The sequence below is a fragment of the Drosophila mojavensis genome, unplaced genomic scaffold, assembly GCF_018153725.1.
Source record: "Drosophila mojavensis isolate 15081-1352.22 unplaced genomic scaffold, ASM1815372v1 contig_16, whole genome shotgun sequence".
Taxonomy (NCBI): domain Eukaryota; kingdom Metazoa; phylum Arthropoda; class Insecta; order Diptera; family Drosophilidae; genus Drosophila; species Drosophila mojavensis.
Window position 1 is genome coordinate 3808643 of NW_025318693.1, and position 243793 is coordinate 4052435.

Consider the following 243793-nt stretch of genomic DNA (forward strand, 5'->3'; position numbering starts at 1 on the left):
TAAAATGGAAAGAGTGAGAGGCAAAAATCAATACGAATGAGGTGGGTAATAATTGAGCAATATGTATATATGTATCTATTTTTATAATTGTTGCTCACTTACACATGCACTCATCGTCTGTTTAGTATTCATTGAGGGCCACTTGAACTGTTGAAAGCCTCAAGACGTTGTCAGTTTTACTAAAAATCAAATGTAATTTGCAGTTCGTTTAATTTTGCGGTTACACAACTTAAGGTGAACCACAGGGCTGCTCATAACAACGTCCACACACATGTGTGTAATACCAATGTGTCGGAAGGAAGGAATTGTATGTGTGTGTGTGTGTGTGCGAGTGTATATATATGCATATCTGGGTCATGTTGTTATTTCCGGCTTTTGTGGCCAGCATATGGCCGACAGCAACTATTGTAGCAGCGATCATCTTGTGGTTCTTTAGTCAATTTGTATTAGCAGCTGTCTGCCGACCTGATCCCACACTAATATCTACCACAGAGAGGCGAACCTCCCTCCACCCTACACACTCCACCCACCACCCTACAGCAGTCAGTGTGGCACTTGAGAGGTTTCGATGGGCAATGGGTGGCTATTTGGCATGCACTCATGCAAGCGTGTGTACGCATTTGATTATGTGCATGCAGGTGAATTCATTGAGGTTGTCCATGTCATTTAGAGTTCGAAAATTGTTTTGTAATGAAATTAGATTGTAATTCCCATCGCAGTGCTTTAACGAAGGCCCAAAGAGCACAGGTGCGCCATGTTCTACTGTCTTGTATAACTGAATGCAGCAGAATGCAAACTGCACAAATATGGCCAGAGTCAGAGTCAGAGCTTTGTGTTTAATTCAATTTACCTTTAACTACGATCAAATTTGCAGTTTGCATTCACATGCCAAGCCATTTGCTTAATTTCATTTCATTTCGTTTCGTTTCGTTTCTTCCTCCTGCCCAGCATTCAGTTTGCATTGGCATTTTCCGTTTGTAAGTTGAAATGATAATTACGGGCAATTAATATGTGTACGTTAAATATACATATCCGGAGGAATTGAATGCTGCCAAATAGATATTCGTGCATGATGCTAGATAAATGCAATTCAAGGTTCTTTATGTAGGATACTAATAACACTAACTTGTGAAAGCTATGGGAAATTTTTGATATATATCCCATGACATGCCAATAAATATAATATTTTTATTTATTTATTTATTTTATTTATTTTTTTTACTCATATTTTATTTGTAATCTGTTATAATATAAAACTTAATAATAATTTTTGGCATTAGTTTTCCATAACCATATGATTTTCACTCCAGTAAGCTCAATCCAAATATTTATGTATTAAATATTAGTTTCATTATTTATTTTCGTTTTCATTTTCATTTTTGTTTATATTATTTACCTTAACAAGAACTCAATAAATATTTGTTGTACACTTTTAAATAGAATTCATTAAATTCTTTTTATGAAATTAAATACTTAGTTTACATATTAAATGTCCATATATTATATGCATTTTATGAATGCGAATGAATGAATTAATTTTTGATTATTAGTTTACCAAAAGTTGGCTAAATTTGATTTATTTCAATTTTTTTGTTTTTTTTTTTTGTTTGAGGAAAATTCTACAAATATTTCAACAATTCACATTATCTGCGCAAAGATTATAGTGTGGGGCAAGCACTCATTGTTGCAATAAATGCGGCATGAAATTATCGCGTGCTACAACAAAGTTGCGGCTTAGCACATGGAATGCACATTTCTACGATGCACACAAACACACTTATACATTCACATGGCCAGCAGCTGGACAGAAGCCGTTTTTACTTTCAACATAGTTTCGGGCTTGGTTTGACCTTTACACTTGCCTCTGTGTGCGGGTTGCGCGTGGCATCTTTGCAGCAGTGCTGCAGGCTGCAGTCAAAACGCAAATGCAAATTACATACACACACACACACATACGCACTTAGCGTGCTTAGTTTGGCTAACAAATATGCGCGGCCAAAAAACTGTAACAATAAAGCAAACATTTTACGTTGGCCTCTCACGTGGTTGGCTCTGGGGCATTTGGCCAACTTTGGTTTCCAATTTAATGAGCGACAGCGGAGAGGCGGAGTGGCAGCAGACCCACTAGGCAATGCTTTACCAGCATGCTCTGTTCTATTTAATTAAAAAAAAAAAACTCTACATTTTTACATTTTCGCTAAGTTTTTAATTTCCATAATTAGCGCTTGCAACAACGGCGCTGGGCGATGCCAACAAGCAACAACAACGACTTTGGGCAAATGACATTTTTCGAGTATGCAGCAACAGCAACAGCAACACTCAACATACATTCACACCAACACCAACAGCAACACTCACGTGGCCAGCAGCAATAGCAGGCAAAACAGTTTTCGTTGCCTACTTATCTGGGCCGCAGTGTCATATGGGCGAGAGCGTAAGCGCAGCTACTTGGTTGCCCTCCTCTGTGAGTGTAGGTGTGTGTGTGTGGGTGTGTGTGAGAGTGTGAATATTGGTGAGTGTGTTGTGCAACATTGTGAAGTGCGCTTGTCGCTCTCGTTTTCCCGCTTGCATCTTGTTGCAGCTGTTGCAGTTGTTGCTGTTGTTGCTTTTGCTGTTGGCTCTGATGAAAGCCATGTAAATTCGGTTACACGTTTTTACCGTAGGGCGGGCACTACATTTAATACCCATTCGAAACAAAGCAGCAGCCATACGCCAGAGCAAGCAATACACAATAAGCGATTTCATTTCTCTCACTCTCAATATATTATAGCGAATAAGCTACTTAAGTTATACAGAAACAATTCCAAGACCTGACCAATCTGAATTTTGTTGCATTTGAAGGGTTTTCAGCTCTTATTCCAGGTAAACTATCTCGCTTTAATCGATTTATTTTCTTTGTCATATTCACAGTTGTACCTAGACTACACAACATAAAATGTCGTATTAGCTATGCAAACAGTTACACACACACACCCACACATAGACATGTACTCTCTAACACCTTAAATACAGCCTGGCCAGCATCGTATAGCTTGTGGTCAGCTTACAACGCTATTTGCCCACTCTCGTGCATATATCACATTTATCTTTAGCATTTGCCGGCATTGTCCAAGCGTCGGGATTACAGCAGCAGCATCAGCAGCAGCAGCAGCAGGAGCAGGAGCAGGATCAGACCGTAGCAGCATAGAGAGAACATCTTGCAGCATAGCCACAGATAAAGAGTCGCCGTAAAGCATAAATGCAAACAGCCAGCTGTGCACTGGCGCTCAGTTTATTTGCGTATTTCGCTACCGCGAGCAGAAGGAACTGCGCGAATTTATGGCAAGGCAAACGAGAGCGAATAAAATACAAAATAATAAGAGATACAAAAATACAAAAACAAACTGCAGCAGCTAAACAAATTTTAATCTCATTTGAAGTGCTAAGCATTTCGTTCTCTTAAAATGCTGTGCACAGTAGAGATTTGTATTTTATATATACGTCTATGTATTTGTGTGAAATACCTCAAATACGTTGCCGATTCAAACCAGATTACCTCATTATCATAATAAAAACCTAACGAAATTTTATTTTTCTTAGATTTTGTAAAACTGAAACTAAATTTGAATTTAGTACGCCAAAAAATAAATAGCTCTAGTAAAAATAAATTTATATCTAGAGCAAGAGTTCTTCATTTCAATTTTAAATGCGGCAGACCTATTCAGATTGTAGATTTATTAGTCATCAATAATCATTAATTATCAATTATCAATTATTAGCAAAGCTTTACATTGAGCTATGAATTCAATCTTCGCAAATAATTTGGAGTGGTGTGAAGTCCTAAACAGTTTCGTATAGAAAAAAAATATTCAAATATATTTAAAGTATTTATCTATTTGTCCTTAAACTCAGAGACCAAACAGATTTGTGACTTGCATGAATAATTGTTTACTATGAGAGCATGGCCGAAAACTGTAACAATCCAATAGCAATCAATGCTTCATTGTAAATTGCGTCACTGAATAATATCGTAAATTCAAAGAATAAAATAAAATAAAAATGATTGGTGGCCCACCCTTTAAACTAATGGCCATGAAAAATAGATGTTGGCCGATTCTCAGACCTACCTGACCTGCATACAAAATTTCGTGAGAATCGGTCGAACCGTTTCGGAGGAGTTTGGCAACAAACACCGCGACACGAGAATTTCATATATAAGACAAATATATACATACATATATCAATATATATATAAAAGATATCTCTAATAGCAAGTCTTAAGAGTAGATAAACTGAAAAGAGATTTCTAGTTGATTGTAGGATCTCTAATAAACTTGACTCATTTAAAAATTTTTAAATAAAAGAATATTGAACATTTACAACATTCCTGTATTTATGTTGCCATGTTAAGAAATACTAATATTACAAAAATATATGTGTATATACTCCTTGGTAAATTAACTTCATTTACCCAAGAATAGTTCTGGGCTAGTGAAACACCGCCTCTGCTGATGTATTGAAAATAGTTCATGTACAATCCAATGAAAATGCTGTGAATTGCCTAAATTTAGTTTTTCTCTTTTTCGGTACTGAGTCTGACAGCAATGCTAATTAAAAATGGCGTTACGATGGTCGTACACTAAAATGTGGGCTCTAAAGTGTACCTAAAACGCAGGCCTCGCGGCTTTTGCAGTATGCCAATCAACGTCACGCATTGGTGGCTAACTCTACAAGCCTTGCGCAATTTGACAGGAGTGTAATTTTTGGATAGCCCTTGGCAAGAGAGAGAGAGAGTGAGAAAGAAAAAAAAGAAAGTAAAATGGAACACCGCCGAAAACTGCTGAAACAGAAGTGAGGGGAAACTGCAAACTCCGCTCTAATGCGTTTACGATGCAGGGCAAGGTATCTATTTAATTTGCATTTTACACGCGAAAATAGTTTGCATATTGAAGGCCAGCCGGGGGCAGCGTTGTTGTTGTGGCCGCATTACTCATACGCAGCGTGCGCGAAATTGGTTTCACCCCATGCACTCGCACATGCCGAGCCACCCACGGCCGCAGGTCAATTGCCAGTCCGTGTCTAGCTGCGTGTGTGTGCGTTATAATTAGAAGTTTAATTGGTCGAGCATAACTGATTTAATGAGTGCTGCACCACACAAAAAGATGCTGCCGATAGAGAGAAAACAGTAACTAATTGAATACTTCGCTGCAAGTCAAATGCGCTTAAATTGCACTTTAAACGGCTTTCGCAGCGAAAGCAAAAGAAAGTAAAGAAGAGGAGCTCAGTACTCGTCGAAGAGCAATAATCAACGCAAATTACAATTAATTAAGAGCACACTTTGTTAGCCAGCAAGTTATTCTGGTAGTTCAGCTGTAGGCGTAGTTGTGGGCGTGTCGGGCAGCAGCTCATTAAAAAGAATCACGAGCACCCCGAACTGAGCTGTAATTATGCCGTTTGCCCGTCTGCCAATAAGGTTCGAGCGAAAACTAAAATAGACAAAATTCTGGTTAATTATGCAGTACAGAATCGAAAAAAAAATCCAAAAAATACAAAAAATGCTGCCAACAAGATGCTGACAATCGGTTTCCCAAATGAAGGCCAGTCGAAGTTGAGTTGCTCTTTGTAGTAATGGAATGACTGTGGAAAGGAAACATTTAATTATACAAATATATAGTCGATAAACATTGTCTCAAATTGTAATAATCGTTTATTTGATATACTTTCTTAAAAAAAAAAAACTAAAAAAAAAAAAAAATATTTATAAAATATTTCAGTTTAAGTTTCACAGCATGAATCGAAAAATATTTAAAGAATTATTTACATAAAAAAATAATATATTTATATATATATATATATATATCTACAGGAGTTGTGAAACTAATGTTTGTTACTTTATTTACTACAACGATGTAAGTGTATGAATAGAGAGAACTTTTAGTTTTCGCCAAGCACGACTCAAACATTACATTTTCCATTTAGAAACTTTGTTAAAGGTTTGTTTATGCTTAGAAAAGCTTATTCATTATATAATGGAATATTATTAAATTCTAATTCTAAAACATGAACAAATTTTGTTATTTACCTTGCTCTATTCTAAAATCAGGCAAATGCAGCAATGAATGTGGTAGGTATAAGGACCAGCATGCATCTAGAATATTCAATATAATCACAGTGCTCTGATTGACGTATCTTCTAGTCAGACATTTCAAGTGCTCATATTATTTTATCGTCTACTTAAAAAATTTACCAATTTTTTTCCTCAGAGCCTTTTTTCTAAGTATTTTATAGCTCTCATTGAAACTTTTAGCAAACCATGAAATATTCTTCATTTTCTTAGCTCTCTCTGTCTCTTTATCTCGCTCTCTCTCTCTCTCTCTCTCTCTCTCTCTCTCTCTCTCTCTCTCTCTGTGTATCTCTTTCGTTGTACTTGTACTTTAAAAAGCGATGACCCTCTAGAATTTGCCTACCGTAATGGCATTTGTATGTCTGAGCAGATAAACTCATTCTGTAACATTCTTTGCTCAGTCTCTGAGTAAGCCCAAGTCATTCAACTGCCAACCAAAATTGAACAAAAAGTACGTTTAAATGCAGTCGATGTTGTAGAGTTTGTCATGGGTTGAAGTGGGGGTAGTGTGGGCTAAATGGTGTCACCCAAACACTTTGCGTTAAGCTAAGCGGCTCTTTGCCTTTAACAAAGCAGCTCCTCACATTTCTCAACTTTGCACTGGCTGAAGTAAATACCGGTGGGTGGACAACCACTAATGCCCTCAGCACTTCTCTTTGGAGCTGTTGCCTCCTAAAGCCCTCTAAATTAGTATGGCTCCAGCTCGGGCTCTCCCACGTTGACTGGCAGGCAAGGTGCTGCATAAAACTCGCTACTGAATTATTAACTAGCTCTAATGCATTTGATGCGTTCTTAAGCGAAATTCCACACCTCAGCCTTTCATTGATGCACGACGCTGACTCTGAATAAACCCACGAGTTGTGGGTGCTTTTAAAAGGAGCCAGCAGAATCATCATTAGCCGGCCCTAAGTGCGGGCATTGTGGCTCCTACTACCATATGGCTGGAATTGCTGTTGCTGCTGCCTCAGCACAGTCTTTGTTTAACTTAATGAAATTGACAGACGAACAGATGATGAACACAAATTCAAATGGGCTGAGCAAAGACATCAATTTAAACTGAAATTCTCACTGAACTTACTATTTTCTTAAATTATCCACGATAGTTTGTTAAATGTAGAAAAATCTAGGCTTTGAATCAGTTTTACATGAACAAATCAATATCATGCATGACTGATAAGTATTCGACACTAATTTTAATTTCATTTCCAGTTCTCCCCCAATTATTTGAGGCTATGTGAATATTACACACTTCAAATCTAACACATATAATGCTGTCCATATTCTTCGAGCCCATTTGGCAACCCTATATCTATTGACAGAGACGGGCAGAGTACGACGTAGAGTCAGAAGATATCATTTGAAAAATATCATATGCAAAAAGTAATGTCATCAAAAATTGTTTCATTTTATATATTTATTTATTTTTAATTTTTTAAAAGAAAAAAAATAGAATTTGGCTTCATCAAAGATGGGCAACCTTGTAGGGCTGATGGGTTCGTCGAATATGAACAGCCCTGTAGTAAAGCTATGTTCGGTGGACTCTGCTTATCTTTAACTTTTGCACTCATGCAGTCAAGTACACTCAATTACAGTCATTAGCAAGTTTAGCCCTCGATCATTTAATGCAAGAATTTAAGTGATTTAAATAGCGCATAAAGCGAGTGATGGATGCTGCGCTACTGCGGTTGATCTCGACTGGGAATCGGCTGATTTCAATTGGCAGAATAAACCAACGGGCGGCAGTTGGTTGGGTTAAGTGCAACCGCAGAAAGAACATCATAAAATTATTGAAAATTAATTTAGACACAAATTGACGACTGTTTGCCAGTCAATTGCAATTTGGATGGCTGTGCAATGGCAAAGTGCGACAACCGCAATTGGTAAATAGTTTCATTTGGGTTTTGCGTGCAGATGGACATGTTTGGATGGGTATTGTTGTGGGTTTGGCAGCTGTAATTAAAATAATGGAAATACTCTACAAAACACGCTCGTGGTCTAACCATAAAAACTCGCCAAAAACTTTCACATATTACGAATATTACAATTTTTGCATTTTCTATTCCAATTTCGCTTGTGGCTATGCAACATGCAACAACAATTGGATCACACACAATGCATTCATACAAATTTGCATATATATATACGAAAATGTTACTTTATACAAATACCAACAAAAAGTGGGCGTGGCAGCACTTTAAGGGGATTATGCTGCAGGTGTAAACGTTTAACTCGCTTACATATTCATTAGAGAAATATTGGGGAAAATATTTGCAATGAATTCGAATTGTTTATCCACATTCAAGTTTATTTACATTTCATAATCAAGAAAGCCTTTCAAATAATTACATTTGCTGTAATTGAATTTATTAATAAATACTCAGAGTTCGTATTTACCTTGAAAAAAGTTTATTTGGCCAGCAATTTACGGCTTATCCCGCATAAATAAAAATAAAGTTAAATAAATTGTGAAGGATATGTGCTCAAAATGGGAAATTCATGCAACTCAAATACGGATAATAAAATATAAAATAAATATATATGCCAAATATCAGTAATAAATTATTTTTTAATATGCATCGCAGTCATATCATCAGTCACATTAAATCAAAAATCTATAAACGTAAATTTGAATCTTTTTATTCATTGATGAAGGCCAGCAAAAACATGAATTCTCTTATCAAAATTTTATAAGTCAGGCCATTAAACAGTTAAATAAATAGATAGCTTGACATATTTTGTCAAAATAATTTATGCAATACAGATTGATTAAAAACTCTGATTGAAGGTGGAAAAGGAATACATCTTAGAGAAAGAGAGAGAGAGAGTGAGAGAGAGAGAGAGAGTGAGAGAGAGGGAGAGAGAGTGAGAGAGAGAGGGAGAGAGTGAGGGACAGGGATAGAGTAAGAAATTTGGCAAGTGAGCATCAATATACTTCTTGTATACATCACAGACATATGCACTTTATAGGCGTGGCACATCGGAGGCAGACTGCAGATACTATATGTTGTTCCATCCATTATTAATTATTATGATTTATGAATTATAATATTAATATATTATTAAATATGGAATATTAATGATATTTTAGGTCGCATGCCTGAGAAATTTAATATGAATATTTGTCAATAGCTTTAAGAAATAAATAAATAAATAAATAAATAAATAATACGCCGAGTGTGTTAAATATATATTGACCGTTATGATTAATTTCTAAACATATATGCTGCTTTAACTGGGAATACAGAGCGCTGTGAACACAACCTGAATCAATATAAAACTTAACCCATTTGTATTCACATACACATACACACACACACACACTCATACACGCACACATCTATTCATATAGCCCGTGGCGCGTTTATTTGCATTTCTCTTTGTGCATTTTAAAGCATCAGGCACTTTTTGCGGTGAAAACTAATTTATTAAGCCTTCATTTTTGTTGTTGCTGTTATTGGCCACGCATTGCCCCTTTTGATGCCACAACAATAAACTGTGCACAGTGGGGCAGCTGTAACAATGCCAACAAACGCTTGGTCAGCTTTTTTTTTTTTTTTTTTTGTTTGTTTGTTCTTTGAGCGCCTGTGCGTTAAACCAAACAATGACCAGTCATACAAAGCAAACTCTAATAGCTGCACAACCATAACACCGACAACAACAAATAGCGGCAATAGAAACAGCAGCAAACTCAATTAGCATTCATGGAAAAAGTTGACGATGACTATAATTGAATAGAATTGAAAGAGTCCTTCGAAGGCAAGCGGAAAACGGAAACTGAAAATTGTAAAATGAAATGTGAAAAGTGAAAGTGGAACCTGTCAACGCATTGCCATGCAAATGTCTCGCGAATGTGAAGATACCCCTTGGGAACAGTTGTGTAACACATAGGGTATATGCATTGACAAGGCAGCAAGACACGATATACATATATACAACAATACATATGTATTTAAAAATTTGCCTAACAATAATATGTGAAATAGTTAATAAATATTTAAAGCAAACAAAACTCTAAGGTAATAGGTATCTTACAGTCCATCACTATAATACTCAACTGAGCTATTTTAAAGCTCGAAACGCGCATTCGCAATCATAAAACAAATTGAATATAAATTCAAGTTTAAAGCCGAAACTAAAATATAAACGCATAGCCGAGCTGAGGACGGGGCCTGGGGCCATTTAAATTGTGGCAAATGAGAGGGAGGTGGAGAGAGCGAAAGAGAGAGAAAGGTGGGGGCCCTTGGGCGAGGGGTCTGTTATCTTTTGCTCACTGGGCTCAGGGCTGCGCCTAAAACTAGGCAACACAGCCGCATATAAAAGACATTTTTCAATTCACAACAAATGTGCGTTGTAGCCCGTGGTTGTTTTTGTTTAATTTTGTTTTGCATGCAGACCGGCAATAGCCACAAGCAACAATAACAACAAAAGCACAAGCACAAGCAGCAGCCCAAGCAACAGCAACAGCAACAGCAACATGAACAGCATCAGATGAACGACACGAAATCACGCACTGGCAAAGTACGAGGCGGATGGAATGAGACCAAGGAGCTAGCTGAACGGGAATGAGGAGTGGGGGTCCAATTGGGGAATGACAGCATCTTCAACGTTGCCAGTCATAAAACAGCAACAGCCACAGCAACAGCAACAGCTACAGCAACATCATCAGCATCAGCAATAGCAACTGAAGTGTACAGCATTTCCCACATGCCACACTCGGACAGGATTTAGCGTATCTTGTTTTCTTACTGCTGCTTTTGCTGCTTTTATTGCTACTCCTGCTGCTGCTCCTGCTGCTGCTCCTGCTGCTGCTGTTGCTGCTGTTGTTGCTCTTGTTTTTTGTGGTAAATGTCTTTGCACATTGATGTGGCACTTCTCTCCCACATACACACACACACAAACACACAGGCAGACAGTCTTGGGCATCTTGGAGCTGCTCAGGCATTCAAAAATAGCCACAGCAGCCAGAGAATGCCAACTTTGTACAGTTAATGCTTAGAATGCTGAGTGCATTATGCATATGCACACAGAGCATGGAACACTGAGCGCAATCGCCACTACAAGGGATAAAGAACATGTATAAAATGTCAATTTGGAATTAGTCGTGTGAAAAGTTGGCTAACAATTTATAACAATTTATAAGTGTAATATTTTGAGTGCAATTTGTGGATCAATAAAACAATTGTTAGGCAGATAGACAGACAGACGGCTAATACTGAAAGTAGGTTGACACAGTAAACATAGCCGAGGCATAGCTCCAATCAGTCATTTAGTTTCAAGTACCTTAAATATCGATATGTAAGGGCCTGAATCCCACCCAAACCAGCTTACAGTCAATTTAGCCACCAACACTATCAACAGAAGGCTGAAAAGATCGCATCCTTTAGACCTGAGAAGTGACCTAAATTAAATTAAAGTAACTTAGCAATAAAGGCATTTAGCCACTCCACTAGTTAAGGTACCCTTATAAATGCGCCATAGAGTTTACGACAAAAGCTGCAATAAAACTATATTGAAAAAAAAAAAAAAAAAAAAAAAAAGGGCCTGAATACCAAGGTTCTAGGCCATGCCTTATACGCCCGAATTGATTCGAATGTTCGCGAATGTTATTTTCAAATAATATGACTATAATTTGCAAGAAAGTTCTTATTTACCTCGGGCACCTTAGTTGGGCAAATCTATTTTATATGAATATAGATGTCTAGTCGATTATACTACATTTGTCTATCTAGATGTCTATATGTCTATATGTCTATATGTCTATATGTCTGTATGTCTGTATGTCTATATGTCTATATGTCTATATGTCAATATGTCAATATGTCAATATGTCAATATGTCAATATGTCAATATGTCTATATGTCTATATGTCTGTATGGTATATGTCTATATTTTTATATGTCTGTATGTCTATAAGTCTATCTATCTATCTATCTATATGTCTATATGTCTGTATGTCTATATGAGTGACCTTGAATCTGTTGCAGTCTGTCTGTCCTCATGTCTTGATCTAAAATCATCAAATGTGGTTTATAGGCTGTTCAGGAAAACAATCTGTTAAAAAGTACTCCATTTTATTATATTCTTCATATATTAGCAAAAATAGTTGAAATAACATGTACATATACAGCATATAAGTTTTTATTAAAAATCTATATAATATATATATAATTTAAGAATTTGATTCAAATTTTTTTTGCTTATGTTTTTTAAATCTAATTTGATTTATTTATTTAAGATTTTTTTATATATAAAATACTAATGTACAAGGTTTTTGTGTTTTACATTTCTTATTTTCTTTACTCTTATACCTTTATAAGAGTAACCTTCACCCTAGCTCTGTTCTACTTATAACATAATCATATATACACTGTATAAAAAGAAACATAAAAATTATTTTATACATAACTTAAGCTTGATGTATATTAATGCAATAATTCATTCTTAGATCTTCGCAATCGAACGCAACTTTTATTTAAATTGTGTATTTTCCAAATACGAATTTGGGCAATTATTTGATGTCTGTCTTGTTTTGAGACAGCATTTAAGCAGCTGTCGCTTGTTTCGATTTTAGTCTTTGCTTGTTGCAACTGCAATATTATGCAAAATAGTTAAAAATACAACGCAGAGCGCTGCAATTTATGCAGTTTCAATCAGCAGCCGTGGCAGCAGCTCTGGCAGCGTAGCGTAACTGTTTTGTGACAGCTGCTGCATTTGATTTTGGTTCAGCTGGATCTTCGCTCTGAGCTGGATGGCTGCAACAACGTTGCATTGTTGCTGCTTATTGTGGGTATAGTTGCCGCTTCAAGTGGGCGCCACTTGCACTTACAAATCATTGAAAATTCAACACATTGCTAATACGACATGTTGGCGCAACACTGTTGTCATCTATGCATGGCTATGGCTGCCACTGTGTGTGTGTGTGTGTGTGTGTGTATGTATGGGTGAGTGTGCCACATTGTGTTGCACTTGTTATTAAGTACTCTGGTGCACAATTTTGTCGTAATGACAACCTGCTAGGCACATGCCTAAGGCGCCAACCTTGCGTGCCTAGCCGCGACAGCAGCTGCAGCTGCAACTGAAGTGCAAGCCATGAGGCCAAGGGGCGGCACATGGGCGTGGCCAGGCACAACGCGCGCTGTTCGCCGTACATATGATTTGCATGTTTAGCAAAATTAGCGCACTAACAACAGCTGCACAGCGAGAGGGTGGGAGTGTGAGCAAGAGAGGGCGTGTGAAATAGAGAGAGAGCGAGTATTGCTTTTCTTGTTTCATGTGTGTGTGTGTGTACATATTTTGGTTGCCGATCTGCAAGTAAACGACAAATGCTAAGCAAACGCCATGTGTACCCCACTCACACATAAACCATTATTTGTTTGTCGACAGTGCTCCGAGCACTCTTTGAGCCCTCAGCCCGTTTAAATTAACTTTAATGGCCAGCAAAACCAGTTAACTGTTGCCCATTGCCAGTGCTAGTTCATTTGCCGAGCTTCGTTTTCTAAACTCATTTGCCTTAATAAGTCAATTATTTAGCAGCTGCCTTTATTTAATTTTTTTTTTTTTTATTTATTAATTTTTTTTTTTTGGCTTCCACTTCGGCTTTCCACTCAAGGGAAGTCTGGCTCTTGCAACACGGGCAATCTCACTCTTTTGGTTCGCAGAGTACTGTGGAATGATTATGCAAAGCTTATTTCATTTTCTCTTTATATATATATTTTGTCTCAGTTTATTTTGTGGCTTTACAGAATTATAAAAAATTATGTATATACATATATACATACTTACTTTTTTTTATAACTATATAGTTTATATTTAGTTATTTTTTCAGTGCTTATTTTGTCTTATTTGGCTGTATCATTTTCTCTTTAAATATATTTTTCAACATTTTTTTTAACATTAGCTGTAGCTGTAGCTCTTTTAAATGCGAAAATTATGAACTGCTTCTGCAGCCATTCGAAATAGAACAAGCAGCAAAACAAAAAACAACTTTAAAAACAAGCAGCAGTAAAAGAAATTATGAAGATTAATGACCGAAGAGAATTTAGCTTTGTTTTCTGTTGCAAAGTAATTTTTCTCAGTATAATGTAATTATATTCAGCTGTTATCAGATAGCAAAAATGGCTCGCACACAGAGATCTTTAAGTGTGGCCAAGGAAAATGGCCTAGGGCTTTAATGAATCACAAATCACAAATGCCAAAGAGTATTCATTTATTAAGCAAATAGATCTTAGTCTGCGGCTGCTGGCCCAGCCCAGTCGGTAAGCAGCTTAAAAGTTGTGAAACTCGCAAGTCCTCTGCATTGCTTCTAAACAAGATCAAAGGATAATAAAATGCTTGCGGACTCTGCCAGGCAATAACTTAAGTGGCAAATGGAGTTGAAAAGCCCGCTGCCAGCCGAGAGTCAACAAATCCCATCTGCTCTCAGCCAATCAGCTGCTATATGAGCTGACCCCAGCCCAGCCCACGTCAGCTCACTTGCTCCTAATTTCATGCATACGCAAATCCCGCAACCTTATTCGCATGCCATTTCCGAGGAAAGCCAGCCAACAGCAGCATAAATAAGCTAATAGCATAAGCTCATAAATAATTTTAATCTTAATTAGCATGGCAACAAGTTCTGCTAATGCCTCGCACTCTCACGCATCTACGCGCAGCTCAAAAGCAAACACATTTACAGCTAATGTCTTCATAGTTTGAAGTAAATTCAAGTAAATACATAGCAGTTGTTGTTATGGTAAATGGCTTGAGCTTTTTCCCAAATAAATGTCACTATTTGCATTTGTAAACTAAAATCAATTTTCTTAGGCTACACTATCCAACACTATTCAGTATTTACTGTCAATTTGTATAGAATAAATGATATGATATATTCCTAAATATGAAATCTGCTCCTCAACCACAAACTGATTTTCTATAGACTTAATTCTACATCAGTTTTGCTGCCTAGTGTAATAATTAACTAACAAATGTAAATACATAATAACAAATTCAACTGAACTGTAAATAGATACACCTAGTGCATTAATTATCACCCGCTAAGTCAATATCGAGCTAATTGAGAATTTCAGATTATTTACTGTTGACTCTTGGGAATCAAATTAGTTTTCAAATAGTGTACGGCCAGTTGAGGCTGGGGGATTTATTTTGCAAATTTTCTAATTAAATAACAAATCACGATTAAAATTGAAAGAGTAAATTGCAAAAGTCGTGTTTGCATTTGCGTGCGGCTCATAAATTGAACTTGTTTTGCTTTAGACAGAGCTCTGGAAATGTTTAAAACTTTCCACAAATTCCAAGCGTGCCACAAAACTTTTTTCTTTTTTTTACCGCTGGCAATTAAATTAGCTACCTCAGAACACATACACACACACACACGCAGTTACACACGCACACACATCAACCACATTGCACTCGTAAGTCTCACTTTGTGACTATGAGTACGTGTGCCTGTGAGTGCATTTGTGTGTGTGAGGATTTTTTTTTTTTTTTTTTTTTCAACTGCGTGTCGTGTTGGCATAGTTACGTGATTTTTTTTTTTTTCTTTTACTTTTGAGTTTTTTCAACGTATTCTTTTTAGTGACAGACGCTTAAAAATTGTGTTTTTTTTTTTTTTTTTTTTTTTTGCCCGTAGTAAACGTCAAGATTAAAGTATTTTTCGTAGTATTTATTTTACCGTTTTGTCGCTCTCACTTTGCGTCTATTGCAAAAAGCCTCACAAATTGATTAAAAATGTTGCCAGAGACTTGTTCGAGCCAGCGCTGCTGCTGGCCAGTAAATATTTCTTCTTCTTCTTTCACCTTTTTTTTTTTTTTTTTTTTGTTAGTTAAATTGCACTGCTGCTGATGCTGGCCACGCCCACTGCGTCCGCCCTATTTGTGTTTGTCGTTTCACATATGCATTTAAATTTCCACGCCAGCCACACAAGAATATTTCCATTTTAATAATTGATTTTTCGCGTGCGTATAGAGCTCAACTGAAGACTGGCAGTAGCTCACACTCGCACTCACATTCACACTCACATTCACACTCACACTCACACTTAGACTCTCAGCTAGCGCTACACACGGCGTATGAGTAATGCCTATTATGCCAGCACGCGTATACAGTCGCACGGCTGGGCGTATCTGCATGCGCCTCCTGGCACTGCTGCACGTCGACACGTGCGCATTTTAATAAGTTATCCAGGCACACGGCGCAAAGTCGAAGCCACATTTACTCTGCGGCCACAACATACTCCTAGTTGGCCAGGCTCCAATCTTCCGCAAACTTTTCCGCCGTACATAAAGCAAAGCTCCTGGCAGGCGCTTCAATTTTAGCACAATGCAAAATTCCAGCTAATCCCATGAATAATGGCAATGAGCGTTTGCGCTCGCTGAGCTACAACATACTAGTATATTACGAAGAAAGTTTCTTTAAACTTGGCTAGCACTAAGACCAAACGTTAATCCAGTTCCAAAAAAAAAAATGGCCATCAATGCAATGCATGCCATAGAAAGCTGTTTGTATATTATTTAAAGGATATGAGATTAGTCATATTATATATTAAAAAATTTACATATAATTCACATGCCATCTATAATGACATTTAAATTCCAGAAATTTACTTTGGGAAGTCTTACAAACTCTGCGATGAGATATGAATATGTAATAGACCAATGCTGAGCCTTACACACTCAGCAATAGACGCACTAGATTTAAGGGTTGAAATTATGCATGAGTTTAGCGTAGATTCATCTCTTATATTCACGGAATATCTTTGTTGTCTATCCTCCTCCTGCTACTGACCATTGCAATATATAATCCAGACACTTTCGATTGCATTTCGATGTCATCATAAATAAATAAGAAATATTTTTAATTGCCCACGTTAAACATTTAGAGTGCAGTCTGATAAGAGTATTAGCAACTGCTCAGTTTAGAAATATTTACATATATACATACATGTATATACATAAATGACTGCTACTGGCCGAAACTCTTTTGCTGGCCAGCCCTGGCAGCTGCTGTTAAGCCCGACGCCATATGGCAGGCAGCCATAGCAGAGAGTCTAAGTAGAGTAATTCTCTTTATACATAAATATACTTAGAGTTTTTGAAAATTATGCCCGCTGCAGGATGGAACTTTTGCAATTATAAACATTGCCCACATGGCAGCCAGAAATAAAATATATGTCGACTTGATGGCAATGGCTATGGTTTTTTTTTTTTCATTACCAACTGCCTGTCCAGCTGAAGCTGCCCGGCAAGCTAGCCTCAAATGTGTGTGAAATGGGTCAACTGCACTCAATTGTAACCGACATGTGGCACGGCCAACTTGCCAGCTGCAACCGGCTGCCCCGCCCCGGCCCTCGCCAGGACCGCCGTCTGATGGCAGCGCTTGGGCTGCTGTTTGATTTCACTTTGCTGCACCAAAGTCCTTTTCCTTTTCATGCATTTTCTCTACGCGCCATTTTTGATCAAGTGCATTTCAGCTGCAGAGCTAACGAAGCAGAAACTTAAGCTGCCTGCCGTCAGCTGATGGAATTCACTTCGAGGGCATTGCAGGTCAGGCAATGCGGCTGCGATCTCTTTCAGATTTCAGTTCTCGACTTGCCGAATCTTTGCACTTTGCTCGCAGACAATCGGAGCCTTTCAGAGTTATTGGACGAACCAGCAGGAATACAAGCTCTCACTATTGCCAATCTCTCAAAAACTTTTCGCAATCTCTAATTTAGAAGGCAGCTCATTATACATGCAAAGAGTATGTACTATTCATGTTGGGATGTGCTTCCAACTCCGATGCCTTTCACATTATTTTCCAACTCTTCTTTCTGGCTGTCAATTGTGGAATTGTGGAATACAAGAGTTGTGCAGGCGAAACAGAAGTGGGTCACTGAGCGGCACATCCTTGAGCAGGAGCAAGTCTCTGGCACATTTCACTGCTGACGGCCAGCATATGTAAGTATGTACGTACGTACGTACGTATAATCAAAATCTGGCTAAGCGGATAAGCCGACTAAACGATGCGCACTAATTAATGAAAACAATTAGTAAATTAAGCTGGCTATTTCCGGTCGATGACAACGACTGGAATAATAATAATAGAACGGCCAACAGACAATTGCCCAAACATAAGCGGCCAAATATCATAAACACAAAAAACGCAAACGTTCGCAATAAACGGCCATAGAAATGCCCAAAATTTATGCTAATTGGACTTGTTTACCAGTGCGTGTGGTTTAACATGCATAAATCGAAAGCCACACAGCTAGACGCTATATACATATGTACATACATATCTCTTGCCTACCCACACCCTCCCCCTCTCAGTCAGTGCTCTGCCTTTTTCTGTTTATCTGGCTTGCTGGCTGTTGGCACACATGATCATACATATAGTATATGTATATGTATATATGTATATATTTATATGTATATTGCCAACATTTAGCTGACATCTTCAATTTTGTTTATTTCAGTCTAGAGCGCCAGCGGCAGGTTGTCTGAGCTCCGACCGGGACAAGCTCAATCTGAGTATCTGTCTTACGCTCTGCGTGCTGATTTCTTGTGTCAACCCCACAATAATAAAGGCATAAGTTATATCTGGTAGCAGATACCCTGCACCCAAAAGAAACAGAGAGATAATAATAGATATTTTTATTTATATACTAAATAATTGCAAGTATAACAGATTATATCATAGGAAATAGACTAAAGATTAATCTTATATAAGTTCCATTTTTAGACAAAGTATCGCCAAATTTTAAACATATATTTTGTTAATCAATAACAATTCGTGTTGTATGTATTTCGCTCCCACGCTCAATTTACAGTTATAGGATATCTGAGAACAAAGCGCGCTGCCGACGTATGAGCAAATATTTTATATTTGTTTCGAAACCAAAGCCAAACGCCAGCCAAGCTCAAAACAAAAACAATGCAAAATATTTGATTTGGCATTGTGTGGGCAAAAGCAACAATGTGGGCGTGGGGGCATAGAAGGCGAATATCCCCATTCACATTCACAATCACATTCACATTCACATTCGCCTTCTATACTAACTGCGCCGGAATTCCTTGTAGGATTTGCGCTGAGCGTCGAGTGGAGCTGGGGCATTGCCGAAAAATGTATTTGCATGTCAATTGCGTTTGTTTATCTCGCGTTATTATTTTTGACATTGCCAATAGGCATAGGCCATACTCACGAGATGTAAGCTGTTAGCTGTAAGCATAGAAGCTTGACACACTGATTAGATGGCTTGGATAAAGTAGTCCATAATCGAGCAGTGGAGTCACTCGGCTCCCACTCGCCAAATCCACTTCGCAAATTATGCTGTTTTCTTTAGTTTGTGAAGAACACATATATATCAGATATGATAACAACTTGATAAGAATAATTAATAAATCTACTTAAGCATACAGAATTATGTTGCTGATGCTGACTTGACGCACAGCCACAAATTTCTGTTGAGCTCATCAGAAACACGTTTCCCGTCACGTCAATGGACCCCATCCACCTCATAGACTCTGTAATTAACATACACATAGACAGTGTAATTAAGAAAACATTTTACGGCGCTATAAAATCAAGTTTCTATTATCGATAAAATTTAATGGTTTGACAAAGGACTCCTGAGTTGATTGACGAAAATATTTAATATGAATTTTAATGAATTTTAATATTACAATTAAAGAGCAGCTGGAGCTGGGAGACGATGTTCTTTTGTGTTGACAAGTATATTTAAAATGTTATTGCAAAAGGACAAACTTCTGTGGAATGTCTGCTGGCCAACCGCAATGCAATCAGAAGGTAATTGAAATTGAAAAACGAAAAACGATTCGAATTTTGCGGTCAATCCACTGTAGGCAATTAAAGCAGCAGCAATTTACTTGCGAATACCTATTATACATGTGAGATATACGATGCTGACATATATTACACTCATAAAGACGCTACACTGTCTGCGCTGAGCTGAAGGCCGGTGTTTAAGCTACCGGCACGTACAATGCATAGATTTTTATATGCCCTCAGCGAGGACTGCTGGCTCAGCATTCTAATGGAACGCCAAGCAGACGCTCGCTCATAAATTGTCGGCCAAATCCACTGAAATTCGTACACCTGTTCTCGCAGCTAAGTATTATTGATAAGCATTAAAATCACGCGCGTGTCCAAAACGCGCACTCAATAGAGCATTACGAGAGCCCCATTGCATACGCAGCGCTACCAATGCCGGCTCTAATGTCCATTGAACGTTCCACCAACAGCACTTGTTCTCATTTCCGTTGCAGGGCTGCCATCAAATGGGTGTGTATCTATGTGAGTGCAGCTGTAAACGCGTAAACAGACTGAAACAATCATCAGCGGCCCACACAGACGCAGCCTGACAAGCGGTTCATGTGAGACTTGGCTGCTAACTGGGCCAAGGCCAAAGGGCAAGTGCCGGCAAGCGATTATCAGTGTGATGGATAAAATGTCAAGCTGTGCGAACAGTTTTCACTCACATAGAGAAACCTTAAAGGCATGCAAAAATCATAATCGACAATTTCTACTATTGCTTAAGATTAAAGGGTAGATTGAAAGGACAATATTGCACAGTCAGATATATCATGTGCATTTTCTAAATTATAATCACAACTTCTACTATTGCTTAAGGTCAAGGGGTAGATTGAAAGGGTAATATTGGTATTATTAGCTATTCCACATTATAAGCCAGCTCCACTTACATTTAAAATTCAATTCGAGGCCAGTTAATGTTATAAACTAACTTCAAATTGATTACTCAAACAATGTTACCGCATTGCTTTTAAACATTATTCTTGCTGCAAATTGCAGTGACAGTAGCAGCCGCAAGTAGCCTCGATTTGTATTGTTATAGAATTACGAGAAGTAGACAAGAATAAATATGAAATTGTTGTCAGACAAACGAGACAGTTGTCTCAAAAAAAAGAATAGAGGAAAAGAGGGAAAGAACAAAGAAATACAGTTGACCCCGTTGGCCAATTGATTGAATTGATTTGCCAGGAAGGCAATGCAACTGTGTCCCAGCTCGGCTCTCGTTAGTGGCCGGTGTCAATGCATTTGATTGCACAATCCTTCACAGGCAGGACCTCTGCTCAGGCAGCACTCACTTCGGTATTTCTTATACAATCTATGTATGTATATATGCGGTGCTATATGTCTAGTATATGTGTGTCATTTATCTGCTGACCGCAGCTTATGTTCCCCCACCAACTCCCAATGCCACTCCCCATCCCACTCCCACTCACAGTCGCATTAGCATGGACAGCATCGCACAAGAATTCTATTCTATTCATCGACTCTCTGGCCCTTTTTTATTGGCCTTTGTGGCATTTGTGTCATAAACCGCTTTGGCATTTGGCTGCCAATGCTCAGTGCGCGCCACTTGAATTTAACGGAATTTCCACAATTTTTTGTCCCCTCTATTAACTCGTTTTTTTTTTTCATGTTTTTGCAAGTTTCTTTTATTGAGTCTGCGGCAACAGAATTTCCAAAAAAATAAAAACTTAAATTGCCATCAAAAGGCGCACGATATGACAATTTGCCAAGTCGTGAAAAAAAGTCGGGTCATTCTATCAATTCGGTTGGCTGTGTGTGTGGGTATGTGGGTGTGTGGGTGTGTGCGTGTGTCCGAGTGTAAAAGGTTTGCTGATTTTGTACATTTAATGGCGCTCATTATGCAACACTTTTTCCATCACGCTTCTGGGCATGTGACAGCTGAGCATTCGATTTAAATTCGCTTTGTTCAGCTCTGCCTGGCTTCCTTCCAAAAATGTCATTAAATATTTAAATTGGAATACAAACCCATACCATGTTTCCCTCTGTATGTCTGTCAACCGCACTAGTTTGACCAGTTTGACCACAAATTGCAATTAAACATTTGTATGGAGTGAGTTGAATATTCTTTCATTTTTATTTTTAGTTTTGACTTCTTAGAAACAAAAATACAATTTAAACTTTTCATTAAACTTGTTTTTAGGTACTCAGAGCCAGCATGAACTGAATCGATATAAAGTTTTCCACTTAACCAGAAGTGTAAGACCCTTGGAGTAGTCAAATGATAAATAATCAGTAATACTTTTGATCTGAATACTAATTTTGCTATAATTCGAAAATGATATATCGAAATTGTATAGTTTCATTTAATATCGCTTTTCTTATTTTCTTATCTTTCCTACAAGTAAATGGAAAGAGCTTGATACCAAAATTATAATATTGAGTGGATTTTTTCCTGATATTTTATATTTATAGTATCTGGCTATATTTGTCATACTTATAAGAGAAGGTAAAATCTCAAGAACCCACTTTCATAGCCGCAACATCAAACGGGCCATGACTCACTCTATTGACTAAGCTGAGCTGCTCAAGATTATTAGCAAATGACTTACATAATGAGACGTACTGTCTTCAAAGCGAATCACTAATTTTCGTAATTAATCGCAAATCGGCTTAGAGCGCAAGAAATGTGCATACGATTTATATCGATGCGCGAATGGGCATAATGGGAATGCGGTATTATGCTATTGTTAGGTGAGAATATCTGCAATTAATGTGGGTCAGATTTGCATGTCATGTGGGCGTGGGGTGTGCTGGTTCTGTGGTGGCATTAGCGCTATCGCGTATACGCAGCATCGGCCAGAACATAGATTCAATAAGCGCGGCTGTGGTTTATGGTCCAGCCTCGCTGCACATGGGGTAAATCTAGGCGGCACAGCGTGATAGAAAAATAATTAGACACTCAGCATTATTTGTCGGCAATCAAATTGAATTAAGTATGGCCTAAGGCTGAGCGTTGTCATGGCCACGCCTAAAGCAAACAGGCAAACATTTCTATTCTCGCCAGCGAATGAATCTGTGTGTGTGTGTGTGTGTGTGTGGCTGTGGGTGTGTGTGTGGGTGTGGGTGTGGGTGTGTGGGTGGGTGTTTATGGCCAAGTGTGTGCTCTACGGACACTTGCCTTCGCCTGACAAGCTGTTAATTCTCATCACGTTTAATGTAATGGCAGCACGTTAACTTTCAAGCGCAAAATTGGAATTCAATATGTTCGCTAGCATATAAAGTGTGCGACTTTCTCCCGTCTCCCCTCTCTCTCCACCTCTCTCTCTCTCTCTCTCTCTCTCTCTCTGTCTCACTCTTTCAATGTGTGTATCTCCCTTTTTCAATATTCTACTTTTGTCGAGTTGAGAGAAAAGTTTTCTTTGGCCACAGACATCCTCGCCTCGTAAATGCGCATTGAATTATGCCTTCAATATGGCCTAAAAGCGACTCAAACTTGAAAACTGACAACTGTTTGCTCTAGTCGCAAAGCCAAAAAGTTCACTTTCCGACGGTTCCACATGTAGATTACTATAATGAATATTTAATATCACTTGCTGCGTATGTATGTATATATATATATGTGTATACATTGATTTTTATGATTGAAAATAAAGTCCGTAAAATTGTTTTAATTTCTTTGCGCGACTTTACTGATTATAATTATTTATAGTGTATATATTGTTGCAGCTTGTCGACTCACAAGGTAAACAGCAATGCAAACAATGAAAATTATATAAATTTTCTTTTGTTCACGGCTCGTTTGAAAATTTGTGGACTTCTCTTGAATATTTCGCAACACTGAAGCGCTCACATTATAATTCTGTCACGGAAAACCGAATACTCCGACTGCTTAAATAGCATATACTATATGGATAGACTTTATAGACTTTGTAGAGCTACGTGCTGCATAGATAATGAAATATTTGCAATTTAAATCAGGCTCTCATTTGGGATTAGCCCAATGATTTTCAAACACTAAGAAATGATAATTTAAGTTGAGTTATTTAAAAATGCATAAACTACTAACCAGCTCGACGGTTAAAATGAAGGGAATCGCGGAAAATGCTTAATACAAATAAAATAATTAATGATGAAATAAAGTTTATTACAGTGTATCTCAGCTGCGTCGCTCATTTATTTATAGGCATCGAAGTCCGGCAGGTAGCTGTTAATTACCTGGAGCTGAACAGATGTATGTAATTACAGAGGGAACACACGTGTACTCGATTGCAAGACACGTCGAATCAGCACGAAACCAACAACTTTATAAAAATAAGTTATTTACGGCAAGCGCAGCATGAGCAGCATGAACGGCCTGAGCTTCATGGCTTTGACTTGTCGCATTTTTGCTTTATGTCAGCCATTAACTCCAAGCTGAGCAGAGCGGAGCAGAGAGTGAGGGTGTGTGAGAGAGAGAGAAGGGGCGACTTGCTCATCAGCACTTAACCCACTCAACCAGCCGCCATTTGGCTGGCTGGACCAAGTTCTGGACACTTGAGCGTTTTAATATTTGAGCAGTGTCCGAAAGACTTCAAGTGCTCCGCTCTGCACATGATATGAGAGCAACTCTCCAGCTGCTTGTCACGCTAAACTATATTTCATTTCTCTCTCTCTCTCTCTCCCTCTCTCTGGCACTCTCTTTCTGTATCTCATTTGGGGAAACACTCATCGCGTGCCAGACAGTCACACGGCACATTAATAAGTTCACTTACACTTCCAGGCCAGGACACATTATTCATGCCTTCACGACATAATTACAATTTGAATTGCTTTTATTGCCACGAGCACGGCTTTTATAGCTGCCCGTCCGTTTTGTTTCTGACAAATGAAAACATTTTGCTGACATTTACGTGGGAATTCAGCAACAACAACAACAATAACAGCAACAAAAGCCAGCTGACTGTCACTGTCCGCCTCATTGCCTTCACTTCACTCATCCTTAATTAACATTTTGCGCTGTGCTCCAATTTTCAAAATTCTCTGCTGTAGCTGCACAGCTTTAAGCATGGACCAATATGGAAAGCTCAGGTATTTCCTTCCCTTTAGTGTCAAAGCATAGGCTTTACATCCATATGAACAGAGAACAGCATCAATGTGATCTTTCAGTTTCTCTATTTTCATGCAAAGAAAGAGCATCATGCTATTAGCTACATTGCCAGAATTTTTATTTAATTTCTTGTGTTTTCATATTATTTATATAGAAATAACAATTCATGCCTGTTAATTAAAACATTTCCATCAAATTTGCCCTCAGCTAGCAAATCGTGTAACTGAATTATTTTCTTTTCTTTATACCCTGAACCCATTGAAAATGGGAAATCTGGGTATAATGGTTTTGTGAAAAAGTATGTAACGGGCAGAACGAATCATCGCAGACCCCATAAAGTATATATATTCTTGATCAGGACGACGAGCTGAGTTGATATAGCCCGGTCCGTCTGTTCATCCGTCCGTCCGTCCGTATGAGTGCGTCGATCTCAGAAGTTATAAGAGCTAGAGAGCTGAAATTTGGCATGCATACTCGTGTGTACCATACGCCGTACAAAGTATTTTTTCGATAATTCCTCCGATAAGTTCTTTATCGAGAATAGTCGAAAAATTGATTTAGTTTATTTCAGCATACTTTGATCATTTTTAGACCTAGAGACTTTTACAGACTTTGGATACCACGCCCCTTTCGCCCCCAATTTAAAGTACTAGAGACTTGTGCTCTGGAATTTACCACATTTTGACCATATGATTACGTTTCGAAAGTTTCATAAATATAGTTCATCTACAAAAGAAACTATTCAAAAATTAAATTCTCATAATATTGCCTACATAGCAGCGCAGCCCAAGCGCAGTCGCTGCTAACTGCGCAGTCAGCATAACGCGTGATTATGCGTGCATGTGGATGCGTGTGTATGCATGTGTGCATAAATGAAGTGCATAATGAGTAGAATATGAGCTTAGAGGGTTCAGGGTATCTCCTAGTCGAGCAGTCTCGACTAGGGCCTTCTTACTTGTTTTTTTTTTTTTTTCTTTCTTTCTTTCTGCTGTAATTGCGCCTCGAGGTGACTTTTAATATTTAGCCCGTGTTATTTTTAAAAATTTTTAAGGCAATGTTTCCCAAATAAAATATGAAATCCAATTAAAAGTTTCCTGGAACAGAACTTAACTGCAAACAATTTACATTCTCAAATTTATTACATCAAGTGCAGGAGTCTGCAGAAAATTCAGTTACTTCACTTAATTCCTAATTACCAGTTTCAGCTATTTACGTATATCCAAATACAAATCTATGATAATTTATGTATTTCTGTTAAAATTCTACAGAAATTATAATATTCATAATTCATGGGCTTCAAATAGAAATTCATTTAGCCTCCATCCAAGTCGAGACATGCGTACATGTTGAGATTGTATGCATATCCTTTACATTAATTAGCCCTGTGTTTGATTTCCCATGTCAAATTTATCCAAACGTCAAAATGTTTACAAATGGACACAATTTTTAAGTGACAAGTGAATCGCCTTGACTGCCTCAAGGCCTTTCCTAATAAGCGAACCCAAGTGGCTAAGAAACAACAGTTGATTTCGTTTTTGGGTTCGACCAATAGATACCCTAAGCGTATTTTCTGGTTAATAGGTGATTAAAAATTCTATATTCTGATTAAAAATTCTACACTAATTAGACATCTTCCCTTACCTTAAATGAATCTATAAACTCTTTAGATTTATTAGAAATTCTTTAAGCATCTATTCAGCATTTCTTGATTTCAACTTCACTGAGCTCCATGAGAGAAATTATTGAACAATTTTAATTAAGCCCTTAGCCAGTTCGAGATAGACGCCTCAAGTTACGATCGTTCCTCAGCTTTATCAGCCTCTACCGGCTACTCCCTGCATTCCAGGCTCAGCCGCCTCGAATGGGTATGATGACAATAGTCAGGCCATTTGCCTACAGCCGCATTGCCAGCGCCCAAGCAATATAAATAAACTTTAGACTAAGCTCACTTGGCGCTGTTAAGCTGGTGTCAGCAATGCCTCAGCTCCACTTCCCCAAAGCACTTCGCACTGGGCCCATATTCAATTCCCGAAACGCTGCCATTACTTGGCGCAGTTAGCAGCAATCGATATGCACAAATGGAGAATTCTCATTATTATTACTATATATATATATATATATATAGTAATAATAATGAGAATTCTCCATTTTTGCATATCGATTGCTGTGTGTGTGTATTTTTTTTTATTTTTATTTTTTCTTAGAACTCAGTCGAATTAAGGTTCGTTTGGCAACAAAGCATATCAAGTAGAAATTTTAAATATTTCATTTAGCATTTACTTAGAGAATCAGCCCACTTCAAAATGTTTTCATAGTATTTTAGCAGCTGCACATGTAAGGGTGTCCAGTCTTCGGTATTTATAGCGCACTCGCATTTCTTGTTTTCAATTTCTTTAAAAGTTTATTATCGCCATTGCCGTATCTGGCGAACAATCAAGATAAATCGCTGGCAGTTGCGGCCATTTGCATTTATTTTATGAACAAGTTGGCGCAATGGCGCATTTATTGATTATTTTATTGTGTTGTGTACAGAGCGTTTATGAAATTGAAAATAAATAAATAAAATATATGTGCGCTCCAGTGGCATAATATTCCTCCATTGGCCAGCTGCTAATGCAAAGAATTTGCAAAGCAAAATTGAAGAAAAAAAAAAAAAAAGAAAACGAATATTATAAAAATATTATTACAGGCTGCAGATTTAAATATTTAATTCAGGCGTAGGCGGAATATGGACCAAGCCCCGGCACAAGAGCTGCGCTATGCCTAGTTAAGTATTCAGGCAAAACCAATTAATTAATAATGTCAATATGAACGATAAAAATGCGTAATATTCTGGGGCCATTAACGGCATCGAGCACCCAACACAAATTATAATGAATAGCGCCGAAAAGGGCAACGGACTGAGCCATTTGAATAAACAATAGCCAAACATCAATTTTGATTTTATGACATTAACGAATTCGGCTCGCTGTAGGTGTTAATTGGCATGCTGTCCCGACAGCTTTTGTCATTTACCCGAAACTTATACAATAAAATCAATACAAGTAATTATACAATTGAGTACATGCCTCATTATGACCAATAAATGATCGAAATACAAAAACATTTTCACTGACAAGCAGCTAATCATTTATAACCATGTTTGAGCTCATGAAGTGGCAGCAGCTTTTGATTTATTGGATGGCCAAAATCAAAACTTCCTATTCATTTTAAGCAAATCATAAGTCGAGGGGGAATGTATTAAATACAAATATATAGGATATTTTCTTATCGATTCTATCACTCAGTCTCTGGTTAACAACTGGCCAAGCGAACAATGAAACGTTTTGACTGCATTTGAACTATCGACCTTCAGCTATTAATCGGACGCTTATTCACACAAAATTTGGCTTCCTTCCAGCTGAATGGTTTTCAGACACACTTCAACTACCAAATGCAATTCGCTTTTGCGGTTGAGTTTTACAAGAGCTCAGCTCCTTTTCAATACAATGTTGAGCTTGTTAAAATATATATTTAGGCTATGTTGATTCACCAATCAGTCTGTCGGTCATTCAGTCAATTCTTCACTTCTCCAATTCGTCAGCTTAAATCATTGGCCAATGATATGCCAGATTTAGCAGCTTTAAGCTATATTCCAGAATCAAAAAGTTATTAATAAGAATATCAACATCTTTGGGCGTTTTAAATGTCACGAGATTAAAGAACGACGTGATAAATTATGGTCCTTAATGGTTTTGCCAATGGATTTTTTCAAATTTTCAAATTGCTGAGATACTAAATTTGAATGGCATGAACTCAACACTTAATAAACCAAGAACAAAAACAAACAACAATCGATTCTCAAACGTTATTTAAGAGTTTAGCTTAGTCATCATTCTGGCCATGGCCCGTGCTGAACTTTACCAAATATTGTTTACAGCAATTAGTAATATATAGGGCGGCATTAGGTCTATCTGTAAATTATAAGATGCTTAACTTTAGCTCTGTGCTTTGCTTCAACATTCATAATTAGTTAGTAATTGTTAAATAAGTTTGGTGTAATCAACACGTTATTTAGAGAAAGCCGCTTAAATGAAATTGGTTGAATGTAAATTTCTGAAATGTTTAGCAAACGAACAATTTCTAAGCCAATGCTCTTATTTGCATATTAAACCATGTGAAATTTTCTATGCCAGCCCGACACTCAACCGAGTTGAGCCGACCCGAACCGGGTCCGGGTCAGGCCAGCATGCAATTTACACAATTACCCATACGCAGCGTACGCCCGCAAAGGTCATTACTTTACCTTGCGCAAGCCAGAGAGTGAGAGAGAGAAAGAGAGGGAGAGAGAGAGCGTGCCAGCGAATGTGGTGCAGAACTACAAGTTGGCGAAAACACGAATAATTTCCATAAGCTAGAAAATTTATGCTAAAATAAGCGTCACATAAAATGCAAATAGTTATTATTACACACTTTTTCCAGCTCCACTCCTGGACCAAGACAAAGAGAGAGGCAGAGAGGGAGAGAGAGAGAGTAACGAACGGCAGCGGGCAAGGTTGAAGGAGGGCGCACCTTTCAAAGGAGATGGCAATGAAGGTTGTGCGCTCTCTTACCTGTGTATAGCTTGTATTTAGTCTCGTTTCGCTGCGCTCATCATAATTAAGTTATGGCCAACAGAGCGCAGGAGGCAGGCAGAGGAAGGGTTCCAGAAATGGGATATAGCACAGTTCATTGCATGTGATACATTACATTGCCCTGTCGCCGTTGTTGCTGCGAGCATATAGAATGTTGACATGAGATTATGTGGGGCATGGCTTGAACGATTTGCGAGTCTAGCCTATAAGGCCAAATGCTCCGGCGCTACCTCAATGCTTAATGATGTTAATACATCGACTTACTTTATGACTGTGTGTCCTTTTTCGAAAATAATGAACATTGCTCTCCGTATTAATTACTGCAATAATTAACAAGGGACAACAACAACAACAACAACGGCAACAACAAAGACAAGCGCTGCCTGTGTATTGGGCAGAATAATTTGCGTAGTTCGTTCATTGGACAATTTATTATTTGTCATCTGTTATTATGTCATTAAGAGCTTTTTTATTGCAGTACATTTTTAATTATCATTTGATCAATTTTGTTTTTTCCTCTTCCATTTTCATTATTTCACTGTGTTTTTGCTTTTTTTTTTTTTTTGCCGACTCCGAGTCGTGTTCATTGCGTTCGCTTTAATGGTGTTTTACACGGCAATTAAGTTGTAGAATCGAGCCAGCTGTTGCCAATGGAATTGAATGACCCATCAATTTGAACTGAAAATTGCTCTGTAATTGAGATAAACTCATCAGAGACAAAGTATTATTAACCAGCTGATTGAGAAGTGTCGCTTCATATGAGTTGCCCTAATATGGTATACTATATTATAAGCCCAATGTTTAACAAAGTCTACTACTCTAGTATAACATATATACACCTATTGTTCTCACTTTCTCATTGTTGTCCAGTTTTATTTATTTTTTATTTATTTATTTTTCTTATTATTTTTTTATTTTTTATGTTAAGCCATTCACGCAATGCAAATATAATGAAAATATTTTATTTTACAACTTATTTACTTGCGGCTTGTTTGACTTTATTTGCTTTACGTGTATTAAATTTCCTTTGCTTTTCGAACTGGCCCCGAGACATCCGCAAATGCCGCGCATATGACGCATAAATAATTCATTAGTAAAACTTATCAGCAAACGAAAACAAATAAGAGCATACAGGAAAGAAATTAAAACAATTTACTGTCGCATTGCATGTCCAATGTAAATACAAAAAAAAAAAAATAAATGAATAAAAAAAATAAATAAAATAAAAAATAAATATCAAGATTATGAGCTGTGCCATAAAAGTTAGCTAATAACATTTTTAATATACAAAATTTATTGATAAAAAAAAAATTCTTTCGGCAATGTCAGAGTAACTTCATCAACTTTTGCCACCTTATCTTAAAGCTGCATTCATGCAATGATATGTGGAGCAGCAGCTCATGCAGCTGGCCGCCTCTTCATTACTGACTGCACTTCAAGCTTAAGCTCTGGAATGTTGACCTCTGGCCAAATGGCAGTCTTATTGGCACTAACCATGTTAAGTGCTTCGCATGGCACTAGAGAAACTCATCGAGGTGTGTCAAACAGCACGAGATATCTGCCCATTAGATAACTGAATCACCAAATCTCAAGGAGACTTGACACCTCTCAGCAACAAAGACGACATTTTCACTAAATTGTTGAAAATTATGCTCAAGTGTGCAGCAGCAGCAGAGTGAAAACGCCTCATGATCAAATGGCATATAGAATTAAATATTTCAGCAAATATTTATTGTTTAAATTTTAAGCAGGTATTAAATTGTAGTTATTGAGAATTGCAATTCTCATCATTGCATTAACAATAATAATGAAGGCATTTAGTATAAACTGTAACGAGATTGAATTTGATTTTCTCTTTGAAAGATAATGCTAAGGGATTGCCCACATTCGAGGGACACATCTGGCAATATATTTTGTACAGACACGGGTCTGTATACGCCGTACAGGCTCAAGACGGTCATTTGAGAGATATCACATGCATATACATGTTTCAATTGTACCTTTAAACCCTTTGTAACTTAGAGAGAAAGTAGGTAGGCAATATAAGTCGACTCATGTATTAGCTATGCATACAAAAATCAGTTATATACTTGTATACAGCATATATGCCTAGTATATGCCTTACCCCAATTCAGCTAACGTGGAAATAATTGAATACAATACGTATATGCCTGCAATATATAAGACTAACCTCAACTCTTAACGTAAGCCGACTCGAATTTAGTACGTCAACTTTTTTACCGCACATCGCTCTTAATTCCAGCCTGTGCCTATGCCTGTGCGCCTGTGCTTACAATCGATTTTTCGGTTCATTAATATTAAATTATGCAACCCGGTCACAAAGTGCCCAAGCTAATATCAAAAACCTTAAAACAATTTACCAGAGAAAAAAAAAAAGAGACACAGAGACAGAGGCAGAGAGAGAGAGAGAGGCAGAGAGAGAGAGTGAAAACACATGTTTACATAATTAATGTACTCGACTGGCATTGCTTTTTAATGGATTTTCGGAAGCGAGCAACTGCTTGTGGAGTCAGCCGTGAGATCAATAAAATGCTCCTCATATTCGCACATTAAAAATGATTCCACAATGCCACATGCCATTTCAGCTGGCTTCGGCCTAATAGAACTTTTGCTAATGCTTTGCATATTTAACTTACGACTACGCCCCGATACTTAGGCTAGAAAATCGGGGGGGCGTGAAGGCAAAACAAGAAAAAATAAACATGTCAACACGCGAAAGAAGTTTGCTTTAATTTTAACATTGCATGTCAAACTTTCTTGGCTTGCCTTGGCTTTGGGTCCGCGATTCACGATTCGCGTTGCCTACTTCGGGGCGTTCTTTTTGCACTGTAAATAAATCAGAGGCAGTTTACTCTTTCGGCTCTGCTGGGCCTTTTTAATGGCCGCAAATCACGTGTTTGAGGCTATTTCATAACGGCGCGTGTGCCAGCCTCGATAAGGCAGAGGCAAAGGCAAAGTATACGAAACTCAGACCCTTTTGACTGCTCTTTTTTTCTGTGTTTTTTTGCTGCTTTAGTGTTGTTTCTCCTTTTGACTTGAGGCCGGTTACTGCTGTTCGACAAAAGTTGGCCAAGTGTGATAAGTGACCGCCTAATGGCACATTTGATTGTTTATAAAATACATTTAGTTTGCGCTCGCCTAATGATAAGATTTGGGCTCATTAATGCCTGAATTCTGGCACGTAATAATATTGTTATTCATGCAAATTCAAGGCAAACGCAATTTGTTTCAATTTGTTCGCCTGTCTTTCGTGAGCGGCCTCAAAATCCAAACGAATCCATCAAAACTGACAGCCAATAACTTCAGACAAGAATCCAAAAATATAAAATGCGAATTTGAGCAAACATACATATACGGACAAGAAAATAAGAGCAGTTACACGAGAATGTCCTTATTATGGCTAAATGAAATTCTTTAAATCTTGTGTTTTAAACATTGACAGTAATTAAAATTGTTAATAATAAGGAAAGAATTTCTTTCTTCTATAAATACTTGTTTATATTTAAAAATACATATGTAAGCCCTCACTCTTACACATATGGAATCGATGATAATCGAATAAGAAGTCTTCGCTTATATTGCAGACTTACGAAATCAAAACACAATACGTTGTGGAAGATTCTGGCAGTTGAGAACGTGGAACGTCGAGTCGACTGATTGTCAAATTTAGTTGTGCCCTTGTGCAATTACCATAATGATGCCAGGCAGCGCACAAATCAAGCGACGTCGTTTATTACAAGTGCGAGAACTTAATTAAAATGCCAAAACAAAGGCGGGTCACAGCGCGTGGCGAGCGGGGGCAAGAGAAAGTACGGTACATGAACTATGCACAATGCCAAGCGAAAGTGCCGCTAGTGATGGTCGCTGCTGCTCAAGGACTTCCGCTGCTGCTGCGCTGCTCCGGCTGCTGCTGCTGCTGCTGCTGTGGCACATGAACAACAAGAGGCGATGCCAAGTAGGGGGCGTGTAGTGGCAGCAAGTTAGTTGACTTTTATGATTGCTCGCTAGCATTGGCTGGCGCAAATGGAAATGGAAAGTTCGCTGGGCCAGGACGAGCCAAGCTGAACGCCAATGCGTCTTTTCTCGCAATTTCAAATCCCAACTCAATTTGAGTAATTTTGCAGTGAATCCTTTTGACTGCGGCTAGCGTCCGCCTCTACCACCGTCAATGGCAGCCAATAGCATTACGGCAACTAACCCATTCCACAGCCACAGCCACAGCACCATCCCCATCATCATCATCATCATCATCATCATCGCCATTCCCATCAAATCTGTGAAGGCAACGCCATTGTTCGAGCCCGCTACGCTGCGCAAGTTACTGGCATTTGGTTATTGGTCGTCTGGTGGTCTGGCTTTGTTAATTTGGTGCACAAGCTATAGGCACACACATACGCACACACACATGCACAGTATTACTATCACACACATGCCCGCACAACCTTGCAGTTAACCCACAATGCTTTTGGCAAACGCATTTGGAACATTTGCTTCATTTACTGCGTCGTTTGCCGCATTTTAATTGCTTCTGCTCGCACATACAATCGCACGCATACCCTGACACTTACACTCAACTGCCAGAAGGACATCGCAAATATAGTCACACACCCACACACCCACACACACACACAGAACGTTTGTCAATCTGCAATTTGAATGCGCGGCATCATCCGCGTACGTTTCCTGCCCATTCGCTGCGTCTGTTTGACTCATAAACCTGCACGCTATTAAATGAAATGAGTTTCTGACCAAATTATCTTCTTGAATGCGAGTTGACGCAATGGGGATTGAGCCAAAAGAGAAAACAGACACAAGTATATGTATGTACAGCCACTCTCGTTCGATTTCAATGTTTAATGATCAATTTCGGTCACATACTCGCATTTTACTCGCATACCTGTACAGTGAGGCGTCCACATACGCGCCTAAGTACATGCGAGCGAGCACGTTGGCTCCACAAATTGTTTCATAACTCATTTAAGTGCTGGCATGCAGCGGCAGCTCCAACTTTTATTAAGTTGCTAAGTAAATCAAACGAAATGAGCAGCTTGCGACAAGGATTACTAGAACATGTAACAGAAGGCAGCAGCAGCAGCAGCAACAGCAACAACAACAACAACAGCAACAACAGCAGCAGCAGCAGCCAGAGGCAGCGCTCTGTCCTCTGCTGCGCAGCCAGGTGCTTAATGCGTTCGAATGCCAGCTTCTGCATTGCCCTCAAGTGGCATTAAAACAAATTACAAGTAATTAAAGAGTCACTTCTCATTGACGACAACTGCTGCCAGCCGCTGCGAGCGCAGCAACAATTCTCTTCACTTTTCCAACTTCCAACTTCAGCTGGGCGTTTCGCAGTGCCTCGCATGGATGACTGAATACACTTTCCACTACAAATCTTGACAAATTAATAAGTGAAATTGATTAGCTCAGTAACTTTAATTTCATTACGAAGCCAGCGTCGTTTGACATCTGCTTGAGCTTAGTGAACTTCACAAATATTGTAAATATACTTACGCTGTTCAATAGTAATAAATTAATAATATTATTTATTTTTTTATTATATAAATGTTTTACAGAGTATATTAAATATTCAAAAAACCACATTGCCTTAAAAACTTATCACATTTATTATTATTATTTTTTTTTTTTTTTTTACTCTAGTTTTTAATAACGGCAAACTAAACCTATTAACTGCCAAAGTTGAACTCTTGAAAAAATTTACAAACATTTCCAGCCTCCAAAACAACAAAAATTTAATTGCGATTTGAAACTAAAAAGCAAGCGAAAGTGTTCAACTAGCAGATACCCTAAAATATTTTGACAGCAAGGATCAAAAAGTTTATGGAAAGAAATGTTTTATAAAATAAGAAATCGTGTTTGAATTGCACTAAAAATAAAAACGAAATTACTTACTAGAAATTACCAAATATAATATTCAAGCCTAATTTTGCTTATAGATAACAAAAATTTTTAAGCATGAATATGCTTAAATTGTTTATATGCTCATCTCAGTTTCGAGCATTTCAATATGCCATAAGAACTGCTTTGATATACATATCAAAAATACCAAAGACAAATATTTACATTAATGCCAAGTAATATACATATTATATATGTAAAAGCATTTCTAGCGTATCTCTAATCATTCTATGATAGTTTTCATAACACTATCCTGTACACAGCTAGACGCACGGAGTTAAGTCAGCTAAGTGTTCTATTAAAAATATTATATACTTTACGAGTTGCCCTCTTCCGACTCTATGCACAACAACAACTTTCAATGGGCATGAAAACAGCAAAGTTTATGACTAAAGAATGGGCCTGGGAGCAGAGGCAAGGGGTAGCAGGCTTCTGCTTGTTGTTTGCCAAGAGTCCAAAGTGTCTCGCTGAAAAGTCGAACTCATCGTCAATCCGAGAGAGATGTCAATGGCATCGCTGTTCTTATCCTGGTCTTGGGATTGTTTACGCACTTACCTTGATTTATTGCACTTATAGGTTGAAAGCTGCGTTGATTAATGATCAAAGTTTTTATTAGTTTACGGTAATTAAAAATATATCTTTTAATCGCTTTTCGTTGACGCAGTTTGATTTTGTCTCCAAGATGTCCGCATTAAATTGTGCTTTAATGCGGAAATGATAAAGGTAATATTTTGCAGTTTATATCGATAATGGAGAAGCTAAATTAAAGAGTCCATTAAAATGCAGTCATATAGCAAAGAACTGAAATGAACATAAAAATTCACATATTTTATAGAATTTAAAACGAATAGGATTTTTATTTAAATGACTAAAAAAAAAAAAGCTTAATTATTCTCAGAGCTGTGTAAATGAATTTCCCATTATGAAATTCCAGTTGAAATCCTCTTTCATGCTGACTAATCCGTTATTAAGCCATTTTATTTAAATGGATCACACCCTACTTACAAGACCTGCCCAATCTCCTGGCTTATCTCTGTGTTTTGTTCGTGGCACCAGCAAATTCTATGACCCAAATATGCACTATAATTCAATACTATCAGCACTGGTACCAACACACACACCCATATATATACAAAAGTAGTAGTTGTATATATATACAAAAGTAGATTACAACACACAAAACTTGCATAGCTGCTATGCCAGTCGGTTATGTAAGCTCGCCAGCTGCTCCGGCCGGCAATTGCTCGTTTGCCAGCAAATCGAACTCGCATTTTAAATGCCAGAGCCCGAAAATCAATTTAAATGCGAAATCTTCTGCTCCTGCCTGGCCTTAGCCTGTTTAAGCGATTTGCTAATAATAGCCAAAAAGCCGTAAGCTTTCTCGCCAACGATTTGTAGCCATATGTGCTCGGTCAGGGGGGGTGGGGTGTATGGCTAAGGAAAGCAGCTAAGGAAATCGGCTCTCATTAAATATGCATAAGTGTGTGCCTGGGTGGGGCCCCAAGTGCCGCCCGCTTCCTGTCGTTAACAACAGGCAATTACAAGTGTTGTGCGTAACTGTAACTGCGGCTCGATTGCCTGCGTATCCAACTGTCCGCTCGACTGTCCGCCACCCTCCATCTGTGTGTGTGTGTGTGTGGGGGCGTACACTCTTGCATATGTGTGTGTAATCTATTATGCCGCTGAAAGTGGTAATTCCGGTCAGTAAATAACGTGCCGACCCCAATGCCAAAGCATGGCTGTAGTCCAGTTCGAAAGGCGTCGATTAGATTTTAAGCCAGATCGCGACGCGTCGCAACATGGCCAAAAGTCAGAGAATATGGCGAATGGCGAATGGCCAATGGCGACGCGACGAACAGACAATAACGGCCTCCAGGCGCAACCGTCTATAAGTCCTGTGTTAAAAGCAATAAATCCATTGGGCCCTGCTTACATATGCGCCATTTCACACCGTTAACGTTTGACGCACATGCACACACACACACACACACACACACACACACACACACACATACAGGTGTGTACACAGCATATAGAGGTGTGCAAAGCCGCTCGCACGCAACCACAGTCAGCTATCGATAGGAATGGCGTGCACCTTTCAGCCAAATTGCTTTCCGGTAAATATTACAACACATTTTCTTACGCTTCAGGCAAGGCTTTATCAATATTCAATTTAACCCGAGTTTCGGCTTGCCAGCACTTTAAAGCTGCATAAATGCTGCTTAGTTGTGCCAGCATTGAAAGCAGCTTAAAACGAAACAAATATGTGATAATTAATACAAACAAAAAATGCAATAATAGAACTTAAATAAATTGCATAAGCTGCAGCTTTCCATTGAATTCTACCTTTCGGTTCAGCTCTCTGTGAATTTCTATTTGAAATTTGGAATCTGTGCAAAAACTAGGTCAAAATTCGTATTGTCATTTAACTGTAAATCTGTTATTTATGAGCGATACTTAGGATTTTGTGTCAAATTTATTGTGTGAGTTCTAAGCTTGGCATATGGATATGGCATGCTAGATATTGTTACTAAGAGCTTGTCTTTTTCACGGAGGCTCTCATAAAATCCATGAACAGAAAATAACAGAATATAAGCAAAATATTTATTATTTTAACTCTTTTACTCTTTATCAAATTACGATGTAGATTTTGTTTCAATTACTCACTCAACTACTTGGCTGTCATTTATTTACCGTAACTCACTTTAAACTTGATTCAAGCTCACTTTCATATTTTCATTTCATTTCTATTCTTCGATTTCAGTCCTAATAGAATCAGCATACACCTTTTATATTTCATTATAATCTCAGATCCAACTAAACGCCGAAATTGCTTAGATTCATCAACGAAATCGCTTTATAGAGCTAGAACTAATCGCCGCATCTCGATAACTTATAATGTCTCTGACCGAAGCAGACACAAGAGGCCACGTTAACAGTTTTGACAGTTTTCAATTTGGTTGGCAGACAAATTAAAAATGGTTCAAAAGCGACGGCGAAGCCACCTTGCGACCGGGCGACGCCAGCTGCGGCCTCAAAAGCCTTCGAAACACACGAAAATAACAATTGAATGGGAAACGGGAGCGGCACGAAGCGGTCGGGGAGAGAGTAGGGGGGCCTGCTGGCACAACATGCTCACTCAGAAAACCATATAACGAATATTTGTCAATTTTGTCGTTAGTTGGCAAAAATAAAATAAAACAAGTAAGAAAGCTCTAGTCGAGACTGCTCGACTACGAGATCCCCTGAACCCTTGGAGCAATAGATATTTCAATAATTTTTCGCGTCTTTCAGCTTACACAAGAAACACGCACACACACACACACACACACACACGCACGTACGCACACACAAACATACATACACAAACACGCATACACACACGCATACACACACACACATACACACACACGCATACACACACAAACGCATACACACACACATACACACACAAGCACCCACGCATAAACACGCATGGGCTGCAGTGTGCGCTTACTATGAGAACTTAATTGTTTAATAACTTTTTTTATGGACGTACGATCTTCATGAAACTTTTAGATTATGATTATAACATGGATATGCATGTAATTGCCAAAGCACAAGTCTCTAGTATTTGAAATACGCTTTTTACAAAAGTGAGGGTGAGGGGGTAAATTTAAGGGTGGGGGGTAAATTTTAACAAAAACCGAAATTGTATAAATTGCATATAAGCATACATTAAAAATTTGGAGACTCTAGCAATAAAGGTGTAGAAGATATAATTTTATAACTGGTTTTCGATAATGGTTTTTATCGATAAAAAAAGATCGGGATGAGTTATCGATTTTTAATGATAAACTTGATATGCGCGCTGTAATTACGGACATTTAAAAAAAATTTGAAGTCTCTAGCTCTTATATCTTCGGAAATCGACGCGTTCAAACATACGGACAGACGGACAGACGGACAGACAGACAGACGGACAGAGCCAAATCGACTCAGCTCGTCACCCTGATCAAGAATATATATACTTTGTGGGGTCTGCCACGCCTCCTTCTGCCTGTTACATACATTTCAACAAAACCATTATACCCTGACTTCCCATTTTCAATGGGTTCAGGGTATAATAAAATAAAAGCCCCGAATGTCTAGCCTTGCTCTGGGGTCGACTTTGTTGGAGTCCCTTTGACTCTGGTTCGAGGTCTGAGACCCGTCTACGCCGCCAACGGACGCTGGAGCTTCGTTTTGTTTGGCTCTTTTGTGTGTGTTGTCTGTGTTGTCTGTGTTGTCTGTTTTGCTTGACTACTGAAGTAGTTTTTGGCTGCTGATTGGAATCGCACACGCGCGCACACACACACACACACACACAAACTAAATGTTTTGTGCGAGGTGCAGATCATAAACATAAAAGTGAAACGGCGAAAGTAGTGACAGCGACACATAAATACGTTTACATATATGATACAAATCCTCTTTTTATGATTATTTAATACTTCTGGCATTTTATGAAATTTTAGTTATACGCACACACACACACACATGCACGCATACACAGTGGCAATTGGAATGTTTTTAGGTACAGCTGTGACGTCTTTCATTTGTTTTCTGTCTTGTCACCCGGTTCGAGACATTTCTGAGCACGCATATCGCATACTGCCGACGACAAACAGGATAAGGACGAGTACAATGTCAGCGGCACACACACAAACACATACACACACACACAGAAATACGCAAAAAGGTATAATAATAAAAACCAATAAAAATGACAAATAAAAAGATTTATGTGATTTGTATATATGTACGTATGCCTGTATGTTTGTATGTTGTTTCACATGTGTGTGGCAACTAAATTTTGTCTACTTTAACATGGCTTTTCGTACACTTGGAGAAAACACTTATTCCACATGCCTGCTGCGTGACCCAGTGATGGGAATGGCTTTACTTCCATTTGAGTGTCGGCTATAAATATTACATCGACAGGGTTATTTATTCAAAATATCCATACATAAACAATACATTCCTCATATACATTGTCACCGAGTTGACATATGCCTAGGAGAAACACAAAATAGTTTTAAGCCAATATTTATTTTGTTGTTCCTAAAGAGGGTACAGTCTATTTGATACCGTTTTGTAATTAACTTCCGTATGCTGTCAGTCAAAGTCATCAATCAGCCTGACTCTACTTACTCTATTCCAATATTTATACAGTTGATATATCGATCTTGATAGAGGCATCTCTTCTTCATTATATATTCTTTCGCTTTCATTTTCCATATCGAGTGGAAAACAACGCATTTAATTCGCTGCGTGATTTACGCATAAGGTAAAAACAAGCCATAATTTTTGTACACATAGACATTGGCATCTACTTTTACGCATGCCACTTAAAGAGTTGCTTGCGAGATAAGAGACGAAAAAAATAAGTCAATTAAAATCATATAAAGAAAATGTGTTCCCGTGAAGCTTTTCCAGCATGTGCGCCCAGCAGAACGGGTTCAAAACAATCCAAAATAAATAGAAACAATATGCAAATGCAAACGGTAAACGTGCTGCAAAGCCTCGGGGGAATAGCATCACCAGAGTCTAATAATTATATAAGTATATTAAGCGAGTTATTTTGGTACAACAAAACAAAATCATATAAAATTCACTTAAAGCTAAATATTCTAAAGCTTTACTTTATTTTCGGCTGAAATTTGTAGAATTAATTTTGTTTATAGAAAACATTGTAATGTAGTTTTAAAGAAATTAAAATAAGAAAAGTATATAGAATATAAGAATATATATAAGACATTGCATTGTTTAGGTTGAGAAATGTAAAAGTCATCAAAAAAAAAAATAACAAAAAAAAAAATATTTCTTTATATTCAGGAATGTAATGCCTAAGTATATCTATACAAACATACTGCGCTCTTTTGTATACTACCTTATACAGTATGTATGTACATATGTAAATTATCAAAACTTGTATAAAAATATAGTAAAATACAAAAAACAATTTCTTTTGATCAAATTTTAATTCAATATTTTCTTCATATCAGTATTTCCGTTGTACAATTTTTTGTTATTGACAGTAACAGTAACAGTACAATATTTACTTTTAAGGTAATCCTCTTAGAGCATAAGTATGACATCATTTCCATTCGCTCATTACAATATTTGTTAATAAGAGAATCTTCTTTATAGGAATATATTATGTGATATTCCATTTGACAACATTTGTCAGTGCTTTAAATGAATTGTATATTTACAGACTTGAGTTTTACTTGTCAGTTCTCGGTTGCTTGCCGCCCAGCTTAAGTCTTAAAAAAAGAGAGAAATTTTAAGACTTGCTGTTGAATTGGAAGCCGCAGATGCGCAACAGCTTGGAGTTCGTTGAGCTGGGCCAGAGGCCAGAGTTGCATTGTGCCCCGAAATGTGCTTCAATGAGCATCAATATCAATTTACTCTTTTCCGGGGCAACACAAGCATTGTCATTAAGAAATTTGTTTATTTTTCATTTGTACAGCGCCTCAGCTTTGAAAGCGAAATAAATAACAAACAGAGCCGAAGACAGATGCCAACATCGATTTTCATCTCCTTATTGGCAAGCAAATAGTAAATCGTGACATCTGACATATTTTTCACTGTGTTTCTGTTTTTCTTTTTGGCTTTTGCTTTTGCTTTTGTCTTTGTTTTTGTTTTCCTTCTTCTTTTTTTTTTTTTTTTTGGCGACGAAGATGCCACGATGAGAATGTTTGCTTGTCATTGCCCATCCTTCAATTGAAGAGAGTAGTGAAAGTGACGCCACATTTTTTCAATCTCGCAATAAGCCATCCGAGCCCTTTCTCTCTCCTCTTTCGTTCTCTTACTCTGCCATCTGACTCTCACTTTATCTCTGTTTCTTTTCTCTCTTGGTGTAATTGGCTGAAAAGAATATACATATATAGAAATTCAAGGTAAATAAGCAGCTGCGAGGCTAACCAGGACCAAACCTTGCGACTGGGTTACAGGATGTCTCCAAATATAAGCAACGGCCAATCAAGCCATGTTTTATAAATAAATAGTAAATAAGATAGCTTTAAGAGAGACAGATGAAATCGAATACTTCTTGAAATGTTTACATTGAGTTTGGAATATAAAAATAGAAAAATCAGAGGTCGCATTTCATAGAAATATTTTGGTCAATATCCGAGACTTTAAATTTATGAATATTGACAATCAAAAATCAAAGAATTTTAATCTTCCCTATTTACTAGCAACATTTACTGGCAACAGAGCTCAAGCCCTATACACTCATTATCTTCAACAAGACAACACGGAAATCGCAATTTAAAAACATCTGCATATGCACAATTGTTAGAGCGAGTAAATAATATATCTGTCTAAAGAACACTCAACTCAGCTACATATTTTGCACTTGAGCATCAACGCAACAACGACTCAAGCTGAACCGAATCCTCACGCAGTCTACCGTCCGAAGCTCCCCGCAGTCTCGCTTAAAAGTCAGAAGCAAAATAGCATCAGTTCCAAAAAGGAAACAAATAATATATTACATGAAAAAGTTCTAAATTCTCGAATATACAACTGGGTGCTGCTCTGTACTCAACAGTCGAGTTGCCTTAACAATCGTAAAAAGTTTATTCTACATAAACCTGGATACAAAATAACATTTTACTTTACAAAAGAAAATGTAATTTTTTTGTATTTGATTATACGTCTTTTGTTAGTTTTTGTGTTCGATAAATTATCGACACAGCAAATATCGGTTATATATACTTTTGTAATACAAAATACTCACATATTACGAGTTACATATACATATATATATATATACATTTGTATGTATAGACACAGATATCGATATGCTTGTTCGACTTGATCTTGACTCAAAGTAGCCTTTACTCTGCCAGTGTATATATGCCTGCTCTCAACCAGTTTTCAAGGAGCATTGATTTCGAATAGCACAACTTCTGCAAACTGGAAGAATAATCATATCAATGTCTTTTGTATGCATAAAAACTTCTGAATACATGTAAGGCGAACAGGCTTATGGATCGGCGAAATAAAACAGAACTCACAACGAATTGTTATTGTAACGCGCAACTTGCCAAATGAATACCTGGTTAGGCTTATTCCGCTAGCACATGTGTGTGTTTGTGTCTGTGTGTGTGGCATAAGTGTATGGAGTGAAGCGGCGCACCGTTACATGAGGTAAACTGGGGCATGCTACAGACCTAACTGACTGACAGTGAAGAGAGTAAAATGATTGTGACGGATGAAAATTGGAGTGGAAAATACCACGCAGCATGTATACTTATCAAAGAGAATTCATTTCAGTGGGCGAGTTTCAGATATGTCAGAAATCTCTAAATAAGTTATTAGTAACATAATTCTGTCTTATGCAGTAAATGAAAACTATGATAAAACCGAATGATTACAGAGTTGGGTTAGCTTGTAGAATAAACTAAAGTTCTAGCTTGTTTTATCTGAATAACCACCCGACTATTTGGTATATAAGCTAATCATATATCAACTAGTTTATTTAATTTCCCATTTTAATAATATAATTTCTGTTAAAAAGAGCTCATATATAGTTGTTGTTGTTCTCAGTGTTTTTTCTTGCCCATTTAATATCCAATTTAATTCAAACGACCTTCAGCTGTAATTCAGTAAATATCACATACAGAACCCGTTCCATACAATTGTTAAGCATATCTATAGCGCTGGCTTCAAGGATAAGCTTTTTCAGATTTTTCTCAAAGGACTTTTTTGCCATTGGCCTCAAACTGCACCCACAAGTGCTGGGCCCCAGGGCTTCGTTCAACCTGCCAGAAACATTTCGCTGCTTCACTACTTGCCTCAGCGCATGAGGGCCTCAGCTCCTTGACTCCTGCCTCATATGCCCCGCATTCTGTTTTGTAGTTTTGCGCGTCTGCAGACACAGTTACCCTCCGTTCTCCGCACTCCCCCCGCTTCCTGCACGCGTGTGGCTTGCCTCCTTTTAATAATATTTTCTGTGTGTCTCCGTTTATTTTGTATTGTTTGCATTTTGCTCTTTTTTTTTTGCCAGGCGCTAAAGTGAAACTTGCAAAAGTTTCAGTTGCATTTGCCATTGTTTGCCTGCATATTTCTTCTCTCTCTTGTTTTTTTGTGGCCTGAAATAAATAAATAACTTGAAATTGTTTGCTGATGGTTATAGAACATCGCAGACTTTTAATTCATGCGAATGTTGCGAATGCTGAGGCAATACGCAGACAAATTAGCGCAAAGTTATTTGGCTGATTGCGATTGAAGCACTCCGATAGCACTGAACAGCATGGCAATGGCTCGTTCGCGCGTGAGTTGAATCGCAGCCACTCGATCAGATTGTCAACAGCCCGATGTATACCCTAGGAGAAAGAAATATACCCTAAGAGTTCAAATTAGTTGTGAATTCGTGCAGCTTAAGAAATGTTCACGAATCTTAATTTATATTTAGGTAAAAACAAATTGAGTACAAATTTGAGCATATTTAATTTAAGTATAAAATTAAATAATACAATAAAATATTTTATTGTATTTTTAAATTTAATTTGCAAATAATATAATATGATTTAAAAATATTATATGATAGATTATACTTTAACACATATAAATATATTAAAGTATATAATACAAAATCAAGTTTAAATATTAAAAGTACAACGAGTATTCGTTACTATTTTCTGTGTGTACTAAATGTGAAGAATGAATACTCCAATGATATAGGTGCAACTGACTATGTAATACTCGTTCACGAAACATAAAATAAAAATTTGTTGAGAGTTTTCGATTTTTCAAATATGATTTTTGGTTTAGAATAAATTTTACAATTCACCAATAAAACTCTCAAGATTTCTGCATTTAGATTGCATCTAACATTTCATTTTAAGCAACAAAGAATTTATTTGTACAGCTCAAATTGGTGTTCCTCTAGACACAGACAGATATATCACAGAGCATATATACTCTCATTGGCCTGCTGAGCGAGTATCCAAAACAATTTTGTCAAAGAAAGTTCGAAGGGAAACTCTGTTGGCATCTTCGCACACACACCAACACACATACCCACCCATCCACACGCATCTGCCCATCCACCCACACATACATATCCGTATGGACTGACAATGAACCTATTTGTTGTTGTCATTAGCCGTATTTGTCAGATATCAAGTTGAGCTTTCGCCTCAGCTGAACGCTCATTCAAAGCCATCTGCAGACCGCCAACAGACAGCGCCAGACAGACGCAAGCTGTGCTTTTCGCTGGCTTCATTTGCGGTTCTAGCCATTATGGTTTTATTGTCATCAATATCACATGCTGGCTCTGCATGCCATACATCTAAATTGTATGCCATGTGGAGCAATTAATTCGGTTTTCGCTTTTATTTACTTTCTTTTAAGTGTTTCGCACAGCGCCCTGGCTCGTCTCCATCCATCCATCCATCCAGCCATCCAACCATCTCTAGTTTCGTCTTTGTCCGCCAACAGTTGACGCTCTGTCGTTTTTTCATAGTTTTGATTTTATGACAGCGACAGCTCTACTCAAATAACACATGTATACATATGCGTATATCTGTGTGTGTATGTATATAATTGTGCCTGTATCGGTATCTGTGGCTGACATAAAGTTCATTATGTTCGTCTGACAGTTTGACAGCATATAGAATGATTCGCTGTCAGCCATTTTGTTTGCGGTCCCTTCAAATGGCTTCATCATTGTTCAACTTTTGAATTTTGATGAAGCTCAATGCTTACACATATTCATGCGACACATTTTCTCTACCTTTGCCATTGCTTATAGCTAAAATGGAGCTTTAGGAAAATACTTTATGGTCGTCTCAATAAATCTTTCGAGGTAGCTCAGCCAAGTCAACTACTGAATGGGTCTTCAAAGTAAACTACTTCCAAACAACTTTTGCCATAGTTATAAATTGAAACTATATCGAAGAACAGTAGTAATTGCCTAATATTATTCCGATTTTCGGCACATTAGATATTTAAAAACTTTGCACAAAATACCTGGAAAAAAGAAAGAAAAGAAAAAGTTTTCTCTGCAATCTTAAATGCTGACCTATTCTGTCTTCACTGAACCTTAAAGACAGATGAATATCTGAAGTTTATACAAGTTTCTAAGAGCCACAAACAGTCTATGAAAGATATTAAAAATTCTCAAACAATTTCTATAGCAATTTTCCAAGAAAAGACGTGAACTTTATCAGCATGCAGGTTAGCCTCTGCCGTTCCCAACTTTTCTGGCCTTTCACTCATTTTTCTTTAGCAATAATTTTTCAAACATGTACTCAATTCAATTGTTGTTCAATCTTTCCACTTGTTTCCACTTTAAGGCTTCAACTTCAACGGACCACTGCGAATTATCTTTATACCAGCAATTTGGCCTTTGATTGCTTCACAGATTATCGAGCAATTTCTTAAATACAAGACCTGCTCGTTAGAGTTCAACCAGCAAGCTGTCGAATATCCCGGCTTCCTGGGCAGCTAGAGCCCATGGGAATGGCAGAGGGTATGGGGAGGGCGCATCGCATAGCGACTAGACAACAATTTAAGGCCTTAGCCGCCCACAAATGGCACCAAATGACACCAAAATGACAGCAATTGCAGGAGAAACACGCGCGTTTTAAAATCATCAACATTATCATCAGCATTATGCCAGTTATGCGGCGCCTGTTTGCTGTTTTGGCCCAGGATGTCGGCCGTTGGCAGTTGGCTGTTGGTTGTTGGTTGTTGGTTGTTGTCTGATGGTTGTCCTAGTCTTAACTGATGTTGACGGCTGTTGCTGTCATTCATTAGTACGTCGCAAAATGTACCAGAAATGTGCCAAGAGACCAAAGTGCGAACAAATGACAGAAAAAAGACACTCACCCACACACACACAGACACACAGACACAAAGAGCAGCACTGAACACGAAATCAAATTACATGGAAAAAAAAAATACAGCGACAGCAATGTCGAAGCTGAAGTTGACGCCGTGTCTCAAACCACCCAAAGAGGCACAAAAGCCTCGCATGTTGCGCCACGGCTCGACAGCTCTACGACTCGATAACTATCCTGTCTGACTGTCTGCCTGCCTATCTGTCTATCTGTCTGTCTGTCTGTTTGGTCTGCTTGCCTGTCTGCGGGATTCGAGCAGGTAGCTACAGTTGCTTTACTTCTCATTTTAATTATTTCCGAAACAGAGCCCCTGCCTGCAGCAGCTCCCACGTGGCCCGGCGTGTGCTACATTTTCCCTCTGCAGTAATTTAGTTTATTGTTATTTTTGTTGCTTATACACTTGGCAAATTGCATTGTGTACAGGAAATTGCAGAAATTAGTTTTCGTCGACTAACAGTGCATAATTGTGTAAAATCTCAGCGCCGCATTCCCAGCCCTGATTAAAGTGGCGCCTTCGCATGCTGGCTTAAGTGTATGAGTATGCCATCTGTAAACAGCCATAAAGAGAAACACACACACGCACACGTGCACACCTACACAGATTGCGCAACCATTGAAAAGGCATAAAACAAAAAAATACGCAACTCAAACAATTTCCTTCTAGCCTTAATGCCGGCTTTTGGGCACCGGATTTTATGACACATTGATTTTATGATTTTTAGCACCCAACGGTGTAAAACTTGACAGCCATATCCTTGGAGACCTCACAGACCACCGCACACTCCTGCACACTCATCAGGCGCTGAGACTAAGCAGAGTCTTAGGCAGAGGCCAGACCCTACAGACTTATCGAAGAGGCAGTTAGGTTCTCTTTATGATCTGCTGATGCGGCCGGATTGAGAGATAAATATATATGAAGATCTGTTGTTTAGATAGCAATGGGGGAAACATCCAAATTACATAATTTGCTATGTATATTTAATCTACATAAATTATGTTTATTTATGTACATTAAATATTTTGTTTCATTTTCTTAAGATTTTCATTTCATGGATTCTTAATAAACTGTCATAGCCCGCACTTATTTTTCCGACAAAAACTTTTCTCACATCGCCTACCTCTTTCTTTACTTTAGCTTTCTTTTTTTATAACCGTCGTTTCGTACTCCTTCCATAGCTGCTTTCCAGTTCATTTAACCACGCGTCCTGGACGCCCATCTCAGCGTATTCAGGCAGTCAACTAAACTAAACTCAACTCAAAGCAACTCAAATCAACTAAGCTCAGCTGCCGCCAGACGTCTCATCACTGGCAGCATCTAGGGCATCCCGAGAGCAACACTTTCGCATTTGCTCAGCTCTTGGCGTAAATCTCAAAACACATGCTCCCAAGTGGCGCAGCATCATCCATCAAAATCATTTTATATGGAAACGAGACGGGCAACAATTTTATGGGCGCACTTTTTTTTCCTACTTCCTCTTCTTCTGCCCCGTTTAACCCTTAACCCAGTCCAGTGCTACAGCAATTCGGTTTTTAATGCTCCAACTTTAACACAGTAATGTTTCGACTGCTGATATCCAATTCCTGGCCAATAGACACGTTTTGTTTTGATTTGTTCTTCGGCAACGGCAAAATAATTTTATTTTTTATGTGACTAGAAGTTTGTTTCATGTTTCACATATTTGCCTTCCTTTTGCGTGTTTATTTTATTTTTTTCAATTTTTTTTCTTGTGTGTGTTTCCTGTGCTTTTACGTCTATTTTGGCATCGCTTGTAAATACACCTGTCACCAAAATAGCAAAGAAAAAACTGTGACATCCGGCCTGCAAAGACTTTGCAATACCCTTAGGTTGAAGCGTGGTATTAAATATCTGTGAAACTCTAATGTTACCTGATAATTATATAACAAACATAATGAACGCATATCCAGTTCTGTGGACATATATAAAATCTAGATCTGTCTACACATAAAATTGTAATATTAACTGTAGGCATATGAATATGCAGTCTATAGATTATATAATTTATTTATATGTTAATACAAAAATTCAATAAAAATATTTAAAAAATATATAATATAATATATATTATAAACCAAAATATAATTTTTTAAATATATTTAAAATAAATACATAATATAATAATTTATATAATAACCCAAAATCCAATTTTAAAAGAAATGAGGAACTTGTTTTCAACCCAAAAATATAATCAATTTTGTTGAATAAATGTAATTCATAAATTTATAAGAGAATTATGCAATTATGGGTTTTTTATGTGGTTTATCAACTTTTAAGTTGAAGCTCAAAGACCTTACTATTTAGTGAACACAGCTATAGATCACATTTAATTGATATGTGTTTATATTCATATAACAAATTTAGATCACTTCCACACTTTCAACAACAAAACAAGTTTTTATCAGTATCTAAACAGACTTTGATAAAATTCTTCAGTGTATACGCAATTCGATTTGTGCAATGAGAATTTTCCGTGATTCGGTTTATAGGTCATTGAAGCGTCAATTGGAAGAGCTCACTGTGTTGCTGGTGAACTCGCCTGCGGCACCTGTACCATCAACATTTTGCAGTACAGTCAATCTATTTTCATGTGTACTATGTGTGAATAACGCACGAAGGCTCTTTGCATTGGCTCCAAAATAGACGTCGCATACAGCGTGCTTTCGGGCCGTACTAATTCAACCAGAATCCGGTTGGCAAAATGCACAGCGCAAATATTTTCATAATTCGCTAACTAAGTCATAAGCCGCAAACTGCATTCGGCGCCACAAAAATCAATACGTTTGGCGTACGTGTTAGGCCCCAGAGCCACTGCCAGCAGGAGGTGGCCCATAGAGGAGACAAGTGCGCGGAGTGCGAGTGTATAAAGCCTCGTGATTTTTTGTGTTGCCAAAAATTTTTTTTTTTTTTTTTTTTTTTTTTTTTTTGTGAAGTGGATTTGAGCTAAAGCCGTCGATAACTTCATAAACTTGAAGGATTTTTTGTATATATTTTTTGTATGACCTATATTAAGGTATATTAGCTATAAGGCAGAGTTTAGATAGGAAAAAATATTACTATATTTACCATATTTATACCAACATAACTTGTGTGGATAATTTTATGATTAACATAAAATCAGTCTTAAATTTGATTCATTATGAATGATTTAGGGTAACCCAGACTACAAGTCAGCTGATTCATAAGAAGTATTCAAAGTTCGGCACTTAGAATATACCTCATATTTTGGGTATTTTTTTTTTTTTTTTTTTGCAAACTTTTGGCAGGGACCGTGGGCACGTGTTGGTTGGTTGCTATAACTCACGCTAGAGAGTTGATACAACAACAACAACAACCACAACAAGAAGAAGAAAGAAGAAGAGCTGTACTCGTTGGCTGCATACTTATATTTATTAATGGCCATTTCGATAAATCTAAAGCGAGCAACGCCTCTGCGTCCAGTGACCCATCAACATCGTCATAACAAAAGCTTAGCGAAGTTGCCGCAACTTTTCCAATAATAGGCTCAAATGAATATGAGCCACGGGGCTGCAGATGGGCGTGAAGAGTGGAGACAGTGAAGGCGCTAAGCATCATCCAACAAAAGATATCGAGAACTTTTTTGACATGTGGCTCAGATAATTTTTGTGGTGGCAATTTGATTAAGGCCAAATCATTGAATGGAACACACCCCCAGGCAGAGCCAAATTACGCAGCCCACAATGATCTAGTTAAAGGAATGACAGACCAAAGCCCTCAGGGCTTAAGTGAAGAAAATCAAAATTCATGAAATGAATATATTGATAACTGAACACTCAAACATGAACTTTTCTAACCATACTTGTTATCATTCACTCATAAATTTCTAGATCTCATATGTCGACAAAAAGTCATATTAATGCACTTAAAATACTTTAGAAGAGGAAAAAACTTGAGTTATTTACTTAAGCAGTCCTTTGTTGTGTTCCATTTCAGTCTCTGCTCTTTGCTATTTACATATTTGCACAACGAAACTGTCAGCTGTACTTTTTTACATTGCTTAAGACAGAGACGGAGAGAGTGGGAGAGAGAGAGATTGCTGACTTTTTGGTCTTAAAGTGTCACAAAAAATTCTTCAGCTTTGATGTGAATTTTCGTTGATCTTTGCGCAACGGCTGCATAAAGTTGGAGCCCAAGTGTTGACAGGAATCGGCGTGCTGGTGCTTGGTGGGAGTTGTTTGCGCGTGCCGCTAACAAGCCAAGTCAATAGCGAAGCTCGAGGGCCGGGTTAACGCCAGCTGAGAACCTCATTAGGCCGCTGTAGTGGTGTGGTCCCATGCACGAAACGCTAAGCCCAAACAGTTAGACACTCGCACCAACATTTTGGCATTGTCAACAGTTCGTGGAGCAGTCAAAATCGTCTGGCAGGAAATGAGTTTACTTTGGCCCACCCACGGAACCCGAGCCGACGGACAGACAGACGGACGGAGATAGGGAAATCTAGCGAGGGTCAGAGGGAAGTGTGCTGTCCAGGAACAGGAAGTTCGCTGTCATAGTTGCTGCCATAATTATCTTGTTTACAAGGTGAAGGTAGCCTGGCCAGCCAACAGAACGGAACCCCAACAATAACAACAACAACAGCAGGCTGAGTGCCAGCTACTGGGCCTGTGCTCAAAATTTATGGCTGTACAACACATTGGGTATATTAATTTGAATATGATTGCCCTTGGGTGCCGGTTTGCCAGTTCATAATATCAAGTCAACACACACACTTACACACACAGCTCTGCGATTTAGTGTGCTCATAAAATATTTGTGTTACAGATTAGTAAAATAGACAATTTTGTTGCTGTTGTTGTTGTTGTTGCTGCTGCTGTTGCTGTTGCTGTTGCTGTTGCTGTTGTTGTTGCTGTTGCTGTTGCTACTAGTGAGCCATTAATTAAAGTTTTCAGAGATTCCAGTGCACATATGTACGTATCCACAGTAACACACACACACACACTCACACACACATACATGTCAGTTGGGATCTGACGTCCTGCCATGAAAGTGGCACAATATTTTCTGACAATTATTAATCATGTCGCCTGTCGTCTGAGCCATCAACGTTTTGCAGCTCTCCCAACTGCTGCTAACGTTGCTGTTCATTAGAATACTGCAGGCGATTGCACGAGTGCATGTCCGGGCGAGTACAGTAATTGAGTTCACTTTGTTTATTGGGGATCAAATCGAAAATGACTTGACCCGATTCAACTTGGCCCGATATAAGCAGAGTCCAGTTTCATGCTGTCATTCAAGCTGTTTTTGGACGCACTATTAAAGCACACTAATTCAGCTATTATGCATATAATGGAACTAATAAAGATTTATTACATGTTGGCTTAAAACATATTAGTAATACTTAGTATAAAATAATAAGAAAAGAAATAAAAATGATCATAAATACAAAATTAATATGAGTTAAATATAATCAATAAATGCTGAGATGTTGAGAGTTTCAAATCATTTTAAACCATCGATGACACAATCGGCTAGTATCGATTTACATTCGATTTTATATTATAATATATTGACGGCTTTCGTTCGATACTCATACATATATCAGGAACCGTAAAAACTATACTTTTATTTTGACAAAACTAAGGATTATCACTAATTTTATGACATATTTAAAAGAATGTTCTAATTATTAAAATTAGTTTATGTGTATGATTTACAAAAATACTAAACATTAATTTATATAATCAAAATTGACAATTAAAGTTTGGATTTTATTTAAATATTAAAAATAATGTGTAATAATTATTTTTTTTGTTTTTGTTTTTAACATAAACATTTGTTTTAAAAATAAAAAAATAAAATTATAAAATTTTTTTTAAATTTGCTTCCCCCTCATCTTGGTTTATTTCTTATACCTCAATTTTTTAATTCTTAACACTTTTTTGCGGTTTCTCTGATATATATGTATAATTGTAAAGTATATGTATAATTGTAAAGTTGTCTACTATACTTGAGCACTACTAATTTTATTCTAAGCGAGAGCAGATTACTCTGATTTTCTTATTATCCGCTATTGCATTTAGGTACAGTCAATTCGATTTCACGATGCCCTTGCCCAGACTACGAACTCAGCGTATAAAGAATTGAGAGAAAAATCCCAACGACTTCATACTACACATGGGAACTTAAGAATGCTAAGTAGTTCCTCTTTATACATAGCTCTAATTGCTATGCTCAACTGTTACCTTTGCCCAGGCATCAAGTTTCTCTTTCGAAAACTGTTTATTACCCTAATTACAATAATTTGTTTCTTTCTGCTATGCCAGCTCGCTGAAATAGTTAAAGAAATACTTCATTATTTGTCCAAATGAGATCTATGACAGATATATGAAATAAATTCATTGTAAACAGTCTGAAGCGCGGCACATATAAGGCAGCCTTAATTATGCTAAAGCCCCGAAGAAAAACTAATTTATTGCCCATTTGAGGGCGCATTCATTCGTTTGAGTATTTCTTGTTAGCTATGCTAAGTCGAGCTACAAATTAATTTATCATTACCAGGCGAGCCGGCCTAAAAAACGCTCAAAAACTAAGCGAGCCGTATTCGCAAACGTCTGGCAGAAGTTAAGCTTCGGGGCGTGGTGCGATGGGGCGGCGGGTGGTCGGAACTAGTGGATGATGAGCAACCCTTCAGTAAGTTCATTAGCCCCCAAATGGGTTGAAATAATGCGCCAGTTTTTGCTCGCAGCAGAAAAATCAACAAGAGCAAGCGACTGCAAAGAAAATACAAATTAATGGCAAATTAATGAAATCTATGGCGGCAGGCAGATGGGAAGTGGTAAATGGGAAATGGGAAAGCGAAATGTTAAATTGAAAGTACAAGATAGAGAGGCTGTGCGAGACAGAGACGGGGCGACAGCTGAGCCGAATCGAGCTTAGAGCCGAGAAGCAGCCAACCCGAAAACGCCGCCAAAAGCAACAACTGGAAATGTGTCAAACCCCATTCAGGCCACTGCACCATGCTCCAAGCCCCACGCTCCATGTCCCGTGGCCCATTCCGCATGCCTCGTGCCTCATTCCCTGACTGTGGCAGAAACCCACAGAAAAGCGTGCAAAAGCGACGACTGAAGGAATTTGCAGTAATTAAACAATTTTGCACTGACGCAACCCTCGGGGGTCCGGATCCGGATGCTGCCAGCTCGCGCTCATTACGGCAATTTTTCAGCTCAAGTGTTGCATTTTGTTAGCGCCAATATCCGGGACTTGCCACGCCCCCGCCGCCCGCCGCCTGCCCCGGTTGCAACTCGACGTTTTATGAGTGCCTGCAAATTAGCTTAAATTACAGGCAAGGGTGCTTCAAATGAAAAACAAAAACAAAAACGGAAACAGAGAAAAAAAACTAAGCTACAAAGCAGCTAGCTAAACGGGCTAATTATTAAAGCATTTGAAAATCAGCTTCGGCCATGTTTGTGTTTCTCTTGCTGAAGCACCTTTGGTGTTGGAGCTGTTGACAGCGAGCTGATGATGTTAATTTTGCTCAAGCTACCAACAACAAAAGTGGGCCAAGATGAAAGGAAATAAAGAGGCCAAAATGAATTGGAACTGACGGCTGATAGCTAGACAGACTTATTAACATTGACACATATATGTATTTGACCTAGTGGACATTCGGTTTCAAGGATAATAGAAACCAAAAAAGCCAGCCAAACAAGGACAATCAACTCAGATGAGCAGCATAAATACAAATAGAGACAGATATATATAAATATACATATAGAATGATGGGGACAAATGAAGAAAAACAAAGGACAATTCAGTTCACTGAAGATTTAATGCCCTTGTCCAGCATCTGTGGTCCCCATGACCAAGCTAAGAAGTTCATACAACTACTTCAATTAGAGTTGTATTTGATGGATATATTAAGTTCTTGGGCAACAAGAGATATGAGAAAAGTTTGCTTATAGAAATATATAGGTACATATATGAACTCAGCTATTGATAAATAAATAGATATGTATATATGTATATATATAATATATAAAAGAGCCCTTCCACTCACTACCCATCTCACTCACTACTTATTTCATTCACTGCCCATCCCTCTCACTACCCGTCCCACTCACTACCCATCTCACTCACTATTCCTCCTCATCCGGCTATAACGACACTGAAGGCACCGCCGTTCTACCCGGAAGACGCTATAACCATATAAGTTTACTCATATAAGTTTGACCGTACGGAAGTTATAGCTGGCTTATACGGCTTATATATTTATTTTTTCATAATTTGTAAATTTATCTTTTGCAATCTAATTTAATGTAAGCAAACAAAACATATTTTTCTTAAAATTTAAATATGATAATGTTTCCCCAAACATAAAACAAATTAGATTCAACATATTCATAAAGCATAAGCTGCAATAATATAATCAATCATAGATTTGTAACTCATTGAACATGGCATTTTTGAATACTTAAAGCTGTTCAGAATTCCATCGTAGGCATGACAAGTAATTTTATTGTATTTTCCTTTGATTACTGTGTGTTCTCGCCTCAACGCATAAAAACAGCAAATGTAGTCAAACAATTGGCAAATATCCACAACTGCTGCTTTACTCATTCACTTAGCCATTCAATTTGGCGCTCCCACTCCCACTCGCTCGGCCAGCAGGAGCGAGCAGGAGCAATACAATTACATAAATGTGGCTGGGGCCTTGGGGGCACAATAAGGCGAACTGTAAACCATCAGCAATGAAGCGCTACATATGGGAATGTATTAGGATGGAGGCCGTCTGAAAGAAAGCAAACGAAAACCGAAACGAAAAGCAAACAATGGAGCCAAACAAATGCGCTGGCCATCAATCAAAAGGGCATTCCAATGCCAAACGGGCAAACGGGCGAACGGAAGCGGAAGCATAACGAGCTGCTCTCATACTTGCCGCCGGATAAGGACCGGCTAGGTGGGCAACAGCCGTGGCCGAGAAAAGGAAACGCTTACTAAATGCCCAACAAGACAGGGATTGCGCGATTGCGACTGGTTTCGGCTTAAGGTCTTAGCCGGCGTCTAAGTTACTATGTGTGTGTGTGTATGTGTGTGTCGAGTGCGACAATAAACAAACTGGCTAGCAAACGACAAACAAATAGACGCTCCACAACTTTGTTTACACAAACACGTTGGCAAATGCTGGCCACACTGCGTATACGCCACAGGCACCACGAAACAACCAAATGCGCCCTTTGACACACTCGCCACGCCCCACACTCGCCGCGCCAGAAGGTGGGCAAGGGTAAGTATAGGCATTCACATGCTTATTGTTGTATTTGTTGTTGTTGTTGTTATTGCTGGAGTATTTGCGGCCTCAGTGGTAAAAACGAAACACACGCGGACAAACTGACATTGAAGCAGACAGGCACTTGCACAGTGAGAGCGGTAAAGGGAGAGGGAGCGAGAGTGGAAGAGTGTGGGAGTGATAGAGTGAGGGGAGCGAAAGGTGAGGCAGGCAGAAATAAGCAAACAAACAGCCCATATACACGCACAGAGGCAGACACATATGACATAGTTAATACCACGAGAGTTGCCACAAAATGTTGCAAGCATGTTGCTTTCAACTCTTTGCCCTCCCTGTCCCTCTCTCTCTCTCTCTCTCTCACACAGTTTGTTTTCTATGTGCAAATAAATAAGAGCAGCCATATTGCCATACGCTCAAAGAGACTTTTAAATTAAGATTTAAAGCTGATTTTTGTTTTATCCTAACTAGCTGGAAATGATTTGAGTGTAAGCTGCAATTTAGGATAACTCGGTGCAAAGTTCTGTATGTTTACTTAAGAGCGAAAGCTAAAGCCATTATGATGACATAATTTACGATGAAGGAATTAGATTTAAGGCTAGGCATTCATTAGATTAAGGTTAAAAGGCCAATCCAATTTGATATTTCTACAGCTGAATACTTTCAATAACTTTAACAGCTACAAAAATATATTTATTGAAAAATACCATTGTGATAATATTACATATACATATATCCACATAATCCCTATTTGACATATTATATTATTTTTATAATAAAATATATAGTTATATAAATCTCATTTGTTTGGTCGGCCCTTAGCTTCGTAAAGTACTGTACTATTTGGTCAGCATATTTAACAAAAATATTTATGTAAATAATCCACATTATAAGATAATGGATGACAAATTGGATTATCGCTTACTGCGCTTACAATGTATACACCGTAAATAAAAATAAACTTAACTTTAGTTAGCAACATTTCTAATATATTTATGACAGTTGTATGTTTCTTTAGATATCATAAATGCAGCCGCTTAGGTTTAAAGTTTGATCAAAGTTGAATCTGCTCAGCGATAAGTATAAATTAAATTTGTATATTAACAATAACTTAAATATCAATGATGCAGAAACGTTGTTGGCTTATTAATTTGCATTTAATATAATTTTAATAATTTTTCCAAAATATGTATATTGGAAAATACTTTAAACTTTCAGCTCATTTAAATAAAAAAAATTTAAAAAAATTGTACAAAATTCCATTTTCATGCTATGTATAACTCAAAGAGTTATATATATACTCATATTTAATATTTATAAAATGAACAGAGTTGTATGTCTATAGCCAAAGCAGGCATGACAAACAACCGTTAAGGATTCAACAGTCCGAAAAATGCCCTCACATATGCAAATGCAGCCCAATCCAGAGGCCACAGATCTCACGGACAATTGCTGCCAGGCAGCGGTGGAGGTGGGGCGGAGGCGGTGTCAGAGAAGGTCGCCTGTCCAGAGTGGACACACGGAAACAGCGTCGCTTGCATGTGTGAAAACCCAACTCAAAGGAATTTATAATATGCAGTTAATTTTTCACTTCGCTTGAAACGAAAACGTACAGCATGCATATCCTAAATATCCTTGGACACTGGAGAGAGCAAAAAAGAAACGAGGGAAAATAATACGGAAACGGAAACTGAAACCATGACAGTAAAGTGCTGATAATTTGTAGAACTTAGGACGGACAAGCGCTCATTGTTTTTGGACGGGAAACTTGATCTATGCTGAAGGACATTCGCTTGTTTGTCTTGCATTTTGTTTTGTGACTTTTTTATGGCTCGCCAGCTGCAAACTATAATTCGTTTCAGTTATTGCCCGACTCTGAGCACAAACACAGAGGCAGTAGACCAGGCTAAATCTTGATGCTTTTGATGGCATGCTCTTAAAAAGTTGCCAACAAGCTCAAAAGTCTTACGACATAAAACTCATTAGATGCAATAGTAAAACAAGCCAAAAAAAAAAAAAAAAAAAAAAACAAAGACACAAAAATAATAATAAATTTCCCTTGGCTACTTTTTCGCACTAAAATTGGTTATGCAAAGGACATGAGAGTAACACGATGATGATGCCGTGCCTCGTTCGTCCGCAGCCGTTGCTCCGACTACGCTACAAAAATGCAACATTCCACAAAATACAATAACTCATTCAAAACCCAATTCGTTTCCGGCCTGTTTCCCCAACGAATTAATTATGATATCAGTACAACAATTTGCATAACCTCAAAAAGGAAAGACAGGCATGCACACACACCCATATGTGCAAACATGTGTGCACATGTATATAAATACAGTAACACAAAGCCGACAGAGTATCGAGTCAGGCGCACAAATGAAATAAAACTCGTTTCCCCAAATGCCATATCAGCTCAACTGATGTATAGCCCATGATACAATATAACAACAGCAACACCAGCAACAGTAACAACAGCAACAATAACAACAGCAACAGCAGACTCATTCCAGATCCTACACATTCAGCATCTATATTACAATATAAAAATTCATATAAGGCGTGCGTACAAAAGTGCAAACATTCCACATATACTCTTTGGGTGAGAAAATATTTTTATTAAAATATGGATTTCACAACGAGTTGAAAATAGTGAAATATAATATTATTAATATTTATTTATTATTAATATTTGATTATTATAATATATAATTATGTATATGTATTTTATATTGTATATAATATAATCAAATTACTGTATATAAGCTTTATAACCAAGCTTTTTAAGCTATGCAATTTTTAATTATCAAATACATTTGTCATATGTATTTATAATGATTTTTATTATTTTTAATACATCACTTTAGTAGCAAAATAAAACGCTCAAAAATATTAAATATTTTTAAATTACTTTAGGAGTTCAAAACTTTTGAAAATCATCTTCAATAAAATATAAAGAAGAAATAAAATACAAACATTTATTCAACCTTTATAGGTGTTTTGGCCTATATTAGTATTATAAATGATTTTCTTATCTGCAACAATTCGTCTACAAATGTTTAGCACTTCGAATCAACAGGAGTCTAATTTTGCATAGCTTCACATTATTTAATAAGCTTCCTCACAGGGCCTAAAATTAATTTAGTATAAAAACATTAATTATACCATATATAAGGCAGACAGTCTTTTTAAATTGTAGCGTATTTTGAAGTCGCCTTTTCGAACGTCTGCAGATCTATTTATTTTCTTCATTTTTTTATACCCTGAACCCATTTTCAATGGGAAATCAGGGTATAATGGTTTTGTTGAAATGTATGTAACAGGGAGAAGGAGGCGTGGCAGACCCCACAAAGTATATATATTCTTGATCAGGGTGACGAGCTGAGTTGATTTGGCCCTGTCCGTCTGTCTGTCCGTCTGTCCGTCTGTCCGTCTGTCCGTATGTATGAACGCGTCGATTTCAGAAGATATAAGAGCTAGAGACTTCAAATTTTTTTTAAAATGTCCGTAATTACAGCGCGCATATCAAGTTTATCATTAAAAATCGATAACTCATCTCGATCTTTTTTTATCGATAAAAAACCTTATCGAAACCCAGTTATAAAATGATATCTTCTACACCTTTATTGCTAGAGTCTCCAAATTTTTAATGTATGCTTATATGCAATTTATACAATTTCGGTTTTTGTTAAAATTTACCCCCCACCTCTAAATTCACCCCCTCACCCTCACTTTTGTAAAAAGCGTATTTCAAATACTAGAGACTTGTGCTTTGGCAATTACATGCATATTCATGTTATAATCATAATCTAAAAGTTTCATGACGATCGTACGTCCATAAAAAAAGTTATTAAACAATTAAGTTCTCATAGTAAGCGCACACTGCAGCCCATGCGTGTTTATGCGTGGTTGCTTGTATGTGTATGTGTATGTGTGTGCGTGTTTCTTGTGTAAGCTGAAAGTCGCGAAAAAGTATTGAAATATCTATTGCTCCAAAGGTTCAGGGGATCTCGTAGTCGAGCAGTCTCGACTAGAGCTTTCTTACTTTTTTTTTTTTTTTTTTTATCCATTTCTCGATGTGGCAGCGTGTCTTTTGGTCTGATGAAATTGCATAATCGCTTCCAGTTGTTGCACAATTATTGAAATGTGTCTGTTGGCCGCCCATAACAGGCGCTGGCGGTTTGGCAGTGGGCTGGATCGTGGTTGGGCGGGCGGCACGGGAGTTGGGGGGAGGCCAACCGCAGTGCCACGGCAAGCAACGAGCCGTAAAATTCACTCGACGCTCGAAACCCAGCACGGACTGCACAAACTCAAACGCAAAACGCAAACGCAAAACTCGAATGCGAGCGCTGAACGTAAATGAAATGCCATTTTTCAGTACAATGCCAACAACAAAGGCAATCAAAAATTTATAGGCGACGACAGGCAGACACATTGGGAGCAGCGACATCCCTGACAACGTGAATGTTTACGTAGTCGTAGTCGTTGCTGTTGTTGGCTCTTAAACATGAAACATTTAATTGCCAGCTGGCTGCAAATTGTTGACAACATTATTGGGCGAAAAGGGGACCATCGCCAGCGGATGGACGGCTTCTTGGTTAAACTGACCCATTTTTGGCCAATCGGCGGGAATTATTATCAAAGCGCTGTGGATAACTAGGCGTATGCGCACTTTGGTGAATGGCAAGCAAACATTATTGCAAATGCATGCAGCTCGCTCGCCCTGAGAGTGCACCAAGCAGGCTAAGCAGCTGCAATGTAGAGCCAAGTATACTGCAGCCCGTCATAAAACTGAAAATCTCATTTGCAAAACCAATGGCTGCGCCCTGAAAAGAAAAATGGAGCGCAAAGTGCAGGCAGGCAGGCAGACAGCTCGGGGAGCTGTGGAAGGGAACGCGTGGCAGTCGGAACTTGGACGCTTGGAAGAACAAGGCAAAGGCTGTCAATTTCAGTTAACTGTTCGATAGCAAGCCAAGCTGTATCAGAAGTAAAAATACAGAAAAAAAAAAAACGATGAGAAAATTGAAGGCAACTCAACAATACAACCGAATGCCGAGGACATTGACAACGACAGCGACAACAACAAGAGAACAAGCAGATTCGCATGCAACTTCCGTTTCCGTTTTGCTTTGTTCATGTTTGCTTGTTGTTGTTTTCGTTTTTTTTTTTTTCTACCCATCGTTTAGTCTTTGGGCCGATTGCTGCAACTAGACAGCATCAACAGCATCCTTTGGCCTGTAGCTGACACGCCTGTTGATTGGTACCAATGGAGGCACCCAGCTCCTCTCATTGGGCCACTCGATCCGACCGCGCCTACTGACTCAGGTGCATCCCACCGGTTGTGTTAAACATGTGTTTAGCTATTGTTAAGTACGAGTTTCAGCAGCGGTACGAGCTTAAGTATCACAACTCCAAGTTCTATCTGCATTTGGCCAATTCTTGAGGAATCCAAAAGAAAGCACCGCTGCTATAATACGATATTTGTATTTATAATTACACACAGCACTATATAATATTTATATTAATATGTACATATTAATATACCTCAGCTGAGAGGTATTAATAAGTAGATAATATATGCACATATGTAGGTCTATATATGAACTAGCGCCTTTGCTTCAAAACATATTTTAATTAAATTTTTATTTTACATTTTTATAATAGATCATAAACCATAAAATTAAATTTTTATAATTAAATTAAGTTTTATATAAAGATTGATAATAATAAATATTTTTTTTATTTATATCATATACATTAATTTTCATAGTTAAAAAAAAAAAATTAATAAAAAATTATCCTGATCTTTTTTATTTATTTATTTTTTTTTTTTATTTTTATTTATTTTTATTTTTTTTTTTTTACGTTAAAAAATATTTTATGTCCGTATTTTTTTGTGTCTCAATCCTTTTAAATTAATAACTCTTGTTTGCGTTTCCTTTTTAACAAGCCAATATAAAAGAAATCTTATTAATATACTCGCCCAACTCTGGTTGAAAATCAATTTTAACACCTAGATAAATGAGCTTATTCCATTTGGGTTTCTTTATAGATATTTACAGACAAATGAACTCACTTTGTTTTCATAGAATTATTATTTTATTATCTTCAGCTGCACAAAGTGTAACTGAGCTTAGCTTTGAGCACTCGAAGTTTCTCTTCAATTTCATTAGTTTTAGCTCATTTGCAGATTGACTAATTGAAGTACATTTAACTTATGCGAATGCTCAGTTGTTGTTGTTGTTGTTTAGTCATGGCGAATGGCTGGCAACCATGGCATTCCTTATCCTTTATACTTTATCCGTATTTCAATTTGTAGAGCGCCTGCGGCAACATTTTGCGTTCTGTTTTTGTCGACCAAAGTATTTATGAAAGCTGTCTCAAGCCCGAGCGCTACAGCGCCCCTCTAAAACACGTTGCTCTTTGTGGCCCCCGGCTCGTTGGCAGTTTTGTTCAACAATTGCTGGAGCTGCATTGCCACGTCCTTTAGCCCCTATAATACCAATTAGAGCTTGGCCAACACAACAGCCCTGTCAAGTCCCATCACAGCGCTTAACCATCACATCTACTTACACACCAGCTACTATTCAATTATCCACGCCCCCAACCTGCTTTGTGGTGCACTCGACTGCAGCAGCAGCACCACTGTCTCATCAAATAAAAGTCATTTGCACTTTTATACAAATTACTTCCAGTCACTGGTCAGTGGCTAACAAAGACAAGAGAAAACTTTCGCAAATCCCAACTTGGCTTGCTGCCTGGATTATAAAGCTCAACTGGGCGGACAGCATTGAGCGCCAAGTTTTACATTCACATATAATGAAACTTATTGCTAAAAATATAGACATATATAGAATAATAAATATTTTAAGCAAGGACAAAGTGCTTAGGCACTCTAGCATTTATTTGGTTTATTTATAACTACATAAATTACGACTTTATGTTTTCAATCAATTTCTATATTTATTAAAAAAAAATACTTGAAAGTATTTACAGCCAGCGACTATTGAATACACTCTTAATAATATGAACATATCAATATGAATTTGTATTTTCCGTAGTCCATGTTCAAAAATCCAATCCATGTGCGAAAATATTTTATTGTATTAGAAAATAAAATATATTTCTAAATAAATCGAACGATTAGACAATTCAAGAGTTTTAATTTCCCATTTAGCCTAAGTCTAATATATACATAAATAAAATATTTCAAAATTTGTATAAATGATAATAATTATAAAATATTGATATTTTAACAATTTATAGATAAAAATAAGCAAAATAAAGCTCTTGTATTGCATCACATTTAACCCTTTTCCATTAATAATTATTTATCCTATATTTATGCTAACTTATTATAGCAATATACATTTTTGTTCATATTGTCATCCAGTAAAGAAAAACAATTTAAATTTCTTGTGACTAAAATAACTCTGCAAAAATTGACAATTAGAGGTTATAGCTAAGACGTATTTCCCTAAGTGTAAGAGGGAAGCTCCTTTAACTATTTCCACATTTTACATATCAGCTACAGAGTATAAAGAGTTTATTGATTTATTACCTTGCAGTAATATCAAATATTAAATATCGAAAATCGAGTTATCATGTGTATGACCACAAAAGAGAGAGGAGGAAAGAGAGATTTAGATAGAAAAAGACAGAGACATAGACAGAGAGAACTATCTGTAGTCTCAATCAATAATTTATCATAACATCAACTATGAATGGGTATTACACAATCGGCCATGACCGACCTCGTCACCTATTATTCTCTCTCTTTGCTCGATTTTCTGCTCACGGTTTTGCCTTTGGCTGGACCTCTGGTTCATTATGCTTCAACGTTGTATAATACAAATGTCAGACTTCGACAAATTTGACAGGATATACGATACTAATGAACTGTCACAGCCTTCAGGATGTGGCAGAGGGAGTGAAAGAAAGGAACGCACATTAGCCATTTGATTGTGCCGATTGGATGAGACCCAGTAGCCCACTTGCCCTCGCTTAGACGGACATAGTTACGTGGCCAGCGGTGTTCGAGCACAATGGCCGAATTGAAATTGGATTTGTGGCGCGAAGTTTGTACAATAGATGGCGCCACAGGCAGTCGAATATGAAAGCTGCGGACGATGTGGAATACATTTTTTAATTAAAATTATGGCAGAGCTAGCAACGGCCTTGCTGGACTGCATACAGCGATCAGTGGAAGCGGCACACACACACACACACACACACACGCAGAGAGAGTGTTAACTTTTAGAGTAGAGTCTTGGACAGAAAAGTTGCAAGGAGTTGGGCCAAGTCACAGTTGGCATTCGGGAAAACGGAATGAAAAACTTTTTCGTCCAGATGAAGTAGAAGAAGTTGCAAAAGCGCCACAGAACGCCGAACCTCGACGGGAGATTGGCGCACAAATGAGCAGCAACAACAACAACAACGACAATCACAATCGCAATTGCAACTGCAGCGGCAACGGCAACGGCAACGGAAAATGCACAAAACTTAACCTAATGAACATTAAGATAATGCAACAACAAGAGAGTCCGACCCCCCGAGTGTTGCTGGCCTGTCCCTCGGCTACATAATTCTGCATTCGACCTTAGAGCAGCCACAAAAGTTTTGCTTACTACAACGAAACGAAACCATCGCCATCGCCATCGCCATTGCCGTCTCCAAATGCATTTTGGCATTGGACAAAGTCAGAAACTTGCGCAGCGCCATTTGCCAGTTTGCATTCCAGCAGCAACATAAAGTTTTTAGCTTATGTTGTGATTTTTATGGGCCAGCGAAATAAACGTGGAGCGGGCAGCCAGCTCAAGCTCAAGCTGAGTGCCACAAAATGAAGATAAGTTTTATGTGGCGCGGAAATTAAGAAGTTTGTTTATAGTAATACCTACTACTACATAGCTTAGGCCATCCACGAGCCCTGCCCTGCCCTGCCCTGCCCTGCCCTGCCCTGCCCTGCCCTGCCCTGCCCTGCCCTGCCCTGCCCCATCCTTGCCCCACCATTGCCTTGCTAAATGTTTTCCCATTACTAAATGCCAGCTGCATGCTGTCAGTGAACGCAAATGACTTGAGGCTAGCCTGCAGCAATGTCTGTCAGTGGGAGTCCTTTCGAAAATGTGATTAAATGTATTAAGAATTCATTAGTGCCAGTAGTTGTGCCTATTGGCAGGACACCGACAGTGACACTGATACCGCCACTGACTGGAGACCATCATTAAATATGCATTCATTTTACTCAACAAGGCATTAACATTCGCACCACTCAGCTGGCCCCTTCCCCTAAGCACCTGCAAATGCCAATACTTTGTTTTTAATTGAAACAATGGCAGATGGCAGCTGGCAGCTGGCAGCTGGCATTTCGAATGCCTTAAATGAGTATTCCATTTAATGCAATTTTAATCTCTATTTTCCTTAAGCACAAATGAATTTTAACAATTCACATAACAAATACAATATTCTATTTATTTACTGGCTTAAATAATATTAGATTGAACTACATTCCAATTAATGCATATCATATATATCAATTTCAAATTGCATAAATGTAAAATTTATTTATATTATTTGTAAATTTTTAGATTATAATAAACAATAATTCCATAAATACCTTGACAAAATCAAAAAACAATTTTAATAACTGTCTTTTTTACCACTGATGGAATATAAATATTGTAATAATAATATTTAGAGAGCGACGTAATTGTTTTATATGCTATTGAAAATTTATTGTATACGCTGCAAGTGAGCTGAAGATAATCAATATAAATGTAAAATATGAACACACAAATTAAACCAAGAATTTCTAGAATGTTAAAGAGGAATATAAGATAGTTGCTGGAAAGTCAGGAAAAAAGGTGCTTGAATAAACAGTGCGGAGGTAGAATATTCAGCCGAGCTGAAATGAGTAAATGAGTTGCTAAGTTCGCACACAGACACAAAAATGCCCATACATGTAATAAGGAACTATAAGTGTGTGTGTTTTCATACCCTTCCCAAAAATAATCATGAAAATGAAAACAGCTTGGATGAGCATGGAATTCAATATGCTCTTCATTCAGAAGGGCAGAAATGTGATCGTGATTTCAATTGTTGTGACCTACTGTTTATACGTTATGCATTATGTGGGAGAGAGCATAAACAGAGTAAGAGAGAGATAGACAGAGAGAGTAACGCAAAAATATCGCATAGCATATAAAAATCTGATCAGCCTTCAGTGACCTAGCTGAGCAAAAGTATTACTATTAGTAAAAGTATTACTATTACGAGCAAAAACTCGAGAGATTCGACGCCTCTAATAGCCTCTATATGAAGTATATTGTGAGTGAACTCTTGCACCCCACTAATATGTGCTCTAAACTAACTGAAATTATTCACATGATTCTTGGACTTTAAGTCAAAATAGAATCAGTTAAGTTCTTGAGCTAAAAGCAAACAAAGCTATGTCTTCTGTTAACTCCAGTCCGAGTTCCTTTGAGGTTGCAACAGGCTGGAAGGATACATCTACTAATAACATTAAACAAGGCTCTAAGCTGAGCCTTTCTTTTAAATTTTAGCCTACTTTAATTAAATACAAAATTAATAACCATAATTTACACGCCTAATTCAGAGTTTATGGACAGGCGAACGAACAAACTGAATGAGAAGACATTGCCTTACTTAACTCTTAACTCTTGGAGGAGTTTGCACAAGTGGCATAAGTCGTGCTGCATTGGTTAAAACGAACCCTTTTGCTATTGTAGCCCACATCGTCTAAGTCAACACACCTGAAACGTGTGCCACATGTGCCCGCACACATACAAACAGAGAGGGAAAGAGAGAGAGAGAGAGAGACAGTTAAACAATAAATCCACATTAAGTTAAAACGCAAACAAGTCGCACACGAACTCAAAGAAATGCAACTCGGTTTGCTGCTTTCCGTCTGTCGACTAATTAACTTACTTGCATGTGGGTAAAAAGTTCGTGGCGATTAGTTTGGCAAACCTCAGCGAAAGCCATAAACTGTCGTGCGACAACTTTCAGCAATTAATTATCCGCAAAGTTTTCAATTACGAGCCAATTACGAGCAGCCATCAACCCATTATAGTGCACACACTCGACACTCGTGCAAAAAGACAAACTACAAAAAAAAAAAAATAAAAATGATTTGACTCTGCTGAAATGTTATAGAGCAATCGACATGCACGTACGACATCCGCCTGCCCACCTGGCCAAACCCAGCCACCTCATCTCACTCACCTCCGCTCTACTCTGCTCTGCTCTGCTGCTGCTCTCCGAGTGCGTTAACGCATACGAGTCGATGACACGTTTTGCCAACACATCATGTCGAAGGTATGCGGCCGCCGCCATTTTACGGAAATGCAGGCGACGTCATGCCCGAAACCCGACTGGCAAATATGCCGCCCAAACAATGGCCGCCTGCCACTGCGGAAATAGTGTTTTTGTGCAAATTTACCCGAAATCGCAATCAAGTCAATGTAGTTGGAAATGAGGCATTCGGCATGTGCACCATGGGATTTGGAAACCCGCGGAATGAGGCTTTGTAAACGTCAGATATGTGTACATACGTACATATATACATGCATGCGCGAGAGTATTCAGTTGCATTTCGGCCAACATTTTGTTGACAATTAAAATGTACTCTTCATTAAGGTGTGATTGTGCATTCCGTCCACAGTCAAACATTTTCGATTTTATTATGCCAGCCATCGCAAATTTGTAAGCAGAAAATGAGCTAAAAAGTTCCGAAACCAAAATGTTGAAAATTGAGCAATACCTTGATAATTGCTGTTATTATAAATGTTAATAGCTCTGTTACCCTTTCTGTAGGCAATAAATATTTAATCGAGCCTAGTATTGTTCAGTAAGCATACATGAATAAATCAACAATTTTTAATTATATCAAATTCGAATTTTAAATGACTATCGAGACTCTAAAGGGGAAAGCAAAATTCTGAAATGTTTTTACTTTTTAGCCAAGAGTAATATATTTACTAATATTATTTCGGGAATTGGAATGAAATATTCAGCATACGATCTGCTTTAATTATATTGGAATATATCAATAATTTTTGGTGTACATATAAATTCATATTATAATATGTGATATACATATATGATATATATATATATATATATATATATATATATATGTATATGATATATATTTTACTTTTGATTATACAGTAGATTCCGGCTATAACGACATTCATGGGACCGTCGCTATAACCGGAAGACACTATAACCGTGTAAGTTTACCCATATAAATGTGTCTGGGGATCAGAGTTTACGTTGCAATAACCGTACGCACGCTTTAAGCGGAGTCGTTACTGTACTTCCATTTTTTATGCCTTTCAACTTGCAGTAGAGTTATATCTATCTCTTTCTAATATCAATAAGTCTTTTGGTCTGCTCGAGACAAGTTTAGTATGTAAGCTCTCCAAGTTTTGTTTGCAAAAGTCTTTGGCAGTCTTATTATTTTTTTATTCAATTGTCATCGAAAGTCGATAAGTATTTGATTGTCATCGACAAACATGGCCCATGAGCTGATATTTTATTAATAACTTCCAGATACAAATTGACACCCACATATAATAAGCTCGAACTGCCAAAGAATAACGACGTCTGCCAAATTTATCAAGTCGCGTGTTACTAATGACCCCAACGGATAAAAATGAATTGAACTTAATTGTGCTACGGCCCAAGTGCGCACAGAGTTCGTATACCTAAATGGGTCATTTAATCGAATTGCGTCTATTTCGAGCACAAACAGTGTGAGTGTGAGTGTGAGACATGCTTGACTTGAATATACCCAGTACTTCAAGCTGTATGTGAAGATGTCATCTATAGCCTGAATAAATATTTTCTATAGACCAGAAACTTCACTTAAGTAAGCTCATGTATACTACCTTACCTTAATCATAGCGCAGCTCATCTAACATTTATGTTAACATTAATAAACTTGCATGCTTCGTTTAGCCACATATTCAGTAATTACAGGGTATATTACGAGATCATATCTAAATTGTGCCATAATAAGCTTTGAGTAGAGCGTTCGACGTGAATCAAAATAAACTCAATATGAATACGTATGCGTATGATTATGCATGTATGTATGTAGGTATACGATATACAATATATTTTCAGCATTTGAATTATTTATGAAACTGTCGGTCAAAGACATCCAACACAATTCACATCAGGTTAAAAGCCACGCAATGCCACTTACTAGAACTGGGCGAAGCAATATATACATACATACATACATACATACCTATATATGAGGGATAACAAAACACATATGCATAGCTCCAGCTTAATTGAAAAACATTTAGAGGATTCAATGCATACGACTGTCAGCTTGTTTTTAACCTATTCAAGTCTTCACTGTCCAGGGAAAATCAACCTGAGTGGCTGACCATTATCATGAACAATGGAGCATTCATTCAATGAGGAGACTAACGGGTCACTTTCACATGTCCATTGCTGTTATCCGAGCGCATTTATCTAACATTGCCAATTGGATTTGGCATGTGTAACGTGAGCGTAAGGCCAGATAATGAGACGGGATAGCAGCACAAACGATTGACTAATCGGATCAAAATGTAATAAGCTGTGCAACCCTCTTATTAAATAGCTCATTAAGTGAGTTTAGTTGTTGTATAATTCAATTAAAAATAAATGCTCTACAATTTTTTATGGCCTGTCTTTTAATTTTCTTAAAATAAAATAAATTATTTTATCAAGAAATATTTTATTATTTTTTATTTCAAATATTAAATATGAAATATCTTATAATTAATCTAAAAATAAATGCTCTACAATTTTTTATGGCCTTACTTTGGATTTTCTTAAAACATAATTAATTATTTTAGCAAGAAATATTTTGTTATTTTTTATTTTAAATATTAAATATGAAATATCTTATGGACCATAGTCCAGACTTTGAATTTTCTAAAAACCAAACCAATTATTTTAGCAAGAAATATTTTATTATTTTATTTTTTATTTTGAATATTAAATATGAAATATCTTACTCAATTCAGCAGCCAGAATTACCAAATTTTTTGTTTAAGTTATGAAATTGATTTTCTTTACGATATATAATACTATAAGAATATATAAATTTGTATCCATAGAAAAAAAAAATCCAATACATAAAGCCTTGTAGGACTTTAGCTTGAATAATATAGAAAATATTCAATATTTACGTAAAACGTGAAATACTCTCAGTGTATGTATGTACATGTATATGTGTATATATATCTATATAGCAAGCATTCATTATATATATTTGCAGAAGGAGAACAAGCAGGGGTAGAAAGAAATGTGCGCAATATAAATTTATTGGTCAACCCATTTCCATTAGGGCAGTCAGGAGCATAGACGGTGCTGGTGTTAGGGATATCAGAGGGTAGTCGCAGCCAAACTCAAACACAATCCATGTGCTCTGGCTCCAAGCTGAAGCGTATTGAAATGAAGGTCAACTAAACTGCGTTGTCCGGTGCTGAAGCTTTGGTGTGGTGGTAGTGGCGCTGGTGGTGGTAGTGGTGCTGCAAGGACAATTGAAGTGCACACACGGCAAACTTGTAAAGCACTCAGTGAAATTGTTCAACTGACTGACGCGTATGCCCTACCTCACACACACACACACAGAGACACACATATACACATATACACATATACACACTCTCGCACAATTCGAGAGCTTCGCAAAGTGCTTACCATCGCAGTGCAAGGATAACGAGCACTGGGCTATGGCAGCACTGGCGCAAAATGGCGCAACAGCAGAAGAGTGGAGCGGCAGTGAAATATTGAAATACAATTGACTAAAGAATTCGGCAGGAGACGGTGCTTTAAAAGGCATAAGTGCGAAAACTGAAGACTTTGCGGTCTGGTCTCACTGTCAGCAACAGCGGCTCACTCAAAGTGCAAATCCTTTACGTACTATCAACTAACGTGGCCCGTGCCGGCACAGGCTCCTTCGTCAATCAACGGCGGCCAACGCCATTGAGTGGGACACGTTCCGTGCAAGTTTCCTGCTGAGCCAAAGTTCACAACAAGCCGACATGGCGACACATGACACGTACTCGTACTCGGTTCGACTTTGGAGCCCTGGATCTCAGCTCGTGCCGTCTGGTCGTGTCGTATCGTATCGCCTCCCAAATTTCCCACATCCAGCGGAGTCGGGATTATTTTTAGTTTTTCTTTCTTTTCGGCAGTATTTTAAAGTTTAAAGCTCTTTTGTGGCATATTTGCATATTAAGTGGCATGCGTTGAACGTTTGCAACTGACGCAAGTGCCCCGAGCATCTCTCTCAACAGCAAGAGCAACAACCGACGTGTGTGTGTGTGGGTGTGTGTGTGTGGGAGCAGCAGCATGAAAGGCAAGTGGAGTCAGCTGAAGTGGATGGAGTGTTGGCTGCTATAGTTTTGAGGCTGACGCAGGTGGAGCTGTTGTTAGTTTGCGTAGGCTTATTGTTTGAGCCCCCGAAACCGTTATGCCAAGTTGCAAAATGTCAAGAATCACTGCCAGCCACACTCATTGTGTGTGCGGATTATAGCACTCTCTCCATCTCCCTCTCTCCCTCTTACTCTTGGCTCTGCGGCGTATCTCAAAATAACTGTTAAGACTTTAAAAGCTCGACAAGCTGAAACATCAAATTACCATAGGATAAAAGGATTTTCTGATTTAATTTATAATGAAAGGAACTTTAGCAAATACTTTCTCACATTTATCATGCTTAAATATTAAAAACTTTACATATATCACGCGATTACCGAGCCAAAAAACAGACGGAACAATTACATCTAGATATTACGTAACATCGAAAATCTCATCAATCTGAGGCAACAGACTATGCCTGAAACCCTTAAACTATAACAAAACTCGTTTGGGATGCGTTTATTGGCCATTCATAAACTGATCCACCTGCTCGCTAATGGTCTTCAGTATCATCTCCGTCGGATTCGAGCAACCATTGATGACCCCGTCCACACAGGCCTGCACCGTAATGCGATAGTACTCGTTGGCCTGCAAGCCGGTCGCATTGAAATAGTGCTGACTGCCAGGTACGCTGACGCCAATTAGCTCTTCCTCGACAATGCATTTCTGCTCCAGTTGATAGCCCACAGAGGCATGGCTATCCCTGCACTTAGGCATCGCATGCAGGATGACAAAGTCGGATGCGTTGGTGTCCTGCAGCTGGCGCATTCTGTCCTCGATGTATTTGCGAAATATTTCATATTGCTTGGCGGCATCAGAGTCCTCCTGCGAAAATGTTTCGTTCTGACTTGCCGTGGACGAGTTGCTCACGACGAGCGTAGGTGCTGGAGTTGTTGTGCTCGTGCTGTTGTCATATGACACTATCGAGGGACCGGCGACCAGATCCTCAAAGCTCTTAACCTTTTCAAACTTTTCCTTCTTCGTTTGCAGTTTCCGACGCCTAGTTGAAGTGGTAAAAGACAACTTACAGGGAAAGTCAGGCATATCAAATGGAAATGCTACTCACGACACATATATGAGATTGGGCAGTGCTTCCTCATATATTATCTGCTCCTTGTTGTAGTAGTGCTCATCCTCCGGCTGTGGACCCGAATCGTACGGCTTCAGATCATTGCAGACGCAGTCCAATTCACAGGTGTCGCATGTCTTGAAGGTGGGATAGTTCTTGGTGCTGATCTCTGCCCTGGTCAAATTATACGGCTCAACGTTCACAATGTATTTGGATATGATGCCATTGGGACGAGCTGGCGGCCACCAGTAAATCATCTGCAAGGGCACAAATGAAATAGACCCACCATCAAGTCACAGCGAATCACTTACAATCTGGGTGCTGTGGTCCGAGCTGCCGTGCAGCTGGCTCACAGGACTTGGCCTGCTGGGCAGCGTGCGGAAGTACAGGATCTTGGAGTATGCATCGACCTGCATGTGGTAATCGGTACGCGTTAGGGTCTTTACAAAGTATGCATACTGCGTATAGGGCTTCAGGTTCGAGATGACATGACGGCGATTCTTGCTAAGACTCACATCCATCAGCCAGCTAAAAGGGAGTTACGTACGTGAAAGGTATTTCAAAAAGTGGACCACCCCTCCCACTCACTTATCATGTCCGCAGCCGTGTCGTCCGTCGTACATGGTTATATTCCGCTGCGGCGCCTCCATATAGTGATAGGAGTAGCCTATGAGTATTTCCACATCCTCGGCTTTCATAAAGTCTATCACAATCCGTACGGCTGTTGAGTTCAGATCCTCGACGTTAACGTTCAGAGTGCGCACCGAATCGCCACAGATCACACGCTCGCCATTCGAGTTGGGCGATACATCCGCTATGGATATCTTCCTGACACTCTTCAGAGAGGGCTGCAGTTTCTGGATCTTCTCAAAGCATAATCGTGGATTCAGGTGAAAGAATATTGTGCCCCTTTGAATGGCCACCTGACGATTGGCTGGCCAGATGTGCTCCATGTGGTAATTGTTAACAACATATAGGGCATATCTGAAAAAAAAAAGTATTTATATATTGTGTGACTAATTTATGTGTCAAATGATGAGGCCTCTATAATAATCACGAAAAAGTTCAAAGACAATTTTATATGGATTCATGGTTCAATATTTCATTCAGAAACTGACATGGGATTTATACTGTAAATACCAAAATATAGGTGTTTCTAGCTCATAAGGTCTTCAAGATTTGGCCAAAATCAGAGTTCATAATATAAACTTTTTTTGATATACCATATCTCTAGTCTGTGCCTGTAGCTAGCTCTAAAAAAAGTAAAATTTGATCGAAATTTGTTGTGTGTAAGCTATATAAAAACTAAAATATTTGTAAACTCTACACATTTTAGAACATAAGTCTTATTTCAGTTAGTGTTTCTTGGCATGAAAGCCTTCTATGGCTAAATAAAAAGCTATTAAAATATCGATTTTTATCGATATTTCATATTTGCTTAGAGCTGTAGGATCTCTATACTGTTGCATTCATATGCCTAGTGAAGTTCATCTAGTTGTAAACGAGTTTAAATTATACCTAAAAAGCCTGAACAAACATCAAATTTGATTGATAATTTCCTATATATAAGATCTGACATAACCAGGCCAGTTTATGGGTATAAAAAAAAAAAAAAAAAAAAAAAAAAAAAAAAAAAAAAACCAGCATATTTTTACTTTTCTTCATGTATATGCCCATGGATAAGCTTACTTATTTTCAATCAGCTGATCGCCACGTATGGTATCCAAGTTGCTGAGGAAAGTCAAGGACATGAGCTGGGCCGAGTGTATAACCTTTAGATAGCCGGTAATCTCCTTAATGCTGCCCATGGCCTGCTCTAGAGCAGAAACAACTTTTTCTGAAATAGTTTGAATAGATTGATATGTGCATCTCATTTTTGTAAGACCTCACTCGCATACCCTTTATATCCACTAGCTCTATAATCAGTGATCCGTTGATGGTCACACAGTCTTGCAATTGCTCCAGATCCGCAATGCGCTTGATGTGGAAGACGCCCTTGCACTCCAGCTGGCACTGGAGCGTGCCATTGGCATCAATTACGGGCTTGTGGTTATTGGGACAGTGGTCCATGCAGCGATAGCCACGCGTCAACGGAATTCGATTAAGCTGGCGGCATTCCTTGTACGAGATGCACTGCCTCTTGTGCAGCTCATAGCTGGCAATGCACTGATCCACACAGCGCCCATTCCGACGGTAATTGCCACAGAGCGTGCAGTTCTGCGCCGAGCAGCCCGTAATGCAGCTGTGCTGGCAGCAATTCCCTTTGGCATCGCAGCCATCCCGACCGCAGCTCCTGGGACACTTTTCAGTTCGGGGCGGCTCTACGCGCACCTGGGCCGCCTGCGTGTTCCAGCAATGCCGTGTGTAATTGTAGCGAATCGAATAATCGGCTGAGATGCCGCCACAAACAGGACAATGATTCGGGGACCTGTTGAGCTTGAAATTAAAAAAATTATAATAATAATGAAAAATGTGTCTTTTATGCTAATATAATGCTTATGCCATAAATTTATATTTTAATTAAATAAATTTGTAAAAATATAATTTTTTTTTTATATTTAGGTTTGATTAAGTTTTATAATAATCAGTTTGAATATAGTCATATTCTCTAAATTGGGTATGAAAACATTTTCAAGAAGAGTTTTCGTCATAAAAACAAAATAAAGGGCGTTTCTTTTGACATATTGATAAACCTGAAAAACGTTGAGAATATTTTTAATCGATAAGCAAACAAAGTTAATTTTGGAAGCAGCAAGTTTTTGCTTATTGCTGGGTATTCACTCCAAGAATAATTAATCAAGTTTCCTCATATTAATATTAGTAATTACTTTCCTCAATCTTCAATCCCTATCTCTATCTTTTAACAGTATATCATAAGATATTTTTTGCTATACAATAATAAAGCTATAAAAAGTTAGTCTTAATTTTATATTAATTCTAATATCAAATAAATAAATCAAAATTTACACCTTTGCTCAGCCCTACCTTTAAATAGAAATGCTGCCGAGTGGCATTGCCTGAGAGGTAGATCCAGTCGACGGTATGCACGAAGCACAGCATTGGGTTACTCTCGATGCGGATGTGACCGTCTTGGATGCGCTGCAGCTGCACCAGACCCAGCTCCCTTAAATTGCGATTCTCATACACGGTTAGAGCATACTGATTCATTAGCAGTTGTCTGCCGCGTATTAGCTGAAGCTTGGGAAAGATTGTCTCCAGGGTGAGCAGCCCAATGGAGCGATAGATTAGCAAATAGTCCGTGATCTCGGTTACCTCGCTGCTCAGCTCGCTCAGGTTGACGCTGCTGGGCAGCTGGAGGTTCGCAATGCGCACATGACCCACCACAAGGCTGCAGTTGCGCAGCTGCTGCAAATCCGCGATGTTTCGCAGCTCCAGGGAGCCGCAAATTGTTTCCGCTCCGGTTGCAACTGGGCACAACAACAGCAGCCAGAGCATGTGCCACCACATGTTGACTGTGCCTCGTAGCCAACTGACACTTTCAATTGAGAGCACTTGACCCAATTGGCCCCTTTAACATTGATGTATGCGAGCGTAAGTTGAATGACAACGCGAACTATCGAATGGAGTATGTATGTATATATGTATGTATGTATATGTTTATGGAGGGCAATTAGCGCAGCACGACAAAAAATTACACACTTGAATGCCAATGTCGTTTGATGTTCTCCCCGACCCTAGTGGCTATTTCTGGACCCGCTTCCGAGTGGTGGGATACGCGCACCGCCGGCGACGACGTTTCAGTTTCAACTGATTTGACCGGCGCGCTAAACAACGCACGACGGCAATTCAGTTCGATCTTTTCAATTAGCTAGAGCCCTGCTTCCATCTCTGCTGATTTGTTTTGTTTTCATTTTTCGGGCCTGAGGCCAATTCTTCGCTTGAAAATTCCGCATCACACCAGCTGCAAAATGTTAGTGCCGTTGGCATTCAATAGCGTTGTATGGACGCTTGCTCAGCATTTTGCAGCGGGTGTAAGCGAATTGAGGAAGAGTGCAGACAAATTGCGTGCAGTGGCATTGCTCAAAGGGGTTCGAATTAAATAGATAATTGTTTTTCCAATTAAATAATAATAACTAATTTGTTGTCAATTACAATACAATAGAATATATATATATTGAATATATACATTTCACATTTTGATTCATAAGTGGTCAACCCCTATACAATTGCAGTATCTACGCCACTGTTGATCTTATCCAATCACTTCTCCTTTTTTTTTTTTTTTTTTGCCTCACGTGCTTGTGTCGATTCCTTCAGGCAGCTGTTGCCCTTCAATTTAGTTAGTTAAGTCTTCCTCCACTTCCTTTCTGCCGACAATAAGAGCAAGCCCCACCCCGCGATCCTGCGGTCCAGGGCGCAACAATGCAACGGACAAACCAGTTTGCCAGTCGCCGCCGTTGTCGTCGTTGCCCATTATTGTCTGTTCCACTATTCTCTCTTTGTTTTGTTTTGATTGTTTTCTTTAGATGTTGCGTTCGCTGATAACGAAAAAGCGCCGCTGCGCAAAAATTAAGTTCTAACGGCGAACATTTCAATTAGAGCAGAGCACAGCAGAAAACGCAGAGCAGAAAGCGAACCGCAGCAATCGAGAATCGAGAGGAAAGGGCATGGAACAAACAAATGCTTAGTGTTAGTTGGGCCAATGCAAGTAGAGCTAATGCTTACAATGCGCAATGGGAAATCTGTTGCAATAGATGCGAACGAAATTAAAATTAATTGAAGTGAAAATTGGAAATACACTAAGAAAACAACAGATGATGCACTGGAAGAGAATCTAACAGATGTTCGCATGTTGTGTGGCTTTGCTTTGGTTTAAAACTTGCTATACGAGAGGAAATGACAATTCGGGTTATACATATACTTATGTATGAGTCTCTTATCTAGTAGTAATGTAATGGAGACTGCGCAACTATAGTTATAGCCTAGAGCACACAAATTGTCGAACCAAAGCCTAAAACGTATTCACATATGCCGCAATTCGCATTGCGACAAAATATGTAGTTATGTGGTTATAAAAACGGAATGCGTGTCAAAAAGCCAAATGTTATAGGCCCATTGGATCACACTATTATTTCAGATGAGCGATATGTCTATACATGTGTATATGTGTATATATGTATACATACATGTGCATATGCAGTCTGCCGTGCGCTGCGTTAAATCAATTTCCAAAAGTATTTTTGCGGTCGTGGTGATGAGTAGAGTAAATTGAACGCTGCATACTTTCAGGCGGGCCGTTAAAATGTGTGTGCGTGTGTGTGTGTGTGTGTGTGTGGGTATACGTACGTATATGAAGTTGTAGTGCGCCTCGTTATAGTTTCCCGGGCTCAGCGGTTATTGAATACGCCAGCTGGAGCGACACGGTGGACGCAACCACACGGCCGCACAACCACGAGCCATATAATCCACTGGCACGCCGACTGGGAGACACCTTAGACATCATCGACGTTGGCGGTGGCAAACACGTAACGGCATTTTGTGGCGCGTGATGGGAATCTCTAGCAGTTTCAGCTACTATGAAACGTGTACATATGCCTACACATATACTTATGCGCACGTCCATGTACATGGCAGTGGAGTGGGCGCCCCATAAGTCAGCCGGTCCCACGCACGTCGTTGCATTTAAATGCCAAATTAGAGCTGCGGACGAGCTGACGCGAACTCCAACTGCACATGACAACCATTTATAAATCAAGCGTGGAACGCAACGCATCTTATATGCAATTTATAGCATGTCAATTCAGTCAACAAGAAAGAACTGCTACCTCATCATGGCTATTAGCTTTCAAGCAGTTGCCGGTGCCTAAAATTAATTGAGTTTCTGCAAAAATGCGGCAACTGCAGCTGCCACTGCGCCAGCCTGGAGGCATCTCCAGTTCTGTTCCGTCCATCCATGGCACGACTGATTGTGTGTTTTGACATTGAGGCAGTCTGGCCCAGTCAGCTCAGTCTCTCAGTGAGTCAGTCAACCAGTCAGTCAGTCTGTCAGGCCCGCATCTGATGGATGTGACATCCAGCGAGCCAGAGACTGAAAGGAACTCTAATAAATTTTTGGATTGCAGCTCAGTGCTGAAAATTGAGTTGCAGGTGACAGAAAATCGTTGTATGTATGTATGTATGTATGTATGTATATATAATAATAAGTTTATATAAATACATATAATGTATCAACTTGATCGCCTTCCTTGCTAATTTAATTATTGTATGACTAAGTCCACCAACAAATTCCCTGTGTGCTGTATTTACATTATTTCCTCTTTCTAACTGCCCATTTCCAGTCACGTTCTTTTTGTCCACCGAAATCACAACGAGGTTGCCCGAAGGGCCTAAGTAGCCATTTCGCTCTCCCTCCTGCTCTATATCGCTCTCTGCAACATCAGCGACTAAGCAGAGCAATGGATATATATATCTCTCCCTCTCGCACTCACTCACTCTCTCTATATTAGCGTATGCTTTTGAACGCGATTAATATTTTTATGCTCCACTCAGGCTTTCAGCCTCTCACTAACACTAAGACAGCAGTGAGAGGCAATCGCGTCAAAAGTGAGCGCAATTAGGAAACTATAAAGAGAAACGACGAAAACAACCTCTGCTAATCGTTTCACATACGATATACTCATACATATACATATATAGGTATGCATGTATACATACATTTAATTTAATTGTTTAAGCTATGCAGAAATAGCTTTATAAACATGCGAATCCAAACGTTAAGCAATTCGTGCGCAAATTCTAAGTTACTCTTTGGTGGAAGGGGAAGACTGAAGTACTTCCACACTCTTCTGACTAGTCGCCTGTTTACGTGTGGCTTGCTGCTTTGTTCTTACGCACACACACTTGCATGCACTCACATGAATAATTACAGTGAAGCCGAAAAGTAAACCAAAAGGGTGGAAAACATTTAAATATAGTTGCAGGAATTCAGTTGCGTGTGGAATGGACGCCATTCCAGCTCGATCCTAATTTTATACCCACTTAGCATTTTGTGAAATCAAAGTACAAATGTATTTATAATCTGTTAAGTAGCAATTAAGTGTAATTGGATTAACTGACGTACGCAATAGGAAGCGCACTAGAGGCTAGAGAAATTCCATGCAACTAGGCAAACTGCGTAGTTAAATGAACTTAAATCCTCGAGCACAGGTGTCCAGGCCATCGATAAATGTCAGCGCCATGGCAATAGCTCAAAAGCCAAGATGCTCTTATGAACTTCAAAATGTTACTTGAGCAGATTCAATTAGAAGTTTTTAAAGCTAACAACAATCGCTGTAGTGTTCCTGCGGATATGTTGCCATGAGAACTCAGGCACCTTAAAGGCAAATGTGCTCAGGGCGTAAATTCAGCATATTTCAGCATATTTCCTCTATGTATTATAGATTCTCTATAAATACATTTAAAACAAGAGCTTTAAATCTAAGCAACGTGTAAAATAATACGATCTAAAACGCTTTTGGCTAAATATTTATTGTACAGAAATTTATCCGGATGGATCTACATAAGCAAGGTAACAGCTTCATTCATGTTTATAAAGCTACAAGCCGTGAAATTTTTTAAACTTCTCAAAACTGTAAGAAAAAGTTGGCAGACAGGACAAATTTTATGAAATCCGTAAGAAAAGCTGTAGCCATGATTTAAGTCAGATTTGAATCTTTTTAAAATTTTGAAAACTATCAGTCTATAATACCTTCTAATATCTATAATACCCCTTAAAAATAATGCGCAGATTTTAATTACCCAAATGGATTACATTTTAAGTAACACAGCTCAGATTTAAGTAATTCAATTTTTGGAACACAAGTTTCTTCACTGTAGTCAATGAAAAGAAAGTTTTCAGAGAAAGTTTTTCTCTCCAGAATTCTTTCCATTTATGTTTTTTTTTTTTTTTTTTTTTTTTTTTTTTTTTTGTTAAAGCCATACGAGGTTTTTCGATAACCCCTTTGTGAGCTTATTATCTGTTCATTCAGCCCTTTAGGGCGCGCCGGCAACTTACGTTGCTGTCGCCCATTTATGTTTTGTATGATGTCAACGCATCTATGAAGAAGCGTTGCATATTTTACGGCTGAGCACATTATTCTGAAGCCAATAAGGAGACAGTTGCCCTTAGCCATAAATGCTAGCAAGCAGCAACCAGTCTAAGCATTACGTAAACGCCATGTCGTCACACACACACACACACATATATATACACTCGCAAAGAGACACTCAAATCTCCAAGTTTATGCAAAAGGTGCGCAACGCTTTCATTTGCTTATATTCCATTCTATATTCTTATTTCAATATAAATTGTGCCCGATGCCAGCCGGCACCCGGCTGTCTGCGCAACCCAGAGCTCCTAGAGCCAACATCTACAGTGCCTCCTGCATTGTTCGCCTGCATTTTAGATTTTTTTCTATTTTGCCATCCCCTTTATCATGCAATGCAAATCGTTTGGCGTTGGGTTAAACATTTTTTTCTCTGCATTTTTATGCCATTCGCCTTTTGTTGCTTAAGCGTGTAATTTATGTATGTGTGTGGGTGGGTGGGAATATAGGTTTGTGTGTGAGTGTGTGTGTGTGTGTGGCTGACAGTATGTGTATACTTCCGAATACTTTGCATGTCCTGGCACAACAATTTGCATATGGTGCCCATATAAAAGGCAGGTAAAAATTTTCTATTAGCCGCACATAAAGCTTAATTTATTGGCCCAGAACTTGGACTAGAGCTACCCGCTGGCCAGGAAGTTGCAATCCGTCCAAAACGTGGCCAGCCCTTTACTCACACCAGGCACCAGTGCAAAAGTAATTTGATATCAAAGTAAATTAATAATGCAAAAAGGTTTTCTGAGTCGCTGGAATTTTCACTTTGCGTGCAGCAGTGGAATTCGATGCCGCCTGCCCGAGCTTTGGCCTCGCCCTGCACCAGCCCCAGTCCCAGACCCAGACTCAGAGCCAGACCCAGTCCCCTTTGTCAGACTTTTAAATGGATGAAAATATTTCAAAAAGCTCAACCAGCCATACAGCGAGAAACGCCAGCCTGACAATCTGGCAATCTGACAATCTCGCAGACATCCCACCACCAATCAGCCAGTTACCCAGCATGTTAAAAGTTTTGGGACTGAATTGAAAAAGCTGCGGGAGCAGAGACCAAAGTTAAGCCCCTCTGAACAAAAACCAAGAGCCAAGAACAACACAATATTAAAATCAAATTAAAGTCATTATTAAATTTGGTCGCTGCCTGCGAACAATGCGTGTTGAAAGCGTTGTTCCCAGCGCTTTGTCCTCTGCTGATGGCCAAATTAATTGCATATCTGATGCTGCTAAGATTCTGCATGTCAAGCATAAACCACTAAGCCGAATCCCATTTACCAGCGCCGCCATGCTCATTTGTTGTTCCTCTGGCGAGCAAGGGTGAAACTTACTCTTAGGAGTGGACTGGAAAATTGGGGTTGCCCTATTGGTGGCTGAGTTCTTATAGGCCGCAGCTGGATATGAAAACCGTACAAGACAAAAGTCAAGGGCCATTATCTTAAAGAAGCTATTTATTATCTTCTTCAATTTATGCTTAAACTTTGCACACAAATAACATTGATAAAAGTCAATTTAACATAAAGTAAAGTAAATCAAGCAGTTGATGAATCTACATAATTCAGAAACTCTATAAAAACTCTAAGATAGCATTTCCAGCCAAACAGCTTATTTCAGAATATTTAGCATAGCTCGCAAATTAAGATCGAAAAGAGGCATAGGCGCTCTCTCCCTCTCTCCCTCTTTCTCGCTCTGAGCAACAGCATTCAGGCTTCTTCGTTTTTCTTTTGGTCGCGTTGAGACTCAGTAAGAGATCGGATAACTGAAAACGACTTTGCAAACAGTCTTCACTTTCACATGCACATGCACACATTCACACTCACGTACGCTATTGATGTGCTTAGTGAGGCCAGCCCTCGCATACATATACAAAAGGCGTTTTACTTCATTGGAATTCCGTGCGAGAAGAGAACGGAAGAAGCCGAAAACAAAGCGAGAGTGTGCAAATTATTTGAAGAACCGCTACAATCAATTGCTCTCTGAGTTTCGTTCTCAAAGTGTGAGTGGGAGGCAATTTTTTGAGAAAAGCTCAACGGATGTTTGCGAGCTTTGGCATATGTACATATGTATGTATATCCATTTAGGCATCATAATTTATTTAATTCGTCTTTCTGTTCCTCTATCATTCATGAAATTTCAGATGATCTATTAATTTATTTAATATTAATTAATTATTAATATGCAAGCTATACACAAATTATTATTACAAATTATTATCAGTAAGCACTTAACACTGTAAGACAACAAAATATTCAGCATATTTTAGCTTCCTCTTTTCCGAGCTGCCTATTCGACAGCTGAGGAAGATAGCAAGACACGCTTAGCCCGACATTCGTGGAAATGGGGAAAACAGGTAGCAAACAAGCAGAACACCTCAAATTTGTTAAGATTAGCACACAATTCGCACACAGTCAACAGTCAACAGCGGCGCCCCGGCCATTGGCAGCATCGACAACATTGACGGCAGTGGCCGAGCTGCGGTCCGTTGTCTAATCTAATGGCTGCCGGCTGCTGTGGCAGCCTGTAAAACATTGACATTTTCTGTTATGTAATCAGACGCCCGGAGATATGCAACGAAAAGCGAAAATGCCAAAAGTGAAAAAAAAAAAACAAAACAAAAAAAAAAGAAAGCGTAAAACCAAAAACGTGCGCCCCACCGACAACAAACAACAAACAATAGACAACAGACAACATACAGCAGACGAATCGACGAAAGAACGCAATAAATTGTCGCGTAAAAATTGATGTTTTATTTTCAGGTGCGTTGCTTTGCTCTCCCGTTTCTCTGCAGCTTCTCTTCTTTGGCTGTTATTCTAATTCTTAGGCACGCAAAACGTGCACAGAAAACACAACACAAATTCTCGTGGTTAGCCCCAAAATAGATGAAAAGAAAGAACTTATGCAAATGCTTATATAATGTATAATGTCACATTAAGTGTAACCGACTGCGTAATGCTCGTCCGCAAGACAACAACGATATATGGCATACAATCAATTAGATGTGAATTTGAAAACAGGTCGAAACAGGAAATGAAAATCTTAAAATTCTAAAAATTTTACCCTATTTCAGATATATTAACATCTAATATATATACATTTTAAATATACAATTATCGGCACAGAAGCTTCCTATTTATCTTCACAAAAGTTTCTATTTAAATTTCTTTTTTTTTTTTTTTTTTTTTTTTTTTTTAGTATTGAGTTGGCTTTTGATATTATATAATAATATGTGATATATCAGATATGTCTCTAACTTGGTTAGCGCCTTTATAAAAAGCCTATATATATAATCCTATCGACCTATTCAAGCAAGCGACTTTAATAACTTTTGAATAAGTTACCCTGTACAAATATATTTACATCTCTTAATACCCCTAACAAATTACATTCACAGACTGTTTAAGAAGCGCCAAACTCAAGCTGTATCAAATAAATGGCTTTGCCTTGAAAATATATCAAACTACTAAACATACAATAAGCCTAGACATATTTTTTTTTTACATTTACTCAAAAGTCACAAAACTTTTTTTGTTCTTTGCCCATCCAATATATCTCAATGGATTTCACTCTCAATAAAAATAAATAAAGTAGTCTAAAGAAGATCTGCTTGATCTGCTCAGCAAATGTCGCTTGTCTATTCTATTCCATTATGCTCTATTCAATCACCTTGCTGACATGCACAGAAATAAGTTTTCGTCTAATAAACTAAGCCAACCCTTTGGCAACGACATATTCAGAGACGACAAATCCAATTACCATGCCCGCCGATGAGATTGACTAACCAAGGACTGGCTGACTGACTGTCTGCTATTGGATATGTCTATGGCTAGTGTTTCGTGAGACCTTGAAAGTCGAATGGCATTCAGGATAATTTGACGCGGCATTTAGCTGAGCCATTTGTATCAAGTGGGCTTAGCACGGCCATGCAGAAAAAGTGCCACGACACAGCTGGCAAATTAATATTTGGCTCGTCGTATGTGCAACACGGCGTATGCGTAACCCGAGGCCAATGACAAGTGAAAAATGCCTCCTAATCCATAACATGGCCGCATCTGATTTCGAGCCAAGCAAAACGAACAAAGACCAGGAAGCGCAAATGATGTTCAGTCAGCGGTTGTGCGGTGAGCTAAGTTATGTTTATACATATGTATGTATACATACACACATACACACATACATGAATACGTGTTGCTCATACTCTGCTTAAAGGTGCTCGCAGGTATGCCCAAGCGTATACACATGTATATTAATGTGTATATGTATGTGTGTGCGACACATACACAATGTTGACTTGGCGCTGCTCTACTGTATTGATAACAAAGCAATTTGATTGCCCTACTCTGCGATTCTCATCAATATAACTTTATTAGAAACTTATTTTATTTATATAAATAGACTTTCGTTTTATTTACTCTCACCCATCTCGGATAAAAAATATAAATAATATACAAATATAAAAAAAAAAATATAAAAATATAAATTATATAAAAAAAATATAAAACTTAAAGCACACAGACTTGTTTCCATCAAGAGTCTCATTGAATTTACAAATTTTATTTTACATAATTGCAAAAAAAAAAAAAAAAAAAATTAAACTAAACCAAAGCATCTCTTAGCCAAGTCTACCGACAAACTATGAAAAAAAAAGTGGCATCAGTCTGAGAAATCAAACCGCATTCCCCAAGATAACGATGTGCGGCTTTAGATTCGCAGTTGGCCTCTTTTATCGTCAAGTTTGGCCCGGAGGCGGATTCATCTTTTTTTGCAGAAGCAGCAAGTAACGAGATAGCGCTCCGGAAATTTGAGCAATGCAGCCAAATTGCGTTAAACCAAGCAAACCTCTCAAAGGGCATCTGCCCCAGTGGAACGCGGTCGCCTGCCCCAGACCCATCATACTTACTTCAGGTCCAGACAACTCCAGGCTCACCTCAGCTAAAGACAAACTGTGCGTTGAAAGCATAAATTCTTGATTGCAATATATGTAGTCTCCGACCACTGCCAGCGCGACCGCGACTGCGACTGCGACGGCGACGGCGACTGAGGCGGCGACTGCGACTGTGACGTCGACATTGACGTCGTTGTCCCCATCGTTGTCAACGGCAGCGACGTTGTCATCATTCTGACATCTTCTCATGAACTTGCGCCATATTTCACTCAAGGGTAGCGTTACAAAGGCCAGCCACGCCCACCACCACAGGACAACAGAGCGACAGTCAAGCTGGCAAGCAGTTAAATTGCGTCCAAACGTAACAAAGGCAACACGTGACATCTGCGACACATAAATAAACCACCATTGTGAATTATTACGCGCCATCATCAGCCACGATTTCATGGAAGATGGAATAGTGCCGGAAGATGTTGTGGGAGAGGAGGGTAGAGAGGGGAGGGCAGGGCAACATCCACGATGCCATCGGCCAGATCGCTGTTTTATTTATACAGCTCAAATCAATGGAGACTAAGTCCCCATAAAGCTCTCAACAGTTCCCTCAACAGTGCTGCTCCCTTACCCACCTCCCCCACACCCCTCTCCGCACAGTGCTTGGAGCATGGCTAACACGGCGTAGCCCACTTTTGGGGCAAATTAAGTGCTTAAATTTCAATTAAAACTTGTGTCTTTCGATTTCAATTGGAAATTTCCCGCCATTAGGGCTTTATAACAGCGATACTTTATAGTAATTAGCTGCAGTCAAATTAAATTGCCATCGAGCTCGGCTGAGCGGTAATAACAGTTGAGTCTATTTAGGGTTAAAATAAATTATATTTAGAATGCCTCTGGCTTCTTCATTGCTTTCAATTAGGTTAACAAGACATTAACCTAATGCCAAAGCTGAAAAGGTAAATTTCATTTACATTTAATGAATGCAAAGTAGATTAAATCAAAACAGATCGAAATGTTGCAATTTAAGGCAATTGATTACGATATTTTAGCTCGGGGCCTTATAATAAAGAACAGTTATTTAAATGTTGATCATTTTCAAATTTGCCAAGCTTCAGTAAGGTACAGTTATTTCTCATTCTAAACATTGTAGATGTTAATCCTAGTGCGACACGATGAGAAGTTGAGCTAGATATGGAGATGTCCTTCCAGATGTCATTGCCAAAAAACCCAGTCTCAAAAAGTTATACAACATATTGATAAGCTGAATTGCAAAAAAAATATATGTATATAAATGTTGAGCAATGGTATGCATATCATCTTGGATCTTTTATTATTCCCTTATATGTAAAACTAGATCAAGTAGCCATTACCGATAATAGAAAAATATATATACTTATGTATGAAATATATACAGTAGAGTCCCGATAATTCGAAATAGCAAGCGGATAATTTTTTTTTTTTTTTATTGGCACAGAAATTCAAATTATCGAAAATTATTGAGAACGAATTTCTTTTAAGGCGATAGAATTTGTTTTCGATTTATTGCGATTTTCGATTTAGCTGGGAACGAATTATCGAGATTCGACTGTATATATACATGTTTATACTGCATTATATTTGTATTTAAATATTTTTGCCTTGTCCATCAAATAAGCCTAGTCCATGTGTACGCTTAAATTATCAGAATTTCTGAACATAAGATGTAAAAAATATTCAAGAGAGATAATAGAGAATAGAAGCTAATAAATAAATATTTACTATATATACAAAAAAATATAGGATATCAATAGAAAAAAACACTGAAGAATTGTTACTTAAATCTTATTTTAAATCATTTTTTAAACTTAGTGGAATTTTGGAATTCCAGCTATACAAGATATAGTTTGTACAAGATATAGTTTTTCGTAAATGATCAGAGTATTACTAAAAACAAAACCTTTCGAGCCTGTCGCTAATGTGAACTCATTATTCGACGAATGGATATACGAATATATATTTCCAGCTTCAGGAATTGAAAACCCCCCATCAAAACAATTTACACTTGCACTGGCTTAAAAACGGCAAAGACTTGAAAATTAACAAACAATTTTCCAGCTGAGTTAATTAAATTAAATTTCGAATTCGGAATGAGCAATGTAAATGAATGAGATTTGTTTATTGCATAAAAACTTGTTATATATTGCTAACTTTAAAATATATGTATGTATAATGGCAACTGTCGAGAAGTATCCAAGCTGAAATTTGTTGCCGCATTGCTTACAATTTTACGTTTGCCATTATTGCTAACGTCAGACAGACAGACGGACAGAAAGCTGGAATTTCGGAGAGGGGCTGAAAATTGTATTCGTTGAGCTCACAATACATTTGGGCTGCCATTTCTCTCGATTGCTGTCTTTGATTGCAGCTGACCTACTTGCTGCCTGATTACCCAACCGCACACGTACATGTACATACATGTATAGAAAGAGACCGACAGAGAGAGAGCGCGAGAGAGAGCGAGCACACATACCATCGAATACTTTGCATAACTTAAGCCACATTCCACATACCTCGCCGGCAAATAACTTTGCATATTTGGCGGCGCCTTTGCCTTTGCCTTTGGCTTTGGCTCTGGCTCTTGCCTTGATTTATGCAAACTTCTCACTGCCGCCACAGCAGCTACTTCGATTAATTGCTGGCAGAGTTCCTGGAGCTCCCAGAGCTGCCAGTTAAATACTCGTACGCTTCCCTTGCACATGCGAAACTTATGACAGGCAATTCCCGACAAAGCCCCACAACCAACTCGCAAAGTATCGCATTCATTTCCAGCTCACTGTCTGAAGGGACTTGCAAAAGTTTTGTTTGCCTCGTCTCCGGGCTAAGCTGTTCAGTCGTTGCTTTTGTTTTTCAGCGAGCCTTAAATGCAAATTTGTGCCATTTATATGAATTTGATAAGCATAATGAAATCACTGAGCCATAATGAGATGTGCAGCTCTCACATCTACTGGAGAGTGTTTTGCTGCCAAGATGCTGAGAAATCTCTTTGCTTCGATTTTACTTGAAGGCAATTACAAACAATGGACTTTCTGAAGCTTCCCTTAAATGCATTTTAATCATTTACCCAAAGAATTTAATGTGATATTATTATTAGCCAGAGAATATTCTTAGCTGTTTACAAAATATCTTTAGTATATATATATATATATATATTTGCTGTTAATTAATTGCTTAATTATTATTCTAATGTAGTACATGATAATAATTGTAGCAAGTATGAATTTGATTATGATACCGAGATGATTACAATGTAAGTATGCATGAAATTATACGTGCAAAAACTTGTTCATTCATGCAAACATCTGATATATACAAATGTATATGAAGTTGTATGAATGCAAATGCAACAGAAGCTTCAGCTAGTTACTTGTGTTGTTAAGCCTTCATCTCTCCTCTTCTATCCCTCTGTATCTCCGCTCACAAAGAAAGTCAAGTTGTTTTTCTCTCTGTCTCTCTCCCTCTCATTTCCTGTGCCTCTCATCTCCTCTTCCTCTAAATGGCTACTCTATAATTTTCTCTCTCTCTCTTTATCTGTCTTTCTTTCTTTCTCTCTCTCTCTCTCTCTGTCTCTCTCTTTCACTCCCGCAATCTATTTCTCTCTCTCTCTCTCTTTCTCCCCCTCTGTCTTATTCCTACTCAATTCCTTTCTATCTTTCTCTCTCTCTCCCTCTCTCTCTCTCTCTCTCTGTCTCACTCCCTCTACATTCTATTGATCTGACCGTTAATTTCTTCACTCCTTTGCTTTCCCTTCCTTTTCCTCTCCCACTCTCAACTTGTTTCCCTTAATCTCACCCTCTTCCGCACACTCCAACCTTGCTAGTTCTATTTTAATATTTGCATTTTATTTACCCAAAACTATTTTCGACTAGTGTAAGCAGAATCTCGGAATCAAGCCAAGCGCGCTGTGAACCTGTCAACCGCCAGGATTCGCCGGGGACGCAGGTATGCAGCACACACATGGCTAGCTAAATGTGTGTAGTATATGGAGCGCAAACTAACTGCACCTGACGCACTGGCTAATGCGGACACAGACACGTGCACACACACACACACACACACACACACATACACATACTCGGAGGGAACTCAGCTTTTTTTTGCTGCTTGCTCGACCTGTAGCTAATAGTTTACTTACGCTGAAATATTTGCTTTGCTGCCGCAGCATTTCCATTCCACACACACACACTGAAACACTCACACACACAGACACAAAGATAGAGCTTATCAGAGCAGTAAAATTTGCATACGACATGACAGTTGACTATTCACTTGCGCCGTTGGTAACTGCAACTGGCCAAGATTATTTACCAAATGCTGCATGCAGTTGGCAGCAGCAGTTGTAGGTGTAGGTGTAACAGAAGGAGGAGGAGCTGCGGAGGAAGGTGCAGCAGTAGCAGGAGGAGCAGCCGATGAAGTTGCAATGACAGTAGGAGGAGCAGCAGGAGGAACGACAGATGAAGGAGCAGCAAGAGGAGCAGCCGATGTTGATGCAGCAGGAACAAGAGGAGCAACAGCTGAAGGAGAGGCAGTAGCAGGAGGAGCATCAGATGAAGACAGCAGCAGCAGGAGGAGCAGCGGTTGAAGGTGCACTATCAGCAGACGCAATATCAGCCAGAGGAGGAGGAGCAGCAGCAGTGGCAACTGCAGCAGGAGTAGGAGAAACAGAAACAAAAGCAGCAGCAACAGTAGCAGGAGTAGCAACAGCAGTAGTAGCAATAGCAGAAGAAGCAGGAGCAGCAGCAGCAGCAGCAGTAGCAGGAGCAGCACAAGGAGCATCAGTTGCAACTACAGCCGCAGCAGTAGCGGCAGCAAGAGGTGCAGGAGGAGGGTCAATAGCAGCAGCATTAGAAGCAAGCGAAGCTGCCACGATTTTCCTAGCGATTTTTCAAATATTTTCGACTCGCATTTCTCGACTCGCAGCTCAGCATCGTTAGCAGCCGGCGCGTGCCCAAAACTGCATTTCAAGAAGAACACGGCCCGAGGGCCGTTAGCTGTTTAATGTGCCGTCTGTTTGCTAAAAAATTAAGATAATTACGCAGAAGGCGCTGGCGCTGCTGTCAGGATCAGCCGCAAATTGCCGTCATCATTCTTGACTACCTTTTGTTGTGCCAGGACTTATGAGAAAGGCCGAAATGTCATGTACAAAAGATAAAAAGGACACGCCGGCTAATGAAACGGCAGCAAAGCGTAATAACAAAAAAAGGGAGAAAATAAAAAAAAAATAAAAATAAAAAGAAAGAGAGACAGAAAAACCATTGTGTGGCGCAAACACCAAAAGGATTGTAAGTCGCATTTCCATTTTGGCCAAAAGCACCCACGCCCACACGCCATAGCTTTTTGCCCACTTCATTGTTGTTGTTGCTGTTATTCAGCTACCGTTGCCTTTGTTAAATTGAAACAATTTGTCACTCTTGGCCAAGTTGCCAGCGGGCATTGTTTTTATAGCAGAGCGAAGGCTGCGCCAGCGACGGCCCAACCCATTTGATAATGAAATAAATGAAGAGTAAAGTGAGTGAGGGCATAAATATGTATAAATATTTTGCTTCATTTTATTTTTTTTAATTTTTTTTTTTTTATTATTATTATTATTATTTTTTTTTTTTTTTTTTTTTTTTTTTGTAATATTTCTGTAAGTATTGTAATTGTATTGCATAAAATATGAGCGCGAGCGTTGACGATTATTCAGACGTTATACAATCTGAATTATTGCCACGTAAATTGAAGTTCGAATTATAAATGTATAACCTAAATATTTGTGAAAATGAAACATGAATTTGTTTTTAATTCTCAAGTCTGTTTTATCAATAAACAAAGATATATACAATTTTAAAAGTAATTTCTTGTGTATATACTTAAACGTTAATCGTCCTTTAATATAAAAGTATTATTGATAAAAATATTAAATTATTTTCCTCTTATGCTTAAATTATAATCTTCTTCAGTGGTATATTATTATTAATAATAACAAAAATTATTGTTTTTATATTAACAACAAAATCCTCAAGCAAATCTATTTATTTTTTATTAAGATTAAAATCTTTTTAAGTTACATGCATATCGCTTGTATTAAAAAACTATATATTAAATACAGAGTCAGTCTCTTCTATATTATATTTTATTATTAATATTAATTATTCTATATTTTCATATTATTATATTCATTTTAGTTAGGTATTAAAAATATGCAGAAAATAATATGTTGCAATAAAAAATTGTTTTTAAATAATTTTTAAATTGGGTAAATATATCAAACTGTGTTCAATTATTTATTAATTATTTAATGTTATTTTTTTTAATATGCATATTATTTATATACATATTTATTATAAGAAACTATTTATAAGAAACTATTTATTTAATTAAATATTATATTATATTTATCATTTATATACTTTATTTTATTGTTTTATATTTTATAAAATTATATATGATATATAGAACATAAAATATTTTAAATTGGTTTTACTCTAAAACTGAACAACAAATGATTTTTTGTTTACAATATTTCTCTTTATTATTTTTTTATTTTTCTACTTTTTATTGTATATTCATTTTCACTTGAAAACACAAACAGATGAGCGCAACTCTACATACACATATGCAAAACTTTAAGTGTTCAACATTGTAATATGTATATCATTTCATACTTTATATATCAATTATAAATTATATATACATTGTATAACAAACTACCTATTCTAGTCGAAATTACCTGTCCCTAAGGAGCGCATTTGAGCCAGATATTTGCCCGGAATATTAAAAGTGCGCAGTTAATGGAATTTCTGTCGTTGTTTGCAACGAATTTAAAGCTCGACCAGATTGTTTATACACATGCATAATGTATAATAAGTGCATATACGATATACACATGCATACATATATGTATATAATGCAATCACAATGTAAGGAAACCCGAATGGATCTCCATTTGCTCACGCGTTGCGGCTACGTGTGGCTGTTGAGAAAGAATAAAAAATAATAAAAAACGAAAATTAAATATAAAACAGACGGAGAAATCAACGTCAGTACAATTTTATTTAAATGTCAATTTCATTTGCATAACTTACGCGCAGAGCATTCCATTAAATTACATTAATATGCCAGATGGCCACTTAGTCGCGTATAAAATCAATTTCAACTGCTCGATGGGAAGTTAAAGCAATGAACAAATGCCAGAAAGCAATTCATTTCACTTTATGCCCGTTGCCCGTTGCCCGGTCCCCGTTGCCCGTTCCCCGTTGTCCGTTGCCCATTGGCTATTGCCTGCTGGTCATTGCCCGTTGCTAGGTTTATTTAAGCCAAATCTCCGAGTCCCACACACTCCCACACTCTCACACCCGCACACACCCACACCCACACACACACATGCTCACGTCTGAATTCAGTTATCCGTGCTTTTGACGTACTTAACCTCCGGTGGTCAGCACCGCCTTATGATAAGCCCAAGGATCTGGCCAGCAAGTGGCCATTTGATCTGTTGCCCCTTTTCGATTTGCTGCCCGGTTGCCAAAGCGGCCTAAATGTCTAACGAAACAGGAAATAAATTCTCAACAGCCTTTTGTGCCATGGCCGATGCTGCTCGAACGTCCGCCACGCCCATTGTCCCGCCCATTCAGCCCCCTGCCGTAGAAACTGTATTGACTGGACTTTGGCCGAACCAAAAGAAAACCTGGCAAAATGTTTGCTTTAAATGCGGTCACCTGGCCCAGACGTATTGCATTTGATATTACACTCTGGTTGGGGTATTTGAGCCAGGTCAACACACTACACACACACTGAGATGGAGATATTTTATTTGAATACTGTAAAAATAATGTATAACAATGAGTTTATCTTAAATCAATATTTACTTTTCTTATTACTCTTAAATACGTGCCAAATATTAAAAGTCAAACTATGATGAATTTTACAATTATAGATGGTTAATCAAAATGACGGGCATATTAACTATGAATTACATTAAATTTTACCTCAACAAAATTAGAATTAGGCAAAGCGAATTATTATGAAGATGAGCCGATAGTTGATTATCAAAAACTCTACGCCCTTTGAAATGGAGCGGAATCGAATATAATGATGAAATAAAATTGAACAGATTAGGAAATAAATTATTCTAAAATTAAGAAACACATACAGGTTTAGCTAAGATGTATAATATATTATAGCAAATAACTAAACATTTCTAAAAAAAAAAAAAAAAAAAAAAACATGACAGCAAATTATTGTGTTATAATTTATAACTTATAAAAAAAAATAGTGCTTGTTAAATATTTATTAATCAGAAATTCTGAATCTCATTTTATTTGCAACTAGTACAGTTCCACTATATTACTCTCAAACTAGAGTAAAAAAAAAAAAAAACATTGAGATTAAGTTTACAAATTACTGTTATATTATACAGTTTTAAAGTTGCAGTGCCATAAAAAAAATTCAAAATTGATATACATATACATATGTATAATTATTATAATATTTTAAGTTAAAATGTTATAAAATGAAATTTTAATGGGACTAATTTAAATTTTATATAAAAATTTATAATTTAAATTTAGGCATTTCTAATAAAACAATTTCGAGCTCACGATGAGCTATGAATCTAATTTTATATTATGAATTTATAATTAAATTTTTATATTAATTTTATATTATGAATTAAATGAAAATATGAAAGTTATAAAAAATATGAAAAACACTGAATAATAACAAAATGAGAACGGCATAAAATAGATTATGCAAGAGCTTTGATTTATATTAAATATAAGCTAACATAAATGCGTTATATATAGAGAGAGAGAGAGAGAGAGCGAGACGAGAACTGCATGAACTTGTCTGTTGAAAACCTTTTTAAGGATACAAAACCCGCAACATTTCTCCAGCCAACCGTATTACAGGGTATATAAAATATTCGCATATGCTAACGATTGATTGCGCATTCTTTTTATGTTGTTTATTGTGATGCACTCTAAGTGCAGAGCAAGAGTTGTTGTCGACTTGTTGTGGTTGTTGTCTGTTGTTGTCGTTGCTGCTCTGCTTTGTAGTGTTTGTGTCTGAGGCAGCACTGCTTCAAATGCAACATTTCACCGGAAAGGAGCGGAAGAGCTTTTATATGCCCGGGCTACTTCCGGTCCATGGCAGGGCCAAGTTGTTGCTTTTTGTTGTCCTGGCCGAGTAGCTCGCTTGGCAGGCAGCTAACAATGGCAGCGCCTATGCATATGCCACAGAGCCCTCTGCCACAGCGCAGTCAAGTGCTAACAAAGTGTTGCATACTTCAAGGCGACGCCCTTAAACTTCCCAGCTGCAGTCTAATAAATGGCCATAAGAGAGCCATATACCAGCTCTCTCAGCCAACGCCGCTCACAGACCATTCAATCCCTGCACTTCGGAGCGATTCGATTGTTGATGCATACCCTATGATGATTTACCTACAGTATGATGGACTCACAGTAAGAGATAAATTCTGTATGTAAAACTAGATTCCAAAGGATATCATCTATTGGATTGCCCTACAAGATAACACTAAGAATATGTCAACATATTTTTCCATGCTAATTTCAATTCTATGAATAAATCACACCTGATAGAGAAAAACAAAAAGAGAGATCACATAATAAAAATACAAAGTTATGGAGACTTAAATCTCTGGAACGAAAATCTCCATATTTTGAAAATAATTCACAGTTGAGTCGTTACCCTCTTTGCTTATTTACTCAAATACATCGATTGTGACGAATTATTAACTTAAAAATTTGATAAAGAAAATATAAATCTTTAAAGATATGCCGGCTCGTTACACAAAGAAACCGTCATACCAGATTCTTAGCGAACGAATAATTCAAAACATCATAACAGAGTTCTTTATTCTCCTGATTCTACTCGTTTGCACGCAAATAAGTGAGTACATCGAGAGTTCTGCATGGGTCCACCCATTAACCATCTATGTTCGTTCAGTTACAGAGAACGTGGTTCATAAATACTCCTATTATAGTTACAAGCAGGCAAAGCGTGCATTCGTTCAGGAGTCAAACTACAGGGAACCCCATAGGTATATTGGACCGGCTTTCGCCAATGTACAGAAAATATGGGACATATGGGATTTTGCGTCATTTAATTTTCTAAATATTATACACCATGAGCAAAACTTTACCGGGGAAAAGAAAGATCAATTTCCATTTGTATTCAACATGGGCCTAATGATTGGTGTACCAAGACTACGACAGATACGCGTCAAGGAGTCACGATGTCCGCAAAAAATCAGTTTTATCGATATACACGCGAAGAAGTGCTATCCAAACTATTTACCTAAGAGTGAATTCAAAGGAACCTTTCAGCAGTAAGTAAACTTAACTGTTCAGATGTGCTATGTTTTGGTAATGATACATTGGACTATACGGATAGAATCGTACATCTTTTGCTTCTCTCTGAAAAGATCTTTTCAATCAATATATTTATTATTTCGCCTCTTCACTCATCATCCTCCAAATTTTTGTCCGAATCTCCTTTTTTCCTGCTGTTTCTTTGATGTATTCATTTAGAATTTAGAGATCATAAATTAAAACTAGCTTGTATGGTTAATACCTATCTAAATACCTCTTAACCTCTCCCCTAAACTATCCATCGTTATCCTTTCTCTCTTGTTCTCTCGCTCTCTGTCCTTCTAGATGTCTTCATCTATGTCTGTCTTCAACTCTCTGTCTCTCTTTCTCTCTCTCTCTCTCTCTCTCTTTCTCTGTCCGCATTCTTAGCAATTCCCCTTCACCATCGCTCCCTCTCTCTTAGCTACTCTTATCTCCTCTTACCCGCTCTTTCAACCTCTTTTTTCCACTCACTCTATTTAATCACTGCCATTATAGGATAGACTATGTGGCAGATGCCAAAAGTCTGAAACCAACTTATGTCACATACACTGGTGGAGGATTTTCAATTAACCTGCAGCACGATTATACAGATAATAGGAAGATATTGAGGAATCTGATAAAAGCGAGATGGATTGATTCGGCCACACGTCTGCTTGTTATCGAATTCAGTATCTACTTCCAGGACATAAATATGTTTCAGGTTCTTAAGTTAGTATTCAAGATCTATTAAACTAATTGTTACACTCCTAATATCACATTACGAATTTCAGACTAATGTTCGAAATAATGCCGACCGGACTGGTGATGCCCTCAGCATTCATACAAGGTATACAGCTAACCAGTTTCCTAACCTTGACACCCGTAACCATTTCTGCTGGAGCTATCTTTTCCATAATCGTAATATACTATACATATGTGGAAATTCGGGAAATTAAGTGGGTCGGCCCATCGGCCTACAAAAATAATTTCTATAATTATGTTGATGTACTCTTCCTGATTGTGAGTGAATTTGAGTTCCATTCCGCATCCACTTTCGATTTCATAATTCTTTTCTACGTCCATTTATTTAGGCAGCGTACTGCGTGCTGTTTTATAATGTCTGGCACATAGTTACGATTAAAGAGATCGAGAAAGTCTACGCAAAGAACCACAAGAGATATATAAATATGGACAAGTTGAGTACAGGCTGGAATGTGTACTTACATATGCTGGGCATCATGAATGCGTTGGTCTGGCTCAAGCCAATACGATTCGTATCGTTCCACCGGTCAATTCAACAGGTGCTGGCAGCCATGAGAGTGGTAAGAGAAGCATTTGCAATGCTCTCATCTTGTTTTCACCTTGGTTCCCTCACCCTCCTTTTGTAGTCCATTAAAAGCATATTGGGCTTATGCTTCTTCTGTCTGATCTCGATCTATGCATTTGCCCAGTTGGGCTGCATTGCATTCAGCCAATCGAACGAAGAGTATACAACCGAGTTTTCATCCATAGTTGCCCAGATTCGGTTCCTCATGAGCGATATTTCCTATACCTCTCTGGAAGATGCTCATCGAGTGCTCGCACCATTCTTCTTTGTGGTACTCGCTGTGATCTCCTATGCCATTATCTTGGTAAGTCCACATGGTAATCGCTACACCAAAACGACCTTCAATTGACCCAAATCTTAGAATCTATTCAAAGCGATTTATCTGAGCGCCGATTCGGATGTGAAGAAGCAATTGATCATCAACGACATGGTAATAGCTCGCATGCTACAGGCCGGCTTCAAGCGTTACCTTTGCTTCTGGCGCAAGCGTAAAACAGCGCAAATCAACCTGACGCCGAGGTTGCGACCTACCGAAAAATCGCCTGGGATAAGTGCGGAGGACCAAGCAAAACCAACATCAAACTCCAATCAACAAATGAAAATAGTTACCGAACTTCGCGATCTAATAGCAGTGTGAGTTCACGCTATTGATTACGCGTTATCGATATACATAATCGATTATCATACTCTATTTTAGTCAGAGCGAGAACTGTGCGCGCATCGAACATATGATGGAGGTATTTTTTGACATAATGGAGAACATTGAAAAGCTGCACAACATCAACAAAATATCCACAGAAAGGAAAAATAATTGAGATTCATTTTTATATAGTATTCTTAGATGTATATGTACGGGCTGTTTATAAATGTTTGATGTTATTATTTTTCATTAATACATAATCATATTTCAAATAAACGAACATCATTGAATATAAAGATTTATACCCATTGAATTGAACATATTGTAATATTTCTGTATAGAACTGTGTACTATGTATATATATTCTCACATACCTATACCTATAGCTATATCTATACCTATACCTTTGGCTATAACTATACCATTTCCTGGTATATTCCTGGAGTGTTGGCTTGTGAAAATAGATAACTGCGAAATTTGTCTGTTCTCGGCAGTGTTACCAATTTAGCCTATTTCAGACTAGATCTAGCCTATTGAAACTGATATTGACAATCCACAGAAAATGAGTATAGGATGGAATAGCCAAAAATTTCGGTAAACTATGTAGAAGTTATTGTTCTTAAGAGAACTATAGAACTGAATGAACTGCTGACTATGCCATATAATAATAATAAATATTAATGTCCATACGCTATTTAGCATATATATATTCTAGAGCAGCGTAATGAGATAAGAGACGAATTATAACTACAGAAGATCATTCAAGTATTTCTTTGGTATTTATATTTAAAAACAAAGCTAGAATGCTTGCAGTAGCAGAGGGTGTTCCCATTGGTCACTTAAAGCTCGACTGCAGAAGAGAGCGTTCTCATTGGTCACTTTAATAATGACTACAGCGACATCTACCTGCCGTCGGGCTCAACATATGATCGTTCACTCTAGCAGTAAAAACTTAGAGGAAATATTGTACTTAGCAAAATTACTCAGAGGAAATATATAGAGGAAACCCTTACAAAAAGCACTTAGCTTATTATGTTTGATTTCTAATTACATTATTATTATGATCAAAAAAAGAGCAAAGAAATGCCAGATTAACATATTGAGCTCTCTAGGTAGTCAAGAGCAATCAGCACCCACTTCTCTGATTCTTCCTAGACACTGAGAGTGACGGAAAAAAAAAGTATCTTAACGCTTCATTTTCACAAACCTTGCCCATTTTCTTGATATTGTTAGGTAATTTCAATTTTGGAAACTTTAGACTTAAATTGAAATCGCAAACGCCGCGTCGCACCGCACCGGCCCGCCCACCATTTGCCATTTGCCTAAATAAATGCGGATGAACAAGGAGCGTGTCGGTCGGGCCTGAGAGATAAAGCGCGCACACAAAAATAAGTCAAGAGGAAAAAAAAGAGCACAGGTTAATGGATTTTTCTTGTGATATTTGACTTGAGACACACGACGATGACCACCCGACCTCACATACTCCTCTCTCTTACTCTATATATATATATATATATAAATATATATATTTCTTTTATTTTTTGTTTGGCCTTAAGACGACTTTCATTTTATTTTCACTCTTTATGCTATGGCGGATTTTACAAGTGAAAAAGTTTACATTTATTATCAAGATGTCTAGAGTGGGCGGCTCCATTTTGGAGGGACAACAAACAACACATTACGTTTAATTGAATGTTGCGGTTGTCGCCTGTCGTCGGCACACGACAACAACAACAATAACAGCAACGGCAACGGCAACGGCAACAAGGAGAGCATTTTGATGCCCGCTTGGTCTTGGGCTAAGCTTTTGTGTTTGCTGGGCACGCGCCTAAGAGGAACAAAAATTATAATGTAGTGTAAATATTTAATGGTGATGTGGCTTTAGATTATGTTGCTATCACGTGGCCGCTGTTAAACGTGTGCCCTGCTGCTGCTGCCAGCCAGAAGCTCGGTCAATTCAATGAACTGTAAATTTCACTGGTTGTTGTGCGTATTTCGGGCCAAACTTATTTTACGCATACAATGCATACAATAAAAATTAAAAAACAAAAAAATCTGGATGTCATAACTTATTTGTATGTGCGAATCACTGAGCTGCAGACAGAGATAATAAAAAGCGAAACGAATATATAAATGCAATTTGCATATATTTCTGTGAAAGTATCTCATATCTCAGTAAGCGATATTTGAAATTTACGCGCGCAGCACACTGACGCCATCTGTGTTGAACTTTTGCAAGTGCAATTACTTACTGAATCCTATAGCAATCTGCTTATGGTTGAACGCGTTTATCGAGTAATTCAAGTCAAAGTTCTTTGACATTTGACATATCGAAAGTATATCGATTGCGTGACTTACTCGATACCTTGTGATAGAGAAAATGTACGTCATGTGATTGTGGATTCTTTTTTTTCGCACGAAGCAGTCACCTGTCGGCCGAGAAAAATACAATTACGCCTGCAATTTGGTAAATAGCAATTAAATTTCATTTAAATTCAGAGTTTATACAGTGTTTTAAACAGTAGACAGACCAAAAATCGTGCAAGATGGCGCCCCAAATACGCACAGTCGTAACGCAAACATTTCTATGGCTCTTCCTCGCCGCGGCCACAATCCTCATACTCTACTTTGTTATGACTGGCAAGGGCGAACGCGTAAGCGTAGGTTGGTTCCTGACCACGTCCAGTCCGTACATGTGGGCCTGTCTGGGCATCGGATTATCTGTTTCCCTGTCTGTCGTTGGCGCCGCCCTTGGCATTCACACCACGGGCACCAGCATTGTGGGCGGTGGCGTGAAGGCGCCACGCATTAAGACCAAGAATTTGATTTCGGTTATTTTCTGTGAGGCTGTCGCCATTTACGGCCTCATTACTGCCATCGTGCTCTCTGGTCAGCTGGAGCAGTTCAATATGGAAAATGCGCTCGCCAGCGAGAGCGTGATGAACACAAACTGGTTCTCGGGCTATTTGATTTTTGGTGCAGGCCTTGCCGTCGGCCTGGTCAACTTATTCTGCGGTATCGCGGTCGGTATTGTTGGCTCCGGAGCAGCGCTTTCGGATGCTGCTAACGCTGCACTGTTTGTCAAGATTCTGATTGTGGAGATCTTCGGCTCGGCCATTGGTCTCTTTGGTTTGATTGTGGGCATATATATGACATCCAAAGCTAAAATGGGTGATAAGGATTAAGTGGCCGTGAGTATTAATTAAATTTAATCGATATACAACATTCTTCAAGCACTTAACTAAAGTTTTTACAGTCTGTGTCACGCGCCCAATCAAAAAACAAAAACAAATAGATACTACAAAAATAAAAACAACAATCAGTCATCAAGCCATTCCGACATATAAGACACAACAACAACGGTGTTCCATCTTTTGGAAATTACAATCTCGATATACGCAGTTACTGTTTCAAACGTAACCCCTCGCCCCCTCTGCAGCGCTCACGACAACATGGGACTTTAGTTACTTATTAAGTTATAAAGTTACAAAAATCTACAATTTTTACGCCGCGCGCGTTTCGTTAATTTTCAGCATCATACGTTAAATGCGCGCTGTGTAAAAATTACATTGATTTATTTTTTATATTGTTATCAGTTTAATTTATAAGTGTGCGAAAAAGAAAAACCAAGTGTGTGTGTTTTTATGATATAGCTAAATGTAGTTGTTTATATTATTTGTTCATTTTTGGCACTTGTATTTCTAAAAAAAAATGTATTATATTAACTACAACTACAAATAATAAACATGAAACTGTATAATCTTATGCTACTGCTAATGCAGAAGTACTAGAAAGTACTCCAACAATATTACTATAGAAAGTATTCCATATTAAAAGCTATTAAATACATACGTTTTGTTAAACAATCCCCAATAACTTGAGTGATCCAACTTTAATCGCTTGCCCATTGTCTTTTTGCCTCCATATATTAACTTCTTTAAAATTTCTGCTTCTATCATTTAGTGTAATGATTGAATTTTACCGATATTAGAAATCTGGCCGATAGCTTGCAGTATCTGTATCGAAATTGTTTTCCAACATTGTTTCTAATCAAGGACATCCAACATTGTTAAGGTTGTATCACTTTTCGTCATTCAAACCATCGTTGATTGCTCGCCTGCCTTGCCCCAACTGTAAATAATCGACTGCTCGACATCGACTACAGGAACAATTATAGTTTAATTGAGCGAACTATTGGCTCAACTGTCATTTTCAGTCCAGTTAAGCACAGTCACGCTGTCAGCTTGATCAAACCCATTTTGTCTTCTGCTTTCAACCGAAACAGTCGAATTTCTCTAAACTTCTACGTGAAGCAATGTAAGTTTTTAGAAAAAAAAAAAAGAAAAAAAACCAGAAAAAGAAATAAAAGCTACTAAAATAAATGAAATATTTTCGTCCCTGTTTAGAACTGCATCGAATATGTCTGAATTCGGAGAATCCAACTTTGAGACTGGCTATGAAAATTCAGAGTCTCAACAACTGCAAGACTCAGGTCATGCTCAGCAGCCAAATGATGATGCTATCTGGGAGGAGAACGATATGAATGGCTTCGACCAGCCAGCCATCAATGAGTGGCCCGAAATTAAGATATTCGGCCGCTGGAGCTGCGATGAAATTACAATTAGTGACATTTCGCTGCAAGATTACATCGCTGTCAAGGAGAAGTTCGCTCGCTTTTTGCCGCACTCGGCCGGACGCTATGCAGCCAAACGTTTCCGCAAGGCCCAGTGCCCGATTGTGGAGCGTCTGACTTGCGGCCTAATGATGAAGGGACGCAGCAATGGCAAGAAGCTGCTCGCTTGTCGTATCGTCAAGCATGCTTTCGAAATCATCCACTTGCTGACCGGTGAGAATCCGCTGCAGGTCACGGTCAATGCCATTGTTAACGCTGGGCCACGCGAGGATTCCACGCGTATCGGGCGCGCTGGAACTGTGCGTCGTCAGGCCGTCGACGTATCGCCATTGCGTCGCGTCAATCAGGCAAGTGTTTGGTAGGGCTAACAACATATTTTCCTAACGCTAATTCTTATATCACACTCCAGGCCATCTGGTTGATCTGCACAGGGGCACGAGAGGCTGCTTTTCGTAATATCAAGACCATTGCCGAGTGCCTGGCCGATGAGATGATCAATGCAGCCAAGGGCTCATCCAACTCGTATGCTATCAAGAAGAAGGATGAACTCGAGCGCGTGGCCAAATCAAATCGTTAAATGCTAATTTAACAATATACCAAAACACAAAAACCAAAACCAAACAAAAAACTGATCGAATTTAAAACAAAAATCCAAATAATATACATATGTACATATATATGTATGTAAAAACAAAGGACTTCAAATAAATTACACTAATCCAATAAAAATGAATAATAATCGTAACGATAAATGAATATCAGAAAATAAACAACCTAAGTAATTTGAAAAACGTCTATACAATAAAACTTAACCTAAATATTCGCTTTTTTTTTTTCATTCAAATAAGGCGTTAGTTTTGAATGAACTTGTGGAGCCAGAATGAGCTGAGCTACAATTGAACAAGTTCGCTTTTCAAATATGGCGTTAAATTTGCAATAATTTCAGTTCTTAATTGGTAGATGTGACAGCATTAGCTACCAATTGAATAATAACTAACTATTTAATAACTTAGCTATTTACGCACATTAAAGTTCAGTTGTCTAAAGTGTTATTTAATAAAAGGGCAGCAAATAATCCGAGCTTGTGACGTCACAGACTGCGTTTGAATGGTCTTGAAATTTTTGAAATTCAAGTCAAAAAAAAAAGGCAGAGATTTAATTTTATACGTTTAATTGAGAAAAGAAAAAAAGAATGGGAATTCGCACGATTTGTCTTATATTCTTTGGCCTGTGCCTCTTTGGGGCTCTGGTCATAATTCTGGGCAATGTAATGACCGGCCTAGGAGAACGTTCGGGCCTGGGCTGGTTCCTTCACACAACTAGTCCCTACATGTGGGCTGGTTTGGGCGTCGGACTGTGCGTCTCACTATCTGTTGTGGGCGCGGCGATTGGCATTTACATGACGGGCGTCAGCATTGTCGGAGGAGGAGTGCATGCGCCTCGCATTAAAACTAAGAATCTTATATCTGTCATCTTTTGCGAAGCCGTTGCCATTTACGGTCTAATCAGCTCGATTGTATTCTCCGGCAATCTGCAGACCTATGTGATTCACAATGTGATAAACAATCGTAAGATCATGACGCGAAACATATTTACGGGATATGCCACCTTTGGCGCCGGCCTGTCTGTTGGCCTAGTGAATCTCAGCTGTGGCATCTGCGTGGGAATTGTGGGCTCTGGAGCGGCTCTAGCGGATGCCGCCAATTCATCCCTATTTGTCAAGATACTAATTGTGGAGATCTTTGGCTCAGCAATTGGACTGTTCGGATTGATTGTGGGCATTTACATGACGTCCAATGCGGAAATGGTTAATTAATTCATTTTTTATTAAAAACTAAAGCTTAAATACTATTTATTCATCGTCGCTATCTTCTGCGCTGTTCGCATCTTCTTCTTCCTCTTCCTCGTCCTCTTCATCCCAGTGCTTGATTTTCTTGTTGGTCATGAAGTCTTCGCGCAGCACATTCCATTCGGATTTCTTTTTATTGCCAGCCCCATTTGTTGGCTTGTCCTCATCCTCGTCTTCATCTGTCGTCGACTCCGGCTCCTCCTTCTTCACGGCGTTGTCAATTGCCGTGGACTTGGAGCGTTTACCGCTCATCAATACGTCCAGGAACTTGCTCTTGTCTATGTTCTTGAGTACTGCATCCTTTCGGCTGTCCAGCGGTCCGGCCTCAGCCAGCTTCTGTTCAAGATCCTTTTGTTGGATGCGCACTGCATTAAAAAACTGAACCGTGCCTCGAGTCGCCACCTTGCGCAGATTACGCTCTCGGTCCATATCCTGTTTATCGGGCTTGACACGCAGCTGCAGTGGCACATTTTTGCGCTGGTGACGCTTCAGTTCCGTATCAAGTGCGGAGCCCTTCTCTTCTTTGATATCCTTTTCCGTTTTGATCTCAACTTCAGCTCCATCGATCTCAAAGTCGTAGCTCTTTTTGTCTTTACTGCTTTGAGCATCGTTGGGCTTCAGTTTCTTAGCTCGCGAGAGAACTGTCTTCTTTTGCTTCTCAGGTGGCTTTTGCTGCAGCAGCTTAGCAATAGTTCTTGCCCAAGCGGGATTGCCTTCGTTATCGCATTCATCAATTTTGTCCTCTTCCTCGTCGTTTTCTGAGGCGGAGGACGCGTCCACGTCTTCGGCAGGTGGCGCCCTCTTCTGGGATAATAACGCCATCAATTTGATCAATAATTGAATGTATATTCAATAAAAATATTTGTATTCGCCGTTAGCACGTGGGAGCATCAACAATAACTTTGATGCGGTCAGCTGTTTAAGAGTGCTGAAAAGTGTTGGAATGTTTGCCACTAATTTGATTTTGAACTAGTTCCGAAATCTCAGTTCACGCACAAATTCAAATTAAATTGATATCAATTCAAGAAATGAAACAAATACCAAAAAAAAACAAAAAAAACCTTTTCATTTTCATAGTTTGTTCATGTTTATTTAACAATAATCAGCGATAAATTCTCCAGCGCAGTCAAGTAGTTCTTTAGATTACACGGAGTTTGATTATCCGTGGAACCGTTTTTCAGTTGGTAAATGAAAATCTGTATAAACATTTGCGTTAGCTACGGAAAAAAAATTTTAGCATATAAAAATATAAAGTAAATCTAATGTTATTGTAGTTAAACTAACCGTTTGGACTTGTTTATTGCCTTGATGGACGGTGACGCCTTCTAGAAGCACAGCAACAAACTTGACATAAAACTCTTGCAAATGGGCGTGCAAAGCCTGGAGAGGAATCGGCAGCACACACACTAGAAAACAGCGCTGCATCTCGACCAGCAGCTTGGTAGCCGCATCTACGCTTCGCAACAGCTTTTCAGATTCCAGTACAAGCATTTGCAGTACACTCTTTGCCCATCGATAATTGGTGCAGACATTCAGGGAGGCACACACCTGCAGGCATTCAGTCAGTTGATTTGACTTCGTTAAGTCAGTGGTTAAAGCTGCTGTGATTTCGTTTTTATTGATGGCAAAATAGTAGCCAAGCTTTGTTATGAAATGCATTAGGGAAACAGACATTTCTGTACTAGAGGCCAGTGAAATATTTTGGATTAGTCGCTCGAGCATGTCATCGCAATGATTCCACTGAAAAAACGAAGCATTAGCTTAACTCATAAAATATGAAAATGCGGGAAGAAACACTATACCATAAAAACATCCACATTCATGAAATGATCCAAGCAAAGTATGAGGCAATCCCAATTGCAAATTGTTCCGCTAAGTGTTTCCATGCTCTGAACATCCTTGAAAACATTATCATAAATTACGCTATGCACATTCAGTTGCTGAATATCATCAGGGCGCTGTGTGAATAAATCAGTTACATGAATATAATGCATATGAAGCGTTTATTTATATTCTTACTCCATGCCTTAACATCAGTGTAAATATGCGCACGCCCAGCTGTTTGTATTCCGGCTGAAAGCTCTCGCGCACATTAAGGCCCACTGCTAAGCTAAAAGTAAGCATACGCATGGACATCTTGACGTCGTTTACGTGTCGATGCTGCAATATTAGTTAATTAATATAAGTTTAATACAAAACATTACTCATTATTCAACCTCCAAGTATCGAACGTAGCCATGCACCGCGCCCGGCTGACGCTTCCAGCAGCCCTTATGCAGCTTTTCCTCATAGTATTTGAAAATAAAATTTTCCTCGGCTTTATTGCAACTGGAAGCCAGTTTTCTAAGCAATTGATTCGCATTCTGCTGCAATGGTTCTTGGTCGCTATTAAGTCTGTAGATCGTCGGCGACGCGGTAAGTTCACAGAGCAGCAAAACGAGTTTGGCTCGAATCTGTAATAATAAATGGATCTAAATTAGAGGCATCACAGTTTATTCGTGAGGTCAATACCTCTTGGTATGGAAGATCATGTAATAAGACAACTTCGTTTTTGTGTAGTAAATCGTATAACTTGGGCAGTTCCTGTTCGAGCATGCAATGATAGTCCTTAAAGTGCGTTGGCAGAGTCTGAACTTCATCCAGATCTACTTTCAGGCTGGGCAGCATGCAAATCTGTATCTGCTCAGATATAAGCGCAATCAACGGATCATTTGCCATCATAAATAAACATTTGTCAAATACAATCAAAACATTTCAAACTATTGGCAGCCGAATGTTATCGATAAGTGACAGCTGTGCAGCAGTGTGCCCAGACGTAATTCAGAATACTAAATGGTCACTTTTTATTTAGTGCACCCGGTGGGATTTTTTCTGTATGTTTATTTCCTAATTTGTTAAATTGTGTATTACTAGCTAAAGGAATAAAATAATGTTAAAACTAAAACTCGAGGCGCTGGGTCATCCAACACCCAGCGAAGTTGCATTGAGCAGTGAGTATACAAATTGTGAGCATTCTGCATTGGTATACGCTTAACTCATCCTTTTTCTTGCACGCAGATCGCAAGGAATTCGCAAGCACAGTGCTTTGGCTAGAAGATCAAAAGATACGCCTCTATACAATTGAAGATCGCGAAAAATTGCGCAATCTGGACAACATGTTGGTTTGGGAAGAGGGTTATAAGAAATACTGCAGTGATTTGAATATGCCCCCATATGAATCACAATTAGAGCAGCTCACCTGGTTGGTGGGACATGCAATACGCCTCGAATACCTCGACGATCCTGCTCAATACGAATCAATCAATAGTCAGCCCGAAGGCCAAACCAAAAGCAATGGAACGCTTTCACAGCAAAAAGTTCAAACCATATTTAATGGCAGCATAAATGGTGAGATTCACACGTTACAATCAATAGAGCTAGGAATTCATAATAATTACTAATGTACATTAAATAGTTCACGACAAGGAGTTTATTGCTGGGGTACGTGCCTTGGCCACAAAGCTTAAAGTGCCCTACCATCCCAATCATTTGCTGCAGCTGGAGGCCGTGGCGCGCATTGTACATGAACGCGTCGCTCCAACAGCCAGACACAAAACAGCGATAACTGGCACCCCATTTCCCTTTGATAAGGGCAACGATGTTGTTTCGGCTAACGATCCGGCTCTCGATTATCCCATGCGTATTCTGCGCCTGTTGCAAATACAAAGTTTACGTCAGCTACAAACTCAAATCAACGAAACTATTGTTGCCGTTCAGAATCTAACTGCCAATCCAAAGACTGACACCAAGCTAGGAAAGGTGGGACGCTGAAGCCAGGAAATGTGTCTATATGCCGATGAATAAATGTAATGAACAAATTAAATTTAACAAGCGTCTATAATTAAATAACATCAGCGCTTAAAAAACGGATGATCTCCTGTAATTTTTTTCTGTTCCTTCACGGGTTCCGCCTTCGCCTTTAAAAAGTCTGCGTCTGCCAAACGTGCAACACCCAAAAATCCAGCAACTATTTAAAAAACAAATATGAGTGAATTTGTTTCAATTATACCCCCTTCATTACACTCACCTGCCGCAATGCTTTTCATTGCGTAGTGCTCCACAGGTGAGCGACGACGTTTTGCTTGTGAGAGTAGAAACGCTCCAATGCCGAGCATACCAAATCCACTTATTAATCGGCATGAAACACACTCCACGGACTCAGAGACATTGTCCCGATACCAAGCTGATAATTTACCAATCATTGTTTCCGCTGTCTGCGGTCTTTCGAATTTGCGTGAGATTTTGTTATTTAGATTTGTTTTTCTTGTAAGTTGTTTAACAGTTGTGTCGAAGTTTGTTCAAACGAATGGAAAACAAAATGTTAGGTTCATTTAGTTCTTTCCAATCGAAATATCGATAAACAGCTGCAGAGTAATTAACGTTACTTTCTGTTGCCAATTGTCTATATTTAAACAAAAATAGTATAGCAATATTTTGCGATCTATGATAAAAATAGTATTTTTTGCAGTAATTGTAGAAATTGTGGATTTGACTGATTATAATGATATTCCCGCAACTACTAATCGAAATCAAACTTCCACTTTTGAACAATTCATTATTTAGTGTTGTATTAACAATTTATCGCTAGACCACCACATTATATCGGCAATGCAACACAGACCGCCACACTTTGCAGTGAAACAAACTCAAAGCAATAATACAAACACAAGTGGAGAAAAATCGCTAATTTAAATGTTTAAATTTCATCAATAACGCTACTTCCAACTGTAAAAATTGTAAGTTTGGTATCTTCATAAAATTGGCTAAGTTTAAAAAGTTATCATTTTGTAAAAGAATATGAAAATGTAATTGAAAAAAGATGCCGAAAATGATAGAAAAAATTGCCGACGCGACAACGCTACACACACATTCAAAGACACGCACACACACGTATACAACACTTGCTTGCAAATGGCGGATGGTCCCCACAGCAAAAACTGCATGCATATACTGTGTATCTGTGTGTGTAGTGGAAGGTAGAAATATTGCTCAGTGATTTTGATGTGAAAATGTTGTAAAATTGTCGACGTTGCAAGAAATTGGAAAAGTAAAAAAAAAGATAATTCTATAATAAAAGCAGATACATACATACGTATGCATATCTCTGCTAACTTGTCGTGTGTGCGTGTAAAGTCTGGTGCATTTGTTGTTTTTGTGCGACGCAGCAGCGACGCCCTTTTGTCTTGAACTTTAGGATATTGCATAGATCTCGGCTAACTCTTTACGCCCCCGCATCAATTTAGAGTGGCGCTTCGTTTTCTATGTAAATATATATATGTACACGAGAGTAAGTGAGTGCGTGTAAGTGTGTAGGTCTGGCATGCTCCACATCTATCAGGCAAAAGACGATTGCAAACAGCCGCATAGTCGAAATCGGGTTTAGGTCACTTGGCAGGCATATACATAGGCACATACGAACATACATCTGTATGTACATATGTATGCATGTACATAATATATTTCGAATTGTTCTTTTTGTTTTCCTCAGTCTCGCCAATTAGGCGCTTATTAAGCCACGTTGAATTTTGTCTTGTATAAAATACTTTCACTTTATGCCAATTAATTAAACGTCATTAAAGTGAAATTAATAAATAGTACACTGCTTAAAAGAATTATATTTAGTTATTTATTGTCTATTTTGCCAAAAACTTTGGCTTCTGATTGCCCTGTGTAAATGTGTTTGAATGTGTGTGTGTATATATGTTTATGAGTGTCGTTGCCTTGCCTTTTTCGCGATTGTATCAAACAAGAAATAATATAATTGATGTGCTGGCCCCTATATGTTGCACTCGTGCATATGTACTTGAGTGTGCGTGCGTGTGAGTTTGTGTCTGTTATTGTATGGTCATTTCTTTTGACATTTACACATTGCTGGCAGACAAGCAGCCAGCAGCCAAGGCGAGCCGAGCAGACACGAGCGCCGCCCTGCCCTGCCCGGCCCTTCAATTTTAATACCCACTTATATTCACACAGCCTAACAGACACTCATAAAGAGGGCGCAAATAATAAATGCGCATAGTTTCCATTCATTAGATTGTCGTTACAGATTGATTCCCTTGAACACTTTTCACAAACAACATTGACAATCAATAATCATTAGCGCACATCAAAGATTTCTTTTAATTTCCAGTGAGTATTTTGTTGTTATATTTTGAGAATATTCCGTGAGTCATTGTTAAATGCGACACAAATTCAGAGTTTTGTGACCCACCTGCCTAAAAGAGAAAATAAGCATCGTCAGCAGCGAACTTGATGCTTGCTCCCACGCATCGCACTCCCGAAATCGCATGCTCTCGTTATTAAGCGCACATAACAACATTGCATGTTGCATAAACATAAACATAAATAAAACATTTTGTTTTGAGAACTTTCTATAATTATCATTTGCCTGTTGCAGCAGCAGCCTGTCTGACTATCGAAAATAGCAAAAGCAAAATTGCATTTATGAATAACAGAAAACAAAGGCGTCCAACGAAAAACAACAAAAAGCAAAAGAGAAAACAAAAATGAATGAGTATTTGTGTACGTGTGCGTGTGTTCTCCCTTGTGAGAGCGAGAGAGAGTGCTCAGCACTTGCTCCGTTACCATTACAGCAATCGGGTGTGAGTGAAAAATTCCATATGGGTAGTGGCAGCTTTTTCCGACTAATTGAACAACAACAAAAAATTGGGCCATATTTGCAGTTGGCGTAGATTGCAATCGGGCCAGCAGTAAATTTAGCAAACGACTCAGCCATAAACATATACATATGTAAAGTTATTTAGGCACTCATACACACACATCCGTATACTTGTACTTGTTGCAGTTGTAGTTGTTGCTATGCTGATAATAATTCTCAGAGCTGTGCCAGCGGACCGTAGCCACAGCCAGTTTTGACTGTCATACATACAACTGAACGTATAGTCTGAATGTGTATGCATGTGTGTGTGTGTGTGTATTTGTATTTGAGTACATTCCGCAGCGGCGCTCTTCCGGTTGATGACCTTTACCGGCTTTTATTTGTAGTTTCTTCTTTACGGCCGCTGGACGTTCGAAGAAATGCCGCTTTTGTTGGCATCGTTCAAGTGTAGCTGAACCCACTCACATCGTTCTCACTGGCACACATTTAGCACAGAGCTGGTAAATGTTTAATTCCCAAACTATCATTAGACTAGACGACTGAAGTCGACGTCAGAGTAATTCTGGGTTCCTGCTACAGTTACGTTTGCGTTTCCAGTGACGAATCGCAATCAGCGCACACTGTCAGTCGCAACAGCGTCGTCATAAAAATTAACTGGAATTTATAGTGCGCAAATCGACAATATTGACACAGCAAGCGATTAACACAATAAAAACAAAAAGTGAGATAGAAAGAGAGAAAGTAAATATGTACATACATATAAAAGTGTACGCTGTGAATCCCCAAACAAAGACCAACATTCACTTAAAATACGTATAGGACGATTCCATTAAAGATTAAATCATATATGTACATACGTTTGTACCTATACACGTGTATGTGTGTACATTGCAGCAGTAAAATGTATAAGTAAAGAGCCCGAAGTTGTTAAGTCGAACCTGCTGAAATTCTTCAGTTAATAGCTGAGCAGACCTGAGCGAAGCAGAAAACATGACGTTGCTTCGAGACAGTTGCTTGCTGCCGAGTGAGAAAGACAGAGAGAGGGAGAGAGCAACAACCTTGAATTTTATTTGCAATTTGTGAATTCTCCAAGAAGATAAGAAGAACAGAACAAGCAGCAAGAAAAGCAAACGGAGCTTACGGAGCACACTTAATATTTCAAGTTCTAACTGTATGCTGTAGCCGTCGCGTGAGCGAAAGAGCAAGAGATAGAGAAAGAGAACCAGAGAGCAGCATTGAGCTGAGCTTTGGCATCGGCTTCACCGTTGCCGTTGCTGCTAGCTGGCACTTGTGTCATTCGTGTTGCGTCCATTTAGCGCTCGGTACAATAGACTTTCAAGCGCGTTTTGAGCAAAAAATAAAGAAGAAGCTTAGACGATCCCACATAGTAAGTGCTTTTTAATATTTTGCATACGTGTGCGTCAAAGAGCAGTGTTGTGTGTGTGTGTGTGTGTAAATTTCCTGTTATATTTGCAAGTCTTACTTTGGTTATTCATTGTGGCCAGCTTTTACTGTTCGTATCCGATTAAGTTCAACCAAATAAATATATTTAAAGCTCTGCTTAAACAAGTTGCTATGGGCTTGTTCAGTTTCAGTTATCGATGCATGTTATCGATCCTAGCATGAAATATTCCAGCACTGATTAGTATTGCATATATGTATGTATGTATGTATGGTTTAAAGTGCAACGGCTATCTCAATTACGAAACGAAAGCCCCATAAACAACATAACAATAACAACAGCAATAACGATATACACCATTTATATTTACAACACATCCGATACGATAACAATTGTATACTTCGGTATCATTCACCGGCCGGCGAACTGATAAGCATGCGTCGTGCTCACTGCCGCCTGGCACATGCACTAACACAAACAATCAGAAACATTCGACTGAATGACAATTATAATTGATTTTGATTGTTGAGTCGTTGATCTTACTTTTTGATTAATGTTGGACATTCGACGCAGCTCCAACCATCAGCGATTCACTAATTGCTAAGCTACACGTCATCGGTAATTTCACAATAAAAGCTCCCAACTGTTAGATGTGGAAAATATTCCAAAAATTTAATCACCTATCAAATTTTAATTTCTAGTCAGCGTCGACTTTTTGTGACCACACAAAAGGCACGTAAAGACTTGTTTGTGAATCAGATATGAAGTCATACTTTTACTAAAATATAAAAGTAACAGTAGACCACTAATACAAAAAAAAAAATCGTGTGAATCGCTTAAATAAATATTCGTTGCTTTAAAAGGTGACTAAACCCTATATAGTGAAAGACTGTTTGTGGAGTATATCTAATTTTATATTTAATGTTAATTAAATAAATCTACTAACAATGTTTGGACAATTCACAGTCATTACGATTATTAAATAATTTGGTATTTATTCAACCGAATATCAATTTATAGTTATAGTTGAGATAGGCAAGCAAATACCCTGTACTTAAGCACAACTAAATGTATTTCTTACCAGTAATTTCTTTTCTTATAAGGATTTTATAACAATTTCCTTTTGTTTTTTACAGCAATTCACAAAAGAATAACAACTGCGCTCTTCACACAAATATCAACTGCTGCCGGCAAAGTATGCAAATATGGATTTCCACATACTGATCGTCATTGGCTGTGTGATCGGCGCATCGCTGCTGTCCTTTTTGTTCATCAACAAGATCTTCAGGCGCAAGACCTTTGAGGAAGTTGTGGCGGAGAAGCGGGCACTGAGCGCCAATTTGTATGCGCAGAACAAAAGCGGAGGCAATGCATCGTCGCAGCGCAAACCGAAGAAGAAGGAGCTAAAACGTGAAAAGAAGCAGCGCCAGCGAGAGCAGCAAAAGGACAATGCCAGCAACAACGACCAGGAGGAGCAAGATGACTATTCCGATGGCCATTCAGAGGGCCAGGGCTCAGTTGGTGTGGAAGAGGAATCGGCACAGCCCGGATTGTCCAAGCAGCATGTGGAATTCGATCCTGATCCAGAGGTTCTAAATGAGCCGCAGCGCCGACCCAGCAGTGCCGAAAAGGAAAACCAGCCCAACAACAATAACAACAAGAAAGGCAAAAAGGATAAGCGCAATGGCTCAGGACCCAAGGCAGCTGTTGGCATTCTGGTGAACAAGAACGAAGCCGTGGCTGTCAGGCCGGTAACTGCGGAGGAAACACCCACTTTGAACAACTTTGAGGTTCGTGCGCCAAAGGATGTGGTGGAGCTGAAGAAGCAGGAGCAGAAGGAACGCAAGGAGGATAACAACAACAGCACCAAGCAACAGGCACAAAAGAAAAACGGCAACGCTGCCAAAAAGGAGAAGCCCATCGCCGCTCCAGCTCTGCTCAGCGCTGCCATGGAACAGCCCGTGGAGGTGCCACACGTTCCCAAGCAAATCATACTCAAGCAGCAGTCCACAGGCTCTCCCAAGCTGCAGCACAATAACGTGAATAGCAAGAGCAACAAACAGCAACAGCATGCGGGCAAGAAGCAGAAGGAGACGTCGCTGAGCGTGAAGGATCTCGTGCAGGCACTGGACAAACTCGCCGAGAATCAGACTATTGGTGTGTCGGCTCTGATGAATGTCTTTTCGCGGGCCGAGTTGAATCGTTCCGAGATCCAAATGCTCATCGAGTATCTGCTCAACAGGCAACAGGATATGCCCGCCAGTCACGGCGATTGGTCGGATGACATATGCCAGAAACTGAAGCGTCAACTGGACGAAAAGGAAAAGCAGCTGGCGGAGGAACAGGAAGCTTCGATCGGCATCCAAGCCAAGTTGCGTGAACTCCGCCAAGAGATTAACACCGAGCGCGCCCAGATACACAATCGCTGCCAGGCATACAACGAGAAGCTGTTGAGCAAGGATCAGGAGTTGGCAGCACTTAACCAGGAGTTAGCCAGTGCCAATGAGAAGCTGGCGTTGGAGCGCCAACAATTCCAGGCGAAGCTGTTGCGTGAAAAGCAGGCCAGCTCCCAGGATCTGTTGCTGCAGCTGCAACGCCTGCAGCAGGACCTGGCGCACAAAGAGAAGGTCATTGCGGATATGACCAGCTTTGTGAATGCCGAGGTGCAGCAGAAGAACGAAGTCATACAGCAGCACGCACAGCAGCTGCTCGCAGTGGAGCAGCAGCGCGACGAGCTGGAGGCTCGCCTCAACAACAGCGTCTTTGAGCTGGAGCAGCGCCGGCAGCTCGAAACCGAGAATGCCGAAATCAAAGAGGAGCTGCGCAACCTAAACAATGCTCTCGAGTCCACCAAGGCCGAGCTTGTGCAATCACAGGGCGAACTGGCGCGCGTCCGCAACACAGAGCTGCAAGAGCTGCGCCAGCAGGCGGCCAAACTGGAAGCCACCAATGCCAGCCTTACCCAGCAGCTCAGCCAAGCGAACAGCCAGGCCGTACAGGCTGTGCAGGCCTCCGCACAGCAATCGGAGCAGGCCCAGGTGCAGGCCGAGGCCCTAACTAACCTACAGTCAGAGTTGCGCACCTTGACCGATAGCCAAGCCACGCAACAGCAACAGACAACCGCTCTGCGGTCCCAGCTCGAGGAGGCGCAACAGCGCGCCGAGAAGCTGCAGGATAGGGAGCGCCAGCTGGAGAAGGAGCTGCAGGAGCAGCGCGAGAAGAATAATGTGAGTGCTAATAACTAAGTTTAGAGCACTAGACAAACTAACTGTATATACGTGATGGGATCGACCACGCCTCCTTCTGCCTACCATGCTAACAAAATCATTATTCCCAAATATTTCCCATTTTCATAGGCTTATTATGAGATAATGAGCTGAGTCATTTGTCCGTCCGTCCGCTTGACCGCACTAACTACAATAAAAACTATAATTTATGTATATATGTATATATAAAATATGAATTGACATGAACGGAACAGGCTTATCAATTTTGATTGTCGTAGACTGCCGACTATTTCCTGGTTCATTTAAATATTATAAAACTAAGCTAAAATGTACAGAGAATTCTAAAATCTCAAAAATGAGGAAAAATATTTATTGATAATTTACAAATTATTTTAAACAATCTAGCATAAGCTTATGCTAGAAATGAACAAATGAACCTCCGATTTTATGAATATGGAGGGTATTTTCTATTCGGACACTACCGACTAGAGCTTTCTTATTTTATATTTGATGTCTTGATAACCAATTATTATACTAACTAATATTTTAGAAGTCCACATTAACATTTAGTAAACTAATCTCTTCTTTATACGATTTTCCCTGATGAGCTTTGTTTTCGTTGTTTGTGTTAATCCTCTCATCCCGCTTTGATACTAATTGCCACGTATTTGTGTTTCGTCAGGAAATTCGTATGAAAAATTGGAAGTTGATTGAAGCGTTGCAAAATGCCGAAGCAACCGCCAGATCCCCAACAACAGCAAAGACGAAAACAAATACAGCGCAAAACGTAGGCGTAAGTGCACGCACTCCAACATTGTTATAATTTGATTCTTTTCATTTGATTTACCATTTGATTGTATAGTTTGTAAAGTGTTTGAAATTTGTTTGAGTTGTGAATAAAATAATTAATAAGCAATGACAACAAACCAGCTCCTCTACCTGTAAGTCAAACGGCTCTCGCTATTTCACACTAACCTATGTGGGTAATTCTAGCCAAGCTGCAAATTTTAATTGCAAATCTAATTTCTGAATTTGCAGCAACAACAGAAACAGTTGCAGCAGCAGCAGCAACAACAGCAACAGGCGGCCGCTGCCAATGGCGAGGACTTGAGCCGTGCGTCCGCCAACTCAGCCAAGGCGGAGCAGCAGCGTATCCGGGAGCTGTACCAGCGCTTGTATCCCGATGCTGTCAAGGCACATGCCGCCAGCGCACTCAGCACTTCGTTTGAGGAGTGGCTGCAGCAGGTGCTCGCCACACACATCAAGCAGCAACAGGCAGCCGCTGCAGCAGCAGCTGCAACAAACAGTAGTAATAAGTCCACGCAATCAAACAGCAGCAGTAGCAGCGATCACAATAGCAGCAGCCACAACAATATTAGTAGCAATAATAGTAATTCGAATAGTAAATTCTCCGCTAGTGCTGCCGAGCAGCAGGAGCTGCACACACAGAACCTGAAGCTGCGCAAGCGAAACGATGAGCTCACGCAGCTGGTCACCAAAACGGTAAGCTCGACCGCCTGAGTTAATGATAATCAAAATACATGAATAACATGTTCATTATGTAGAGCAACACTCTGGTGGACTTGGAGCAGCGGGCCCGCGAGCAGGATGAGCACTGGCGCGGCATTGTTAGCCAAAAGGAGCAGCTCATATCCAAGTTGCAGCAGCATGCCTCAAACGGTGAACAGGTGAGCAAATCTCGCTAAATTCTCTTTATGCTCAATTTTTAATTAAACTGTGGTTATTTTAGGACATTTAATGTCGTCGTGTTGGATCGCCGCCCTTGATAATAAACAGCAGAACCACAACGATAATTGACAGCAATCACAACGTTTGTCGAACTTCCCAAAAACCACAACAACAAAAACAATTCTAACAATCTATTAAGTTTAAAGTTAATATTATAAATATATAAAAACATAAAAACGAAAAAAAAAAAAAAAAAAAAAAAAAAACACAACTACAAAACTACAAAATAGGTGGAACAAAAACGGAAAAAACAGTAAATATTAAACGAGCCCAACAGCAACATTTAACATTTTAAAGTAGAAAAAATAATGAAATTAAGTAGTGCTTTAAAGTTTTATGTTTATATATATATATACATATACATATACATAAACTAAACAAGCAAACAAAACTTGTGCAATGTTGAACATCTAAATGTGAAGCGAAGGAATGAATTAATATTATTCAAATTGATGAGTATACACATATACATATATAGCCTGTTAGCTGCCCGTCTGTAGTTAGGACTTGCTGCTTAGGCAGGAGCAGCGTGCAATTGAAACCACGCCCACGCTCACAAATTGCTGCTGTTGCACCTGCATGCATACACACACACCTATTTATACAAATCGATTGTTTGTAATTTTGATTATTTATATGAACACATACACACACAAACATATATATATATATACATATATATTACTATATTATATTATATTATGCTATATTATTTGTGTTTACCTGCATTTATGAACCACTAAAAAGTGCGCGCTAATATTTAAAGATTTGTTTGTTTCATTATGTTAAGCAACTGAATCGAAAGTCCACTTAAATCACAGCGACTCACTAAAATCATACAAAGATAAACAACTAGAACACACATTTAGCAACTGTGAATGTCCAATAAGAAATTCCTTTTAGAGTGTACTATGTTCCGTTAGAAAAATTGTATGTGCAACTGATTTATTTTGTATCTTCTGTTCGTTTAATTTTGTAAACAGCGCAAAGTATTCAATGTAGCCGCAGCAGTAAATATGTTAGTAGAGCAAATGGTTAAGCCCACAACAGCAACATTTAATTAAGCATATGATAAATAAAAATCTAAAAAACAAAAATATAATAATTAAAAAAGTAAAAAAAAAACAACAAAAACTATTTTTATATACATATAATAAATGATTAAAAACAAAAACATAAACTTAGTATATAAGTAAAGGCAAATTATAAATGAACACAAACTCAAACAAATTGTTGTGCGAAGGTTACGAAAGGAAAGCAAATTAGCAATTAATGTCAATACTTGTTGCATTACGATAAAGTTAAATTAGGAAAAGAAAAAACAAATTAAAGCAAAAACAAAAACAGGTCGCAAATTCAGCATTGTTATTGATTAACACTGAACGCTGGCGTCTCCTTAAACCGATGTGGGCGCTGCATTATAACAACTAATGATGTATAATTTATGCTAAATGAGAATTAAATACACACACACACTCATATGAAAATTCAGTGCATTTTATTTCTGTGTTTCATTCGTATAAAATGTGTGTAGAAAACAATGGAATTATTACTGGAACTTATTACTAAATGAGGACATATTCGAATACATTTGTATAATTCAGCGCTTGGATTCCAATTGTAGATTCTGTAAGGGTATTACCATATGGAATGGATACTTAAGCAGGTCCACGCACGAGGGCCGCTTTTTCGGATTCAGCTGTAGGCAGTTCTTGACCATCTGCATGGAAGCGATAATGGGCTTAGTTCGACTTCTAAATTTACTTAATACAAGCTATATATACTCACATGCACCAACATGAGCGGATAGTAAATTGGTAAGGCCGGATACTCGATGCTTGTGGCGGGACTGGCGATCGCGCTCATCTTTGCATTGATGTTCCTAATGTGACCAAATGGCGTCTTCTGATACAGCAGCAGATACAAAATGCAGCCGAGCGACCAAACGTCCGATTTTGTGGAAATCTTTATCTTGGGCTGATTGCTGCCGCGCATTGGACTCGATCCGCTGGAGATGTCCGTGAGTGCTTCCGGACTGATGTAGTTGAATGTGCCAGCCTGTGAAAACTTAATTATGCTCGTCGAGTCCACGGCAATGTTGCTGGCAATGCCGAAGTCTATGAGCTTCAGCCGGCCGTTAACCATGAGGAAGTTGGCAGGTTTCAAATCGGAGTGAATTACTCCATTCTGGTGTATATAGTTGACTGCCTGCAGCATTTGGTAGAGTATGTTCATCAGATTATAAAGCGGTAGGTTGGTTGTGAATCCCTGTAAGATCTTGTTCAAGTCACAGTCGCCCTTCTCCATAACCATATACAGTTTGGACTCTTGCCGCAACAGTTGACTGAGTGGAATGGAATGATCAATGATGATTTAATGATCTGAAACACTCATGTATGATTACTTACTAGTCATAGAGCGACACAACGCATACATTGCCCTGAAGCTTTTCGAGCAACTTGGTTTCATTGAGATAGCCCTGCACCACTACCGGATCGGCCTGTAGATCAACCACTTTAAGCGCGAATTCCTGGCCCGTATCCTTGCGTCGTGCTAAATAAACGGAACTTGATCCGCCGCAGCCGAGCTTCCTAATTATGTGGTACACATGGTTTTTGATTTGGAGCACATTTGATTTTGAGGCTGGTTCCGGCTTGTCAGGCAGCGTAGCAGCGGGAGCAGCCGGCACTGACAAGGGCACTTCAGGCTTCTCCTGCTCAGCATGACGAAACTCAGATTCGAGGGACTTTTTCGACTTGCCGGTGATAGGGGCTTCTACCCTTGGCGGTGGTTGAGCGGGCGTATCGGGACTCTCACTGATGGTGTCGCATAGGGAGAAGCTAAGGCTGTCGCTTGTAAAGGGCGCAGCCCGGCTCACCGTCATGGGCGTCTGGAAGAGCACCTTCTGTGAGCGAAACTCATTGGCCAGCTCATTGCGGGTCTTTTGTGTGGTTTGTGTGCGCGTGTTTTGCCTTGTGGCAAGACTGCAAACCTGCGGCGTTACGAATTCCGTTTCTGGTTTAGGTTGTTTCTTCAGAGACGGCGCTAGGGAAGTGCGCATCGGCGTTTTGGTAGACACAGCCTTGCGTTGCTCCGTAATTATTTGCAGTGTCGGGGGCGCTGGTTTCTTGGTTGGCATCTCCATTGGTTGTGGTTCCTGTTCCACTTGTGCAGGTGACGATTTGGCAGTGTTAGTGCTGGTGCTGCAATTGATGCCCATGTTCCCAAACCGACCAAGAAACGACAAATTCGAGTCACTCGCCCGCAGAGTACCCGGAGTTTTGGAAGGAATGCCCGTGTTGCTACTGGTCAGCTCGTGCATGGGACTTAGCACAAAGGAGTCGTTGAGAATGGCGCAGTTCAAATTATGATCGTTCTTATTGTCCTCATCATCACTGTCCGAGTCCATCATTGTCAACTCGGCTCGGCGTCTGGGACTGTAAGCGGAAATGATCTGAAATACAGACATTGCCTTCACCCTTAAATAAGGAAGCGTACTTACAACAAGACCTTAGCTGCAGGTGCTGCAGGCCTGTTTTCCTTGACCAGTTGATGGCGTACTGCTTTGGGCTGGTCTTCATTCTCTTTGTTGCCATTGTCGCTACAATTAATTGATGGAATTTAACAAGGCAATTATTCAGTTTCTGTAAACAACTTACAATGCTTCCACTTTTCTCTTATTCACTTGACTCGCATCAGATTCATCTTCTGAATCCGTACCAAATGCTAACAAATCTCTAACATGGCGTGGGGCAGGTGTAGTCATTTGTAGCCCGTAGTTGTATTTAAGCAACTTAAAAAAAAAATTTACAATTCAATTTGAATTTGTACAACAACAAATCCCTCGCATTGTTTTATACTTTTCAGAGTTGTCATTGACTATATCGATATACCGAAGGGATTAAATTGTCCCTTCGATAAATTTATGTTGAATCGATTTAAATAAATTTGGAAATATATAAATTTGTGAGAAATTGAATTGTTATAAATAAGTTTTACGAAAATATATTTTCAAATAAAAAAAAAGTTTTGTGTCAAATTACATAAAATTAATTTGCGTCATCTAAGTTGTCATGATTTGAAAATCCAATTAGAAATAGAAATATCGATAGTTGCTGAATATCAAATGAAGTCCCTGGATGCTGTCTGGCAACGCCGTGTGAGTGTCATTCACTGATGCACCGCCAACAAACAACAAACAAAGCAAATTTGCTTTAGGAGCTGCGCAGTTAACATCAATAAAACACAGAAGGCAAACAAAAAATGGATAATGAAGCAACAGGCGCAGCTATACAGCCCAGTGGACAGCATGGCCACAACCAGGACACAGAGGAATTGCTCGATCCTGTATTGTTCTCGGACAACAATGGTTCATTTAAGTTGAAAACTGTGCCCGCATTCAGGTGTGTACTATGTGCGACGCCGGCATATGTAGCTATGAATCACTCTCAAAAGGGGTGATGAGTCTGCTGAGCTGCGCAACTCAATTATCATATACTAATGAGTTTTATTCATTCTATGGGCATTAATTTTCGCTAGCATACATTTGCTTATCTCGACAATAATTTCGTTTGTGGGCATTGGTCTCGCGGTGCTCTTTCCCGAGGATCGCCGTTGCGAGGCCTACTTTATAATGCTTTACCTACGCGCCACATTCTGGGTGATCACATTTGTAAGTGCAAAGTCCTCAATATCGAATGGCTTTTGACCAATTCTCTCATTGCTTACAGATTTTCGATCATATTGTTAAGAAACAGCATGACAACTTGCGCCTGAGTGGCTATCATGACTTCCACCGAGAGACGAACATGCAAAAAGGCATTCCACTGCAAATAGTGTCGCTGTGGAACTCAATGCTGTTGGCTGTACAGGCACTGATCCATCACTATTACGGCGATGAGTTTTATACGCATTGCGCATCCGGCTGGCTTTCGCCCATAAGCTATGTAACTACTTTCAATGTGGCGGAGAACTTGGTGCTTGCTGTCACCCATGGCTGCTATATAGGTTCGTGTTTCTTACAATTGTGTGTATCTATATGTTATATTCATGTTTTACAATCGTTCCGCAGATAAGGTGCGTAAATTCAACAAGGCCAAGCTGTCGCCAGATGTTTTACGTGGAGCTGATCGTGCCGGCGGCTCGTTGGGTCTCATGCAGCCCGGTGGTGATACAGCAGAGCTTCTTGAGAAACAAGCCGACCTTATTGCCTATTTGCGAGATCATACACACAAGCTCAACCAGAAACTGCACCAAATGCAAACGAATGTGCGTCCAGTGCGAGTGCCACAAATTCCTTAAGATCCCGCATGAAGAAAAATACGTATTCCTTATTATCCGCATCGAACATCAAACACATGCTTATGCAATACACACATATTTATATATATATACATATATATTTTCTTCATTATTATGACATGGTTTTCTATATAGTAATTTGGTAAGCGGGGAAGAAATATTCTTCATAATCAAAATGCTCGCTAACACAATACTACGGAGCTTTAACTTAAAACATATTCAATTGTAAATACAGAAAAGAAAACATAACTTGACAAATTATTTTAAAAAGTATTGTAAAAACTATAACGATTTCAAAAATATATCTTATTCTAAGTCGACTGGTCGTAGGCCAACAATTCTGGCGGTATTTGAAGTATCTCCAGGGCATTGTCCTTTGACGAGGCGATGGCCTGGATGAAGGTAAAGAAAAAGATAGTGATAATTGCGGCATTTTCATTACGAATGCACAGTAAGTTTACCTTATCGCCAGCTAGGGCCAGAGCAAGCACCAAACGTCCAGGTCCAGGGAAACGACCCAGTTGCAAGCCAGTTTCCTTGTTCAGCACATAGATGTAGCCATCGTAGCAGCCAATGAGCAAGTAATTCTCTTTATACAACGCCATGGTAACGGCACCATTGCCGCAAGTGAATGTGCTGGTCACCAAACCAGTCTACAAATTAGAAATATAATAGATCAGTTCACAAATAGAAGCTTAGTCTTTAGATATTACTCACGGCAAAGTCGAACTTGAACACCTCATTCTTCTGGGTGCCACAGAAGAGATGGCCATCAAGCAGCAGCAGACTGTAAACATTGAGGCCGTCGGGCATGCTAAGACGTCGCAACAGCAAACCAGTTGCCGCATCGTGCAACAGCACAACATTTCCCTTGCAGCCCAATATAATTATATTGCGAGCGCCCTCTTTGGTAGCCTTAATGGCGATGACGGACTGGCCAGTTGCTAGCAGCGGCAGATCCATCACTTTATTAGCCTGCAATTGAGAAAAAAATAAAAATGGGAAATCACTCAGAATTGCTTAGTAATTAAAAAAAAAAGATAATATATAAAAAATTACAAATATCCTGGAGATGCGGGGTATCGATCCCCGTACCTCTCACATGCTAAGCGAGCGCTCTACCATCTGAGCTACATCCCCGTTGTATCTCCTGGGCATTTATTGGCCCACAAAAGCGTCCACAACTGCGTTTCCATTTCTTACACCACAAAACTCAATTTGCTGACCAATTGTGCTTTGCATAGTAATTTTTGTTTGTCATTCGAAATGTGCAACGCAATCGGATTACAACAACAAACAATTCGTTTTCATTTCTCTTTTAAATGCGTACGCCACACACATTTTATAAACATTTATAAATAGCTTTGTAGCTGTAAACTATTTATATATAATACTCTTATTTCGTGCGATAGGTGAGCTGCTTTAATTAATAAACAGTCGATAAGATAGCTGTTTCATTCAAATCTATTTTCGTACTACTTTTGGTCAATATTTGCGATTTAATTGTATTGTTATAATCAGCGACTCTAGGGATTACGTGGTTCGATAATTGCAGGGAATTTACAAAACTGAATACAATTCTTAATATTTTGTGTTATTAATTACTTTTAACTTATATGAATTTGTAGAGAATGCTATAAATATAAATTGGATTTGAAATATATTTATCATTTTCTGTGATGCATGAAAAGAATTTTTTTTTTAACTTCTTTTACGAATTCCGATAATTAAGACTTTTTCTACTTTTTGTAGATTGCTCCTGATAAAAATATTTGACAATTTTTAAGTAGCTTATTTTAGGGTTTCCCTAAACTCCTATGCAGAGTAGTCCAGCAACCAAGAAACACCCTTCGCAAGGTGACAAAGCATTTGAAATTAGCCTGAAAGCCATAAATCTCAAACTGTTTCATTTGGTTTTTATTTCTGTTTTGTATATTTATTAGTGTCTAACTGAGCATATTCCATAAAAAAAAAAAAAAAAAAAAAATGTTAAGATTGATAATATGAGTGGTGTGCAATACAAGTTGATAACGATAAGAAACAGTTGTATTGTACTGTGAATGTTATCAATATTGAGAACAAAGACTTAACTCAACATCTATACTGATAAGACATGAAATATCAAAACAGTCAGCAAACAATAAAATATGTGTAAGATCAATTGAGCAAATTTTGAAACATCAGCTCGTGGAACATGACAACATTTCTCGAAGAGAATATTAATTTATGTTTCAACTTCTTTTCCATTCATTTATTCTACAATTTGATATTGAAAATGCTTGAAATTCTTCACAAAAAATTGTCCGTTTGAGTTTCAAGCAAATAGACTACGTTTATACTTTAAACAAATAGTTTTAAAAAAGTTTGCAAAATGGAATTTTCATCGAATGTAGCTAGAAATTTCGAGAAAATGCTGCAACCATTATTAATATGCGTACTAACCAAAGATAAATTAGCCACATCTACAGAAGCAGCTAGAAATTAAAATTGAAAGCAAACAAGGGGAGGTTCCTCGAGCTGCAACTATGATAAATGAGGCTAGTCCCTGCCTTCTGCGTACTTCACATTGCATAAACTCTAATCAAACATGCATACATACATATGTATATCTGGAGGGACAATAAAATCAACAACATTTAAAAAGAGTGCGAAAAGGAAAGACGCACTGCAGTTCTATGCATACATATGTAAATGTATATATGTATATGTATATGTACATATGCGCCTCTCTATGTACGGTTAGTAATTTGCAAGATGGCGTCTCACGTTCGCAACTCAACTAAAAAGTGCAAGAAATGGCAAGTAGACAAACAAATACAGAAATGCTTTTTAAATTGCAGGAGGCGCACCCAAAATCGACGAAGTAGCAGTCATTGGGTTGCTTTGTTTATTTAGTGGTTGCAAGTGTGCCCGCCACACCCACATTGGCCGCATGGACGTATGCAATTTGCTGCTGCGTCGGATGCTGTTTCTATAAAAACAACAATAACAACAGAAACGAATAACAGTTACTTCCATACAGCGTCGGGGCCTGGGCTGGAGCTGGCAAACAACCAACCCGATTCGTCAGACTCAACCAATGAGAAAACGGCGTTGCCACACACACACACATAGACATACCGACAGGCGGCGTCATTTTCCAGAGACACAACACAACAAAACAGGAGCCAACCAGCAAGCCAACCACCCACCCACAACAACAAAATAACACCAACACCAACAGCAACATATACAGCACAGGGACCGAAGACATTCCAACTGCAGCGCCTTGGAAGGTCTTGCCTGCAATAAGCGAACGACAGAGAAAGCGAGAGCAGACAAATCGAGAGAGTGCCGGCAAGTAAGAGCGTGTGGGTGTGAGTGTGAGAGCGAGAGCTGATTGTGAGTACATAGTTTGTATTTTATTTAAAATTGTTTTCAGTAAATAGCATATAAACATTTTATTTGCTGCTGCCAAATTGGCGATGCCATTGCCAATGCCGACGTTGCGGCGCGTCGCTGCGACGCTGGATATAACGAATGAGTAAGTGCAAGAAATACAAAACTAGCCGAGCTAACGCTTTGTGCAGCAACAAGAAACTGCAGCAGAAAGAGACATGCGCATTACAGTGCGGGAGAAGAGTAACGAAGGCTTAACAGCTTCGTGCCGGCAGCATCGAGCACCGAGCACCGAGCGCCGAGCGAAAGGTGAGAGTGTGAGAGAGCGCACGAGCGGGCAATGAACGCTGCAGTGTGTGCGAAAGTGTGAGTCAGCAAAATATACAGTAAACTAAACATGAACACATAAAAACTTAAATAAACAACAATAGGGAACGAGCGGGTGCGAGCGAGAAAGCGTCAGCGAACGCCATTGAGAGAGAGGGATAGTTTTGAACGCAGCACCCATTCTCGCAGCTTGCGCTGCAGTTTGCTGTTGTTTGTTGCAACTAACCCCCAGCCTTTGCTATATACACATACATATATAGCACTATGTATTAGGTTTTTGGCCAAACAACGTGCAGCAAAACCAAACACTCACAGACACATGCATGCAAAATAAAAACACACAACACCGACACAGCAAAATATCAAGCAATAGCAGCAAAGGAATATTGAAACAAGCAACGCCTTCTTGCATACATAGGAACTGGGTTGGGTCTATGGCCCAATATAACTGCACTGGGGCGTGGCTGTTGCCTAGGTAAAGCTAAATATTTAGTAAATAACTAAAGGCGTGCAGTGCCCAAGTACAGTTGCCTCCAAAATACAGTTGCCCCAGCAGTTGTTGCAGTGCATGCCGAGCAAAAAGTACCGAATCATAATTTTAGGCAACAGCCGCGTATTACCCGCACGTCGCAGCCATAAATCGAATGCTGCCAAAAAATTAAGACTTATCGCCATTTGCCCCCAACGTGGAGTTGTAATGAAGTGCCAGCTTTGCACCATCATCCGTGCCATCGCTCCATCGCACCATCGCACCACATCCAATTTGCGTATATCGCTGGCGGAATGCGAAAGAAAAAATAAATTCGATTTGATTTTCATTGTCTAGACATTGGGTTCATTCGATGGCTGCTTAATGCCAATTCGTTGTTTTCCTTGTTACTCTTGCGTCTGCCGTTGGGGCCACATTGAGGCGTCCACACCACTATAAATGTGCAGAGAAGAGTGCGTGATGGCTGATGTAGCCCACCTGGACTCACTTACGTGTCCACGCTCTTCACTTTTTAATTGAATACTTTCAAGTGTTGATTGGACTAGCTAAATATTTAATGAGCTACAAATTAATTGAATGCGACTCTCGGTAGATATTTCTAGAAGTGAAAATATTCGATAGGCTATAGCTGTCAGGTATGGCAATTAATTACGCCTTGAGATATGCAACATATTTTTAGAATATTATCTGGTAAATTTATAGAAGAACTAACATTTTTACCCAACAAATAACATATAGGTTGATTAATAATTATTTTCATCGACTTAGATAACAGACAATGTCAACATAAAATATAAATAAATTTATAAAATCTTGCTTATATGTTTCGATCATTTAGCATAACGTCATATTACCCAACTTAAATAACTTAGCTAAATATATTATTTACTTTAGAGAAGAGCCCGTATGAATAACATAGTTTGGAGATATCCTGAGCTGATATTTCCGTTTACATTATATACAAATTGGACACAACTTTTCCTTGTTCCTCTAGAAATCATATTACTATTTTACACAATAAAAAAAATTATTCACAACTAAAAAAAACCATAAATAGTCTTGAAAACTTACCGCTATATTATAGGTAAAAATATTGCCCCAACGACTGCCGATAAACGCAACGCCCCACTCTATGTCGATAGATTGTAGAGGTTCCTTTAGGTAAACTGTTTGCATTACACGTTCCAGATTCTGTTAGAGAATAGACAGCTTATATAAATCAATTCTGACTTTTTTGAGATTTACGTCTCGTTTAGCTACTCACCTCTAGAGAGGATTTCTTGAAGAAACCATCCAAAGATGTGGTGTATAAGTAGGATTCCTTCTCGCACAGATACATATTCGTAATGGCTTCGCTATGCTTGGTTATCTGAAACTCCAGCTTGTGAGTGCCAATGTTGAAGAGGAAGATATCGCCATTTTCCGAAGCGGCTATGATGTACGCCTTATAGACGCGAATTTGGGTGATGGGACAGTTGATATTATGCAATCGTCCGGTTGATATATAGTCATAATTATAGCTCTCCAAATTCGCTGCCATTTGAGACTCTGCACTGCACGGTGTCGGTAGTGGCGCAGTCGGCTTTAGCAGCATGCGCGGCAGATCATACTGTGACATGTTGGCGAATGGCTCCGGTGGCGGCGGTGGTGGTGGCAGCGGTGGTACCACTGCCATCGTTTGCTGTGCCAAGCTGGCTGAATCAGATCTGGTCAAATGCTGATACTGAGGGCTGTTGCCAGTTACAGTTGGGTTTGAATCAGTTGACGGCGGTGGCGTCTTTGGCGCCTCTATCGGCTCCTGCTTGATATTCAACTGCAGCGTTATGGGCTGCGGTATACAGGGTTCAGGTTCCGTCTCTGTCCCTTTGGATGCAACCTTCTTATCAGCTGCATGGCTCGGCGTGGGCTCTGTTGATCTTTTGACTAGACGCCTACGTTTTACGATCTTGACACGTTTCACGACGACGGCGCGACGCTTTCGCTTACGAGGGCTGACTTCAGATTTAGCAGGAGCTGCTGCGGATGCTGCTACTTCAGTTGCTGGTGCTGGATTGGTAGTTGGCACTGCAGGCAGTGGTGAGTTCGTGGGGGTTACGGTGGTTAGTGGCGGCATTGTCGTCGTTTGATTCCTTGAAATCACCGTGTTGAGCAGCAGGAATTTGCGATTCTGCAGCTCCAGGCTGAGCATCTCCAAATCTGATTTCTCGCGCTGAAACTTCATAATCATCTCCTCGAGAAACCCACGACGATTTTGATTCTCCAGCAGCCGCCGATCGATCTCAAGTAGACCGTGCGTCACGGAATCGCCCATCAGCATGATCGAGTCGTTGGGTGAGAAGCTGCCGGGCGATAGACGCGCCACAGTCGAGTCCAAGCCCATGTAGGGCAGGCCCGTCGGCAATGTGTGCAGCGGACGTGCCACACTTGCAACGGTTGTTGGTGTGGGCGTGCCATTTCGCGGCGGTGTGGGCGGCATCACAGCTTGAGCTTGAGCGGCTGCCGCGGCTGCCGGCCCAGCGGCTTCTCTTTGATGTGACTCAGACGCGGGCTCAGCATTTTTCGCTGCGGCTGATGTGGCGATAAGCTCATTAGGCATCGCCTTCTCCAAATTTTGTCTGCGCCGCGCCATTGCGGTTTGCTTCTGCAGGTTGACAACATTCACGATTTCACGCAGCAGGAACTCAATGGCCTCGCGATAGTCGTTTGATTTGAGATTCTGCTGTATCTTGGCCACTTCAGCTTTGCTGAAGCTCTGCGAGTTGTGCTCACTGCTGGTAACCACGCAGGAGATGAAGTGCAGCCGACTTTGCAGGCTGGCACAGTGGCTGCCGCGATAGCGTTCCGCTAGCGACTCCTTCAGCTGCGGCAATATCAGTTTCTCGAAGCTGTCGACAATGTTGTTGGCATCGCTCTCCAGTTTCTGTTGATAGCGACGCTTGGTGGAGTCCGTGCTGCAGCTGGACGAGCTCGAGTGATCGCTGTCAGCGTCGCTTACAGCAGCAGCAATGCGCTTTTTCTTCTTCTGCTGCGACTGTTGCTTAACAGTAATATGTTCCCCTTCATCCTCATCCTCGGAGCTGACCACAACAATAATGCCGCAGCTCTTCGGCGTATTCTTTGATGGTGATTGAATTTCCTGTTTAATGGACAAGGGATTTACTGTCTCCACTGGAATCGACTCTTTCGATTGCTGCTGCTGTTTCCCTTGTGCAGGAGCACTGCTCTCAGTCTCTTTTCTTTGCGGATTAGGCTTTTGTATACTGTCGCAAATCTTAGCGGACTTGCTCTGAAAGCTGGGAGGTTTGGGCTTTTCACTTGCCTGTTTATTCCTACATTTTTTGGCTGCCATCATCTTGAATTGCTCGGCCACCTTCAGGCGCTCCATTAAGTCCGTGGCGCTTCCCATGGCCTGGCTCTCGGTTTGCTCTGTGCTCTGCTCCTGAGTTGGAGCGTTATCCTTATTAGTGACTTCGTTCGGCCTACCAGCCTGCTCGCACTCAATTGTAGAGCTGCTGCAGGGCTCCTTGTTGTCCTTTGACGCGTTAGTCTCTATCGTCGCACCCACTGATATGTCTATTCCGAAACACTTTCCAATCTCTTGCAGCAAAAATGGTGGCAACTTGATGGACTCGACGATTTCGTCCTCGATCAAATCCTTGGTTAGCGTATCCTTTGGTTGTTCCAATTCAATTTCCTTCAGCTGCCGTCGTATCTCCTCGCGCAGACGTCGTCGCGCTTGCAACTTCAGATGCTCGTTGTATATCGTATCACTGTTGTTGATGATGTTCTTCAGGCTCTCCTTGTCCATATTGGCCAGACGCTCATTGAGACTATAGTCACCGCCGCCATTGTGATTGTTATTGCTGACAGTTCGACGACGACTTTGGACCGTTGGCCGCTGGCCAGGTTTGACGGGGTTAGCGCTGAGAGCACCAGCTGTGCCGGTGCCGGTTTCCAGTCGCTGCTCCTGAGTGACCGCAATTATTTCTTGCTTCAGCAGCTCAGCCAGCGGTCGCACTTGAATCTTGGGATATGTATTATTAGCTGTGCTCCCTGCTTCGCCTTGCCCTGGCTGCTTACTCTCTGTGGGCTTAGACGGCGCTGCAGCTTGATGAGGTCCTAAGCTCTTCTTAGGCTCTGTAATACTTAATTTGCCCTCAACTGCTTTCACTAGATTCGTATTATTTCTGGCTGCATTTTGGCGCCTCACGGGACTGGGTATATTGTTTCTAACCGGCCTCACTTTGAAATGGCTGTTACTGATATTTAGTTTTTTGGGACATGGGTTTACCTGCTTCTCGCTATCCTTTAAGTCTTTTTCGTTTTCTTTAGTTTGTTCCCTCTTGCTGTTGGATTCTTCTCTTTTAGTTTCTGTAGATTTTAATTGTATTGTAATATTATTTTGCCCATTCTTTCTTTCGAATCGCACTCGGGGCTTATTTTGGTTTTTGATTTGATCTAGCTGTTCGACAGTTTTTGATATACGGCTATTATTTTGAGATTGTTTTCGAAATTTGCTCACAGTTTGTTCTTTTGCACTTTCAATTGGCTTTTCAGCAGTAGAGTCGTTAATTATATTTTCTGACTTACTTATGCTCTCGCCACTTTGTTCATTCAATTGAATTTCTTCACTCTTCGAGCAAAGTTCTTCTTCTTCTGCGCCCGCTTGGGGCTGTGTTTCGTGTGATGGCTCTTGACTTTGAGATCTTTTACATGAAATGAAGTTGCTATACCCGTTATTTGTGGGCTCCCATTTTCTGCCTGTGCTGTCCCCAGCAAATGTATTTGATCTATTCGTACTTGAGTTTCTATAATATCCGCCGTTTCCGCGATACGATGAGCCCCTCCGAAAATCTCGTCTTTCAGATGGTTGATTCCAATTATTGTTGTTGTCTCCTAAATAATTTAGCGATGGATGCCAAAATTGCCTATCTTGCCTAAAATTACGACATAAACCACGAGAACTATTTCGCGGATAAAAATGGTTTGGATTTTGGATGTATGGGTTCCACTGTGCAAAGAGAAAATTTCCATGCGTATATAGAGCTGATTCTGGCTGTTGAGCTTTATAATAATACTTACATTATTATTGTTGAAATGCTTAATATTGTTAAATGACTGCCTCCTGGAAGGAATACAAAAATATAAAATTAGTTATAAGACTTATAATTACAATCAGAGTTAGCTCACGTTCATTACAAAAGCATAAACTACAGAAAACATACAAATAAAAAAAAGTCAAGTTCTACAAACAATAAAGGAATAATTAATGTAATCAAGCGACGTGGCTTGGTTTCTCCGAAGTTTTTAGTCAACTTTGAGGCACGTAAGAATGAAAGAACTCTAAGCCATTAATTTAACAGATTTAAAATTTATAACCACACGCCTCCTTCCTTAGCTTTAGGGCCGCAGCCCCCTATTTGTGTATGCAAAGGTGCGAATTCCTTTGGCATTTTCTTTTCCTTACATTTTTGTTGTTTTTTTTTCTACTTTCGGCATGTCCGCTTTTGTTTTGAGTTCGCTCGAAAATCTCGTTAAGAAATGCTAAAATATACGACCACAAATCTTGTGTAGCTGTTGCTTTTCTCTTAATGTAATTTGTAACTTCAACTAATTAAAAATTTAAAATGTCACAATGGGAATCTTAATGCAATAGGATATCTGCTTAACTTTTCCTACAATAGAATCAAGGAAGAATATGGAGGAGCAATAGCTAGAGGAAAGCTTAAGATAAGTTGGATATGGAGAGAAGATTATTTATAATTAATATACTGCTACTATCTGTAAAGTAAATATCGAATTTAAAATGGAATTTGTATATTAATAAAAAAAGATAATATGTACATACAAAAATTAGTTAATGCATTTTGAAATCATTTAATGCTTTGTACTAAAATTGTTGAATAAATCATTTAATATTTGGACTAAAATAAAAAAAATAAAAAAATGTATATTTTTGTGTAATACTTTTCTATTCATTACTTTATTCCTTTATTTATACATCGATTTCTTATTAATTTTTATTATTCTATACAATATTAATGTTTTCAATTTTTAAATTATATTTAAATTCAATTTAATCTAATGCTACTTCTTGCATTGATACTGTTATTATATATTCTAGATTTGATTTTTTTTTATATTAAAGGAATGATTCAGTATGTTAACCATTCAATGACAGCTGCTCTTGGATAGTCAGAAATGCGTTTGTTTATTTAAAAAATCTTACAAAAAATAAAAATCAAACAAAATTTACTTTACAAGTCGCTGCGTTTGGCACCACAGTCCACAAATTCTGTGGGTTACCTTGCTTGTAAAAATACAAATAAAAAATATTCATTCGAAGCCTAGTAGAAATATTTTGGGTTGCAAAAATCGAAATTAATATGCATAACGCGTAGCGGAAAGAAAAAACTTAAGAAAATTTATGCAGTGATGAGTGAAAAAGGATGCCATGCGGCCCAAGTGTCTGGAAAATAAAGTCGAAACACGCTCTCGGTCCGGATGGCAAAGTCAAATGTCACAGGGCGTGTGTGACAAGTGCTCTCTAATGAGCAGGAGGATACATTTTAAGAGGCACCTACCTAAGTATTTGTCAAATCAAGCCAGAGTCCTAACTAAAAAAAAACCAATGAAGCTTGAGCGGAACATTCCAGGCGAAGGCAAGTCAATTAAAAAAAAAGTCAAAGCAGCGAAAAGTACGTGACGCTAGAGATAGAGAAATGCCGAAGCAGAGAGAGAATGGCTTTGGAGTTTTGTGCAAATATTTTCAGGACAGCAACTAAAAGTCGCAGACTGACTTGAAATTAGAATTACAAGACGCTTGGATGAATCGTCTCTCTGGCAGGTGAGGGGACGTGAATGCGGGACGCGAAGCAAACGCTGACAAAAGTTTTGAGGTAACATTTCTTTTACGATTCGCATGGGTGCCAGAAAGTAAGCAAAAGTAAGTCGGAAAAGTGCCACTCGTGGCGCCTCTGTCATTAATTTTGTATATCATTGAGTTTTACGATGCTCATAAATATGAAAACGTTTAACTCGTTTGCCAAGACACACAGCCCTCCCTCCCTCTGCCCTACCCAGCTCACACACACTGTTGCCCACCTTTTTGGCAGCGTTTGCTCTTTATATGAGACAAACTAATTGTTGCTGCTTACGCGCTCTGCTCGTAATGTCTTTTTAAGCGGGGACACGCTCCCCACATGTTTTCACAATGTTTCACTGATAAAACAACAACAACCCGAGCAGACACCAGCAATTAGTGGGTTGATTGTGGGGCACATATCGTGCTGAAGGGGGGATACTACAGTATTGTCGCTTTATCGCTGGAGCTACTTCTCTCTGTCTCTCTCTCTCTCTCTCTCTCGGTCTCGATCTCAGTCTTGATGTGCAACAGCTTGAGGTAATTTTCAACTTTTCTCAACGGCTCCTCGTTGACAGGCGTTTGCCTGTTTTGTTTGGTTTTAATTAAAGCCCAAAACACAAATTGTATACAAGATACTCAAGCACACACTCTATAGAGGAAGGGCTGGACAAACTTGCTCGAGAAATTGACATTTAATTGTGGTTTTTAAAACTGTTTCGAAGTTGAAAATGCTTTTGAATCAATGTATACAGTATTTCCACAGAAGACATTATCTTCAAACGTAAATATTGTAAAACATTTATTATTCTTATTATTATTATATGCCCTAAAAATAGATAAATTCGGTTGTTTATTTGTTGAATAAAAATTTCGATTTACTAACATAATTTTCATAAATCACATGGAGTACTTATTAAAAGGATTTTCCTTTAACGAACAATGAGGTTTAACTAGGCGTATGCTTAATATCAGTAAATTATTGAGTGCAAGTGGAAATATTATGTAAATATGCTCTAAAAATGATTATCAAAATAAATATTTTAAGTCTAGAATACCATAAATATATATTTATGTATTTGAATTTATTTAAGCCGTTTGGCTGACTCAATTACAATTATTGTAGCTTTAAACTTTGAATAAAGAAATCAAGAGCATTGGCCACGCCCAGCTAAGACCAGTAATGCAGCTACCCATGTATTTCAGGTAGCGCAATTTGAAGTCGAAAACCAGTTCAGACCCAGCTTATAAACAAATCTAGGCCAATTACACCGCTTGAATTTCAATTGAGTCAACATTAATTGTTCGAGTGGGTACAAAAACTGCAGTTGTTATAAAACCGTTGTGTATGGGAGTACTTCATGGGGATGTAGCTCAGATGGTAGAGCGCTCGCTTAGCATGTGAGAGGTACGGGGATCGATACCCCGCATCTCCAAGGATATTCCTACCAACTTTTTGCTGCGCTCACTCAACTTATTGTGTTTGATATTTTTGTTGTTGTCAGCCACTATTGAAAAACAAAGTAAAATAACAACATGGACAAGTCGAAGCACAACAAAACACTTAAAACAATTAAAAAATAGCAAAACACATAAATTTTGAAAAGCGAACAGCAACAGCTTAACTAGCTTAGCCGCTGACAGGGAGGAAAGTTTGTCCTGTGCGGTGCAGAAATTAAAACAAAGGCTTCTCATAAATAGCACATCATGTATCATTTACAATACCCAAACCTCCCACTGGACCCACGAGTTCTCTTTGCTTCCTGTGTGCTGCGCGCTGCTTGCGGCTGTGGCTGCGACTGCGACTGTGGATGTAACTCACTGAGCAACTGCCTTTCCCCCCCTAGGTCCTGTTCGTCCTGGGACCATGTTGCTGGCTTTGACTGCCTGTTTAATTGCTGGCAAAGTTCTGTGAATGCAGGCGAGTAAACAAACATTGGCATATTGTGCCTGATTTATGTGCGACAATGTGTCCTGTTCGCCGTGTGTTGCCTTCCTGGAGTGGGCGGCAAATCAAATTACGCGACCTGATTGTCGACATGGGGGCGCCGCGCAGTGCACGCCGCCTCAGTCTGTGCGGCATCTAATGCCAAAGTCGTTTGGCAGTTACAAAGCGGCCTTTGAATATTCATTAATGCGCCAGCCTCTTGCCAGTCAAGAAATGCAGACGTCTGCATATTTGTAAGTCTATTGGCGGTAGCAGATAAAAAAAAATGAAAAATGCTAGCCAAACGATTGCCATGTTCAAGTGGCCAAAAGTGTTGACAAAGTGCAATGCCAGCGAAAAGCAAGAAGTGAAGGGAAAGCTTTTGGCCCAGCCAACACTTGGCAATTTCAATTCAGTTTCGACTCAATAAGCGTTCACAGAGACTCAACTGAATCGCACATGAATATTGCTCCTCAGTTGATAAGCATCTTAGATAAGGACGAAGTAAATTTATTTAATTAAAAGTTTCACTTGAATTGCTGATAAATAAAGTATATACAATATATAAAAAAAGTATATACAACAATAGAATAAACTGATTTAATAATGGTAATTTTTATATATTTTTCTATTGTAACGATATTAAACACCAATCTAAAGTGATTTCTGATATATATTTCTCTTTTTGATTTTTACTAAATTTATCTTTGGGTTTGTGCATCTTACTACACAATATATAGTATGTATATTAAAAACAAGTAAAAATGCTGTCAGCGGGCATGACCTACTACATAATACTCATCTACAGTATAAAAACCATAAATATACTTATATATTATAATGTCTATTACAAATGAAAATTGTTCAAAGTATCATTCAGCCTGACAAATTCTACTCAAATGGATAAACTAAATGCTATATGGTAATCATACGCACATTTAATCGGGAATATAAATTGAGTATACAAATACTGTCAAGACAATTTATTATTCTTCTAAAATTCGTTTTCTCAACGGCCAGTGAACAATCGAAACTTTTAATAGAAGTGTAAGTAACCCGCATAATCAAGTGCCTGGCATTTGTAACATTTGTTTTTTTTTCTTCCAAATTTGCGACGCTTTTTGTCGTTTGTGCGTTACGTTGGGGGCCTGCAAGTCGCATGAAACAAAACAAACAAACAATAAAATATTGAGCACATTAATGTTTAGTCAGACGTAAAATTACTTTTAAGTCTACTTTTGGGCGAGGAGCGCGCAATGCTCCCAAAAACAATGTCAGAGCTGGGTGCCTGGCAGAGATAGAAGAGGGCGAGCTATAAAGACGTTAGATAAACGCTAGATGCATATTTATGATTTAGCACTCGAAACTGCGAGCACAGGAGTGGGATACGTGGCGATTCACAAACACTCCTGACACTTGGCTGACTGTCAATTTTTGTATTTTTTGTATTTTTTTATTTCGGGTGCGCAAAGCTTTCATAATGCTCGATAATGAAAAATGAAAATTTTTCACTTTTGCTACATTGACAAATGGCCCGAGGATGGGATGGGCTAGTAGCAAGGCAAGAAATGAGGTAGATTGGCGGATTGGAGAGCTTATGGCGCTGTCTTGGCCATAATAAAAGTTTATGCAAGTGTTTTGGATTTAATTAAGAATAAGAAAAATGAAAATGCCAAAATTTTCGATTGCCAGATGCGCGCGTCTCGGCTAAGCGGATTTGCCCGAGACATTTATTATTATTATTATTATTTCTGCTTCAAATTTGTTTACGTTAATTAGAGGGAAGCTGTGAAAAGTGCGTGACGATGGTTTTCGCATTTAATGATTTGATTCAATTGAAGTGAATTGAAGTCTGCAAAAAATCATTCCACTGTGAAACATTAATAGCGGGGAGTCTTTATTTATTTTTGACTTAAGCACAAATAAAAAACTAAAAAATAATAACACATAGCTCGTAAAAACTTTGCTTAAGAGAGAATGTTGTAGTTAATTTTAAATTAAAATACTTGGCAATCATATTTTGTAAGTTATTCACTCTGAGAAATCTCTAAATAATATTTGTATGTAGCTTTATATTACAATTTTATCAGATAGTATATCTTTTCTATCACAAATTCGAATTTATTATAGAAGTTTCTGTAGTAATATATATTTCAAATTTTTGATATCTTCTTCTTATCCCCAAATTCGCAAAAATTAATTTCTAATTTTTAAAAATCTGTGCTTCGGCCAATATATATATATATATATATTTCTCAACTTAAATTGTTAAATAATTTTGTTTATTGGCTTAGCCAGCTTTAATCATAAGAAGGTATTTCGTTATAAATCTTGTGCTAATGAAATTCCTGTATTCCAAGCCATTATGACTTTTATAAGCTAGTATAAATGGAAACTACTTTATTGCTTGATATTTACCATGAAAAATGAGGTAATACATATTTATCTCAGCTTGTACTTTTGAAGAGAAGTACATATTTTAAGCAGAAAACATAAATATAATAATCATGATTTAAGGATATATAATAAAATTCTACAAATCTGTTAAATATTACATACTTTGTTACATATTAATGAAATTTTTGTATTTTTGTTTAATAAAATTATAATTTAAAAAATATTTAATCAAAGAAGAGAGCTAATACAAAATTTCTATTAAAATTGTAAAACAAAAGCTCACCTGGGGTTTTGCTTAGAACAATAATTTTCTTGTTTCGTATTTTCCTGTTGTTAGGAGCATTCAAAACGCAATGCAATAAAAAGAATCACAGAATTGACAACTTCGTTGCCAGTCACTAAATCAATCACTAAACAATCTTAATTTATCAAAACTAATTCAGTCTTAATAACTCAAACAATTCCATTGCCTAAGTTGACCATGCTTAAGTCCTATAAGTTAACTCAATCACAATAATTCAGTTGGCGTTAAACGTTTATACGAAACATGACAATATCAATGACAACATTCCGAATACACCTCACGTTCCGACACTTCAAGTGACACTTAATTGTTTATGAATTGTGTGACAGGCTGGGCGTCTGTGTGTGTATATGTGTGTAATTTCAGCTCCCTGCGGTTAGGCTATGAATTTACCGGTTTCTTTTTTCACACGCTGCGTATGACAGCTATGCGGAAGCGGAAGTTCGACTATGGATTTTAGATTGAATATTGTTTTAGAAATATATATTTTTTTTTTTTTTAAATTAAAAATTATGTTTGTAATATTTACACAGTTGATCTTAAGAGTTTTTTTTTTTTTTTTAAATTTTTATTTTATTTTATTATTTCAGCAAAGTTTATATATTTTTTTAGTTTTACCAATTATTCACTTATTTTGAAAGTTTCTCAAATGTCTCTCGAAGATTATATCAATAACCTATCTGAATTATTTCTAAATTGTTGAAGCGGCTTTGCCGATGTTGATGACTGGGACAACAATATGCACACTACACAACACTACATAATAGGCTGGCCACGAGAACTTTCTGCGTGCCTGTCGAGTTGCCAAATGCCGTTAACCGACGGTATGCTGCTGCAGTTGGAGTAGTTTAGATAGCAAAACAGCAGTAGCAACAGCGGTAACAACAAGAACAACACTGGCCAGTAGTGGCTGGTATATGGGCATGCAAAGCCAAAAACAACAATTGCAAAAACACACAACACAATAACGAGAAGGAGAAGAATAATCACAACAACAACAACAACAACAACGGCAATACCGTACACACAACCGACTCATATACAACGAACGAGCGTCGAGCCGAGGATCATAACGACTTGTATATAACACGAAGTCACGAAGGCCCGAGAGGCGGCCGCTGCACGGCAAGCAGCAAAACAAAACACAGCACAAAACAATGCAAAATACAACAACAGCGGCAGGAGGAGCAGCAGCAGCAGCAAAGTGTAACTAAATAAGATGCAACGGCTGTATGCAATATGTGTGTGTGTGAGGGGTATGCAACAGCCACCATCCGCCCACGCTGCCTGCAGCCCGCAGCCCGCTGCCGGCAGCGCACGACGAACGAGCGAGCTGAAAAGACCGAGCGAGACTGACGGAACAGCAAAGGAGCAGCGCTGTTAGCGAGCTTTTCGCTTGGGCACGAAGTGCTTAACACGATTGCACCCGACAGAGATAGAGAGAGCGAGAGAGTGGGAGCGCAGCGGAGAGAGAGCATTGGAGAGTGAGCGAGTGCGCACGAGAAACTAAGCAAAAAAGCGCATTGGGAAATAAAATAAAATACAAGCAAAACAAAATAAGCAACAACAACAGCAATAAGGGTAACAACAACAATGGCAGATGCAATGTGCAATTAATGCTCCCAAAAAGAGCGAAAGAGAGCTACTGAAGGAGGGAGAGAGAGAGAGAGAGAGGCTGACGACTGCAAACGCTGCCTGGTTGGCTGTTGCATGCTGCTATACAAGACCCTGGTGTGAGTGTTGGCATTATTGTTTGTAAACTACATACAACAATACAATAAGCAAGACATGCAGTTGGATGCGAGGAACTAGGAACTGGACTGGAATACCGCATCTCCCGTTTACTTGCTCACTGTACATATGTATGAACCAAATTCGGCGCATGTCATTTGATTGTTCTGCCTATAAAAGTCAGTTAGGCTATGTGCTTGAGCTCAGTTGAAATTCAACTACCAGCCTTTGGACTTCGTTTGAGTTTGTCTTCTTCTCAACGCAACAACAAGCAACAAATAGACAAGCATATCACTTATTGCAATAGGTGTTTCTGTTGTGGTCATTTCCAAAGCCCTGAAGGAGCATTTTTTGTGAGTTCATTGCCAAAAGACGGCAAAACTCTTGGATCCCTGCGCGAGCCACTGGCTTACCGAGGTACGTATATTGTGTTACTGTGTGTGTAAATATGTTTGTGATAAAAACATGCAGTCCCTTGTGTAAATGTGTATGTGTTCGGTATAATGAGTACTTCGGGTAAGGTTATTGAATGGTTAGGATAATTGAATTAATATATGTTGCTTATTGCAAAAGGTGTTTTTAGTGTTAATAAATTAAATAATAGTGAAGTATTAGCTATGAAAGTAATTAACAAATTTTGAAGGTCAAATTATGTTAATGTACAATAATATTGAGTTAAAGAGATTAATTAAAATATACAAATATTAATTTATAATAAAATAAATAAATAAACAATTTAACACTATGCTTAAAAGTATGCTACAAAAATTAACATTATAATCCTTTAAAAATATTCAAGATATTTCGATAAAATTCTAGAAAAAATGATTTCCCATTGAAAATGGGTTCAGGGTATAATAATATGGTATGGGTATCAAGAATAGACATCAGAAATATAGTCTACTTATCTTTCTATTGTACTAAATGTACTTGGAATATACAGTGATATCATATCAACTTGCTAACTATTGCACTCTCTTCCAGATCAACAATATCTTAACTGCGATCGATATACGATCAGCGACAGCTGCTTGAACTGAGCATCGGCTATATAGCCACATCGAATTCTTGTTTGTAAATCGTTAGTTCGCATACAGCGAGCCAACTGTAAGTAGAAACACTTTAAAATGACACCAAACACGGATGGAATAAGCAGCGTTAAAATATGCTATATGGCGACAAAAAAAGAGTCCAGGTTGAGGAGTATGCGTATTAAGATACCAAAAATCTAATACAATAATAAAACATAACCATCAATATCAAACCAAATAATATATATGTAACCAAAAGTAGGGCATCTATGTAGCCAATATTATATACCACAATATGTAACCACAAGTATACACAAACTGCTTAAGTAGTCATATAAACAGCAATGCATAGGTAGGCGACCAATGGTATTAGAGTTAAGATCAAATATTCATCGATATAAATACACATGTAATGTGTCGAACCCTAACAAATTCCGAATACATTGATGATAATTCCGTATCGTGCGAATTAAATTTTTGACAAATGATCTCCCAGCGAGAGCTAAACATTGGCCTTGTCTGCTCTATCCGGGGCTGGTGCTCCGCTTGCCCAACATAACCAGCTAACAAAATTATCCGTGGCTAATCTTAAAGGGAATGTCCGAACTTGCTAATCGCGTACGCGTCGGTTCAATAGCTAACTACTCTGGCCAGGGTCCGGACCCTTGCTGTATCGCGATCTACGAGCCGTGCGTCATGCGGCTGTCGCCCCTCGCGTCGGTTGGGCGGGTGGTGGGTAACATTGATGTTACACGTTGGGATTGCGTTCGTATATACTTCAGGTGTATTTGCGTCGTTAGTTTTTATCTGTGTATGCATGTGTGTGTACGGCATGCTTAGACAATGTTCACTGTACAGGTTTTTGATCTGACTTATCTGATTTTAGCGTTAAAAAACATCAGTTAACAAAATATCTATCTGCATGCCTACAGTTATCTTCGATTAATCTTATTCATAGATTACATTTTTTTTTTAATTTTCAGAAATTTTTTCTTATTATTATTATTTATTATATTACAGTTATAATCTTTAATTTAGTTTGCATTATTACATCATTATTCTTTTTTTTTGAAATATAATATTATAATTATAATTTTGTATATTTTTTTTTATAATTATTATTATAATTTTTGTATAGTAAATTTTATTTAAAAAAAAATTATATTGCATACGTTTACAATGGAACCAAGGCTTCATATCGGTTTTGAAAAAATTTTGTGTTAAAAAATTTCTATGATAACTAAATCGACTAGAGTAGAGAATTTAAGTTTTGCTAGATTTGAAATCTTAAATAAATACTAAATGAGCTAAAAGTCATATAACTTCAGTTATAGCTGGAATATGAATGTTATAGGAGTTTCTTACAAAATCTTAATATATTGACGGTTTTCCATAGCTACGCAAGTATAGTATCTTATTTCGGCTTCAGATACGCCTTCACTTTTATCTAAGACATTTTTCTGCAAGTCTTGACTTAGCCAGCTGCGACTTCGCATTTGTGGTAGGGCTGGTGGGAAAACCCTTGATACAAACCTTGTTAACGCTTCTTGCTGTCAACAGGGTCGGCCAAGAAATGCATATTTAGTCAAGTGTTAATAATGCGGTTGCCTTCCCTTGGGCAAACTGGCCCATCCACTCACACACAGTGCTTTGGGGAAAGGTGCAAACGTGCGTTAAGCCAAAGGAAAGCACAAGAAACTGACACACACACACACAGATACACAAGCACAGAAGTAATGCAAACAAACAAAACACAGAGCGGAAGACAAAACAAATGGCGGGCAGAACGAATGACTCGAAGGATTTTTAGTGTGGGCTGCAAATGAAGAAGAAGAAAAGAAAAACTTGCCTGCGTTCGTTCGGCCAGGGCTGGCCATTATAATTCGAGGAGTTCATCTGACGCCTGTGGAAACGAGAAAAAAAAAATTTATATAAAAAATTTAAATACAAGAAAATGAAGAACAGAAAAGAAAAAGAAAACAGGGAAATGCATAACTAAACAGCGCAGATCTTACAAATAGAGTTCCAGCTGAAGTTTGGGGCTGCTCTTAATTTTGTTATTCAAAATGTTTTCTGAGATTCGCGACGTTTATTTATTTCCGCATTGCAGCGGCCCTTTGCCATTGCAAGAAACGTTTTGACTTGTTGTTGGGGGGCCATTGTTAGCTTGATTTTTTTTTTTTTTGCCCAAAGTGAGCCTGCATGGAGTTGATAATGAATTGGATTTTTGGTGGCGCATAATTAAAATGGCAGCGAGCTTGTGCGACTAATTTGCGCACAATAAAGCCGACTTAGGCAGTCAAAATGTATCTGGCAGATACTTTTCTGCGGCACGTCACGTGCTTTCAACGTCAATTGGCCAAGAAGTTATTGCCTAGGTAAATTGACAGGCAGCAGACCATTGGACGCACTCGCACGGAAATTTCAATGACAATCGCTTGGGTCCAACCGCAGCCGAAAGTCCGAGCCACCCAAGCGTAAGTCGAAAGGTATCTTATGGAGCGCCGCAGGCTCTCCCCTATGACACCACCCACTTAAAATTTATGTGTTAATTTCAAGATGCCCGCGACCCACAGGGTTTTTCTTTTCAGCATTTTTTTTTTATTGCCTCGGACGGGGCAGCATTTTTCACAAAAGTTTCCTGCTTTTGGAGTGGGCTTTGCTGGGGGATCTGCTCCAGGTGCTGCCAGGGTCAGCACTTGGTGGTAATAAATGAGCTAATAATAAGCGAAATGTGCTTTTGAGTGACCCTAAACAATGGCTACGGGCTGCCCGTGGAGTTGCCAGTTTGGGAGCAGTAGGGGCCGTCTCCTTCCAGAAATTGCTGTGAAATTGAGTTTAAAAATAAAAAATAAACTTTTCGATGGGTTGCTGAAAAATGCGCAAAAGTGTCGCAAATTCCGTTGCTGACATGAAAAGATTTGTTTATAATTAATTTCTGTGTGGGTGTGTGTGTGTTTTTTTTTTTTCTACTGTCCAAAACATGTGACGTGTTACAAAATTAATTACTATAATACCTATGGTCAAATATTTTTACCCTAGACTATACAGGCAGAGAGTTGTTTGTTCTAAAGCGTTAGGACTAAAGAATTTTGAAGGTAGCTCTACAAGTCGATAAAATATAGAGATCTATGGAATGGGAATAGAAAACTTTCAATTACAACTAACTTTTAAAATATTTTTATAAACACTTTTTATATAAAAACGTTTTTCTTTAATAGTCCTGCCAAGAAAGAAAACTCTAGTTGTTAATAGAAAATCTAATATTTTAGTAATTTATAAAATTATTTATAGGATACAAAAATATAAAATTTTATAAATTATTTTTTAGATTAATAGTAATTAGTCAAAATTTCCAGCAGATTCAAATTTCTAAAATTGAACCAAGGGGCAAATATGTAGCAGCAAACAAGCTCCATGCTCAATGGTTTCTGGTATTAAGGAAGAAGGCACTAGGAACAGAAAAAAAAAAAAAAAGCTGTAAACTGTAGCCGCATGTTGTAAATTCCAATCAATTTCGATAGCAAATGGCAGTTGAGATGAGGTTGGAGAGCACAGTCGAGATGACGAGCTCCACTCATTTGTCGAAAAATTGAGTAGACATGCATATCCGCCGTGCTGGCTGCCGGACAACGGAAATGGTCAAGATGCAAAGCGGCAGGCAGGTGTCCAGTCAGGCCATCAATTAGAGCTGGGTTTTTTTTTTCCATTTTTTTTGGGACCTGTGGCTTTGTCTTAGCGCCAGTGTCTGCAGCATGTTTGGTTAACAAGATGAAGTTGACGGAGCTGCAGGCCATGGCTAAGGACAACGTCATTGAGACAAGCATACAGAGCCAACAAACAAACAAATAAACAACGCCAGCAAAAACAACATGCGCAAAGTTGTCTATGAGCCGCTTTTGTGTTGTTTTTGGCAACATTTGCGGCCTAATGGAATTTGGCGTTCACTAACTGGCAAAAAATTGCTCAAGCAGCTGGGGGGAAAGTCCTTGCTACATGTGGCATATGAGCTGCTGTTGTTCCTGCTGTTGCTTCAGCTGCTGCTTCGAATTGAAAATCGAAGTTAATATGCGCTGCAGACTGTGAAACAAATCATTTTCAAGTTGTTATGCGAAATCGACACGTTTTGCCCATTTTATATTTATTATGAACATTTTCAAATGTTTTTCTGATTTTTTTAGCAGCTGTTACAGGACATAAGGAAAGTAGTTTGGTTGGGGAAGCAGTCAGTTCTGACTTACGCCCGGTAGAAGGCATAAAAGCTAATAATTTGAGAATATTTCGTGTGTGTTGATGGGCTTGGCTTGGCAGACTAAAACGGAATCATGGATAGAAATTAGGACTGGGTGTGCAATGCACCTGGGTTATAAAGGGATTAAAATGCTTGGGCTTAAGCTAAACTTTAAATTAAAATTTGATAATGATTTTAAAATTTGAATGCAAAATTTCCGACTTTTTTCCCAATTGGATTTATAGTTTTGTTTAATAATATTTGTATAATATTGAAACATCTTAATTAATTCTTTTCTAGTATAGATAAGCGAATCTTTCCTGTTGAAGAATATGGTTTAAAATTAGGAATTTTCTAAGAATTTAACAAGCTTTTTTTTTTATGGTATTATTGCTTTTCCAATTTGACTTTTAGACTTTTTTTTAATTATTCTTTAATATATTAAAGTCAATCTTTATTTAAAAAAATTATTTTTGAATAATATTTAAAGTTTTTGTAAGTTCAATAATTGTTTGTTATGTATTTCTATACATACATACATGTAAATATGTTAATATTCCAAAATGCTGTGCAATTTAGCGCCTTGTTACTGTGACATGCTCAAAGCCAAAAAATTTCCTAGCACCACCAAATAGCCCTAACAGCAGTGAGCCAGGAGCCAAACGTTAACAAGGTACTAGAGTATGTAAAACAGGAGACAGGAAAAAAAATTCGTTAAGGCAAGCTATTTTAGCATGATGCGCGTGTGCTATGCCATCTACATCGCATTATGTTTATGCCACTTGGAGCAAGGCTGTGTCGCCCGGCCTGTGATCCTGGGTGGATGGCAGCACATAAAATTAGCAAGGACGTGAGTACAATGCGTCGCTGTATTTGATGGTCTGCCTCATTATCATAGTATTTTGTGCGAACGTTGGCAATTTTCGGTCGTGAAAAGGGAACGGGACGGTAGACAAGTAGATAGATGACGTATTTAATGCACGTCCCTGTTGTGCATATACATATATATATGTACGTATGGGTGTGTGTGTGTGTGTGTGTGTATGTAAATATCTTTGAGTTTACGTTTCCTGTCATACATATACATATAATAATATGAAATAAGCGCTCACCAGTTCGGTGGTTTACTTCTGTTTTGAAGTCGTTCCTGTTGCAGACCACCTGTATGGCATCTATTGCGTTCCTCTGAGCCAGTATCGGCTGCATCGCTGCCCGAAGCTGAGCCCGATAGAGCTTCGGCGCCGGCAGTTGTTGTTTCTGCAGTAGCTGTGTCGGAGGCAGCTGTTGCAGCTGCTTCCTGGCACTCTTGCATTGCTAAACTTAACAATATATATACACTTTTAAAATATTAACATTAACTTAATTCATTCTTAAACTAACGTATACGATTATTTTAAGCTCGTTTCATTGCACAGTCGATTGCAAATTAAAGGACATTTTTGTACTCTTTGTTGCATGAAACCGTAGAAAAGCGGCCTAAATGCTCAACACTTTTTGCAGCATTATTGTCTTGTTTCGTACTTTTGCAATTTTTAAAATTAATATTTGTTATTTTTATACACAATACACTCAAACGCCTTTTGTATATAATTTTATACTATAACCGCTTGACAGAACTTTTACATTTATTTTACATGCGAGAGCACTGACCAAATCAGCTGTTCCCAGAGTTGCATCTGTGATTGTGCTGCCACCTGATGCAAATAAAAATTGGCGCGTCAAAAGTCAGATTTTGAATATTGTCTGCATGCTATCAATATTGTCGCATGCTTGGGTGCTTATGTAAATTTAGCTTGCTTCTTTCTTTCCCTAGAGAATTGTATTCCTTATATCACTTTGTTTTGTCGCAACTTTTATTTACACTGGCAAAATCGTTACGACTGCTGGCGTTGATTTTTCATTTGGGAGCCAGTTGTTGTTACTGTCGCTGGGTGGCGAAATTTCCATAATTATATGCATCAGATGGCAGGTGGTTGAAGCGGATGCTGAAGACGTTGTGCAGAGCTCAAAACAATAACGCAAAGAAAACAAAGCAATAAAATAAGAAGTGAAAATTTTGCGAGAGTGTGTATTTTTGTAATTTTTATGGCAGACTGAACCTGCGCCAAGTGTAAATATTGACAGTTTTTAAAAACGAATAAATAATAAAGCAAAAATGCAACCGAAAAGAAAATGCGTAAATTAATTTCTTTTGTTTACTGAGGGTGCCGCCATTGTTGGGCAAATTTTGTGGGCTGCTCCATTCCAGATCGTTCCAAAGGTAAGCAGCGACAGAATTGTACACAGTGAACAAGCCTGCGACATGAGCCATAATTTGGACCGCGGACGATACCCGGGGATGTAGCTCAGATGGTAGAGCGCTCGCTTAGCATGTGAGAGGTACGGGGATCGATGCCCCGCATCTCCAACGAGGAACAATTTTTTTTCTCAATGTCTTACGTTTGTAAAAATATGTGAAGTTTAATATAAATAAAGGCGTAAAATAATTAAGCAATTTGTAGTTTTTATTCCGTTTTTCAGATGTGGCTTCAAATAAACTCATCATCTATTAAACAAAAGCACTAACCAGAGAACACATAGACTAGACATCTAGAACAAATTTTTTCACCGGCGAAAAAATGCGCTGAGGAGACTACACAACTTCGTATTTGCTCGGCTCAGTCTCTTGAGGCTCAAGCATTGAAAATAAGGCAAGACAAAATCAGTGTGCTGCGAGCGCTGCCACGAAATGCACGCATTACCAAATGAAGCACGGCTATGCGCTCTTTTTCCCTTGCTCACTCTCTCCCTCTCTTTATGCTCTCTCTCTATGGTCTCTCGAATGGCAGCAGCGCACAAAAATTGAAAATTGTTCGCGACGATCTGAGCTCGTTCCTTTTGAGTGAAGGGTATACCGAAATTTGTAAAGCGTTCGCCACGTTCATGCAAACAAAATGTAAGCGTTTCGATGGTTATTCGTGGGAAGGGTATGAAAGCGTTGATACGCATAAACAATATGATTTCGCGACGGACAAGTACACACACTTGTAGTCCCTTGCTTCATGTATGAGCATTTGTGACCTGCGTGCGTTACTCTTGCTGCTTGTAGCAATTTTAAAGCCCAGCATTTGCATTTGGTCGGTCTTATGGACTGTCATAACCACTTTACACAGATGTACTATGTATGAACATACATACATACATACATATGTACATAAGTACATTTATATATTATTATTGCTAATCATGTTTATAAATGTGTCTATATATAATTAAAATTATTTTATACACATTTTTAACCGAAAAAATTATCGTAAAACACTACTAACTTTATTAAATGCTTTTGCAATATATGAAATACACATGTCATATTATACTCAAGCTTTACTCATTATGCATTATCATTGCATTAAGTCATAATGGCCCATTTGATAGTCACCCTACGATTCAAATCATACAAAATTTACAAAATAATAATTCCAGAGACAATTAGCTTGCCATCCCATACAAGCATACACATACACAAATGTATGTATGCATGTGCTCACTTCACAAGGCAGACCAACGGCAAATTTTGGGCTTTACAATTTGCACAGCCTGTTCTGCACAGAAAGAATACATTTTCGCGACGAGCATGCACACACACATTTACATGGGCATCAATACTTACAAACCCTGCCGCAGGTAGCAAGAATAGAGTTGCTTACACAAGCACACAAATGATAGCGAGGGACTGACAATGTGTGTGTGCATGGTCGTCGCCTAAGCATTTTTTATGTGTGCAACTTTTGGGCTGATAATAGACGAAAATACTGAGAAAGAATTGAGTTTTGCGACGCACGCACAGAAAAGCACATACACGTAGCAAGGATGTAAATGTGTGTGTGCATGCTCGTCGCGAAAATGTATTCTTTCTGTGCAGAACAGGCTGTGCAAATTGTAAAAGCCCAAAATTTGCCGTTGGTCTGCCTTGTGAAGTGAGCACATGCATACATACATTTGTGTATGTGTATGCTTGTATGGGATGGCAAGCTAATTGTCTCTGGAATTATTATTTTGTAAATTTTGTATGATTTGAATCGTAGGGTGACTATCAAATGGGCCATTATGACTTAATGCAATGATAATGCATAATGAGTAAAGCTTGAGTATAATATGACATGTGTATTTCATATATTGCAAAGCATTTAATAAAGTTAGTAGTGTTTTACGATAATTTTTTCGGTTAAAAATGTGTATAAAATAATTTTAATTATATATAGACACATTTATAAACATGATTAGCAATAATAATATATAAATGTACTTATGTACATATGTATGTATGTATGTATGTTCATACATAGTACATCTGTGTAAAGTGGTTATGACAGTCCATAAGACCGACCAAATGCAAATGCTGGGCTTTAAAATTGCTACAAGCAGCAAGAGTAACGCACGCAGGTCACAAATGCTCATACATGAAGCAAGGGACTACAAGTGTGTGTGTACTTGTCCGTCGCGAAATCATATTGTTTATGCGTATCAACGCTTTCATACCCTTCCCACGAATAACCATCGAAACGCTTACATTTTGTTTGCATGAACGTGGCGAACGCTTTACAAATTTCGGTATACCCTTCACTCAAAAGGAACGAGCTCAGATCGTCGCGAACAATTTTCAATTTTTGTGCGCTGCTGCCATTCGAGAGACCATAGAGAGAGAGCATAAAGAGAGGGAGAGAGTGAGCAAGGGAAAAAGAGCGCATAGCCGTGCTTCATTTGGTAATGCGTGCATTTCGTGGCAGCGCTCGCAGCACACTGATTTTGTCTTGCCTTATTTTCAATGCTTGAGCCTCAAGAGACTGAGCCGAGCAAATACGAAGTTGTGTAGTCTCCTCAGCGCATTTTTTCGCCGGTGAAAAAATTTGTTCTAGATGTCTAGTCTATGTGTTCTCTGGTTAGTGACAAAAGTCAGTCTTTGTATAAACCTCAATAATTTTTTTTTTTAATTTAGAATTTTTTTTAGATTCAAAAATGTATTGAATCATACAATTTGTATATTAATATGATTAGAGTAAAAAAAGGATTGTCTTCTAGACAATGTGCTTGGAGATGCGGGGCATCGATCCCCGTACCTCTCACATGCTAAGCGAGCGCTCTACCATCTGAGCTACATCCCCTTCGATGAAATGCCCAACTATGTAGCCAAAAAGTGAAAAAAATGCAACTGAGTTGGTTTAAAAATAGATTGGTAAATTAAATATTCCAAATAAAAGCCATGGTCAGCTTTCGTTGAAAATAATGACTGGCAATTGAGTCGAACGCAACAGAGACAAATTTTTATTGGTGGATACGAAAATACCTTACAACCTATATATGTATGTTGTTACAAAAAATAGCAAAACGTGATGATAATGTTCTCAGACTTACAAATAAAATAAAAAAAATCGGTAAACTGTTTTCAGAGAAAGTTGAGTCTGTTAGCATTTAAGAGTTAATTTATAAGTATATTCTCAAATGTATCATATAACGCGACAATTGATATCTATATGTTTGTTAGGGTATTATCAATACATAACTATCCCAACAACTCTCGAAACCAAAAAGTAAAATATGCAGAATCATACGATTTTATTATGTAAGAAACTTCATTCGAATAGTAAACCTGAATTGCCTGCCAAGCAGCGAAACAGACACAGAAAACAGGTTTATTTTATTTATATGCTAAAAACTTTTTATTGAAAAAGTTGAACCGAATTATAATCTATATGCTTAATCATTTTACAAAGATAGTTCAAGTCCCAAGATAATAATTTATATTAAGTGCATAATAAAATATTTTTAATTCAATAAAATGAAAAAAAATTTGCGGGCTCAACCGGGATTTGAACCCGGGACCTCTCGCACCCAAAGCGAGAATCATACCCCTAGACCATTGAGCCTCTTGCGTTGACGATCGCCTAGTAGCCTTTATAAGTAACTGATTCATCAAATAGTCAAAAAAGACCCAAATAATCTATTTATTATGCATCTAACCAGTTTCGGGCTTATAAAAAACATGGCCCTTTCTCAAATTCCAAGGTTAAATGCATGAAATCCATAAATCACTGCATGACATTTGTCCGTTTTCAAAGCAGACTATTATTTTCTGCGGTACCAATTGGGGATGTAGCTCAGATGGTAGAGCGCTCGCTTAGCATGTGAGAGGTACGGGGATCGATGCCCCGCATCTCCAAATACAGTTCGCTGACTTTTTTGTTTAATTATTTTCCTTTTTTGTGTAATTAACTGCGGCTGTGCACATAATTTCCACATTAATGCACTCGAAATGGACGGCAGTTATTTGCATTAGCGTTTCTGCGGTCTGTTGTCCCTAAGTAAATGAATAGCAAATGGATGGGTAAAGCTTAGAGAGTTGAAACAACCGAATAGATAATGATAGAGGTTTATGAGATAAGAAAAAACAGAAAGTGAAATAAAAAATTATATATTTTCCAGAAAATAATTGGATGGCAGAAAAGGGATCTTTACTAAATATAGATAGATATTTTATATTAATTTCAGATATTACATAATTATCATGTGTAGCAACGATTTATTGTTCAGCTTGTTATATAAATGTCTTTTTTATCAAGTCTCTTAGCTATTGACCGCGACCATTAGCCGAATCGAGAGCTCGAACTCCACATTCACGCTGTGAGTCTGCAACCTGCGCAAATATTTAATTATTCATAACTTTAAACAATCACAGCGACGTCAGCGTCATGGCATATAACCCCAGGGCTGTGCCAGGACGACGTCTCCAGCCTCCAAATGCCATTTACGTCTCAACAAACACAACATACAATACAAGGGATCCATGCACCAACCCCCGTTGAAAACCTTCCTCGTCGCCTGGTAATAACATTGTCGTAAAATCATGTTTGGCTTATCGTTATCCCAGCTGGGTTGCCGAGGACAGGACGTAGTGTCCTGGGCCGCCAGGCTGCCAGGATGCGAGTCGCGCGCGCTGCATTTAAATGCCGTTGAAAATGGCGTGAATTATAGTAGCGTAGGTTAAATGCCTTTAGACAGCCGCATAAACTACAACAGCAGCTGAAGAGAGGGGGAGCGCCTGAGTAACCCTTTCGCTTTTGACAGGATAGATTTCAAAAATTGTTGAATCTACGTAAAAGTTTTGCTGCCGTCTGCTTTTAATTTTTGTAAAATTATTTGCATTCGCGCACGCAACTGACAAACAGAGCTGAAACTACTTGTCCTGCTCCTGTGCTCCTGGCTGGTTTTGCTGGTTGGCTGGTTGGCTGGCTGTTCGCCTGTTTTCTTGTAATTATCGCCTTTGTTTGTTAGTTGAACTTTTGCCAGGTCTGCCCGCCGGCCAACATACAAAATTAGCGTGGCAAAATTACTAAACAATATTTGCTAGGAAACTTGGCTGCTCAAGATGCTGTTGCCACCGCCGCTGCGGCAAAGTAAGCAACATATTGTCCTTGTCGCTGTCGTAATTTTCTAATTGGCCAAAGTTACTGCCAAGTTTCCCACCGCCGCCCAAAATGCCAGCAAGATTTGTGTTTAGTTTCGTTTGCTAATTCAATTTTAATGCTTGATTTCATATTAATTGAAAAATAAATTTCGCTTTCTGCCCAGAGGCTTAAGAGCAAGGATCTGAGTATTTAAGATCTCACCAATAGAGTTTTCAAGCGGAATAATGCAGATTGAAAAGGCTTGAGATTTTGAAGAATCTAGATATCATAGGCTTAAGTAAAATAATATACGAGTATATAATAAAAATTAAAAATAAATAAAATGAAAATTTTTATGGTGAAGGTCAAAAAAAATGTATTTTTCTTTGTTCAAAAAAAAAAATTCTTGGGTCTGTCGAATATGGGCAGCCCTGCATTATAATTGATCTGAAATGATTTTTGCTTTCGACTTAGCAATTTTGTGTCTGCGCTTAAATACTATTTAATATCAATATGATCTCTCTTCATATCTTGATATCCAAAAGCAGCATCAGAATGTTACCTAAACTGGCTAATGTCCGAGCAATTGCCTTTAGTCTTTTGGGGCAATAATTTCGTACGTGGCTCGCTTTTATTAAACTAATCATTTACATGGACACACATTGTCGTTGGAAACAATTTCGTGTGCCGAGCACACAAAAACCTCACAGATTTATAAGCTGTTGGCAGTGAAAGGGAACCGTACTACCCGCATTAAAAATCCGAGTCATAAACATATTTGGAGCGATAAAAAGGTCAGCCCCAGCCCCCGCGCCAAATGACCTTTGTGCTCTATGCCCTGTTCTAAGCTGTAAGTAAACTTATTGAATGTCTTAAGTTTTTTACATCAGCCTCGTCCCAGCCTGCAGGCTGCCTTCTGCTTGTTTTCATTTCATTTTTATGACAACGTTTAGAAATTGTTGTAGATATGTTGTTGGTGCTGCTGCTGTTTGTCTTTCCTTTGGCTGCTTTTGGCCACATTTAGCGCGGCCCCCACCGTATTGACATTTGATCTTTATTTGGGCATGGTCGGTGCCCCAATGCCCCCCAATACCGCCCCATAGACGAGCACTCGTGTGTTGACTGTGTCGCTTTGTTTGTCTGCAGGCATCTTTTTATGACTCGAGTATGTTTGCCTTTTGGCTTTGTGCATGCCATAAAGAAAGCACAAAAAATGGAATACAAGTTCCAGAAATCAAACTTCTTCTGCTTCGGCTGATGGGCGCTGGAGGTGGCCCGGCCACAAATATGAGGTCATCTGTTATGAACGCTCGCTCAACTGGCTTAAGAAGCCTTTAAGCAAATACAAATTGTGCGACGTTCTCATAGAATGTTCTGCTTGCGGTGACAATTGTATTTTGCTTCGATTTTAGAACTTTCATTTCTTTAGGAGTTGTCTTTGGATCTCTGTAAGATGCAATTGAAGGCATCAGCCTCAGACTTAAATGCGACTTGGTTTGCATGAGAAGAAGAAAGCGATGGCTTAAGAAAATATACATAGGCGAGATACATATACATATATATATACAGTCGAGTCTCGATAATTCGTACCCCACTAAATAAAAAATTGCAATAAATCGAACAAATTGGATACCTTTGAAAGAAATTCGTTCTTAATAATTCTCGATAAATTGAATTTCTGTGTAAATCGAAAAAAACGGATCCCATTGCCATTTCGCATTATCGAGACTCTACTGTATATATTTTCTTATTTTACTTCCATAAAATAGGTTCCCATTTTATGACACCGTCTCCTGACAATCTTATGATGTGACATAGAAAATATAATATAAAAATTTAATTCATCATTTTTTAAGAATACAGAATTTCTTTAACTTTTTCTTTTGAACTTTTTCAAATGGGTATAACCTCTACTATAGTTGTTGGCGAATATAGTTTTTCATCCACTCTCAAACCAAAAACACATCAACGCAAGCTAAGTCTAAAGCCTTACCAAGTCAAAAATGATTATAAGAAATTAATCTCTTATCATTATCCTTTGCCAAGCCCATCAACTAGTATTTAATGTGCACTAATTCCGAGTCAACGCCACGTTTCGAGCTACTCTACTCAAGAAGCGAGACACACACAAGACGTCTTAATCAAATCAGAGCAGCTAAATGGCTGGAGATACCCTCATAAATATGTCAATTAATGGCACGCCCCAGCCCGAGCCCGAGCCCGTGCCCAAGCCGGGCCAGGCTGTGCAGGTCTCTTATCGCAATGAAGACATAAATGCCGTGATATCAATTTATGTCAACGCAAATGGGACGGATTGTGTTGGAGCGGGAGTCTAGCGTGGGTCTAGTCGGTGTTGTTTAATATATGCACAGCCACTTGACTGGCCGGGAACATGTGTCAGCGAATCTTAAGTGGAGCTTATGGAACTATTAAAAGGCACAGACAACGCACAGCACATGTCTCTGTCTGGTGTCCCTTACAGCAATAACAAAGCAAACAAATATACAAGAGTGTCGTCCCACACATGTTGTATTGGAGCGGGGGTAATTAGTTTACTACACGCTTGAGGCGTGCCTGTTACCAGGACGAGGCTGCCCGCACAGTTGTCGACCTGAGACTCTACCACTCTCCCCTCTTCCTCTTCTCTCTATCTCTCGCCTTTGCCCGTTATGAATAATTCAGTCTATGGGCAAAAACTTTGACCAGCTGGCTAAAGGCTGAAGGTTGAGGGCTGAAGGCTGAAGTCTGAAGGTTGAGATAGCCGCAAGAAGGCAACCGCAAGTCGAAAGAAGAAGATGCGGTACACAGATTTCATTGCTGTCGAGTCATAATCACTGTGGAGCTCTTAAACGCAGATTACTCATACGCACGGTTGCCGGCGAGCATTCATTATTTAGCTGCTAAGTCTGACAGCTCAATAAAGAAATGTTGCTAATGTTAATTGCTTTTGTGCCGCAACGTCATTTGCATAATTTCCTTTAAACAATAAAAATCTAATTTGCCTGTCTCGCATTTTCCCCGACACTTAAATATATAATTTCTTGTTAAATTCATAATTGTTAATTTTGTTGTTGCGGTCACATTTGCCTTGCTCTTCTTGTCTTCTTTTCTTTGGCCGGGCTTAACTTTAATTAAGAGACAAGTTTCAAGGGTTGTTCGGCCAGCCACGCCCCTGGTGAACCAAGGGCTAGCAAAACTGTTTCTATTAGGGCCAACAAGATGACAATTCAGAAAACGACTAAATGAGATTAGCTACAATTAGATATTATTGTTGTGGCATGTGTGTGTGTGTTAGGTAAGTTTGTAATAACAATTCTGGAGTCTTGGCATTTAAAATCAATTTTAATGCGGAGTTTTAGTTGGAGAAACTGCCTTTCCGCATATGGTAGATATGAGGTAGAGACAAAGGTAAAAAAAAAAATTAAGTAAATTAACCATATTTCAATATATTTGCTATCTTTTAGAATAGGATAATAGGATAGATAACCAGATCCACTTAATATATTGAATGAAAAAACTAAGCACTTTAATAATATTTGGATTATTTTTATGCTTGTCCAGTCCAAAGTCCCTTACAGCATACTTCTTTTGGGGAAGAAATATTTTTGTTCATACAACACTTAAAATTAATGGCTCACTATTTGCACAACAGCTGGCATGGCATTTGGTTATTTTACTTTCAAATTTGAGAACTCGAAAAAAGGTAAGCAAACCATTTGGCAACTCCACTTGCCCCACAGCTGGCACGAGCAATTGGATTGTTGGTAAACAAACACACAAAAAAACCTTTTGTAACTCATTCGCGACAGTTCCCCTGTCTCTCGGGTTGCCGTAGCCATTGTTGTAGCTCTGCCGCGCACTGTGACATATGAGTCGAATATGTTGCAAATTCAATATTTGCCAACAATTTTGCAGCATTTCTTGTTCTTTTTTTTTGTTTTTTTGGCAACATTTTTGCTTCTTTGTTTTGTACTCTTTTGCCACATGTCCGAAATGACAGTTGAAACAAGCGAACAGGCCAACAGCAACAACAACAACAACGAAAACAACGGCTGTTCATCGTCAAAAAAAAAAAAGAATGTTTAAAGCAAATAAAATCATTTGATGCAACACACAGAGCAGATATATAAGAAACAATACAAAGATGTGGCTCGATTGAACTTTTGATTACCCTATAATATTCAAATATTTGTCTCATCAAAATGAATTGAATAAGGAAGGAAATAATAAAAGAATGGCTCATATATGATTTTTTTTTAATATTTTAAAAACATTTACATTAAAAAAAAAAAAAATTTTAATTTTTCGTAATGTTTGTATAATATTTTTTATTTATTTATTCATTTATTTTTCAGAAAAATAATTAATTAACAATCTTATAACGTTTACTGCAATAAATGCTTTTCGAAATTTTATTTGTTCTTACAATTCTAATATATTAATTTTGTATTTTATCAATTTAAGAACGTTGATAATAATTCCTGCTAGTATTTTACTACATTCATTTTGTACTTTATTGTGTATATTATTTTCCAATATATTATAAGCATTTCAATTGATATGATAAATGAATTCATATTTTAAAATTATTTTCACTTCATAACTAAACTTTTTTCATTTTTAATTTTCTATATATTTCAGCCTTACCAAATCAGTTGATCTACCTAATTTAATACCTTCCATATTTTCGCACTACGTTTGGTAGGCAAATGTGCTGCCCTTACTTTGGGTGGGTAGAGTCCACATTTCCGCATTTCATATGGGGTTTCGTATGGCCGCCGGGCAACTCTGCAGCTGACCGACCGACCGGCCTTCCAGCCAGAAGGACGCGTTCCGCCTCAGTCCTTCGGTCGCCTTTTAACGTGTGCTTTGTTTAACGAATCGTGCAAATGCGGGTGGAATTGGAATATGCCCAGCTCCGTGGGGCGATGAGCAGTTTATTTTTCACATTTTTGTGCATTTATTTGATTACGCTGAGTATTTTATTTTTCAATAAACACGCGAAATACACAAAACACAAAAAAAAGTAAGAAAGGAAACTGGCGCCGCTCATTAAATTTTGATTGTTTCTTGGCCATAAAAATCACAGCAAAAGTTTTAACGGTGCGCCAGCAATCACACAACTACTACAGCAAGAACAAACAACAACAAATTATGCTGATGGCTACATAATAGCCAGTGCCTTGGCAGCAGCCCCTTTCCGCCTCCCACTGCCTGCTCTGGCTGGCCATTGAAACTTTGGCGTCTAAACAGCAGAAAAACTGACTCGTGACTGGCTGAAATCGCTTTAGGCATTTACCAAAAATGATGATAATTAGCCGAAAAACCGCTAGCCCAGCCCCACCACTAGGCAGCCAGCGACAAAAAGTAAAAGTCAAATCAAAAACTAAACAAAAGTGCCAAGGAAGCCAAGCCACGTCTCCTGGGTGGAGTGGAGTGGTGCGCCAGTGGTGTCCCAATGTGAAAATTAACTTGTAAACGCTTACAAGAATTGGCCGAGCCGAGGCAGATAGAAACACCAAACACCTAACTGTAGCCAGGAGTCGTCTAACGTCTCTCGTCTCTCCCGGGACTCTGGACTAACGATTTACAATCAAACGAAGCGCCAAAGTCAAAATAAAAACTTTTGCATTTTATTTCGACTTTTGATATTTGCGCAGATTTCTTGCTCGCTACTTTCGAGTGCGATTAAATTTGTTTTAATGGTTTTTGTTCTTTGCCTGCTGGGTTTTTTGAGGGGGGGCGTGAGACTGCCCGCAGTTGGGGTGCGCAACACTTAAAGTTTGTTTTTTAATGGCCGCTGCTTTGGTGGCGGCATTGTGGTTGCCCGGGCCTCCTAATTGCCGCCACGCAAACAAACCGCTTAAGGGCGTTAAAGTCTTTAGGAATTCCCCCCTGCTAAAGCTAAAGGCCAAAGCGATTTGTCTTAATCAATCCAAAGTTCTCTTAAATGTGTTTTGATTGATTTTCTTTATATTTTAAGCAAGTTATTATTATTTCCTTAAAACTAAGAATTGGATTAGAGTTTCACTAAGAAATTATATATGGGTTTTAGAGTCCTGCAAGCCTGTATCAGGATGTGTTGTAGCTTAATCATTTGAGAATATTTTATTTATTCATTTACTTTTTTAAATATATATTCAAAAAAAATATTATTTACTAAATACAAAAGCAAAAATACATAAGAAATTTACGGTTAAAAAAAAGTTAAATTATTAGTTTATGAATTTGCTATTTCTTTTATTTTATTTTTTTTTTAACTTCTTTTTAGTTAAAAATGTACATATTTGACACATAAATTTAAACTTAAATATTGTTCGAATTTTTTATTAATGTTAATATATTATTAATATTTTTATAAATGTTAATTTTTTAAATCAAGATTTAATTCAAAATGAATTATGTTACATATAAATTTAATCATAAATATTGTTAGAGTTTTAGATTCATTTTTAAATATTTTAAATAAATATAATAAATGATTAAATGAGTTTAATATAATTTTACTATTTACATATGTAAACTTGTCCCTTCAAAGTGTTAAGTTGTTTACTATTTATATTTGATCAATTATTTATAATAATACTTTAATCTTTATTTATGGCATCTACACGTTAAATAATAGTAAAGAGAGTTTCAACTAAATACAATAAAAGCAGAGAATATTCATATGTACAATAGGCTAAAGACGAATATACTTTTGTTTCATAAATTTGGCTTAATTCCTACGTCTCAACTGTGGCTTTTGGCAAACAATAACACATGAATTTCTCTAGTTAAATTATTTTGCTATCAACATCGTCACACGCTGACCAGCTTTGGCCAGCTTCCTACCCCACCTCCAGTCCACCTTTGTCATATAGACTTAAGCCAGTCCCTTAGCTCCAGCTTCAACTGGATGCGGTCCAAGTAACTATAACATTTAAGCAGCTTTGCGCAAGTTGTGCGCCATTTGATAGCCATGAAGAGTTGAAAATGAATTTTATATAAATGTTTTTCATATAGAATAAGCAAGAATAGGTAAGGTGTGCCTGACTACGAGATACGCTGTAGTTAGTGTCAAGTTGGAGATACAGAAAGGCTTATGAGAGATAGTCTCTCATGTTCTCTTCTGCCTGTAACTACAATGCTTAACTCAATACTCCCTCTATGCATTCTCAACGTGTACAGGGTATTAAATGAAAGAATTTGCGTCTACAAAAAAGGCAAGCATTTTATTTTTATGGCAGCCAACTAACAAGGTTCAGTGGCAGTTGACTAAATCATCTAAGGATTTGCGTTTATCACAAGGCAGCCAAAGCAGTTGGTGTCGCATCGCCCAACTCGGTCTGTGTGTCTGTCTGTCTCCATGTCCAGGGGCACCTTTGGCGACAGGAAATTGAAAATTTCCCCACTAGCAGAGCCGAAGTAAAAGAGTGCGTGGCATGTGTGGCATGTCAGCGATTCCAGCTGAAGCGAACCCAAGGGCCAATAACATTTACGCTAATTTGATAATCTGCACACGCACAAGGGTTGCGCCAAAGTCAAAACATTTGCATAGCCAGGCGATTGGGGCGCTCACAGCGGCGGGTGGCCATAACAGACGCACCTAATTGGCTGCAATGGGACCCGAGGGAGCCCTTGCTGACCACGCTCGGCTCTTGCCGCATGCCAGAGCCAACTGTTTCCAATCCTTTGCACATTATCAGCGCGTTATCATCGCATTCTTTCCACTCTTTGGCCGGCAATTCTCTTGCGGTCAGCGAGTTTATTATTTGGCCTTTTATTTTATGCTGGCTTATCTGTTTTGTTAATGCTCCAGTATTGTTGTAGTTGTTGCTGTTGTTATTTTTGTTGCTGTTGCAGAAGCTGTTTTTGCTACGCTCGCTCCAAATCGCCTGCGTAATCGCTTTTACACGCTTGACTTCAACTAGCTGCGGGTCTTCAGATATCCCATTTCATGTTGCTGTGGGCTAGGCGAGTAAATATATATATATCTAAATACAGTTATTTATGAGCATTTAAATTTAGTTAAATTTTATTATCAAGTCAGCTTTCCTTATTATAGTATAACAGTGGTATAACAGTTATTTTTGAAGAAATTTATATACTATAAATAATAATAAAATATAAATAATAATAATAATAATAACATTATATGAAAAATTATTATAATATATAACATTTATATTTTATATATATTTATTAAACTTTAATTATATATTTTGCCAATTAAAATCGTTAAATTCGACTCTCTGTAACTCTAAAATGAACATCATTAGCAGCTTTGCTCTTTCACCCAGTCTGTTGCTCGTATTTAACTAGCCTAAACGGATATCTACGCCCACTTGGCGTTTGCGCAATCTCAATCATAAGTAACTCATACGCCCCATAGCCAAGATATACATATATATGTATGTATGTATGTTCGTGTGTGCCTTGCTATCATGGTGTGCGACAAGATTTATGCCTATTTTCTTTTTCTGGCATCAAGCATTTCAACGCCTGCAATTTTTTGCTAATTAATTAGTTTAAATGTGTGCGACGCTTACTGCGAGGCCTTTGGCCATGGCCAAAGGGAAAAGTAAAAGATTTGAAAATGTTGAAAATACCATGCTCTTGCCAAAAGTACAAATCAGTGGCACTTCTCCATATCGTAGCCCGGACGCTTGTAATTAATGTGTTTATGAGCCGTGGCCATAAAAACCGCAGGCAAAAAACGCGCGCGGTTTTACACGCGTGTAATTTGTTTAGCCAAAGAAAAAAAAGGAAAACAGAAACAAAACGAAGTGTGCAGCCCTTTTTTCTTTTTTTTTTTTCGGTGTGTTGGGACCCTTTCACATACTTTTGGGGTAAATAAAAAATTAATTTAACGCATGTTTCTCATACGGCCGTATAATGAAATTGATTTAAGGTTATTAATGCGAGGCCTCGGCAAATTCCAGCCAGGCGCTGCCTAAGTAAATGTTTGGCATTTCATAATGTTGCTTCAACCTTTAACGTCAATTTTATGCAAATTATGTTATTTCGGCTGCGGCTGCTGTAGATTTGTGGCCAAAGAAGTTCGGAGTGGGCGTGGCTGCATCCATGTAGCGACGGGGCGTCGCTCTAAAGTTTTTTTTTCTTGTTGTTTGTTGTATTCAAGTGGGTCTGGGTGTTGTTATTGAAGTTTTTGGGCGTCTCGCTGCCTGCTGACTGCTCACTGCTGACTTATTCAATAAGCCAAGTTGAAGTATGCCCCATGGCTGGTGGTGCGGTTGCTTAAGTAAATACCGTGTGCCTCGTACGAGTGTATGCAAAAAGTGCAAATAATAATAATAAAGAGTACTTATTGTTTGATTTATGTGTCTGTGTGTGCACAATGTGGCCGAAGGATGAGACCAAATGGAGCTGGAGTCGCTCGGGCTGACTGTCTTCAATTGCTGAGCCACGAGAGTGAGCATCAGGCCGTAGAGCTTTCTAAATGGTATAAGTGATTCCTTTATGTATTACATATCTGATCTTAATTAGCTCTGTTTATTTTGTGGCATTTGTGAAAGGTTGGAGAGTTCTTATAAATTATATTATTAATGGCTAATTTTTGGCCATAAACAGTTTTTTTTTTTTTTAAACTTTGAATCACAATTGAAGCTTGAAATGTTTATAAAGTAAATAGAATATATTAAAGTTTACTCAAAGTACATTTATCCACAGAAAATAAATGGATGTATATTTGATGTAAAGCTATAGTGAATGGTTGATAAGCTATGCTTAGAAGCTACGATGTGAGTCAACGTTCTGCGCAGGTCTGTGAGAGTCCACTTTTACACGCTCTTTAAAAGTTGAGACCGTTCTCAATAAATCTATAAGATCGTTTCTCATATATTGCTAATAAATATTAATAGCAATAATATAATAATATTATATAAAATATTTATACATTTATATGCTAGGCACAGATGATCACTAAGAATTTCTATGAAAATGAAAGTATTCGACATAATTCGATCTACATGTTTCTTACTTCATGCAGATAATAATAATATTTAATATGATAATTATAGCATATATCAGATCAGATCAAAGTTTGCTAATCAACTGCCTACGTTGTACACACTGTACTTTACTCTAGCTTAAGGTGTATCTCTATCTCTCTCTATCTCTATCTCTCTCTCTCTCTCTCTCTCTAACTCCCTCCGCCTCTCTTGTTCCTTTATTTTTCTCAAGCTAAGCCCTGACATCAGTTGCTACTGATAAAGTCACCTTTATTTGTCAGTCTTAGCCCAACTGACTGTCAGTTCTCGATGAGACGAAGGCACGTACCATCCACGCCCATTTCGTATTGTCCAAACCCTAAACCCAAAGCGTTAAACCGCACACACCTATCATGGCGTTATTGTTGCTGCTGTTGTTGTTGTTGTTGCGCCGTCACCTCTGAAACACAATCCCACCCACCCATCAGCACAAGTTGCTGGCCTAGAGTAACAGAACGAGGCGGAGGTGGCGGACGCTTGCTAAGTGAGCCATTTATCTTCGCAGGAACCTCAAGCGCGACACAACAGCGAAACAACAACAATGGCATTTCCTACACGCGTCATCCAATCCAGGCAGACGCCAATAATGCCGTACTGAAAATAAAACGATTTATATGCCGCAATGCCACGCAAAGCAACAGCAAGAGCAAAAGCAAAGCAAGAGCAACAGCCACACTGAAACAACTACACGACATTTCAGCGTATTTCGGTTTTTGCCTTATCCCAGGACACATCAATTGAACAGCCGCAACAGCAGAAACAACAACAACAACAAGCAGTCAATGAAACCCCCTGGAAAAAAAGGAGAAGTAAAATCGAAGATTGCTATCTTTGACGGCTTGTTTTCCTGCCCTCCAGCCGCATGCAGTGGCAATGGCAGTGGCAGTGGCAGTGGCAATGCCAGTGGGCGGGGCAGCCATTATGTATTGGCGTTGAAACAATTTGAACAGCCATCGGTCCCAGCGTCCGCGCCCCGTCGCCGGCAAAACAAATGAAAGGAAGTCGTTTAAAAGTACAAACGGACATTATTTATCGCTCAAACCATTTAGTCGCCGAAACTACCCGAAGAGCATAAAAAAAGAAGCTGGCTAAGACCTTCCTCCGCCTCGTAAGTAGCCCTCCCCCCGGCAATGCTCCAGCTCCCTCTCCCTCCGCGTGTCCGATTGTTGTTGCTGTGTCTACTTAGTTGTAATAAATGGAAATCGTTGGATCCCTCAACTGCCCCACAATACGTTGCATTTAATTTTGGACTCGCAATTGGATTTTAGCCACAGCTACTAAGACACAGACAGAGACGGAGATAGAGGCACTAGAGCAGCGAGCAAATGGGTGGGGGATATATGAAAGCAGAAGGCGGCTCCAACCACAGCAAATCGATTGATTTCTGCTTGCTTAAGCAGTTTTCCACAGATCCGGATAACAGCTGAAAGTAATTTACAGCTGGCTCCATGTTAATTGGAATTGCGTAGTTGTGGTATCCCACTGAAATGAGTTTTCCTCGGTTATTACGGAACTGGGATTAAGGTAGTGTATGAAAAAAATGTTGCTAACATTGTTATATGCATAAACGAACATCATTGTTAAAATATTTAAGTAACAGAATGTTGAGCAATGATATTGTAAAGTTGATATTTAAGAAAGTTATTCAAAGAGTATTTGATATAAATAAGTTAATATATATTAGAAAATTTATGTATATATGGACATAAAAGTCAATTAGGTGTGAGTATCTACAATTTGCTAGATAAGCTGATAAAAAAAGATAAATTTCATTCAGGTAGTATTATATAATATACTAAAATAATATACTAAAATATATTATTATAATATGGGATAATAGAATTTTCTCTTATTTCCATGATCAATTAATTTGCATAAACTGTACTTCCTTCTTCTGTTGATCTATTCCAAATACAAACTCACATATTTCATTTGCTTTCACTCGACGCTTCTCACATTTCGCTTCGCCCCTTTGGTGCGCCCGCATTTTACTCATTACCCCAATGTGTCATGGATAACCGCGTGTGGAGCCCCTGCCTGCGCGGCTGGCATCTGAATCTACCCATTGTCGACGCGACACACACACACACAAGCCTCGGGCGTCTTATCGCCTTAAACCACTTTAGTGTCAGCCATGATGACAGCGGTCGGTCCAGCGGACTAACTGTGAACATTGTCGCCTTTTTTTCCAGCCTGCATCCTGTTGTCCTTATTGTTGTTGTTGTCGTTGTATGGGCTGACCATTTAACGGAGTGGCTGTCGCAGTCGTAGCATGTTGTCTGTTAACATGCCCAGTGGTCTTGTCGACATTGCGATAAAAAAAAGTAAAGAAGAGAACACAAACACAGCCAACAGAGACGAGGAATTTACGTTTTTGGCCATAATGAGGGTGATTTTCGTATTTGTGGTAGATTTGTCCACTTAGCAGCATGACCACAGCCAGAACTTGGTTTTTGATGCTCTTGCAATTTGCCGGCCGTTGGGCGTTAAGGCAAATCATTTGTACATTTCGCACAGTGGATTATCGTAGGCCTGTTAGCTGTTAGCTGGTGCTGGCTGGCTCCGGCTCCGGCTGCTCCTCAGATGATAATGCTCATAATTTGTAATGCCTGCAATATACATATATATATTTGTACTTTTTGTTGCCTATTTTGCGGGCAGCAGCATCATGATATATGCGCCAGCATGCCTGACAATGATTTTGGCTAATGAGCGAGCCAAATGTCCATTGTTTCAGCCCGGCCAAATGTTGCGGGCGTTTTACTTTTTTAATTGGCATTTCGTTCTGCTGAGGTGGCGTCAACTTTTTTAATAAAACAGCTAAAGCAAAAGCAAGACAGGAATTTCCATTTCGTATGCATGCAAATGAATGCCCAAATTCAGGACAGTTCCACTTCATTCCAATCCAGTTGATTTTCATTACCATGAAGTGGTGTGTTGGCCAAGCCCGCCAAGTTCGCCAAGTCCGCCAAATGCTGAAATGTGTACACTATTGTCTACGGATTTTCAATATTATTTGCTGCGGTCGGACGTTCTTTCATTTGTCCGTTTGTCCCGTTCGCCCGGTCTCCAGCCAGAGCCCCAAGCAGCTGAACCTGAACCTGAATCTGAATCTGACGCAGAGCTGTCTTGGGTTCATTGTGCGACGAATGTCGAGGATGTTCATTGTAGCCGATTTCAATTGGGCATTTTATTTTATATTTGAATTTTAAAATTCCTTCCGCTCCGGCGACAGCAGGCAACGGCAGGCAACAGGAAAATGGACAATTTCTGTTTTGTGGCAATTGATTGGCAAATATTGTCCGGCCAAATGGCCAAGGCGAAAGGTTTGCTGATTAATGCCAACTGACAGCAAGTCAGCAAAGTGTTTTTTTTATTTATTTCCATTCTTAACATTAGTCGAATTTAAAAGAATACCAAGCAGATATTTATTTATGGAGATAAATAAGATAGGAAACTCCGCAGAATATTTTTAGGTATTATACTATAAAATAAATAAAGAAATTTTATAATGGAAATAAACTAAATTTTTGCTTTAATCTTAGCTATAAGAAAATTTAGAAACTGACAACTTAAAGTCTTTTAAACTGTGAAGTTTCTTAACAAATCTCTGTATGTTTTTTGCTCATTTTTGGAGTAAACTTTCCACTTAGCAGCTACCAAATACACATGACAACTCATCCATGGCTATATGCACAATTTAAGGCGCCTATAAAAAAAGTTGGCCAATTCGTAAGTCGCATGCAAATTACATGCAATAAAACGAGGCACGTCGATGCTGGAGCAAACTTAAGAGGCTGAGGCAGACAAACTGCGACGCCCACAAGCCAAAGCGATTATTCTTTATTGTTTAGACGATGGCTAAAACAACAGCAACAACAATGACAACAACAACAACAACAGCACCAATAACATGAAACAGCCGCTTGTAGCAATTCTCACATCATACGATTGGCATTGAGATTGCGTCTTGGTATTGGAAAATTCCCAAGGCTGTCATATGTAAGCACAACTAGACGGGGCGATAGGCACGACACAGAGACACGCACACATGCCCATGCCTTCAATATGTAAATTTGTCATTGAGCAAACAAAAAAGGAGTGAAATAATCATAAAAATGTCAATGCCGACGACGAGGAGCATGGAGCATGTAGAGAGAGCTGTGTTTGCGACAAAATCCTGAATTGAATTTTTATCTATTGTATGGGCAATAAAGTCACATTGTCACAGCGCCTGTATAGAATTATTATTTACATTTGAAAAAAAAAGTAACAAATAAGAAATAAGTAAAAGAATGCACAACGGGCTCAACCGGGATTTGAACCCGGGACCTCTCGCACCCAAAGCGAGAATCATACCCCTAGACCATTGAGCCGCTTACGATCGGAAGGTAAATTTAACAAAATTTTAATTGTTTTATTGCAACTCAAGTTGATCTTAGCGTGAATAATTTATTTAAAATAGCGTGCATTATTTATTTAAGATAACACAACGTCAAGGCATAAATTTTTACAGCTCCAACCGGCTGTGCAGTTATTTGATGTTTCTCTTTAGTCTTCGTCTTTTCAGCTATTTTCTTAATTGAAGCGAGCGCAGCTGTGGACGAACTTATTATTTTTGTTTTCTTCATTTTCTTTTTGTTATTAATAATAGGTTTTAATAAATTTTACCCTTATCATTGGGGCGTTGATTTATTGACTTTTAAACGCTGCAGTTTCTCAACACGCAGCTGACTCATCAAATTTGTTTTGTCTTCTGCCTTTTGGCATGCTTTTAATTTAATTTGAAAAGTTTTGCCTGCCCATTTGGCGCATTAAACCCTTTGACCTGCACGCCAAAAAATAAAAACTGTGCAGGGCAAAGCAAATTAAAAAAAAAAAAAAAAAAAAAATAAGTAAAAAGATGTCCCATAAATAATTATGATAACTGTCAGAGTTATACGCAGCGCTGCAAATTGCTACGCCCTTTATAATCACCCACCCTTGAATTAAAATGGAATTAAAAAGCTTTGCTTTTCAGGCTAGCCAAAGGAATACAAAGAGAAATTACTGAGCGCAGGGCCGAAAAATCTAATTGCCTTACTAATTGCGGTAGCCGACAATATGCTAGTTAAATATATGAACTATGTTTTTAAACTATGATATAAAATTTATAAAATAATATTCTATAAAATCAATATAGTTGAAAATTGTAGGAAATTAAAAGAAAAATGTTTTCAAATTATTAGTAGAAAACAAATAAAATATATTAGATATGTGTCTTCTACTTAGAAGAAGTCTCAAAGTCTTTTTAGCTCGTTTTAGACAGCTAAAACTTTTTGTGTCGTTATAAATCACATGGCTATATCCATTGAAGATTTATGAGCTGCTAAATATGCTACAAAACAATGAAGGAGAACTTCAGCTGGTAGTTCGAGACTTTCCCTGCTGTCGGTGGGAAATGTTAGAATAACTTTAAACACATATCCATATTTAAAATGTAATTATTGTATATTTTAGTGTATGTATGTGTAAATGTGCTATGAATATATTTTTATTGCTATCATATTTTCAGTCTAACAGATATACAAATTAAGTTCCTAAATATTCAGAATGTTATGGTAAATAAAATTTAAAATACCAAAATTGAAAAAATAAATATATAAAATAAAAATAATATAAAAATTAAAAAACTTATGTTTAACTATAAATAAAACAAAATATATAAATATATATTTTTTAAATGTTTAAAACTGTTAAAGTCAAGCCAAAAATTATGAAAATTATTCCAATTAATGCTTGAGCACTTTTTCTAGGATCCCACTTAAAAGCCATTAGCCATTAAGAAACCACAACAAATTTTTACACTTTGCGTGCCAAAGGCAACAAAAGCCCAAGGCGAGCAGCAATAACAATAAACAAACTAACCGAACTGACAACCAAAATAACAACAAGAGCAACAGCAACAACAACAACAATAACAATAAACACTGTAAATAGAGTTTCTTTTATTTATTTTTTCAAGAACTTTTTTACCTTTTGCCCCAAACTCAGTTTCAAGTGTTTCGCTGAGCGTCACTTAGTTTCTCTGTTGCTGTTGTTGTCGGAAAAAAGCCATTAGAAAAAGGCTGCTTGAGTCTGAAATGGGTTTGGCTGGGGTTAGCATTGTTTTTGTTCGACTAAGTCAACAAGGTCGAGGGTTAATGAAAGTTGGTCGATCGCTTCTCTGACCCTTTTATGTTCTTACACTTCTTTTTGTATCTAAATATATTTTGCTCGACTAGAAGTTACGCTTGAAAAGTTGAGTAAAAACTATTATAAACCAAATTCACTTTATTCTTATTATCTGATCATTGTTAGTCTTATTTCATAATTTGATCATTGCATTGAACTTTTCGCGTTTTTGTTTTTTGGCTGCTTGGTGCTTCTTACGCTCGCTATTCTTTAACAAAATCTCTTGAAACTTTCGTCGCATATCCAAAGAAAGACCCGTATTGCGTAGATCCATATCTTCCAGCATCTTATTACAGTTGATGATCTTTAGCAAGTGCTTGCCAAAATCCTATCAAATAAGACCGTTTAGTCTAGATAAATTATTCCGCAAGTGCTGCACTCACCTGGCCCAGATCATTGTTTGATAGGTCGATGACTAGCAGCGTTTTCTGCTGGCATATCAACATCATGAACAGCTTGGTTATGCTCTCAGTTATGGAACAGCTGGCGAGATCCAGTTCTTTGATGGGCATCGTCTGCAGCGTATGGAAGATGGCTGCGGCACCATCGCTTTGGATGGGATTCAGTCGCAGCACAAGACGCACAAGGGGAACGTGAACCAATGTTCGACTGAGTGTATAGGCGCCTTCCTCCGCTGTTGGGGATAGCATAAGTAAATTATTTTCATATAAAATAAACTATTTACTTATTCTGTTGTTGGTTAGATCGAGGACAGTGAGGGTGGCAAAGGATTCCTTGCCGCACGTTTCGAGAAAACAACGTATGCCCGCATCGCCCACGGCGCAGTGCAGCATGGATAACTCCTTCAGGTGATGGCAGCCCTTGTCAAGGCTGTGTGCCAAGAAACGTAACTGATACGCCAACAACTTCGTATTGTGAAGGCTGAAAAGTTTGGAGTATGGTAATCAAGATGTGTGTGGCCATGTCGTTGAGAATTCTTACCAAAATTTGCGCAGCTCGTGGCACTGGCTAAGTCCCTTGGCCAACAGTAATATGTCACGGGCCGTTATTTGATTACAGCCTATTTGGTAATTGATTCCAGCTGTCTTGCTGCTGTAGCTCAGCCGCAGTCGCCGTAAGTCCGGCAGATTGCTCAGCAGGTAATCAAGCGGAATGTGATCTGTTGTAGATGGGTTAACTCATTATACTCTGCATGAACTTGTCATTTATTGATGATGTTGCAATCGACAGCATGGAATTCTCAAAGTTTCTAAATGTTAGTCCTGATTCATCATTCATTAGTCTGTTCATTAGTAGTTCATCATTAGTCTTCAGTCATCAGTCATAACTTATTACCCGTTAGTTATCAGTCATCAATGATTACTCATCAGTCATCAGTCACCAGTTACCAGTCAACAGTCATCAGTCATCGATCATTACTCATTAGTCATCAGTCATCGTTCATCAGTCATCGTTCATCAGTCATCGTTCATCAGTCAACAGTCATCAGTCATCAGTGATTAGTCATCCCTCATCTGTTATCAGTCATCGTTCATCGTTCATCAGCCATCAGTCATCAGTTATCAATAATTCACCGGTTATCAGTTTTTTGTCATCAGTCATCATCCATTATCCATTAGGAAAGGGTATACAATCTCCAGTAATCAACAGGAGCACACTCACCATTGCTCTCACTGCCGGGTGGGGCGGGCTGTAGCCGATTTATCTCCAATTGATTTATGTACGACGCACAGATGTCCAAGGCGGCTTGCACATTACCATCCTGCTCGTAGTCGCCGGTTTGCATATTTTCAATAAACTCCTGCACATGTCGCTCCATGTAAATGTTAATCCAGTGTCTTTCCCTGCCGCGCGCCTGGAAGGGCGCCATGCGCCAACGCAGCTCGTAGCAGCGTCGCCAGAAGTAGTCGTCCCGTATGTGAGAGCTGAGCAACTGAAGCGGTAGCTGCGTATCCAGCTGGGTGAGTATATAGTTACGGTCCTGCCGTCGCCTCAGCTGACGGTACAGCGGCAGTTCTGGAAACAATAGTCACAGACGACTGTCATCTTGGATTGCGTATTTCGAATGTCGTCCTCTTACCGCTCCAATTGCTTACGATGGCGTCGAGCACAAGATGTCGCAGACTTTTCGCCTGATTTGCTGGGCCTTCGTCGGTCTCGGGCTGGAATTGGTCCAGTGATTTACTGTTGACACTGGGCAACTTGACATCATTGGGATTGAAATAGGCCTTGAAAGTGTCTATAGAGACGGTGCTGGGAAATTCGCAATAGCTAAAATCCATCTAAACAGTTCTGTGCTTTACAAAAGCATTTTACATTTGCACTGAGGCATCATAACAGAGCTCTGAGTCGTTATAGAAACGTAAAATTGTTGCCAAAGCAACTTCTTGCTTGTTATCAACATGGTTGCAAGCTCTAATAACAAGTTTCGATGGTTCTGAACAGAGCTTAAATCAATTTTTTAGCATAGGATATTATAAATATTTATTTTTCAAATAAATTTATAATAAATTATAAAATTAATTTATTACAAGTTGATGTAGTGGATACTTGGGAATATAATATTCTAGGCGCTGATGGCGCCTTAACATGCACTCTTGAAAATCTCGAAACTGGGAATAATCCACTGTATGGCACTGCTCAGGATTGCCCTTTTTAAACAGGCTCCTCCGGAGCTCATTCATGATCGGCCGGCTACTGTGCACAGTCGAATAAGGATACATTGAAAGCCAATTTTTTATTTTAGGAATGTTATAGATTGTAGATCTGTCAGCGCATACGTTATCTAAATTATTACTATTTAAAATAGGCTATTTGATTACTTGTCATTAAGAATTGTGTACCTTGTCATATTGTTGGACTTACTCATCTGGATAGTAATTTTCTTGTGGGTCCTTATCTTTTGTTATTCGTGGAATTGTAACCAATGAGTTGACATTAAAGCGCTTATCCTTCCAAACTTTGCCATATGTGATGCCCCACGGATTGTACACCCATTTGCCCATGTCATCAAGCTTGAACCTCGATATTGATACAGTCCATTCCGTTTCTCCTGTTACTTCGCTCTCTGTTGTGTAATCCTGATTGGCAGCCAGTGCTTTAATGAAAACTTTATGGCTTTCTGGCTTTACGGTTGGTTTAGATTCTGTATTATCCTTTTTCTCATTTCTAAACTGATCCACGACCATTTTGTTTGTAACGCCATTTTGGACATCAGCTATGCTTTCATTGGGCTTATCATTATTTTGTGTTGGGATCGAAATCTCTAGCGATTCGTGTGTATCATTTTCCAAATTGATTAAGGGTTTGGTGTCAATATTACCCAAAAGAACTATCTGTATTATGAATCCAATCAGTCAATGAATTTGATATATGTATAATCATAGCTTACATATACGAAGGCAATACTTAGTATATAATTTAAGTCCATAGTACAAATACGATCGTATATAAAAGAACATAAAAAGTGTAGATTCTTAAAGTTTTAACAAATTTTTTATTTGGAATGAAACAAACATTTCATAGCTAACTAAATCAAAGTAATAAATAAAATAATATTTATTATTCCTTGATCTAAATCGAAGAAGATAAATATCAGTGTTTGACATAAGGATGCTTATGCTTGATTAAACTTGGATACCTGAAATAAAACATTAATTTTTATCTTCAATTAAGTCTTATTATTGGTAATTTGTTATTCAGTTTGAGATTATTGATCAAGCACTTCGAGCGTTAATATACATAGAACTCAAGTAAAATTTTTTCATCAGCCTTTTAGAAATTTTAACATATACTATATAATATACCCTATGCAGAGTATGAAATATACGGATACAGCCGCGGCAATTCTGTTCAGTCAAGCACTGCCATTCACTGTCTGTGTCCGCGTCTGGGCGCATATTTGTAATGTGGCCAAGCGCATCGTTAAGAGCCATAAAAATAATTCAAAATAAATTGCTTTACATAAAAATTGGTTCGAATTTGGGCAGAGGCAAAGTCGCAACAGTTTTATAAGGTAATGTGTAAGGTATAATTTGGTCATAATAATGCGAATCATGAAAATTTAAGACTCACCCATACACACACGCATACACACTCGCACACTCATACTCATGGACGCATCGCATAGACAAGCTGGGTTATTAATTTTGGCGTCGGATTTTGCTGGGTCGCCGTCGCGAAACATAAATAACGCGCTTTATACGAAACACTTTGCATATTTGCAGGCGCCGCACAACTAAGCCATAAAAATTACAAGAATCTGATGCGGCAAAGTCAAGAAGCCCAGTCATGTCAGCTGCGGATTCTGAGCTAAGTCCCAGGTAGACTCTCGTCGTGAACGACCACAATAAAAGAGACCACGTCAATTTTATTGGCAAACTGAGAGTAGCCGAGGCAGCAACGGCTCCAATGATACCGCAGAATAACAGAGCGCCCTGTAATGACGTGTAATTATGGTCATAATCGCATTGCCACTTGGGACATTATCGGCTTGCCCCAAAACGACTTTGATATGCAAATGCCGAGCCACAAGATAAACATGTTTACATCGCTGGATGATCCACAATACAGCGTGAGTGGCGGTACTTACGATATTATAATGCATAAGCTTGACTTAGACACAATAGTGTATAAAATACAACAATAATTCTTTGAGTTCTGTTTTGAACATTAAACTTTACACTATACACTATAACCTTATATATAAACTAAGTTTTAAAATAATTAGTATTTTATCCTATCCATAAGTATAATCGAAACTATAGAAACTAGAAGTCGATTTACTTTAAAATCATCCAAAAATTTTCTATTTCGATGAAATCTTTTGTTAGTTAAAAGCTTCTTATCCAAACCTCATTGTTGAATGGCTATATGTGTACACATGACAATAATATTTTTATTTTTGTAATACATACATTTATTATTTCAATATTGAATACATATATTTTTACAACTTTCGACTTTTGGCTTTCTAAAATTTATATTGCATATTTAAGCCGTACCCCATATCGGATTTACCCCTGAAGGGTCCGCTGGTGTGGCGCATTGCGTTTGCTGTGGCAGCCACGTTTAGATTGCCACTGGGCGAAGTGTAGAGATTGGCACTTCCACTGGCATTCACGGCGGTCATATTAAACTTGGGCACATGGTTAACACCCAATGTGGCTGAATGGCCTGTGGCGGTCTTTATATCCATTCCACCGCCAAATGTATCCAGATGGCGATTGTGAGTGTGATAGGCACTGGCATTCATCTCAGCATTCTTATTCTGGAAGATGTTCGCTTGACCCGCTACCGTTGTGGTGCTGCCAGATCCGCGGGTTTGAACATGTTCCACTGATAGACCATGGCCATTGCTGTCAATCAAATGAGCAACATGTGAGTGCTCTTAGTTAGTAAAATGCTTGAGCGACTTACCGGTTCACTGCTGCATTAACGCTAATGCTGTTGTTAGTGACATTAGCTCCGGCACTTCCCTTGATTTGTTCCATTGTTGAATAATTAACAAATTTTGTAATTGTTAATGCTTAAGCGATTCAAGTATCTCTGATGCTCTCCACCACGGATTTCTGCTCTTTTATACTTTTTGAGTTGGAGCTATTTAAAGCACAGACCATAAAGGCGGTGCATTTCCGCTGAAAATCTTAACAAGCTTTGACAAATACAAATACAATAAACGCAGTCATATATGATATATGCGATTATAAATTGATATATGTATGCAATGATGTAGTTCCCCAAGTATACGAATCGTTTGTTAGTCTTTTAATAAAATATATTGTGGTCGTGGATTCCCCTACTAATAAGTGAAATATATGTATGTATGCGATGTGTGAAATTAGTCAGATTTTAAATTTTTAATTAAGAGCTAGGGAGCTGAAATTTAGCATGCATATTCGTGGATACCACACACAGTACAAATTTAGCATATTTTTTCGATAACTCATTCGGTATCTTTTTTATAGAGAATATTCGATAAATTGATTTCCGTTATTCAACTTAACTTGAATACTATTAGACCTGGAGACTTCAGATTTACTGTCTATATTCATTTGATGAATACGAAGATTTTGTAATTTACAGATTTTGGATACCACGCCCCCTTCGCCCCCCAATTTGTAAAAAGTACTAGTACTTTGTATTTCAGGTACTAGAGGCTTGTGCCTCAAAACAGACACATATTTGAACATTATAATCACGTTCTGAAAGTTTCGTGAAGATAGTCCTACTATAAGAGAGTCGTTGTCTCGACTAGAGACTTCATACGCATTTTCTTAAATTTCACATTCAAAAGATTATTGTCTACATATGTACATATATGTTCGTATTAAACAACCACAATAAAAGAGATCACGTCAATGATATTGGCAAACTGAGAGTAGCCGAAGCAACAGCAGCATAACAGGGCGCCCTGTAATGACTTGTAATTATGGTCATAATCGCATTGCCACTTGGGACATTATCGGCTTGCCCCAAAACATGTTTTACTCGCAGGATGATCCACAACAGAGCGTGAGTAGCGGTATTTACGGTAATATAATGCATAAGCTGGACACAATAGTGTATAATACACAACGATAAATCATTAAATTATAATTTGAAACTTTTCACTAAACAATTATCCTATACATAAACTAAGTTGTCCATAAGTATAGGCTTGTCGCGAACCTAAAGGAACTAGAGATCGATTTACTTTAAAATCATCTATTCTTTTTCTATTTCGATAAAATCTTTCGTTTGTTAAAACTTCTTCTCGAAAGCTCATTGTTAAATGGCTTTATACACTTCGCGTCATCAGGTTAGCGCCCCCCCTTACACTCATTTTCTTTTACGTTTTTCTCTTTGCCTATTGCACGCAAACTCTTGGTTTTGTTTTTTTTATTTCATTATCATCATATGAGATGTCTCTCATACCAAAAAAAACCGCGAGTGAAAACCCGTTATGTTTTATTTTCTATCCTTCTCTATTTTCGCAAAAAATGTGTGCACTTATTTTGCGTCATCAGATTAGCGCCCCCAAATGCAATTGTAATTATCTTGCTTATTTTGGCAATTACACTCACCAAATTTTTTGTGAAGCTCAAAGTATTCAATATATTTATAGTATGGGTAAAGAAACAGTTTTATCTTTGGTTGAAAATCAAAGATTGAGGCATACTTTGAATCTAGACTATGCAACCATAAAATTGCTGAAAAATCAGGAAAAAACAGAAAACTAAGTGGCAATTTTCTTACAAATAGGGAAAACTATGGAAAAAACTATATAAGCGGTAATAATCAAGTGATTTCAGAAGGAAATAGAAGAGCATTAGTTCGAGAAGCTTCGAATTCCCACGAATCGACCACCAAGATTAGGGTTAAAATCAGTGTTAGGACGAGCTTATCAACGGTCTAAAGAGCAATTAAGAAAGTTAATTACTTAAAGAAACAGAATAAAAAAAAAAGACACCAGTCGATATGCTGAGAAAAGAAATACGCATTAATTTTGGCCGGGCGAACATGACGTGGCCTACCCAATGGCAGCATGTTGTCTTTTCTGATGAGAAAAATTGAATTTGGAAGGAACTGATGGATATAATTATTATATCCATGACCTACTCATAGAAGAACATTATTTGGAACGGTTTCCAAGCCGCTGCGCCGGGGGGTGGTGTGGCATTTGTGTAGGTATCAATATCTTACTACAGCACTTGCAAGCTTCAATTTTTGACATCGCGCATGAACGCATAGGACCATAATATCGTGTTTAAAACTGCTGTTCCGCATTTTTATAACCTGTCTGAAAACCGGCATTAGATTTTCCAGCATGATAATGCCCCAATTCAGACCGCCCGATCCCTGAAGTCCTGGATTCAGGGCCAAAAAATTGATCTCATGGAGTGGCCACCATACTCACTCGACCTTAATATCATTGGAAACGTCTGGGGATGGTTGGTCAGGGAAAGTATATGAGTCCGGAAAGCATTAAAGTACAAAGACAGAGTTAATCGAAGGTACTGAACACGCTTAATCAACCATATCCTTGAATAATATTGAACAACTTTATAATTCCATTCCTAATCGAATTTTTTAAGTAATTTCAAACAAAAAACGGCACTACGCACTACTAATATTACTTAAAAATAACACTAGCTTAAAATACAGGTGTTATTTTTGGTAATTAACTTAAATAAATTGAATTTAGCGCAGGGGGCGCTAATCTGATGACCAAATTTTTGTTACATGTTTTTTGTACATTTTACAAAAAAAATTATTAAAAAATAATCCTTATTGTTACAGTAGCCATTCTTTTTGTATTTTAAAGAAAAATAAATGGAGTATAATGTAAAAAAATTTCAAAGATGGAGCTCTGCTGGTTTAGATTTTATTTAGCTTTGAGGTTGAGTGTAAAGGGGGGCGCTAACCTGATGACGCGCAGTGTATATTTATTATTTTCGTAATACATTTATTATTTCAATATTGAATACATATATTTTTACAACTTTCGACTTTTGGCTTTCTAAAATTTATATTGCATATTTAAGCCGTACCCCATATCGGATTTACCCCTGAAGGGTCCGCTGGTGTGGCGCAATGCGTTCGCTGTGGCAGCCACGTTTAGATTGCCACTGGGCGAAGTGTAGAGATTGGCACTGCCGCTGGCATTCACGGCGGTCATATTAAACTTGGGCACATGGTTAACACCCAATGTCGCTGAATGGCCTGTTTCGGTCTTTACATTCACTGCTCCAAAAACGCCCTTTGTGACGGGTCCGGCAGTACTGTTGGTCGTAGCAAAAACTCCGGCACGTGCGTTGACTTTTTCATCTCCGGCTTTTACTCCACAATTAACCGAAGCTGCTCCCGTTTTTGGATCCCCACTTGGTTGACACTCCATTTTTTAATAATCTAAAAATTAGGTAATTGTTAATGCTTAAGCGATTCAAGTATCTCTGATGTTGTCGACGACGGATTTCTATCTTTTTATACTTTTTGAGATGGAACTATTTAAAGCACAGACCACAAAGTCGGTGGATTCCCGCTAAGAGTCTTAGCAAGCTTTGACAAATATAAATACAAAACATGCAGTCATATATAATATAGGCAATAATAAATGGATGTATGTACACAATGATGTAGTTCCCCATGTATACGTATCGTTTATTAGTCTTTTAATAAAAAAATTTTGCGGGCATGGATTCCCCTAGTAATATGTGAAATATATGTATGCAATATGTGAAATTGGTCATATTTTCAATTTGTATTATTTTAACCTCAGGGTTTATTATTATTTAAAGAATTAAATAAAATGTATTTTTATTAAAAGTAAAAAATAACATTTCTTACACAAAACTTCATATTATTTGAAAGCTGACAATATCATTACATAAATAAAATTTATGAACATATATGTATATATTTTGTTTTTTTTTTTTTTTTTTTTTAGATAAACTACGCATTTTCTTAAATCCCACATTGAAAAGATTATTATCTATATATATATGCATATAAATGTGTTTATTTTGGTATATTTTCATCACATCTTAAATAAATACAAATTGTGAAATTGAACTGATTTTATTTTTATCTTTTGCGTTAGTGTGAGTCACATATTTTACTTACTTTCCACAGATTTATATTGTTGTGTCAGTTTGGACACAGTCTATCAATGTGGCGCCGTGGCTTAGTTGGTTAAAGCGCCTGTCTAGTAAACAGGAGATCGTGAGTTCGAATCTCGCCGGGGCCTACAAAGGTAAAAACTTTGGTGTTTCTTTTTTTTGTGAAAAATTAATTTTTCATTTAATATAAATTACAAATTTTAAATTAGAATTTATATATTAAAAAAAAATTATCCGCAATTTGTCAAAATACTTATTAATCTATTATTAATTTGGAAAAAAAAAATATTTTGTAGATTTCGCCCATCTGTCAACTGGCGCCGTGGCTTAGTTGGTTAAAGCGCCTGTCTAGTAAACAGGAGATCGTGAGTTCGAATCTCGCCGGGGCCTTTGCGGATTTGTGATTGCTTTTATTTTATAAATTATACAAATTTAATTCGGAAATAAATAAAACTCAAATTTTTGTTAAATGAATTGGAATTATTTCATTTGCCTGGCATGTTGCGTCTATTCCAATCCCTTTAGAGTCTGAACAATATACAACGATTCGCGACGAGCTCATGTTGCTTTTGTGCGTCTGCATTGATGACAGCTGACAGAAAGTTTACGTGGAACAAACAACGGTTTGAGTTCGCCTTTATGACTTCCAACATGTAGGTATGTATGTATGTCCTCAACCCCCGAGCCAAACCCCATTATGCCACACTTTATCGTGCCAGCAGCTGCCACCTGTTGTCCTCGTTGGCGACATTGCACAACGGAAGCCAGCGAAACAGCATGACGGATATGTTCGACAGCATGTTGCATGACTGCCGACTGACCAGCCAGCGGTTGTTTCTGAGTCTGGGGGAGGCTGGAGACCATTTGCTTTGCAAATGTATCTCATGTTGCTTGCGTCCGACGGGCTTTCGATGGATTCTCTGAGGCGGGGCTAGATGCTGCAATTAGCCAGCAGCAACATTATTTGTTTCGATTTATTTGCAGTCGTTGGGCTTATCTTTACTTTTTATGCCCAAACGCACAAGGCTGATAATTTCCGTAGAGTCGGACAATGCTTAAAATAATAAATATGTAAACCACAACTTCTGACAATGGCCAACTAGGTTGTGTGTATGCGTCGTATGTGTAATCATTTTTATGGATTTAATTTCCAGGACATTGGAATCCTTTTGTGTGGTTGCCGGTCTGTCCCTTGTGCGTCGGATACAGCAATGTCCTCTTCTAATTTCCTCATAAGCATTATTATGCGAGTGTTGCTGACGATTGGGTTAATCTGCTGGACAACTGGCTCATTATTTGCGGACAGCAGCGTGTGCAGTAAACTCCAATCAAAGTTGTAATTAAAACTTTGCATTTGTTCTCGTTGAAAGTATTTTAGATATTGATGTACTAAATGAATTTGTGTGGATGTTTAGACTTTATAGCAAGATCTGAACAGTACAAAGTAAAGTAATCAGTAGACTTATAGTTATATAGATATGTTTTAATGATAACAGAACATTGAAATTATTGTATTTTAAATTTTGAGGTTATACCTGGTATAGCAAGACGCATTTAATTAAGATGCTATTTATTTTAAATACAAAATAGATGATATATATAGACAACTTAAACATACATATTTAATAGATATGTATACGCTCCTTGTGGATATGACAAATCGGGTCTATGTCTATTTAGCTATAGTCAGAATGCCAAAATGTAAGAAATATGCTATCGTTGACTCATTCTGCTGATTTAACAAAATATATATAATACCCTTTCGGTTAGTGAATGTTAAGCTTCTGCACCCTCAATTCTCTCAAAATAGACTAAACTGTTTCTAAACGTAAACGAGTATTAGATAGTCGGTATCTCACAATTTTAGAATTCTTATTTGCCTAATTGTTATATAGTTCATATTGTTTGGCATGCTTGGCTTTGCCTTCATGATATTTTTCCTATTAAAATCCCAACTGTTATGCCTTATATCTGTCATTTATCATTGGCATGGCTGCAATGAGTCTTGTGTATTTGTAATTGTCACGCCTGCGGTTCATGTTCTTCGCATTCGTCGCCTTCAGCCCAACTCATAAGCGAAGGACTAGCTGAAATGCTCGGCGCAAAGTAGCAGAAACTCACACCCAAACGTTTTTAGCAATTGTCAGCAATTTCGCTCAATAGACGGCAAAAACTATCAGACGGACAGTGAGACGGGAGGCACAGGACTAAACAAACGTCATTTCAGCACACAATGTCGTGTTGCTGTTGCTGTGTATTTTTGTGATTATCTTGGAGAGCAGAACAGAGCAGAGCAGTTGACCGTTGGCTGCTGACTCCCACACATGGTGGGCGTGTGGCTGAGCATTAACATAATTTATGTGGTTCCGCCGGATTTAGCTTTGTCGTAAAAAAGGACACACTCGGCCATTGTCCGTTTGAGTCTTTCGTTGCTTATTCCGATAACAAAGGCAATGCCGGGTGGGATTGCGGTTTTTATTGTTTTTATGGCAGCAAAGTTTATGAAAAGTTTCCCTGCCAACGATTTCGGTTTGTTTGCAATTTCGTTTTAGTTTTCTGTCGAGTTTGCATATTTTTTAATTAAATGCAAGTAGCCGCACAAATCTAAGTTGCTGCATGCCAGGGTGCAGGCATAATCTATCAGGCCATTTCTCAACTTTTTTGACTGCCCTTTTCCTGCCCCGTGGGACCGCCTGGCCCATGGCCATAAAAACGTGCGAAATTTTCACGGGCGCGTGAATTTTCACAGCATTTGCTTTTGTGTTTTTGTTTTGCCAGACATTCACAGGATAAAAGCCCCCCACACATACAGCAGCCAACTGATTGTTGTCACCTGTGCAATACCCATTGATTTTGTTGTTGATGGGCATGCGATGCTGTTGGGTCAATAGAGGACAAGCTTCGAGACGGTGTTCGAAGCATACTCGGTTTACTTAAGATCGGGCATCAAGGCAATATGTGGATTCTGATTATTATTTTCCGTTATCTAGTATTTTGCAAATAATTTATAGTTTTTTGTCATGCATACAATTTTTTTAAATATTTATATTGTAACAAACTTAAACTTATTTTTGTAAAAATAAATATTTTAACATATTAATTTATATATCGATAATAACATAGGGTAATTGTTAGACGTTCGATATGACTCTTTGATTTGCTTAAGCTTTTTTAGTACACCTGACACGCAGCACTCATAACTCAAAATGTTGTTGTTGCTCGCTTTCAGGCGGCCAAGCTGCGTAATGTGGCAAAACAAAATCAGACAAAAACAAAAAAAGTAAAGTAAAAAGAACCAGGTTAACTTCTTTATTGTGGAACAGTAAATAATGGCAGGCACGTGCCGGAACCAAATATTTTCAAAAACTTTGTCTAGCAGAGAACGTTTGAAGTATGAAATGCATCAATATTTTAAAATAAAACTAGAACGAAATGAATTTGAAGCAATTATGTGTGTAAAGAAGATAAAAGACTAAAATAAAATACTAATGAAATGTATGAAGTGGCCTCGATATAAAATGAGCTAAGCGGAAAGCCCCAGTGGCCGATGCTTAAATTTAAGTTAATTTAATTTTATATAAGGTCTAACTGAGATATGAGTAAATCTTATTTTACAAGCTTAAGCATTTGAAAAATGTAAATTTGCAATTGCGGCTGTACAAGATCATATATTACAGCGATCATATATTCCACCTATAACAGATATAGGTTTTCTTAATACTCCTCTCCAATTGTAATATCCAACGCTTGGCTGATTCACGCCACGCCCCGTTGGAAGCTGCCTTGCTTCGCTCTGCGCTGCTTTATTGCCGCCCCAGCAATATTTATTGACTTTTGAAATATTACGTTTAGGCTGAAGCTATTTCGGCATCTAATTTGCAAGTTAGGAGATGCCTAGCTTTGGTTGAGCACGCTTATCAGTTGAGCCCAAGCCTATTGCATCATACGGTGTGTTGTGACGATCTTCAAGTGCTGCACGCTTGGCTGATGCAATTGTGGCGGATTACCAGAGCAACGGCTGCCCAAAGAGTTAATTACAGGCCTCATTAATTACGGCATCTCATGGGCGATGGAGTCGATGGCTTACACTACATTTCATTGGGGCTCAACTGGCAGTAGTTGGCACAGTTCCTCGCCAGACATCAGCGCGCTTAGTTGCTGAAAATGTCCACACGGGTAGGTGGCAGCTCAGCTTCCTTTATTACAAGTTCTTCTCCTCTAAGGGCTCTTCAACAGATTCTTCTCATTTTTTTGTTGCTGGCTGCCTGTTTGGCGGACATGCAGCAGGATGCGAACGAGGATTATCAGGAGCAGCCAGAGCATATTGATGGGCGCTCGTTCTTCTTCCTTGGCACCTTATTTCGACGCTGGCGCGATCGCTGGTTGGCCTTTCACGGCTCTGCACCGCTCTATGCCGGCGCTGCTTTCCCTCTCAATGGCTACTTCAACTGCCCGTCGTACGGCTGTAATCCTGCAGCCATTGGACCACAGCCAGGTGGCTTCTATCCGACCTACTATGCCTCGCCGATCCCGCTGCAGCCTCAACAGCAACAACAGCAGCAGCAGCAGCAACAGGCGCAGGGCAATAGCAATGTCTACATATATCAGACTGATCAGAATATGGCTAGCTCAGTGTCCCATCCGCCGTATGGACCCGGTTTCTTCGGGCCAGCCCGGCAGCCCACACCACCGCCGCCTCGACCGCTGCCTCTGCCACCACCAGCACCGCTGCCGCAGCTGCCACCGGCCATGCCTCCGCCTCAAGGGAGTGCTAGCAGCTTTGGATTTGGACCTGGACCTGGCCCTGGAACCGTTCCGCTGCCAGCCTGCGGACCCAACTCGTTGTCCTGCGCTTTCGGCTAAGCAGCCTCGCCTAAGTAAACAACGCAGACAAAGTAAAAGAAAACAATACAATTTTAATTGAAAAGTGTGCAACCAAAAAAGCAAAGCAAAAATATACAAGAAACGAAATTCTCACATCAAAGTAAACGAAGTTCCGTTACTCTCTATTCAAATAAATTCAATGAGAAAAAATTATATAATTTTTAATTACAGTGAAGTATTAACTGATTGCGATATAAAAGAGATCTTTCGAACTAATTAAAGTAATATCAATATAATAATAGTTGGTATTTATTACTTAATTCTTAATTTAACTTTCAAAGATTTAACTTAAAGTTCACGAAGAGCTAAAAAAATGTAAGCCAAGAATTATTCATGTTACACTTGGTATGACTGAACGGCAATAACCCAAGTGGTAAGTCATTAAAAAGGGTTACATGTAAAAATGTGAACAGAAATGAGTGCAGAGCTGTGGGAAGGGCACACTTACATACAGCCATACACACACACACACACATACACACAACCTCACCTACTTATGTACGTGTACATAGGACACACAAGCACACAAGCGGCCAAACATACATGGACATTTATCCATTAACGCCGAAAAACTCCAAACCAATCTGCATAAACAAACTCATCAGGAGCAAACGAAATGATGGCATTTGTTTTGATTCCATCATAAACCATAAGATAGCTCCAGACATTGCTGATGCTGTTGCTGTTGCTGATGCCGATGCTGAAGCCAATGCCGATGCCGATGCCAATGCCAATGCCAATGCAGACCCTGGGCTGCTGAATGCTGATGAAGTGGTTGAAGCTGCCCAAGGAGCAGACGTGAACCCAACGCGCTGCTGAATTGTTTGGCAAATAAATGCCTGGAAGCGCATAATGGATGGATGGAAGGATGGATGGTTGGCTCGCCTGGCTCCGGTCAGCTTGTAGCCCAGTCCGGCTCTGTTATTATTTTTATATAACTTGTGAAAATAATAATAGAGCTTGCCGGACAAGGCGGGGCGTGGCCGACCAAACAAATACGTCAGCAAGCGACAGTTGTATAAACACAAGTGTGAAAGTGCAGATAGTAACGGCTGATGGGCAATGAGCAATGGGATCCGAATGGACCACCGCGTCCATATCCATATCCAGCCGAAGTGTCTTCAGCTCTCTCTTGTTTCAGATCCCCATATGAAATTGTCCGCGTGTTTATTTGTGTTTGTGCTATGACAACAAAGGCGCACAAAACTGGAACGAGTTGAGTGCAGTGTCCAGATCTGAAGTCCAACTGCTGGCAGGTGTTGTTGTTGTTTTCCTTTGGGCAACTTTCACTGACCGGAAACGGAAATTAAATGCATAAGTTTGTTCAAGTTGCCGAGTCAGCGACGTCTACTTCTTATCAAGTTTCAAGCAGTTGACGGAACATTGGATATCAATGTGATAGATGTATTCATTGCGAATGCTAGTTTGAAATTTGAAAACAGGCTAATTAATATTAATATTTTGAAAGATTTGCTTGACACATTTCCAGTCATTTAGCTTAATAACAAGTTTCCTGCCCTACATTGAAGATAAGTAATATTGTTTGAAAATTTTTGTTTTAAAAAGATTTTATAAAGCGCTTTAATTTTGCTCAAGACAAATTCAACAAATCGCAAGCTGTTTCACAAAATGCTCAGCTGTTCCCAACTTGGTCAACGGGGATGTAGCTCAGATGGTAGAGCGCTCGCTTAGCATGTGAGAGGTACGGGGATCGATGCCCCGCATCTCCAAATTGGGATTAAATTTTTACTTTTTATATATTTTATTTTTATACTAATATTTTTGTTTTTAAATGTAACAATAATTTTTACTGATGTTTTAACACTTATAATTTGAAATTTGAAAGTTAAAAATACTAAAAATATAAAAAAAAGGGTCTGGGCTCAACCGGGATTTGAACCCGGGACCTCTCGCACCCAAAGCGAGAATCATACCCCTAGACCATTGAGCCTCATGGCTCGAGCATGACAGTTTTGCTTTTTGTATTCATTTTACGACACAATTTGTATTTATGCAACAAATTTAATTGTGAAAGTAGATCAGGAGTGAAATACACTTATACCTATATATAGAGATTTTTGTTTCGGTATCATTCAGAGTTTAATGTAACTTTATTTAAAATTATAGAGAACTTTTCTTTCATAAGCATATATGCTTTGTTTGTTGTGCAGTAAACAAATAAACTATTAAATAAGCTTACGCATATATATTATATATTTGTAGACTAGCTAGCTAAATTTATTAAATACATTAGCAAAAGATTAATTCCCATTGGAGATGCGGGGCATCGATCCCCGTACCTCTCACATGCTAAGCGAGCGCTCTACCATCTGAGCTACATCCCCATGCAAGACGGGCGTTGTGAATACATTTACGAACAAAGTTAGGTATTTCTGTATTCAATTTTTAATGGTTAACGAACTTATAGCTATGTACACATTAATAACATGGCAAAATAGTCATTTAAATAATACTTCAGTTGACTTTGGGGGCCCCAATTAGTTGACGTAGTTGACTAGCCATAGTAGTTGCCGTAGCCGGGTCCAAAGCCGCCACCACCAAATTGGGCACCTGGATAGTAGCCGGAGTAGCCACCGAGTCCACCGCCGTATCCATAGCCTGGGTAACCACCGGGATAGCCGCCGCCGTATGATGGCACTAGCGGAGGTGCTGGATAAGCCTGTCCCAAAGGTTGACGTCCACCACCGAGTAGGCCACCCAAAAGATTGCTAAACAAGCCACCACCGCCACCTCCACCTAGCAGGCCATTCAAGCCAATAATACGATTACTGACACCACCAGCTGGAGCTCCTGATGCAGAAGATACACCAGAGGCCCCTGCGGCGCCAGTGGCACCTGAGTTTGGATATTGGTATTGGGCATAGCAACTGCCGAGGAGTGCTAGCACCAAGAGCTGTTGGAATAGAATTGTGAATTTTGTGACAGATTATTGGCAAAAAGATTTACTTACGGAACTGCTAATCTTCAACATGTCTGGATATTGTCTCTTACTTGACTGTTTGACTAACTCCAAGATGCTTCAGTTTTTATAAGACAATCACAGAATAAACGCCCACATAGGCCGGAACTGTGGATTTGTGTGACGACCTTAACCCCATGATTTGAACGCTATCAATGCTTTTCACATGATTTGCTAACATTTTCGCAATAGTTGCTTATACTAAATAAGTCACATTAATATTTATGTCTTGGCTATAAAACAAGTTCTTCTCGTTATAACGTTAGTTTCTGAGTTCTTTGAACTCGTTGATAAGGAAGTACAGGAAATCTTCGAGAATACTATAAAAGTGACGACTCGCATCAACTGCGGGTTAGAAGTTGTCTACATCATGGGACCAAACAGAGTGAGTTCCAAAGTCATTGAAGAAAATTCCCCTAAATGTAATATATGTATGTGTATAAATATATTTTTTCAGAGAATTATCTCGATGTTACTGCTGTGCGTGGCACTGGAGTCCAGCCAAGCTCATGGTTTTGGTGGCCACAAATTGGGAGGAGGCTTTGGTGTCGGCTATCCCGTGGCATATCCTGTGGCACAGCCAGTTCCAGTTCCGCAGCCAATTCCAGTGCCTCAGCCCGTGCCCGTTCCAGTCGCAGTGCCACAGCCGATTCCGGTTCCATATCCAGTTGGCAAGCCATTTAAACACGGTTGGAAAGGCGGATTCGGAAGCGGTGGATTTGGTGGACTAGGTGGATATGGATATGGCGGATATGGCGGATTCGGTGGATATGAAAGCTATTCCTCATATAGCGGTGGATCATACGGCGGCTTTGGAGGGGGTTTTGGAGGCGGCTTCATAAGAAGACGTTAGATCTTTGTTATTTATAAATTAGTGCATTTAAGCTTATTACTGTACTGTTACTTAGGTCTGCAACATATTTACATAAACTAAAAAAAATGACGATACAAATTAAATATTTCTTCTCAACTGAATGAAAATCAAAAAGCTGTTCCCGCCCGGGTTCGAACCGGGGACCTTGTGCGTGTGAAGCACACGTGATAACCACTACACTACGGAAACACATAACAAACAGACAACTTTTCGCCAAGATGTGCTGTCATTATGGGACGCCACCTATTGTTCATTGCTGTTTATTAAGAAAAAACCTTTAGCATACCAATAAATACATAGGTATAACTGACAGTTTTATTTGATATATTATAAAAGTTTTTCTTTTATTTTAGATATGTATATAAAAATTATTATTATTATTATTTTTTTATTTTTTTATTTGAGTATTTATAAAATACGGCTGAGTCAGTAGGGAAATATAAAAACTTCTGTAGAGTTTCTATACTTTCTATAGTTTATTTATTTATTGTAGTTTATCAATTTCTTTGCATTTTACTGGGAAAATATAATTACTTCTCTAAAGTTTCTTTAAATAAATAAAAAATTGCCAATGTATATAAACGTATAATATTCCCCATATTCGCAACGATTAATTATAAAATGTTTATTTTGGTATGCAAATGAATGTGAACTTAAAATTAAATAACAAATATAATTTAATGTAGACAATGTGGTAATCAAGATCATGTATTAACGAAGTTAAACTTTTCTGGAGAAGTTTTGTTTATTTTCCCCACAGACCGCCGCCAAAACTACCACCTCCATAGCTTCCACCGCTGCTGTAGTGGCTTTCGTGGTGATATTCCTCGTGATGCTGATAGCCGCTGCTGTGACCACCGCCATAACCGCCACCAAAGCCACCACCGAAGCCTACTCCACCACTAATGCCTCCGCCAATTCCGCCACCGAATCCTCCGCCATGACCCGCCAGTGCATGCTTAAGACCCAATAGCTTTGGTGTCCGAACTTTCAGTCCAACGAAACCGGCATGTGGACCCTTAAATGCGAACAGTTTCACTTTTCCGGCTGTTGCTGCTTGGACCAACAAAACGGAGCAAATGCCGAGCAGGAGGAGTAGCTTGTGCTATAAGATTTTCAAAGTAAAATATGCATTAAAAATATTGTCCTTGAAGTATTTTTTTTTTTTTTTTTTAGTATGTATTATATAAATATATACTTATATAATATTTCTAAAATTGTTGTATAGTTATTTTTTTTTTTTTTTTTTTTTTTTTTTGTAAAAATGTAGTTTTATCTCTATTTAATAAAATATTTATGTATATTTTTTATTTTTATACACATAATTTAAATGATTTTAAAAATTCGTTTTACTAGTAAATGATGTACATTTTATGTACATGTTATATTTTTATTTTTATTATTTTTATGCGGCATATAAATTTTGTTTCACACTGTGATTGTTTATAAAACTTTGTTTCTTTTTGGTTTATGCTTTTGAAATTTTATAGTTTTACACCGTTTTTGTACTCACAATGATTTGCATTTTACACCAAAGTTATACACAATTTTTAATTGATTCAATTTGTTTGCTACGCTTCAAGATTTGGCTTTATGGCCTCGTTAATATTCACTTATTGTCTTGTAAGCCTTCAAGTTCGAATTTCGCTTCGTTGATTGATGTTAGCTGCATGGACCACGATATGTGTGCAATTGAAGCTGCTGCGTGGTGAGCGAAGAGTTTTTATGCCACTGACGCGTTTTCGAAGCGTTTATTGTCGCCCTTATGCAATCGCCGCTCGATGAGATCTTGTTTGTGTTCATTGTTGTTGTTTTTGTTGTTATTGCTGTGAACTTCAGCTTTTATTTAATTTGTTGGCATCTCTGCTGTATTCACAAAATTGACCCTGAAAATTTCTGGTTTTCAAAGTAAATAAGAGCAAAAATACAACAAATAAAATATATAAATGGAACACAAAGTTTACATATAAATAATGTATGTATATATGTATGTATGTACGTGTATGAGAGTGTAAAAAATCAGCTGCGGAAAACAAGCCAATCTGTAGGCAAGTGTTAATAACGGTTGAAAATTTTGAATGACAACAGCATATAGGCTCTCTCAGGGTAATTCCAGCTGAAAGAGGCGTTCTTGGTCTTAATTTATATACCCTCTCAACCGGCACAGTAGTGCCGTGCTATAATTAATAAATGAACAGCCAATGGAATGCGCTTAGAATAATTATCAAGGCTCACAGCTCTCCACTATATCAGCTAACATAGATATGAAGATATATGAAACTCTATTGGACTAATCAAGTGAATCATCAAATGCTCGTACATATTTGGGTATTTTCGTTTTATTGACCTCCAAAATGCAAGCTCCAACAAAGAGAAATCAAATAAAATGAAAACGGAAATTTCCAGCAGTTAAAAACTTTTAAATATACAAACAATTCATATGCATAACTATCGGATTTATTTGCCAAACCCATATGGATAGCCAAATCTATTTCCAGAAGCATAGTTGTTGTAGCCATTGTATTGATATTGATTGAACTGCTGCCGATAGCCTCCGTTGTAATTGCCATAGCCGTAGCCAAAGCCGTTGCCTGGCCATCCGTAGCCAAGTCCTCCATAGCCCTGGAAACTGCTGCTGGATGCGGCACTGGCACTTGATGAGGCATAGTTTCCATATCCTGCAAAAGGTGCAAAGCCATAGCCAGTGGATCCAAGGCCCGACCACTGTGGTGCGCTCCAAGCGCAGCCACCCAGGCACCACAAGACACACACATATAAAGCGATCTGAAAAATGTTCAGTTCAACTAACTAACTTAAAAGAATTTGCTTCGCCTACCTTCATTGTTGACGTTTGATTGAAGACTTGTTAACAAATGCCATTAGCATTTTCCTTTTATTATGTCAAACTAAAACGGAAGTCAGCTACCACTAATTATCTCTGAATGGAAAATATACTAGGCATATAATTAAACAAACTAAAATAATAATGAGTTCAAATAAAGGTTAAGGTGATTAAGAAAGATGTACATATATTGTACAATTGAAAAATACAAATATATTCAAATTATCAACAATTCTTAAGCTAAGCAAATTTATTTACATTTTTGCATTATTATATTTCACAAATGATAATAATATATATTATTTGAATTATTAATTTTGTATTAATTAACATTTAATTCTTATTAATATTTTTTAAAATTAAAAAAACAAATTTTATTTATTTTTCATTAAGTTTTCGGATATACATACATGCAATTTTTAATTTGTTTTTTATTTATTTATTTATTTTTTATTTTTAAAAGGAACATTGTTGGATTTCACTTTCTTTGGAACTAAATTTATTAAGCTAAAATTGAAATTCAATTCGAGTAGCTAATCTAAGAACGTTTAAAACGTTAACCAGGTGCATAGCTAGCACCAATATTTTTTCAATCGTAATCGCTCGCAACACTTTAAAATAAATTCAATTAAAATTGCTATTCCTACTTGAAAATAACTTCCTCATGGTAATTTAGCTACTTTTGGTAACTTCTCTGACGTTCGCTGAGTAATCACCAGCCTGGGTTGAATAAACTGCCGACGAAAGTGAAGGTGTATCAAATATAGTACGATGCTAACATATAGATGTGTACGCAAATCAGAGACAATGCGTTGTTGTTGTTGGAGCATCACAAACCAAATACAAGACACATCATACATACATATATATATATTTTTGTCTCTAGTGCTATGAGCGAAATGATGCCGAAATGATTTCCGACAACTGCGCCCATGCTTGGCTGCACGTTCTGTGTAAAGTTTGTTGCCTAAGTCTTTTGTTATTTGATTGTCATTTTGCTCTAACGTAAAGTATTTAAGCTGTTCCACGGTGTTGGCTGTATTTAGTTTCTGATATATTATAATATATAATATATTAAATAAAGTTCATATTTTTACTTATTAATTTTTAAATTTGTGAATAAACAGTATAAATGTATGAAAAATACTTTTAGTTTCATTTGATTTTCTTGTAATTCGACTGCAAGAGAGTATTCAGGTTTCGTTGTTGTAACTCAGATGGCTGATTATTTTTATTGGGTTTTTTTTTGTGATCTTGATCTTCTATGGCTGCGGTCGACAATTGCCTTAACCCTCAAGAAATGATGTGTGTATTAGTGCATATATATGTATGCATGTGTGTGTTTTGACAGTCGAAAATTAACGCATTCTGCTGCTTGCTGGCTAAGTAATCATTGTCTACCGAGGGGGTATTCCACGATTTCGTCACTAACTGGTTCTGTTTGTTCTGCAATTCGCGTAGAATTACTTGGCAATGCGTAACGCGTCGTCATCTGCTTCTTGTGGCCGATCATTGGGCATACAAGCAGAGCAGGCTATATAAATGCGAAGCACTTCACAATTGCAATTTAGTTTCGTTACCGATTCGAGCGGGGCGACACATCAACTCATAATTCTCTCACACTCGGAATGGCGCGCTTGTGTTGTGTACGTATTGGTGTGTCTATTTAACGATCTTCCAGTTGCTCATCGGATGTTCTCTTATAGATGTTGGTGGCATTAGCCGTTGTCGGCTATGGAGCGGCTGCGCCGGCTCCCATCAAAGGGGAGGGACGGTCATTTGGACTACTCGGCGGTGGCTTGGGCGCCAGCGTGGGACTAAGTGCAGGCGTGGGCTTAAATACGGGTCTCTATAGTGGCTTTGGCGGTGGTGGCTTCCATCCCGGCTCGTTCGGCGGTGGCTACTATCCCGGCGGCGGTTATCATCATGGCGGCGGCGGATTCGGCGCTGGATATAGTGGTGGATATGGCGGTGGATATGGCGGTGGATATGGCGGTGGATATGGCGGTGGACATGGTGGTGGCTACTACCCAGGCGGCGGCTACAGTGGATTTGGACACAAGCCTTATTATGGCGGCGGTGGTGGCTACTATCCAGGCGGCGGAGCCTACAACAATTTCGGAGGCTCATATGGCGGCCACTACAGCCAGTCGCAGTCGCAGTATTCCAATAATTACCATAATGGCGGCTACGGCGGCGGCTTCTTTGGTTGATAGTCGTAGTAATATATGATCTTAGCTTAGCTTTAATTAGCTTTTACTATTCGTGTACCGCTGAAAAGTCCAGTTTGTAAAGTACAAAAGAAATACAAAGCATGTAAGCCCTGAAAAATCCCCGACTAAATCCGGTTTCTCTTCTCTCTCTCGTTGTCCTTGTCCTCGCAATTGCAGTTGTTGTTGTTTTTGGTGTTATTATTTTTATCGTCTTCTTGTTGCTCTTTTAATGGGATGAACGCGACGTGCATAAATTTATGACCTAAGATGGGAGAATTATATAGCACGTGCATGACTAAGATCTAAAGCCTGAGAACGAACGAACGAACCGACCATACAATTATTCATCGCACTTACCGCTCTATAGCCATAGTGGCGCAGCATAAACAGAATTTATGGCATCGTTTATTCTAAACAAGCCGAATGATCATCTTTTATTTGTATTTGGAAAGAAACAGAGATAGTTTTTGTATCATACGAATAATTATCAGGCTGTTGCATATATTTATATAGATCTGTATACATATACTCATATGTATGTATCTCATATTATCTCTTCATTTCGAGTTGCTTATTTCATCTGCTTACTCATATATAATAAATATACGAAGATAGCTCTAATTTGTCACTTTTGTTTAGCTTGCTCCCAGATCTTATTTATTGTGATTTATAATTGCTCTAAACAGTATTCAAAACGAGTTTTTAGAAATAAGTGAGCATAACACTCATTATTTTCTTCTTCAAGACCTCCCGTCACCTGATTATATTCATTAGTTTGAGCACTAACCATACAACCCACATATATTAAACATCTTTAGCGAACTCTTGGCACTCAATTGGAGTAAAAGTAAATGAGAGTTCGTTGTAGAAATTATTACTCTTAGGTCAGCTCTTCTTGTATGATACTTATGATACGCTCAAAATGATAACTCTACTTCTTATAAGTATAAGGTGTCATAGTATATTTGAGAGCGTGTGTGAGAGTGTTTGATCTTGAGGAAGTTACTCCCATATGTTCTATATATGTTTTTTAAAGCTAAAGACTAAAGCCAATGATACGAAGAGCAACAGTTTGAGACAGACACATATATGTACCTATATCTGCAGTGTTTTAAAATTGATAAGGTAATTTAATAGTTGTGTATATGTATAAACAACAAATGACTTTCGCCAAAAAAGGCTTTAATATATATTTTGTTCAAATTTCGTCATTTATTTCCACTTAATCAAAGCTTAACATAAAACCTAATTAAAATACTAATCGCTTGCAAATTTCGAAATTCGGTCTATCCATAGCTACTGCGATCGCTTCTCGCACGATAGACGCCTGTTTGGTAGACCGGCTGAACTTGGCCCGTTAGCTGTTGAATTATTCCATTGATGGTCGTAGAGACGCCGCCCACTAGCTGACCCGGCGTCACTGGTGGCTGTAAACAAAAATATCCACAATTGAGGTCAAGTTCAAATAGACAGATCTCGCTGGACTTACCGCGCCTGCAGAGTCAAAGTAGACGCGATTGGGAACCGGGCGACGCACGGGAACTGGATTATAGTTGGGGTCCACGGCGGGATCGCTTTGCGGGTCGTTCGAGGCAGAGGGGGGCCGCACTGGCAGCTGATCTGCGTAGGGCACTCCAGGCACCGTGGCTGCTAAGCTGTTTTGCAGAATGCCAGGTGCGAAAAGTGATAGCCAGGTGGCCAATGGTGCATAGGGGCGCACTGGCACTGGCACTGGCACCGGCGCTGGAGGCACAGGATCCGACAGCAAGCCGCCACCCAGTCCACCCAAGCCGCCACCGTAGCCACGACAGCCACCAGCGCCTGGATACACATTGTACACATTTAAGTCGAACAGGAAACGTCCCTGTTCGGCGGGATCCTTTTGGCCGGCTGCGTCCCGCCCGAAAGGTGTGCAGGGTCTGCCATAGGAGCCGTAGCCATAGGAAGCAGCAGCAGCTGCTGCATAGGGTCGATACAGCTTCTTCAGTTTCTTCTTTAACAGCAGAGATCGGTCGTCGCCCACGTCGGAGCTCAGCTCGTCCAGCTCTTGATTTCCGGCGCCCGCAAATTTGGGATTCACCGAGCCTAATTCGCTCTTGTTGTTGTTGCTGTTGCTGGTGCTGGAGCTCTGGCGACTATGGCGTGTGCCCAGTGTATTCTGGTTGTAGACCGAGGGGGGTGCTCGCCACTGTGGATAGTTGTAGTAATAGCGACGTTGTGCGGCTGCACAGTAGCTAAAGGCACAAAATAGGAGCAGATTGATGATCTGCATTTCGAAGGAATCTATTCGCGTTGTTCACTATGCGATGCTTCTATGTCTGTGGCGTGTTGGCAGCGAACTATGCAGCCAGCGTCGAGCACGCCCTAATTTATCACCTGTGCATGTGAGCAAAAAGTCGAAAAAGAAAAAAAAAAGCAACGAAAATTGCCAACAACTGGCAAATTTGCTGTTTTCCCTTAGAAGGCAGACGATTGCATAATTCCCTTTTTTTATTGGCTTGAATTTTTCCAGCGCATTCGCATTGTGTGCTTTTTGATACAAATGCTAATTTGAACCACCTCCGCAAGCCCAACCAGCGGGCAACGTCATTGTCATCGTCATCATCATCATGAATAACATCGTTTCGCCCACATGGTTTAGAAAACAAGTTACAAGCGTCGCGACTCTTGTGCATTGACCTGTGTCAAAAATCAACCGAGCAGGCAGCCACCCATAGGAGCTCTAACTTGATGATGAATCTAATATGTTGCCAAAAATAATATATACCACAAGTGGGTCAATGTCACGATGAGCGAGCGAGTGAGTGCTGGGAACCACCTTCGCTCATTATATTTCTCGCCGATGCGAGAAGCGCCAACAGCTGCAGAGAAAGATCAGCTGTAATAGCCAAAGTTTCAACAAGCAATTTTTTTTTTTTTTTTTTATGCGGGAAATTTAACAAACACTCTCGATGCTTCATTACTCTCACTAGCAAAATACCATGTGCTATTAAATATATATATAACTAAACAAGTTAAAATATATAGAGCAAACAAATTAGTTTGATTGCATGTCATTTTAATACACATTGCAGTTTAGGAAGCACATACATACATATATGTAAATAAATTTTATACAAAAGCAAGTGCATATACAATTTGGTCGGATGCAACCGACTTCACAATACTCGTTTACAGTTCAATAGAAGCTTAGCTGCCTTATATTTTAACAGATATGGATGTGATCTAGTTAAATAAGCATACTTTCGCACGCACTTTGTACAAATTTATATATACATACGTATTTATCATTCTAGTTATGCGTACAATGAATGTGTAGTAAATTATACAGTTTTAGTATTCATACAATATTTGCTTGACCCACAGCCCTCTCAAGACATTTTCTTTTCAACTTAGAACTACAAAACATTAATGTACAATTGATAGATTCCGTTCGATAGATTAAGTTGGGATAAGCCTCAGATTAAAAATAGATCTTAGCTTAGCAGATTTTGTGCGTTTAAGCCAAGGGTGTGGCAACAATTAAACGGCTGTTTTTGGTTTACTGGCTTCGGCGCGTTTGCGTTTAGCTCTCAGTTGCTGATTGCAATAGACGCGCAAGAAGATGGCAGCGAACACGATGAGCACTCCAAAGATGCCCAGCATCGTAATGCTATGCTGATAGATGAAACACGAAAGCATTATGGCGACGGCCTACCGAAGAGCACAAATAAATAACAGATGAGTATACAGCGGTGTGTGTGTGTGAGTGAGTGAAGCACTTACCTGGCGCACTGTCATGATAATTGTAAACACAACTGGCCCAAATACATCAATTGTGTGGTAGATAAACAATTGGCCAACAGCAGAGCATATGGATAGAATAACCATGTCGAAGACAAACTTGGGATGCTATAAGTTAAACAATTAAATTGGTTAGCTGTTAGAAATTTAAGAATACATTATGCGAATGGGCAATTTCAATAAACAAATTAAAAACTACAGAAATATATAAATAAGCATTATCAATTGCCCTTCTTTAAGGGCCCTTCTGCATTTAGTTTTTAATATTAGTATATGAATAAAAAGAATTTAAATTAAGGCCACTCACCTCTGTGGCAAATGCCAGTGAGTCCATGAAGCCGCCCTGCATGGAGAGCGAGGCACCGGTGAAAATGGTGGAGAACAAATTGACGCCGCACATCATTTGGATTGAGGTCATTCCATAGCTCTTGAAGAGCGAGCCCTGCCAATTGGCCGTGAAGCTGTCGAAGATCATATACATGGAGAGCAGAAAGATGCCCGTCAAGGTGGTTACGCCACTGGCCTTGTTGCTGTCCGCGGATCCAGTCATAAAGAATATCATGCCCAGTGAGATGAGCAACGCTGTGACATACTCGTACGATTCGTATTTGGCCTTGGACATGATCTTGCCCATCAGCATTACGGGTATGATCTTGCAGGACTTGGCCAGCACCTGCGTTGGGAAGTTCACAAATTTAAGAGCCTCATATTGGAACCAAGCACTCATGATATTTGAGAACGAGGCGTACGAATACTTGTAGAGGGGAGCACGATGCCGCGTTGTAGCCGGCTGCCATTGCAGATACCCTAATGCCACAAAGAAAGCCAACATACGGTTGGCAAAGACTAGAAACTGTGAGTCCTTAAACTTAGCACTTTCTCCAGCGAAGTTTTGATAGTGCTGCGTCATGATCTTCTCCTGCAGCACACCCCACGTTAAATAGGAGACCATAAGACCACCAAAGCACCAAAGCAGCTGCACAGCCTCCTGCGAGCTGGTGCGCTTACTTGGACGATCACGTTCCATGGCTGCTCCACTGCTGCTGCTGCTGCTGGCCAAATGAATAACGTCCACAGACTCATAGTTGGAGTTGCCCGTAATGCACATATTGATGGCCGTGTGCAGAAACGTTTTATTGCCCCGCTCGAGATAGTTGGTGCGCTGCACATACTTGTAGATGAGATAGCCCGGCACAAAGACGCAGCTGTAGCCGAAGCAGTTAACTAGCAACTTCAACAGCCATGCATATTCACTAGACTGTGACTCGATTAGCTGCGATAGTGTTACATCCAGAGCATAGCTTCCCGCTAGCGAGGCGCGCAACAGGTCCGTGAAGAAGTGTATTACCAGCAGGCTGGCTACCAGGAAGGAGCTGAGAGCATAACAAATCACATTAAGAGGCATACATATATATTTTTAACTGGATAACAAACCATATAATTAGCTCGGGCGTTCGATTCCCCATCTTGTAAACGTGCATGTGGCGTTTTTTGCGTTCTGCAAAGAGTCAAGTTCAAACACGAATTGGCTGACACGTTCAAATGGCGATATGAAATAAATAATCACGCCGCTAGCATTCTAGCCGGCAAAGTCAAGTGTCATAAGTTCAATAACCGCGCCAAACGAGTTTTCGCATAATATTAACTGAGCACCAGCAGCGGCAGTGGCAGCAGCAGCAGCTCAACAATAAATAATGATTACAGCGCGTTTTGTTTAAATGTATGTGTCGGGAAGTTTGTTTACATTATAAAAAAGTCGCGTGCCGAGTTATCGGTTTTAGTTTTTAATGAACGTGTTGTTATGCGACCTGATGGCACAGCCGTAACTCGTGCCGGCTGTGCAAATATTATACGTGCACCATCTCTATTATGACCAACAACTGTTTAAGAAAATAAGACTGCAATAACAAATATTTAACTATTAGTGTGACCACACGTTGCTAGGGATAATATCCGTAGAGTAGCGTTGCCAGACAGTTTGATGATGATGAGCACGGCAGCTGAATTCTGAATTATTTAGAATATTATATTATTATTTAAATATTATAACAAATTATTATAATCTAACACATTTTGTATTTTTGCTTTAAAAAATCTAACTGAACTCCGATTAATTTACAATTCTAAAATTCGGAACTAAAAGTTGGAGAATTCGTGTGAACCAGTGAACTAGTTCTGAACCTGCAATGCAACTCTACGAAGCTGTACTTTTCCCGTTTTGCATTCTTTGTCAGAAGCTGTAAGAAAAGTAGTAGTTTTGCTACAATAATCTCATAAAAGCAAACTGTAGAGAGCAGATAAATAATTTAAAGCGTGCAACTAAATGTATCAAGCAACCATATCAATCAGTGAATGCGTAAATACTTGAAAAAATATTAAAATCGATTCAGCGCACAATCGCCATTGAACAACGCAATAAAAGAAATATAAGGACAACTTAAATGTAAGTAAACCATAAAATATGAATTTAAGTATTTAGCTTATGCATTTATTATAAAAACCATCAGGAATGTAGAGGATCCATGTGTGTATCTAAGAAGTATTGACTCATATTCTTTTCTTGTTTTTGTTGTTGTGGCAACTGTGTGTATAATTAGAATACACTCAACCATTACATATACGTGAACTCATTTCTAAATATATATTGGTATGCGTGTGTCTGCAAGAAAGAGTAGCGAATGAAATGAATGGTCCAGAATAATACTCAAAACACATGCATACCATGTATGCTGTACATAGATACAAAACAGTGTTGTGCAACGATAGCAGATGAGTGCAGATACAGATACATCAGGATGAGTGGAGGCTGTTCCTCTATTGCATAAAATCTTGTCTGGAAAATCCCAGATTGATGCATATTATATGATTGATATTGATGCATATTATATGTAATATAAACATCTTATCTATCTATGCTTGAACATCTGCAGGGAAATTAGCAAACGATTTTATTGCACGAATTTACATTTGACAGCTGTGCAGCTTAATTTTGATCTTTAAGGGTTGTTAGTCCTAGCCTTTATGGTGTCACAATTTTCCAGCAGCTGCAATTCGTCTACCTGTTTGCACTTTATTTGATTACCTGAAATGCAGTTTGAAGCGTATAAAACTGAGTCGTGTTTGTGTCTTTCCTTACAGTTGCGAACAAAGGTTCAACCTACGCACACACACAATTTAATTGTGATCAAAGTCTAAGGCAAACGGAGAACGGAAAATAAAAGAAGAACACCCAAGTAACGAGAATCACTTGTGAAAGACAAATACAGTCTATAAATGGTGCAGACTGGAATATCGCTGAATGAGCGCTTCACTCAAATACAATCTCGCCAGCGACAGCCGTCGGTTGGCGGGCAACGGGAACGCGGAAGTCGTAGTCGCTCACGGAGTCGCAGTCGCCGGATTGTGGATGCAGCAGCATCGGCGGCCAATTCGCGGTTGCTGCAGGAGTTTAAACGGAAGCACACCGTTCAGGCGGCCCTCAAACTGAAGCGCGTATGTGTCCAAAACAAAACAAAAAAACTAAACAAAAGACAAGCAATACAACAACCAACCTCGATAAGTACTCTGGGATTGAGGAGCTGACTGAACAATTGACAAACGCAAGCGATTGAGTATAATCCGTGACGTTCTCATTGGCTGGTCAAGGGCACGAATGGCAGAGAGCAGCAAATGAGCAGATGAGCGCCAGCAGAGGATATGGGCACATTGCTCCATAGAGCACATGCCGCATTCAGCCAGATTTCACAGCTAGCGCACGCCCGTTATACTGACTAGCCAAGTCCGGTTCAGCCAGGCCCTGCCCAGAGCAGGCAAGATTAACCCAGAAGTAGTCTTCAATATAAATAATCCACTTGTAGTAGACATCTATTGAATTCACACACACTGAACCGCAACCGCTTGAGCAGCGTCAAGTCGCATTCAGTTTGTTAAACGCAAAAAACAAAAACAACCCATCACAAACCTTATGCATCTTACAGAGAAGCCTGCGGACAACTGCTGGCGGCATCAAAGCGCTCCGTCAGGGGCCCATCGGAAGACCCGTGCGCACCAGCAACGGCACTCGCCTGGCAACGTAAGCATCCCCAACTAAAAAACCAAGCACACTTGTAGCTGCGCTTGACTCAGTCAAGACGGAAGATTGCTTGCGAGCAGCTTTTGAATGAAAGCGCCAAGTGCTACAACAACAACTACTACAACAACAACATTGTAAAACACATCTACTTTCTGCTTATTCCGCCTCTACAACTTCAATCACATATAAATAGCATGCGCGCAGATCTGATTGCCAACAATGGACGCGCACGCCGCAGCAGCAGCATTAGTGCCCGACGATCCAGCTCCGCGGCTGGAGGACTTCGCCAGCGCCTGGGCCTAAGCCGACCCACTGTCGGTGGTGCAGCGGAGCGTGTGGCTCAACGTCGACGCGCTTTGGCGCGACAACAGCCGCAGCAGCGTGGCCGTTCACGCAGTCGTGGACGCGCTCGTTCGCAGAGTCGCGGACGCGATCAGAGCCGGGCTCGTTCCCAAAGTGTCAGCCGTTCTCAGAGTCGCGGACGCCGCGGTCAGCAACCGGCTAACGGTGGCAGAGGTGCTGGCGGTGGCGGTGGCGGCGGACGTGCTGCGGCTCGTGTTTCAGTGAAGCAGCGCCTGGGCGTTCGTGCGGGCGGGGCAGCAGCAGCCGGAGGAAAAGGAGCAGGCAGCAAACGACGTGGCAGTCGTCGGGCGAACAGCAAATTGCGAGGCGTCGCTGCCGGACGCATTGAGAAGCGTCGCAATTCGAACGCTGCACAAAAGACGGTGGCGGCTGCAGCCACTGGGCGCGGACGCAAAGGACGTGCACGGGGAAAGTAAGTTGCAAAGCTTCCATTTATTGTATACCCTATATTAATGTTAAATTTGTGTTGTAGATCTGCTCTACGTGCCGCTACTACTGCTGTTAATGCTGCTACTGCTGCCACGCATCGCTCGCGCTCACGCTCAAGATCTCGGGCACGACAGGGTAATGCTGCTGCTGGCACTGCTGCTCCATCCAATGGACGACAAAAAGGTGCTGGCGCTGCTGGCGCTCGGCGCCGTGGACGCAGCTCACAGCGCGCAGGTGGCAAAATTGCCAAGGGTGTCAATAAAAATGGTAACAAGAAGAAGGCCAACAAGAGCACAGAAGGTGGCAAGGCAAACCAGCAACAGACGGGTCGTCGCGGACGTAGTCGTGGTCGTGGTGGTCGCACGGTTGCAGGTAAAAGCGTTACAAGCATGGCTCACTGCACGGACATCAGGCTGGACGGGAGCGCATAGCGACTTAACATGGAATATCCTCTACTTCCGCTTTAAAAAGTGCTATAATTAATCTAAGCTCTTTTTTCTTGGTTATTTTCAACATAGGTAAGCCGCAGCGTGCCGAGGTGAAGCGCGAGGATCTGGACAAAGAACTGGATCAGTACATGTCAACCACAAAATCAGAAATGGACTTTTTGCTTAAGTAGAGCGCAAAGCACGACGATCAAGAAGAATTACCACCGCAAGGCAGTTTTTACTAATTCTTAAGTTGTGTCTATAATACTAATTAGCTGTAAGCGTCACATACAACAATTCTCACCGCACGAAATGGTGTACTTATGCTCACTAGCTCTCTAGCTAAGGAGGTACTCTGTAAATAGCATATTGTATAAGTAAATGTCTCTGTTTGCATAATTACAATCGAAATGTTTGTATTATGTGCAGCTAAATACAATTGACTCCTTGTTTAAACTAAATTCTATATTGTGTATATTTTTGTGTGATATTTGTTCAGCAGCATCGCCTTATTCCAGACTAAATAAGCCTTCTGGCTAAAATGCCGGAAATTAACTTTTGGGCGACTCTGTTTACTTGTGTTTGGTCAGCGTGCGAGCAAATAAAGTGGGCAAAAAAAAAAAGTAATCCAAACTCTGTTCTGGCCATCCCTCATGGCGTTGGAAGATAAATGTATTTATTTGCTGTCGATGCTTTTTCCCTTTTCGTGGCTTGCTCTACTCTGTACTGTGAATGGGTATATTTGTTCGTATTGTAGGTCGCATCAGTTAGTTAAGGGTGTATGAAATAAATTACTATAAAATTAAGTTAAATATTATTACTATGAATAATAAATATATTTTAAAAATATAGATATATAGTATGGCATCAACCTTAATATAAAATGAAAGTGAAATGTACTTACGTTTTAGTGTAACAAAAAGTTGTTGTTTGAAGTTCTGTATTAAATTTGGAATAAATATTAATTTAGTTAAGTGGACTAGTTAAAGGACTTAAGGAGAGAAAAAAATGTTTAAATGTAAATCCTTATTCTACTAAATATTCTCTTTAAGTTGCTATAGGGCATGGCTCTAGCTACTACAACATCTTTGCCACTCAGGTTGATTTTCTTTTAGCGTTTTCTCCTTTGCTTTTCAGGATTCTAGTTCTATCTGCTAAGCGATTATTTTTAATTTCTGTGATTGATTGCCCAGGTGGCAGGCACCGGGAGAGCGTAAAGCAAGACTCTGTGCGGAATGAGTCGAAGCTAACAAGGTGTTGACACAGATTTGTTTGAGCAGGGCTGCCGCAGCAGATGGGGGTTTGTCGTTTTAATTAAATTCCATCCGTGTGCGTTCGCTGCCTGAAGCATCTGACTCGGATAGTTGCGGCAACATTGTGGCTGTCAGGTGCCAATTCATTAAGCTGCACCACTCGCTCAATCAGCCTGTCGGCCACTAAGTAGCGAAACATGTTTCGGCAACCATCAACGGCAATGGATGGATATTTGGGCTGCTGCTGCTCAATGCGATTAACTGACATCAATAAGCCGTGGCTGTAACTAATCATCAGCAGCCACAGCTTCCACGAGATCCCCAGCCGGCTAATTAACACAAAATGACCATTTGTTGCGCCTCCTAATTGCTGAGAATGGCACGGAATACGCTCCACAATGCGTGCTCGAGCGGAAGTTATCGCCCACGTGGGACGCTCCTCATTAACCCCTTTTTCCGGTCAGTCAGCTGCTTCAAGCATTAAACAATTCAACAATTTATGAGCAATTAGTAAATGTTGCCGGCCGACACGTTGTTCCATAATTACGGAATTCAATTTATGGGCACACCTTTTGGGCACCTTCCAAAAAGGACCGCCAACAGCCAACAATGTTGCTAATGATGTTGCCAAGAAAGAAAAATGAAAACGACATTAGGCTGAGCTCCCCTAATGCTCAGCCGAGAGCGCTGCTGACAATGTTATTCAATTAATTAGAAACAAAACGAAAACTACAAAATGTGTGTGGTTTTATTTTTTATTTTTGGAAATTTGAAAATAATTAAGCAACTGTAATATGTCGGCTCTAAAGTAAAAGAAATACTAAATAAATAAATAAATAAATAAATAAATATATATATATATATATATATATATTTTTTTTTTTTTTTTTTTTGATTTGAAAATTATTATGTATTTTAAAAATAAAATGTAAAAAATTGTTGCTTTGAAATATAATATTCTTTCCTTTATATGAATTTATTAAATGAATTTGTTTCAGGCCAACCATTCGATGGGATTTTCATATTTGGAAATACTTAGGATGCTCGGCTTTTGCCAGGATGTCAAGACTTCAACTTATCAGCCCGGCGAATGTCGTAATACCTGCTGGCTTAGGAGCGCGTAAGTTGGCCATCAGGTGCCAAGTTGTGTGGGAAAGCAACAGAGAAACCAATTTGCCTAATCTCCACAGCAAAAATGGCTTGTGGCCTAAAAAGCGACAGCCACTCCGTTAGCAGGTGAAAAAGGCAAAGCTTTAGGCAAATTTCGAGTCCATTTTGTGTTCTGCGGATTACACGCGAAATGCTTGAGCAGTAATCAAGAGCCTGTGGCCTTAATCTCCCTGAAGCTGTACTTATTGCGTTAGACCTGAGCACAAAATATCACATTTCCTTTTAGAGAGCCACCCATGGCTAATTGCTGAAATGATGGTCAACAGCTTCGACAGCTGCTTTAATCAATTACATGCATGACTGCAGTTGAGCCAGCCTCATTTGCGGTGTCAGCAAACACGCGCAGTGCGAGAAAAGACAACAAAAATAAAATCAACAACAATTGCCAGCTGTTGACCATCCCAACCCATCCCATTCCAATCCGTCACAATACATAATATCATATCTCAACACATTAAACGTGGGTTGGCTTTTCATGAGGAAAGCAAACAGAACCCACACTCTAATCCAGCTCAATCAGCGCTTATGTTAGAGTAGGGCAACAACAAGATTTTTCTTTCCTTTATCAGTTTCTGATAAGAAATACGTTTACATTAAATAAAAGTATATGAAATTGAAAACAATGTGTAATGCATTAAATTTAAAATTTAAAATGAGAATTTTTAGCTCGAAGTAAAAGTATAAATATATACTAAACTATAATTTATAATATATAAATGTATTATTCATTTTTAATAAATAATTGTAGAGATATTGTAAGACTCATTTAGGTAATATTATGATACTGTATTATAATATATGCCTAAAAAAATCAATTGGGAAATAAATGGCAAATCGAATGTGAGCGAAATGACATCGCGAATGGCATTTGGATTTTATTCACGCTTTGCTCGCCCGACACAAAGCTAATGAAGCGTCAAAGTGTCGAAAGGCAATTCCCTGCACAAATGTGTGTGAGTCTGTGTGTGTTTGTGTGCGAGTGTGTCACATAATAAATAAGCCAAATCCGGCAGGTAATGAGGTCTTTCTTATGAAAATGTGCATGTGCTAACAATTGAGCGATCAGCGCTTGTTTCCTCTGTGATTTGTGCTCTGCGTATTGTGTTTATATTTATGCGGCATTGTTTGGAAATGCAAATGCTGAGCTGTTCAATTTCGAAAGAAGCTCGCCGATTCGAAGGTGTTGCCAAATGCTAAAAAAGTTATTCCCAGCGCCGCCATTAGCCAAGGCCAAGGCAAATCAACTGCATGGCAACTGAGGACGAGGGGGACGAAGGTCTGAGCGAATGCCGGCGGGGCAATCAATTTCACGCTTCTACACATTTCCTTCACCCACACACACAAACACACACACACACACACACACACACACACACACATTCACACATGTCTACTTTTCACTTTGCCTTGTTCTCTCTTTCGTCTTCGCCTTTTTTGTAAACTGCTGCTGCCCGTACAATATAATTGTCTCGAAGCTCACTCTTCTTCTGCTTCGTCGTCTTCACCTTCTTCTTCGTGTTGTTTTCGCCGACTGACGCCATTTTGTCGTGCACTTTGTGGCTGGCGTCGCGACGCGTTGCTTTAGCGCTTAGTCAACAGCTCAGCGCCCTACGAGATATGCAACAGAAGTTGTTCATTACTGCAACACCTCGTGGTGGTTACTTAGCGTGTGCGTCGCGCAGCTACTGGAGCTATCAATGTGAACAATTTTTGGTACAGTGCCTTTCCATTTAATGGTGTTGAGCAAAAGAAAAGACTTTCAATTCTCCGATCATAAAAGCACTTGAATTGCATTAAGCTCATGGCAATAATGCAATTTTCGTGGCACGCACGCACAGTATACGCACGAGGGCCCAGACATTTCGCTTCGTCCTGCTGCAGGATGCACCAAGGCACAATAGCAAAAGTATCAAAGACGATTGCAATGCCATCGGCAGGCGGAAACTGTTTGCTGTCGAGCTGCAAAGTAATCGACAAAGACAGAGCTGTCAGATGTGGGCGGCTCGCATGTGTCTCTTTGACATAGAGCACTTAAGTCTACCTAACAATAGCAGATCTTGATTAGATGTGCCTTGAGCGTGACACATGATGTGGCTCTGCCAAGTCAGCGTTTATTTCACTTTGAAGCTACCAGAGTAAAGTTCAGGCAACGAACGATAAACGACAGTGAGTAGTGCGTCGCTGTTGGAAGTCTAACAAATCACTCGAAAGAGAATATTTATTGCTCAAAGAGAATATTTGAATGTCAGCTAATAATATTTCTTATTGCACAAAAACTTAAATTGCAGCTTAAATGTATATTTAAATGTATTAATACATTGAAAATTCAGTCTGGAACTAAGTTTTTTATTTTTTATTTATTTATTTATTTGATTTTTTAAATAATTTTTATTGCGGATTTTGTCCTTAACTATACAGAGCATTTTTCAATAAACCTTACTATTGGAGTGGCTAAATGGCTTTATTGCTGCTAATTCTAGTCTTTCAATTTAACTCTCTTCTGCGATCTTTTCTTCTGTTTAATATGTTGGCTGCCACTAAGTAAACTAAATACAGGGTATTATGGCATCTTTACTTATTATCGTACTCAATTGCATCTTCATTTGACGCCAAAGAAAACAAAGACAGCCCCCAACTTCTTTTGACAAGGTTTGCCACTTAACTTAAATAAAAACACAGTTCCATTTGAGAATTTAGAAACAAGGAATCTTTTAGATAGGTATATATTTTTTATTAACATCTTTGCCATTTATACACACATACATATATTTAAGTTTTTTATCATGTTATCTTACATGTACGAAATAGTGTTCAGAGAGCTCATCATTGCAAAAACATAAATTATAAAAGCAAAGTGTTTGCCTAGGCGCTGGAATAGTTCCCCGTGGGGTGAAATTCTTGAGATTATCGAAATTACAATAAGCTTTAGCGCTTAAATAGGTCAAATGGCTAACAAACGCTGCTACGGATAATAACATTTACAACATTGCAATTGAGCCCAATATTCACTAATACTATATTATTATTATAGGGCTTGCGAAATATACATATGCATATGTTATATACATACATATATACATTTAGTAAGTACAGTTGACGTATGGCTATAATATGATAGAGTGAAATATGACAGGTACAGTTTAATCTAGATAATACGCGCAATGTCTCGCCTGATCTTATGTCGCCTGATGATATGATAGAGTTTAGTAAATAGTTTCACATGCTTTTCTTCTTCTATGCACTGAAATGTCCAGCTGCTGTCTAGTTTGGAAAGTACAGCTTGAAGCAAAGCCAGACGAACTGGCTATCGATTTCGTCACGTCCTTATAATTTTAATGTCGCCATTTGTAGGTACAGTTGCCACTGGTACAGTTAGTTGTCAACTGTTTGTGGCTTTAATTTGAATGAATCTCCCTGTAGTTTCTATTCGTTTTTGTGCTTAAATTAAAGTCTATGTATGCTCTATGGTTACCATCTGCTGTCGTTCTGTTCTGTCGTTTTCTCAATTTATCTTTGGTATGTGCGTCCTAATTCCTCTTTATTGACAGTTTTGTTAAAAATCAACACGTGTTTTGTATTTGAAGTTTCTGCAGTACATTTATCCGGTTATTTATACTGTCTTCTTCTGGCTTATATACTTGATTTGAGTAAACATTAAACACCCTGTATTTCACGGTGCACATTAAGTTCGCTTTGCTATGAATGGGATTCATTGTGTGCCATTCTTAGCTCTGTTCTTTGTGGGTACAGTTGCCATATTCATCATTAGTCGTCAACTATGTATGTTTGGTTTTGTTTTAAATGAATCTCCCTGTATTTTCGTATACCCTGAACCCATTGAAAATGAGAAATCAGGGTATTTTCTTATTTGTATTTGTATTTGATTTTATGCTTAAAAGAAACTTGGATTATTTTCTACGGTTACCGTCTGCTGTCATTCTTTTTGACATTGAGACCTCATTCTCATTTAGACATTGAGACACATTTATTTTGAGTAACTCAACTCGTATTTCATATATTTTAATTAGAGTAAAACATTCATCCGGTTATTTATAGTGACTTTTCTTAGTTTCATATGTTACTTGTAGTTTATTTTTGGTACAATCAATACACTCAATATAAGTTACCAGCTGCGTTAGCTCGGTATGGTCTTTGGGTCTTTGATGGGAAGAGTTCATCTGAGGTTAGCGGGTATGAATGAAGCAGCAGCTTTCGACTATTTTGAGAAGTATCTTTTACAGTTTACCGGAATATGGCTGTTGCTTTCGTCTGGCTGCAGATTCCTAATTATCCGACATGTATTTTTGCTGCTTGAAGGAATCTCCCTGTAGTTTATAATTGATTGTATGCTTAAAATAAACTTGGAATACTTTTTTTTTGATTCCATCTGCTGTCGCTCAATTCTATCGTTCTTTAGGATTATCTTTGACATTTAGTTTATCACTCCTAGTTCGATAATTAGACGTACATATATGTATTTAGAAAATTTCATTTTTTATTCTTGATTTGGTTTACTCAATGCATTTATGCGGTCTTTACCTATTTCGAATAGCATTTGCCCTGTTCAGGTAATACATTCAATTTAATTTACGCGGTTCCGTTTAGCACTTATATTTTTGATTTGTTTTTGTACTTAATTTGTATTTTGAATGAAACACCCTGTATTTCACGGCTTTGCAATATACGTTCGATTTGGAATGAGTCATCATTTTGATTTTTTGTTTCGGTGTAATTTGCTTCCATATTTGATTTGATTTAAAATGAAACATCCTACATTTCACGTTTTTAATCTCGATATGTTATGAATGGATTTCATTTTGAACCTTTTCAAGTGCGATTTCGGTACGGTATAGTTGACCATATTTATTTGATTATCAATGAGTTACCAATTTCATTTTCTGTTTCAATTTCTCGCTGTTTTCTTTGATTTGATTTTATCTTGTCTCTTTCAAGTTGAGATTTGTGTTGCCACAGTAAAAAGTTTGTCATTACAGGATTTGCTTTTGAAGGAGTCACCCTGTAGATAACATTTGACTATGTGTTTGCTATTAAATGGTAGTATTTGGCTATCAATTCAATCTTGATTTGGAATGGGTCACCCTGTAATATTATCTTGATTTTCATTTGGCTTTCAGCTTAAAGTACATGTTGAAGCTGTCTGATTATTCGATTCATCGCCAATTCGCCCCACCGACCATTCGTTGGTAGTTTGCTTGTACTTTCTTAACAACATAGCCCATAAATTCGTGTTTGACTCTCTGAACGCAAGTGACCGAACGCTCTGCTTAGCGCTCGTCTTCGTTGATTGTATAACTGCTCCGGAACTCACTCAGCGGCGTCGCATTCGTCGTGGATGGCGTCATTAGTGGTGCGCCCTGAAACGAGATGGCCAGCGGCAGGGCTGAGGGGGCGCACAGACTCAAGGCGCTGCGCCCTTCGGTCACGGAGCGATACCGTAGCGGGCGGCCCGAGCTGCAATAAAATGTGAATGCGAAGTGCAAAATATGAACATTTTTTTCCCCATTTCATTATCTACCAAGTTCATGTAAACACTTGGGCAAAACCTTAATTGGTTTCCAAATATGCAGATTTTTTATTTATTCAATTCATAGCCAAGGCTTCTCATACTCTGAAAATGTCTGAGTGTCACATGCGATCCCACATAAAATACATAGTTATACCAGTTAATGAATATACAAATATATCAGAGCAACAAACTTTACCTATATGCCTATATCTGCTGTTCAGTTTCTCTTTCTAAATTGTAGCGTAGCTTTCGGATACTATAAAGGCAAAAGCATTGCAATTGCTGGAACGGACTTCACTAGTATAATTGCCCTTTCTTATAAGTATAATAATTATTGACAATAAACAAATTTCAATACTCTGAATTGATGTTGTCTTTGTGAAGAGAAAACTCGAAGAAAAGTTATATCAAATTTCTAATCTATGCATATTAAGCCAAGCTTGGGATGCAAAATGGTATAGATCTGCTCGTCAAGTATACATAAACATACCTACATCTAAACGATTTTTCTCTTCTGCTTGGCCAAAAAAATATATTTAAAATATTTATATAAACTTCAATTTGCATAGGTATATGGATGTAGGGTATAGACGCGTTAGGCATTCCCTAATAGTGCATTTTGCATGTTTTTTCAATGGCATATCTTTAAAGTTAGTTAATCAGTCGGAACTTTTTCTTGCAAAAATGTTTCGTCTGTCTTGTGAAAGTTGAAACGACGCGTCGTTAACAAGTTTGTCCTGTAATTTATTTTTACTTCGATCTCTTTCGTTAAGCATCTACAAAAGTTGTCAAATTCGCGCCCGTATGACGGACATAAAATTTCTGCTCTGTTTATGGGACATATTATCAGTTAATCTAAACAGTCTTTGCTGTTTCTGAAGTGCACAACTGCAAATGGGTAAAATAGCGGTAAATTAAATAAAAAAGTAAACAAAAGTTATATATAAAAGGTTAGTCAACAGTAATATGCATGTCGACAGCTTCTTATTTCGAGCAGATTATATATGAAAACTTCAGTTGTTTTATTTACCGCTAGGCTCAGGAACTATAATTGCTTTTAACGCTTGCTGAGCACAATTGAAATTGAATAGGCAAAACTTAAAGGGAATTTGATTAAATACTTTGCGCAAGGAGTTTTGCTCTTTTACGTAACATACATTTTCCATTTCATTTGTAATTTCCCTCAATTTCCTGTCAGTGCAAGACTAATCTCTACTTTGTTTCGCACATTCGTAGTTTCATTTCATTCGCAAAAGTTTGTTGGCGAAAATCAATCATACGTCACGTTGCACCACAATTGCTTGAACAATGAACAACGCATTGCATTGTTTTTTTATTGAGAGGGTAGTGAATCGCACCCCAATAAATTGCATTGCCCATACAACAAATGAAAAGAGATAGATTACTCTATATTTGACGGTTCATTGCTTACCGTTCGCAGTTGCATTTGAGGAGACGGATGAAAGCCGCTCGAAATGTCCGATTGAAGATGGTGTAAATGATCGGGTTGATCGTCGAGGAAACGTAGCCCAGCCAGAGGCAGGTGTTGACCACATGCTCGGGCACTTGGCATTCAGGGCAGGCGGCAAATATGATGTTCAGTATGAAGAACGGCGACCAGCACAGGACGAAGGTGAAGAAGACCAGGCCCAGGACCTTGGTGGCCTTCTGCTCCGTGGCCACCGCATTTGCCGAGAGGCTGTTGCGCTTGGCGCGATTGTTGAGAAATCTGGAGGGAGCAGAAAACCACTTTGGGAATCGAATTATTTGGACAACCCGCACTCACCTCAAGTTCAGCGTGGGCGTGGCAACTCGATTGAATGACAGCTTGAAGGGGAGCAGCTTGTGGCGTCGCGTTGTCGTCACCTGCTGCTGATTCTCATTACCGTTGCCACAGCTATTGCCAGTGCCACCGCCACCGCCACCGCCTCCACTGTGTGTCTGAATGGTGGTTAAGTTCTTTCTGCTTGGGCCACCGTCGCCAGCGCTTCCAGCGCTTATGCAGCTGCTTGCCGCAACTGTTGCTCCGCCAGGCACGTTGGCTCCGCCACCTGGTTCCTGTCCTCCATTTCCATTTGTCGCGTAACCCAATTGTGGCTGCGAGACACTGCCGCGCAACGAGGCCCGTCGATTCGGATGACTGTCAAATGGTTAGGGGTTTGGGTTTGGTAAGTAAAAGCCACTTGACGTATTTAAATAGTATTTCCGCGCTGCCTTGCAGCAACGAGTGTTTGATATTAGATTTTGGCCCTTTGCACGCCAAGGCAGGGCGCAACAGTTTATAAAATTGTATTTTAATAAAATCTCGCCAGGCTTTTCACGGGCTTATTTGATGCAAGAATCTGATTCTTTAGCCAGACTTTAATGTGAACTCATTTACTTTAACTAAATGAATTAGGCCAGCTATCAATTTCGCATATAAGAAATGAGCCGAATGGTTGCTGTTTGAAATCTAAAGAGTCTCTCATATTTAGGCTTTAACGACTATTAAATGGGATTTAAGTGTACAGAAAAATTCAATTACAGCTTTAAGAGGGTAAACGAGTGTGTAGAGATAGCGGCAGAATAACAAAAAACACTGACATAAATAATATGGATAACTTAAAGCAGGGTAGAGGGCTCTACTGCCTGTGCCCAAAAAGATATAGCTCATTAATTGTTCATATGCCATCAGGGAGAATTCCTATATATCGGAATGCATATATAGAATGCATACCTCTCTTTATTTATCATCAGCAAACCAATCGAGTAGAGGGATGCGACATAAGCTCCAGTGAATTACGATCCAATTACACGACTATAAGTCATCGCCTTATGGAGCAACTCGAATGACTTCAGTTAAATATAGATTTAAAGAGATTTAATTTAATTTAAATTGAGACACTCTCGTTGTGAGCTATAATAAGAATCATCATTTCACTTGTCACTTTCAATAGGCCTAGGTATAAGAAATGAAATATTAAGAATCAACTCGACACATCTTTATCGGGTCTGGAATGCTTAGTTAGCTTGGCCTACAGATTTATACAAAATGAATTTAAAGTGATGACCCACTTTTTCATCTTGTAGAAGAGAGATTTGATTCATTCATTTCCGATTCAGATTCAAGAAATTTCCAAAAGAGAAACTTTCTTGTATGCAGATGAGTTTAATGATATTTTAGCTAAGTGCTCCAAACAACAATGTAGAAGTTATGCGAAATATTAAGAGTTGACCATGGCATACCATTTTCAGTTGGTCCCAAATTCATAGCCAACTTGTTGTGCAGTTTGTGTAACCATCTTGTTCCCCAGGCAGCCACATTTTTGGCCAGTTTGGCAGTTGGCAAATATTCGGAAGCACTTTGCGTCTGTTGCAGTACGGCAAGTAAAATAAAAAGTTTTTCAATTTTTTGGCCGGCGACAAGCAGCAGGTCTGAATGGGCGCCCAAGCGGCGTCAAATGTCCAACTAATAATTTGCAAGTAAATGGAAAATAAGAAAGTTTGTTTCGCACGTTTGTTGCGCTACCTGGGTAGCTGCCAGGTAACTTTTTGGGCCTGCCTCATTAGAAATTCATATATATTTATTCGTCAACTTGCGCAACACAAATCCATTGCAAAGCGCATATACGTGACATTTTACTGAGCTGGCATTATGCGCAGTACTCTGCTTTTTAAGGGGATTTAAGTTCTGTCTGCAAATATGTAACGTTTGAAAGGAGACTTTATTTAATAGAAATTCTTCATTGTTTTCTTTACTGTATTTACTAATTTTTTACATAATTACTATTTAATTATATTATAAATAAATAAATATTTAATTATATTATAGGCAGCAGTTTATTTTGCCAGATCATATTTTTTCACCTTTCTGGCTACAATATCGTATTAGTATATGAGTCTTATTCGTCTGTGAGAGGATTCGTTAGCCGTATATTCCCACTTTTATTTGTTTCATTTTTGGGACGTGCTTAAGTCACGGCGTAGCTCTAACTTGCTGCAGCTTTTCTCTGCTGGTTATGCTAAAATTTTGCGAATTTTTCGCCTTTGCATTAATGCAGAAAAAAAGAAGAAAACAAATGAAAACAACAGCAACGAATGCTGCAGCAAATAGCAATGACATTTGCAAATTTCAGTGCCATTGTGGATGCGGAGAGGGGGCAAGAACCTTTTGCAGCTATCCGAGGGCAACATAGTCGCCAGCGACGTTTGAGAAGTTGCACCGCCGTCATCTCGTGCTGTGGCTGCGACTGTAACTGTGACTGTGACTGTGGCTGAGGTTGTCCTCTTTGCGGTTTCTCTTGCCATTTTATGCGCTATTTATTGTTGCCGCAGCAGCAGCATCAAGAAGAAGGAGCAGCAGCGACATCTCCTTTTCTCCTTCACACAACAATGTGGCAAGTGGCCCGCCGACCGACAAGCAGATTCGTGTTTTTGTGTTTTTGGTGCTGCACCACATGACGCATGAGTGATTTATGTTTATGGCTCGTTGCAAGTGCTTGCAAGGAAATTATGTATCCGCCATGTTGTGTGACACTTGAATATGAATTTAATTGCAAAAAGATGCGTAATTGATTGCTATGTTGCATCCAAGTAGCTGAAGAGGAATTGACAGAATAAATAATATATAAATATATTAAGCAAATCATACTAAAATGCGAAAGTCTTGAGCACGAATTATTAATCAGATATATTTATAGTTAATATATATCGTAAATCAAGAAATACAATTTTTAGATATATATATATATATATATATATATATATATATATATACTCGAACACTATTATTGATTAGATGTTAATAGGATCGCCCAAAACTTGTTGCGGATAAAAAACGACCAAATAAAAATTCATGAATGGCTATAAAGCTCTATAAATAAATTGAGCATATGTTTCCAATATGAAAATATTTATCTGTCTCTGTTTCAAAAAAGAATTATTGAATAAATATATTTATAGTTAATATATAACATAAATCATGTAATAAAATTTGTGTATGAAAATAATATATATATGCTAGCACTATCTTTAAATATATATTTTATATACGCGTATATATAATTTAGTCAAATTTGAGTGCAGCAGAATAAGTAAATTAATTTCTGAATCAACAATGTGTAGAGCATGCCCTCAGTTGATTAGATGTTATTTTGTTCAAAAGTCGAGCCCCCTTTACAGCATTTGAAGTCCATGTTTACTTGATGTGTACCGAAAGTAAACAAATGAAAATCCTTTCAGACGCGATTTGCCCAAAACTTGTTGCCGATAAAAAAGCCGAAATAAAAAATTCATGAATTGCTAAAACTGGGACGCGTCGAGGTCTAAATACTCTTTTTACATACCGTTTTCCATTTGTCTAGTAAATAAATTTCGAGCAAAATATATGCAAAGCTATTAAAAGTCTTGTTATAGTATATATGTATATAGTATAGTTATAGTAATCGACATCAAGTGAAATTTTGACATTTATCAATAATGTATGTCTTACTTGACTCATGTCAAATACCCTTCGGCGCAGAGCATTGACAATGTATTTGCAGGAAAAAGGCAACTATGTGGTAAGAGGCGGAGGGGTGTTGAGTCGGAAGGCAAAGCCAAATAAAACTCAATTTGTTTTTGTTATTTGTCTCAGCCTCGCATCCAGCTCGAACCTGAAGCGGAGCAAGGCAAAACAAAGCAAAGCCAAAACGCTTTGCACTTACAATGTAAATTATGCAAATTTCTTAGAAAAGTAGTCTGAAAAGTTGTTTGCTGGCTGTGTGGAGCCGTGTAAACAAATGTAATAAATTTAAGAGCTTGTATGCTCAACTGATAATAAATGTCTGCCGAGTCCCAGCTCAGCTCGAAGTTCCTCAACAGCGTGATTTCGACACAATTTGCCAAAAGGTGAGACTCACAAGAAAAGGTACAAATGTCACGGGTCATGTTGTGGGTTGGGCAAATGCCACGATTGCCATCTCTCTTAATGAGCAATCAAGTACAGTATGACATCAATTTCAAGGACTACCTGCTAAGGCCCCCTAATACTCCAAATCCTTTGCCAACAGAGTTAGCCTTCAGTCCATTTAGAGAAAGTTCCTGTCACACAAAGTCCTTCGAAAATTGAGGGCTCATAAATTAATGGTTAGGCTGTGCCTCAGTTGACTAATTGCAAATATCCCAAGCTGGACCAGGCACACAATTTACTTTTCACAACTGACAATTTAATTAAGCCAGATGCAATTTGAGGCCGTTTTGCGTCATTTGAATGCAGATTGGCTAACATTGCAGCTAATGAAAGTTTTGAGTGGGCCACTCACCTGTCCAGGAGATAGGGACTGCCGGCAGCACCACGCTTCCGCCAGAAGCTACTGGTCGGTGCCTTGCCACGCGTCGAGAATGATGTGGACGAGATCGTTGTCGGTGGGGTGGACGATTGCCGCAAGATGCCACTGCCAGCAAGTCGGAAGTTAGTCCGTCCCGTATTATGCAGATTACCGCTATTGCTGTTGCTGTTGCTGTTGCTGCTGCCGCCGTCGCAGCCGCCTCCATTGGCCACGTTGCGAAAGCTGACGCTGGGGACACTTCGATTGGATGTGGCTCGCTGATGCATCAATGGTCGCTCGGAGCAGTCAATATTGCTGCCACCTCCGCCTGCACTGGTGCACCTTGTCCTTGACGCCACGCCCATACCCATTCCGGTCTCAGCATTGTTAACATTGCGACTGCTGCCACCCATCGCCAGACACTTGTTGTTGCTGTAAGTGCTCCTGGTGAGACTGCCGTGCATCTGCATCTGTTGCTGGCCGTGCTGTGGGCGTATGGTGAAGCGCCCGCCCAACCTATTCAAATAGAGTGAGTTAGATGCAAAAGAGGAATGGAGCTGATGTGTATTCTATGGCTTGATTGCGCTGCTTCCCTCCTATTGACTCAGAGCTAATTTACTTTCACGTTGCTTTGATTGGCAGTCATCGAGCAAATGCATTAGTTAATCATAAAATGTGACAGGCTCCTCAGGAAAGACGCTTTTCATTTAGATATAGATTGACTTGTGATATTTAATAATATAATTGCCATAATAGAAAATAAAGTATAATAATATAATATAATTATTCATTTGTAGAGGGCTTACATTTGATGCTATGTACATAGATACATATAATATAACTGCAACAGCAATATTATTTGAAGAACTGTAAATTAAAATCTTCAGCCCCAATAGACACAAAAATAAATCACATTTCAAATCGCTACCGTGACGGCACATTAACCAAACACTAATTGTTCTGCTTTAGCTGGCATTTACGTCTTGGCTTAATTGATTTTTGTGCGAGTGCAAATGAATATTTATTGAAAATGCCTTGGCTCTGTAGCCCCATCCCCCACTCATCCCTCGCCCGGGCGACGTTGGCGAAATCAAAACCCCTTCACAGCACAGCGGTGTGAATTAAGTTTTAGATTCAATTACTCATACGCCACATAGGCCCCGCTGCTTTTCATCCCACATGTGGTAACTAGCCGTGACAGTTGCTCGGCGTCTAGAATCTCGTTTGAAAGCATTTTCATTTGCAAATAATTTATTGGTATCGATTGACAGATAAATCCAATTGCAACTGCTGACCGCTGGCCATTGCCTATTAGTGTCCGGTCAAAGGTGGCACAAATCTGTGCCCTGAAGCCAATCGTGCAGACTAATTGCATTTACTTGTGTGCTGTGCACTGCTGCAGCGCGAGAGCGAATATCAAAGTTTTCAATCCACTTACCGACGGAAGAGTTCGCTCTCCGGATGCTCGGCGGCGAAGCGGGCCTTCTTGCGCAGCAGTGGAATGGTGAGTGCGTATGTCGAGACCATCATCAGCATTGGTATGTAGAACGCCACCAGCGAGCCGAACACAAAGAAGGCTCGATTGTTAATCACACAGACATTCGGTTGAGGCATTATGTTCTTCTCGTTGACCAGACCTGGAATCCATAGGAATTGGCACTCATTAAAGCTCAATATATGTATTATGCAGACCACTGAGAGTCGGACAGTCTGAGAATCAGCCTTACCCAGCACCGTTATTGAGCTGGACACCAGCATGGCCATGGCCCAGACAATGGCTATTTTAATGCCAGCCAGGCGCTTTGTGGAATGATGTCGCGAGCCCAGTGGATTGCGGATGCCCATATACCTGCCCAGACTGATGAAGCACATGTGCAGTATGCTCGAGGAGCAGGCGAGCACATCGCAGGTAACGTACACGTTGCACCACGTGAAGCCGAGTGGCCAGTAGCCTGCAAGGAACGACAAAGGATAACAAACCGCCCAAATGGGACAGATAGATGTGACGGGGATTTTTCCGTCGACTGTTAATGAAAGCGCATGCAAATCAGAGTTAATTGAAATTGGAATGAAGTGAAGACTAAATGAAAGAAAGGGAAAGGAAAATAAAGCAAAGCCAAAGGATTTTAAATGAAAAGGAATTGCTGCGAGCTGTTTGTATCTGTCTGTATCTGTATCTGTATCTGTATCTGTATCTGTATCTGTATCTGTATCTGTATCTGTATCTGTATCTGTATCTGTATCTGTATCTGTATCTGTATCTGTATCTGTATCTGTATCTGTATCTGTATCTGTATCTGTATCTGTATCTGTATCTGTATCTGTATCTGTATCTGTATCTGTATCTGTATCTGTATCTGTATCTGTATCTGTATCTGTATCTGTATCTGTATCTGTATCTGTATCTGTATCTGTATCTGTATCTGTATCTGTATCTGTATCTGTATCTGTATCTGTATCTGTATCTGTATCTGTATCTGTATCTGTATCTGTATCTGTATCTGTATCTGTATCTGTATCTGTATCTGTATCTGTATCTGTATCTGTATCTGTATCTGTATCTGTATCTGTATCTGTATCTGTATCTGTATCTGTATCTGTATCTGTATCTGTATCTGTATCTGTATCTGTATCTGTATCTGTATCTGTATCTGTATCTGTATCTATATCTGTATCTGTATCTGTATCTATATCTATATCTATATCTATATCTATATCTATATCTATATCTATATCTATATCTGTATCTGTATCTGTATCTGTATCTGTATCTGTATCTGTATCTGTATCTGTATCTGTATCTGTATCTGTATCTGTATCTGTATCTGTATCTGTATCTGTATCTGTATCTGTATCTGTATCTGTATCTGTATCTGTATCTGTATCTGTATCTGTATCTGTATCTGTATCTGTATCTGTATCTGTATCTGTATCTGTATCTGTATCTGTATCTGTATCTGTATCTGTATCTGTATCTGTATCTGTATCTGTATCTGTATCTGTATCTGTATCTGTATCTGTATCTGTATCTGTATCTGTATCTGTATCTGTATCTGTATCTGTATCTATATGTGTATCTATTGCTGCACAGATTGGGCTTCTGCCTTCGGCAGAGCAGAATGCTAACTTGTTGACAGTCGGATTAATGCCGTGTGACTTTTAATTAAAAGCTTAAAGTCGCATTCAGGTAGGCAGTAAGCGAAGCAACCTGAATTTGTACGCTCATTTTTCCACTCGTTTGCTATGAAATTTGTGCAGTTCGTTTTCAGCTTTGTATTTAGCCAATGCCCAATGGCAAGCTCTACATTAATTAGTACAAATTGCGCTCAAATGTGTTGTTTTTTTTCATATTCTCCGTAAATGCCATTAGGCGCGCTGCGTGGGTTTCAGCTTGCTAATTGTAGGACACTACCACATATACACACATACAGCATGACACAGACGAGCAGAGAGACAGCCACTCAGCACTCTTAACACACACTCGAACACACCAGAGCGAAGCGACGATGAGAGAGCGGATCCGTACCCACATGTCGTATTTAGTTTTTATATGCCTGTCACTTAAGCACACACATACACACACACAGACACAGACAGACACTCGTGGTAATACATATATAAAAAGCATCAAGTGCTGAAAATGTATTTATTACGTATGCGACATGTTGTCCGGAGCTGGGACTCAAGTGTCTGAAATAAGTATGTATGTAAGTGTAGCACAGCTCTCGGAAGCTTTAGTTAATTGTACGAATATCTGAGTTTACTCTGAATTTCCTTTTGTTATGCAACACTAGCGCATTTTTAGCTATAATGTTTACGTTCACAGAATTCCTTTTAGGTTTCGAGATTTATGTTTAAAGTAAACGCGGGTTGCCTGCAAAAGAGCTGCTTTAAGGGGACATCAAAAAATATATCCATATACGTATTTTATATTAATATAACTTCAATAAAGCTATTTTACAGGCTTGCCTCTTAAAAACTGAGCTCTTTAATTTTAACGAAAGTTCCGACTGCCATATACCATGCATATGTGTATATCTATATGTATATAGATGTGTATGTCATGCATAAGTATGACATTAAACAGCTTGGCTTGTAAAGTTGTGATTGGCTTTTGTGAAAGTTGCGCTGCAGCCTGACTGCATCTGCTAAGGGCATATGCGAGTAACCATCGATGAGCTCAATGGCAGCAGACTTTTATTCATATTCATTTTTTTATACTCTTTATAAGTTGGTTTAATATTTTATCAGGGAGACAGCTGCTTTTGTATTTAGCGAAGCTGACATAAAATCAAAATCATTTTAGTATCGCCAGTGATAAAATTTAGCTTAAACCCAAACTGCCATGCAAACATTGCTTGATGCAGTTTGTAGCGTAATTGTTGGCCCGGCGGCAGTTGCGGGCTGAAACAACATTTAAGGCTGTTGGCAACATTTAGTTTTGCGTTTGCTGTCGTCGTCGTCAACAAACAACTTGAGCGCGAAAACAAAGACCTTGCCCTTTGCTGCAGCTGCAGCAGGAGCAGGCGACGCTGAGGAGCCGTCTCGAACGCGAGGGCCACAATGGGTAATTCGCAAGTGCAGCAGCTGTGGAAAGCTGTTGAATGGCGCAAGACGTGGCAGGGCCACAGTGCCAACCGAAAGTCAACAAACACCAAAGTAAATAATGCCACAAATTAAAGCGCCAACCATGCAGCGTGTAATTAAGGAAAATTTGCCAAAGATTAACTTGAACTTGAGAAAAAGCGCTTAAAATGTGAAAAAAAAAAACACGAACCGAAATCGTGATTTTGTCGATCCAAATGTTACTTAAATACCAACCGTCCTACCGTCTACATAGCTCTGTACGCACGTCAATCAGCTTACATTACAAAAAAGTTAACTTTAAATCATCTAACGAAACGCTCTCTGCAAAGTTTAAAGCCGAATTCAAACTGTTCTACTTGAAGGCGATAGTTTAACCTATCGAGAGTAAATCGAATTTCATTTTACGTATATTGGGTCTTAGTAAAACCTAAAAGCTTTTAGCTTAATGCTGTTTGACACTCTAGAGATTCATATGGGTGATTTATATTTGATTTGTTTTTAAAATGTTGTTTAGAAGCATTGATTGCCCATAGAGTCTATGAAAATCTCTTCACAATTATCAAGAGAGAGGCTTTAACAAGCGTGAATTATGACTTGTTGAGTTGTCTATTCTTGATGAAGATATAGAATTGTCTATTTTGGATTCTTGTCTATCTGCTTAGATAGTCTCATTTGAAGTAATTTCAGCCCGTTCGTTGACGTTTGTAAACAGTGCTTAAAACACAAATTCACAAAATTTTTGACAACCCACTGAAAGGTAGCGACTGCATTAAATTACAGCTGGTGGTCGGAACAACAAATGCGCTTATACTGAAATTAAATTCGCTAATGTTATTTGGTTCACGTCGATGGTTGAGTGCAGTCCACTAAATATATGCTTATATGAAGTCTGGCGTCTGGCCTGTGGCGGCAGCTGGGTATGAGGTTTTGTCTATGGCGCCGTTGGCACCATGTGCGCCCATTACGCGTTTGATCTGTTCATGCTACGTTGAACTCAGTTGCACGGCATCAGCCAGACATTTGTTATCTGTAGCACATGTAAATTAGGTGCGCATTAACTCAAATATTATCAGATTACATAAACCATTTGCATATTCAGTGGCAGTGTGTCAGGTTTTATTAGAGTTGGAAAATTGAAGCGCTACTGCTGATAACTATTTTCAAAGTGTACACAATTAATTCAATAAAAATATAATTCCATTCAAAATACAGAAATATGAATTGATTCTAATTATTCTGGGTTTTTGCCATAAAGAGACTCATCAATGCATTTATTCAAGCTCACAACGAATAATAACAAATATCACATAAGCAAAACAAATAAAATGAATATTTATATAACAGAAATCAGCTCAAAATAAATCATAAAGTGTATTTTGGTGAATCAACATGAATTTTAATAAGAAAAATCCATTTATTCTTAAAGCGACTAAAAGAGATTTTCAATAAATTTTTATTAGTTTAAAGCTCAATAGGAAATGTGATTTGTAATTGCACAAAAATTCCAAAAATAAGTTGATTGGAATGGTACCAAATATTAGCAAATAACTAAGAATCAGACTTTAAAATTTGTTTATTTTAAAATTAATATATATAATTCCATAATCTAAAGAAATATTCTTTAACATTAACCGAATTTATTTCAATTTTATTCATATAGAAAAAAATTCTATTAATATAAATTTCTTTTATCTTATTTAAAAAAATAAAAACTAATTTATATCAAGAGAATATATGTTTATATTGCACTCTTGCTTATCTTTCTTCAAGTTTCTTTGAGCAGACGAGACTTTGAGTAAAATTATTGCTATGCTGCACGACCTTAAAGTTACTTTTTGAATATCTCAAAAATCTAGACTTTCGCTTTGAGCACTTCAAAAGTGTTGGCAAAACTTTCGCTCGATTCTTGGCTGTTGCATTTATTAAAGTTTGTGAACAACGTTAAACACTTACCCAAAAATGCTGGAATCGCGCCCATGGGCATAACAAACAGGCTGACGAGCAGATCGGCTATGGCCAGCGAGAAGAGGAAATAGTTGGTGACATTTTGCAGCTTCCGATCCAGGGCGACGGCCAGGCAGACAAGTATATTGCCCAGACCGCCGGCAAATATGAAGAAGACCACGAATAAGAACAGCCAGTCGTAGCCGTGTGGGGAGTAGTCCAGGAAGCTCCTCGATATGACAATGTCGGCTGCCGCCGTTGTTGTTGTGCTCATTGTTGTGTCGGATATGGTGTAGTTGGACAGTATCATGTCCAAGCTCGTAGTTGAATTGTTGGTGCTGTCGTTGCCGTGGCCCCCGCTGACATTCTCAACCATTTCGCTGAAGTTCAGCCAGGACCACAGGCTATCGCCCAGGTCGATGCGAAAGTTTAGCCAGCTGGTTGCTGTCTGCGGCGTGGTGGGGCGCACAGTTTCCTGCTCGAGCTGCAGCTGACACAGCAGCTCCTCATCCATGGACTCACATAGAAACAACTGTCGATTGCAGTTGCTACTAAAACTAAACGTATCACTCACATTATCACTAACGGTCCCATTGATTTCCAGTTCGAATTGCGCGTACGGCTCGTGCTGCGGCTTCGATAGTTGCGTGTCTAGCATGCATGGCCCTAATACGGCCGCCTCTGCCTCGGACTCCTCGAGCACAGCACTGCACGCATACAACACGTTATCCTCGTCCCTATCGAAGCCCTGCAATGTGCAATGGAATGTTGTGCTACTGCTGATGCTGCTGTTGCTGGTGCTGTTGCTGATGCTGTTGCTGGTGATGCTGGTGATGTTGCTGCTGCTGTTGTAGGAATTATTGCTGTCGCCGTGGGCCGCCTCGCAGCTAATAAATGCCTGCCAGGCTTCGGACTGTGCCGTTTGAGCCACACGACAGCTGAAATCGCGTGACTGCGATGCGAATGTTGCCGTAGCAGTTGTTTCGCCTCTTGGCGCTTCAGGTGTCGGTGTCGCTGTTGCTGCTGCTGCTGTTGTTGGTCCATGACCAGCCTCACCTTGCATCTCCATTTCATTCTAAAGCTGTGTGGCGTGCTTCACAACAACAACTCGTTAAGCTTATGCCTTTGTTGCTGCACTTTCAATTGTTACTGTTGCAACGAAAAAAAAAGAAGAAAAAAACAAATATATATATATGTATATATAAGTACATTTATTACTGTGATCTGTATCTAAATCTATGGAGTATATTATTTGAACATTTACATTCCCCTGTAAAGCTATTTTTAATTAATCGCAAACAGGCGCTTGCAAATTGCCTCTGACACGATTTATTGCAGAAGCCACAGAATGTTCACAGTATTGCTTAATTACGCATCCCGAACGCAAATATCAATGCAATAGAAACGTATATTTGCATAGATGCACACTGACATAAGGGCATTTTAGTTATTAGCCCCATTGTGCCAGGCAATTACTATCCTCAAATATGATACGAAAATAAAAGCAAATAATGAAATTCATCTGCATTTCAATTTATTCAATTCCAGTTTTCTTTTTTTTTTTTCATCAAAATATTTTTCAAAGAGTTCGCCAGCGAGGGTATTTGATGTTGAGCTGCTTTAACAGACTGCCAATTTTTCGCTTTAAATAGTCACTAGTCACCGCATGACGGATTGACATCAGCACTCAATGGACTGCCGCCTCATCACTGCAGATTTCGATGTGCGATGTGAACGAGCTCGGCTTTTGTGTATCACTAGTGGCAACTGTCAGCTTTAGCCATTCGTTAGCCCCCAGTTGCTAGTCGCTAGTCTCTAGTCTCTAGCCGGCCGTTGCCAGGGGCTGCCGCCTGATAATGAGCTCACATATCCTTGACAGCACAATTGGCGACTAGCAGCACAAAGGCTTAATTAAAAATGCACCACGTTGAAGATTTATGCAAATTTTGGAGCCGCTGCCGTCGATGCAGCCCCTCAGCTGCGCTAGCCCCCGCTCTATTTAGTTAACTTAAATTATGCTTAAAGTTTGTCACAGCAATTTCAGCTTTCGCATGCAGCCAAAATATTATACAATTTTTTTGTTAAAACATATATTTTTTTCAAACTATTTCAGGGCGTGTCATGCGGGTGACATTGGACTGCAGCCGCAGGACTGCAGCCAAAAAGCACATTCTGCATGCAAGTGATTTGCTCAATCAACCGCAACAAAGGCAGTTTTTAGGGTGGTTCGGGTGTGGAGTTATGCAGCAACCGCCACAACATCAACAACCACACAGTCATACACATAGGCAAACATTCACTCATACAACCACCCACACACGCACACATTCAACCTAACCGCTATTTGCAATTTGGCGCTTGGTGGAATGCAAAATTTTTGCGTTGCCAGAATGAAAATAAATGGCTTGCATTTTGTTCCCTTTTTTCATACAGCCAGCTGCAAAAGAGCGTATATCTGAGAATATCCTGAAAATAGTTACACACACAGCACACAGCTCTGGAATAATAATGGTCCCTTAATATAAATCAAACAAGCACACACACACATCACTTTCGGTCTGTATGAATCTCCTAAGGAAACTATTACAAATGCTCTTCTTAAAGAGCTGCTGCAAAGAGTGCAGGGCAAAAGAATTTAAATAGGATTTCTGCTGAAGTATATCGAGGCGTACAAAGCGTTTCTCACATATTGAAGTTTAAATATTCGATTCGCCATTGAATATCATATATATACCATAAATTATTTTTTTGCGAAATTATGTATGATAACATTTTATGATTATTTTCATGGCAACGAAAATTAGAATTCTGCCAATTTTATGTAATTTATAAAATTTATCGACAAGCATACAATGTTTACTAAATTTAAAGCTGAATAACTCTCCAGACTACAAAAAAAAAAATAAATAATAATAATAATAAAAATAAAATAAAATAAAATAAATAAATAAATAAAGTTATAATATTATTATTAAAAAATTACTCTTTTCAGATTATTTAAATTATTTATTTTTTTTTGATCATTAGATCAGATTAGAGCAGTAAATTTTAGTTAATTAAAGTTATAGTAGCTCGCAGAAGTTCATCAAAGAATGCTTGAATTGCATTTTAGTTTAATTAGTTTAAAATGATTTACTAACTTTTTGTACAACATTTAAGATAATTTGTATCACATTAACGCCGAACAAAAACTCGCAAAGGCTCATAATGATAGTGTAAAAATGATTTTAGTTTGAAATTATCCTGAGGCCTTGTTCCAATATTGTTGAGCTTGAATTATGTTCATTAAAGCATAAACACTGAAATTCGCAGTCACCGCAGGGCTGCGATAATTAATAATTTGGTTAGGCACTGTGGCAGGCAATGAAATTTTGATTGGATATGTTGCACGGACTGTCAAGTGTTATCGGTGGCAACCTGGTCTCCACCTGATGACAGACCGCAGCCCAAGTGGCCGCACAATACTCGACTCCAGTCACTGCCTATGGCAGCTGCTCCACACACATACATATGTATGTATATAAGTAGATGCCGGGGGTCGTCATCCAAACATTTAATGCACTTGCTCTGACAGTACTGTGATGGCTTAATTTGAAAAGCGTCTCAGCCCACAGCTCTGTGCATTCCATTTCGCATAGCGCCTTATCAGCCGGCAGCTGGGCGACAGCTTTAGTGATGACATTGCAACTTTAAGTCCGTCACCCCATCCCCGTGTGACAGTTTTTATAAACGTGGCTGCTCATGTGGTTGTGTGGTTGCCATGTGGTTGTGCTCTGGCATGCTGGCCTCTTAATGAGTCGGCCAGGTAGGCAGCAGCGACTTTATGGCAGCTGCGCACCTTTTGTTTGATTGTTGCCAAATGGCTTATATGGCTGCAGGACACAGAGCCATGGAACCATCATTATTTTTGGACCGCCAGGCCGTGCCGCACATTAAATAGTAAAGCGAAAATGCGAACTACGGCGATGCTGAAATAATTAAGAACTTTCCTGCTACTCTGTGTGAGAGAAGGAAAAGCTTTCATTCAATTACCCATGTGCGAGCCGAATTATCTAACTAAATGCACAACTCGAACCAGCAAGCAATTTATTTATTTCTCTCAGAATTTTCGTGATTATCTCGATGATTTTTGCGAGATTAAGGTAAAGTAGTTACCTGCCATTAGAAACTTTACCAGCCGAGAGCGTAAAATATGTTTTTCTAAACTTATTTGATAGATGCCGTGTCCGTGAACATGCTCTATAAAATATCGAGTTTTCAATATATAAGATTTTCATCAATTAGGGAAAGTGCGGAACTAAAGTTTCTTAAATTACATTAAAAGTTCCTCATTTTAAAACAAATTGCTTGCTATCAATTATCGGGCTTTGTTGAGTCTGTTCTTCTTAAATAATTTTCTAAGGAAATATTTTTGTTAAGGAAGCACTCTTCATATTTGCTTACAAATTTGTTTAGCTGCTGCCTGAAGACTGAAATAAGCAAACTGAGAAAAGTTTGACAAGAAGGAAATTCATACATAAATATTTGCATTTCGGGTGCTTAACGCTAGAATACTAGAAAATACTTATGCTCTATAACGAAATGTTATTTACGAAATAAAGCTTTTGTTTTTTGTTTAAATACACGGAAAAAATAAAATTAATTAAACAAGAAAATTGTACTTGAAAAATGAATAAAAATATATATTCATCAGTCGCGTCGAATAATGTTACACGATCTGATACTCAGTCAAGCAAGCAGCAATAAGTACGACAATAAAATGATCAAGACCAATAGATGAGTATAATAATATATAAGCCGCAAAACTCACTTTATGGTCTAAAGGCAGGCGTGGCAAACGAGTGGAACGAATGTAGCAGCCAGCTAGAGCAAATACAACAGTGGAGAAATACAGAAAAAATGTTTATCTATAGAAAAACTGGTAAAATAATATTTGCTTGAAACCCAATATTTGTTGATAGTATAGCTTTTATTTGGACAACATGTATTCATTGACATAGAGGCAGTGTTGTCAGCTGATAAGTACCAGAATAGGTTGGATTGCGGATGTAGTAGTAGCAAAACAGGCTAAAAAGATGGAAAAAATGCTGGAAAAGCGAACTAGATGAAAAATGGAAGAAAACATACGAAAAGTTGAAACTATATTTAACAAATTATTCGCAAAAATAAAAAAATTAAACATAATAAGTACTTCCTCTTGGTATTTCTTCTATAAAATTTCCTAGTAGTGTTTCCTCTAAGTGTTTCTTCTTAGTGTTTCTTCAAAGTGTTTCCTCTAAGTGTTTCTTTTAAGTGTTTCCTCTAACTATTTTCCCAAGTCTTTAGTGCTTAGCTAAACGATCACGATTTCCACGCAATGCACTTCACTTCATTTTACTGCACTGTACGACTGAGCCCCATCAGGCCTGGGCGACTGAAGTAATTCTGCAGCTGCCTTTTTATATAGAATGACTAACTCACTAACACTAACACCAAGTCACGCTCAAATGTTGAGCCCGAAGTCAGGTAGGGTTCGTTGCAGTCGACCTCTAAGTGGCCAATGGGAACACTCTCTGCAACTTCAAGCACTCTAGCTTCGTTTTACTCAAATATAAATACCAAATGAATACTGCTGCATATATATAGACAACTTAAATGATCTTCTGTAGTTCTTCGTCGCCAAGTGCTCTTATTAGGCAGGCAGGTAGAGAGACAGATTGAGAGACAGACATACCAACAAATAAACATATAGACAAACAAACACGCGTAGTTAAATTGGATAATCTCATGACACTGCTTAAGAGTGTTTATAATAAGGCTTAATGTTTTTAGCTTGTGTACATTAATATTTATAATTATTAAATGGCATAAACAGCAGCCTCTTTTTCTATAGTTCTTTTAAGGGTTAGGACTTCGAGCATAGTCCGACTATTTAATTTTCAATGTATTATCAATAGGCTAGATCTAGCTTGAAATAGGCTAAGCTGGCAACACTGCATAGAGGGACAAAGAGGAACAGCGAGGTTTGCCTTGTAGTTTAGGTTTATTTCAAATGAAGGATATATATTTCAAATGAGTTTAATTGGATAATGCCAATGGGTATAAATGGTATATATCTCTGCTGATAATGTCATATACTAATACTGGGTATCTTCTGGTTAAGTACATTCAGCTAGTAATGCTAGTTTTTATTTTATTTATTTCCGCCGTGCGGCATAACTATTTTTAGTTATTGTGGCAGCTGATCAAGTGGAATAAGAGACACACTCGATGCAAAGTTTATTTATTTATTTATTTATTTTTGTTTTTTGTTTTTTTTTTTTTAACGTTCCAATACGGCAATTGCTATGCATCAACTAGCCATGACTAAGGAGATCAATTGTTTTTCATTTAATTCGTTTTATTTGCATTTATATCACAAACTGCAGTTGCCCAACTGTGTTGACATTGTGTTGGACTGTTGCTGTTGCCATTCTTGTTGTTGTTGTTGTCGTCAGCCATGTGTGCTTTAATTTGCGGTTAATTATGCAATTAAATATTAACGGTGCGCTGCATCGTAGCGCTTGACTCAAGTTTCAGCGGCTTAGCCAACAGCAACACGTTGTCAACATTTTATGGTCATGTTTAACTAGTTGCTATGCGAGCATACAACATGTTGCCGGCGCGCCGGCGGGTTTCATTTGTAGCAGCCTGCTTCAATTATACAAATAGATTGTTGCTCATTTGGCAGCCGTAACATGAAGCCCCAACTCATCAGCATTAACACTTTGCTTGCCCCAAGAAATGATTGCGAATTATTAATAAAGAACGTGTCGGCAGAGACGGCAACAAGCAAACTGACATACGACTTAAGTGGAGCTTGGCCAGGCGCTGTGATTTGTCTAAAGTGTCGCCGCTTCGCCAGGCCTCATCAATTATGCAATGTCCGACAGTGAAATTGCCGAGAAATTTCTCTGAAAAACTTCATTAAGCAGCGCCCAAGAGCACGCGGCAAGCGAATGCGAAAGCCTGCCGCAATGCCGGATAGGTGAACTAGAGATGGCCAGAAGGGCGTAGGGAATACGGATAGTAGCTGAGTCCACGCAGGCAGACTAGAGAACAGTTTGCTCTCATTCTGGGCCTGTTCTCCAGCCATTTTGGCATGCAGTTAATGAAGAGAAATGGCCAAAAGTGTTTTATAAATGTTTGCCTTCCACGATGTTTCAGTTATGTTGTAACTTGGTCATACATGATGCAACAGTCCATTTTTACTCTATTATATTATTAATTCAATTTTGGAGTAATTTATTTAAGCAACTTTAAGAGTCTAATGTGATATTGACATGACAGTCCAACTTTAATTGCCGTAAGGAAATGTTATCTACAGGGTATTCCAGCTTCGGCGCCAAGTAAACACCACTTTTTTGAATGTTGTTCACAGCTATTGCTTAAGCACATTACTTCCTGTTGTTGCTTTTGTGGCTGTTGGCGGAAGTGAGCATCGATAAATTTTCGTTTTTTACTCTCGCTGTTTTGGTAATTTCGTTCGTTGTTCTTGTTGTTGCTGTGGCTGCTACTGTTGGGTGGAGCTGCTGCCTAGCACAAATTTTCATATAAACTCGAGTGCTTTAAGAGCGATGTCCAGCGGAAAAAAAAGAAAATATGAAGCAATATAAAATATATAAAATATAATATGATAGTTAATATAGTATACATAAGATGTAAATAAACATTTCATTCCATTTTTTTTTTTCGTTCTTTAATGCATATGTGCGCGGAACCCTAAGGAAAGGTCATTTGCTAACAGAGACATGTTATCTTTCGTCTCTGGGCGAACCCTTGCGACACGATTGATGACTCTTTAGTTCGGTACTCCAATAAATATTTCAGCCACGTTAGAAGCCAACAGACTGAGGAAAACATAATATAAATGTACAATCAGATACATGGCTGCGATGTAGAATGACCGACTGCAACATATCCTATACTACCTGCCAAGTTTCCTTTGCAAATAACTGAGGAATGTTTTTTAAATAATGATTAGTAAATGTATTTTACATATTAGGAAATGCTAAAATCGATGGATTTTCATCTATTTTAATAAGTCTTCACCTTAGCTTGGCAGGCATCTCTAAGGTTAGATTAGTGTTTCTACGAATGAGTATAGGCCATGAGGAACTGAGACGCCCTTGTATATCTGTTGTTGTATGTTTTTATTAATGCATATCATAAAATTCCCGCATTTGAAAATGTTAAAATTACTGTCAGCAACGCAATATATTTATTATACGATATCTATTTTTTAAATAAATTAGCAGTCCAATGTGCAATGAGCTGAAAACCGTTAGCATGCAAATATGATATGATGGGATTCCCTACTACAAATTGTGCATTGAGCGTATCGTAATACACAATTGATTGAGCAGAATGAGAATTTCTGTTTGCTATTCATAATTATGAAATGCACATTCCACTTTTATAAACGATAATTTGTAATTTAGAAATATGTAAACTATGTACTATGCTACTATGCCTTATATGAATTTCTGTCTGAGATGTAAAGTTCGATTTGTTAGATTAAAGTCGAATGCTTTCAACCTCGACTAGTTGACAAATTCCTATTGAAATGCTAAAGGCTGACAGCTTTGATTTGTCTCGCGTAATTGATGCATTCAATTTTGCATAATTATCAACAAGTTTTCCAATGCTCTTGACAGACACTCGGCAAGGTACAGGTGAATATACATTAATATATATATATTTTTTTTATATGAATACTTCATATGTCCTACTTTTCTCTTTTCATAAAATTTGAAAATTTAGTTTAAAGATGTGCATTGCATTCATTTGCATTCATACAGATATAAACTATAATTAAGTTAAACTAGTATACTACTAAAAACAGAGCATATTACATTTGTGTAATACCCGTCTGTCTAGCTTTACTTATGTACAAGTTTTCTATACACTTATATAAACTTCGGTAAACATAATTGTTTATACCTCCGTCAGATAAATTTAAGTTCTACGTGAGTGGGGCCTATATGACTAGAAGTTCACTAAATTCATTGCATAAAATATGTGAACTGTCTTAGGTCTTTAATAATCGCAATCATTTCGCATTCAGAGCAGCAGCATTGCCCCTATGTATGAATTCGTTGTTTTATCACTTCGGAATTCGAAAACAAACGACTATGATAAGCAACATTGTGTATACGCCACGTATGTCCGAAAAAAAAAAAAAAAACATATAGCATCGGCACGTGTTTGTATTCTGTGTTTTCATTTACTTGGAACATTTCATTTTTTTCCCCTGTGGATTTTATTGGCAATCAGCCAAGGCTAATAGAAAACAGTCCAAGAGGCAAGCAAAAAAGTATGCACACAAATATTTAGTCTAGATTGGAGCCTTTCGTCGCCAGCATCAAGTAAAAAGTAATGTAATAAATAAAAATATAAGTCACTTCTTGATGTATGACTTCGTTGTAATATCTCTAAACACATTAATAAATTAGACTCAAAAAAAAAAAAGAATAAATAAATAAATAAAAAAAAAAATAATAATAATAAATAAATAAATAAAAAGAATAAAAAAGCAAAAATAGCAAATAGTAAACTGAGCAATTAGCTTGTCATAAACAATTTAATTAATTATGTATTATATTTCAGTTGGCCAATAGACAAATTATGGAAACTATTACAATTAATTGCTGGAAATATATAGTATGTTATTTGCTATTTTTAAGACGCATGAAAAGCTATTTAGTCATTGTTTTATAATATATTTATTATACATATTTCATATTTAAATGCTCGTTTAATTAATCGCATCCCTATTATCTCTTGTTCAATAAAATGATGCAATTGTTTAAAGCTAATGTCGTTTAAATAAACCTTTATTGTAGTCATTAATTAAAAATTAGCAAAAAATTTGTTTATTAGTTCAAACTGGCAGCGTATAAGAGTACCTGAATGATGTATTGTTTTAAATTTGGTGTAAGAGTACCTGAATGATGTAACAGTATGTGCTATCATTCTGCTCTGCTTGTGCATAGAAATTTACAGCCATATATGGGTGCAGCTGGCACGTGGCCTCCCGGCAGCCCGCGTTTTATTTAAATGCTGCATTACCTGTGAGCTCAGTGGCGGCATCTTAATTGTGCTGTCAATCATTTTGCATATTTGCACAGGCGAAAAATGCCAACAAATGTTTGGTGGCCGTTGCGATGGCCACTGTACGCACAGTAGCACCAACAATCACAACAACAAGAACAACCACATTTGTTTAAGTAATTGAGAAAAAATATATAAATTTAAATAAACATGAACATACAAACATCTATATGTATGTATGTATGTGAGATATACACCGACTAGCTGACTAGCAGTGGACAGGTCATGATGTTTCTTTGTGCGTCAAGTGGCCGGTTAAATGCGGCCAATTGAGAATGCGCAATGCGAAAATATCATGGAAACAACATTTTCGAATTCCTCATTAGAAGTCACGATAGCCAGCTTCAATGCTCACTGAGGAGGCGTGTCTTGTGTGTTTGTCGTGCTCAATTAGCATTGTTGCCAATAAATATTTATGAAAATGCTTATGAAGTGTCCATATCAATGCCTCAACTCGTCAATTAGCCACAAGTTCAAAGTTTGAGAGCCAATTAAAAGAAATAAGCATAAAGAGACAGAGATATTAACAAGCTGAAATCAGTTTTCACATTCTCTACAAATACATATATGTATATATTTAATCAAATTTTGATCCTCATTTTTTTTTTATTAATTTTTTTTAAATATACATAATTTGAATTCTTGCTTGGATCCTAAAGCGCTGTCAATTGCTCGGTCGATTTATTGCCTCAATCGATGCAAATGCTCAAAAAGTTTTAGCCGTCTGTAAACTTCAACATTTTTGTTTTCTGTTTCTTAACTGTATCACTGTTTTTCAGATTTTCTTTTGCTTTCGTGTGATGTTGTTTCGTTTAGTTTTTCTATTGTTTACGCGTCAGCGTTCGCATTGATTGGATCAACTTCAATTTAGATAGTGGGCAGCATTAAATCTAGACAATGCTGTTAAATTGTATTACTGAGCAGCTAGCATTAGGGCGATAACGATTACGGGTGCCCGCTGGCCTCAGCTGGAGTAGTAGGCGGCATTAATGAATTAGATCGAATGCAATCTGGCCTACAGCACATTTACAGTTGCTGCGGAATATGTGCCCCGATATATTATATGATGCATGAGTGTCTGTCGCTCGTAAATAAAAAAATCTACATATGTAGCCTATAAATAAATAGAATTGAATAAGGCCCATGATAAATGCCTTGGCTTATTTATATTTTGCTTATTGCACGCAACACTTAGTACAACGATGATTGGATGGTCAAAATATGCCAACAATTTTATTGTCTTAAATACGAATAAAATATTAAGTGCGTTCAATTCAATGAATCCAACACGAATACTAAAAATGTTGCATAAGAGAAGCCCTCAACAATGAGAAGTATAAAAATTAAGTATACGCTCTTACTTTTTCATAGTATATATATTAGACTCTTGCATACGTCATGTTTAAGTAATTTTTCAAAAAGTTATATTTAAAAACATGTCGAATGCTAGTACAATGTTCTATTCTCTTGAGGACTCTAATTTCTGGCAAAATTGCTTTTAATATACTATATCAAGAGTAATAAATACATAAATTTTCTTATATATGAAATGAAATATGTGTTGGCTGATTGGAAATGAAAATGCATTCGCTATGTCTGCTCATGACTGGGTGACCACAACTTGTTACTTTTGTATAAGTTGACTTACTCAAACAGAACTGTCAGGCTTCTTGGAATCTCATGCGAAACGAAATGAAACAAACATTAATTGAGAATCAAAAAATTCCAGATAAGTTACGGAGCAGAAGTTTAGACAGCTACGTGTACCTGACCACAGCTGACATATCGATTTTCATCGGAGGCTGTTAGCACTTGTGGCGCAAACTGTTGTAATTTCTATGCCTGTTGCTGACAGCAGTGGAATGGCTTAGCAGTTGGGCTGAAAAACTTGAGGTAATCAACAGGATTTTATGTTGATTTGCCACTAAACTTTTACTGGATTCACTTATCAGTGGAATTGGTCTATGGCCGAGTCGCGGAAAAGTAAATGGTTTGCTTTCCCCCCCTTAATGACAGGCGGCACTGGCCCAGATAGTACAACATAATTTCCCAAACACCTTTTCGGATGGCATTAAAACTTTATGTACATCAAGAAAGCTTAATAGTTTAATTTCCTGACAGGGCTTTTAAGGATATACGACTCGGGGGGGAAACCCCAAAAACCTCAAGTCGCACGTAAAGGTGCGAGACCATTTAAAACGTAGCCGTCGGGTTTTTGCTCTCTGCTTCTTTTCTTTTTTCTGGTAATAAATCTCCATCTGACATGTGCGCTCGCTCGCTGGCCGAGTGTGAGCTGCCTGTTGGGCGGACATTTGACTTATTTTCATACATATATATATTTTTTTTCTTTGAAACTGTATTTGAGCAGCCACGCAGATAACCTAGCCAGCAATCAACTTTAACTTTCTCTATTAATTACAAAAATATTTATCTCCCTTGTCGTGGCATTAAATGTCCTCAGCACGCACCTGCCACGCAAATGCTAAGTGCTCTGTTCGTGTCTCTTTCTGCTGCACTTACGACAAAACTTCGCTCATTACTTGATGTACTGCTGTTTGCCTTTCCTTAATTGTTCGTGACTCTGCTGATGTATGCGTTTACCGCTTCCTCTGCCACTGCCCCTGTCACTGCCACTGCCAGTGCCGCTGGTAAAACAAAGCGTGCTAAATAACAAAAAATTAACATTCATGTAAATACGTAATCAGCGGCAGTTGGGTGGAGCATAGCGGTCCGGAGCACCGACTGAAGGACACTATGAGGTTTATTTTATGCAGGCGCTACTTTGATTTCCGCTGGCTTCCATCCGGAACACCTTATTTACATCAGCGTGCCCTTTATGTTTAATTTCTTTTTCTATTTAACATTTGTTTTTTGTTTGTGTACTCACACGAGCACACGCACACACACGAGTGCATATATGTGAGCACACACATGCTGCTGTTTTTTAATTAATTTTCATTCGCAAATAATGCCTGTTTTCTAGTTCTATTGTTGAGTTATTATTTTGCTCTAGCTTGATTAACAACCTGGGCACGTGTCGACCATTGAACTTTAAACTCAACTTGTTAATTATTTGTTGTCGAAGCGTTTACATAGTTGCTCTCAGTTTATTATTAAAGGAGAATTACGCAAATCAAGAAGTTTGACAACATCAAATATTAAATCGTTTTCTCCAAGCTGAACTAAATGTGTTTATTATTACTATTAATTACTATTAATTATTCATGCAATTTAATTTCAGGGAATTAGTAGAATACAGTGTCATATGGACTGTGAATTAAATATTCTCACCTCAACTCTTTGAATATGTACATTGAGCATAATATTCAAAAATCATGTAAATACTGTTTTTCTTTTTTTAATTTGTTGCATACTACGTATACGCAAGGTGAATTATATTATAAATAAAGTGATCAATATATCATATAAATATTTAAATTTATTACCTAATTTGATAATGGAAATAGTCCACGATGTTTCTGATGCACAAAATTTTACTTCAACGTGAAGAATCACCGTAGTTAGTCACACTTTTTTAAAACTTTAATATAGATTATATCAGATTCTATAGGTTTTTATTGAAAAAAGCACATCTTAAAGTTGTGTTTTCTATTGCAAATATTTACGATTTTATATTTATAATTTTAAAATGATCATAATTTAATTTAAATGTTAAATACACCGAAATGCCACTAGTATTTATTTATATTTATATTTCTTCAATTATTAAATTTTCAGAATGAGTCAACTGCCGAACCCGTTCAACGAATGCTCTGCATTTGTTTTACATTTATTATTATTTTTGTTTTTGTTTTTCACTTAAAACTCAGACTGAAATCAGCATCATAAAAAACCTCGCAAAAGTTATTGTTATGACTTTTAGCTATTTATTTATTTATTATTTAATTTTTTAATATTATTTTTTATTGTATCTCGAAGCCAAGCGTTTAAAATTGGTTAAGTTATTCAATAGTGTATCCATAGTATTTCCAGCTTGGAGCGTATATAATACATATTTTCCTTCTCAGTATAAGGTTTAAGAATTTTTTCTATTTTTCTTACAAACGTCACTCGAAATTTAGTTCACAAAACGAGTTCAAAGTTCGCGCGCAATATATTTTGAAATTTTATATTTTCCGCTTGTCGAAACATGAGCGAATCGCAAGCGAACGCGGCAAAATTTTAAAACAAACTGACAGTGCGAATTTTCCAAACTGGTCCATTGAGTCTGAACTGCCAGTGAAAAGCAGCCGCTGCCTCTGCCTCTGCCTCTGCCGCTGGCGCTGTCGCTGCTGCTAACACTGCTATAGTCGATGCCGACGTCGAAGTTGGCGTCGCTCGGCATTTATTTGGTATTCTCTCGGCTCGCTCTCTCACTAGGCAAGCGAACACTGGGAAATTGTTTCTCGCTTTGTTTGGGAAATTTTCTTGGCGCCCAATGCACTATGGGGAATTTTGCCGTTTTTCGGGTATTTAGTCATTTTTGCGAAGTATGAAAATTTATAATTTTTTTATGTTAACATCTTAATAAAACTCCAAACTTTAAGGTACTGTACCCAAAATGTTGAATAACAGTCCACTGTTAAGCCTAACAGCTGTTAAAGTCAGCTGTTATCTTCGAAAAGCATTTGCCTTCAGCTTACAATTTGTGTTAGCCGATTTTCAAATCATCGTTATTCAATGACCAGACATTATTTTTGAGAAATTTAAAAAGGATATGAATTTTTAGGGCTTCTACTATGCGTTGGCTTAAAAACCAATTGATGTTTGAACTTATTTTAATCATTTATTGTATAATTAGCAAATGTTGTCAAATTTCATTTCTTGTAAATAAAATTAAACTTTGCAAAGACATATAAAACAGCCACCAGGGCGCACCAGTGTAATTCCAATTGCATGTTATAGAGTAATCAATTGGGATCTTAGTGCCTTTGTCTCAATGTGCACTTTTTGCGCACAACCGGCGCAAATCAATTTTTAGCAGGTGACTATGAGCTGACCTGTGTGATATTTGGCTCAATGAAAAAGGCAACTCTAACCAAGAAATAGTAATTGTGATTTTGAAACTAAATAAGACTAATATTGATTCAACTTATAAATGATATTAAAAAGCAAAAGCCGCTTTTTTTTGCCAAAATATAAATTACAAATGGAAGAAATGCAGCAGGAACAAAAACTAGCTGACAACTATGAATGACTGCCTATGACAGCAAATGTTTATAAAAATAATTGTTCATTTGAGGCAGATTATGGAAAGTACTGTTCATCCTGTAGGCTTTTTTGGTAAGGAAGCGTCTGATTTGCCCAACCAGGTCTATAAATCAGACTAATTTCATCATGCATGAGAGCATGAGAGCAGAATCCATAATTTCGCTGATGGTTTTTAACAATGGATACATCTGATCAGATTATTTCTTCGGCAAATCTTTAGAAAAGAGTTTGAAAGCATAAAGGTCGCTGTCTAATGAAGTTGTACGTATTGTATTATGTAAAGTTGAAGGCACAATTAAATCAGTTGAAGAACCCGAATTTTTTTAGCGGATCAATATTTCTGGCTGATTTGGAACTCGAAACTGAAGAAAACTAATTTCGATTTTATGAAAGTTCGATTGTTTTCAATTAAAATTATTATTTTAAAGTATGAACAAGCAAAATTCTTAAAAAAAAAAAAAAATTTTTAATACAAAATTTTAATAAATTTTTTTGGGTGGGCGGTGACACGCCCATTTTTCTAAAATATATTTCTGATGGTATACATATTAATAATACAAAAACCGGATCAAAAAATCTGGCTTAGTTTTTAAGTTATTAATTAATACCCGATAATTTGGATTTTTCCCCATAGTGCAATGATAAAGATACTTCTTGCCTTGTGTTTGTGTGAAAACCATCTCCTCCGCGGTCGTCCTCAGCGCCTATAAGAGACTGAGGGCGGTAAGTGATGTTTTTTATTTTGTTGTTGCTGTTGCTGTTTTATTTTCTTTTCTGTTTGCTTCACGGGCACCACGTGCGCGCCACTGTGCTGCCGACATTGAACGTGCTTGTGCCTGTCCCTCGGCTTGTGCGTATTTATGAATGAATTATGTGGCAGAATGAGAAATATAATCATTGGTTATTAGAGTCCCAATACATGGGCCATTCAAAGGAGTTCACTCTAAGGCGAGTACAATGGCATTGGCATTGAAGTAATACTCTTCAATGTAATCAAAATCGCTTCAACTATATAAATACGGAAATGGCAAATAGATAAAGTTTTTAATAAAATACAATTACCGTAAATATGAATAAATTGTTGTAAATATTTTTAATAGCCAATATTAAAATTATATTAAATAAAAAATTTATTTTTAATAAATTCAGAATATATATATCAAGGGTAATCCTATAATTTAAAATAAACAATTTTTAAAGTTTAATTAAAAAAATCAATTAATGAAGCCATTCCAGTATTTATAAATATTTGTTGTTGGGTATTTTATGATGAAATGGGCTTCTTTTTTTAGGCCTAGTTAAATTGAAAATATGGAGCCACTATTCGGGCCTATTGAAATGCCTTTATGGCAATTTGACAAGCCCAGCTGCTTTTTGTATGCCTTTTTGATGTAATTTATTGGAACGTGCATTACTTGTGCTTCATATTGAAAAACTTTGGCGTATCAACAAGAACATACATATATATATACCTTTTTCTACCTAAATGAGCTTAAATATGTATGTATATATGTGGCACATGCATGTGTATATATGTTTATGTATATTTTATGAACGTGTCTGGAATTTCATAGGCAGATTTGGTGAATATTCCTTCAGATATGCTGCTTTACAACTGAATTTAATAGCTACAGTGTGCTATACAGAGTGTTAGTCGGCTGACCCTATATATATATATATATATATATATATATATATATATATTTACTACATTGAAGACATAGAGCTAGCTCATCTAGAAAGCGAGCGAAGGCTTCGGTCCCAGTGCAATGGGAAAATGGTCCATAACTTGTATTTACACGAACGCAATTTTATGGCTCTCTGAATTGAATTGAATGGAGAGATGAATTCACAGTACGTATCGCATCGTGTGCGTACGGACTACGTGCCACAGCACATCGACTAAGTAAGCCACTCGAGGGCGAAGAAGAAGCAAAACTGTTGCTTCCACTCGGCGAATATATGCGCTGCATTTCGTTGCATATTTGCACAAAGCTTTGAATCCTGCTGGCACGTGCCAAGAGTCTGGGTCTGGTCATAAAAATATTGCCAGTGAACCAAAGCAAAGCCGGAAAACTTTTGCGTAACGCGTCCGGTGGCGTATGCGTAATGTGATACGTTCTCCCAGCCGAGTGCCGGTCGCTCAAGCCACTCAAAGCGGCTCGATGGCAACACGGGCAGCCAGAGCGGCGGCCAAGCCAGCCACAGTTCGATGTGGTTGAGCGCCAGTTTTATTTAATGGGGTTTGGCTTGCTTGAATCTCTCTCGCACACACGTATTTACACACAACAGCTGTAAACAGATATAAATGCACGTATATATAGACATACATATATATTCATGTATGATATGTGGTCCCCGATAAATGTCTGTGCTTTAGTTGTTTAGTTGTGGTGCCGCAGCTGCGATTGCTTTAAGCCCCAGCCAAGCATCTACCTGTTTACATTGTTTCTCAAATATCATTATGAAATCTGATTGAGTGAGATAGAGAGAGAGATAGAGAGAGAGAGAGAGAGAGAGAGAGAGAGAGAGAGATGGAGCCAATTTATACCGCCCTTTGTTAACCCAAACAATTGATTTTATTTTAGTGGATGCCACCTGTACAGAGTATTGTTAGCAAATTTGTTTGGGTCTGCCGAAAACAAACTTCTATTGGGTTATGCACATTGTTTACTTTGATGCCAGGTCATCAGCAAGAAAGAGAGAGAGAGAGAGAAAGAGGGATTTGTATTATTGTTTTCTAATTTTATTATTATATGATCACAAAAGATGATTGCCATACGTATATCATATATGTCCTTTCTCTAATTTTATATAAATGTGAATTAAGGCTTTAGAGCATCGCATATTGTATATTCATCCAAAAGCGGCCTTAGGCAAGGTAATTTTTCTTGGTGGCAATTTTATTGCAATTCTGTGCTTTGGACTTAATAGTTCAGCACGTCCAGCTTTTGGCCAAGGTGCTTCGAATATCGATGGGGCTAACTACATCAAAGTGACGTTAAAACAAAGCACCCTCGGAGTATCAAATGAAGAAATTTTATAATGAGTGCATTTTTATGTTGGTCATTAAATTGAATAATTTTCGGAAAATTTATGATGGGACTTTTTCGGCTATGACCTATACCTTTTTGTGTGGGCCATCAAGACGGCATACCCGAAAGTTGTGTCAAATATTTATTTAATAAACAAAGTGGCATTAAGTAGCAACAAAAGCTGGCAACAAACTTGGCCCAACTTGGTGGGCAAATTTAATAAAAAAGTTAAAATACTGAATAAAAGACTGCACGGCTTCCGTAGCCAAACTTTTTTTTTCAGATATAACTTTTTTTCCCACTGACAGAAGCAAAAGCATGGCATTTGATGAACAGAAAAATAAAAAGAAGCAAATGCTACTTGAGTATTAATTTGCTAATGCTAAGCAGCCCACGTTACTTATACGCCTCATTTAACAATCACTCTTTGTGTGTCAGTGGGTGTGTGTGTGTGTGTCGGCTGAGTAAACTCTTTTCAATGCTTGAGCAAAGGCAGTCAAACTTGGCTCAGCTGTTTGTCGATTAAATGGCCTAAAAATAGGCAACAAAGCGAGGCACAAGCTGCATTTAAATGGCTCGACTTAAGCGTTTAATCATCGACATTAAAAGCAACTGCTTGTCAGCCTAACATTCTTGCTGCTGTAGTTGCTCGCATTGTTTGCCGGCTTTGTTACTCTCAAAAAAGCCGCCAGCTATTTGTTGTTATCGTGCCAAGAATGCTTTCTATCTATGTGGAAATCTACAGGCAATTTGCCTTGCCTTGCCTTGCCTTGCCCTGCCTTGCCTTGCTTGGCTGTGAGTATTTAGCGGTAAACTAAATATTTGCATATTTGTTGTGATTTTGCCTTTATCATAACAACATAACATAACATTCACCCACCTAGCTGCCATATAGGTAAATGGTTGGCTTTAGTTGTGTGTGTGTCGTGCTTTTGTTGTTGTTGAAATTTCCAACGAAACATACGTACATATATACATTCCGCCGCCGGCTTTAATATGTACAATATTCTCCTTTGTTTAATTAAATAAATGATGCACATATTCTATCTGCTGGATCTAGAAATTTATTTGATTGTATTTAATAAAGGAAAACGACTTACTGCAGTGCAATGCTTTTATATACATATATAAATTCAATGAATATTGCAAATGGTAAAGAAATATTGTTGCTCCCTCGATAATACTTAAATACTTAAAAGCTCTCATCAGCATTATCATCATTTGGCTGGGCATAATTTAATATTTTGACATCTTTTGTACACATAATAAATCGTATCGCTGGAGGTCGTAAAACTAGTCAAGCTGCTTAGCCGTGCGGCTGCTTATGATTTATTTGCAATAATTTAAAATATTTCAAAATATATTGTGGGTCATTGTCAAAGTCATTTTGTAGTTTCTTTTGAAATGTTTAAGGCGCCAGCGAGTGGAATTGACAGCTTTCCCAGAGCTTCAATAAATATCAATAAAATAAAAAGCAATAAAGAAGACAGTAGCCATATTTGGTATGAATGAAAAATACAATCTTAAATTGATAAAAATTGGATTAAATTAAGTAAATTTGAGTCGGTTTATTAATCTAATTTATTTATTTATTATTATTATTCTTTTTTTTTTTTTTTTTTTAATATAAATCAATAATAAAATAAATAAAAAAGAATCTGAAAGACAAAAATATATAAATAACATTTTCGGTTTTGTGGTGAATAAACCTTAAGTCAATTCAATTTAAATTTTTATTAATTTTCCCCTCAATGTGTATTTTACGAAAATATGGGCTTTTAATTATTTACATTGATAAAACGTAAAGTAAAGCTAAGCCAAGGAAATTGATTTAAAAATGATTTCAATTTCAATAACCAGGAGCAATATCATTAAAACGAAGACAGCATCGAAACAATGGAAAGCGGATACCATCAGTGCCTTCATTTGCATGAAACTGATTCATGCACACCCACATACGCACTCACACACACACATGCACATGCACACCCACTCACACACACGCACACATAAACATATTCCTGTGTGTTGTGTGTCAGTCGCAGTTTAAGCTAAGCGCAGCAGGCAAATCCTCAGGCCCTGCTACAAAAGAGAGAATGTAAAACAGATGAAGCTAATAAGAAGAGACTTAATGGAAAATGAATTCAATTAAATTATTTTAATAAAAACCATTACAAAAGAAACGGCAAGAACAATAAGAAGAGCAAGAGTCAAAGAGAGAATGGCAGCAAACACAAGCGCTGATATATTAAATTCTCAGAAATTATTATCCTACCAGTTCATATAATGAATTGGTATTAATAATACTTTTAATGAATACATAATTTATAAATTTGTTATTAATTAGTTTTTATAATTTTAATAATGTTATGGCAATGTCAATATCAACATGATTTGGCTCTGCTCATGCTTTTATTTACTTCAATATGTTTTTCTAAAGACAGACAATTTATAGCTTTTAAATTTTAAAATTTGTTTTAAGGGGATAATAGTATAAAATGAATATATAAAAATTGCATTCATTTCGTCTTGATTGCAAACATTTCAAACATTTCATATTTTCTTTTACATTTTCTGCAATATATTTGCAATTTATGCTTAACATGGGAAAGCACATCAAACCATTGCA

The 243793-nt window shown here is 38.5% G+C and overlaps 26 protein-coding genes, 1 long non-coding RNA gene and 13 other non-coding genes across 53 annotated transcripts; 17 read left to right on the forward strand and 23 right to left on the reverse strand.

The window, feature by feature from the left end:
• Nucleotides 1–18837: 18837 nt before the first annotated feature.
• LOC122756829 lies at nt 18838–19673 on the reverse strand. 2 transcript variants are annotated; one of them, XR_006356674.1, is made up of 3 exons: nt 19497–19673; nt 19282–19416; nt 18838–19184 (listed from the first exon to the last, which is right to left on the reverse strand). It is a non-coding gene; the product is annotated as an uncharacterized LOC122756829 (long non-coding RNA). The 2 variants fall into 2 exon arrangements; XR_006356673.1 differs by having other exon boundaries at nt 19487–19673.
• A 52641-nt stretch (nt 19674–72314) lies between these two features.
• LOC6573525 (insulin-like peptide receptor) lies at nt 72315–77029 on the reverse strand. 2 transcript variants are annotated; one of them, XM_044007366.1, is made up of 8 exons: nt 76826–77029; nt 76151–76739; nt 75064–75601; nt 74855–75002; nt 73754–74149; nt 73477–73693; nt 73163–73422; nt 72315–73096 (listed from the first exon to the last, which is right to left on the reverse strand). In XM_044007366.1, the coding sequence occupies exons 2-8, from the start codon at nt 76631–76633 to the stop codon at nt 72556–72558; spliced, it is 2583 nt and encodes an 860-aa protein (XP_043863301.1). In that variant the 5' UTR covers nt 76634–76739; nt 76826–77029; the 3' UTR covers nt 72315–72555. The 2 variants fall into 2 exon arrangements, with proteins under 2 accessions (XP_043863301.1, XP_043863300.1); XM_044007365.1 differs by having other exon boundaries at nt 76151–77029.
• An 18729-nt stretch (nt 77030–95758) lies between these two features.
• On the forward strand, nt 95759–98764 carry LOC6573523 (polycystin-2). Its single transcript, XM_015166952.3, has 8 exons — nt 95759–96058; nt 96116–96497; nt 97018–97230; nt 97293–97521; nt 97593–97823; nt 97890–98132; nt 98190–98461; nt 98526–98764. Exons 1-8 carry the CDS (start codon nt 95944–95946, stop codon nt 98641–98643), a joined length of 1803 nt encoding a protein of 600 aa, XP_015022438.1. The 5' UTR covers nt 95759–95943; the 3' UTR covers nt 98644–98764.
• A 2060-nt stretch (nt 98765–100824) lies between these two features.
• On the forward strand, nt 100825–102079 carry LOC6573522 (V-type proton ATPase 21 kDa proteolipid subunit). 3 transcript variants are annotated; one of them, XM_015166951.3, is made up of 3 exons: nt 100825–100935; nt 100991–101659; nt 101716–102079. In XM_015166951.3, exon 2 carries the CDS (start codon nt 101015–101017, stop codon nt 101651–101653), a length of 639 nt encoding a protein of 212 aa, XP_015022437.1. In that variant the 5' UTR covers nt 100825–100935; nt 100991–101014; the 3' UTR covers nt 101654–101659; nt 101716–102079. The 3 variants fall into 3 exon arrangements, with proteins under 3 accessions (XP_015022437.1, XP_015022436.1, XP_001999590.1); XM_015166950.3 differs by having other exon boundaries at nt 101725–102079; XM_001999554.4 differs by having other exon boundaries at nt 100830–100935; nt 100994–101659.
• Nucleotides 102080–102138: 59 nt separating this feature from the next.
• On the forward strand, nt 102139–103919 carry LOC6573521 (40S ribosomal protein S5). Its single transcript, XM_001999553.4, has 3 exons — nt 102139–102785; nt 102875–103448; nt 103511–103919. Exons 2-3 carry the CDS (start codon nt 102888–102890, stop codon nt 103676–103678), a joined length of 729 nt encoding a protein of 242 aa, XP_001999589.1. The 5' UTR covers nt 102139–102785; nt 102875–102887; the 3' UTR covers nt 103679–103919.
• Nucleotides 103920–103985: 66 nt separating this feature from the next.
• LOC6573520 (V-type proton ATPase 21 kDa proteolipid subunit) lies at nt 103986–104952 on the forward strand. The gene has a single exon (XM_001999552.4). The coding sequence runs from the start codon at nt 104294–104296 to the stop codon at nt 104915–104917; it is 624 nt and encodes a 207-aa protein (XP_001999588.1). The 5' UTR covers nt 103986–104293; the 3' UTR covers nt 104918–104952.
• On the reverse strand, nt 104907–105875 carry LOC6573519 (RRP15-like protein). The gene has a single exon (XM_001999551.4). The coding sequence runs from the start codon at nt 105770–105772 to the stop codon at nt 104954–104956; it is 819 nt and encodes a 272-aa protein (XP_001999587.1). The 5' UTR covers nt 105773–105875; the 3' UTR covers nt 104907–104953.
• A 127-nt stretch (nt 105876–106002) lies between these two features.
• On the reverse strand, nt 106003–107770 carry LOC6573518. The gene is made up of 6 exons (XM_001999550.4): nt 107462–107770; nt 107167–107403; nt 106970–107110; nt 106753–106908; nt 106235–106690; nt 106003–106167 (listed from the first exon to the last, which is right to left on the reverse strand). The coding sequence occupies exons 1-6, from the start codon at nt 107669–107671 to the stop codon at nt 106039–106041; spliced, it is 1329 nt and encodes a 442-aa protein (XP_001999586.2). The 5' UTR covers nt 107672–107770; the 3' UTR covers nt 106003–106038.
• A 7-nt stretch (nt 107771–107777) lies between these two features.
• On the forward strand, nt 107778–108859 carry LOC6573517 (RNA transcription, translation and transport factor protein). Its single transcript, XM_001999549.4, has 3 exons — nt 107778–107940; nt 108008–108337; nt 108405–108859. The coding sequence occupies exons 1-3, from the start codon at nt 107880–107882 to the stop codon at nt 108758–108760; spliced, it is 747 nt and encodes a 248-aa protein (XP_001999585.1). The 5' UTR covers nt 107778–107879; the 3' UTR covers nt 108761–108859.
• Nucleotides 108808–109312, reverse strand: LOC6573516. Its single transcript, XM_001999548.4, has 2 exons — nt 109017–109312; nt 108808–108956 (listed from the first exon to the last, which is right to left on the reverse strand). Exons 1-2 carry the CDS (start codon nt 109189–109191, stop codon nt 108841–108843), a joined length of 291 nt encoding a protein of 96 aa, XP_001999584.1. The 5' UTR covers nt 109192–109312; the 3' UTR covers nt 108808–108840.
• Nucleotides 109313–109597: 285 nt separating this feature from the next.
• LOC6573515 (putative uncharacterized protein DDB_G0271606) lies at nt 109598–119473 on the forward strand. 4 transcript variants are annotated; one of them, XM_015166949.3, is made up of 6 exons: nt 109598–109725; nt 114147–116237; nt 116920–117030; nt 117276–117740; nt 117803–117925; nt 117988–119473. In XM_015166949.3, exons 2-6 carry the CDS (start codon nt 114216–114218, stop codon nt 117994–117996), a joined length of 2730 nt encoding a protein of 909 aa, XP_015022435.1. In that variant the 5' UTR covers nt 109598–109725; nt 114147–114215; the 3' UTR covers nt 117997–119473. The 4 variants fall into 4 exon arrangements, with proteins under 4 accessions (XP_015022435.1, XP_015022434.1, XP_043863311.1 ...); XM_044007376.1 differs by lacking the exon at nt 109598–109725 and adding an exon at nt 110020–110036; XM_001999547.4 differs by lacking the exon at nt 109598–109725 and adding an exon at nt 112895–112995.
• On the reverse strand, nt 119468–121982 carry LOC6573514 (dual specificity protein kinase TTK). Its single transcript, XM_001999546.4, has 5 exons — nt 121646–121982; nt 121489–121587; nt 120395–121423; nt 119775–120330; nt 119468–119706 (listed from the first exon to the last, which is right to left on the reverse strand). The coding sequence occupies exons 1-5, from the start codon at nt 121750–121752 to the stop codon at nt 119587–119589; spliced, it is 1911 nt and encodes a 636-aa protein (XP_001999582.1). The 5' UTR covers nt 121753–121982; the 3' UTR covers nt 119468–119586.
• Nucleotides 121983–122141: 159 nt separating this feature from the next.
• Nucleotides 122142–123402, forward strand: LOC6573513 (transmembrane protein 192). The gene is made up of 4 exons (XM_001999545.4): nt 122142–122389; nt 122526–122658; nt 122717–122993; nt 123058–123402. Exons 1-4 carry the CDS (start codon nt 122250–122252, stop codon nt 123285–123287), a joined length of 780 nt encoding a protein of 259 aa, XP_001999581.1. The 5' UTR covers nt 122142–122249; the 3' UTR covers nt 123288–123402.
• LOC6573511 (PHD finger protein rhinoceros) lies at nt 123364–148044 on the reverse strand. 5 transcript variants are annotated; one of them, XM_015166946.3, is made up of 8 exons: nt 147078–148044; nt 143584–143637; nt 132565–132607; nt 128747–132493; nt 128554–128673; nt 124005–124262; nt 123749–123940; nt 123364–123679 (listed from the first exon to the last, which is right to left on the reverse strand). In XM_015166946.3, exons 1-8 carry the CDS (start codon nt 147275–147277, stop codon nt 123599–123601), a joined length of 4695 nt encoding a protein of 1564 aa, XP_015022432.1. In that variant the 5' UTR covers nt 147278–148044; the 3' UTR covers nt 123364–123598. The 5 variants fall into 5 exon arrangements, with proteins under 5 accessions (XP_015022432.1, XP_043863309.1, XP_043863308.1 ...); XM_044007374.1 differs by lacking the exons at nt 143584–143637; nt 147078–148044 and adding exons at nt 138952–138995; nt 139997–140026; XM_044007373.1 differs by lacking the exon at nt 143584–143637.
• Trnaa-agc lies at nt 124355–124427 on the reverse strand. The gene has a single exon. It is a non-coding gene; the product is annotated as a tRNA-Ala (tRNA).
• Trnaa-agc lies at nt 135708–135780 on the forward strand. The gene has a single exon. It is a non-coding gene; the product is annotated as a tRNA-Ala (tRNA).
• Nucleotides 148045–148299: 255 nt separating the features above from the next.
• Trnaa-agc lies at nt 148300–148372 on the forward strand. The gene has a single exon. It is a non-coding gene; the product is annotated as a tRNA-Ala (tRNA).
• A 2661-nt stretch (nt 148373–151033) lies between these two features.
• Nucleotides 151034–151106, reverse strand: Trnaa-agc. The gene has a single exon. It is a non-coding gene; the product is annotated as a tRNA-Ala (tRNA).
• A 690-nt stretch (nt 151107–151796) lies between these two features.
• Trnap-ugg lies at nt 151797–151868 on the reverse strand. The gene has a single exon. It is a non-coding gene; the product is annotated as a tRNA-Pro (tRNA).
• A 220-nt stretch (nt 151869–152088) lies between these two features.
• Trnaa-agc lies at nt 152089–152161 on the forward strand. The gene has a single exon. It is a non-coding gene; the product is annotated as a tRNA-Ala (tRNA).
• A 15521-nt stretch (nt 152162–167682) lies between these two features.
• Trnap-ugg lies at nt 167683–167754 on the reverse strand. The gene has a single exon. It is a non-coding gene; the product is annotated as a tRNA-Pro (tRNA).
• Nucleotides 167755–169711: 1957 nt separating this feature from the next.
• On the reverse strand, nt 169712–171859 carry LOC6573504 (dynein regulatory complex subunit 5). The gene is made up of 6 exons (XM_001999543.3): nt 171633–171859; nt 171215–171568; nt 170534–170711; nt 170277–170473; nt 169975–170225; nt 169712–169919 (listed from the first exon to the last, which is right to left on the reverse strand). The coding sequence occupies exons 1-6, from the start codon at nt 171832–171834 to the stop codon at nt 169725–169727; spliced, it is 1377 nt and encodes a 458-aa protein (XP_001999579.3). The 5' UTR covers nt 171835–171859; the 3' UTR covers nt 169712–169724.
• Nucleotides 171860–172009: 150 nt separating this feature from the next.
• On the reverse strand, nt 172010–173092 carry LOC6573503. 2 transcript variants are annotated; one of them, XM_032732628.2, is made up of 3 exons: nt 172944–173092; nt 172418–172887; nt 172010–172348 (listed from the first exon to the last, which is right to left on the reverse strand). In XM_032732628.2, the coding sequence occupies exons 1-3, from the start codon at nt 172980–172982 to the stop codon at nt 172072–172074; spliced, it is 786 nt and encodes a 261-aa protein (XP_032588519.1). In that variant the 5' UTR covers nt 172983–173092; the 3' UTR covers nt 172010–172071. The 2 variants fall into 2 exon arrangements, with proteins under 2 accessions (XP_032588519.1, XP_015022431.1); XM_015166945.3 differs by having other exon boundaries at nt 172270–172362.
• A 1357-nt stretch (nt 173093–174449) lies between these two features.
• Nucleotides 174450–175111, reverse strand: LOC6573502 (attacin-A). The gene is made up of 2 exons (XM_001999541.4): nt 174971–175111; nt 174450–174909 (listed from the first exon to the last, which is right to left on the reverse strand). Exons 1-2 carry the CDS (start codon nt 175042–175044, stop codon nt 174525–174527), a joined length of 459 nt encoding a protein of 152 aa, XP_001999577.2. The 5' UTR covers nt 175045–175111; the 3' UTR covers nt 174450–174524.
• A 2887-nt stretch (nt 175112–177998) lies between these two features.
• Nucleotides 177999–178510, reverse strand: LOC26528737 (attacin-A). Its single transcript, XM_015166943.3, has one exon. It carries the CDS (start codon nt 178428–178430, stop codon nt 178053–178055), a length of 378 nt encoding a protein of 125 aa, XP_015022429.1. The 5' UTR covers nt 178431–178510; the 3' UTR covers nt 177999–178052.
• Nucleotides 178511–179205: 695 nt separating this feature from the next.
• Trnat-agu lies at nt 179206–179279 on the forward strand. Its single transcript has one exon. It is a non-coding gene; the product is annotated as a tRNA-Thr (tRNA).
• A 188-nt stretch (nt 179280–179467) lies between these two features.
• Trnat-agu lies at nt 179468–179541 on the forward strand. The gene has a single exon. It is a non-coding gene; the product is annotated as a tRNA-Thr (tRNA).
• Nucleotides 179542–183429: 3888 nt separating this feature from the next.
• LOC6573499 (rho GTPase-activating protein 17) lies at nt 183430–184014 on the forward strand. The gene has a single exon (XM_032728020.2). The coding sequence runs from the start codon at nt 183430–183432 to the stop codon at nt 184012–184014; it is 585 nt and encodes a 194-aa protein (XP_032583911.1).
• Nucleotides 184015–185692: 1678 nt separating this feature from the next.
• On the forward strand, nt 185693–185765 carry Trnaa-agc. Its single transcript has one exon. It is a non-coding gene; the product is annotated as a tRNA-Ala (tRNA).
• A 149-nt stretch (nt 185766–185914) lies between these two features.
• Trnap-ugg lies at nt 185915–185986 on the reverse strand. Its single transcript has one exon. It is a non-coding gene; the product is annotated as a tRNA-Pro (tRNA).
• Nucleotides 185987–186307: 321 nt separating this feature from the next.
• Nucleotides 186308–186380, reverse strand: Trnaa-agc. Its single transcript has one exon. It is a non-coding gene; the product is annotated as a tRNA-Ala (tRNA).
• A 2-nt stretch (nt 186381–186382) lies between these two features.
• On the forward strand, nt 186383–187948 carry LOC6573494 (prismalin-14). Its single transcript, XM_001999538.3, has 2 exons — nt 186383–187400; nt 187473–187948. The coding sequence occupies exons 1-2, from the start codon at nt 187386–187388 to the stop codon at nt 187866–187868; spliced, it is 411 nt and encodes a 136-aa protein (XP_001999574.1). The 5' UTR covers nt 186383–187385; the 3' UTR covers nt 187869–187948.
• On the reverse strand, nt 186491–187027 carry LOC6573495 (acanthoscurrin-2). The gene is made up of 2 exons (XM_001999539.3): nt 187007–187027; nt 186491–186949 (listed from the first exon to the last, which is right to left on the reverse strand). The coding sequence occupies exons 1-2, from the start codon at nt 187025–187027 to the stop codon at nt 186551–186553; spliced, it is 420 nt and encodes a 139-aa protein (XP_001999575.1). The 3' UTR covers nt 186491–186550.
• A 57-nt stretch (nt 187949–188005) lies between the features above and the next one.
• On the reverse strand, nt 188006–188078 carry Trnav-cac. The gene has a single exon. It is a non-coding gene; the product is annotated as a tRNA-Val (tRNA).
• A 336-nt stretch (nt 188079–188414) lies between these two features.
• On the reverse strand, nt 188415–190731 carry LOC6573491 (prisilkin-39). The gene is given in 3 exon segments (XM_044007308.1): nt 188415–189004; nt 190360–190673; nt 190726–190731. Coding segments are annotated over 3 exon segments (690 nt in total). The 3' UTR covers nt 188415–188634.
• Nucleotides 190732–192277: 1546 nt separating this feature from the next.
• Nucleotides 192278–193064, forward strand: LOC6573490 (pupal cuticle protein Edg-91). The gene is made up of 2 exons (XM_032733034.2): nt 192278–192377; nt 192438–193064. Exons 1-2 carry the CDS (start codon nt 192360–192362, stop codon nt 192942–192944), a joined length of 525 nt encoding a protein of 174 aa, XP_032588925.1. The 5' UTR covers nt 192278–192359; the 3' UTR covers nt 192945–193064.
• A 1070-nt stretch (nt 193065–194134) lies between these two features.
• On the reverse strand, nt 194135–195890 carry LOC6573489. Its single transcript, XM_001999534.4, has 2 exons — nt 194434–195890; nt 194135–194371 (listed from the first exon to the last, which is right to left on the reverse strand). The coding sequence occupies exons 1-2, from the start codon at nt 195214–195216 to the stop codon at nt 194231–194233; spliced, it is 924 nt and encodes a 307-aa protein (XP_001999570.1). The 5' UTR covers nt 195217–195890; the 3' UTR covers nt 194135–194230.
• A 91-nt stretch (nt 195891–195981) lies between these two features.
• On the reverse strand, nt 195982–198662 carry LOC6573488 (adenosine 3'-phospho 5'-phosphosulfate transporter 1). The gene is made up of 5 exons (XM_015166942.3): nt 198472–198662; nt 198162–198225; nt 197035–198100; nt 196710–196835; nt 195982–196637 (listed from the first exon to the last, which is right to left on the reverse strand). The coding sequence occupies exons 2-5, from the start codon at nt 198206–198208 to the stop codon at nt 196467–196469; spliced, it is 1410 nt and encodes a 469-aa protein (XP_015022428.1). The 5' UTR covers nt 198209–198225; nt 198472–198662; the 3' UTR covers nt 195982–196466.
• A 269-nt stretch (nt 198663–198931) lies between these two features.
• On the forward strand, nt 198932–202480 carry LOC6573487 (serine/arginine-rich splicing factor 4). Its single transcript, XM_001999532.4, has 6 exons — nt 198932–199170; nt 199866–200219; nt 200705–200799; nt 200993–201574; nt 201635–201963; nt 202110–202480. Exons 2-6 carry the CDS (start codon nt 200001–200003, stop codon nt 202208–202210), a joined length of 1326 nt encoding a protein of 441 aa, XP_001999568.1. The 5' UTR covers nt 198932–199170; nt 199866–200000; the 3' UTR covers nt 202211–202480.
• A 4671-nt stretch (nt 202481–207151) lies between these two features.
• LOC6573486 (5-hydroxytryptamine receptor 2A) lies at nt 207152–237115 on the reverse strand. 2 transcript variants are annotated; one of them, XM_001999531.4, is made up of 8 exons: nt 236365–237115; nt 222797–223936; nt 217984–218208; nt 217695–217893; nt 216251–216772; nt 211756–212109; nt 211402–211698; nt 207152–209914 (listed from the first exon to the last, which is right to left on the reverse strand). In XM_001999531.4, the coding sequence occupies exons 2-8, from the start codon at nt 223854–223856 to the stop codon at nt 209728–209730; spliced, it is 2844 nt and encodes a 947-aa protein (XP_001999567.3). In that variant the 5' UTR covers nt 223857–223936; nt 236365–237115; the 3' UTR covers nt 207152–209727. The 2 variants fall into 2 exon arrangements, with proteins under 2 accessions (XP_001999567.3, XP_032586940.1); XM_032731049.1 differs by lacking the exon at nt 236365–237115 and adding an exon at nt 236210–236227.
• Between the last annotated feature and the right edge of the window lie 6678 nt (nt 237116–243793).

Excerpts from the sequence above, each read along its gene's own strand:
- LOC6573519 (XM_001999551.4), bottom strand. The coding sequence starts at position 105,772 with ATGGCGTTATTATCCCAGAAGAGGGCGCCACCTGCCGAAGACGTGGAC.
- LOC6573517 (XM_001999549.4), top strand. The coding sequence starts at position 107,880 with ATGTTAAAACTAAAACTCGAGGCGCTGGGTCATCCAACACCCAGCGAA. Across the intron at positions 107,941-108,007 it reads CAGCGAAGTTGCATTGAGCA|ATCGCAAGGAATTCGCAAGC; the intron begins GTGAGTATACAA and ends TCTTGCACGCAG. Across the intron at positions 108,338-108,404 it reads ATTTAATGGCAGCATAAATG|TTCACGACAAGGAGTTTATT; the intron begins GTGAGATTCACA and ends TACATTAAATAG.
- LOC6573518 (XM_001999550.4), bottom strand. The coding sequence starts at position 107,671 with ATGATGGCAAATGATCCGTTGATTGCGCTTATATCTGAGCAGATACAG. Across the intron at positions 107,404-107,461 it reads ATGATCTTCCATACCAAGAG|ATTCGAGCCAAACTCGTTTT; the intron begins GTATTGACCTCA and ends TTATTATTACAG. Across the intron at positions 106,691-106,752 it reads TGAATGTGGATGTTTTTATG|TGGAATCATTGCGATGACAT; the intron begins GTATAGTGTTTC and ends TCGTTTTTTCAG.
- LOC26528737 (XM_015166943.3), bottom strand. The coding sequence starts at position 178,430 with ATGGAGTGTCAACCAAGTGGGGATCCAAAAACGGGAGCAGCTTCGGTT.
- LOC6573515 (XM_015166949.3), top strand. The coding sequence starts at position 114,216 with ATGGATTTCCACATACTGATCGTCATTGGCTGTGTGATCGGCGCATCG. Across the intron at positions 116,238-116,919 it reads AGCAGCGCGAGAAGAATAAT|GAAATTCGTATGAAAAATTG; the intron begins GTGAGTGCTAAT and ends GTGTTTCGTCAG. Across the intron at positions 117,741-117,802 it reads CGCAGCTGGTCACCAAAACG|AGCAACACTCTGGTGGACTT; the intron begins GTAAGCTCGACC and ends TTCATTATGTAG.
- LOC6573514 (XM_001999546.4), bottom strand. The coding sequence starts at position 121,752 with ATGACTACACCTGCCCCACGCCATGTTAGAGATTTGTTAGCATTTGGT. Across the intron at positions 121,588-121,645 it reads AAGAGAAAAGTGGAAGCATT|CGACAATGGCAACAAAGAGA; the intron begins GTAAGTTGTTTA and ends AATTAATTGTAG. Across the intron at positions 121,424-121,488 it reads CCTGCAGCTAAGGTCTTGTT|TCCCAGACGCCGAGCCGAGT; the intron begins GTAAGTACGCTT and ends TTCCGCTTACAG.
- LOC6573525 (XM_044007366.1), bottom strand. The coding sequence starts at position 76,633 with ATGTGGTGGCACATGCTCTGGCTGCTGTTGTTGTGCCCAGTTGCAACC. Across the intron at positions 75,602-76,150 it reads GGCAGCATTTCTATTTAAAG|CTCAACAGGTCCCCGAATCA; the intron begins GTAGGGCTGAGC and ends TTTAATTTCAAG. Across the intron at positions 73,694-73,753 it reads CACGGCTGCGGACATGATAA|CTGGCTGATGGATGTGAGTC; the intron begins GTGAGTGGGAGG and ends ACTCCCTTTTAG.
- LOC6573522 (XM_015166951.3), top strand. The coding sequence starts at position 101,015 with ATGGCGCCCCAAATACGCACAGTCGTAACGCAAACATTTCTATGGCTC.
- LOC6573503 (XM_032732628.2), bottom strand. The coding sequence starts at position 172,982 with ATGGACTTAAATTATATACTAAGTATTGCCTTCGTATAT. Across the intron at positions 172,888-172,943 it reads TAAGTATTGCCTTCGTATAT|ATAGTTCTTTTGGGTAATAT; the intron begins GTAAGCTATGAT and ends TTCATAATACAG. Across the intron at positions 172,349-172,417 it reads GAAAATTACTATCCAGATGA|TAATAATTTAGATAACGTAT; the intron begins GTAAGTCCAACA and ends TATTTTAAATAG.
- LOC6573504 (XM_001999543.3), bottom strand. The coding sequence starts at position 171,834 with ATGGATTTTAGCTATTGCGAATTTCCCAGCACCGTCTCTATAGACACT. Across the intron at positions 170,474-170,533 it reads CACGAGCTGCGCAAATTTTG|CCTTCACAATACGAAGTTGT; the intron begins GTAAGAATTCTC and ends CAAACTTTTCAG. Across the intron at positions 170,226-170,276 it reads TCTAACCAACAACAGAATAA|CGGAGGAAGGCGCCTATACA; the intron begins GTAAATAGTTTA and ends TATCCCCAACAG.
- LOC6573486 (XM_001999531.4), bottom strand. The coding sequence starts at position 223,856 with ATGGAGATGCAAGGTGAGGCTGGTCATGGACCAACAACAGCAGCAGCA. Across the intron at positions 211,699-211,755 it reads ACGCCCACGCTGAACTTGAG|ATTTCTCAACAATCGCGCCA; the intron begins GTGAGTGCGGGT and ends TGCTCCCTCCAG. Across the intron at positions 209,915-211,401 it reads CTCAAATGCAACTGCGAACG|CTCGGGCCGCCCGCTACGGT; the intron begins GTAAGCAATGAA and ends ATTTTATTGCAG.
- LOC6573502 (XM_001999541.4), bottom strand. The coding sequence starts at position 175,044 with ATGGAACAAATCAAGGGAAGTGCCGGAGCTAATGTCACTAACAACAGC. Across the intron at positions 174,910-174,970 it reads GTTAATGCAGCAGTGAACCG|CAATGGCCATGGTCTATCAG; the intron begins GTAAGTCGCTCA and ends TTTGATTGACAG.
- LOC6573489 (XM_001999534.4), bottom strand. The coding sequence starts at position 195,216 with ATGCAGATCATCAATCTGCTCCTATTTTGTGCCTTTAGCTACTGTGCA. Across the intron at positions 194,372-194,433 it reads ACTTTGACTCTGCAGGCGCG|CCACCAGTGACGCCGGGTCA; the intron begins GTAAGTCCAGCG and ends TTTTGTTTACAG.
- LOC6573511 (XM_015166946.3), bottom strand. The coding sequence starts at position 147,277 with ATGCAAGAGTGCCAGGAAGCAGCTGCAACAGCTGCCTCCGACACAGCT. Across the intron at positions 128,674-128,746 it reads TCAAGAAATCCTCTCTAGAG|AATCTGGAACGTGTAATGCA; the intron begins GTGAGTAGCTAA and ends ATTCTCTAACAG. Across the intron at positions 123,680-123,748 it reads TGGCCCTAGCTGGCGATAAG|GCCATCGCCTCGTCAAAGGA; the intron begins GTAAACTTACTG and ends ACCTTCATCCAG.
- LOC6573521 (XM_001999553.4), top strand. The coding sequence starts at position 102,888 with ATGTCTGAATTCGGAGAATCCAACTTTGAGACTGGCTATGAAAATTCA. Across the intron at positions 103,449-103,510 it reads CATTGCGTCGCGTCAATCAG|GCCATCTGGTTGATCTGCAC; the intron begins GCAAGTGTTTGG and ends ATCACACTCCAG.
- LOC6573520 (XM_001999552.4), top strand. The coding sequence starts at position 104,294 with ATGGGAATTCGCACGATTTGTCTTATATTCTTTGGCCTGTGCCTCTTT.
- LOC6573499 (XM_032728020.2), top strand. The coding sequence starts at position 183,430 with ATGCAGCAGGATGCGAACGAGGATTATCAGGAGCAGCCAGAGCATATT.
- LOC6573523 (XM_015166952.3), top strand. The coding sequence starts at position 95,944 with ATGCCGGCTCGTTACACAAAGAAACCGTCATACCAGATTCTTAGCGAA. Across the intron at positions 97,231-97,292 it reads AATATGTTTCAGGTTCTTAA|ACTAATGTTCGAAATAATGC; the intron begins GTTAGTATTCAA and ends TACGAATTTCAG. Across the intron at positions 97,522-97,592 it reads TTGATGTACTCTTCCTGATT|GCAGCGTACTGCGTGCTGTT; the intron begins GTGAGTGAATTT and ends CCATTTATTTAG.
- LOC6573487 (XM_001999532.4), top strand. The coding sequence starts at position 200,001 with ATGGTGCAGACTGGAATATCGCTGAATGAGCGCTTCACTCAAATACAA. Across the intron at positions 200,220-200,704 it reads CGGCCCTCAAACTGAAGCGC|AGAAGCCTGCGGACAACTGC; the intron begins GTATGTGTCCAA and ends TGCATCTTACAG. Across the intron at positions 200,800-200,992 it reads AACGGCACTCGCCTGGCAAC|CATGCGCGCAGATCTGATTG; the intron begins GTAAGCATCCCC and ends ACATATAAATAG.
- LOC6573488 (XM_015166942.3), bottom strand. The coding sequence starts at position 198,208 with ATGCACGTTTACAAGATGGGGAATCGAACGCCCGAGCTAATTATATG. Across the intron at positions 196,836-197,034 it reads CACTGGCATTTGCCACAGAG|CATCCCAAGTTTGTCTTCGA; the intron begins GTGAGTGGCCTT and ends TTTAACTTATAG. Across the intron at positions 196,638-196,709 it reads TTATCATGACAGTGCGCCAG|GCCGTCGCCATAATGCTTTC; the intron begins GTAAGTGCTTCA and ends GCTCTTCGGTAG.
- LOC6573495 (XM_001999539.3), bottom strand. The coding sequence starts at position 187,027 with ATGTTGAAGATTAGCAGTTCC. Across the intron at positions 186,950-187,006 it reads TGTTGAAGATTAGCAGTTCC|CTCTTGGTGCTAGCACTCCT; the intron begins GTAAGTAAATCT and ends CTATTCCAACAG.
- LOC6573516 (XM_001999548.4), bottom strand. The coding sequence starts at position 109,191 with ATGATTGGTAAATTATCAGCTTGGTATCGGGACAATGTCTCTGAGTCC. Across the intron at positions 108,957-109,016 it reads AATGAAAAGCATTGCGGCAG|TTGCTGGATTTTTGGGTGTT; the intron begins GTGAGTGTAATG and ends TTTTTTAAATAG.
- LOC6573513 (XM_001999545.4), top strand. The coding sequence starts at position 122,250 with ATGGATAATGAAGCAACAGGCGCAGCTATACAGCCCAGTGGACAGCAT. Across the intron at positions 122,659-122,716 it reads CATTCTGGGTGATCACATTT|ATTTTCGATCATATTGTTAA; the intron begins GTAAGTGCAAAG and ends CATTGCTTACAG. Across the intron at positions 122,994-123,057 it reads CACCCATGGCTGCTATATAG|ATAAGGTGCGTAAATTCAAC; the intron begins GTTCGTGTTTCT and ends ATCGTTCCGCAG.